The sequence below is a fragment of the Micromys minutus genome (assembly GCF_963924665.1).
Source record: "Micromys minutus genome assembly, chromosome: 28".
NCBI lineage: Eukaryota > Metazoa > Chordata > Mammalia > Rodentia > Muridae > Micromys > Micromys minutus.
The window spans coordinates 39,846,767-40,129,183 of NC_137963.1; the positions used below are offsets into that span (position 1 = coordinate 39,846,767).

The following is a 282,417-nucleotide window of genomic DNA, read 5'->3' on the forward strand; positions in this document are numbered from 1 at the left end:
TTGTGCCAGCTGTCCGGGGTGCTCTAGAACTCCCGGGCTCAAGCTGCGCTTTGGGCTCAGCCTCAAAAGAACCCAGGACGATTTATAATCCCTTTAATCTTACTGGAGCTGGCAGTTAAATCTCCCTTTTATTTCTACACAGTGACTCTTTAAAAAGTATGCCTGTGTGTTGCGTGTTGTGTGCATGTGCAACCTTGTGCCTGAGCTGTATGTGTGGGTATATATGTGTGCCTGTGCACATGCGTGTAGAGGTTGACATCCTGTTTCTTCCTCGACTTTACCCTTTTAAGACAGAATCTTTTTGCTAAGCCTAGATCTTGCTGACGGCTAGTCTAGCCAGGCATCTTGCCCTGGGGGACCCTGTCTCCATGCTCTAAGAGATGGAATTACAGATGGGCCTCCACTCACACAGTGTTTTTGTGGGTTCTGGGGCCCCAAACTCTGGTCCTTATGCTTTTGTGACAACAGCGAATCCCCTGAGCCATCTTCCCAGCCCTTAGTTCAGGAATTTTTGTCTTTTCGCTTTGTATTTTGGTGAGTCTAGCCAAAGGTTTGCCTATTTTGCTCTTTTAAAAATAACTTTGGCTTTTATTGCTTTGGCGAGTTATTTTCTATATTGTATTTCAATGATCATACTCAGGCGTTTTATTGTTACTTGCTTTTTTTTTCCCTTTACTACTTTGCTTGTTTGTGTTTTTCTAATTTCTTAAGTTGGGAAGCTTTCAGTTATTGATTTGGGATCACTCTTTTCTAACATAGGCCATTTTGCCTATATGGAATTTGGGGGAGGCTTTTTAAAATTATTTGGGTGTGTTTACTTAGGATATTTATTTTTTATTTTATGTGTATGAGTGTTTTGCATATATATATATATATATATATATATATAATTACAAATGGCTGTAAATTGCCTTGTGGATGCTGGGAACTGAACTCTGGTCCTTTGCAAGAGCAGCAGATCCTCTTAAATGCGGAGACATCTTTCCAGCCCCTGTGTATTTATTCTCTCTCTCTCTCTCTCTCTCTCTCCCTCTCTCTCTCTCTCTCTCTCTCTCTCTCTCTCTCTCTCTCTCTGTGTGTGTGTGTGTGTGCGTGTGTGTGTGAGCATGCACACAGAATGGCCTAAGGAGGTCAGAGGACAACGTTCTCTCCCTACACCATGGATTCCTGAGATCAAACCCAGCCCACCAAACTTGAGCAGCAAGTGTTTCTGCTACTGAGTCATTTTGCCAGCTTGTTTTTCTAAAGCAAGACATTACCATGTAGCTTAGAATGGCTTTGAGCTTGCTCATTTTCTAGTTAATGAAATTTAGCTATATTCCAGAATATGCTGTTGTCCTTTAATATATTAAGAGGCAAGGAAAAGATATTAAGAAGGCAGTTTTCTCTGAGTCTGTTCTCTACATTTGTCTGGAATCCTTTCTGTGACAAGCATGTGACTTGTTAATGGGACTGGTTTAAGTTCAGAGACTCACCGCTGGAGAGGTGAAGGAAAGATCATAAACAGGTGAGACACATGTGCTCATGGGAGAGGGAGACCTTCCCAGTCTCTTTGAGAAGTAGACCGCACATTACCCTTCTTTGAAGTCTCACAACACTTCCCTCATGATAGACACACATCAAGGGTGCAGACATCTCTTTTTATCCTGCAGTGATTTTGATCCTTTGATTTTGGACAGCTTAGGGAATACTTAGATGAATATAATATGTACTTCCAGAGAATACAGACAAAATGATCTTAGACTAAGAAAACTACAGATTTAGTTAGAATGAGAGGCTTATGTAGACTTACGGAGAAAGCCGGAGAGAATTTTTATAACTCCAGATTCTATGTAGGCCTTTCGTACATCCAACAGTCCAAATTATACTTAGCTTTGCTCTTCTTTGGTGAGGAGAGAACACTCTAGTACATGTTGTTAATCAGCTTTGATGGGTTCTGTGTCTTACGGGAATACACTGAGAACAAAGCATCCTGGAAGCTGCTACAGTGGTTTTCTAAAGATTTTTATTTTAGATCGATAGATAGGTAGATAGATCGATAGATCGATCCAAGGATAGATAACACATCTGCAGAGGCAGGAAGAGGGTTTGGATCTCCTGGAGCTGGAGTTGTAGGTAGCTGTGAGCCACTTGATGTGGTTGCTGGGAATTAAACTCCGGCCCTCTGCGAGAGCAGCCAGTGCTGTTAGCTGCCAAGTCATTTTGCCAGCCCCAGATTCTAACTTCTAATAAAAGCTGTTAGAATTAGGAGGAAGTGTTAGGGTGAGTGATCCTCTAGGTCACAAGCAAGCTGTAGGGCATTGTTACCCCAGAAAACAAACTCGGGTGAACTCCTGGGCAACATTCTGGTCCTGTAGTGTCTTTGTGGTCAAGTACAAACAGAGGTCACAGACCTGGAAAGATGGACCCTGATTTTCCATGGGGTCAGCTTAAGTGGGAGTTCATACTTTAGGAAGAGCTAGGGAACCAAGTGACTTACCAAGAAGAGACCTGAACAGGCTCTTTCCAAGGCCCTGAGACAGGTGTAGAAGTATTTCAATAGTTTTCCTCAAAGAAGCCCCGGTCTCACGTGCAAGACCAAACTGCACGGACTTCAGTGTTCGTTAAGCCTAGATCAACGTGATTAACGATCACAAGTGACGATTACACGGTGTTGTGGTAAATGCCATGAAGGGATTCCTGCCGTTCTATGAAAGCAAAGGGTGGCCCGTGAGAATAAACACATCATTCAGGCAGGGGGCTGCTCCTTCATTCATCATCTGTACCCTATGCCTGCCGGCTCAGGGGCTCCCCAGCACACAGCAAGTCGCCGTTAGACATTCTGTTGAACAAATCATGTTGCATGACTTGCCGGAGACACTAGTGGGTGGTGTGGCTGGAGAGGAGACAGGGAAGAACCTCAGACCCCATGTGTGCTCAGGATTCCAACTGCTTGCAGCTCTAACTACTCCACTGAAATCCTTCAGTCAGGACATTGTAACACCATTGGCTTTAGAAAGAGCATCCTAGGAACCGAATGACATTTGAGTTAGGGAAATGCCTGGGAGTTATTTGGAGCAGAGCAGATACAGCAGACATGCTGGCCTCTGGGAGGCAGACATGGCTGCCGCTGAGCCCAGCCAGAGACTTGGAAATTCACTTGTTCATTTCTTGAGTACCTGTTAACTTTGTGTTAGCTACTAAGGTTTGGCCAATAAGAGCACCTACTGCTCTGGCAGAGGAACTAGGCTCAGTTCTCAGCACCATACATATGAGGCAGCTCACAACTGCCTATAACTATAGCTCCAGGGAATCTGATGCCTTCTGGCTTCCATAGGTACCTTGTATAGGTTACACACATACACACAAGTAAACATAATAGATATTAAAATCAATAAATATGGCCCCTGCTTGGAGCCCATCAAAAGTATAGACAAGTAAGCTGATAAGGGTAACCTTGCCGTGAGCACCAGGAGAGAGCACCAGGAGGTTTGTAGGGATGCATGGGAGAGGATGTGTGAAGCTGAAGAGAGAAGAATAGGACTTAGACAAATGAGGTTCTGCTGTAGCAGGAGAGGGGCTGGAAGAGTTCTGGCTGTCCAAGGCCAAGGACTGTAGACCGTGGACGTCACAGTCATCGCTGGAGTCACAGCCTGGGAGCGCATCCAGGAACTCTGAGAAGCCAACTGGACTTCACAAGAGACGCCAGGATTCAAAGTTGGAAGCATCAGTGTAGTTCTTGAGGCTGTGGCTATACTGGTGATCACTCGGTGTGGGTAGAAAGAGACACAGGAAGAGATCAAGGACACTTTCTTCCAAGAAGCTAGGGGAAGCTGCAAAGTCTTGGCAAGAGACGCAGGAGTAACCGCACAGGAAGAGGGAAGGTCGTTGTATGAAGCCAGAAAACAACCAGAAGCAGGTAGCAGGAAGCAGGAGACAGAGGGAGGCAGAAACAGCAAGGGGCAGCCAAGCTGAACCCTTGTTGACTCTCAGCAACAAAGTTTTTTGGGGAGTGCATCAGTAGGGGGTGGGTAGGAGACAGAAGCCAGAGCCTTATGCATACTAAACAAGGGCTCTACCACTGCACTTCACAGTGAGCCACACCTACCCCACCCCCTTCTGTGGTTTTCTGAGACAATCTTGTTAAGTAGCCTAGGCTGACTTCTGCCTGCTGTGGTTACAGACATATGTTGTTAGGATCAGTCAATTGAAAAAGCTTTATTGACAGATTTTAATGGTGTATATTAAACATACTCATGCATTAGACAATGTGGGTGTTGTTGGGCTGTATCACCATCACACTTAACCAAGGTTTCACAAACCTAATGGACTTTTTGTGAGGGAAATGTCTCTCACTTAGATCTAAATGACAGTGAGGACTTATACCAAGTGTGTTAGACAGAGGAAGGAAAATGTTGTGTTCTGTGTACTGAGTGTTTGTTCTATCATGTCCCCGGGTTCTCCTTTTATATCCTGAACTAAAGTAAACTGAACTTTCCAGGCCTCTGTGTGAGGAGTTAAAACGGGACAATCAGTCCCTCTGACCCCTCTACAAGCTCTGCTGTCTTTATCACAGCAGTATGCCAGCCTCTCTAAAGCAGCCAGTATTAAGGTTAAGAAGGAGTTAAAGGTCCCTGTTGGAGTTTTCAAAGGCACAGATTGAAACCAGCATTTATTATCTGAAAACCAAATACTTGCTCAGTAGTTTTTAAGAACTCCAGAGAGCAGAGGAAATTATGAATGATGAGGAGGTGATTTCCACAGAGTTTGAAAGCATCTTTAGCTTCACATAATAGATACAAATTGACCCCAAGAGAGGCTGCGCAGAACGAAGGTGAAGAGCCTGGGTTCCCGAGTGAGGCCTGTACTCAGGTTGCAAAGCTGCACTTAGTGGATCTGTGTCTTTGGGGACAGAGTCCTTGATAGTCCTCACGCTGCCTCCTTAAGTGGGAAACGGTTAAAGTAACGCATATGAAGTTCTCTGCATCACGAGAGGCATAAAGTATGTGCTATAGATGTCAGTTATTATATTGTACAAGATGACAAAGCTGTTCATTGCTGGGATCCAAACTTACAAAGAGCCCCACGTCCGGCTCAGAATCTCTGTGACACAGGACAGCAACAGGATATCCCAAAGGAACACCAGTGAGCATCCAGTGCCGATGGTGTAGCAGAAGCCAGAGGCCTCGAACCAGACCAGTGACTCATTGCAATGAACATTTGCAAGTGAGATGTTTTGACAAAAGAGTGCACTGTGTGACACACTGCAGCTTTGACGACGGTGAGATATTCAGTTATTTATTTTTGTTTTCCTTTCACTGGGAGGTTGCAAGTTGCAAGGATGAAAGGAAGACACGGAAGGACAGGGGCATGAATGGGATTGGGGGCATGATGTGAAGTCCACAGAGTCAGTTAAAGAGTAAAAATAAAAGGTCACCTGTTGGTTTGTAAACGTATGCTTCTTTGTCCTGTTGGTGACTCCTTTTAATGCTGCCATTAACTTCATCTTTACCTGTCAAATCAGTTCCCTCTTGAAGTGGCCGAGCTTCACTTCCAACTCAAGCAAATCTGAGTGAAGAAAAATATGCTGGAGAGATTTGTGTAATCGGAATCTCACAGGGTGAGAGAGTGCTGCTCCTGCAGAGGCCCTAAGTTCAGTCCTCAGCACCTAAGCTGGGTGGCCCACAACTGCTCACTTCTGGATTCCAGGGAAATCCAGTGCCTTTGGCCTCTATGAGTGCATACGTGCACATACCATAACTAAAATCATGTTTTTAAAGGTGGAGTTGAGTGCTGATTCTCAAAAAATATCACCTCTTTGGACTGTTTTGTTTTTCTTTAAATGTATTTTAATTTTTTTTTTTTTTTTAAATAACAAGGTTTCTCTGTGTTGCCTGGCTGGCCTGGAACTCACAGATTTACCTGCCTCTGCTACCCGATATTTTAATTCTTAAATAATATTATCTGTGTGGGTCTTTGCTGTTAGTAGGAAACCAAACCCAAACCAGACACAACCCCTGGCTTTCTGTGGTCTTGGTTGACCCATTTTTTTCCACATGAGAGAGGTTTATTGTGGAGGAAGGGGGCAAAAGGGATAGCAGAGATGAAGAAAAAAGAGAGAAAAGAAGGCCCCCACGTTCTCTATACACTCTGGGTCACTGCAGTGACACTAAGGCCACATTCTCTATGGCCCATTCTCAGCAAGAGCTGGATTCCAGAGGGGATGCTTGGGCAGGAATATTCCATAGCTGTGTGTTTGACAGCCATGTTGGTTTCAGAATTTCTCGTGGCCTTTTTGGAATTTTCTAAGAACTACATGCAGTTTAATATTTATCCTTTCTTTCTTCATGTCTCTCTGTCTCTGTCTCTGTCTCTGTCTCTGTCTCTCTCTCTCTCTCTCTCTCTCTGAGGTCAAGCAATACCTCCCTTAGCTTCTCTAATTCTTTCCCCTCTTTCCCACAGGAAATTCTTTCTGGTTCCTTCACATGCTCTGCATATTCTATTTCATTTTGATATCTTCTTGGTCCACATGGCCCAAGAAATATATTCTAGGAAAAAATTCTAGGTACGATTCACCTGTTGCCTGATGAGCAAACACGATCCCTCTAAGACGGCTAGTCCTCAGCAATGGGGGCGGTGCCCTCTTGGATGGTTAGTCCCTGGTACAGTGGTGGTGCTGCTTCTGAAGGTAACCAGGGAGAACTTCAGGTTAAAGGATCACCTTTGCTGGTGCAGCGATTCACTGTGTCAAACATGGTGTGGAGGGCCAGTGCACACCAAGGCCTGTAGTCACTGATAACTGACTGAGGCTGAGATTCAGAGGCCACTAGCAAAGAGCTAGAACCCAAGCAGGAGAACCCTTTTATGCCGCAGTTAAACAAGGACACAGGATGCAGCCCCAGATGATCAATCTGGGAATTAGAGTGGCAGAGACCTAAATAATCAGTCAAAACAAATCTGTCACACTGAGTCCAGGGTCCTGTTTGGAGAAACCCTGGACCCTGACATATGGGAAGGGACATCTGATGAATGCTCTTGGGGACACTGGCTCTGAAGCCCTCCTGAGTGCCAAGACTTTGCAGGAGCAGCCTGCTTCTCTCTAGTAAGCCCCAGTTTCAGATTCAGCCTTGGTCTCCATGGGGCAGTAGGTGTTCCCCTCAGGACCCCTGCCTCCCCTCCTGCTTGGCCAATAATGCAGAGCTAAACATCAGCACAACCTAGAAGGAGAGGCCAATACCTGGTAAGAGGAAAGATATGGTGTATAATTGGATCTAAAAACCATAACTGTCACATTTTGATAGAAGCAGGGTGGTGTAGCCAAGATTTTGAGGATGCTTTCTTTTTAGGTAGGCTTTATTTTATTTTATGTATATGAGTGTGTTTGCGAGAGCGAGTCTGCAAAAGTCAGAATAAGGCATCAGATTCCCTGAGGCTGGTGTTACAGAAGGTTGTGAGTTGCCGTGTGGGTGCTAGAAACTGAACCTGGGTTCTCCAAAAGAGCAACCAAATACTTTTAACCACTGAGCCATTCCTCTAGCTGCTAAGGGTGCTTTCAAAAGGAATTCACTGACTTGTGGGTAGTTTGTGTATGTGTGAGTGTGTGTGTGTGTGTGTGTGTGTGTGTGTGTGTGTATGTGCGTGTGTGCATGCATGTGAATGTGTATGTCCACATAGTATTCAAATTCCTACTAAGAACCTAAGTGGATGGAATGCTTCTTAGAGGTTTAACAAGTATGGCCGGTGTTGAGGGCAAGAGAAGTGCTGGAGCTCTCCATGAAGGCAGTGGAAAGAGTAAAGAAAGCGAGGAAATGGGCAAGCAGAATAGCACATTTGTGAAACTGTAATATCATGTGTGTAATATTGGAGCCCAGAGACACACCATCCACCAGACCATTGCAGAAACACTGGTGACAGGGATGCTGGCATCCAAGTGATGGCTCTCCTTTCCAGTCCAGGCTGACAGTAGGGAAGGTCACAGATCTGGGCTCTTTAGTACCACGTGGGGATGAGGGGCTCCAATGTAAGAATCCACATCGCGATGGCAGATACATACTGTGATGATTGCTCAGGGTTTTCTCCAAGGGCATCTGTGAAGGCAAACGCACTATGATAGTTATAATACATTAGGGACTTGTGAGGGCTGGGTCATACGTCCTGGCCTTCACCCGATCAAAGGCGGCCTGCTGGGTTTGTAGATGTTCCTGTGGTCAGCTCCTCTGTTCCTGATTGCACTGATGTACGTAAATGTTAGCAAAACTCTCACGCTGGGCTCTTGGCCACCGGCATAAAAGATATCATAATACAGAATGCCAAGTAGAAAGCTTTCAAACAGACCTTCCCTCCTGTCCCAATCTGGACAGTTAACAGGAGAATGTCTGAAGGCTACCTCACAGTGTTGGGACTGTTAAGGATGGAAAGACACAGTGTGGAGTTTATCTTCTGCTCCAGGGTGGGAATCAGAGTGAGGCCCCCCGAAGCCCTGTCCACTGCAGCCTGTGAATAAATAACCACACTTGCTCCCAAGGTCTGCTTCCAGCTGCTGAGGGAACATGGCCGTTCTTCCACATACCAGAAATAGAAACCAGCGTTGAGCCTTTAATATGGTGTCACTTCTGCCTTAGTTGTTCTGGTCTGCATTTCTCTTTTTGAGTGTGTGCTTGTGTGTTTGACATGAGAGCTGGGAATGACTTACCTCTCACAGCCTCGTCCCTGTCCTTTGCCGGTGCAGCTCAGAAGACACCCGTGTCATAGCTCAATCTCTTCCTTGTCCTCATGCATCTTTAGTTTCATTATTACTATCTCTACTGGGTCATTTTCATGTTATCAGCACAAAGGATGTCATGACACACCGCCGTACCAGAAAAGCCTACATAAACAAATTACTTCCTTCTGTTACAATCCTCTCTGAGCTAGGCTCTCTGCTCCCTGCTTAGCAGCTTCCTTCTTGGAGGGTCCTTGCCAGCCAGCCTTCAGGTTCTGAGCACAGAATTTGTTTCTCTATGCACAATTTCCTTGCTAATCGTTATTATTGTGGTTTGATCTCTTTCTCTCATCCTGACAGGAATGCAGATATTCTAAAGAGACACTCAGATGCGTTTTTCTGTAGCTGTCAGACTATTGAAATAATAGACCCCAAGAAACTAGAATTTCTCATGAAATATTCAGCTGATGACTCGGGGAAAGTGATGTCACAGTTTTGGTGATGTCACAGTTTTGGTGATGTCACAGTTTTGGTGATGTCACAGTTTTGGTGATGTCACAGTTTCGGTGATGTCACAGTTTCGGTGATGTCACAGTTTCGGTGATGTCACAGTTTTGCTCATTTGTCAGCCATTGCAGGAAAGATTGGAGGCAAGGTGCTGAGACTGGGCGGGGCTTGACCAGGACTGCTGACATACTGTTGCATACCTCTCATCTTTTTTAAAAAAACTAAACCCTATGTCAGAGCCCCAAAGATGGATTTGGGGTTGTCACTGGACCATTTTGTTCCCTTTCCCAGTGGGACCACATTGAAGAAATCCCCCCTTTCTGTTTTCCATGATCACCTGTCTGTTTAATTGTTCAATCGAGGGATGGTGGCTGAGCCTTCATTGAGATCTTCCAGGGCCCATGCTCTGACACTGACACCTCTGATAACACTGTCACCTTAAAAACAACAACAACATCAACAAACCCTTCACTGGCTTTCGGGATAGGATTCTCCAGATTTTCTGCCTGTATTAGTCCCAATAATCCCTTAAATATAGTATGTCTCCAGTGACAATCCCACAAATCTCCAGCTCTGAAATGTTTAACCACTGTCCTGTAGTGCCATAGACCAAAACCCAAGCCATTGATATGTGTACCTTTGGTGGATATTCAACATCCAAACTGTAAGCCAGGGATGGTGGCACATGCCTTTAACACCAGCCCTTGGAAGGCAGAAACAGATCTCTGTGTGTTCAAGGCCAGCCTGGTTTATGTTGTGAACTCCAGGGACAGCCAGGGCTCTGACCATAAAAAAAAAAAAAAAAATTCAAACTATAGTTTTCATTGAGTATGATTGGATCTTGGAAGGGGAAATTTTCCTTTCCTGCATTGGAGGGGGCAATGGGTGGACGTTTGGAAGGTCTGAATGCTTCTCCAGACTCTGCCCCAGTTCTGTTTGAAAGTGATGGGTTTGAAGAGCTCGATGCTCAGGCAGACCCACCACATTAATACTGGTATTTAGCCTTTGCTGACCACGTGGGAGGAGGCTGGCCAGTGGGGGGTAAAGAGAACCAAGGACAGCTTGACAGTCAGGCCTGGAAGAGAGGGAGGTGACTTTATTGATCTGGATGATTAAACTCTCCAAGTGGGTTTGAGAGGCAGCTGCACACAGAGCAGAGGCAGTAATTAGTACTAATTACTGTTGTTGTAGATGTTTTGCATTTCTATGGTGCCCTGTATTTACAAAGAATTTTGTAATCACTTATTAATGCTCCCTCTCCATAACCTCGTGACATGACTACATGTTTGTGTCTGTCATCGGAGAGAATCGAGCTGCCGCACTGCACACCACGACCGAGGCATCCAGAACTTTCTAGCAATCTGTCCACTCACTGTGTGTTTGAGAATCCAGATAACAAAAACTCCAGTGTTTTCTTTCGTGACTTAGAACACAACAGCCCATGAAGTTGACTCAGGCTTTCTTAAGCTGAAAAAGAAATCATATATATCTAGCTAACGTCAGTGCTGACCTCGCTGGGCTCCTGTTTTAGAAGCATAGCCAGTCTATTATGAAGTTTCATAACTCAAGTGCTTCATATAAAGCCTAACACAGCTATTAATGAGTGTTTGTCATGATAAATTCTGCCAGAGGACTGGAGAGATGGATAATAAAGTCAAGGGCACTGGCTGATCTTCCATAGGACCCCAGTTCAATTCCCAGTACCTGCTAGTAGTTTGCAATCACTCATAAGAGTGTTGAGTCCCAGGGGATTCATGTAGTATACAGGCGTTAATGAAGTATACAGACGTGTGTGAAGACAGACACCCATACACACAAAATAAACAAACACATTTTAAAGAGTTCCTTGAGAAAATAGGTGTAATAAGTTTGTGACGTTAGCTCTAGGGCTTCAACATGGTCTCTGTGGGTACTGGTATGCACATACACATAGACTCACACACATAATTAAAAATACTGAAAAAGAGCTATACAGATTTTCATTCATTTATTCTGCAATACTTACTGAATGACTTGCATCTACCAAACACTGTTCTTGGAGCTGGGATACAGTAATGAAGGTGACAAGAACCCATGCTCTCATGGTGCTTGTCTTTGGGGTGGGAGTAGGGGCTCATGTTACCATAGTAGTGGAGAACCTCAGAGTTTAGAGGGAGCTAGCTTGGGACAGAGAACAGGGAAGCAGTGATAAGTCCGTACTAGAAAATATGCAGATAAAAATTTCATTTTGTTACAGAGATAGTCTAGTGTCGACAAGCTGTTATACTTAAAATAAACATTTTTGTCCATATTTACATATTTTACTTTAAAATGTTGTGATGGTTTGAATTATAACGGCCCCTATGCATAGAATTATATATTTGCATACTTGGCTTCCAGTTGCTGGAACTTTTTGGGAAGGATTAGGAGGTGTGGCCTTGTTGGAGGAGCTATGCCAGTGGAGGAGGACCTTGAGGTTTCAAAAATACATGCCATTTCCAGGTAACTCTCTCTGCCTCCTACTTGCAAGGAAGGATGTGAGCGCTCAGCTACTGCTCCAGCGTCATGCCTGTCTACCTGTCTCCATGTTCTCCACCATGATGCTCACAGACTCTAGCCCTCTTCAAACATGAGCCCCAAATTAAATGGGTCATGATGTCCTGTCACAGCAATAGAAATTTAATTAAGACAAATGTATTTGTAAATTATAATACGTTTGAAGGAAATAATTTATTATTATAAAAGCATTATTGCTACTTCTCCACTGATGCTTAGATCTGGAATTTCCCTAAAGGCCCCAGGAACTCTTGATCTCATCTGGGCACATTGGGAGGTTTTCAATCCTTTATAGGGATTGTAGGACCCTGATTCCTTTTGCTTCCTAGTGAGGAGATGCATGTTTTTATTCTGCCTCTCAGAGCTCCCCAACCATGATGTGCTGCTGCCTTGACAAAGACCCAAAAGCAACGTAGACAATTGAGCACAGACTGTATCCTGTGCTACAACAAAACAAACCTTCTCCTCTATCAGTTGATAATTTCAGGTGTCAATTACAGTAACAGAAAACGGACCAGTGCAACTGTTTGTAAGCCGAGAAAAACACCCACAATTTCACCACTAGCACTATTCTTTTAAATTGTTTGTATAGTTCATTTGACATTTATTAAGCAGTGTGTGTGTGTGTGTGTGTGTGTGTGTGTGTACAACTCTACTCTTGTCTTTGTGAAATCAAGAATCAAGCCCAGGTTAAGTTAGGATACAGAACAAATGGGTACAATTAACTTAAAGAAAATTATTTTTCTGGTTTCTCAGGAAACTACAGCTACTGGAAGGCTGCTCATCTGCTCTCTACAGATCCTCAGGGTTGGAAGCCCGACCCTTTCTCCATGATTGAACTTCTAGCATTTATGAGGCTCTTGCTGTTTTAGTGCGGGGGAAATTTGAGTTCATTTCCCAACTGGGAATGGCTTGGATGGCAGAGAGCTTGGGGGAGGGAAACAACAGGAGTCAGCATCACATAAACATCATCACATAAACATCCCTGAGCCTTCTCAGGCCAGGGCTCTGTTTGATGGCTTGAGACAGATGGGGTGGGAGATCAGAGAGAAGGTTCCAGAGGTAGAGGACTGGAGGGCTCCACTGCTGCCTTTTCCTCTCAGGCACGTTCTAGAGACACGGCTGCCTATATCTGACAATATAAAAGTTTATTTTTTTTGTTCTTTGGATATTAGCTTATGGGATGAACTTTGACCTAAAAACAAGTCAGCCTTAAGTCCTATAGGCTGATGCTTTCTGTCTTCTTGTTTCCTCCAGCTTCTGTCAACCCGTCCCAGGCTGGGTTCTCACTGAGACATGTTTCCAGTTGGAATATGTGTAGTCTCTCAATTTACTCTTCACTCTTGACACTGAAGTATATTTGGAGCCGTCTTTTAGTATTAGCATAGAAAAAAATCAATATATCAAAAAGGTCTTTTATATCAGTTCCCCAGGTCTTTTCCTTGCTTCAAAACATCTTTAGTTTTTCTGTATAGCTTTAATGATCAGTTTCCTGGTGGTCAGATGTGTAAAGTGACATAATTGCTCTGAGTCCTCATAAATACCAGGAGAAAAGTGTCCCTGATTTTCATGGCACTGCATCTTGACTCTTTTGCCTCTTCTTAAGCCCTTTTCTGACTTATGTCTTGATTTGCTCCAGGAGTGAGCACTAATCACAAAACTCCTGCAGTCTTTATTTTGGTCACTAGGCTTGTGGGATTCTGGGTATTATTTTTAGTAAAGAAAATCCGGTACCTGCCCCTCTGAACAAGAGCTGTTAAACATTTTGAGTGACAACTCCAAAGATGTCAGGTTCCTTCTATTCTAGCAGGGGACAAATTGGCTGAATCAATCTCTGAGAAGAAATCTGGAGGTACATGCCCACGAGAAACCCATGAAACAGGTGAGCGCTTCCCGACACAGGAGGCCTAAACTCCCGACCTGGCTAAGCCTCAGAGATTTTAGGGAGAAGATTAACATTTTTCTCTTCCTCATTTTACATGTAAATGGTAATTTCACATCTGGAAGTGAAGTTCAGGGTTAGCACTCTTCATTATTACGAATACTGGATTTGTAACGTTACAGACGTGCTCTGCGGGGGATACAGTTATTCAGACCAGAGCGGAGCATCTCAGAGTTGCATGATGCTAGGTTGTTGGATTGACTAAAGGGCTCCAGTTCCAGAGGGGACAAATGGTGTGGCTAGAGGGGAGGGAGGGAGAGGCAGGCTGGCTGGCTTAGGCTGGTGATGTCTGCTCAGCTTTTCTCGGGAGGCCATTTTATGGACTTGAATATTTACAGTAGTGACTTCTCCCACGTGACATGCAGCTGAGACGAAGTTGAATAGCTCGTGTGTGGAGATTATACACTCGATGATTACAATAGCTTGAAGGCACCTGCAAACCCCACCATTTTAAGCCTTTGCTAAAGTCCCAGTGCCAGGAAAATAAACAGTATTCCCTGCCGTTCGGTTTCTCTCCCACCTCCTCAGTATCTATAGGCATGCTTGCTGGTTACCGGCCTCATGCTACCTATAGGAGATACAGCAGCAAAGACCAGGCCGAGGAGTCTCACCCACCCAAGACTTGTATGTTGTGGTGGAGGTAACAATAAACAAGGGCTGAATGGAATGACATGTGCACAGTAAACAACGTGGATGTCTGATGGTACCCTAATACAAGTCATACGTAGACACTTATGTCCCACCTACAACACCTCCACAAACACAGTCCCCGATTCAAATAGGGCTGCAAGGTGCACATGGTACAAATGTGAAGAACAAGGTACAGAGCCAAAGGTAGAAATCAGAAGCTATCACCCCAGGGGTGGGAACAGACTTTACTGCGTGGAAAAGACTGTGTTGAATGAAAGGCCTTGTGATTTCCTGCTAATGAAGAGCAGTGATTGTCTGTGCCCTGGTGGGACTTAGGGTCTTAGTCAAATTTTAATCGTATTCATTTACTTCTTATCCTTCCCCCCATTGACACACACACACACACACACAGACCAGACACACACACAGAGACACACGCACACATGCACACATAGACACAGACACACACACAAAGGCACACAGACACACACACACAGAGACATAGACAGACACACACAGACACACACAGAGACATACACAGAGACACACACAGACACACAGAGACATAGACACACAGAGACACACAGACATGCATGCAGATACAAACAGACACACAAACATATTGACACACACACAGATACACACACACAAACACAGACACATACACACACAGACACAGACATACAGACACAGACACACACAGATACACCAGATACACACAGACACACACACATAGACACACACACAGACAGACACAAACATACACACACAGACACACAAACATATTGACACACACACAGATACACACACAAACACAGACATACAGACACAGACACACACAGACACACAGATACACACAGATACACACACACACACATAGACACACATGCAGACAGACACACACACAGACACACAGATACACACAGATACACACACACAGACACACACATAGACACACATGCAGACAAACACACACACATACAGACACATACACGGGGAGGGAGGTGCTAATAGGAATGAACTCATAGTCTAAAGAAAGTAAAGGAGGAAAATGGAGCAGAGGGAGGGCGAGTAGGGTGACAGCTGGTATACTTTCAAACACTGGAGCTGAAAACCAGATGACTGATGGTGAGTGGGGTACAAGAAAAAGACAAATTCTGGAAGAGCCCAGGATTCGTGCAGCCGTCTCAGAAAGTGGGATGTAGGATGAAGACAGACCCCCAAATCCCTCTTTCACACCTCGCACACTTGTAGTACTCCCTCTTCCAAAGATGGCAGTGTGTAAAGGTTAGCTCCAGTCAAACCCCGGCGCAGGCCAGGGAGAGCACCGGGAGTTCTCGGACAGCTCCTTACTCCCTTGCCCGCACTGCCTTCTGGGAAAGAGACCAGAGGAGGGTTTCCTAGCATAGGATTTGCAAAGCCTTAATAATTTACCGTCTGGCCCTTTCCTAGCGCACTATCTACAGAGCCTACATTATTCATTATCTTGTTCTTCACAGAAAAACTCGCTGACCACTGCATTAGGCTGTAAAAATCCAAGCGTTTCTGAGGTCTAAAGTACGCTAAGTTTAATTTTAAGATTCTGTTAATATCCCTAACGTCTCCCGGATAAGGAAGATAATAGAATCATGGGGAGAAATAATTTTATGGAAATCTTTTTTTAGAATGTTTGTTTTATGTACATGGGTGTTTTGCTTGCTTGTCTGTCTGTGTACCACGTGCATGCCCCGTTCCTAAAGAGGCCATTGATCCCCTTGAACTGTGATTATAGATGGTCCTGAGCTGCTATGTGGGTGCTGGGAACCAAACCAGGGTCCTCAGGAAGACCAGCCATGGCTCTGGTCCCTTCACGGTATTCTTATTTTATTTTAGTTTAACTTTCTATTGGTTCTTTGAGAATTTCCCATCATGCACCCCAACCCCACTCATCTTCTCCTCCACCCTTGCAACCTCCCCCCAACAGAGAAAAAACATCTCATTGTGGAGGCTGTACTGTGTCACAGTGTGTCCCACGATGCACCCTTCTGTCCAAACTTCTTTGCTTGCAAATGTTCATTGTAATGGCTTTTAGTTTGGTCAGAGGCCTCTGACTTCTGCTACTCACCAACACTGCCACCTCACTGGGACTCCTCTCAGATGTCCTGGTGTTGCCTTGTGTCATGGAGACCCTGTAGTTTTGCATCTGTAGGACTGGCTGCTTCATACATTCTGGCAGCTCACTAGAAGGGTAGATTTTGGGGTGGACTAATTCAAAGCCCTGGATCTGGGCCAGAGAGGTATCGGAGCTGGTGAGACTACCTGCATTCCTACTCTCTCACCTAGGGCTGGTTTATGAGGGACCCCCCCAGCCCATCCACAGCCCAGCACTCCCCCCCAGCCCATCCACAGCCCAGCAACCTCCCCCAGCCCATCCACAGCCCAGAAACCTCCCCAACCCACCCACAGCCCAGCAACCTCCCCAACCCACCCACAGCCCAGAAACCTCCCCCAGCCCATCCACAGCCCAGCAACCTCCCCCCCAGCCCAGCACTCCCCCCCAGCCCATCCACAGCCCAGAAACCTCCCCCAGCCCACCTACAGCCCAGCAACCTCTCCAATCCATCCACAGCCCAGCAACCTTCCCCCCAGCCCAGCACTCCCCCCCAGCCCATCCACAGCCCAGAAACCTCCCCAGCCCATCCACAGCCCAGAAACCTCCCCCAGCCCATCCACAGCCCATCCACAGCCCAGCATTCCCCCCCAGCCCATCCACAGCCCAGAAACCTCCCCCAGCCCACCCACAGCCCAGGCTAGCTCTATGCTTCTGCCTAGGTCATGTGCTAGGCCTGCTCTCCTGTGCTGCCAGTGGAGGACATGGCCAGCTCTCCCATCTGCCATAGGTGTGGGGCACTAGAGAACAAAGGGAAGGAGAGCTGGAGCCATCCCACAGCAGACAAGAGGCAAGGCTGGCTGTCATGTACTCCTGGGTCCTCTGGGTCAGGTGACCTGGACTGCACCCCCTCACACATGTGACAGATATACTAGGCTGCCAGGCGAGGTGCAGGGTCTGCTTTCCCTCTACATGGTTTTACTTTTATATTTCTTTATGATTACATCTCATATAGTCAATCAATTATATTATTATCTTAATTAAAATAAGCAACTTTTCTTTTTTCTAGAGAGGGAAAAGAGAAACCAGAAGACAGAAGAACCACAAGCTAATTAGCCAGTCCATTTCATAAGTGTGCATTACAAACTATATTAACAGATTTTTAGATAGCAGATAATCCTCTAATACATTCGCACAGGTATTGCTCTTTTAAGTAAAAATGTATAAAATCAAAATTACATTTAGTGAGCCATGTTTTGTGTGTTTCTTGGGAGACTCCATGCATCCAAATCTTATCTATAATTTACTTCAACTCTTACAGTTAGTTAAGGGTCTGAAAATGACAGTAATGATTTAGTTTAGTTTTCTTGTACTGCTGTGAAACAAACCTGTCTTGTACATGCAGGCTGTCTGCCAGTAAGTTATGACCCAGTATGAAAGTCACAATTGCTATAATATACATGCTTATGATTTCCAGAATTACAACAATTTCATAGATTACCCTCCTTCAGAAAGATACTCATGACTGTCACTGCACTTAGATCAATACATAAATTGGGATTTTTTTTAAGCTTAGAAGGTGCCATGGATGAAGGGATAATTTACTTAACTCAGAAAATTAAGTTAGAAAAATTAGAAACTTTGGGTTGTGGAAATTATTCATTTGAAAAGCCCAAAATCTTGTGTGTCATTATTTTTGTAAGGTAAGGTAAATTTTTGGAGACTAGGTATCACACTTCTTACTTTGGCTTTGAGCTAAACCTGTTTCTCCTTAGCACGACTGTAGACTAGAGACCCCTGTGCCCCTGTGTGCTCGCGTTCACACAAAAAGAAACATGAGGACCTGGTAACTCTTTTTCTCCTTCAGACTCCAAACATGTTTACTTATTTGGATTGACAATGTGAACATGTTTTAAAAGAAGTAAGAGCTGAAGACTAGCCAATGAAAGCTACTTATGTATTTATTTGGTGAGAACACTGTGGGGACACATGAATGTTTGTTTATGTGTGTGATGCTCAGAGGACAAACTTGGGTTTCTCAGGGGTTTGCCACTGGTTTTAGATTTTGATATCTTTTACCTGAAACAGGGTTTCTCACTGGCCAAGAATTTGCCACCTTGGTTAGGCAGGCTGGCTTTCCAGAGAGTCCCAGGAATCTACCAATCAGAAAGGGCTTTAGGCACATGCCACCATGGTAAACTCAGTTATTGGGTATATAAAGTGTAATGTGTGGGGGCTCCACAGGCTTCTGAGCAGGAGCTGCCCTCAGCAAACTCTCAGTTCCTTTCTTCCTTCGTCCCTCAAGCCCCTTTCTCTTTTCTCATCATCCTCTTAGGACTGCATGTGCACACACCCACAAAGACCAGAAATTCTGTGGAGAAATGCACCCACACAGATGTCTATACCTAGAAACACATATGGCCAGGTTCAGAGGACCTAGATCCATAGATCCTGTCCATGTGATGCAGAAAAATATACTCACAGGGAGACATGCACAACCTCATTTTCTACACAAAGGCAAAGTGAAATTCCAAATTCACTGAATTCAGATTAGCTGTGTACAAAATAAAACATACTCAAAGCTCTGGAATCCCCCTGTTATCCCCACATAGCCCTGAAGAGATTTTAGCAGGTCACACACACCCACTCATTCAGATCACTCAGAAAAAACAAGCAAGCAAACAAAAAACAAACAAACAAGCAACACACTCTCTCTCAACTACTACCTTAAATACCCTTATCTGGGAGGCTTTCCCAGACTGCCTCAGCCCAAACAATCTCTCTATTTTTATAGGAGATCTACCTAGCAACTCATCTACCAGGCACACATCACATACTTGGACTACTACTGTATGGATGGATGCCTGGTAATTCCCACTATTCAAAACCACGGGACTCACTTTGTGTGTAGGTACAGGTATGTCTGTGCTATGGAGGTTAGAGGACCACCTGAGATATCGTTCCTAATGTACTATTCATTAAAAACACTCTCCGGTCTGGAAATTGCCAAGTGGGCTGAGCTGGTTGGACAGTGAGTGACAAGGGTCCTCCTGTCTCCATTTTCCTAGCATTAGCACGTTGGGAGCATATCACCACACCTGAGATATATATATATATATATTTCTGAAGACTGAGTTATCTCCCCAACTTCAAAATATGTGACTTTTGACTCATCTATTAACTTATTTGTTCTCGACAAGGGCTACTGTCTAGCTTTGGTTGGTCTGGAGCTTGCTTCTTGACCAGGCTGACCTTGAAAGTCCAAATGCTGGGATTAAAGGTGTGTGCTACCTCCGCCCACCCGGAGGTTTTCAGTTAGCCAGACAGATTTGGTGTGTATCCTCCAGAATACTTTAAGCCAGAAAGCTTTGGTGGGTAATTCTTTCATCTCAGAGGGAGAAAACTAAGAAGAGACCAGTTTAGAGGTGAAATGGCGGCCCTCACCCTCTTCTGTTAGAAAGGTGGAGTTTGTCATCACAGAAGCCTGATGCTCAGAATTGTCCCCCTGCCTCTGTATCTGGCCAGCAGGGTGAGAACTGGGAGGGACAGTTAGTGGGGAGAAGCAGGAGTCAGCATGCCTTTGCTTTGTAGCCTGGAGGCTCTGGTTTTGTTGAGCCAAGTGGTTTTTTGGGGGGAGGGGAGATGGAGCCATTGAAATTCAGTTGAAATAAGATGGAAGAATGCACCAGATATGCTAATGTCCAAGTTTACAGTGGGAACCGTGTTCCAAATCCAGCGACCTGTCAGCCCCCCTGGTAGTCAGGGTGCTGCTCTCTTCTTGTATATCCATTTAAAGAAAGGATAAACTTGACAAACTTGCAGTCAAGTCAGAAGCATGAATGTGCCTCTCAGGGGCTACTAGCATTGGGTGGGCGGCACAGGCATCTCTGTTAGCACCGGAAATACAGACTTGGTCAGAAGAACCAGGTGTGCCTCTGTAGGAGATGGCAGGCCTTTGGGTCCAGGTTTTTCCTTTGGTTCTCTATTTTCAGACTCTATTAAGATGCCCTCCTCCTTTCTCTCAAAATCTAACATCCCAAGGGTGCAGTAGTGGTGTGAATATCTTGGCAGCAACCAGCAGCTCTTTAGTTGGACTTAAGACTTGCTCTAGTCAGATTTACATCCATCTCAACAAGAGGAAAATCATGTGTCATACATGAAACCTACCTGGGGCTAATGAAGTCTTTGAGAAGAACCGGCAACCATCTCTACAGAGAAGCAAAGTGATGGCTAAAACCGTCCACGTTATGCTAGACATCTGTCTGTTTGTCTCTGACTCCAGTCATGGAAGATACATTTCCAGCAACCCTGCCCCAGTGCCTTCCTCCCTGCAACCAGAAATGTACAGCCATGACCGTCTAACAAAGGCGTCTTGTTACAACAAACTGCCTTTAGGCCTCTGTGACCTGCTTGTGCAGACATTCAGGTCAACTTGACTGCCTAACCTTGGTAAAGCAAACCAGCACATAGCTTGCTTGCACACACACTCAAGGTTTTTTTTTGGTGGATTTTCCCTTTAAAAGTCCTTTCCTTGCTGGGTGTGGTGGCGCAGAGCTTTAGTTCCAGCATTTGAAAAGTAGAGACAGGAGAATCTCTGAGCTTGAGGCCAGCCTGGTCTATAGAGTGAGTTCCAGGACAATAAGGGTTGCACAGAGAAACCCTGTCTTAAAAAAAAAAAAAAAAAAAAAAAACCAAACCAAACTCCAAAACCAACAAAATAACCCTTCCCTCACCCCTCTTTTTACAATCTCAGTTTGCTCAGAGATTTATACTGCTAGCAATAATCGATAAATCATTTCATTATAATTGGATTGAATCTATGATCTTTTTCTAGGGATCAGAACATAATACCAGTATAATTTTAACTTACCTCATAAATACTTATATTTACAGATATATATGTCTCATCCCTAATTAAAGAATGTCTTCTTGCAGTAGACAGAGACCATTACCGAGAACCACAGTAATCAAAAGGGAGAAAACAAGGAGCACGTGCTGCCCAGTTTGAGCTACTCCACCTCCAGCACAGCACAGCTCCTGCATCCCAGTCCCAACTGGCCCAGCACAGCACAGCACAGCACAGCTCCTGCATCCCAGTCCCAACTGGTCCAGCACAGCACAGCACAGCTCCTGCATCCCAGTCCCAACTGGCCCAGCACAGCACAGCACAGCACAGCACAGCTCCTGCATCCCAGTCCCAACTGGTCCAGCACAGCACAGCACAGCTCCTGCATCCCAGTCCCAACTGGTCCAGCACAGCACAGCACAGCTCCTGCATCCCAGTCCCAACTGGCCCAGCACAGCACAGCACAGCACAGCACAGCACAGCACAGCTCCTGCATTCCAGTCCCAACTGGTCCAGCACAGCACAGCACAGCTCCTGCATCCCAGTCCCAACTGGTCCAGCACAGCACAGCACAGCTCCTGCATCCCAGTCCCAACTGGCCCAGCACAGCTCCTGCATCCCAGTCCCAACTGGCCCAGCACAGCACAGCACAGCTCCTGCATCCCAGTCCCAACTGGCCCAGCACAGCACAGCACAGCTCCTGCATCCCAGTCCCAACTGGCCCAGCACAGCACAGCACAGCTCCTGCATCCCAGTCCCAACTGGCCCAGCACAGCACAGCACAGCTCCTGCATCCCAGTCCCAACTGGCCCAGCACAGCACAGCACAGCTCCTGCATCCCAGTCCCAACTGGCCCAGCACAGCACAGCACAGCACAGCACAGCACAGCTCCTGCATCCCAGTCCCAACTGGCCCAGCACAGCTCCTGCATCCCAGTCCCAACTGGCCCAGCACAGCTCCTGCATCTAAGGCTCAGAGGCAGTAGAAGAGGGAGCAGAAAGATTATAAGAGACAGAGGAACAGGAAGTTTGATATGAGTGTACCTCCTAGAAGTGTCAGAGAAGCCACACCACGGAGACTGCCTGAACAGGACCTGAATGAGGCTGACGTAAATAGATATGCTAAAGTGGAAGGGGGGGATTTCATGGAGCCTCAGCTATAGACAAAGAACCACAGGCAACTAAAGAATGCTGAGAAGGGGAGAAATGGTCTTCTCCAGGGAAGTGCACCGAGTTAGTTATCTAATACCAAGGGATCAGCCCTGAAATCTTGTACTATGAGTAGTATTATAGAGACTGAGCAGGTTGTATTTGTATATTTAGGTACATGAACACACACACACAGGTACACACAAGCACACACAGGCATAAAGTCATGCATGCTACCCCACAACCACCACCACCACCATCAACAACAACAATTAAAGAAATAGAGACCACGAATTTGAGAGAGAGCAAGGTAAGGGGTACATACAGAAGGCTGGAGGAATGAAAGGCAGGGGAAATGGTGTAATATTTTATTTTCATATATACATATCTAGAAATATATTTAATAATTTAAACTTTGGAATATTAAAAATAACATTATATTATTTTCTATAATAAAATATTATTTTTGGTCATGGTATTTCCTCATAGCAATAGCAACCCTAAGACACTCAGAAATCATATGTATGGAACACACCCGACCAGATTTTAGTGTTGATGAAACAAAACTTATCAAGTTGTTATTCTATGAATCACACCCTTGCTATAAAAATTTGACAAGTTTTGGCAAAATCCAAGTTTGAGAAGAATTTTTGCAGAAAGTTTTTATTTTAGATTATATATTCAGTTTTTTTAACTCTTAAAAAGTCTGTACATCTATTAGGATCACTGCACCCAATAAACCCCTTACACCGAGGAATGCTGATTTATTTCTGATCTATTAGTAATACAAAATCTTGATATAAAGATACAAGTCATTGACTGAATACTTCCACAAAAGATTAAACCACATGCTTCACTCTTCAGTGACTTTTGTAAAGACTTCTCCATTTAGATATTTAATTTTAGTCTTTAACTTTAAAGGAGGTGTCTATGGACAATCTATGTAGACACAAAAAATAACCAGAACATTTGTGGATGAACTGTAAGTACTTTTTTCCTACAATATTATACAGTAACCACAAAACAGCCACAGATATGTTCGTCCTAGTTCAAACACATACCGTTCTTTCTTACGACAATATAGGTACTGTATAAAATTCACTACTTTGTGATTTTAACTGAGCACACCAATGGCAGTAAGTACATCTGCATTCCTGGTTCACTTTACACTCATTTTTTTTGGTGTAGCACAAGGAATCAAAGGAAACAAATTGCTGTTACACACTGATGCCAACCCTTCCCCAAGCTGCTTATTGAAAGGACGCTCCTTTTGCTGCTGAGTGGCTTTGGCCCTGCCATTGATCACTTGTCCATCATGTGCCGACACCGACGGATTCATTGTTTTGTGCTGGCCAAGGTCCCTTTGCTTTACTCAGATAAAAATCCTAAGGATACAAGGACTAGCTCTCCCAGCGTTGTCTGGCTTAGGCCCTTGACAGCCAAAGGATTCTGGGCTGGGCTGGCTCATCTGGACTTATTCTATCTTTAAAATAAAAAAAAAATTAGTTAATTGATTTACATTAAATCCTGACCCTCCTCCAGGTCCCCCCTTTACAGTGACCTCCCCTATCCCCCATCCCCTTCTACTCTGAGAGGGGGAAGCCCCCCGTATCCTCCCACCCTGGGGCATCATGTCTCTGCCAGATAGGTGCATCCTCTCCCACTGAGGCCAGACAAGGCTACAGCTTTAGGGAGAGCCTCCGCACATGGAGACTGCTCCACACGTGCTGGGGGCCCCGTGCGTGCTCTTTGGTAGGTGACTCAGTCTCTGAGAGCTCCCAGAGGTCCAGGTTAGTTAACTCGATTGGTCCGCCTGTGGGGTTCACATCGACTTCAGGGCCTTCAATCCTTCCCAACTATTCTGTAAGGGTACCCGACCTCTGTCCAATGTTTGGCTGTGGGTATCTGCATCCGTCTCAGTCAGCTGCAGGGTAGAGCCTCTCAGAGGACAGCCGTGGCTCCTGTCTGAAAGCATCACAGAGTATCATTGATAATGTTGGGGATTGGTGTTTCCCCATTAGATTGGCTGGTTATTGGTCTCTGGTCCTTCAGTCTCTGCTCCATCTTTGTTCCTGCATTTTTTTTTTTTTTTAAGACTGGACAGATTTTGGGTCAAAAGTTTTGTGGGTGGGTTGGTGTTCTTATTCCTCCACTGGCAGGTCCTGCCTGACTACAGGAGGTGGCCTCCTCAGGTTCTATGTCCCCACTGTCAGGTATCTTGGATAAGGTTATAAGCATTGACTCCTGGGAACCTCCTCAATCTCAGGTCTCTCCGATTTCCTAAAGAACCCCCTCCCCCTATTGGCAACTGCAGATTTCCATTCATTCCCCTCGCCCTCTGGACTTCTCTCCTGTCTCTCTGCACACCTGATCCTGACCCTCCCCTCTCCCACCCAGTTTCCCCCTTTCATCTGCCTCCTATGACTAAGTGAGATTCAAGCATCCTCACTTGGGTCTTCCTTCCCGTTTAACTTCTTTGGGTCTGTGGGTTGTATCATGAGTGTTCTGAACTATGGTTAATACACACTTATCAGTGAGTACATACCGTGCATGTCCTTTTGGGTCTGGGTCACTTCACTTAAGTCACTATATAAACAAACTGAAAGAAAAAAAAATCACACGATCATCTCACTAGATGCTGAAAAAGCCTTTGACAAAAAAAACTGAGACTTCCAATATCAATCCCTGAAATCTAGGGGATTACAGATGCAGGCTCTAGAGGCCAAAGACTTACAGATATAGGTGCTCTGACCTATCTGTGGGCTTTTGATTGTCCATGGCTTGGCACTTGGCATACTTAATCCTCTTAGCTCAGACAGAAGTCACAGCAGCCAGTACTGCTGTGGTTCTCAGCTACAGTTAGCATCAGAGGTCTCGAGTCTTAGCACTCAGAATGGCTGGTGCTGTACTTAGAACTCAGGTGTCTAGACCTTTGACCCTGGAGCTCGTCCATTGACAGACCCTTTTTGATTCATGGCTTTCTCTAGTACTCTCACCATTATTCATGATCCGTGTCCCACGTCAACTCTCTGGAACGCCACAGGCACCTCCTGCCGCTGCTGTTGCAGGCTTGAATTTGAGACTGCTCACGGATCCTTGTGTCCTAGGGCACATGGTTTGAAATAGAAACAGAGGCAGTTGATTAACAAAGGGGAAGAACACGCGAGAACAGGAGTCGTCTAGTAAGCCGAGGGATAAGATGCTTTCCAAGAGTGCTGGGCTATGATTGGCTGACTCTTTATGGGCCACACACGACCTGTCTCTCCCACAGCTGTATTGCAAGCACTTCTTGAGGATGCTCAGGTGTTGTGTGAAAGCCACCTGGGAGGAGCTTCTGGCCTTAGTCTGGCTTCGTACACATGTTAATCTCAATATCGATTCTTTTTTTCAGTCTCTACACTCCTAGCACACTGTAACTGCTGTCTTCATCTCCATGTGACCAACTCGGCCAGCTCTACCCATGATGACGATGAAAACAGGCAAGAAAGACTGTGTGAAGAATCCTTTGTCGGGACCTAATGTTGAGATACCCCGGGCAGCACAAGTTAGTGTCTACAAGCTGAGTGAACGAGTGAGCACACCCGAGCAAGGGTGTGACCCGTAAACAAAGAATTGTATTTGCACTAATCACAGCTGATTACAGTTCTACCAGAAGCCCTGTGTAGGCACAACACAGGCCCTGAATGTATCTGACCCCATCCCCAGGTATAGCTGTGGCCATTTTGCTCCATGCCTGCCAGCGATTTCATATTGTTGCTGTAACACGCGTGCCAGTCACCGACAAAGAGAAAAATGACTTGGCTCAGAGCAGGGTCATGCTTATCACATACCGTGTTATGTATGTCCTGAGTGTGCCAATCTTTTTTTTAAAGATTCATTATTTTAAAAATGTGAATACATTGTTAGTGTCTTGAGACACACCAGAAGAGGGCATCAGATCTCATTACCGATGGCTGTGAGCCACCATGTGGTTGCTGGGAATTGAACTCAGGACCTCTGGAAGAGCAGCCAGTGATCTTAACTGCTGAACCATCTCTCCAGCCCCTGAGGTAGATTAAAGAATTCTACAAAGCTTTAAGTAGGATCCATCAGCTTAAAGGTCAATATGAGCTGTTATGTTTAAAATGGCTAGAGTCAGAGCCGACCACTGGGCAGCCCTTCCGGTACCTGTGTATGAGCTCACTGTTGGTTTTATGTGTCTTTTCCTTTAGAAGCTGACTGGAAAAGATGTTTGTTACCAGGACCCAGTCCCAAATTCTGAGCTACAGTCCTCATCAATCTGTATCAGGGTGTGCATTCAATAAACCATCCCTGTCTGACTGAGATTGGTATTTGTGTGGTTTGTGGAGTGATTCTCAGACCTCAACACTGCATAGGAATCAATTATAAGACCTCCATCACACTGTGTGACAGGCTTTTCTGGAAAGATGACACACACACACACACACACACACACACACACACACACACACACACCCCACCACCACCACCACCACCACCACCACCAACAACAACAACAACAAAACATGTACTCCTATATATCCCAGACAGGGAGCCTATGACAAACAAAAGTAAGGACACCAAAGTCCAACTTGGGAAAGCAGTGAGTTTTATTGGGGTCACTTTCAGGAATATAGGTAAGAGTTTACCTCTAGGAGTATAAATGACTCACAGCTGCATCACCGAAGCCCACTCCAGCATGGATGGCAGCTCACAAAGGCACACTGCAGGCTTCAGGCACCTCGGCAGGCCGGAGGATGTGCTTTCCAGGAATCTCACTCAGCCTGAGCATCTTCCAGGCAGCTCAGCTCTGCTTCTCTTGGAAGTTGGGCTTGTCTAAGAGTGAGCATCCGCGGTCTTAACTGCTTATCCACCCTTGGAGAGGACTGTCCTAGTGAGTCTGGTCAGTTTCACGAACTCCCTAAAACCGCTTCGAGTTGCTCATTTTTCATCTTAGGAAGCTTTCCTGCAGAATTTCACCTCCCCTTAGAAATTTTGTTATTCCACTTCCTGTGAACATTGTCTTCCTTAAGAGGCTGTAATCTCAAAGGAAACTGCTACACAATACAGACTCATCACTGGCTTCTTGTTGAGTTACCGAGGAAGTCCCTTTTCTCGAGTTTTGAGGGCCTAGCTGCTGAGGTATCAGAGATTCATCAAGTCTTGTCCTGATCAAGGCCCAGCTCAAGTACATTACAACCGTGTGACCAAAGCAGGGCCTTCTTATCAGAACTCGCAGCTTCTTTGCAGCTGATAAAAGCCGGCGGCCATCTGGATGCTCCCCTGAGAATGGTTGCTTATTGATGGGTTCCTACTCCGGGCTGCCAGGCAAGAGGGACGTACTATCTGCTGTCATTTCAACACCAGAATGGCTCTCTCTCAGCAGCTTCACTGACTCAGAAAAATGTTATAGGGTGCTTAGAATGCCTATGAAATCTCTATATAAAACGGGCAATCACAATAGCGCTTAGCAATACTTCACGGCATCTAGCGATGCGTAACCTGCCTGCGATCTAGGGAGAGCTGGGCCATTCGGTCTCACAGGGACCTGTGGCCAGTCTTTCTGCCAGTGCCACCGAGTTCTGATCTGCACTTTAGTTTTGAAAACAGCCTCAAGCTTCACTCTTTCAAAAGTAGATTTTAGTGTTCTAGGGTCTTGGCACTACCCTGAACTTTAGAGTCAGATGATCAGTCACGCAAAAGGGCCTGCTGGGACTTTCTTGTGCATGTCCCCGCATCTCTAAGTAATTTTGAGGAACAATGTTAGGTTTCATGACCTCTGAACGATGTGTGCTTATTCTTGAACCTCTCCCAGCAGTATTTGGTAGCTTCCAGTGTGAAAATCTTTTACAGTTTTTTGTTAGGTTTAATTCTATCTTAATTTTGGACAAATGTAAGTGTCATTTACATTTTTTTTCCTCCAATTTCTGCCACATGCTTTTAATCCCAGCACTCAGGAAACAAAGGGATGTGAATCTCTGTGAGTTTGAGGTTGGCCAGACTGGTCTGTAGAGAGAGTTCCAAGACAGCCAGGGCTACATGGAACAACCATCTAAAAACCAGTTTCTGGTTATCTCAAGCACATGAATATCCCGTTGATTTTTGAACAGTGATCTTGTGCCCTTCAGCTTTCTTAAGCTCTTAATCTATTTGTTCTGGTAACTTCAAACAAACAAACAAAAGAAAACAGCCTCTGCATTGTGTGCACACACTATTTGGCAAACAGAGCAGTCTTGATCCTCCTTTTAGCCGCTTTCCTTCTGTTTCTTTTCTGTCTGGTTGAGCTGGTCAGAATCTCTGGGGCAACACTGAGAAACATTGTTGAAAATCTAATATTAGGTCCACCACACGATCCTGTTATTCCACCCCAGGGGTGTACTCAAAGGACCCTAAGACCTATGGCAGAGATGTTTCCTTAGCCATAGCTGAAGATGGAACTAATTTAGATGTCCATCAACAGATAAATGGCTAAAGAAAATATGTTACATTTTTACCCATAAATAAAATAAAATTCTAATGAAATGGAAGTAGGAATCATGTTGAAAGAAATAAGCCATACTCAGAAAGATAAATGCTGTGTTTTTCTCATATATGGAATCTAGGTTTAGACTGTATGCATGTCTTTGAAAGAATTTGTGTTTTATTTCTGATATTATTTCTTCCTTAAATATTTTATAGGATCCAACAGTGAGCAAATGTGCCTGAAATTTTCTTTGCAGCAGCAAATCTTTTGCAGTAAGATTTTAGGTAAACATTTTAAAAAGTGATTTCTTTAGAAAGATAGAAAGTTATGGAGGTTATCTGTTTCTGCTAAGGCTGGAAATGTATTTTCTCAGCTGTAAGCTGGGAGGCCCAAGCTTGAAAGCACAAAACTCTAGTGAGAACCTCCAAGCCACATCTTCGCACTGTGGCCATCAGGAGGGCCGCGGCAGCAGATGCCGTGTTCTCAGCGCAAAGCGAGGAGGAGCTCCCATTGTTTTGAGAGCAGCATATCTTCCTAATACTGTTCCCTTGCCAATTAGCTTTCTGATACTCAAAATCTGAGGAATCTTATCGAAGCCGTAAGATTCCGTTTCATCTAAACTGTCAACTTACTGGCACTAAATGTTCATGTTACAGATGTATTACCCCTTTAGTATCTTTGGAATTTGAGGTTAGTGACTAATCTCACCTCTTCCATTTTTCGTATTGATAGGTTGTGCCCTTTCCCTTCTCCTCCCGTTTTCCTATAACTTCTTCAACCATGAGGGGTTCTGACCTGAGTGAGGGTCCCATGTCCTAGTTGTGATCTTTGGTCCGGTGTGAGTCATATTGAAGTTTCTTAACCAAGTTTTTTGGTTTTTTGAGGATGTCCACAAACAAGTCCATGCCCCAACAGTACATCACAGATTGAGCGTGAAGATAAGGCCGAAACAGGAGTGGTGGTACGCACCTCTAACCTTGCACCAGGGAGATGGAAGCAGGCAGAGCTCTATGAGTTTGAGGCCAGGTTGGTCTGCATTGTGAGCTCCAGGAAAAAAAAAAAAAAAAACATAAGATTTTAATTTTAATATTTACTTAAATGATAAGTTGCTGGACCCTGCCTCTAGAGATTCTGATTTATTAAGTCTGGTCTAAGGCCTGAATAAAATCATTTTTACAGCCTTCTTGAGATTTGACATGAGGATTGGGAGCCATTGGAGTGAATGACCTTGTAAAGGTTCTTCAGTGCGGCTGCTGTCCAGGACTGTGGATATTACTTGGGCTTTTGCTGCCCTCTAGAGTCCAGTGGTGGTTCTTTCATTTTTAAGGAGCCTAATGATTTCAGTGCATTATCCAGAATGCTCCTGTGGTCGTGTGTCTCTGTCCCCAGAACCTTAGAACATCTCAAGGGTCACTAGTGTCCTATGAGTGTGAGATGTAGCAAAGCCCTTCCAAAGGCTTCTGTGGAGAGACAATACTGCAGCCATGTTCCTGTCCAGATTTTTCTATACAAGGCGATGTGACCCCCCAGCACCTCTGATGTGATAGCCGTGAGCAGTTTTGTGGAGACAGTAACTGGCACCGGGGCATGACCACGGAAGCAGGGTCTGCCTCAAGCATGTTCCCTAGAAACAGATGAAAAAGGGCCTTACCATGTCACGTTCCCCCAAAGCCCACAGAGACCTGTTAACGGCGTCATCTCCCCTGTTTTCTGTTCAGACACGAGGCAGAAGGACAGTTGTGATGATCCACACACACGTGACTAAAGTAACCTCGCTGTGTCCACTGTATGAAGGGCACCTTTGCTCGGGAACCCCGAGCAAAGGTGCCCTCCACGCAGGCACCTTCCTCACAGTGCCAAACCAGCAAATGAACATACGGGGTATAGTCTGCAAACATTTCACTCTAGCACACGGGGACAACTCCACAGCCCCAAGACAGAGGAGCAGCTCCCGAGAAGCCAGTGTAGAGGAGTGTGTGGCAGAGGGTCCTCGTGGTGTGGTGAGGTTACAGCGCTGTGGGTCCCTGTGTAGTAAATGGTGCGTCCACAGGAGCAAGAATTTCTCAAGGAAATTGTTGGAGACATACTGTCCTGTTACCGGGGCCAAGAAATTGACATTAATGTGTGAATCAGGGTAGGTATTGGGGTTAAATGGAGGAAATCTTTCTATGCCTAAGGGCATTCAGATGTTTGTAAAACACATTTTCAGTCAAATATTGCAATCCTGGTAGTTCCAAGCAAAGACTCACAGGTTTGTAGCTCTTGATCAAAAGTCTTGTCAATAGCCTGTCTGAAGGCAATAAGCCAGGTGCTCCAAGATCTGCAGAGACAATTGTAAAACACAGAGACAGAGCCTTGGATGGGGCTTTCAAGTTAGTCTCATTTGTGCGCTTCTGTGGAAGATGCTGTTTATAATATCTTCCCACCCACCTCAAGATAGACTACACAGCCTAGGATAAGTCCTGGAGCTCTCGGAAATATTTAAAAGGACAATAGCTGAGTAGTGGCTCATGCCTTTGATCCCAGCACTCAGAAAGCAGAAGCAGGCAGATCCATGAGTTCAAGGCCAGCCTGGTCTACAGAGTGAGTTCCAGAACAGCCAAGACTACATGGAAAAACCCTGTCTCAAAATAAATAAAAAGGGATGGAGAGACAGCTCAGTGGTTAAGAGCACTGACTGCTCTTCCAGAGGTCCTGAGTTCAATCCCAGCAATCACATGGTGGCTCACAACCATCTGTAATGAGATCTGATGCCCTCTTCTGGTGTGTCTGAAGAGGTTGACAGTATACTCATTCATATATATATATATATATATATATATATATATATATATATATATTAAATGAATCTAGAAAAGAGTCTAGTTTATAAACAAATAAAAAAATAAAACCCGTCTCAAAAATTCATTAATTAATTAAATTGAAAAATAAACAAATAAAGAGCCAAAAAATTTTTTTCCTATAACCTATTTTAGCCAACCTCCATCCTCAACCTTTCAATACTGGCTGTCAGTCATTGTCAGACACATTACAATTATGCTTTTAAGAATTAACAATGTAATGCTTGCCCAACTCTGTTCCATGAGTTTTAGTTCACTCCCCAGTACAGGAAATTTAGTTTATGGTATTCCTTTTGGCCTCCATCTTGTTTAAAGAGGATGGAATGTGCACAAAGATTCAGCTGTCTAGAGACAGTTGCCAGACTGTGGGATTAACAGAGAGCAGAGCTACTGTAGGAAGTTCTATGGACAGGGAAGTAGGAAGGCATGAAGGGCCATGCCATCTGTGACCACGGCAGCTTTTCATCACAGGCTCTGAGACAACCAGACACTCTCATCTAAACACTGAATCACCACACGAGTTTATCCAAGACAGGGAAAGGTTTGTAATTCTACACCTGCTTTGTGGAACAAGAGCTCTTTGTGATGTAGTTTGGTGGCCTGGGTGTATCTTCTGTGAGGCAGACAGCCAAACTCTAGAATTCAGAGGCACGGCATTCTAACACCCTGGAAGCCTAGGAGAGGAATGACTAGGGAAGTTGAATGATGTTGATCCCTTCTTATATCCTGTGGGATGTGGGATGCTCGGCGTACACGTATGGATCTATCTTCATTATTGCACTGGTTGTTTGGCATATGAAAAGGATCCACCAAGGCTTAAAGTTGGGACCTAACAAGAGGTGTGCCAAGGTAGGAAAATACTATGACCAGGCCTGAACACGCCGTTTAAGGAAGTGTATCCCCTCCACGTCTCTTGGTTTTTCTTTTTTTTTTTTTGGAAGTCCTCAAGTAGTTTATTGTCTTCAAGACTACAGTGTGGATTCCTCTCCAAGAGAAGGGTCTTTCAAAGGCAGGGGACTGTCATCTAGGTGCAGGCTGCTCACTTGTCATTTTCGTACATGGCAGGATTCTTCCTTTTGGACTGCTCATACACCTGGGTGCCCCATGTATATATCAGATAGACCGCTACAAAGGGCGGTGCCACGCGCAGGATGCGCTCACGAGTGCGGCGCAGCACGTTGGGGATGCCTTTGCTGAAAAAGTTCGGGAAGGCGCGCTGCTCAAAGGGCGACAAGCTGTAGGAGATCACGTGCCGTATCCGCGTCAGGTTCCCAAACTCGCGACCCATGGTGGCGGCGGCCCTCCACAACGCGAAGCCCGGCTTTCGCACGTCACTTCCGTGAATCGGTTTTTCTTTTTTAATAAGCATGTCTTCAGTGGACCCCAGACCAGCTCTTTATCTTGGTTGTTGGACATTTATATCCTTCGATAACTGAAGTCCTTTGATTACTAATATTACTCATTGATTAATTTGATTCACCTTTCTTTCTGTTCCCTGAGTCCATCACAGAATTTGTCCAGAAAACGGGGTAGAGGGTATAGAGTATGGAAGAGCCTCAAAGGGAGTCACAAATAAGAAGCTGAGGTGATGATAATGTGATGGGGAGATGCAGGGATTATAGAGCTGGACCATGACTGGGGGACACTTCAGAAGTTTGTATCACTTTAGATGTGAAGAAAATTTGATGACTCTACTTCACATTGTAATGCTTTTTGTCTTTCAAGTGTTTCCGAAGAATCAAACAAAGGCCTAGTAACAAAATGATAAGAGGTAAATCCCCATTCCTCTGGCTCCCTACCCCTGTGGGCGAGGGTTCCACACATGTTCACACTCCAGAAGCCCGGCGTGTCCAGGCCTTGAAGACTGTAAAATAGACAGAACGAATGTAGACTTATATGGGTGGGAAGAGACTGGGACTATTCCATCTTCTATCTGACCTCATATCACCTCCATCTCCTCTACAAAATGGGTAGCGGCAGGGAGTTGAAGATCACGCGGAACTAGAAACAGGACAGCAAGCAATTAGTTAGGTTGTACTCAGAGCGTGTGCGCTCTTGGGGTTGCCAAGTCACCTGTCCTTCAAGAGCCTTCAGCCTCTTCTAGGTTGTCCCCCCAACCGTCCCCTCAGCCTAACACTGTGTTCTTCTTTAGCTAAGAGAACATCCAAGGAGGAAGCGGAGACGCTGCAGAAGCTGCTCTCTATCATGAAAAGGTGACGTCTCGCTCTCTGTAGTCTCCAGGCTCCGTGCTTGGATTTGATGGTTGTTTAGCCTGACCTGGGCAAGGGGTGAGGGTGGGCATGCTAACCAGATGCACCATGGAGTATGTCAGTCTGAGCTGAGAAGCTTGTCAGAGCAGAGGGGACTCATGTTTCAGCAGGGAAGGGCCACCCGCTTTACTCTGGGTCCTCGTAGGTCTGCAATTCAGGGTGAATCGGTGTTGGCATTGCTTGTGTCGAGGAAGGTGGGTCAGGCAAGAGAATAGGTTTGGCATAAAGAAGCCATTACTATCTATCTCTTTCCTGCTTCTTCCTTTCAAGGGTAGAACTCTGGGTCTGGCTGAAATCAACTGCTTAATCTCCTTAAGTCTCTCTTCCATAGGCCGGTGCTCAGGATCCTCTCAGTCAGCCATCTTACATTTCTTTTCTCCTTAGGATTTTTATAGAGTAAAATTATTCATGAGAGATGTTGGGGACAACAGCAGGGACACCCACAGTTCTTAGAATGAGGACCTCCAGGCACCGGATTTCTTAGCCCCCAAACCAAACTGACTCAGACCTTCTGTGGTGGTGTCCTTGGTGCTCCCCCATCAGCTAATCGCCTGATGCCTCTCTGCCTGCTTCTTCTCTTCTGATTCAGCTTCTCAATAAGGTCGGCAGAAAACCGACCAAAGTTCCCAGTTCTCTCCGATAGCTTGTCTGAGACCTCTCCCCAGACTCCCAGTCCAACCCACTCCATCCACTCAACTCAAGAAAAGCAGAGTAGCAGACTTCAGAAGGTATAGGCCCAGGACTTGTAGGGTGAGGGAAGAAAAGCAGTCCTCCTGTCATTAACGGTTGCCATTTCCCTTCCTAGCCAGGGCTGGCTCCCTCAAGAAGGACGTGTGCGGCGGCTCCTGTGCCCAGATCCCTCTTGCCCAATCTGCAATGCCATGACTCTGGAAATCCAGCAGTTGTTGGGGGTTGAGAAAAAAAAGACCCCCTCCAGTTCACTGAGGTCTTCATGTAGCTTTTCTTGCCTGGAGGCATTGTCTCCATCAAAAGCGTTGGTTGACCAGAGTTCAGAGTTCAGTTCCCAACACTCCAGAGACATTTCATTGCCATCCAGGTTTACCCGGTCACAATCAACAAATCAGAAATCTACTCAGTCAGCTACTCCATCCACTGGTGACGCTGTCCTCCAGTGTTACCATTCTGTTCCTCAGCAACAGCAGGGACCTCAAGGGTCAAATGTGCCCCAGGATGCAAGTGATCTGTCATCTTCAAGTATGGACGAGCCTGGGGTTCCTGCAAACCAACAAAAGAAGAGGAAGAAAACCAAGAAGCTTGTCTTGAAGAACCAAGGTCAGCAGCCCTTGAGCACTAGACTCTGTCCTATTTCCAGCATCCATAGCTTCCTGAACCTAAATCAATACCCTATGCCCTCATATTCTCAGGTCTCTATGTCCAAAGGTCACAAGGTGTCCCCGAGTATAGGAGGCTATAAAAGTATGTGTGCTCACATTGAACGTTCCCTTGATCTCTGGAGGAGTAGCTCCTGGGGCATCTTGTAGCGCAGCATTTCACCAGTTACATTATCTTCAAAGCCCAGAAACTCACCAACCAACAACCACTGAAAGGATGGGCTAAGGATGGGCTGTCATCCCCATGACTCCAGCATTCACAGAAGGCGCTTCAGAGTGGACCACAGACCCAGCCCATGGCTTAGGTTCTGCCCTCTCTGACTTTTAGCTTTCATTTTAGTGGCCTTTATATAATTAATGCCTTAAAGGTGTGTGTGTGTGTGTGTGTGTGTGTGAGAGAGAGAGAGAGAGAGAGAGAGAGAGAGAGAGAGAGAGAGAGAGAGAGAGAGAGAGAGACTGAAACACCAAGGAACCATTGACAGTTCTCTTTCTGTAGTTGATCTTCTGCACAGTGGATTTTGAATCTGCCTTTAGAGATTTTTCCACAAGGGGGCAGGGGAGAGTATGGAATTTTCTTAGTCAATTACTTCTTTATCTCTGCATTGCCTAGAATTTTCTACACTCCACTTAGTCCTAGCTTTTTTCCTATATTCTTTAACTTGGGCCTTCCTATGGACAAACCCAGATTAATGTCCCAATCAAGGTCGAGTGTGAGGTCTTGGTGCCTGTGAATATAGTTAAGGTAGTTTCAGTGGGGTTTGTCACTCATCTCGAGAGCTCTTATATAATGCACAATATAACGTTGAGATGTGTTCCAGCCTGCCTCAGGGATTCAGGGATTTTCCCGATTAGATGCTATTTCAGTCCTCACGAGGGCAGCAGCTTTGCTCTGCGGTGTGCTGGGTTCTACCTCCAAAAGCAGTTGAAATGGCAGGGTTGGTTTAGTATGGCTGGAACTGGTCCCTGAAGATCCAGCTGCTTCTGTCCCCTGATGAGCAGAGGCTCCCTGTCCTAAAGCAGTACAACCTCGATCTTTGATGAGTTTTTCTCAGCCTGAGCTCCGGCAGCCTTTGGAAGGATGATGACCTATACTGATCTATTGTGGCAAGTCCACAGTTGATTGATTAGACCAAAACATTGAGAGGCTGACAGATTACATGTAGGAGATCCATCCCTGCCTCCGTCTGTGATTTCAGACACAGAAAATCAGTCTATGGTGTTCAAGGTACTCTTGACAGCAACTTGGTTCGGGTCTTCCCTGGAACACAAGTCTGAGACACATAGATAGTAATCAGCCTCCCGCTTAGATCAGACTTGTTGGATGCTGACAGGTAACAGAGTTGTCAGCTGTTGGGAGCAATGACCCTAAGCTGCTTAAGCTTTGTCTCAGGGAGGCACTGAGAAACTGGACACAAGACTGCTTTCCTACCATGGCTGCCTGCTATTTTTGTGGATCGCTCTGGCTTATTACAAGGGCAATCCTAGCCAATACACAACACAGAGATGGGGCCTGAGTCCATTGGAGTCTCTGACTCAGTCTTAACAGTGGCATATTAAGGCCTGGCCATGTGTTTCAAGTTCTAGTACACCTTATGCGGGGACGGTACTGCAGGCTGAAGTACCTCTGATGATGTGTTCCTGACATTCCACAAACACTCAAAGCACTTATCTTTCCCAAACTAAATTTCAACCTGAAAAATATATTTCTAGAAAAAAAAATCTCATTCATATAGGGAAAACTATTGGTCAAAGATTATCTCTATGCAGCAGATGTTTGGGAATCTAAACGAGCAAAGAAAAGCACTGGCCCAGGACTCTTATCCCACTAGGACCCCCATGTCACTTAGAGTGATCTCGAAAGAGGAGTTTTTGGCTGAACTAAAGACAGTAGAGTAGAGTCTGTAGACTGAGCAGTGTCCTAAGGCTCTCCCATGGAGCTTCTGACATCTCCCCGTCCAGTCCAGACACAATAGAGAGGCCCAGGTTTTTTGTGTATATCTGGGGATCAAAGTGAATAATCCAACCCTAGAACCCCTGGACCTCTTAGACCAGGGTGAAGCCCAGTTCTTACCTAAGCAGGGAAGACAGAGGACCTGGTGGAATTCAAACCAGCCAAGAGCACAGATGCGCACTCTGCTGGGGTTCATGTGCCAGCAGAAGAGTTCTAAGCAGAACCCCAGGCCGCTTGCCCCTCCTATCTGCTCTTTAGGCTCTTTCTCGGGTAGAATGTTATTTCATACAGATGAGTTGCCTTCGGGGAGTAGGGACAGTGAGACCTCACTCAGTAGAGCCACCATGTCTATCCTACCATGTGGCCTTCACTCACAAGTCTCTTCACTGGTTCCCAGAGCATCCTTCAGAATTCCTTAGGGCCAAATAACCAAATAAAAGTATTTGCACAACCATTAGATTAAACCAAATAATCGAACTCAAAAGTTCCTGAGAATGCCCAGTCCTTACAAGGCCAGCCCTTACAATGCCAACTTATTAGGCTGGGCCACTATTCAAAGGGGCTTCATGAAAAATTTCAAGGTGGAATTCTTCCAGGCCATGCTGTAGAGGGTGAAATGTGATAGGCTGAGAGTCTAAGGGTCTGATGGGGAGACTATATACTCACCTGAGTTCCACCTTTCCTGCAGCGCCCTCAAAAGCTGAAATGGAAAACAAGATGACATTTTTTTCTCACTGGATTAACCCTGAAGTGAAATGTGACAGGCAGGAGGAACCCACTGTCGTCTCTAAGTCTGAGACAGGGGCCAAACCCAAGACTGGGGAGCACAGGGAGAGCCACAGTTCTGCCAAAAACCAGGCCAAGGGAGCCAACACGGAGAAGCCTGCAAAGGATCTAAAAGCCAAGCCACTCCAGGCTAAGAGGAACATTTGACTTCCCTGGACTCCTACAGGGCCTGCACGGCTTCAGCAACACCCCTTCCACTCCGCCAACACTGGGACCCATGGCTACTCCCCAAACTGCTTCAAAACTGTCTCCAATTAATTTGTGTCAACCAGCTAGGAACTCAATGTCAGATCTCCTCTTGGAAGGTTCTGGTTTACACAAAGAGGATAAGCGTTTCAAGCATAAAAAGAGTTCATAGGCTCCCAAAACTCTGCATCCTCCACAACAAAGGCTGTAAACCATCATTTCTACTCCCAAGCAAGTACGCCATGATATTCTCCAAATATACTTTATACCTATCAGGCAAAGAGCCACCTGTGTTTTCTTTTTAGTTTCATTGCTGTATGTGATAAAGTAGGAAGAGTTCTCTGTGTGGAATGGGTACTTAAATCTGCCTTTCATTTTGATGGGTTAGCATACATACCATGTATACATATTCTATGGGTCAAATGACTTTTGCAGAGAAGGAAGGCCCCTTGTTTAAGTACACTGAAGATATAGATCAAGCTTGACTTCCCATGAAGAAATGAGATACCTACTTTTTCCTTTAAAAATGCTCACCCTGCCTCTGTGCTATTTCTCCCTTTCACAATTTACATTGTTGCACATAAGTTGCAGGGAACCCACAGTCTGCTGAGGAGCCAATACTGATGCAAACACACAAGGGTCTTTATTAAGAGTTCGTGAGCAAAGACTCTCACTGTCACAGTGGGTCAGAAGTGAGAGCCTCGAGTCTAGGCGTGTGGAGTATTTTACTGTGCTTACAACAAGCTCAGGGGGGATTTCCATACAGATTCCCAAGTTAATATTTTTAAAACTGCATTTCTGGTGTAATCTGCAGGAACTAAACACAGGGGCTAAAGCATGTGACAAATAGAATGGCTAGGTTATCTATTTTCTGCAGGATGTCTTTGGTTATCTATATAACCCTTGACCCTGCTGTTGTAGCCTGATTGGTTGTTGCTAAGGTTGCTATAAGATGTTTGCTCAAGGGGACTTTTTGGTCCCTGGTCAAGCCTCACACCGAATGAAGCTTCTCAGAAATAGAATTGGTTGGGCTTTACAACATATTCTGCTGACTCCACCCAAATTAACACCTCATGTTCACTGGAAACTCAAAAATAACAGATTTTGGGAGTTAGAAGGGAAGAGAAAAAGGAAGGGATGGAGGGAAGAAAAGACAAAAATCCTGAAGAATCCAGTGAGCACAGAGCACTAGGAAGCATTGGCCAGTGTGGTGGATGGAAGGCAGGAGAGTAGCACCCGGAAGGCTGGGGAGGAAAACAGGTCAAATAGAAAAATTATCAACCGATTGAAGAGCAGCTAATCTGTCAGGTGAGATGACGTGGTGCTGTCCATCAGACTGAGCATTAGAGAGAGCCCTCGTGATTTTGAGAAGAATAGCCGCAGAACAGGTAAGGCTTGCAAAGCTAGGTGTTGGTGGCACACGCCTCTAATCACCACCATCGGGAGGCAGAGCAGGTAGATCTCTGAGTTCAAGGCCAACCTGGTCTACTGAGCGAGTTCCAGGACAGATAGGGTGACACAGAGAAACTGTGTCTTGAAAAACAAATATAACTGACCTCTTTGTTGATAACTTTTGTTTCATAAAAGTGCAGTTAGGCCTTTTGTTTTGTTTGAAGGAAGTAGTTGATTGGGTACAGTGTAAGGGGCAGTGAGGTGAGGGTTAACTGCCCTCCGAGGGTGGTGTGTGTCTGTTGGTTGGTTTCAAAGACAGAAAACAGTTCACTGGCAGCTGACGGCAACAATAGTCAAGAAGGAGAAAGCGATGGTTTGAGAAGCGAGAACGCCTAGGAAAAAAGCAGCTGAAACTGCATTTGGTTGGAGGTGGGGGGGGGGTCAGGAAAGGAAAGCTTTCTTCACACAAGTGGGTATGGGCAAAGATCAAGAGGAGGGAGAGAGTGAGCAGGAAAGAGCTTTGGCTTTAAGAGGAAAAGGGTTGGAGAATGGAAGCTCAAGCATCAGATGTGATCATTTCTGGAGGTTACCATGGCAAGTTTCTATCTTTAGGGAGCTGGAGGTAATGAGGCCCTGGACGGGTAGAAAGGATAGAGGATGCAACTGTGGATTACAGGTGGGACACAGGCACTCTTAAACTGGGAGTAGCAAGAGAGATCTCAGGGGTACCTCTGAATCCTCTGGAGGAAGATCTGGGACTGGAGATAGAAACAGGGCATTGTCCACTAAGCAGTGGATTGGTGAGGATGTGGAAGTGAACTGGGGTTTGAAAATTGGGAAGGAGGAAGGAAAAGGGTCACTCTTGGTCACATGGTATGGATTCCTGCTGGACACTCAGGATTTCCCAGAAGCAAGCATGTCTGCTGTGTCTTGCTAACCTACCTCGGAAGAACGCTGAAGCAAGGGCAGGAAGCACTGGGTTTCCTTGTGGTGCAGTATGAGACAGGGATGTGGGGAAGGAGCGGTTGGTGTGTGTGTGTAGGATACTTCTGGTTCATTAGGAATCCCTGGACCTGTACCGTCCCATCAAGTCAAGAGGAAGTGGTAATGGGAGTTGCTTCCTCTCATAAAACCCTGCTGTTTAGCACAATGTGTTCGCTGCTAGCAGGATATAGAAACCCTAGGTGGGAGAAAGTAGGTGTGTGTGTCATCCCTTCCCTCTAGGGTAATTCTGTGCCTAAAGGAAGGAAGACCAGCCCTTAGCTGATCCTCAAAACAGAGAAACACAAGGCCCAGGCTCACTGAACTAGCATTCTCCCAGGTGTTTTCCTTTGAAGATTCCCAAAGATCAAGGAGGTCTTCTGACAGGCATCCTCTCTGCCTCATAGGAGCTGGGCAGAGAGCCACAGAGCTAGAAGATCCCAGGGAGAGCTGAATGGGGGAGCTGATGGGAGGAAACCAAGCTCATGTGCACACTTCCTGGGTTAAGACGGAGTGGGCTCTTCCCATGCTCACCCCAGGCTGTTATCCAGCTTCTAGTTCATGGCAAAACAGGGTGCTTGATCCTCGTGAGTTCTAGTTTATTTTATATTTTTTTCATAAAATACATTTTGGTCATTCTTTCCCCTCCCCCAACTTCTTCCAGATCCTGTCTGCCCACATGCTGTTACCCGTAAATTTATGGTACTTCTCAGCCCTCATCAGAGAAGGTTCTTGCAGTAGATGGTAATTTACAAGGAGTTCACAGCTGGACAATGTGGAGAGAGAGACTTTGGAGCACTCAGCCTTGAGTGGGATGTCTATTAAAAACCCTTCTGCCAAGGCTCAGAGATCTGTGTGGAAGGTGAAGCAGAAAAGACTGTAAGAGCCGGAGGTGGTGGATAACCTTAAGGAAACAGTGTCTTCCCACAAATGCTTGTTTTCTTTAAACATTTTTTTTCTTTTTTAATTTATAAGTGCAATGCCACTGTCCTCAGACACACCAGAAGAGGGCATCAGATCTCATTACAGATGGTTGTGAGCCGCCATGTGGTTGCTGGGAGTTGAAATTCCCCAATCCTATTCAAAGATTGCAGTTAATAGGAAATCCCTGGCTCTAGGGCCCTATTCCACTCACCCTCTCAAATTCCTTGTGCTTTGTGTAAAACAGCTGGCTGCTAAATTCTCATAGCCTCAGGATCTTACCTATGAAAGACCTCACCCTTTATCATACCATTGCCATCTGTTTTAGTTAGGGTTTTACTGCTGTGAGCAGACACCATGAAGGCAACTCTTAAATGAACAACATTTAATTGGGGCTGGCTTTCAAGTTCAGAGGTTCAGTCCGTTATCATCAAGGTGGGAGCATGGCAGAGCCCAGGTAGGCATGGTGCAGGGGGAGCTGAGAGTTCTACCTTTTCATCTGAAGGCTGCTAGGAGACTGGCTTCCAGGCAGCTAGAATGAGGGTCTTAAAGCCCACGGTATCACACCTACTCCCACAAGGCCATTCCCTAGGTCAAGCATGTTCAAACCACCACACCATCTTACCTTGTCTTTGCCTGGACACGCTGAGTCCCTGGAAAGATATTAATGGATGATTATAGTTTGTTAAAAAAAAAAAACATTTGTATTATGTTTTAAGTTTTCAAGATTTTCAGAAAAAGTGATTGGAAAATATGAAGTTCCCATAATCCTTCACACCCCTGGCAGGTTTTCTTATTATTATATTTCGTGTCATACTTTTCTTTCTTCTAACTGAGGGACCAATAGTGACCAATCCCTAAAGTCCACTGTACATTGCACTTCATTTTTTGTCAAGGTCACTTACTATCGATTTAAGCATTTTACAAGGACAGTGATTGTCTTTTTTAGTGAAATGGGGAGTAAACACACGACGTACGGCAAAGGCGAAGGGGATGGGGGAAGGGAGAAATCTGGCGATGGTCATATTGCACTGGCAGAAGGAAGGGAGGGAACTGCTTCCGAGAGGGAGAATTTCCGAGGGGCTGAAATGGTGAAGGGAGACTTCTAGAAGACCTTGGAGAAGCTGGCGAGGGGGCCACCAGCAAGGTTTTCCTTTGCAAAGGACGGGGAGAAGGCCTGCTTCGCTGAGCCTCTTAGAGGATCACTGCTGAATGCTGGGGACAGAGGGACCCCCAGCTCCCAGTATAAGGCATCATACAGCAATGTCTTCACACACACACTTCTCTGGAGAAGTCTTCATGTGTTTGTAGCAGCAGGCCAAGGACCACCCAGGACTTTCTGAGGTGCCTTTCATCTAGCCTTTGCCTGGGACTCCACCAAGATGGCATGCAGGCCAAGCCATGGAGTCTTGGTGTCACTTGCTGTCATCCTGATTGGGCTGAGTGGCAGCTGCGGCTCCCGTATTATTAATACCATCTACCTTGGGCCACTCCCACCAGTCAGACATGCCTGCTTGTGTTCTACACCCTATGGTTTTCTTTTTTTTTTAACCACTAAGTTTTTTGGTATAGTTTTTCTTCATTCTTGAGAATTTCACACATGAAATATGACAATATTCACCCTCTAACTTCTCCTTTATCCCCCTGGTATGTCCCCCTTAAGTTCATGTCATCCCCCCCCCACTAAGTCCGGCGAGTGCTACCCACATGTGCATGGGTGTGGGACATCCAGTAGAGCACAGGAAACCTAACAGTGACCACAGCCCCAAGAAGTAAAGACCTTCCCTTCCCCAACAGCTATTCCGGCCATTAGCTGCTCAGTGAGGGGTGGGGACGGAAGGTCATCTACCCATCTATGCCAGGCTGGCTTGCTCTTGTGCAGGCAACCACAGCTGCTGTGAGTTCATGACTGTGAGCCATGCCTCCAGGAAGGCTCTACCTCCTCAAGGTTCCACAGTGTTCTCAAGCAGCCCACCAGTTGGGGAGCAATAGACGTGAGTCTGCTGGGGGGCATTTCAAGCTGCAGTACAGCTGTTTTGTAAAATCACAATAGGTCCCACCCCAGTGCCTAAGGCTTCTTTCCAGCTGATTTTTTTTTTTTTAATTTTGAAACTTCCTTTATTTTTGTGTGTTTGCGTGTTTGGCTGCATGTGTGTCTGTGCACCATGTATGGGTCTGATACACAGAGGCCAAAAGAGGATGTTGGATCCTCTGAGACTGGAGTTATAGGTAGTTGTGAGCGTCTTCTTTGCTTCTTGAGACAGGATCTCACTACGTAGCTCAGGCTGGCCTTGAATTCAATATTCTTCTGCCTCAGAATCGGGATTTCAGGCATGTGCTACTGTGCCCATCTTATCAGAATCCTTAGGAAAACAGATTTCTTTTTTTTAAAAAAAAGTTATAGCATTTTAAATAATTACTTCTTTAAGAATTTCATGCATTTATACAACTTTAAAAAAAATTCATTCCACAAGGAGGGGCTTTTGTGCCTGATGCTGTAATCCTAGCTCATGTCTATGGGGTCGTAGTCCCTGAGGAGAACCAGCCATTGTTATTTTGCTAAATGTTCATGCTGTCAGTTCTGTCTCCTGGGTATTTATGCTTAAACCTGTAGATAGGGGCCATTCTTAACGTTGGTCAGAGAAGCTTTTTTGGAGTGGAAATAGGTTAAAGCTGAGATGTATAGACTGGGGGCTCAGTGGAACATCATATCAATTCTCCAGCGACCACCACCACCAAGGCGCAGGAGAGGGGAGGGATACAGGATGGGAGGAACGTCATAAACACCGTCTTCTGGGCACAGTGCGCCTGTCTCACTCATGCATTCAAGGCAGCTATGGCTGCCTCCACAAGACCTGCACAAGACCAAGCCAGCCAAAATCCCCACATCTACACCAGGATAAGGCCCCTCCCCTTGTGGGTTGACACTCTCCAGGCCCCTCCCCTTGTGGGTTGACACTCTTCAGGCCCCTCCCTTATGGGTAGACAATCTGCAGGCCCCTCCTCTGTGGGCAGACAATCTCCAGGCCCCTCCCCTTGTGGGTAGACAATCTGCAGGCCCCTCCTCTGTGGGTAGACAATCTGCAGGCCCCTCCCCTTGTAGGTAGACAATCTGCAGGCCCCTCCCCTTGTAGGTAGACAATCTGCAGGCCCCTCCCCTTGTGGGTAGACAATCTGTAGGCCCCTCCCCTTGTGGGTAGACAATCTGCAGGCCCCTCCCCTTGTAGGTAGACAATCTACAGGCCCCTCCCCTTGTAGGTAGACAATCTGCAGGCCCCTCACCTTGTAGGTAGACAATCTCCAGGCCCCTCCCCTTGTGGGTAGACAATCTGCAGGCCCCTCCCCTTGTAGGTAGACAATCTGCAGGCCCCTCCCCTTGTGGGTAGACAATCTGTAGGCCCCTCCCCTTGTGGGTAGACAATCTGCAGGCCCCTCCCCTTGTAGGTAGACAATCTGCAGGCCCCTCCCCTTGTAGGTAGACAATCTGCAGGCCCCTCCTCTGTGGGTAGACATTCTGCAGGCCCCTCACCTTGTGGGTTGACACTCTCCAGGCCCCTCCCCTTGTGGGATGACACACTCCAGACCCCTCCCTTGTGGGTAGACAATCTGCAGGCCCCTCCCCTTGTGGGCAGATAATCTCCAGGACCCTCCCACTGCAGAGGAGCTGTTAGCAGTTGAAAGCTGCTGAGGAGAGAGAGAATCATTCTGAAGATGTGGTTACTGTGTGAACTCCCATGCTCCAATGGTTTGTCTGCACCAGCCCACATACAACCTGCCTGCTGCCCTACCATATGATACTGGTGGACTGAAGACACTCAGAGGCCAGCCCATCACATGAGTGGCCTACCCAGCCACCTGAGGACAATGTCTGGGTCTGTGACCAAGCAGCAGCAGGGACATGTGTCCATGTGTTCATGGCTCATATTACCACCAAAGGCCATGTGGATGTCCCTGGTCTGGGCTACTGCTTGGGACCATGTTGATGTGCAAGGACTGTGTAGAGAGCTATCCCTGTTGGGGGTTGAGGGGACTCAGGTGAGCCCTGTGGCAGGCCATGAGAGCAGAACTGTCCCTGCCCCTTGCCAGCTGTAGTACTCCTGAGACCAGGCTTTGTGTGTCGCCTGGGCAGCACAGTAGAGATGTCCATGGTGTCAGAAGTGTGATGAGTTGGTCTCCCATTCATTTGCTGTGGGCTGGTGTAGGTGAGGGAGAAATGGCCCCAAGCTCATTGTCACTTGTGGCAGGTGGGAGATCTGGCCCTGACCCTTGCTGGCTGCAGCACTGGATGAACTAGTGAGCCACTGTTGGAAAGTTTGTCCTGGTGCTGTGGGTGTGGGAGAACTTGAGGACTAGCCAGTTCAGCTACCACACAGGCCCAGAGCCAGGGCTTTGAGTTGGCTCACCCCAACATCTACTCCATTATGAACTGCTAGAGCATGAAGGGGCCAGTCCTGTAGAACCAAAGTTGCAGAATCTCCATGACACAGGACAACAACAAGATATTGGAGACAAGTCTTGGTGAGGGTCTAGTATTGATCTAGTATTGATCCTCCAGTCTCATCCTCCCTTAGGAGTGTTGGGACTGGGGTTACAGATGCAAACTACTGCATGCAGTGTTTGTGTGTGGCTCTCAAAAGCTCATGGTGAAGTCTTGATCTTCAATGTGCCTATTATCCAAGGTAGGCTTTGGTGAAGAGACTGAATTTTGAGGACTCTCAATAGAATACTCCATTGGTGGGTTCTTAGTTTACTGGGATGTTGAGAGGTAATAGAAACTTAAGAGGTAGAGGTGAGAGGGATCAGTGGATAAAGGTACTTGCCACTAAGCCTGGTGGCCTATCCGATAGCCTATGGTTGCCCTGTGTCATGGAGATCTTGCAGCTTTGGATCTGCAGGACCTGCTCCTGCAGTGCCCCAGCATTTCATAGATGGGTAGATGCTGGGGTGAGCCAACTCAAAGCCCTGATCTGGGCCTGGGTGGTAGCTGAAATGGTTAGCCCCAGATCCTTAACACCCACAGCACCAGGGCAAGCTCTCCAGCACTGACCAGTGCTACAATCGGTAAGGGACAAGGCCAGATCTCCCCATGTTCCATCCCTGAAACCCACATGATGGAAGGAAAGGACCAACTCTTGAAAGTTGTCCCCTGGCCTCCACATGCAGGAATCAAGCGCACCTTCGCGATGGATAAATAAATGTATCAAGATTGTTTAATTTAGAAGGAAGAATCTACTAAGGGGAGTGATTCCTCGGGATGTGTTTGGGAGCTTGTTCTGCTTCCTCATCGTTTTCCTTTCTGGATTTCATCAGAGCAGCTCTATTTGCCGCCAGTTTCCATCCCCAGTATTTTCTGCTTCACTATAGATCCAGAACTATGTGGCCAAATGACCGAGTACTGAAATGCCTGAAACCATGGGTCCTTCGTGCTCATGTATTTTGTCTCACTGATGGGAAGATGCCTAATATTCTACTCAGTGTGGGGATGAGTGTTCATCAGACTCATCAGAGGGAAGTAGGAAACAGAGTCTTCACAGTTTGGTGATACAAAGGTTTTTGTGAGGTCATTCTCACTGGGTAGGATAGTCTAAAGGACTTTCAGAAATCCTGAGTGTCACAGAAATATCAAAGTGTCCAAAGGGATTAAGCAAAGGGATTAATTTGTACAAATGTACAAATCCATGGGAAGAGCACAAGGAATGGTTCTAGAAATGACTTGCAAAACACTTACCCTGTGTCTTAGATGCATATCAATAAAGTGCACATCAAATAGTCACAAGAATATCTAACCACAACTATGGTCAGGCTGGAAGTGGCCAACTAAACCCTCTGCACAGGTATCAGTGCCCTGAGCATGCAAAGCTGCTGAAACAGGTATAAAGAGCTCCACTATAAGCTGAGTTAGCCTCCACGGAGAGCTTACAACCTCTTTCCACTCAGACTGGAAGCTTCTCCTCCGTGTTCTTACTGTGCATTTAAAGACAGTGCTGTCTTCATGGTTGGAACACTGTCTGGACATTTAGTTTAAAAATGCTATTGGCCGAATGTTTTCCTGAGGAAACTTTCCACCGGTCTGATTCTGTAATGAGCGCAGGAACTGATAACTGACCTCTCTGGGGACTCAGTGCTTTCACTCATATGATGATGTGGTGCTGGCTTGGGGTCTGATTCTTGCTCCCTTTCCTCAGTAGGATTAAGAGCTCTAATGTTGAAAGTGTGCACATATTTTGTGTAGAACAAAACCTAGCGAAGAAATGAAAACTGTAAACCGGGTGGTAATAAGGGTGATTAGTCAGGGTGGGATGGGTTTGTGGTGTCATAATATCTTTTGGTTGGCATTGTACTTTAATCAGTTGAAATGAATTTCTGTACCATGAGGCAAGTTTCAATAAAAGCTTGCTTAATTAAAAAAACAAAACTGAAAACCTGCCACCTTTACTTTCCCTTCCACATCAGCCCTCTTTTGCACTTCTGTTATCTGATTACCCCTTTAGTGAATATTAAGGCTTTTCATTTCTGGTCTTTAAATATGTTCTCTCCCTGAACCCCTGTGTGTGTCTCAGATACATTTCCAGGTAAGGAAGGAGAGATGGAAGAAGTTCGTCTGTCCCAGCTACTCTTCCTGACAATGAACCTGGTGTGCCAAAGTATTCAGTTTTCTGAGGATGAGTAACTTATAAGTAGGCAAGTGTAGGGGGTTGATCTGGTACCGCTATGCATTCAAATGCTAAATACTGGCCCCTAAGATCTGGTTCTCCCTACTCCCCCTCCCCAATCTGTGAGGGATGGTTAAGAAACACAAGTTAATAGTCACTAGTATCATGTCATATACTAGTCTAGATTATCACAGAAATATACATCCTAGGTTAAACAGATAATAAATATCTAGAAACAAGCAATGTTTGCTTGTTCAGTTATGCTATGAATAGCTGGATAGTCTTTAAAACCTTTAGAGACTCACAAAATATGGCATTTAAAGTTTTTTAAAAATTTATTTAAGGCCTTTTTGACATTAAGGCATGTCAGCTCCTGGCAGCACCCCATTCTATTTCAAAGAAGATGATGAGCATCAAGAATCTGCATCCTGGTATTTATTGTAGCCACCCTTCTATTGCTATGAAGAGGTACCATGACCAAGACAACTCTTAAAATAAAGAAAGCATTAAATTTAGGGCTTGCTTACAATGTCAGGGGCTTGTCCATTATGGTCATGGTGAGGCACATGGTGTCAGGGAGACAGGCATGGTACTAGAGAAGTAGCTGAGAGCTATATTCTGATCCACAGGCTGAGAGACAATGGGCCTGGCATGGGTTTTTGAAACCTTAAAGCTCATTCCCAGTGACACACCTCCACCAGCAAGGCCTCACCTCCAAATTATTCCTGGACAGTTTACCAACTGAAGACTAAGCGTGCGAATATATGAGCCTAAGGACATCCATCTCATCCAAATCTCCACAGATTGGCTAGTTTTGTCTGTGTGCATGTGTATATAGTAGATTAAAAAAATATGGCTTCCCAGGTGGGACCTGTGAATGTGTATAATCTAAATACCAAAACAGACATTATACATATAATGAAACAGTGGATCTTAGGTAGAAAGATGCTGAATTGTCCAAGTGAACCTAGCCATGTCTCATCAACCTTTGGAAGAAATTGATGTAACAAAGAGACATTTGGGATTGTTAATTTTGAATATGGGGAAATGGGACTGGGAACCCAGGAATTAATAAGATTCTCCAATTGAGCCCCTTGAGGGGCAGGGGGAAGAAATCCAGAGTTTGCCTCAATGTGTCAAGCTGCCACAGGGCAGAGCGTTACCCATACTTCAGCTACAGACAAAATGCTGTTCAGAAAGGATAAATAGACTCAGGGACAGCTGCCAAGCTCTGCCAAGACAGGGTAAGCAAGTACTTCAAAATTTCTGCTTCACAAAAGATCTGTCAGTTATATTGGGCTAGAAGGCTGAAGATGGTTGCTCCAACATTATGCAGACAATCTTGGGGAACTGTTCAGACAGCCATTTTTCTGTCATTAACCTTGGAAACTGCTTGCCTGAACTTCCTATATATTTGAGTAATATTTATCCTTCTCACACATCTGATGGGAATGAACACCAGATAGTTATAGTCTCAAAATTAAATTTAAGTTACAAAGAATCTAAAAAGATACTTTAGGGTATTAAAACATCTAAAGAGATGTTTTAAGGATGGTAAATGCAAGTTATGTAGGTTAGAGGACTTGAAGATTTAAGCTATAAATGAATGTTTTAAGGTTAATAATTGCAAGTAATCAAGATTAGAGGATTTAAGTGCTCTATAGAGGGTAATGAGACAATGATTTAAATGTAGAACTCTAAACTCACCAATATAAGATAGATAATAGAATACTTTCTCCTAAGTTGCCAAATACAAATAGATTGGACATTATGAATATAATTTTTATACTATAGATTTTATAATTTTTTTGCCAAGCTGTGACTGTTTATTAAGTGACCCATTTATAAAAATACCATGAGTGATACCTTAGTTCATCTGTCTAATAAGCCTGTTTATCTGGTCTTCCCTGTTGCCAGCTTCTCCACCTTCTACAAAGTGAATTGTCTTTTTCTTCATTCCACCTCGTGGGGAGGATAATTTGAAGGGTTATTTGCTTCCTGGAAGCGTTTCCCAAATGTATAGATCTCATGAATTAGATCCTCCATGAAGATGATACCAAATTTACCAAGAGATTGATCAGTGAAGGAATTATCTGTCAAGGCAATACGCTCTTTATTAATTTTGCCATAGCCTCATTTGTAGATGAGCTCATTTACTAACTTCAGGTTGGGGTACCCCCACGCAATGTATGGTTCCACAATCCTCAGCATGTTCATTGAAACCTTGTTGAGCGTAACAAAGGTGCCATTGAAGATCTGTCGAAGATGAAAGAACACCTTGCGCACCTTTGGGCTTACTCCATTGATACCTCGGATTCTGATGACAAATGTCAGTTTCAGTTTTGCAGGTACATAGAAGTTCCCAGCCTTCCTTGCCATCCTAACATCCGAATCTCAGTCCGGATTCTGATGTATCTGCCTGTTCTCCTGTGATAGTGCTTTGCCTTCTCATCAATGAGCTTCCTCCTGGCTTTCCGCAGTGTCTTCAGGGCAAACTTCTTCCTCAGGCGCTTCACCTCAACTCTCTGAAATTCCTTCACCTTTTCTTAAGGGTTTCTGGCACAATAGGAACCTTCTTTTTCTTCTCTGGAACAGCCTCCATAGTTCCAGCTGGAAAAGGAGAGTATAATTGTTCTTACTGTATATAGTTTATTATTGTTATAATAAAAATGATCTTTTTATTTAGACTAAAGGGGGAAATGTAAGGGGTTGATCTGGTACTGCTATGCTAAATTCTGGCCCCCAAGATCTGGTTGCCCCTGACTAGGAGACCCTCAGACATGAGGAGATCTTTATACACACAAAATGATGCTATGTAACTTTGCTCCCCAAGTTAATTGGTTAATAAAGAGTTAAAACCTGTGATTGGGCAGTGGATAGAGGTAGGTGGGTTTTCAGTTACCTGGCTTGGGGTCGCAGGAAGGGAGAAAACAAAGAAAGGACACACAAAGAAGAGGAGGCCACCAAGAGAGTAGATGGACTATGAGCACATGTCCAGGAGAAATGGCTAGTAATGAGCCTATGACTGGGATGTAAGTTACAATAGCTCCCAACCTGCCCAATCTAGGCTTACCCCTTTAAATAAAATACAAAGATTGTGTGTCTTTTATATGGGCTAGCTAGAATATGTAATTCATTTTACAGGCAATCATAAGAATTGCTTAGCAACCTAGAACTCCTTTTGGCTTGGGCTATGCACACATACTACTTTCCAAACAATATGCCCACACAACCTGTAAGCAACCTAGGACCCCCATTTGTATTGAGCTGCGCACAAAGCCATCTCTAAAGAACAGAATAAGTTGTTTCACTCTTAGTAACTATTGAATTTGGACAGTTTCTGTTTAAAGATGTTTTAAATACATCTTGTCAGAGCGTAGGAAGATTGATATACCCCAAATTAATTTTGGGCACATGGGAAACAAGATGAAAGTATGTACTCTGAGTGAACTTTGAGGGAGTAAACCCCTATTTGCCATCTTATGCCTGTGATAATTGGGTATGCATATGATCAAAATCAGATGCATTATGGGAAAGAACAAGCATAGTAGGAAAGAGGTCATTATGTTCAGATCCAAGGGTCCCCCAAGACCACTAGGAGCTGAACTCTAGTATACAAAAGCAAAGAGTCTTTATTCAAGCTTGAGCTCGGACCCTCAGGCCCCTCCAACGAGGGAGGATAGCACAGAAGGCCCCAAACACCTAAGTTTCAGCCTTTTTATCGACTTGGCAGTTACATGACTGATTATCAATGATTTCAGTTGGCTTAAGGAATCTATCTATATCTATCTATAACCTCTGGAGCCTTAGGTATTTTCCTGCTGGTGGCCCGTGTGTCTAGGTTGGTTCCTTCCTGGAACAGTTTGTAGTTTTTTCAGTAATTAGGGTTTAACCAGAGGACAGAGCCTAGTGTATAAAATGGAGGCCTGATTACAAGATGGAGTCTGTCTTGTTAACTTGGGGCTTTTCAAGGTTACATAACATTCTGTCAGTCAAGATAAAGAATCACCTGTGCAACTGTTAGCAGCCAAACTCTTCCTTCTCTTAAATTTTATAAAATGAAATGCCAGTCCTTGGGGATATTGTACACCTTTACTCAGCAGCCCATGGTCTCTATTTTAACAGCTTCCTTCTTTCTGTTCTATACTATTATTTTGAATACAATTTTGTACTTTGCAAATTTCTATCAGCTCATTTCTGTATTCTGCTGTGAATAAGGTGTAAATCTGTAAGCACCAAGCCCAGACTCTGATTACCAGGAACAACTACACAGTTGTGAAGAAAAAAAAAAAAAAACAAGCCATCAGGCTGGTGGGGGGGTATAGGGAAAATGGGGGGCAGGCCCTGCTTGCGAATGTGGCATTCAGACTGAGAGTTCATGACCTTTAAAGATAGCCATGTATCTGCTTCCTTAGACTGAATTACCACACAAGCTTCTTTTATGGTGTGGAGGTCTTTGTGATGCAGTCTGGTGGCCTGATTCTATCCTCTGTGACATGCACATACCAAGGCTCAGCCCTGGGAGATATTAGGCACTTGGTCTCTGAATGTCCTAAGAGTGGGGATGGCTGGTCTCCTCATGCTAATGAGGTTTGGACCATGTTGAGCTCTATGTGCTTTCTGTGGGATACTGAATGTTCTTCATATGCTTATTTCTACATCTTCATCATTCTCCTAATTGTCTGGCAAGTGCGTCAGAATTACCGAGGACTGAAGTGTGAACATAAAAGAAGCTGCTGCCGGGTAGGGAAACCCTGTGACCACCACTGAGCTAGTGAGAAGCTCTCAAGATCCAGTGTCTGCCTCCTTCCACTTGTGACCTCACCACCTTATCTGACAGCTTTGATAGGATACCTTTGAGTGTTAATATTATTAATTAATACCTTTATATATATAATATAATTAATACCTTTAAGAGTGTTCCTTACCAGGACATTCAAGAGTTGTAAGCCAAAAACGTTTGAACTGCTTGGAATAGAAGATTACTATTCTCTCAGATCTCTCAGTAGAGGAGAGTTACCCATTTTAGTTTGTTATGGCATTTCTATGTGTAAGGCCTTTATGTTAGAACACATCCTATATGTGTTCTAGTCTTTCTACTGCTTTGCCTGCAGACTCTGGTAAAACATCACTCAGTAGCTGGATAGGAAATGGAATTCAGATCAGTTTCAAAGAGGGGAAAGTCAGGGTAAGAAATAGAGCATAGCAGAAGGTGGTGGTGGACTGTACAAAAATTACACATAATGAAAGGAAAAAAATGTATAAGATCTTTGTCACAATATGAACAAGAGAAAGGAAAGTTCCAGCTTCACATTCTAATATTTTTCTCTTTAAGCGTCATCAAAAAGTCAGGCAAAGGGATAGAGATGCAGCGTTAAGAGGTAAAGTCCCAATGTCTCCTGACTCCCCACCCCTGGGAAAGTTTCTCTATGACCCTGCCCAGTGCCAAGTGCTCTAACTTCTAAGGTTCCAAAGCCTCTAACTGGTGACATATACAAAGGACTGCTCTTTTTTAAAAATTAGATACTTTGTTGTTTACATTTGAGATGTAATCCCTCCCCCCTCCACCCCGCTTCCATCCCCCCTTCCCCTCCACTTGCCTTCATGAAGGTACACTCCCTCCTAATCACCCTCTCCACCCCATTGCCTTGGCATTCCCCAACATTGGGAAAGCGTGCCATCCCTGGACCAGAGGCCTCTTCTCACATTGATGCCAGACACTGCTTTCTTCAGCTACATATGCAACTGGATCAATAGGTTTCTCAATGTGTGCTCAGTGGTTGGTGTTTTAGTCCTGGGAGTTTTGGAGGGTTTGTTTGGTTGATAATGTTGTTCTTCCCATGAGGTTGCAACCCCTTTCAGTTCTATGAAGGACTGCTCTTGATGGGAAATCAGAAAGTAAGAATGTAAAGAAATTCTCTTCCTTACTCTCCTGACAGGAAAGAATTGAGAAATTAAGGAATCCTTAACTGTCATTTACTAGGTTTATGACCCTATGGAACTCATTTCACCCGTGGGTTTACCAATAAAATAAGCATAGGATTAATTATCCCTAAAGGGGACAGTACATTGTAAATGGTGGTGCTCCAAACAGACACACCATAGAGCACCGAGTCTACTGCTGAGCTAAGGATTTACTACTCAGACTCCTGTAGGATACCCCTAAGATGCTTGTTTGCCATGTAACACTGTGTCCTGATTCCTCAGCCAGGAGACTTTCTCGAGAAGAAGCTGAGAAGCCATGGGAGCTGCTCTCTATCATGAAAAGGTGACCTCTTGAGCTCTGTGGTCTAAACACTGATGGTTTCTTGACCTGATCTGGGCAGGGGTGAGGAAAGGGATAACTGAGGAAGGAGAAACACTGTGCAGGCAGGTTCACCGGCTGAGAGGGCCACCAGGGCAGACACAGGTCACATCTCAGCAGGGAAGAGCCACCCCACACCCAACCTGTATGTTAGGGTCTCTGCAGTTCTGAATTTCAGGACAGAGTAGCACACGCTCTGTGAAGGACATTGCTGAGGTGGCACCCAGACACCAACCTGTCGAGATTGAATTCAGCATAGAGGTCACCATGCCATTCCTGCTTCCTGCTGCTCCCTTTCAAGGGCAGAGCTCTGGGTCTGGCTGGGCCCTGCTGATATTACCTCCTGTCTGTCCTCAGGGTGGGGAGCTGCTGGGGTGCCATCACCCCACCATCTTACCCTCTACTTAGTTTCTAGAGAGCGTGCCTGATTCCCACAAGTTTCTGGGTTCAGCATGAGGGACATCCTGTGCTTTGAATGAGGACCCCATTTCCTGCAGTGTAGGGTTGGAACTTGTGGGACCAGAGAGAAGGGCCCAGAAATCTCCAAAGAGGCAGATGTGATTCCTTCATTAATGGTTGTCTTTTTTTTTCTTCTAAGCCAAAGCTGGCTCCCCAAGGAGGGAAATGTGCGGCAGCTCCTGTGTGTAGATCCCAAATGCCAAATCTGTGAGGCTGCAACTCTGGAGATTGGGCAGTTGCTGCAGAGTGAGAAAAGCCAGCTCTCGCCTGCTTTGTTGGGACTGACACAGGGCTCTGCTTGCCCGGAAATGACCATATCCAGTGAGTCTTTTGAATGGAATGACGATCTGTATTCCAGGCACTCCCCAAACTTTTCAGTGGCACCTGGAAATGAAACACTTACACACCTAACAGAGCAGTTAACACAGCCAGCCAACGCAGATGGTGTCCAGCTTTGCTGGACCAGTCACCTCCAGGTAGGACAGGAATTTCATCTGGCAGACATGCCCATGGCCTCTGAGACTGTGGCTTCTTCAAGGCTTGAGGAGTCGGTGGTTTTAGTGAATGAGGAAGACACAGTGCCCAACAATTTAAACTACATCCAGCAGCTCCAAGACTACGAGGCACTGAGCTCACAGATCCCCTTTCAGACCCTGAACCCACAAATTACTCACGTCACACATCCTATGACTGTGTCAATTGTCACCGATGTCCCCCAGCCATTCATCAGTCCTGAAGTGTTAAGGCTTTTGGAGCTACATTTAAAAAAATTGATGCATTTCCAAAGGTGGGGGCTCCCCAGACGTGTGGAGGAGTCCCTGAGGCAATTCATGCCAAGCCCACCAGTGCATTTCCATCCAGAACATAACCAAGCGGTTTCATTTATCCTGGATACTAATTCTCAACACTATATTCATAGGTTTGGGGGCATTTCCCCCCAGATTTGGTACTCATACATGGATGGACAACCTATTCAGACCTTTTGGGTTTCTGAGTGGTCTAGTGAAGATCCAGAACAAAGACCACCCTGCAAAACAATCCCCAGTCCTGTGGAAAAGCCCGTATTTACTCCTGACTATGAATTTCTACGTGACCTCTATCTACTGCCTAAGGGACAAGCTGATAACTCCCAGAGCAATCTTCAGAAGTCATTCACTCAGTTATTCTGCGGCCTCCCTTCTATGCACAGTGAGTCCTTAGCGTCTACCTTCTTATGCACTCAAGGTGTCTCCAAGGACACAATCAAACCCTCCTACAAAGATCCTCATTTCTTGAAGGAGTCCCCAGCCTTTCCCTTACCTAAGTCGGCCCCTCCCCTTTCTTTAACTTTTCCAAATGAGTCTTTGTACGGGCACCAAAGAGCTCATATTGGTGTCCCATTTCTGACTCTGTCGGAATGTAAAACCCTGGAATGGCATCTTCTACAAAGACAGCTTCAACTTCAGTGGGGCCTGCCAGCTGTCATCCCTGGATCTCCATATGTGCAGAGCCACATACAGTATAAGCCATGCAATAAAGCCAAGCCATGTGAGAATTTAAAAGCCTCCCGGCCAGGAAAATCCTTCTCCGTCTTCACCAGAGAGCTTTTCTTTATCCCACGGTGTGCACGCAGGCTGCTGGAATTCCACCTCCAGAAGCAGCTGATTCACCTTCGCTGGGGACTGCCCCAGAGGATCCAGCGCTCCATTCAAATGCTTCTCTCCTCTCCTGACCAGCAGTCCCTGTCCTGCAGGGGCAGTAGGCTACCCAGTGAGAGCATCCCACAGCCAGGGAAGCCAGAGGATGATGGGTCTGGTGACGTGTTTTCATCCACACGGTCAATTCCCATGCCACACTTATTTATTGAGGCAAAGGAAATATTGAAAAGGCATGTTGATTCCAAATGTGAACAGATCTATGAGGGCAAGGTCCCTGCCTGTGTCCGAAACTCCTGGGAATACAGAATTCCTGGGGACTTGGCAGTAGGGACTTTGCTCCCAAACATTTCACAAGGTCAGCCCCTAGAGCTACAGGAAGAAAACAACTCTGACCTACATCAAGAAGCTGTTCCCTGGAAACCAATGGACCTTGACCAGGAGACACAGACCTTTTCAGGTGCTTTCATTGAACACTGTAGGCGACCCCAAGCCCTGCCTGACGAAACCATGAAGAAACTGGAGACAACTTTAAGACATAAGTATTTGGCCTTCCTGTCAGGCCTGCAGACCCTTTACTGTGTTGCTCCGACTAGAGCAACATCCCCAACTGTTGACCAATCTGTAATCACAAGGATGCCCAGACCTATCAAAAGCCCACAGAGACCCCTACCTCAGAAGTCCCCACTTGAAGATCCATGTTTGAGTGGGCTTGAGCCCTGTACTCAAGATGACAAGGAGACCTCTTCAGACATTGCAGAAGAGTTCCAGTGTGGAGTATGGGTGGATGGAAGGATAGAGAAAGCGCATCCAGAGACACAGCCTCTCCTAAATAGACCCTACTTGTTAAACACAGAGATCATGGAGAGACTAAATTTTCACCTGAAGAGGAAGTTCCTAGAGATAAAGTTGGGAATTCCTATGAAAGCAAGTGCATTACAAGAGCTAACTGCAGCAGACACAGACAGTGAATCCATACAGGAGCCTCTCGGGAGTCCGCAAATCTCAGAAAGCACACTGCTACAAGAACAGCCCACCTCACGTGACTCTCTTCTAGCCCCAAATCTCAATGAGGCCCACCTTAAACAGCCAGCTACTGCAGTACAGGCTGCGTTTCAGGAGCAAAGACAATGGAGTTCCAGAGCAGTGCCTTGTAGTTCTGCCCAGCAGGGCTCCAAGGCTTCACAATTTCACAGGAATATGATTGAGGCCCTTGTGCACTATGTTCAGATGGAGACTGGTAGGGAAGTGCCCAATCTAGGGGAACCCTTTAGCACTGAGCCCCAAAGTTCAGGCGAGAATAAGCCCTCAGGCCATGTCCCCACAATGACAGGCAAGAGCAAAAACTCAGGGAAGCCCAAGGCAGTGGGAGACCTTGGAGAGGGGGATGCAGGTCTTGTGCTTTCCCTGGTCAGTCAACAAACACACCAGGATGGAGAGCAGCATCCAGAGATGAAGCCCCTGCACAGAACACCCCAGGGATCCTCACAACAGGGCCATAACTTCCATCTTGAGGCTGCCTGTCCACACAGCCCCAAGGAGACCCCTGAGCTTGAGGGCCCAGATCCACCTCCAGAAGTCTTTATGAGGACAGATTCTGAGCAGGACGAGAAAGACAGTCAAAGGAAGGAATGCACTGTCCCGGAACCTGCAAGCATCGCTGAAGTCCCCCAGCCTGTGGTCTGCCAGGCTCCCCAGGGCCGGCCTTTCCCAGGCTCACCAATTCAGAAAAAGACTTTTCAGGGCCAAACTTGTCCACGTTACTTTTCACCAGGGCAGATGGTGCCAGCCTCTCCTTACACTAGGCTCAGCCATCTTCCAGAGGCTGGCTTCAAAAATAAGATGAAATTCTTTCTTCACTCTTTTAACCCCAAGATAAAGAGCAAAACACACACGGAACCATCCATGGTCTCTACACCTGGAAAGGTGGCCAAAACCAGTAAAGAAAATGTTGAAAGGGGTCTGCCTCAAACCAAGAGCCCAGCAAAGAAAACTAAGTCAGAGGACTCCAGAGGGTCCAAGGCCCAGTCTTCGTCCTCTGAGAAGTCAGTGATCGCTTCCTGTCTAACTCCTTACCATATTCTAGGCAGTAAGTTCTGGCCCCGCTCTCGGCAGGTTGGCTCTGTCTCAGTACTAGGCCACCCCCACCATTGCCCTCGGCACCGTCCTACGTTGTCTTATGCTGCTCAACAGAGAAACCCACCCTAGGTCCCAGGCTTCACCTCAGAAATGTTGTTCTGCTAATGAAGACCACTCCGGGTGATGGCAGCCTCTAGGCTCCCCTCATCTGTATTCTTTAAAGAGAACGATTATTGTTATTTTCTCTAATGAACAGGTGGATTAAAGAGCCGCCCATAATATATTCTGTAAATGAAGAGTTATTTGTCTTTTTTTGTTTATTTCTGCTATACATTATTAAGGGAAAGGATGGAGGAACCAGTGAAATCCACCTCCATCCTGGAGAGGAAAACTTTAGCCCCAAATTCTCACGGCTCTTTTTAGAGAGGTACCATTAGTACACCTTTTCCAAGGCATACTTTTTGAGTTTATATATTTGAGGCAGGAAGTGGAAGGCAGACAGAGGGATGCTGGGAGAACAGAGAGTAGAAGATCAAAGTAGCAAAAGGAAAATGCACATCGTGTATACGACAAACATCACAACTGAGTTGTGGAATCTCCGTGCTCCCCCCAGTGGTGTTGGCAATATCCTTCGGAGAACACATTCAGAAGCCTGTTACAGCCCCTGTGCCTGTCTCTCAACGCTTCACTTGTGTGGTATCCATAGATGCCTTCTTGGAAGGAAGATCCAAGAGGGTGGGGAACATAGAGAGGGAGCTCTTGTACTTGGGACAAAGCTGCTGTGTTTCTGATCTTCATGCAAGGAAAATAAGGTCAGTTTTGTTAGCACTAAAACCTATGCAAGAGGCTAGCCCAAGGCCCAGCTGTGTGGGGATGGGAGTGTAAGGCCACTGTAAGTTGTTTGCACGATCAAGGAGTGAATTGAACATTAATGATTCTTGGCTACGATCTATAGCACCAGAAATTATGTAAACCTGTTAAGGCCAATAGCTTGTACCTAGCTCTACTACCATGCCCTGTCTCACACACACACACACACACACACACACACACACACACACACACACCACCTTTGTCTTTTAACCCACCTTCTCTTCTACCACTCTTACTCTCCCAATATGTTTTCATTTTAATTTAATTTTTTAAAAAATGTATCTATTTATGTATATGCCTGTTCTGTCTGCATGCACATCTACACACCAGAAGAGGGCATCATGGGAATACAGTTATAGACAGTTGTGAACTGACATGTAGGTACTGGAAATTAAACTCAGGACCTCTGGAAGAGCAGCTGGTGTTCCTAATGGTTGGGCCATCTCTCCAGCCCTTAATGCATGTGGATGCTTTTCTTGCATATATGTCTGTTAGGGCACATTGTGTGTATTCAATCGATAATTCTGTACCAGCAGAGAGCTAAATACTGGCAGGATCTTGGTACTGTATTTCTATGGCCCATCTCCAGCCTCGTATTTTGTGAATATTTGTTCTTACTCACCTGCCTAAAGCAATCTATGATTGTATCTGATTCACTGCAATAAAGATCTGAGGGCCAATAGCTGGTCAGGAAGTAAAAAGCAAACAGAGAAATATGCTGGGAAAATAATTAAGACATGGGAGGCAGAGCAGTAGAGCCAAGTGGTAGAGCTGGCCCTGTGGCAGGGCAGAATGCCAGGATTAGCACAGTTAGAGTAGTTGGGAGATTGCCCAAGCTGAAAGGTCTAAGCTTTACAATATTAGGTCTCTGTCATTATGTCACTGGTGGGTCCGAGATGGTCCCACTATGAATGTTTGAACTCTACATGTGTTCATGGGCCCACAAAGACCAGAAAGGGCATTGGATCCTGTAGAGGACACAGCTGGTAGGCTGTGAGGTGGTCAGCAACTAGGATGTCTACATGAGATTTGCCTTTCAACTGCGCTCAGTGTGTCCACGCAAACATTCCTTACAATACCATGTTAATATAAAGACTAAACAGACACCTCACCAAGTGGGGACAGCTGGGCAGATATCCTGCTGCATGTTTCTAATGGGGACGCTGCTCCAGGTAGGTGCTTTGGGAGCTTGGTGACTCAACCAGTGTGCCATGAAGTCCTTAAGCTGTGACAGGCCAGGAGGTTGGCACTTGTGGAGGTTCCAGAAGGTCCTTGAGAGCTTTCAGCCAGATGCTAGTGCTCATAGGCAGATAGGCATGTGCTCAGCAGTGGTGCTGGAAAGTCATCAAAGCAAGGGTCACACACAGAGGCAGCCTCAAAGTTGCTTTGCTGATGGTCTTAAGGTGCTGTCTTTTTGTATCATTTCATTGGGCCTTAGCTTTTCCCTGTCTGGGACTCACAGCTTAGTCTGGGTTACTGACACAGCAATTCCACTTTGGGGCTAGTTTGTTAGAACGGATCAAATTCTGTCTTGGGCTCAGCTCCTGTTTGAGCTTGCTTATGGCGGACTCCTAGCTTGCAGGCAGATTATTCTAAGTCACATAGACTGGTTTTCAAGTTATACAAAATGGCTTCACTTATGTTCCTAACAGATCCTCTGGAGCTGGAATTATAAGAAGTTGGGAGCAGGTTTGTGCATTGCTGGAAATCAAACCTTAGAAGAGCAGCTTGTGCTCTTAACCACAGAGCCATCTCTCCACACAATATAGTTTCATAGCAGATAATGGTCCAGATCTCAGTCAGCTAAGCCTTTTCCCATGATGTGCATGGTAATTGCCCATCAGAGGACGACCCCTGCACGTTCTCCCACCAAGGACAGTTCTAGAAGCCTGATAGCACAAGCCCTATGTTAGGTTAGTCTTCTTTTTCTTCACCCATCCGGCTTAAGGTTCTCAACGTTGTGATGAAACCATGACCAAAATCATGTTAGAGAGGAAAGTATTTATTTAGCTTATACTTCCACACCATAGTCCATCACCAAAGGAAGCCAGGACAGGAACTCAAAGAGGGCAAGAGACTGGAGGCAGGAGCTGGTGCAAAGGCCATGGAGGGGTGCTGCTTACTGGCTTGCTCCCCATGGCTTGCTCAGCCTGCCTGCCTTATAGGACTGAGGACTACCAACCCAGGAATGACAGCACTCACAATGAACTGGGCCCTCTCCATCAACTACTAATTTAAAAATACCCAAGAGGTTTGCCTACAGCCCCACCCTTTGGAAACATTTTCTTTGTGGAAGATCCCTTCTCTCAGATGACATTAGCTTGTGACAAGTTGACATAACTATTTAGCATACCATCTATTCATTCTGCTCCACTGCATTTTAGAAGGCATCAAAACTCTCCATCTACATTTCAGAAGAAGACTTTAGGGTCTTTTGAAAGGGTCTTATTGACTCAATAGCCACAAAATGTGACCAAAATCCTGTAGTTTAATAACATATATGTCGACAACCATATGGTAAGGTCCAAAGGAAACACCATTTCCCAAATTCTGAGGGTTGGACAAAAGCCAGCTTTCCTTGGGAACTTGTAAAGTCAGTTCTCTTCAACCAGAACGAGCCATTTCTTTCTCATGGCAGAAGAGACAGATGGGTGTCTGTGGTGCCTGTTGGCACCAAAGTCATGCTGGCCTCCAGTCTCCCTCAGTATCACGAGGGCCTGTTGCACACTTCAGAGTCCTTGGTGGCACCCAGCTCTTCTCAGCTCCTCCCCTGCCATAAACTTCCCCAGCTCGCAGGCTTTCCTCCTTTAGCTCCTCATTCTTACATCTCTTCTATTTCATCTATGTTCTTCTCTCTCTCTCTCTCTCTCTCTCTCTCTCTCTCTCTCTCTCTCTCTCTCTCTCCCTCCCTCCCTCCATCCCTCCCTTCTCCTCCCTATCTATCTATCTATCTATCTATCTATCTATCTATCTATCTATCTATCTATCTATCTCTCCTCCTACCTCCCCGCATGTTCTTTGTCTTCCTCCTCTTTTTGTCTCTCTGCTCTGCTCCTGCTTCTCCTGTGGCAGGTCCAGTCTGCTGGCCATGTTCAGTCTAATTCTTTCTCTCTCTGCTCTAGACTTTCCAGATGCCTCTGGCTGCTCTATCTCATCTACAATAAAACTTTCCTTCACCACACCATGGAGTGGTCATATCATCAGTTTAGATCAAACATCTGTCCTTTTAGCTTTTTTTTTTTTTTTTTTTTTTTTTCTTGCTGGCAATGCCCCTTAGCTATTTTGGGGACATTGGGGACATCTGATTATTACTAATGAAAATGTTTTGTTTGGTTTTCTGAAGTTCTTGTGAGGAAATGAAGAAAAGGAACAGGCTGAAAGGTAAGCTGAGGGAGACTGTGAGTGGAATCTAAGATCCAAACTGTGCCTTGTCTACATGGGTTTAAGTCAATAGAAAGTCTTTATTAGCTGGTCAACAACTACGCTGGGTATTCAGGATCCCAGTGTAGCTGGAGCCTTTCTCTGGTGAGCTTTTAAGCACAAAAACTGCATTCTGGATTGACATACTTCAGTCAACAAGAACACTAACCCACAAGCAGAACTACAGAAGCCAAAAGACAAGGTTCGTACATTTAGAGACTTTTCCTGAACGATGGATTTTGATGGATTAGGTCTTTGTTGCAAGTTTGGCAGGTGATGCTGTCTACATGCTGAATAACTAGTCCTGAATGGTATTTCTGTTATGGAGTCAGTTGTGCTAAAGCCAGTTACAATCCCATTCCTATCCAGTGGGTGATTTACCACCAAAGGCAGCTTTGGTGGCCCTGGACACAAAGACCTCCACATTTTCCTCAATTCCCCTTGAACCTATGCGGACAGAAGACTGACTTTCCTCTGCTAATTACTCAGGATGGGACAAGCCATTCTTCCTGTCTCTGAGGAGAAGACTGGAAACTTAAACTTCTTAGGAAAGCCTTCGCACAGCAATGGGACTTGAGGCTATGCTCGCAAGATAAAACCAAAGATCTGAGTTGGGAAGAAACTGTAATGGAAGTGGCAGGAGAATGACTTTAACAAAGATGACACACACGAATAAGTATGTGTGTGTGTGTGTGTGTGTGTGTACAACATTTCAATAGTCTGAGTATTTTGTCATTTATTTTTAACAGTTTTTAGGTTCAAATGTCTGACCCCTTGGGGGAAAGATACACATTAAGGTCAAAGTCACAAGGATGGAATGTGGAAAACAACCCTCAGCTCTGGCATGTCAACATTTCTAAGCCCCAGTTTCTTTTGGGGTAGTTGTCTTAGTTAGGTATTATTGCTATGAAGACACCACGAAAGTCTTATAAAGAAAAACATTTAATCGGGGCTGCTTACAGTTTCAGAGGTTCAGTCTGTTATCGTGGTGGGAAGCATGGTAGGCAGCTGTGGTGCTGGACTCTTAGCCAAAAGTTCTGCATCTTGATGCACAGGTAGCAAGGAGAAATGGCCACACTGAGTGTAACTTGAGCAGAGGAGAGCTCAAAGACCATCCTAACAGAGACACACCTCCTTCAACAAGGCCACACCTCCTATTAGTACCACTCCCTAAGGGCCAAGCATTCAAATCCACGAGTCTATGAGGGGGACATGCGTATTCAAAACACCACAGTGGGGGAGGGCAATTCTACATGCATATCCCAAACCTTAGTTGTTAATACAATTAATTTAAAATATTAATAAAGATGATTCTCAAATCCACTTCTCTGGCCTAGTATTTGTTACAAGCTCTAAATCATACAGATAGATTTTAAAACAAAATGAAACCAGAACAAATGCAAAAGAGCCATCACATTATATTCCTCCAGAGACAACGCATATTGATTAAAGTTTTCCAGACAACTTCTTCCTCATTAAGCAGCACCAGGGAATGGTTTCACTACTCCATTTGTTTGCTCGATTCGTTTATCAAGATGGGCACTGGGGTCCAATCTTGATAATTCTTAGCTACTTCCTCTCTAATCTGCTGACTGTCCTTGGAATCCAGTTTCTCTCCTTTACTTGCCTTAGTAACTAAATTAGTGTTTTGAGTACTTTGGTGGTGTGAATGCTTGTCCCTAGAAAATAGAATTACTGGGAGGTGTGGCCTTGTTGGAGGAAGTGTGTCACTATGTAGGTGGGACTTAGAGGTCTCCTATGCTCAGCCTCTACCCAAAGCAGACGACAGTCTCCTTCTGGCTCCTTCTCCTGCACCATGTCTGCCTGCACACTGCCGTGCTTCCCACCATGAAGAGAGTGGACTAAACCTCTGAAACTGTAAGCCAGCCCCAATGAGATGCTTTTCTTTATAAGAGTTGGTCATGACATCTTCACACAATGAAACCCTAAGACAGAAAGAGAGGGAAGAGCTGCCCGATCGAAATGCCACTTTGGAGAGGAAGAGTGACATCAGTGTCACTGTGGTTTGGGTCTGAACTGCACTAGAAAGGACCATATGCTGCAAGCACGGTCACCAGCCTGAAGTGCTGTGTTGAGTGAGCGTGACTGTCACTTTGAGGGCACTTAGAATTGCTATGAAGACAAATCTCTCTGGGCTCTTCTGTGAAGAGTTACTCAGATTTGCTTAGCTGAGGTGTTAAGAGCCACCCTAAATTCGGGAGGTGCCATTTCACAGCCCGTGATCTCAGACTTCAGCCACCATGACTTCTCTATTAGGATGGGTTATTCTTTTGAACGATGAGCTGACATAAACCCTTTCTTTTTTAGCTGTTTTCATCAGGTCTCTTGACACACTAAAGAGACAAGTAACTAGTGTCCCTGGTGGGGAGATGCAGCTGGGGAGGGACTAGCAGAAGGTGAGGTAGATGTGTGTGTGCGTGTAACGGGGGTACAGGACACCTGCTCCCTTTCTTTCCTGCCATTCTGAGATGAGCAGGTTTTCCTGACCATATGCGGACAATGATAAGCCGCCTCACCACTGGACACAGCAGAGCTCAATGATTCTGATCTAAAGTCTCTGAAACCAGGGCTGGGGAGGTGGCTCGGCAGTTAAGAGCACTGAGGGCCTTTCCCAAAGGACCCTGGTTCAATTCCCGTGCATCCACATAGCAGCTCCCAGCTCTGTGTAGCTCAAGTTCCAGTGAATCTGATACCCTCACAGAGACATGTGCAGGCAAAACACCAACGCACATGAAGTAGGTAAATAAAATGTCTGAAACCCTGAGTCAAAAGGAAGCCTTCTTCCTTTATAATCACAGTGGGTATTTTCTTTTTCACATTAACACAAAACTAGTAGCAATGGTGTGTCCAGCTCATTGCTGGTCCGGACTAAAAGCACAGACATAGTGCCAGTGGTAGAGAAATGGTAACATTAAAGGTAAGATGTTTCTCTCACAAATAAGTGGGTACCAAACAAAAATACAAACAGGATGATAGTGGGGAAGGAAACCATGAAGTTGGAAAACTGGAGGTACATAGAAATTCTGGAATGAGCACGCACGTACACACAATCAGCTTTGTTCTTCTAGAGAACACAAAGGCAGCAGGAGGACTTACGAAGTTATTAGCAGTGGTACAGAGCACAGGTGACACAGGACACGGTGGGGGTCACTGGTCATGCAGGTGAGGCAGGTGCTCTTAGGACACAGGGAAGCTTTGATGGTGTGGAGCCTACTCCACAGTATGAGTGTTAACCTAACATTCAGAAAGGGATGGGGATAGAAGGGGATGTCTTAGGGCTTGAATCAGGGTGTCCCATACAGGCTCCTGTCCCACTGGCCAATCCTCAGTTTCTGGAACTGTTCTGAAGACTCTAGGACAGTGGTTCTCAACCTCCCTAGTGCTGAAACACTTTAATACAACCATAAAATTATTTTTGCTGCTCCTTCATAGCTGTAATTCTGCTACTGCTATGAATCAGAATGCAAATATCTGTGTTTTTCTTTTTCTTTTTAAAAAGAGTTATTTATTTATTTTATGTATATGAATATACCATTGTTCTCTTCAGGCACACCAGAAGAAGGCATCGGATCTCATTACAGATGTGGTTGCTGGAAATCGAACTCAGGACCTCTGGAAGAACAGTCAGAGTTCTTAACCGCTGAGCCATCTCTCCAGCTCCCATATCTGTGTTTTTCAATGGTCTTAAGAAACCTCTGTAAAGGGTCTTTCCACACCCGCAAAGGGGTCATGACCCACAGGTTGGGAACTGCTTCCTTAAGAGGTGAGGCTGTGGAAGAAGCAGATCACCACAAGCAGAATTCGGAAGGTCATAATCACGTCTGGTTATGGACCCAGCTCCTTGCTTCCAAGTGTGGACTGATCCCCACAAACTCCTTTCACCATGCCTTCCCTGCTGACCTGAAACTCCCTGAAACCATAAGCCAAAACAAATCCTCCCTTCAGCTGTTCCTCTGAGGTAATTTGTCACATCGATGAGGCAAACAACCAATACAGAGTAGATGAGACTTAATCCTGGGAATGAGGAAGATGGGGGATGTTGAGCAGGCATCATGGACCTCTCACTGGGTATCTTACATCTCTCAGATATGTCCTTCTTCCAGTCTGTCACAGTGTAGCAAGAGCTGAAGTAAGAGTCCTTGAAATTCTTTACTATGTGGAACGAGAAACATGGATATTCAGAAGGTCTAAGATGAATCTAACCAATGGGGCCAAACCAAGAAGCTGTAATAAAGGACTTGCTCATATGACAGGACTCCACAGCGAACAGCAGCGTGTGCCGACTTCTAGCAGAGAATTCAAGAAATATGGCTGTTTCTCTTCTCTGAATGGGAATGCGCCTGAAGATTAGAAACCCAGCCCATAGTTGGTCCTAGAGACACAGGCCCTGGTTCCAGGCATTTTCCTGAGGTGTCCCAAAAATAAAAGGAGGTCTTGTGACAGGCACATCCTCTCTGCCTGGTGGGAGCTGGGCAGAGAGCCACAGATCAAGGAGACTGGGGACAGGGGGCAAAAAAGGGAATTGACTCAAATGTCATGGTGGCCCAAGGTAGGAAGGTGGGTTACTGTGCACACATCCTGGTTTAGGGTGGAGCAGGTCCTCCTGATGGCTCCCCACAGGCTCCTGCCCGTCATAATCCACCGTGGGCTCATGCTGCTGACCAACCTCCCACAGCAAAGGGCTGGAGAGATGAGTTGCAATAGAGACTTTCAGAGAAGTGGGCTAGAAGACAGAGGCAGAGCCTGTGGTTCAGCAGGATGCTGATGGAGGACGGAGCCTCCCCATCCTTTCCCACATTCCTAGCACAGCCCCATCCATTTCCTTTCCTTAGACTTAAGGGAGGGAAACTGAAGAAGCAAAAGCCTCACACAGACACAGATTTAAGACTTTACTATTGGGTAGATGGCTCATCCACCAAAGGACTTGATACACAAGGAAGAGGGCTTGAGTTTGAATCCCCAAAACCTACATGAAGCTAGGTAAAGTAGCACACACCGCAATCCCAGCACTCCTGCAGCACAATTGGAGGCAGAGACAAGAGATTGTGTGGAAGCCTTGGGTCATCGAGCTTAGCATGTGCTGTGGAGAACAAAAAAAAGTACCTCAAACTACATGCAAGGTGAAGCCCTAAGCCTCAGGTGGTGCGCCAACCTCCACAGCTACACAGGGCCTCATACTCACACATGAAGGTGCCCAAGCAACAAGGACACACACACATGCACACACACAGATTTCAAAGAGTAATTTACTAACTTACTATTCTACATCAACGTTTGGTTAGAAATCTATGGTTCATTCCTAGCGTGACTGCTGCTGTAAACAGCCCAGACCTTTCAGAAGCTCTTCCTTGGGGGTCTCTAAAAGAGTACTTCAAAACTGTGTGGAAGAAATTTCTGGCAACTGATCATAGGTAGGAGGACAGTGGGCTCTTTATGTCCTGCCTGTTAAGTGCTGCCTCACTTTGAGTGCGGTGGGGAGGGCAGAAGTCTCGGGATGTGCACAGGCCTAAGTCACGTGGGAGCACACTGCACCGTGGAGCCGTGATTGAGCCTTTGATGTTTTCCCGGCCTACAGAGGCCTAACGCTCTGACTGGAATCACCTATAACACTCTGACAGGTCATAGGCCAGGAATGTCATAGGATGGTTTCTGTGTCCACTGCAGAGAGAGGAAGAAAGTGTGTGGTGGGTGTGGTGGTATATATCTGTGATCCCAGCGTTCATGAGGCTGAGGAAGGAAACTGAGCTGAAGGCCAGCCTCAGACCTGGGAAGAAAGAACCTTTGCTGAGAAACTGTTTCCATTAGACAGGCCTGTGGGCACATTGGTGGGCATGTCCTTGATTTGCTGATTAGTGTACGAGGGCCTAGCCCACTGTGGGTGGTGCCATCCCTAGGCAGGTGGGCCTGTGTTGTATGAGAAAGGTAGCTCAGCTAGCCAGAAGAGCACACCTGTGTTCTTTCATTAGTTTCTGCTTCAAGGACTTGTCCTGAGCTCTGCCTTGGTTTTCCTCAGCGAAGGACTTTGCACTTTAAGCTAAAATAAGCCCCTTCTTCCCCAAGTTGCTTTTTGTCTTGTTCATGGTCTGTTGCTTTTATTCATAGCAACAGAAATCAAACTAGAAGAAGGAGAAATAAGAGTTGGAGGAGGAGGAGGAAAAAAAGGAAAAGGAGGAGGGGGTGGAAAGCTTTGCGGGAAAATGAGGACAGATGGAAAGCAGTGGGTACACAGTACTGGGATGATGTAGGCACAGCCTACCAGATCCACCACGGGTCTGGCTAGATTCAGAAAGCTGCTTGTTCCCATGTTCAGAGATAACAAGAATGGAATTCTCACCACATGTTGGGAAGAGAACATGGGGCAAGGAAGAGGACCTGGGAAGGAGTCGGGAGAGGTCTTGTTTTGAAAGGGCTGGATGCTGTGGTTTCTGCTTTCCCACTCTGCATACTTTGTGTCAGTCCTCAGAAGAACCAAGCTGGGGATTTCCAGAGTGTAGACTTCCAAGGTCAGGCCTGCCTCCGAGGCTACTGGGCCAGGGGCCTGGGCAGGCAGCCCGACTCATGGGAATCCAGACAGCGGGAAGGGAAGCCATAATTTTCGGTAAATAGTGCTAGCAGCTGGGGTGTGTCAGGTGGAAACAGGGAGGGCAAAAGGAGGAGCCGAAGCCAACTCACAGCAAAACAGACACCCAGTCGCACAAGTATGCCAAAGGTAACCAGGCCGGTCAGAAACAAATTCAGGGAACACAAAATCATGTGTTGAAAACATACCTGTACAGACCCGGGAGTACCCCACGTGGGCATGTAGGAGCAGACACGGGCAGACAAGGCATTTATGCAGACACAAAGAGTCATTTGTACACAGAGTGCCACAGCCCATGCATGGACCCACAGACACAAGTGTGCTCCAAACCCCTCTCCTCCACTAAGCCCCTCAACCTCTTCTGACCTGGCCCTTCCCCCACCCCCCTGCTAAGCCTGGTTTGTAATTTTTTAACCCATTTCGTCCTTTATCAGGATAATCTCAGATTCACATGCGTGGCCTGGTCTCAGCAATGTGGCGGTAGCTTGTTCTTGTGACTCTCCAGTCAGACAGCAACAACGCTACCCTCTCATCCTGGCGATGCATCTGGAGAGCCCCAGGGTACTTTGTGCGGGTGTCAACCAAATCTGTTCACCTCGCCAGATCAGTTTGACTGATAACTGTGATGTGCTTTCTTGGCAGCTGAATGACTATCTGTGCCATTGATGACTTAAAACCATCGAGGGAGAGGCCCCAGAAAACAGCCAAGAGTTCCTGCCTAAACCAGAAGAACAAAACAAAAACCAACAAAACAACAACCTGAACAAAACACACAAACCTAAACCTGTCTCGGCTCAAATTCTCACCGTGTCCCTCCTGGCTCTTGTCTGCCAGACTATCTTTGAAGGTAAAAGGGGCCCAGAGAAATGGCTTGGCAATTTAAGAGCCCTGGCTGCTCTTCCAGAGGACCCGAGTTTGACTCCCAGCCCATATATCAGGAAGCTCACAACTATCTGAAGCTCTAACCCCAGGGAACCTAATACTCTCTTCTGGCTTCCAAGGGCACCCACACAGACGGTACACACTTTACATGCACACACATATACATGCATAAATGAAAAAAACAAAAATAAATACTAAAAGAATTTCAATCCAAATGCTAAATATAAGCAGTCCTCTATTCCATTTCTAATAAGATCTTAATATAAAATACAGGTCTTTACATTTTTTTATTGCATTTAAATTTTTTTTATTTCATTATCTTGTGCTGTGTGTGTGTGTGTGTATGTGTGTGTGTGTGTGTGTGTGCTTGTGCATAGTACTCCTTCCACAGTGTGGGTGTGGAAGTTGGGGAACAGCTTTTTGGAGTGAGTTCTTGTCTTTAGCACACAGGACCCAGACATCACTTAGACTATGAGACTTAGTGGCAAGTACTACCCGATAAGTCATGTCATACTTAGATCTTCTCACAAGGATCACACATTCAATTCCAAACCCCACTTTGCCATCAACAGGATCACTATGACCTTTGAACCGCCTGACTCTGGTCTGTGACTACATCAATGCTGTTCTAAGCTTCAAGGGCCCACAGAGGCAACAGCGTGGATAACACAATCCTCTACACTGGGCACAGGAATTTCACATGCACATGAAGGGCTGTATCATTTACACCTACAAGGGAAGACAGACTTCTTCGGGACCAGCTGCACCGTCCTTGGGACAATCTGTTTTTGGAGGGCTCAACAATCTGCTGAGAAGCTAAGGGGATCAAAATGCCTCTGACCCTTGTTGGATACAGGCCAGGGCAGTTGACCCATCCCAAAGCCTCTTCTGGAACCAGACCAGCCCCTGAGCTCACATTCCCGCTCTAGACTTTTAGGCCATCTAATTTCTGCCAAACAGGGGAACATATTTTGCCCTGGAACCCACAGCTGAAGTAGGTGTGGCTAGGGTTGAACAGGAATGTGGGAACATGCCTTTCTAGGACATAGGGGCAGTAGTTAACTATGGCTGTAGCTTAGATCTAGAATGTTCCCCTATAAGACCTATGGGCTAAAGGCTTGGTCTCTAATGAGGAGTGTATTAAAATATAATAAATGCATTAAGAAGTGGGGTTCCACAGTCACAGAAAACCACACATGGTATGTACTCACCAATAAGTGGATATTAGCTCCAAACCTCAGAATACCCAAGATACAATTCACAGACCACATGAAGCTCAAGAAGAAGAAAAACCAAAGTGTGGATGCTTCAGTCCTTCTTAGAAGGAGGCACAAAATACTCACAGGAGGAAATATGGAGACAAAGTGTGGAGCAGAGACTGAAGGAAAGGCCACCCAGAGACTGCCCCACCTGGGAATCCATCCCATATACAGACAACAAACCCAGACACTATTGCAAATGCCAAGAAGTGCATGCTGACTGGAGCCTGGTATAGCTGCCTCCTAAGAGGCTCTGCCAGATCATGACAAATACAGAGGCAGATGCTCATAGCCAACCATTGGCCTGAGAACAGGGTCTCCAGTGGAGGAGTTAGAGAAAGAATTGAAGGAGCTGAAGGGGTTTGCAACTCCAAAAGAATAACAATATCAACCAACCAGAACCCCCAGAGTTCCCAAGAACTAAACCACCATCCAAAGAGTACACATGGATGGGCCATGGCTCCAGCTGCACATGTAGCCCTGTCTGGCATCAATGGGAGGAGAAGCCCTTGGTCCTGTAATGGCTTGATGCTCCAGTGTAGGAGACTGTCATGGCAGGAAGGTTGGAGGGGGTGGGTGGGTGAGGGAGCACCCTCATAGAAGCAGGTGGATGGGGGATGGGATACAGGGTTTCTGGAGGGGAAACAGAAAAAGGGGGTAACATTTGAAATGTAAATAAAATATATCCAGGAGGCTTTGGCAATGCAGAAGATTGGAGTGAGGGCCTTGCACCTGACAAGCAAGGGTCTAACTCTGAATTACAACAGTCTTGGGGGAAACTTTATTCTGTTGGATCCTGCTGCTTTAGAACATAATTGAACCCTACCCACATCTCTCTTTTGCTTCTTGGCTATCATGAGATGATTAATGAGTTCGGTCTAGCTTCCCCTCCCAGCTCTGTTCAGCTTTGCCACAAACAGGGACCAAAACAAGAAGTCAAGCAAAACATAAAATCCCTGACAATCACTCCACACAACAAACTTTCCCTCTTTTGCATTGTTTTTTATTTTATGTGCAGGGATGCTTAGTCTGCATGTATGCCTGTGTAACACTCGTGTGCCTGAGTTCTGAGGAAGCCCAAAGGAAACTGGGTTTAGAGACAGTTGTGAGGCATCATGTGGGTGTTTAAAATTGAACTCAAGTCCTCTGCAAGAGCAGTAAGCGATCTTACCTGCTGAGCCACCTCTTGGGGGGAAAGCACACTTTTCCTCTTTTTACATTAATTGTGTGAGGTGTCTTGTTACAGTAACAGAAATCTGAGGGACAGAAATGCCATTACGTACAGGGCTTTGGTCCAAAAAAAAAAATCCTTTAAATGATTTTTATTTTTTTATATCCTCTTAGCCTGTGATAAGTCCTGTCTAACCAATTCTTGAGATGTACACAAAACATTTTTCTGATATACCAAAGTAGTTTATTTTTTTAATCTTTTTTCCTCTTTCTTTTTTTATTGGATTTTTAAAATTTACATTTCAAATGTTATCCCCATCCCACTTTCCCCTGCATACCCCTTTTCCCATCTCCCCTCCCCCTGCTTCTAAAAGGGTGTTTACCCACCCACTCCTTCCCACCTCTTCACCCTAACATTCCCCTACACTGGGATACTGAGCCTTGGCAGGACCAAGGGCTTCTCCTCCCATTGATGCCAGACAAGGTCATCTTTTGTTACATGTGCAGCTGGAGCCATGGGTCCCTCCATGTGTGCTCTTTGGTTGGTGTTTAGTCCCTGGGAGCTCTGGTTGGTTGGTACTGTTATTCTTATGGGGTCACAAACCCCTTCAGCTCCTTCAATCCTTTCTGTAACTCCTCCATTGGGGATCCCGTTCTCAGTTCAATTGTTGGCTGTGAGCATTCACCTCTGTATTTGTCATGCTCTGGGAGAGCCTCTCAGAAGACAGCTATATCAGGCACCTGTCAGCATGCACTTCTTAGCATTCACAATATCATCTGGGTTTGGTGTCTGTATATGGGATGGATCCCCAGGTGGCAGTCTCTGGATGGCCTTTCCTTCAGTCTCTGCTCCAAATTTTGTCTCCATATTTCCTCCTGTGGATATTTTTGTTCCCCCTTCTAGGAAGGACTGAAGCATCCACACTTTGGTCTTCCTTCTTCTTGAGCTTCATGTGGTCTGTGAATTGTATTTTGGGTATTCTGAGGTTTTGGGCTAATATCCACTTATCAGTGAGTGCATACCATGCGTGTTCTTTTGTGATTGGGTTACCTCACTCAGTATGATATTTTTTAATTCCATCCATTTGCCTAAGAATTTCATAAAGTCACTGTTTTTCATGACTGAGTAGTCCTCCATTGTGTAAGTGTGCCACATTTTCTGTATCCATTCCTCTGCTGACAAACATAGTTTATTTTTTTAAATGACACTAATATTTTTATAATCAGATTCTTCTTGTCCAAAACTTTAAAAACAGTTCTAATTTCTGTCCAAATTACATATTTTTCAAAACTTTCCATTTGTTCCAAATTCTCACTGTAAACCTGTCTAAAAGCCTTCTGCATTAACTGTACAACAGGCCAAAGGCTACTGTGCTGTTTTAAGATGTCCTCCAAGTTAACTAGTTTAACCTTTAAATTCAGTCTTACACTAAGTCTTGGGGCACAAATAAAATGCAGGTGTTTTTTTTCTCCATTATATACATAAGCAGCCATGGTCGAATTTCCAAGGCTGTCTCCTCCCAGCTGAGATCTCTCAAGCCCTGTGGCCTTCACTTACCACATTCTTGTTGCTGCTCTGATCTGTGTACTTACTGTATAGACTGACTGGACCATGGAACAGTTAATTCTTCATTGATGAGAGAGAGAGAGAGAGAGAGAGAGAGAGAGACAGAGACAGAGACAGAGACAGAGACAGAGAGACAGAGAGCAGTCAGAGACATCTGAAAGTCTAGAGCACAGAGAACGTAGGAGACTGAACATGGACAGAAGGCAGCCCTGGCCCTAAGAGAAGCAGGAGCAGAGCAGAGAAAGGGTCGGTATGAGAAAGAAGACAAAGGAAGGACCAAGGGAGGACAAGGAAAGAAATCATGAGAGAGCATGTAGCCCAAACACCAGGGTTATATAAAGGAGTGTGAGTAGCCTCATGGGAGTGAAGGTGGAAAGGGTGTGTGTGTGTGTGTGTGTGTGTGTGTGTGTGTGTGTGTGTGTGTGTGTGTAGAACCTGGGGGCCAGCATTGGCTTTAAAGTGTGGAACAGGTACTTGTAGTGCAGAGGGAGCCTAGAGGCCAGCATGTACTGTGGTGGCAATAGGCACTGTAGACAGCCATTTCTCCCTTCTGTCAGCGATAAGAGAAATGGCTCAGTAGAGGGGACCTGGCATCACGAGTTCCTGAGGAATGCTAGCTTTTGTTTGACAGCCAGAATTTGGGAGGACGGGGTTTTGCAGTAAATATTAAAAAATAAAAAGGTCTCACTCCTCAGGCCCGATTTTAGTTTGGAGCTGCGCGCACCTCTGGCGTCCGGTCTGAGCCGCCCTCACGGCCCAATCCTGTCCGAGCAACTCCCATCCCTGGCGGTCTTCTACCGCCTGTTCTCTGCCTCTGTCCCGGGTGTTTCTGTACCCCAAAATCAAGCACAAACACAACTCTACAGCCCGATAGCTTTTCACACCCGTTTATATATTCAACTATCAATCCACAAACCCTCTACACAACAAGATTGCATCAAATAGACAAAGATACAAACTGCCCTTCTATATGAGATATTAGACCTGTAAAATCCTTAATGTTCATAGCTTTTTAACACCAATCAATCCCATCTGGGTCCAGCTGGTCCTTGGGAACCTCCATTTTGCCACGACCTCTCCTCATCCTCTCTGACCTCCTCAGACCTCTCCACCCTCTCCTCCTCCCTCGCCCCGCCCAGTCACTGGCTTTCCTTTATTTTACTAATTAAAATGAGAAAGTTCAGTTGGAGTAATATGACTAGGCAGCCCTTCTTGGGGAAGTGGAATTAACATTAAAATACAAACAGCTTCAGGACAATCTATAAGGGGGGGGTTAGCTTTCCATTCCTGATGTCCACCACATCACCCATTAAGCCTTGCCTAATACATTCCAGGGCTTCTCTAGTCTGGTTTTCCTAGTTCCTGCCGTAAGCCTCTGGACCTGCCAAAAGGCTTCTGAACCACATGGCCAGGTTTAGCTGTGGCAAGGATTCCACATAATCTGCTCTTGATTTTCTGCCTTAGCTGCTTTTCTACTTGCTGTTATGAAAACCCGACAGAAACCATCTAAGAGAATAAACCTTTATTTGGGTTTAAGGTTGCAGAGACGTCAGTGTGTAGTCCTTTGCTGTCCTGGCTCTGGGTCTGTAGTGATGAACACCATGATGGTGAGATAAGAGAGTGAAGAAGACTGGACACCAGGTACAGCCTTCAAGTGAGCTACTTCCTTCAACCACGCAAGTATTTAACACATACGTGAATTTTTAAATTGCTATTTGAGATGCTTGCTTGAGGGTTTTTGTTTTATTTTGTTTTTGTTTGTTTGTTTTTTATTTATCTATTTATTTACTTTTGTTTTTGTTTTTGTTTTGTTATTGGATATTCTCAGCATTTACATTTCAGATGCTATCCCTTTCCCACAATCTCATCCCCCCACCCACTGTGTCCATGAAAGTGCTCCCTCTCCCAACCACCCTCTCCTACCTCAGCACCTTGGCATTCCCTACACTGGGAAAATAAGCCTTCACTGGACCAAAGGCCTCTTCTTCCATTGATGCCAGACAATGCTGTCTTCTGCTACATCTGCACCTGGAGCCATGGGTCTCTCCATGTGTACATGTAATTGGTTGGTATTTTAGTCCCTGGGAGCTCTGGAGGGTTTGGTTGGTTGATAATGTATTTCCCATGGGGTTGTGGGCCCTTTCAGCTCCTTTAGTCCTTTCTCTAGCTCCTTCATTGAGATACCCGTGTTCAGTACAATGGTTAGCCGCAAGCATCCTCAACTGTATCAGTATGACTCCGGCAGAGCCTCTGAGGAGGCATCCATATCAGGCTCCTGTCAGCAAGCACTTCTTGGCATCAGCAATAGTGACTGGGTTTGGAGTCTGCATATGGGGTGGATCACCATGTGAGACAGTCTCTGAATGATCTTTTCTTCAACCCCTGATCCTCTATTTGTCCCTGTATTTCCTCCTGTGAGTATTTTGTTCTTCCTTCTAAGAAGAACTGAGGCATCCATATTCTGGCATTTCCCTGGTGACTAGGGATGTTGAACAAAAAATAATTTCAGAATGATAATGGGCTCAATTCATCAAAAGGACATAAAATCTTACACCATCTAATTATCTAATCTTAAGTCATTTAATCATCTAGTAACATAGCTCCAAAGTATACAAACCCACTATCTGGTAAGATAAATATATTTATGATTAAAACATATTAAAAGAAAAAAACCCCAAATGATTAAGAGAAAAATATTCTGGAGATAAGGGGACTGTAGATTTGCCCACAGGGGCCAAGCATTTGACATAATTGCTGTTGATAGATGACTTTCCAATAACATTGAGATCTACATGGTTTCCATAGGTATTCCAAACATTTAGCATGGTAGGTCACATGCTGACCCACGAAACAACTCAGGAAAGTTTAGGAATCAGACAGAGCTCGGCATAACAGAACCATTAGAATGTTCCAGTAGACTACATCTGCCTAGTACTCAAATACACAGGAAGCAGATGTGAGAGCTGCAGGTCCTGAGCTATGAAAGCCATAGGAAAACAGTGACGTTTGGCCTTCTCAAAAGTAAGAATTTCTGCTCTTTAAAAGATTTTTTTGAGAGAATAAAACAACTAAATACCAGGAAAATATTTGCACACCGTGTATCAAATAAGTGACTTAAATCCATACCATATAAAGACCTATGGACTAGGATGGTGCCCCCATGGACAAGAGCATTTGCTGTGAATGCAAGAGGCGACTTCAAGTCCTCAGCTGATAAAAAGCTGGGCCTTACCACACTGCCTGCCATCCCAGCACTGGAGATCAGAGACAGGTGGGTCCTAGGAGCTGGATGGCCAGCCTGACTATCCAAAGCAGTGACCTCCAGGGTCATTGAGAGACCTTGTCTCAGGGAAGTAAGGTGCTGAGGCAGAAAGATGGCACAGCTGGTAAAGGCACTTGTCACCAGGTCTGACAACCTGATTTCGATCTCCCAGAGCCCAAATGGTAGGAGAGAAATGACTCTTGCCGGTTGACCTCTGACCTCCTCCACATGTATGCACGCATACACTCATATACATGCACACACACATACACACACAGAGATAAATAAATAGGTGGATAGATAAGTAGATAAATAAACAACTGTAAAGTAAGCAAAGACCTTAACATTATTAGTCATTGAGGAATTACAGTTAAAATCACAAGGAGGTATCACTCAGGGGTTAGGAGCACATGCTGCTCTTCCAAAGGATCCAGGCTCAATTTCCAGCACCACAAGGAGGCTCACAGCACTCATAACTTACATTTCTGAGGATCCAGTGCTTTATTCTAGTTCCTATAGGTGCCAGGCACACACATGGGACACCGGCGTCCATGCAGGCAAAACACTCCTACACAGAAAATAAAATAATAATATAAAGGGTTTTAGAGAAAGAAGAGAAAGAAAAGAAAAGAAAGGAAGGAGGGAAGGAAGAAAGGAAGGAAAGAATGAAGGAAGGAAAATGGATAATGTCAACTTCTAGGGAGAACAGAGCTGCTGAAATTCTTGGACTTCTACTGAGGATTTAAAATGGAAAACAGTCTTGACATTTATGGCAAAATTAATAAAACATTTATTATATGCCCCATCAAACCCAATTTACTTAAGAGAAATGGATACACAGTTTGTGTAAACATTTTATGTGAGTTCTTATAAAAGGCTTAAACCCCTGAGGCATTTTAAATACCCCTGTAAATGTTTGAGTGGCACAGCCCCAAACAAACATAATTCAGAAAAACTAAAACAAAAATCAGAACTAGTTTTTAAGAGGGAAAGAAAATGGGCAGGCAGCCTAGAGACTCCTTCAAGCTTCATCTGTAAGAATGTTACCCAAACATGTGTGCAGTTTTGTTGCTCTGGATCCCAGGTCAACAGTTGATGCCAACCTAGTCTACATGGTGAGTTTCAGGACAGCTAACTATGTAGAGAGATGCTGCCCCAACAAAACAAAAAACAAAAACTAACAAAACAAGCAAATGAGAAATGGTTCATCTTTAAGGGCCTGGAGTGACATGTGAAGTATCAACTATGCTGTTGACTGCAGTGGTCCAAGAACAGATTATTGATGTTTTCCTAAGAGTCTTTGCAGATGGAAGGTCAAACAGAGACGGACAAATGCTAGCATGCCTGGCTGAAGAAAGTTCTGTGCAAAAACCTTAAGTGGTGCTTTGGCTGCACCAGGCTCCAGTTTCAGTTCAAAGCTAAAGAAGGAAGAGGAAGAAGAGAAAGAGGAGGAGGGAAAGCTATTGTAAGTTCCTGTATTCCAAAATTCCTGTTGAAAATTCAGTGTGATGGATTAACAGGTAGAATTTATATAGATTCTGAGACAGAATAGAAAAACAGGGAAAGATTAAGGTCATCTGAAAAAGGAAAGAAAGAAAGATAGAGAGAGGGAGAAAGAAGGAGAGAAGGAAGAGGGGCAAAAGGGGGAGAGGGAGAAGAAGACAGACACAGAGACAGACAGAGAGACAACCATACCCTCTGGACTGGTTTATGCCACTTGCTGACAGAGTCAAGAATTTTGACACAGTTGAGTAGTGTTGGCCTGTGTTAAAAAAAAGAAAAAAGAAAAAAAAAAAAAAACCAAAAAACTATACTGCAGGTCTTTTCTAAAAATATCACAAATGTGACCCTTAGAACAGCTAGTGGCTAATACCTGCAATCAAAACAAAAAACCCCTCCAAAGGGCCACAACCATATTTTTCCCTCAGGTAAATTTGCCTCTCATTGTGTCCCCTCTTTTCTACCTCCTGTCCCTTTAAGCTGCCCCAGAGTCCTAACAGTTTCTGTCAGAAATTGAGTATGCAAACACTTTCTAAAGTCTCAGTTGTAGACTGCCTCCTTTAACTGCTGTAGCCTCAAAAGTACCAAATTCACCTCACTGCTACTAACATGCCTGCTTCAGTAAAGAAATGTATGTACCTTTCCATTCCGTCTTTGTTACAGATTGCTGCTCTCAAATGCTACTTCAAGAGCACCAAAACCAAAACCGTAGCTGAATCGCTAACATGTTTTCTTCTAAAACGATTACCCGCCTCTCCTTCAGTGTACCTTGCCCTTTTGATTAATCATGACTTATCGAACTAATTTTCTTTAATTCAAGTCAATATCCCGGGTGCTTGTAAGCGAGGTCCCTGAGAGTCTCCTCAACAGCATAAGATGACAATTTCTTCCTCAAGGGTAGGATTAGTGCCCGTATACACAAGGCTTAGGAGCAGTATGGATGTCCTTTCGTGATGTGAGAATAAGACAGGAAGTCACTGTCTATAAATAAGCAAACACACCTCACTGGAAACAAAAAGTATTGTCTTCTAATCTTTCTCTCTTTTAAAAACTTTTTACTGATTCTTTGTGAGTTTTGCATCATGAATCTGAATCCCATTTGTCTCACCAAAGGGCAGACAGACCCTTGCAACCTCCTCCCCAAATAAAATAATAAAAATAAATAAATAAAACTAACAACAAAACATCCCACCCTCTGCCTTTGCAACTCCCTCCACAAGGACAAAAACAAAAACCAGAACACAAAAAGTATCTCACCACAGAAGTGACCCCTCCCTCACAGGCTCCAGCAGACCATAGACGAAGTAGATGTTCTGTTGGGCCAACTCAAGTTTCTGGATCTGGGCCTAGGTAGTGGCTGAGTTGGTCAGCTAGACAGATGTTTTACATTCATGCCTCCAGGGCCAGCTTTCCAGTACTGACCCAGCTAGCTCACTCATGCACCATAGCTAGCAAGGGTCAGGGCCAGCTATACTGTGCTGCCCCAGCAAGGGGCAGGGCTAGCTCAGCAGTGCTTGGACATCAACATGGGCTTAGGTGGCAGCTCAGACCAGAGATACCTGCATGGTCCTTAGCTGTAACACAGTCTCAGATATTAATACAGACCCTGGGTGCAATCGAATCATGGACCCAAACATGGCGGCTAAGATGGTGTTGAATTTGCTTTATGTAGTATGTTCTATGGGGAAGGAGATAGTTTAAGAAACATTTGATTTACAACCTGATGTATATGATTGCTAAAGTTGTGTTTTAAGCTTAACTTACTGTGTTTATGAGAGATCTATAAGGCAGAAGTGTCTCTAGCCTGTAAGCCCCATTTGCCCAAGGACATAACTTCCTGGAATGCTAGGGGCTATTTATTGTAGGATTTTTTTTTTTTTAAATCACACTGCAAACCCTGAGATTGTGTGGTTTACTGAAAAGACCTATTTCTAGTTGGGCAACACATCTTTAATCCCTCTGGCTGGAATAAAGACACTTTTCATTCCAAACAATGAAGGTAAAGTTAATTTGTAGAAGGAAGCACCATGTTTGAAAGTGATTAAGTCTAACTGAGGGGCAGACAAAGTGATGAATCAGAGAAAGATCTGACAGAAGAGACAGCTCTCACAGGGAAAGGAAAGAGACGTAACATAAAAAGGAGCAGCACAGAGGGAGAGAAGGGGGAGTTTTACAGAGTCAGGTTGCAGAGAGAGGACAAGCTAGATACAGGTGAAGATAGAACAAGCCCAAGAGTGAGAAGGAACTAGAAGATTAGAGTCAACAGCCAGAGTCAGTATGAGGCCAAGCAGAGCAATTTAGGAGAGGCTGAGAGAGAGAAGGAAGATTGAATCAATCAGCTTGAAGAGGAGTTTGAGCCAGAAAATCTGAATTGAACCAGTCAGCCAGGACTTAGAAGTAGAAAGGGTGAACTTTCAGCAGCAAGTCTCAGAGGCTGAAAACTGTCTAAGCCTAGATTAGATTGTACATGACCTCAAAGTTCACGCAGCAGAAAAAAACGACAATTTTTTAAAGTTTTAAAATTCATTTATTTGTATTTAAAAGAAACTGTTGACAATGATTCACTAAAAGTGGGAAAATACAGCCAACACTGCTGAAACATGTTTATTCCACTGAGAAAGCCTCTTAGATGCTGATACTGAAATGAAACTGAGAGCGTCAGACTGTTCTAAATTAACAACATCAATCACACCTTTCTCTCCTGAATATATAAACATTAAAATACCAATTAAAAAACTAATATAGCTTCCCTTTAAATCCTTCTTACAGATACAAGCTCAGTATTATTATTTAACAGTGGTAATTTAAGAGATTTGTTTTTCTCACAAGGTAAGTGATAATCTACCAGAGGGGATAGGCTGACTATAGGCTCATAGTGGAAATCAAAAGTTCAGGGACACAGCAACTGACATTTCTAAAAATAAAAGCCATAAAAATTCATAGAGGTTCCATGCAGAAAGCTTTACTAAGCAGATAACGCAGGACTAGAACACCTCTTAACATCAGCCTCAGCAGACTCTTCGTGTTTGCAGATTCAGCTTGCACTAGTCTTAGGCTTTGTATTTGGCTTTTCCAGTTTCCCTAAGGACAACAACACGATTCAAGTCCCCTAAGTACTTACTCATCATAGTCAAGGGCATATCCATCAGCAAAGTTGTCTGGAATTTCAAATCCAACAAAGTCTGGCCTGTATCCAACACTCAGAGATGTTCTTTTCACTAGCAAGCTTGCAACCTTAACCATTTCGGGGCTGTACTACTTGACCAGGGAAAGCTAAGTCTGCAGTTTTACCAGTGTTGGTTATGTCTTAAAAATCAAGACGCTCTTTCTAGTTAAAGTTGAGAGATCATCCCCACCACAACTTTTATGTCCCCTGTTGACTGATCATTACAGTAGCTCTTCAGTCTGATAAATTCTACAGTCATGGGAATAGGCCTATCACTATTTCTATTCAGTGCTTTAATGTAATCCAGCAGGTGAGCAAAGAACTTACAGCCCCCCTTGAGCACACAGAGGGTCACAATGTGACAGCCTCCATTTCCTTCATGACATCTCGAGCAAATCTTTCAGTCCTGTCCAGAATCAGTCCATGAGGAATAAACTCCTCCTACAAATCCTCGGCATAATGATTAGGTGTACAAAATAAATCTGGTTCTTCATCACTAATCACGATGACTGAGGGTCGCCATGACGGAACCAGTCGGCTCTCGGGAAAAGTGGTCTGAGGAGGAAGCTGGTGGAGTAGGTGCTACCGCTCAGGCAACAACAACAACAACAAAATTTTGGTTAAACTGTTTCAAAGTCAAAAACTTTTGAGCATCAAAGGTCACCACTGGGCTAGCTGTAACTTTAATACTTTTCAAACCTTATTTTTAATGCTGGTTCATAAACACTTTAACCTCCCTTTTAGCCCAACACCCATCAAAGATAGTGCAAAAGAAAGGTTATGGGGGAAATGGACATGTTTAGAAAGGTTCTTTGGAGCAACTCCCATCTGTGTTGTCAGGAAATCAGCAGTTCAGGTCACAGGTTAACAGGCAGCGGCAGCTCGGTCCACTCGCAAACACTTCATAGATACAATAGCTGTCCAGTTCGGCAGAGTCAGGTTAGCAACAGTGGTGACACAACCTAGCAGAGACAGACAGCCAGGCCTCAGCCTTGCCTCGGATCAGGAGGGACCAGCAGGGACACCAGGAGAAGTTCTCAGCTGCGCCTCTCTCAGGGAAGATCAGTGAAGACTGGAGACCCACAAGCATTGTACAGCGAGCTGCACCAGCCAGCCGAGCTCCCCACCCTCCCCCACCACTCTGAGGAGTCCTATTTATACCCTTCAAACATCACATGTCCTCCACAGGCATCCAATTAGCCCGAGTCCGAGGAGTCCCAACAAGATGGCACTCCTGGTGGCATGAGTTAAGCCCACAGAGTAGATGGAGAGAACTGAGCCTTCAGGTCTTTGTACACACAATCACAAAGTCTAGGTAAATATAATTTTGAAAGTCCATGTCACCACCAAGATCGTAAAATGGCAAACCAGAGAATGGATGAAGTAGTTGTCAGCTATGTATCTGACAAAAGACTTTAGAACATATGTAGAGTATACATACATATATATGAAGAATTACAAGAACAACAAAAGACAAAGACAAAATCTAAAACGGGCAAAGGATTCAAACAAACATTCCCCCAAAGCAAGGGCCTGCTGTTTGCTGAAGGGAAATGGAGGAGTAGATCTGGTGGAGAGGGGAGGTTCTGGGGAGTGGGAGTAATGGAGGGAAACTGTGGTCAGGATGTAACATGTTAGAAGAGAATAAAAAAGTAAAAGATAGATGAATAGGTAGATATCCACAGTGTTCTTAACAAAATTGGTCATCAGAGATTGCAAATCGAAGTCACACTAGGTATGGCTAAAATAAAAACGTTTGGTACCAAGAGTTGCGAGTCTCTGTAGAAACGGAGCCCAACACTGCTGGGGAGATACACATGCATGTAGCTTCTTGGAAAGCAACCCGACTGTTCCTCAAAAGGCTAAGGATAGAACTGCCTGCCACATGGACAGCAATTCTACTTTTAGGTAACTCCCAAGAGAAGTGAAAACATACATCCTCCCAGAATTTTAGGGCACATGACTGCTTATGGTACCACTGTTCATAGTTACCACAGGGAAAAACAACGTGAATAAGCAACATGTGATATAGCCACATAGTAGGCTGTTATTTATTATTCCATTATCAATTATTAATGTAGTGGAGTATTTTTGGTCAGCCAAAATAATATACTGCTACTTGCTACAATGAGCCTTGGAAACATAATGTTAAACGACAAAAATGGCTTATTCACTGTGTGGTTTAACTTAGACAAAATTCCAAGCTGGGCATGGTGGTCCATGCCTGTAGTCTTAGCATTCTAAAAGTAGAGGTAGAGGCAGGAGAATTTCAGGGCCAAGGGCCACCTAAGCTACATAGTGAATTCACGGCCAGTTTAGATGACACAGCAAGATACTGTCTCAAAGCACAAGAACAATGAAAATGCAGAAGAAACAGGCAGAGGGAAGGAGGGAGTGGGGAGAGAGGAGGGCTGGCAGGCAGGCAGACCAGCTGGCTCACAAAAGTGAGCTCAATAGAGACAGAATATGGATTACTGATTGCCTACACACCAGGGTTTGGGTGAGAGATGATGACGATGAGAGTATATTCATCCTAATGTGTCCTCCAAGAAGTTGCATGTTAGAAACCAAAAACTCCAGATTCATACATTAATAGTGAGAACTCTGAAGTGAGAACACAAGAAGATAATTAATTAATATTCAATGATATCTTATAGGTAAGGACCTACATGAAATATGTGTGTTAATTTTTAAAAAAAGAAGAGGAGAAGAGAAAGAGGAGGAGGATGAGGAGGAGGAAGAGGAGGAGGATGAGGAGGAAGAAGAGGAGGAGGAAGAGGAGGAGGAAGAGGAGGAGGAAGAGGAAGAGAAAGAGGAAGAAGAGGAAGAGAAAGAGGAGGAGGAAGAGGAGGAGGAAGAGGAGGAGGAAGAGAAAGAAGAGGAAGAGAAAGAGGAGGAGGAAGAGGAAGAGAAAGAGGAGGAAGAAGAGGAGGAGGAAATACCCAAACAGAGATTCTTGTTCTTTCTGGCCATGTAATGATGTCATAATGCAGCCATCAATAGAAGGAAAGCAGAGGCTGACCTTTTGGGCTCCTAGTCTCTCGTGAACCAAATACATTTCTATTCTGTATAAATAACGCATTCTCAGTCTGTTTTGTTACAGTCACAAAAGAAACATTAGGATGACAACAGCTAAATGATATATGGTTCTCTTTTAAGGTGATGAAAATGTTCTAAAGTCATGGTGATGTTTTGTTATCTCAGGATGTACCAAATCCACTGAACAGAGAGCCATCAGAGTGAATAAATTGATCCATTTGCTATATATTACAATAACACTGTCTTATGTTTGTTTGTTTGTTTAAGACAGGGTTTCTCTGTGTAGCTCTGGATGTCCTAGAACTCTCTGTGTAAAGCAGGTTGTCCTGGAACTCAGAGATCCCCTTGTCTCTGCCTCCTGAGTGCTGGGATTAGAGGCATATGCCATCATGTGGGGTGGGTAGGCAGTGGAGAGAACCCTGGTTCTCAGTCGAGATAAGTGAAGCCCTGGGAACAATGACTGAGAAGATAGGAAGCTTCCTAGTCTCCTGAGAATCAGGAATTTTCACCACGCCACCATAAGCACTGCACTGCCCCTTAGGGCATCAGCCAAGCCCCAAGTTCCTCCTCCACAGGTCACTTAAGCTCCAGGCAGAAGCAGGACCACCACAAATATGTAGACAAGGTCTTCCCAAGCCCTCAGGCCAAGCCAATAGGAAGCACCAATGGTCAGACTCTGAACCGTTTATATATATATATATATATATATATATATATATATATATATAGGGGTTTGCTCAAGAGGAAAGGTGTGCAAGAACCATTCCACCATCAGAGAGCATTTGTTTTAAAAGCTGTTAACACCACTGTTTGGGAAGAGATTTCCTCCTCTGAAGCTTCTTGTACCTCTTGCTGGAGCCTCTCAAAAAATTTTGAGGCAAAGTCTCACTATGCAGCATTATCTATCCCAGAACTCACAAAGTAGACCGGACTAGCCTCAAACTCAGAGATCCACTTGCCTCTGCTAGGGTTAAAGGTGTGTGCCAACACACCCAGCTAAATCCAGTTCTTTACAGGGATTTTCTATTTTCCTTTTGTTTCATTTATTCTTTCTATTAGAATCTTCAGTATTTGGCTAACTTGGCATTGTTATTTATATTTTTCTATCAGAGATCTTTCTGGTTTTTCATATGCTGAATAAGTGCCTTGATCTTAGACATCTTTAATGTTATTTTCTGGGCCTTCCAGTCTTACTCAGATCCTACTGATGATGTTGGTGTTTTAGCTTTAGCAGACAATAGATCCAGCTGGATTCAGACTCTGAGTTCTACATGTCCTGTGAGCTAAGCTCCAACGTCAGCTCAGTTTTCAAAGCCTTGTCATGCTACTTAACTCTGTCCCAAGTATTCGCTGCCAAGTGTTCATACCTTTGAACACTGCTACATCCACAGAAGGGCTCTCAGAGACTGCACACTGTTGAGGGTTGGTGCAATGCTCTGCATTCTTGAGGTGGAGCCGCTATGTAAACCTTCTCAAGCTGCTAGCCTCCCAGTATTTACCTTTGGGACTCTTATCTGCAGTAAGAGAAAGCCAGTGTTTGGTTTATCCAGGTCTACCCCTTCCATCAAACAGCAGGGGGCACCATAACAGAAACTTCTCTACGATTGCCACTGGCAAGGTGATGGAACAATTTGAACCAGAATTATTACAGGACTTCTACTGAAGGCTCTCTGCCCATGCTAGTGTGTAGGTTGAGGTTTCAGACTGAATTAAATTTTAGTTAGAGAAAAAATTTATAAAGCCAACACGGGTGCTGTAGTTCTGTGAGTTCCGGTCTTTCCCTTGAATCCAGCTGGGTTATCTGCGATTTCCAGCTTCCGTGAGCAGAGGAGGTTCGCTGGGATGGGCTTAATGAATTTTACTCAGAAGTAAGAGCCCCTTTGGTAATTTCTGCCCTGCAAAGGCACAGATAGTTTCTGTGTCTGTAGAATCTGAGTTCCAAAGGTCGACAGTGGCTCCTGATGTGAGGGAGTCCCCAAAGCTAGAAGGACCCCAGTGGACAAGCTTCTCTTCCTGTGTAGAGTTAGAGCTTGACTTTTCTGAGTTTTGTTTTACAAAAGAAACATTGTGTTAGTGCTCATCTGGTCTTACTACAACTTTAATAAAATATTGAATGATTTTAGAGCCACAGATTTTACAGTTTTAAAATTACAACAAAGGATATGATTTGCAAGGACATTATGCTCACCTTAATTAAATAAAATACAAACTTTTAAAAATAAACACTAGAGCCAGGTGCTTTTCAAAGCACATGCTTTTAAAACAAGAACTCAGAAGGCAGATTTTTGTGAGTTTTAGGGCAGCTTCATCTACATATTAAGTTCCAGGATAGCCAAGACTTTGCAGAGAGACACTGCCTAAAAAAAAAAAAAAAAGGAAAACCAAAAAGAGAGAGAGAGAAGAGACGAGAAGGAAGGAAGAAAAGAAGGAAGAGAGGAAGGAGGGAAGGAAGGAAGAGAGGAAGGAGGAAAGGAAGGACAACAAACAAAGGCTGCCTAGATTTTGTGTCTGGTTACTATTTTTATGCAGACCACAGCCTCTGTCCGGGGGCAACAGCTGCTCTTCATCATGTGGTTCTTCCGTGGACCGCAGACCCTTTTTGGACCTCCCTTACACAGCTGACACAACAATAGAATATCTAGATGAGACGCGCTGGATGCTCTTGTAGAGGACCCAGGTTCAGTTCCTGGCATCCACACGGTGGCTCACATACACTCGTAACCCTAGTTCCAGGGAATTTGCTGCCTCTGACATCTGTGGGTACCAGGCGTGCATGTGGTGCACATACATGCACAGAGGCAAAACACTCATACACATAGAATAAAAATACATTAAAAATAACAAATGTGAAATAAAAACAGAAAGTGACAGTCCTTCTGGGACTGGAGGTCTCAGGTGGTATCCAAGAGGGGCTTCCCCTTGTCTGAGGAGAAGGGGAGGGCTAACTGGGAGGGGATTTTTAAGTGTGGGGCTGGGAGGAGAGGAGGGAGGGGACTGCAACTGTAAAGTGAATAAATTGATGGGTGAAAACACTTGCCCTATAAGTCAGAGGCCGTATTTAAGGTTGGGCAGAAGCTTTTTCGGCTTGGGGAATCCTTGTGCTCGTCTTCCTAATCTGTTGGCTTCCGTAGGTGGAGCCATCGGAACACAACCGTAGGGTTTGAATGAGAACGTTTGTCTGAAGTTCACGTATTTGAACACTTCATTCCAAGATGGTGGTGCTTTGGGGTGAAGTTATGGAGCCTTTCCAAGGTTTGTAGCTGGAGGAAGTATCTCACTGAGCGCCAGCTTTGAGCCCAGCTCCACTTCTGCCTGCCCCCCTCTTTCTCTCTCCTCCCTTCCCCTACATGTGGATGAAGATGTGGTGAGCCAGCTTCCTGCTTCTGTTGCCATGGTTTCCCTACGGTTGCTTTACCGTCCTCACTAGGATGAAGTCTATCCTCTAGAACCATAGGGTGAAAACTCTCTTCCTCAAGTTCCTTGTTTGTTTCTTTCTTTGTTGGATTTTTGAGACAAAGTTTCTCCATGTCGTCCTGGCTTTCCTAGAACTTACTCTATAGACCAGGCTGCCCTCAAACACAGAGATCCACCTGCCTCTGCCTCCTGAGTGCTGAGATTATTGGCGTATGCCACCACCACCCAGCTCCCCAAGTTCCTTTTTGTCAGGATATTTTATCTCAGCAACAGAATAGTAACTAACACAGAAGTAATTGCACAAAGTAAGACCATATAATTTCTGGAGTCTGTAAGGTTTCTGTGTTGAAGACTGATGTGTCTGTCCTAGGCGCACAACACAGAATTACTTCTTGCTCAGATGCTATCCCTGGCCAATAGCAACCAGCCTTCAACAATGAGTCAGTATCGTTATTTAACTGGAACTGTTCTTCATTATCCTGATTATGTGTGAATCATTCATGTCCTTCCTAAGCACTTAATCCGGCTATTCAACCCCTTAACAAAAGGTGTCTACATTGAACCCACAAAGGCTTCATGAAAGAGGGGCAGGATTATGTGTGATAGGGAAAATTTGAGGACAGGACAGTGCCCAGGAGGGCACAGTGCCCACTCTGGGTCTGTTGGACCACAAGCAAGAAGCAATACCCGAGGGGTAATGATAGCAAAGCTCAGATTTTAATATGAGATTGTCAAATAGTCTCGTGTCGTTTTGGCTTGTCAATTGTTCCTAATTACTCCTCCCTTCCACCTGCTTCCCTTCACAATTAAACTGAGACATTGCAGAAGCTTTCCTTTATGATTCATAAACAACTTTACCACCAGCGATGCCAAGTCAGGAGGATCTCTGTGAGTTGAAGGCCAGTCTGATCTACACAAGTTCCAGGACAGGTAGGACATACGTATGAATAAAATACTTGGTTATCAACAAAGTATGAGTAACCATGGTCAGAGAACACAGATGCAAAGTATGCTGGGCGGTGTGTTCCACCGTGGAAGAAGTTACACAATTTTATTTTTTTGAAACAAGATCTCATTGTGTGTAGGTAGTGGTTCTGATGCTTTGATCCGAAATCTGCATGAGAAGGCTGAAGGTCTTGCTCCCCCAATTGATTCTTGATCAATCAATAAAGATAGCAGTGGCCAATGGCTGGTGGGGGAAGAGGCAGAACTTCCAGATTCCTACAGGCAGGCTTGGAGACGCAGGAGAAAAAAGAGAATTCACCACGCTTCAGAGGGAGAGAGAGCCACCAGCCATGTGATATTTTGGGTGAAGTGGCCATTGGCTGCTTCCCCGGTTGAGCCTGGGGTAGCAGGTGGAAGATTAGAAACATAACTAAGCCGAGGGCAGATTTAGAGTATTGAGCAAGGAGTAAAATAAGCCATGGGAGGCGTCAAAGAGCACAGCCACTGAGCTGTCGGGTAGGTTAAAAGTGAGCAAATGCGTATCCTTCATCTGCAGATCCAAGGGAACAGGGTGGTGGCTGGTAGCATGGTCCACCCAGAGCTCAGAACAGGGGAGTAGAAACTTCATGCTACAACCTAGCAACCCTAGCTCATCTGGAAATTGCTACAAAGACCATGATGACCTTGAACTCACAAAGATCCACCTGCCTTCCCTGCCCAAAGGCTAGGATTAGAGGTGGTGCCACCACACCCACAACAGGAACTTTTATAGTAACAGAACAAAGAAACCTCACAGGTGGGGCCTTCAGATGGCAGTGATAACTTCTGCGGGAAGTAGATTCTTTTATTAATTTTTCATCTTTTCAGTGTTTTCCCTGCATGCAGGTCTAAGCACTTGCCACACTTGTGCCTGGAGCTCATGGAAGCCAGAAATGGGTATCAGATTCCCTAGAATCAGATTTACAGACAGCAGTGATGGGTTCTGGGAACTGAACCTTGTTCTTCTGGAAGAACAGAAAGTGCCCGTTACTGCTGAACCATCTCTCCAGTCCCAGAATATTATCATATTCTTGTGTTACCAGTGATCTGTGTCTTGACCAGGTGTTTCTGGATTCTTGGCATCATATTCTAGGGATTGAAATAAGCACAAACAAACTGCAAAGTAGCCAGGAAACTTCAAAATCGAGATGCTAGGATAGACAGGAAGTCTGCTAATAAAAGTGGCAGCAGGCCATATGAATGAGAGAACACTTAAGGGTCCCATGTTCACACCTGGAGGATTTTTTACTGGGTCTAAAGAGCAAAGGAGCTGTTTACTACTAGGCACAATTGGATAGTTCTCTTGCTGATTGACAGATTTGACTTATACAACCTTATCTTCAACTGTGCACAAATCTTCCCACAATGAATCTGATTTTTTAATCATATGCATACCCAAACATGCACAGGCATAAGATGGTAAATAGGAGCTTCTCCCTCAGAGGACACAGCCTGCCCTGTTGTATGTACATGTATCTAAACTAGTTCAGACTTCATCTGAAGGAAAAGAAATCAGTCCATTGTTTGGAGAGAAGTTTGTGCAGGCAAATTGATGTAGGTGGGGAGGGTCTCAGTTGCTAACGTGTTGCTAGGTGCTCAGGTGTGTGCACTGTATGTGCAGGTGTGGATCCTAGGCTGCTGAGCATGTTATTAGGTCTGTGTGTTGCCCAAACCAAGTGGAGTCTCTGCTTTCTAAATTGATTCCTGTGCTTCCCTATGTCATCTCTCTCTCTGTGTGTGTATGTGTGTGTGTGTGTGTGTGTCCCTCTGTAGGCCCATGTGTCCCTCTGTAGGCCCATGTGTTCCCCTGTAGGCCTGTGTGTCCCTCTGTAGGCCCGTGTGTCCCTCTGTAGTCCCGTGTGTGCCTCTGTAGGCCCATGTGTCCCTCTGTAGGCCTGTGTGTCCCTCTGTAGACCCGTGTGTCCCTCTGTAGGCCCATGTGTCCCTCTGTAGGCCCGTGTGTCCCTCAGTAGGCCTGTGTGTCCCTCTGTAGGCCTGTGTGTCCCTCAGTAGGCCTGTGTGTCCCTCAGTAGGCCTGTGTATCTCTCTGTAGGCCTGTGTGTTCCTCTGTAGGCCTGTGTTTCTACCTCCATGTACCTTTGTTGTGGTCTACATGTGCCTTTGCCTTCCTGTGTGCAGCAAATGTGTACCAGAATGTGCCTAGTGGCCTGTGAGAGCCATCACCTGAGTAAATAAAGAATTTCATACCTGTCTACAGCTCCTTGCAGCTTCTTTAACCTTCTGACCTTCCTTGACTCACATCCTTTCCTAGGTTTGGAATGTGAACCTCACACAGAGCTTAACAGTTATTAAAGCTACAGAAAACTATAATTAAGAAGAGAGCAGATATGGTGGTTCTATTGCCTTTGATTTCAACACTCAGGAGACAGAGGCAGGTGGATCTTCATGAGTTTAAGGACAGCTTAATTAATATCAGGCTAAGCAGGTATACATAGTAAGGTATTAAGAGTAGTAAAAGAAGGAGGAGGAAGAGGAAGAAGAAGAGGAGGAGATTGGACAAACAAAAGTAGGAATGAGAGGAAAACTGTAAGATGAGGACAAGAGAGAGAACACAAGAAAGAAACAAGTGCAAAGGAAGAGACCAACCATAATGAAACCAGCACCAAAACAAACACAACTGAGAATTAAAAAGAGCTGCCGTTAACCCCACGACATGAACACCTATGTTTTCCTGCCATTTAGGATTTAGCCTGTGCTCTGAGAGCAAAGCCACAGTCCCTTCAGACAACCTTGAAACACTGACTTGGGATTATTCGAACAGAGAACACAGCTTCTTTCCCAGCCACAGGCAATGTCATCCTTGGCTGGGTTCTTGCCTAGATATATGAGTTAGGGTGCGTTTTCCCAATTTCTCTCTTACTCTTCAGACCTTGACACAAGCTTGTGAGTCTTTTTTTAAAGGCTACCATTGGAGCTATAAAATTGAGGAAACTGTTGACAAGGTCCCTTGGACTAGTTCTCCCTGTCCTTGACCCTGTCTGAGAGGTGTTCATTAGTTCTTGTCTTGCTTACAGATTCAGATTCCTGGTGGTTAGGAGTTCATATCATAGTCATATGGTTACTAGAAATCTTCATTCATGATGACAGGAAGTGACCCTGGTCTTTAGAGAAATCTGCTGTTGGGCTGTGTTGCTTCCTGATGCCTCTTTCTGCACATAACCGTTCTGCTCCATAGGGGGCACTAGCTACAAAGCCTTTCTTTCTCTCTCCCCATTTCCCTCCCCTCCCCCTTCTCTCTGTCCCTCTCCTGAGCTCTCTTTAGTCTATATCTTAGGCCTGCAGGGCTTTACACACAATCTTTAGCTTTCCTCTGTCAGGAATCTTGTAAGAGTAGTTAGGAATAATATATGATAAACATTTCAGAGGACAGCTGTGAAACTGTGTCTCATCTCAGGTTCCTTCAGTTTTAGTGAAAGAAAAGTCAACCAGGGGAGCACAGGGGTCATGAGGACAGGTGGGAACCCACACAGGACATGGCTCCTTCCAGACACTTAAGCCTCAGCCTTGTAGCAAGCCCCCAAACCATTTAAGGAGATGACCAGCAATTTCTCTCCTCTGTTTATATGTGGAAACACTCGTTTGACTTGCAAAAAAGAAGACAAAAATGTCATTTTATGATTATGATGTTATAACAGAAATGTAGGAGTGTGAAATTTATAATGTTATGGACAAATTTAGTATAAAATGCAAATATCACAGTAGAGCAGGTTGGGTGTCTCAATCTCGGCCTAAGCTGGGACAGGGTCCCCGCCTAACTAGTTCAGCTCCATAAAGAGGCCAGTGTTCAGGAAGAAAGTGGTAAGTGGGTGGTAATTCTAGGGGACCTGGGGTAATTTTCACCTCATAAATTTTTCTTGACTCCTCTCAGGAGCTAATATTTACAGTAGTGACTTGTCCCTGTGCTATGTCATTTGGTAGTTAGTTAACAGTTACTACTTGGGATAATACCAACTGCTACCTATAGTGACTGAGGCAGCCTAAAAAGACATGATAACCTCCATTCCTGGTCCTTCAAAGGATTCCAGCACCACATGCTGCTTGTCTCATTTTCCACTGGTTTTCCACAATTACTGGATAGTAGGTCCTGTGCTAGATGTTGGTGACCAACGGGTAGCAGATGAAGAGACTTCAGAATTCTTAGTGCCCATATCTTGTGGTAGAGACAGAAATTAAGTTAATAATTTAAATATGTCTGTGTGTATGTGTGTTTCATTATTTAAGACAGGGTTTCTCAGCTCAGGTTCATCTAAAACTTCTAGGTAATAGTTCCTTTCACCTAGGGAAGCCAGAGCAGGGGTTCAAGGCAGGAACTTGGAAGCAGGAACTGAAGCAGAGACCACGGAGAAACACTACTTCTTGGCTCACTCTGTGACTTGAGCCTCAGCCACAGATTATATATATATATATATATATATATATATATATGGAATACCTTCCCAGGGGATGCTGGGCCATTCCACATCAATTCTTAATCAAGAAATGCACTAGAGACAAGAGTATAGACTGATCTGATGAAAGGCTCCCTTTTCCCAAGTGACTCGAGTTTGTGCCAAGTTGACAAAAGCCAGCACACCTACAAAGCACTGTACAGGCACACACAACCACAAAGGGCTTCCTTTATTTTCAGGGGATGCGCTGGGACGCAAACTCAGGTCCTTGGCTTGCCCAGTAAGCATATTACCCACTGAATCATCACCCAGCCCTTCATTTTAAAGATTTGTTTATTTTATGTGTCTGGTGATTTGCCTGTATGTGTATGTACCATGTGCATGCCTGGAGCCCTTGGAAGTCAGAAGGGATATCAGGTCCCCTGAAATTGGAGTCACAGACCATTGTGAGCTGTGGAACTGGGAATCAAACCTGAGTTCTCTGTAAGAGCTCTTAACCACTGAGACAGCTCTCCAGCCCCGGGCCCTCCCTTTTGATCTGATTAACCATCTGCCCCATATTCTTCCAATGCTGTTTTTACAGCTAAACATTGGTTTCACCATTTGATTTTTCTCATTGTCCCTCTTTAATGCCCTGTTTTGCATTTAGTGAATAATCCTGGTAGGGTTTTAACTTTTCATGCTTTCTTATTTACAATATTTTCTTAATGGTAGCTCACGGCTCTGATCGGATGTATTCTAACTTAATTCTGGTAAAATATATGAAAACGACTCCTATATATGTGTATTTCTTCCCCTTTTTGATGTGCCTCTTTCCCCTTCTTTCACTTCCTCCCCTTGCCCTCTCCCCTCTCCCCTGCTTCTCCTCCTCCTTTTCCCTTCCACCTTGGAACTGAACCCAAGGCCTTGTGCATGTTAAGCAGGTGTTCTGCTAGTGAAAAACACCCCATCTATCCCTGAACCATAGCGCACAGTCTCAGCAGGCCTCAGATTTAAACTATCTAACAAGGCTACATGAGCTCCCCAGGGGGCCAATCAGCTTTCCAGCTGCCCGTTTGAAACGTTGCATTTTCATTTTCTCCTGGTTCCTGCAAATAATACAGACAACCCTGTTCTTATTAAGCTGTTGGTATTTCTGATGAAAAACCAAGCTTGAGATCCACTGGAGAAAACTGACCCAAAGATTCCAGCCAATGCAGAGATGGCGCAGCCCAGGGGGCCTCCGTATAGGATGTGCCGGTGCCGCCCTCTAGTGCTTCCTGCCTTATGTCTTGCAATCGCCCTGCACCAGAATTAATTGGCCTGAAGCTCAGGAAGTATCCCTGTCTGACACTATGCCAAGTTTTCCTGTCGAACTTACAGAAATTTCGGGCTTTGGTCATTAACAAGGATGCTCATGTCTATACAAACAAAAAACCACAAAAGATCCCTGTTCTCAGACCTTTACTGCAATTCTAGGTGTTTATTAGTATTTTATGAGCAAAAGATGCAGGAAAGGCTCCTATAAATGCTTGGCAGGAGCTGCTATGTGTGCCTCACTTTCTTTACAAGGCTTGTGACCCCCAGCTGCCTCATGGAAGCAGGGTCCACCTTAAGTTTGTTTCCTAGAAACAAATGAGTAAGGGTCCCTTACTGTCCCCTCCCCCAGAGCTCACAGGAGTGGGTGACAGGGCTCCATTGCCCCTGTTTCCTGTCAGATGAATACACACACTACTAAAATGGTCTCGCTGTGCCCGCTGTATGAACAGCACCTTTGTTCAGGATCTCTGGGCCCACTGTGCTCGCCACACAAGCATCTTCTGCTCACAAGTGCCAAATCAGCAAATAAACTACAGGGTAGTCTGCAAACATGCATCTTGCCCTAGCACACAGTTTCAGCTCCTCAGCTCTGAGAAGAGCAGCGCCAGGGAAGCTTTGAAGATGCCCTACTGTCTCCTCCCTAGCAGTCAGTCACATGTCTCTTCTGGAGGCCTGTACAGTGACTTCACGTGGCCTCGGCTATTAGGATTTGTGATTTCTTATGGGTTTTTAAACCTTTTAATTGGTTTAGAAGCTCTCCTGGTGTGAACAAAAGCAAATTAGGGAGGAAAAGACTTATTTGGCTTCCACATCATAGTTCATCATTGAAGGAATTCAGAAGAGGAACAAACCTATTCACACAGGTCAGAAACCTAGAGGCAGGGGCTGGCACAGAAGCCATGGAGGAATACTCAGCCTGCTTTCTTTCTTCCTTTCTTTTTCTTTCTTTCTTTCTTTCTTTCTTTCTTTCTTTCTTTCTTTCTTTCTTCCTTTCTTTTTCTTCCTTCCTTTCTTTCTTTCTTTTTTTGTAGTTCCTCATAGTTTAATTTTTTTTATTAATTAACTCATTCACTCTACATCTCAATATCAGCTTCCCTGCTTCCTTCCTAGTTATCCCTCTCACAGATCCTTCCCCAACTCCCTCTTCCCCTTCCACTCTGAGGGGAGTCCCTCCCCAGGTATCATCACACACACCCCAACACACACACACACACACACACACACACACACCACACACATCACTAAAGGACTAGGTAAATCCTCTCCCACTGAGGTCAGACAAGGCAGTCTAGTTAGGGGGAACAGAGTCAATAGTCCCCACTCCAGTTGTTGGGGGACCTACATGAAGACCAAGCTGTACATCTGCCACACTTGTGTGGGGCTTAGATCCAGCCCGAGCTGGCTCTTTGGCTGGTGGCTTAGACTCTGGGGGCCTCAAACTTAGTTAACTCTGTTGATCTTCCTGTGGAGTCCCTGTTCTCAAGCCTTCCTCAATCCTGTTTTCTTGTAGATATGAGAGGCTGCAGTGGGCTGGGCCTTTCCCCCATCAATCACTAATTAAGAAAATGCCTCACAGGCTTGCCTACAGACTGATTTTATGGAAGCATGTTCTCAATTGAGGTTCCCTCCTCTCTGATGACTCTAGCTTGTGTCAAATTAACATAAAACTAGCCAGGACAGAGGCCTATTTCCAAGAAATGCTTGCTGGGGTTCTTTGCCCACTAGTCTGTTTTGTTTCCAGAGTGCTGAATAGTCTTATGTCAGCTTGGCACAGAGTCAATGGAGAAAGGCAGCCTCCTGGCTTGACCCCTCCCTGCACAAGAGCATCTCACTAACCCTACCTTGCTCAAGTGCTTCAGGGTGAACTTGGAAGCTGCTCCAGTGATTTCACAAAACCAATGGCTGAGACTAGACCCTGAGATGTCTTGAGTACAAAGTAAATAAGGATCAGAAAGCAAGCAGCACACTGGGGTCAGCCTAAGCCTGAGATTGACACTGGTCCCAGATTTGGCAGGGGTTGAAAATAACCTCTGCCCTGGCTAATTCCAGAGGTGTGGGAGATTTAAAGGAGTTCCTGTCTTAAAAAGAGGCCTCATCAAGGATGTCTAGCCAGAGAGACTGGCAAGAGTTGAAATGATAGCTTAGTCCACAAAGTGGTGGCCTTGCCTCATAAAGTATAAGGACCTGAGTTTGAGCCCCAGAGCCCACATTTTAAAAAGCAGGACATAGTGGCCAATACTTGTAGTCTCAGCACTAGAGAGGCAAAGGTAGGCAGACATCTGGGCTCACTAGCCAGCCAGCCTAGTTAGTGAGTTCAAGACCATCGAGAGAAACTGTGATTAAAAAGCAAGGTGGGTAGCATCTGTAGATTGATAGTCAAAGTTGTCCTCTAGTACACACACACACACACACACACACACACACACACACACACACACACACACTTCAGAGAGGTCCTGAAAGACTTCAAAGAGACATCTGTCAGAGATTTAAAGTTTGAGAGGTTATAAACATTTCCATCCTATAATATATCTGCAAGATATGTCAGAGTATGGTTCCCTGGGTGCATCATACCAGAACAATGGTGTACAGGAGGGAAAGGACTCAATTAAACTTGGAGAAAACTCACCAGCATAGGCTGGTGACATGAATAAATATGGCCCCCATAGGCCCATTGAGGAGGGCACTATTAGGAGGTATGGCCTTGTTGGAGGAGGTGTGGCTTTGTTAAAGGAAGTGCTTTGAAGGGATGGGCTTTAAAGTCTCAGAAGCTCAAACTACTTCTCTTCCTGATGCCTGTGGATCAAAATGTGAAGCTTTCATCCACCTCTCCAGCACCATGTCTGCTTGCATGCCACCATGATGACAAGGGACTGAACCTCTGGACAACCCCAATGAAATGTTTTCCTTTATTAGAGTTGTGGTAGTCATGATGTCTTTTCACAGCAATAGAAACCCTAAATCACCTGTCTAGAAGCACTCCTGTCAGCCATCCCTAGGACCCCAGTGGGCCACACCCCCAAAATGGTCATATCTAGCCTTTTAACCTCTTAAACTTGTGGTCCAGAACCTTGAGCTAAGCATGACTCAAACCTGTCATGGTCCTTCTTTCTTGAGCTGTCCTGATTGGGTTTGGGTTTGGTTTTATCAACTTGATACGAGCTAAAGTCATCTGAGAAGAGAAAATTGCAACTAAGAAAATGACTCCATAAGTTGGTCTCTGGGCAATCTTGTGTGGCATTTTCTTAATTAGTTATTGATGTGGGAGGGCCCAGCCCATTGTAGATGGTGCCACTCCTGGGCAGGTGGTCCTGGATACTACAGAAAGCAAGCTCGGCAAGCCATGGAGAGCAAGCCAGTTATCAGCACCCCTTTGTGGCCTCTGCATCAGCTCCTGCTGTGTCCGGGTTCCTGCCCTTGAGTTCTTGGTTTGACTTCCCTCAGTGATGGACTATTGCCTGGAAGTATAAGCTGAATAAAGCCCTTTCCTCCCCAAGTTGCTTTGGTCAGGTCTTTATCACAGCAGTAGAAACCTTAACAAAGACAGTGACCTTACACTGTAACTGGCCAGGAACATGTTCCTTCACTCCCAATGTGCTTTCTTCTATGACTATGGGTAGCGTTCCCCCCAATAAAATCCTGCTTCCTTTGTTTGTGGAGGTCACTCCTTTGGAAATTATTCTCCCTGATGACTGGGCACCCAAATGTGTGAATCTGTGGGGGTCATTCTTATTCAAGTTAACCACACCACTCTTAAAAAAAAAAAAAAGATGTTTAAAATGCAGTCTAGTGTATTGATCTCACTTTATGATAAGTGCTTTGTAATTCTTAAAGGAATTTTGTTTACCATCAAAAATGTCCTAATAAAAGAGTCGGAGATGCAACTCACTCAGTGGGAGAATGTTTGCCTGCTGTGCTCAATCCCGAGATTAGATCTGCAGCACTACTTTTTCTTAAGCCATAATTAAGACATTCTAATGTTGTATTCTAGAAGCTTTATGATTTCTTGTGATCTTCTTAAAATCATGAAGTAGTTCATTTTCTGTTGCTATAACAATGCCACAGATGACATAATTTATGAAGAAAACTTATAAAGAAATCATCTATTTCCTCAAAGTTCTGGAGCCTGGCAGCAGCATCTGCCTGGCACCTGTGAAGGCCACAGTAACACAGAGCAAGCTAAGCGCAAAGAGCTAGGCTTTATACCAAAGCATTCTAGTCACAACTGATCACTTCACTGACGTATTAATTCGTGAGTAGATGAATAAATTCACCAGGACAGAGCCCTCATAACTCACCTCTTTTTTATTTTATACAGTCTTAAGACTGTAATATAATGTCATATATTTAATATGTAATAACATTTCTCCCTTCCTCGCTCCAAAACCTCCTGTAAACCTTCCTTGTTCTTTTTCAAATTCGTGGCCTCTGTTTTCATTGTTATTGCAGGCATATACATGTATATACATATATATTCCTAAATATAACTTGGTCACCAATGAATATGCCAAAGTAGATACACAAAGTCCACAAGGCATAAACCCAAACAAAGGAATACAGGCAACCAAGCGAAGCTGGAAAAGGTGGTCTTCCCCAGAGAAGTTCATAGCAAATGTTCACTTTAATATCTCATATGCTCCGTTTCATCCTCTCCCCACCCTTCCTTCTTTTCCCTCTTTATTTTGTGGTCTCATTTCTTAATAGGACCCATCTCATGATAGAAACTGTATCTCAACATGCATTTTGCTGGAATTATTTGAGCCACAGGACAGCCCCACTCAAAATGAGTCACAACACACACACAACCGACTCTGCTTCAGTGTGGGGAATTTCTCTTTTCTTTTCTCAAGTTCTAGTTTTTTGCATGGTTAAGCTTGTAGTACTCAATCAGTTTCCCATGTTGCCCCCCCCCCCCATAACCTTACTCTAATTAGCATTTTTCCCTAGCATCTTAGACAGGGGCTCTGTTGCTATGGTTAAAAACAGCACAACCAAGAGAAACTTGAGGAAAGAAAGGGCTTTATTTCATCTTGTAGCTTGTAGCTCGGCATCTGAGGAAGTTGGGGTAAGGGCTCAAAGGACCAGGAAGCAGGAGCTGATGCAGAGGCCATGTAGGAGGGCTGTTTACTAGCTTGGAGGCATTTTCACAATTGAGAGTTCTTCCCAAATGACTCTATCTTATGTTGAGTTGACAGTAAATTAGCCAGGACACTTGGCTACATTTTACTATAAATAGCACTTTCCACAGAGCTAAGGAATTCTTGCTTCTTTCTCCCAAGAGACCTGCTGCTACTTTGTTCTCCCCAGTTACCTACACAGTGAAGGCTACAGAGGAGAGAAAGGCAGAGTCATCCTCTTTGCTGCTCTTAGTGTGGCTAACAGTCTTGGCAAATGAAGCTTTCCAGGCCAAAACCAAAACAAACAACAAAAAAATAAACCAAACAAACAAAAAACAGGTATGGGGGAGCAGGAAGGGAATGCATGAACAGAATCAGTACTTCCCCAGTTCGAGAACCTGATATTCAGCCCACATATAATGGCACCTGGCTGGTCTACCAGATAGCTATTCTCTGCTCTACTCCCTCCTCCATTTCTGTGTGTTCAGTACACCTGATGCTCTATTAGCACCCCCATCAGCAGTCACAGCTGCTTCTGCCCAAGGCTGATGAGTAGGAGGTAACTCTATCTCTTCTCTCTGGTGCTAAGATTTCTTTCAAGTTGTAACTAAGCCCCAGATTCCTGCTGAACACCTGGCTGGCAGAGTAAGTGATTAATGAGTTTGTCATGGATCTGGATAAAAACAAACCTCCCAAAGTCATAACAGATACCCTCCTCCACCTACTGGGAACGTCCTGAGGCCAAAAATTACCTAATCTTGGCAGGATCCGTTCTTTTTCACTTTTAGTGTGTGTGTGTGTGTGTGTGTGTGTGTGTGTGTGTGTGTGTGTGCCAGAGAGGGGGAGATTTCAAAAGTGGATTCTCTTCTTTCTTTCACTACATAGATCCTGACAACCAGGTTTGTTGGTTTGTCAAGCTTGGTGGTAACTGCCTTAGTCTCTAAGCTGTCACACCAGCCCCCAAATAGGATCTCTCTCTTTTTTAACTGTGCATGGGTGTTCTCCCTGCATTCATGTTTCTGCACTGCCTGCTGCCCAGGGAGGCAAAAGGAGGGCCTTGAATAACCAAGAACTAGAGTTATAGATGTTTGTGAGCCACCATGAGGGCACTAGAAATTGAACCTGACCTCCTGCGGAAGAACATCCAGTGTTCTTAACTGCTGGGCCATTCTTCTAGCTTCTCAAAATCTGCTTCACAGGGCAGCAGGTCTCAGCCCCTTTTCTCTTGATTCATCTGACAGTTGTATGGCAGCGCATAATCGCTGTAACTGGAACTCTTTCTCTCCAGCACAGAGAAGCATGTGTGAAGGAAATATCATACTGTAAGCTTAGATCACCTTTCATTTTCACCATGTAAGGAATTTGAAGATTTAGGTTATTAAATAATAATGTTATTTAGTAGTATCACAAAAATAGTGGAGTTTCTTGATTGTTAATTGATTTCTCATTAATTTTGAAAAATTATTGGCTATTCTAATTTTTTTGTTTTTATATGTGTGACTGTTCTCTCTCTCTCTCTCTCTCTCTCTCTGTGTGTGTGTGTGTGTGTGTGTGTGTGTGTGTGTGTATGTGTGTGTCTGTCTGTCTGTCTGTCTATCTGTCTGCCTGTCTGTCTGTTTCTAGGATATCTGTTGCGTTTATAATTGACTTTTGGATACATATCACAACCCTTGGATGCTTGGTTTGGTTTTGTATTGTTTTGTTTTGTTTTCCACTTGTATTTCATTCTGGATAGTGTCTACTGATTGTTTTTTCTCCAGTGTCAAGACTATCTTGGCAAGCAATCTCTGTTAGCATATTTTCTATTTCAGAACATCTACTTGATTCTATCTCTGTGTTGAAATTACCCATTCAATTGGAAAGACTACCACATAATACTTTGTTGAAAGATAGATGGCATTTAAGTTAGAAATGTCGCCCATAGGCACATAAACTTGAAGACTTGGTACCCAACTGATAGTCCTCTCTGTGGGTGGAAAGCAGGAAAACATCATACTCCTCTAAGACACACCAACACAGCACACTGGTAGGACTCTATTCAAGACTTGAGTTTCCATCCATGTGAAAGCCTCCTGCATAGTCAGGGTGGTGAATACTCACAAGAAAGAAATTAGTGGCCATTCTGTTTGTGACTGCCACTGCTTTGATGCTTATGGTTGGATGTATGGCTCTATCACATCAGCCATAACCATCCCTTCTTGTGGTTTTTATCTCTGGTCACCCTTATGTGAAATATCAAAGCTCTCCATTTCCACGCCACACCCATGTTGTGCCCTCTCTTTCCTGTGTTTCTCCAGGTCAGTTGTAGAGTTAGTGTGGGCTACTCCCTCCCAGCCTCATGCTCTCATATAGCCCTGTGTGCCAAAGAACCCAAGATTCTAAAGATAAGTAATCATACAGTTGTGGAAGAGGAAGCTGAATAAAGAGGTTGGGATGGGGTGGGAGACAGCGAGTAAAGTTGGGAGGGGGGAATGTGTGTATGTATAAAAATAAATAGATGATAGATAGTTATTTAATAAATATACTTTTACAGATGACCAGTGAAACACCACTGGAGCAACCTCTGTGGAACAGAGGGCTTTGTGATGCAGTCTGGTGCCCTAATTCCATCCTCTGTGAGGCAGCCATGACAATGTCCAATGCTGGGAGTCATTAGGCACATGGGCCCCTGAAGGACTAATACAGAGATGACTGATCTCCTCATGCTAATGAGGTTGAGGCCATGTTGAGCCCTGCATGTTCTTTCTGGGACATCAGTTATCTTTTATGTACCTACACCTCCATCTTCATCATTTTCCTAATTGCCTGGCAGATAAGACGGAGTTACCGGGGATTGAGTTTGGAACCTAAAACGAGCTGCTACCGGGTAGGAGAACACTGACTATAACTGAACTACTTTAAGCCTAGATAAGTAACTTTTAAATTCTAAATGCTTCTCCAGATTGCCCCCATTTTGTGCCAAAGGATTTTGAAAAGAAAGTGGTTACAAAGGACCTATAAATAATTCCTTACCACCACCATCTCAGTGCTGCCCGCAATGTACTCCAATAGAAAAGCTAACAGTCTCCCTGTTTGTCTTGAGTTGAGAAATAGATACAAGAAAAACTACTGTCCTGGATCTCAGAAGACCTCCCAACTTCCGGGGAGGGGGGCTCACCCTGGGTCTCAGAAGACCTCTCAACTTCCGGGGGAGGGGGCTTGTCCTGGATCCCAGAAGACCTCCCAACTTCCGGGGAGGGGTCTCGTCCTGGGTCTCAGAAGATCTCCCAACTTCCGGGGGAGGGGCTCCACTTGGAAGATATGGTGAGCAGTATGTCTCTGAGTCTGCTCGGCCTTTCTCCCTGTGCCGTCCTTCCCACAGAAGTTCTTATGAGAGTAGAGGCATGAAGGACAGCGGAGAGTCTCAAGTGAGTCAGAGATAGGCAGAGAGGGAAAATGCTCAGGTGGGAAGAAAGAGATATAAGCGAGCTTAGGAAATACAGGGAAATGTACATGATCTGCCCCTCATTTTGGACATGAAGGAAAAAATAGAGTCCTGGCTTTACACTATAATATTTTTCTCTTTAAGCATCACCGAAAAGTCAGGCAAAGGGCTGGAGATGAAGCGTCAAGAGGTAAAGTCCCAACGTCTCCTGACTCCCCCACCCCAGAGAGAGCTCCCTCCTCTGCCCCTCAGAGCCCCTGCTGCCAGGCGTTCTAACTAGTGAGGGTCTGAGTTCTACAGCCTGTGACTGACCCAGAAGGTTGCGGTGGGTGGGAATTGGGAGTGTTCCAAAATGTTGTACCTAATTTCCTTGTCACTCAGCAGTTAATGTGAGGGATGACCGTGCAGCACCTGGCACCTCACTACTTCCCCTACCCACACTGGGATGGTGTGCCTGGCAAAGCAAAGGAAGGAAGGTTACTTCTGGCCACAGCTTTAGAGTTTATCCATCCAACACAGCAGGAAAGGCATAGCGGCTGAGTGGCTTGTCTCCTAGCAGCAAGCGCGTGCAGCATGGCTTGTTCACATCAGGGCACATCTGGAATCGGAGTTGCAGGCAGAACAGGAAGTGGGCTGTAATCCTGAAAGGCCCTGCACTTGCATTGCTCTGGGCTCTCTACTGTGCTCAATACAGACAGCACTCCTTGTCCAACATTCTGTATCTCTGGTGTCCGTGCCTACATCGTAGGACCTCCACTGTAACGTGAGCCTATCACAGTTTCATGCACAGATATCCAGGCACCATGCCTCTCACGCTACAGTGGATGGAACTGTGTGCCAAAACGAATTTCTTCTCCCTTAACTTACTTGCCAAAACGCTAGGCATTTTGTCATAGGAAAGAGGAAGGCAAGTTAAGAACTAGTTTTATGGGGTGAGGGTTGTGGAGGGTGGTCATACCCAGAAAGGGGACTCCGTCTTCTCAAAAAAGAAGGGGAAGATGGAATGGGGGGGGCTGGTGTGAGGGGTACTGGGAGGAAGGACTGATAACAGGTTGTAAAGTGAATAAAAATAATAATAAAGAACTAGTTTTATAACTCTGTAAATTTTAACTTCCTCAGTCATCCACAAAATAGGCATAACACTGGCAATCCTCACATGCCTGTGAAACCCAGATGAAATTGGGCAAGGACAGCAAACTGAAAATGGTGGTGCTCCACACAGACACACCATAGAGCCCGAGTCTACTGCTGAGCTAAGGATTTACTACTCAGACTCCTGTAGGATACCCCTAAGATGCTTGTTTGCCATGTAACACTGTGTCCTGATTCCTCAGCCAGGAGACTTTCTCGAGAAGAAGCTGAGAAGCCATGGGAGCTGCTCTCTATCATGAAAAGGTGACCTCTTGAGCTCTGTGGTCTAAACACTGATGGTTTCTTGACCTGATCTGGGCAGGGGTGAGGAAAGGGATAACTGAGGAAGGAGAAACACTGTGCAGGCAGGTTCACCAGCTGAGAGGGCCACCAGGGCAGACACAGGTCACATCTCAGCAGGGAAGAGCCGCCCCACACCCAGCCTGTATGTTAGGGTCTCTGCAGTTCTGAATTTCAGGACAGAGTAGCACACGCTCTGTGAAGGACATTGCTGAGGTGGCACCCAGACACCAACCTGTCGAGACTGAATTCAGCATAGAGGTCACCATGCCATTCCTGCTTCCTGCTGCTCCCTTTCAAGGGCAGAGCTCTGGGTCTGGCTGGGCCCTGCTGATATTACCTCCTGTCTGTCCTCAGGGTGGGGAGCTGCTGGGGTGCCATCACCCCACCATCTTACCCTCTACTTAGTTTCTAGAGAGCGTGCCTGATTCCCACAGGTTTCTGGGTTCAGCATCAGGGACGTCCTGTGCTTTGAATGAGGACCCCATTTCCTGCAGTGTAGGGTTGGAACTTGTGGGCCCGGAGAGAAGGGCCCAGAAATCTTCAAAGACGCAGATGTGATTCCTTCATTAATGGTTGTCTTTTTTTCTTCCAAGCCAAAGCTGGCTCCCCAAGGAGGGAAATGTGCGGCATCTCCTGTGTGTAGATCCCAAATGCCAAATCTGTGAGGCTGCAACTCTGGAGATTGGGCAGTTGCTGCAGAGTGAGAAAAGCCAGCTCTCGCCTGCTTTGTTGGGACTGCCACAGGGCTCCGCTTGCCCGGAAATGTTGCCTATGACTTTTGAACAGAATATGGAGTTTTGTTCAAGGCACCCCAGACATCTTCCACTGGTGTCTGGAAACCAAACACTAACACAGTTAACAGAACACTTTACACAGCTGAGCAACACAGTCGGTGTCCGAGAGTCCTGGACTGATCACCTCCAGCTAGATCAGAAATTTCATCTGGCCGACATGCCCGTGGTCTCAGAGACCATGGCTTCTTCAAGGCTCAGGGAGCCTATGGTCTTAATGATTAAGGAAAAAATAATGCAAAGCGAAGCAAAGCTTGACCAGGAAAAGCAAGACCTTCATCACGTGAAGTCCTCTGTGTCCTTACTATCCCTGGATCCAAAGATCACTAACTTGACACATACTGTGTCCTTACATACGGACTCAATGCTCTCTCCCCACCTGCCATTGCTTAGTCCTAAAGTTCGTGGGCTTCTTGAACTACATGTAAAAAAATGGATACATTTCCAGAAGTGGGGTCTTCCCAGACGTGTGGAGGAGTCCCTGAGGCAGCTCATGCCAAACCTAACATTTTGTCAATCTAGAGAAAGCTCACCTTCTTGCATTCTGAGCAGTAGTTCTGAGGTCACTAAGGACAACATTGGGATCATTTCCCACAGGACCAACAGCTTATGTTCAGCAGGTCAGCCCATCCAGACCTTCTGGGTTTCTGAATGGTCTGTTATAAACCTGAAACAAGGAAGGCCCTGGCACCAAGTCCACACTGGCTTGCCCTCTCATGAAGCTAAACACTTAAGACATTTCTATCCATTCCCCAAGGCAGAAGCTAATGACTCAGGGGACAATCTTCAGAGTGAATATTACAGCCAGTTATTCTGTGGCCTTCCATCTCTTCACAGTGAGTCCTTGGATGTTACTTCCTCGAGCTCTCCAAGTATCTGCAAGAAGAAGAACATGTCCAAGCCCTTCACGGATGCTCAGCCCTCAAGGGTACTCTCAGGCCTTTTCTTACCCCAAACACCATGTAAGTCAGCCTTGCCCTCTTCCCCTCCTTCTCCAAATGGCAGGACTCCCTGTGAGCGCAAAGGGACGAATATTACCATCCCGTTCCTGACTCTGGCTGAGTGTGAAGCATTGGAGCGCCACCTCCTAGAGAAGCAACTCAAGCTTCAGTGGGGCCTGCCTGCTCTCTTCCTTCAAAACTGCTACACCCGGAGCCGGATGCCAGGGGAAGCACTCAGTAAAGCTAAGACAGTAAAAACGTTCTGGGCAAGGAAGCCTTTCTCATATTCTACCAGGGACATCTTCCCAGAGCATGCACGCAGGCTGCTGGAATTCCACCTCCAGAAGCAGCTGATTCACCTTCGCTGGGGGCTGCCCCAGAGGATCCAGCGCTCCATTCAAATGCTTCTCTCCTCTCCTGACCAGCAGTCCCTGTCCTGCAGGGGCAGTAGGCTACCCAGTGAGAGCATTCCACAGCCAGGGAAGCCAGAGGATGATGGGTCTGGTGACGTGTTTTCATCCACAGCGGGCAAAGGGTCAGTGCTAATACCACACTTGTTTACCGAGGCAAGAGCAAATTTGAAAAGGCATGTTGATTCCAAATGTGAACAGATTCATGAGGGCAAGGTCCCAGCCCAAGTCTGGAGCTCTTGGGAACAAAAAATTCCTGGAAGCTTGGCTACAATGACTCCCTTCCCTTCGATTCCACAAGGCCAGTGCAGAAAGTTACAGGCAGAAAGTAAAAGTAACCCTGACCTACATCACAAAGTTGTTCCTTGGAAACCAAAGGTCCTCAGCAAGGAGACACAGGACTCATCTGGTACTATCTTTGAACACTGTAGGCGGCCCCAAGCCCTGTCTGAGGAAACCATTAAAAAACTGGAGACAACTTTACATCATAAGTATCTGGCCTTCCTGTCAGGCCTGCCTGCCCTTTACTGTGTGGCTCTCTCCAGGCCTGTATCCCCAGCTGTCACTGGCCAACCTAGACCCAGAGAGAAGATGCCCAGACCTGTCCAAAGCCCAAAAGCTCTGACTCAGTTTACCCCACGTGAGTCCTGCGCTCAGGATGGCGGTAGGGTGTCTGAAAACATTGCAGACGAGTTCCAGCCTGGAGTACAGGCAGATGGAAGGACAGAAAAGGTGCCTCCAGAAAGCCAGCCTCTCCCAGACAGACCCTACTCACTAAACACAAATATCTTGGCTAAACTGAATTTCCACATGAAAAGAAAGGTCCTGGCGATGCAGTTTGGGCTTTCTGAAAAGGGTAGGGAAGAATACAAAGAGCTAGCTACAGCAGGCCTGGAGAGTGAGTCCATCCGGGAATTTCTCAGGAGTCTACACATCCCAGACAGCACAGTGCTACAGGAACAGCCCATCACATGCCCATCTCCTCCAGCCCCAAACGCAAAAACGGCTCACCTTAAAAAACAGTCGGCTCCTGCAGTACGGGCTGTGTGCCAGGAGCAAAAGCAACCTACTTCCAGAGCAGTGCCCCACAGTTCTGTGCAGCAGGGCTCCAAGGCCTCACACTTCCGAAGGGATGTGACGAAGACCCAAGTCTGCGTTGACATGGAAGCTGGAAGAACAAAGCCCAACTCAGGGAAGCCCAAGGCAGTGGGAGACCTTGGAGAGGGGGATGCAGGTCTTGTGCTTTCCCTGGTCAGTCAACAAACACACCAGGATGGAGAGCAGCATCCAGAGATGAAGCCCCTGCACAGAACACCCCAGGGATCCTCACAACAGGGCCATAACTTCCATCTTGAGGCTGCCTGTCCACACAGCCCCAAGGAGACCCCTGAGCTTGAGGGCCCAGATCCACCTCCAGAAGTCTTTATGAGGACAGATTCTGAGCAGGACGAGAAAGACAGTCGAAGGAAGGAATGCACTGTCCCGGAACCTGCAAGCATCGCTGAAGTCCCCCAGCCTGTGGTCTGCCAGGCTCCCCAGGGCCGGCCTTTCCCAGGCTCACCAATTCAGAAAAAGACTTTTCAGGGCCAAACTTGTCCACGTTACTTTTCACCAGGGCAGATGGTGCCAGCCTCTCCTTACACTAGGCCCAGCCATCTTCCAGAGGCTGGCTTCAAAAATAAGATGAAATTCTTTCTTCACTCTTTTAACCCCAAGATAAAGAGCAAAACACACACGGAACCATCCATGGTCTCTACACCTGGAAAGGTGGCCAAAACCAGTAAAGAAAATGTTGAAAGGGGTCTGCCTCAAACCAAGAGCCCAACAAAGAAAACTAAGTCAGAGGACTCCAGAGGGCCCAAGGCCCAGTCTTCGTCCTCTGAGAAGTCAGTGATCGCCTCCTTGTTAACTGCTCCCCATATTCTAGACAGTAAGCTCCGGCCCCGCTCTCGGCAGGTTGGCTCTCCCAAGCAGCCAGGCAACTCCCACCATTGCCCTCGGCACCGTCCTACGTTGTCTAATGCTGCTCAACAGAGAAACCCACCCTAGCTCAGGGCTTACTTCAGAAATGTTCTTCTGGTATCGGAGAACGCCCTATGTGATGACAGTTTCTAAGCTCCCCAACCTCTGTATCCCTTTAAGAGCGCACCATTGTGGGGACTGCTCTCACCCAAAATGTATTTTCTATCTCCGAATGAGTTGTCTGTCTTCTTTGTCTCTTCTGTACATTATTAAGCGAAGGTATGAAGGAAATGCAAATGCCCTCATCTCAGAAAGGAGATTTAAACTTACTTTAGACAAGTCAGTTTCCCTTTCCCCAACTAGAATGTGAATTAAAATGCTTGACCAGAAAGGAAGTCTCTTGTGTAATATACATTAAAGATAAAGCAGGCTTCGATTCCTTCACCAAACTCTTTGCCTGTCTCATATTTTGGGGCCAAAAGTAAAGTGATAAGGTAAAAATTGTGATGTTCTCAATTTAATTCTGAAAGTCAAAGGCTGGAATGAAAAAGAAATGAGAGAAATTAATTCTGCAGAGAACCGTCAGAAAAGACTCTTCATGCTCTGGGACCTTAGGGTTACCGAGCCCTGTTTATGCTTGAGCATTTCGGATGGTTAGCACCGATCAACGTAAAAGAAACTAGTTGTCCAGTATAGTGGTGTGCGCATCTCATTCTAGTCCTTGGTATGCAGACACAGGATGATCTCAGTGAGGTCGAGGCCCACCTGGCCTACCTAGTGAGTTCAAGGACAGCCAGGACGACACAGTGAGGTCCTGTCTCACCAACAAAAGGTTCACAGCAACTATCATCTTCCTCCTTTCCCAAAAACATCTCTGCCCACGGTCCTGACCTTGTCTATAGCCCTCATGAAACACATTTTCCTCAAAGTTTATAAAAATGTACTCGGCTCTGATCGTGGCTGTTTCCCAACTGTCACGTGCATCAGCTAAGGCTGAGAAGTATGAAAACTTGTTCCAGGAATGGACTCTTTCTGGATGGTGTCTCATAGCTTCATGAATCTTTTTTTTTTTTTTAACTTCAGAGATTCCTTTGTTTCTTGTTTGGGTTGACAGCTGCTAGAGCATAATGACGTCACTAGTGACACAGTCTAGCCGTCCTTTGCTTTATGATGTCACTAGTGACACAGTCTAGCCGTCCTTTGCTTTAAGAATCATTGATGGCATAGAGTATGGAGCCCAGACACAGGTCTGATGAGGAGTCAGATGAGGATGAGGTCTCTGGACGTGTGACTTCGAGAAAGACCTTATACTCAACAAACATGTTAGCTATGGGCCAGGTGCTTGTCTCTTACTCGGAGACTAGGCTGAACACAAGACACGGGCTTTGCCACTACAGAGTTTCTGAACTCTGGCTGGCTTGTTCTTATATATTCAGATTGCCTACTCAGTCCCATTATTCAGAAATGAACTCCTGAATCCCCATCCCCATCACTCACCTGGCACAACTGCTCCAGTCAGTGTTTCTTACAGAGTCCGAAGGCCACCATCTCTCCAGTAGTTTGGCCATAGACAATAGTGCTGTCCTGGGTTTTTTTCATCTGAGAGTCCACATCCAGCTCACCAGCCAATCCTGTTATCTCTGCCATCAAAGATGCCTGCAGAGTGGACCTACTGCCCCGCCCTCTGCTGCCCGTTGCTGCAGCAGCACACATGGAAGAGGTCCTGAGCATCAGCCTGAGGAAAGCTATTAATACAACTTTAGTGTAGAGACCACCACCTCAGTATTCCCTAACTTTTTAAGAGGCTTGTGAACATAAATACACTCTACATAAAAAGTCTCCAGTAACCAGAAGTATCGCAGATCCACAGGTCTTATATAAACTTAGTTTTTACCTTTAATGTAAGGCTCAGCAGAACCTTTCGGGATTTTTTTTTCTCTGGTGGGTCTATAGAGATTAGCTTTAAACATGCATTTAGAAAAGAGTGGGAATGGCCATAAGACATCCACTTGATACATAGCTTCATCTCTTACACACTGGCAAAAGTGATAAAGCAAGCAGGTAAAGACAGGGTTCAGGGCTTAGTGGCTGAAAGCACTGGCTGCTCTCTAGAGGCCTTGGGTGCAGTTCCCACCACCTACGTGTTGGCTCACAACCATCTATAACTTCAGTTTCAGAGGATCTGGTGCCCTTTCCTGGCCTCCAGGGACATCAGCGTGCACATGGTACATTAATAATCTCTAAACAATATTTAAAAATCTATCCAAATCCTTTAAAATGAAGGAAAAAACCAAAGATCTGGTTTTAACCTGATTAAAGCAGGATCTTCTAACAAATGTGTTTTGTTTCTGATTGGTACCAAACACTAACAGCAGAAACAATGAGTTTTATCAATGGTTTTGTGTTTAAGCTCTAAATGCCAGACATATTCTACAAAAACAGCACTTAACTGATTCCCTTGAAGAGCCTGATCTTCTATTCAGACTTCTGTATAACATTTAGATGAAGCTCAAATACATAGCATATGAAACCTGTAGATATATATATGCATTTCTAGATACTAGATAGGGAATATAAAATATAGTACAATAACCTAAAATAAGTGTTTATTTAGCCAGAGCTAGAAAATGATTATTTAAAACAAATAAACATGCTTTTGAGACTCAGTAAAGAAAACAAAAATCTTTATTGGATTCGCAATCCATCTTTATTGGATTGAGGTGGAGACATTTTCACTTTCAAGACACTTTTAATTTATATCTTACCAATAAATTTAAATTAACATAATGTCAAAGATTTACCAAAATCATATGAACCAAATGGCACTTAGGGCTGATATTTTTTAAGTTAAAAATGTGTATGTATGCGTGTTTGCCTACATATATGTGCATGTACCATATGAGTATCTGGCTCCCACATTGGGCATCAAAGTCCCTGGAACTGGAGTCAGCTGTAAGCTGCTGTGCGGGAGCTGGGAACTGAACCCAGGTCTTCTAGAACAGCAGCCAGTGCCCTGAATCACTGAGCCATCTCTCCAGGCCTAATTTAGGGCTGATTTAATTGTTTTAACTTGCATGGTCACTCACTGATCTCTAATACAATTAGTACAATGCAAATATAAAGACATAAGGAGATATGTAGGCATATATACACAACATGTGTGTATGCAGCCATTCATAAAACCATTGCTTTCATTATATATAGCATGTTGTATTTTTCATCTCTCTCTGTCTCTTTCTCTCTCTGTCTCTCTCTCTCTGTCTCTCTCTGTCTCTTTCTCTCTCTGTCTCTCTCTCTCTGTCTCTCTCTCTCTGTCTCTCTCTCTGTCTCTCTCTCTCTCTGTCTCTCTCTGTCTCTCTCTCTCTCTCTCTTTCTCTCTCTCTCTGGTTTTATTGACAGCTTTGGCTGTCCTGGAACTCACTGGGTAGAATAGGTTGGCCCCAAACTCACAGTTTCTCCTGGCTCTGCCTCCCCAGTACTAGGGTTAAAATTATCAAACCACCACACTCAGTGGTTAAATCTGCATTTCTAAATGTAATGTGTCTTAGTAGAGATTTACTCAAAGACAAAGAGCTTGTCCTAAACATCATTTAGCAAGTCTTGGATAAAACCCCAGTGGATATTAATAGGTCAGTAACTGGGAGTGTTTTACAGCTTATAAGTGGGTATTGCCCTGACTTGAGAGCTAATAAGCAGGCAATGCCCTTTCAAAGGGAACTACCTTTTGCTGCAAGTTTTAAAAAATATTTTATTTTATATAATGTACATTAGTATGAGTGTGTCAGATCTCCTAGAACTGGAGTTATAGACAGTTGTGAGCTGCCATGATGCTGGGAATTGAACCTGGGACCTCTGGGAGAGCAGCGAGTGCTCTAACCACCGAACCATCTCTCCAGCCACATTGCTGTCAGTTTTTAAATGGCTAATGAAAGCAGCAGGTAGACGTACTTTAGAGACCTGTGTAGGTAGACGTGAACGCTTAGTGTGACTCATTTTCTAGTCAGTCAGCTCTGTCAGGAAGAGGCAGAGTACTTTCCCACCCACCCAGAGGTTCCTGCTGGAGCATTCTGCATCTCTCCTCCCTATTCTACCAGGCCAGAGCCCGAGGGGAAATTGCAGACTTCCCCCAAAAAAACAATTTCTCCAGCCCAATGTCAGCCATGGGCTTGTACCTCTCAGAGGCCCACTAACCAACACTCTGCTGTCTCATTTCTGGGATTGATGAGCCCTAGAATCCAAGATGTGGTCATCCATGGTACAAGAAAGAAAAGAAAAAGACACTTAGATGAAAGAAAACACCAAGGTTAAGACAGGCTGTGTCGATAAACATAACAGGATGAATAGGCTACCAAATCCTGGTTCTTATGCCAGAAAAAATCCAGGAAGGTCCTCATCTGGTGCCAGAAAGATTCCAGAAAGGTACTTGAGGATCACCAGGTCTCCACAAGAAGCCTCAAGTTTACAGTTTAGAAGGGACCATGGCTTCTCAGGAAAGCCAAGCCAAGGAAGGAACGAACACAGAAAGGGGTTCTCTAAGTTAGCGTGGAAGATTCTATTGGGGCAGACATTTGGGGGCAGCATAAGAGCCCAGATAAAAACACACAAGAAGGTATTTGAAGCAGGTAGGTGTTTGTGGACTGTAGGCACTGCTAGAGAGAATCCAGGGAAAGAACTGAGTGCCCAGAGCCAAAGAGCACTGGGGTGCTTAGCAGAGGACCTCCCCGGATTCTCACTCACCCCAAGTCACCAATCACACTCTAGTTAAGGAAGAGACTTTCTGCCTTTGGGTCCACAAAGTATTCTCACTAATGCTTAGTGGCCACCAAAGAACCCTCAGAATATGCTGCTGCCACCGCCGCCGCCGCTGCCACTTCATCCTTCCAACATGACATGGAGAGGACAAGAACTATAATGAAGGCTGGAAATGCTGAGCTTAGTAATGATATGGCGTCAGGGGTAAGGAATGTTCTTGGTCTTAAGAAAACCTATCTTCAGTAGCCAACTTATCAAACCAATAAGAAGCAGACACAAAGCTTACAGAACACAATTATTTGGTATAACATGTCCACAGCAGAAACCCCACATGGCAAAAACATGAACATGTCCCTACTTTGAATGGTACATGATCCTGCACATAAGGAAGGAAGCCCAGGCCCTGGTTGGTCCAGAGGGCAGAGAGCAACACGGCCCAGCCTGCTGAGCCAACATTCTCACAGGTGTTTTCCTGAAGCATCACTCAAATGAAAAGGTCTTGTGACAGGCACATCCTCTCTGCCTTGTGGGAGCTGGGCAGAGAGCCACAGATCAAGGAGACTGGGGACAGGGGGCAAAAAAGGGAATTGACTCAAATGTCATGGTGGCCCAAGGTAGGAAGGTGGGTTACTGTGCACACATCCTGGTTTAGGGTGGAGCAGGTCCTTCTAATGGCTCCCCACAGGCCTGTCATAATCCACCATGGGCTCATGCTGCTGACCAACCTCCCACAGCAAAGGGCTGGAGAGATGAGTTGCAATAGAGACTTTCAGAGAAGTGGGCTAGAAGACAGAGGCAGAGCCTGTGGTTCAGCAGGATGCTGATGGAGGACGGAGCCTCCCCATCCTTTCCCACATTCCTAGCACAGCCCCATCCATTTCCTTTCCTTAGACTTAAGGGAGGGAAACTGAAAAAGCAAAAGCATCACACAGGCACAGATTCAAGAATGTATAGCCTTAGATTAGTGGTAGATGCCAGGAATATACCAGTGCTTGATTAGAAGTGTGAAGGTCATTCTAGCACCTCCTGACACGATAAATGACACCAACCTTCTAGAACATCCCCTTTTGGCTCTCAAGAAGAACATTTCAAAATAGCCTGGATGACCTGAGGCCCCACTCCTGGCTGAAGAGTTACTGACAGCTGATGGCTGCTAAGAAGGACAGAGTAAGTTTTACTTAGGGTATGGCCCTTGGTAAGTCAACTAAATTCCAGCGATGACTCCATGACCCTTAGTTTAATGGCTGCACAAATTGAACCTAATGTGGTTGGCAGGGAGCAGAGATGGGTATAAATCTTGGGTGGGTCTTGGAGGAGTTATGGGAAACAGGGGATGACTACAGTCAAATACACTGCTACCCAGTGGCTGCTGTGCTTGGGTCCCTGCTACTGTGCTGACCCCCTAGGGCCTAATCTCCAACTGGACTCTGGAGCCAGGCCTGACAGATAAGGAACAAAAATGGTTCCTTTGTCCACTGCGAAGGGAGGAAAGAGAGAAGACATCTAACAGCATGCCGATGCCAGGACACAGCAGAACCCCACCTAATAGGACTGGGCTTCGGTCTCAACTAGGTCAGGACCCTGAGCACAAGGCTGGGAAGAAAGCATGGGGTAAGAGGAAGCCTGGGAAAGAATTGGGAAAGATCTTGTTTCCAGGAGGGTGGGCGCTGCCAACTGCTGCCCCTCTTGCTCCTCTCCACACATCTCCTCTCAGTCCCTACCCAGGCAAGGAGCATGGGGGATTTCCAGAGTGTAACACTTCCAAGGTCAGGCCCGATTCAGAGGCCAGAGGGCCAGGGGCCTGGGCAGGCAGCCTGACCCGTGGGAATCCAGACAGCGGGAAGGGAAGCCATTATTTGCGGTAAATAGTGCTGGCAGCTGGGGTGTGTCAGGGGGGTGGGGGTAGGATGTCAAAAGGAGAGGTTGAAGCTGACTCAGGTGGAAACAGAGACCCAACCACACAGGTTCATATGATAAATTCAACCATGCCACTCAAAACTGAATCAGACCGTGAAAGATCTTGTCTAGAAAATGCACCTACATAGACTCCTAGACAAGCTGGAGCAGACACAGGCAAGAAAGTCATGCAGACAGAAAGGCAGGCTTACATATAAAACTATACAGACAGTCACAGAGATCCACGGACACAAATGCTATCCAAACCCAGGCTTCAAACACCTCTCCCAAGTAAGCCCCCAGCTCTCTTCTGACCCCTCCTCCTTCTCTCCTGAGACCAGGTCTCACTTTGTGGTCCTGGCCGACTAGGAACTAACTCTGTAGACCAGGTCAACCTCTAACTCACAGAGATCTACCCGCCTCTACCTCCAGAGAACTAGAATTAAAGGTATAATATACCACACTGACACTTCTGCCTCCTTTAAATATGGCTTGTAACTTCTATCCTACTGTCTGTAATGGGATAGCTTTGGATTCATGTGTATATCCTAGTCTCAACAACTTGATGGTTAGGTCTTAAATATTCACGAAAGGAGGGTCTTGCCCAGTGGCAGAGCACTATGAAGGCATTTGATTCGATCTTGAGTACTACAGGAAAAACTCAGAACAGCAGTGACCCCAATACTTGAGAGTGATAGACAGTTAATGATGTCAAACACAGGTAAACACCAGAAATTGTTCACATGGACAGACCTAACAAAGTCAGGACCTAAGTTCACAACCCTCTTTAGAATCCCATCTGCATCACCATAAAAAGCCTCAGTTTACTCAGGGCTCCATGCTTGCAAATACTGATCCCCCTGAAGTCTAACACAGCAGGTACAATGGAAGAACAAGCCAGGCAGACATGCCTGATCCAGGCCACCCTTAGGGAAACATCAAAATCTCAGGTGCCCAGGCCCCTGACACAGACATGATCCCTTTTATATCTCTATGACAAACTTTAATGTTAGCCGAAATCCTAGCCTTACGGCCCTACTCCTAACCGAACTCCAGCCTCATTCCCAGAAAGAGAAAAGTGGTGTGGTAAATGTCAACAAAATGTTTGGATGACCAAATGAGCCTAACATAAAAGGCTTTGGTGTTTCTTCTTCCTGGGACATGGAGGGCCACCCACCCTACTTGGATAGCTCCAGGGAGAGTTACAGCCTCACACAGAGAGCCCACAAAGAGCCAGCAAACTCCCCACCCCCCATATCAGAGCAGAATTGCACATGGCAGAGAACCATATGTCTCTCCTTGGATTGTCTTAGAAGTTCAGAACCAAACTCCAACATACAACGTAAACTCCTTGGCCAATCTAAACCTCAAACCCAAACTCAGTGTCTGACTCCATTCTGTCTTCAAAAGACCAATCCAAGATATACCAGCTTTTAACGGCAAGAATCACAACCCAGTTCAAAACCCCACATTAACATCAAATGATCTTTCCCTGAGATAGCTATAATCCTAGTCCAATCTGTACCCAGATCAACACCATTCTGGGCATCCATCTAATTCCAACCCTGAACAGTTGCACACTGGACACACAACTTTCACCGCTTCAGGGACCCAACAATTTCTGCTGGCACAGGAGCCATCGTTTTTTTGTCCACAAGGCACCTTATTTCTGGACAGCTCACTCAGTGCTCTGCCGGGAACCCAGGAGCACCAAAGCAGCCAGGCCTTTTGACCCTGGACCCATGGGTCCTGGCCCACCCCAAAACCTCTTCCAGGATTAGCCCAGCCCTTGAGCTGAAATTCCCACCATACCCTCCCCCTGGCTCTTGCTTGCCAAACTTAGAGGGAGCATCTGCTGCCCTGGAGCCCCCAAGTAGACAGGAGCACGCAGGCACAGAGCTGAAGTGAATATGGCTACTCCAATACAGGAACTTCCAGACTCTTGCAACACCTAAGGCGTCTACCCCAGAATGGCCCCAGGTGCCAGTCCCAGACAGTGAAAGAGAGGCCGAGAAAGGCAGCAATGCACACTTCTCCTCTCCCACTCACCAGGGACTCAGTCTGTGTCAGCTATCTTGTCATTACTACCTGTCATCAGCCACGGTGCCTGTCCCACTCCTTACGCCCAGGTACCAGTGTAGGACTCCTTTGCTCCTAGGCCCCATGGGGCTGTCAAACAGTAACCAGGTTACCCGAGGAGTCAAACTTTTACAGTGAGGACTGGAACACTTATTAAGTAGACACTCAAACCTCAGATTGACATCCAGTGGTGTCTGTGACCTTCCTGCACTGTTTACTTGCAGTCTGGCTTAGGGACCCCAAGCGGTTCAAGAATGTGTAAACTCTAGACCTCCATGCCCATGTTAGGGTTCAAGTGGGACTGTGGACTGGAATGAGCCCAGCAAATTAAGGCAGAAGATTGGCTGGACATGGGTCCTTGGAGACCTGAGAAAAGTAACAAAATGTTCCTCATCTAACCTCCCCCATGGCCTTACTCCTTCCCAGACTACCTCAGGCCCCAGGTTTAGTAACAGACCAGGTAGGGCAGGTACCGTTCATCCCCTTTGTGATCAGGACAGATGTTTCCTTTCCTAGCTTATTCTCATCAAGGTTTCCGGCCCCATCAAATCTTCAGTTACCTACAAGGCCCTTCCTTTAGACTCTAAGCCCAGGAATAAGCAGGAAGACCACCCCACCCCATCCCTGCCCCCCAACCCCAGGAGGGAGCATCTCTTTGAGGCTCTGCAGGCTCAGGTTGGGCAGGAGAGGTTCTGGCACCTGAGGGGAACCATGCACCACGAATGAGAGTATAAGTAAAGGCGCAGCAGGGTCTTGGGGGACAGAGAAGGGCCTACATATTTTAGTAGTGAAATCACACAGTCGGCTTTTTACTCTTCATCCCCTCTCCCCACCTTTATTTTCTATGCTAGTCTGGAAAATAACCTTCCTCCAGAGAGGCAATGAAGAAATCATTTTCTCTGGCCACCTTTGTTTCCCACCACAAGCTCTTTGCTCATCTGGAACGTGGGATGGGAGCAGAACCAGCCCAGGTGGCTCTTTCAATAACACCCGTCAAATGCTCGGAATTACCTGGACAACCTGGTAAAAATACAGATTACTTGGCTGTGTTATAAGAGTCTATTTAAGTTGATCTGCTATAATGACAGATTATTTATTTTTACAAGCTTTCCAGGGGATGCTTAGTGCAGCCAGTTTGGGAAAGAAATTCAGGATGACTGCCATCTGCATACCTTGCTCTAGGCCCTGCTATCTTTCTTTTTAGAAAACTCAGAGACAAGTTGTGTGTTGGGGTTCTCTAGAGGAGCCAAACAGGTAGAACAGATACATATCCAAAGGATATTTATTAGACTGGCTTATACAGTATCATCCAGGCTGCTCAACGATAACTGTCTTCAGGCTGGAGACGCTGAGAGCCTGGAAGCTGCTGCCCACAAGGCTGAATACTTAGCATGCCACTGATGGCCTGGAGGAGTCCCTGAGTTGAGGTTGGAAGCCAGAAGAATCGGGGTTCTGATACCAGCAAGGAAATGCAGTGGCAGCAACAGGGTAAATAAACTCACCAGCAAGACTCAAGGCAAGCAGGCAAAATGTGAAACTTTGTTGTCCCTCTGACCTTCTTACAGCTGGACAGTTACTAGAAGGAACAACCCACATTTTTGATGTGTCTACCCACTTAGGGTGGGCAGTGCTGTGTCTATGGTGTGTCTACCCACTGCAGCCAGGAAAATCCCAGGACTGGAAAAATGGTTTAATGAGGAAAAACTTTGGTCTTGAAAGCCTGATGGCCTGAGTTCAATTCCAGAACCCATAAGAAAAGGGCAGGTGCAGGTAGGTGCAGTTGCATGCATAGAACTCCCACCCCAGAGCTGTCCTCTCTCTCTCTCTCTCTCTCTCTCTCTCTCTCTCTCATGCGCGAGCACACACACAATTAGTTAATTAAAAAAGAAATCACAGGTTTGACCAGAGCTTTATCTCTTAATTCCAGATCCAATTAGGTTGACAACTAAAATTAGCCATCAGAGAAGCTAATGAGAGCTCAGCGAGAGTGTTTCTGCTCTCCTGAAGGACCAGAGTTCAGGTTCTGGCCCCTATTGTGGGTGGCTTTCGACCTGTAACTGATTCCAGTTCCAGAGCACCCCTTCTGGCCACCTTAGTACCTACATGCACACATAGATCCGTACTCCTGAGAAGTAAACAGAATTCTAGTGTGTTCTTACACACCTTTAGTGCTAGCACTCAGGGGGCAGAGACAGGGAGATCTCTTGAGATTGAAGCAATTCTGGTCTACATAACGAGTTACAGACCAGGCCAACCTGCATGGTGAGACAGTCTCAAAAAGAAGAGAAAGAAAGGAAGAAGGAGAAAAAGAAGACAGACTGACTGACAGACAACCACAGCTACTCATGCTTCTTTGTCAGCTCTACCAAGGAGACAAATAAATGGAAATTTAAATTTTTTTCTGGTGCCAAAATCTAGGTAAAAGATTTAAGACATTTTCTTTCTTTTGTTTGAGGCAAGGTCTCACGATGTAGCCCTAACCGTCCCAGAATATTTGTAGACCAGTCGGCCTCAAATTCACAGAGATCTGACTGCCTCTGCCACCAAGCGCTGGGATTAAAGGCCACCCTGGCATTCCCCTACACTAGGGCATTGAGTCTTCACAAGATCAAGGTCCTCTCCTCTCACTGATGCCCGACAAGGTCATCCTCTGCTACATATGTGGCTGGAGCCATGGGTCCCCTACTGTTTGGTTAGTGATTTAGTCCCTGAGATCTTGGGGTGGGGCAGGGGTCTGGTTGTTAGATATTGTTGTTAATACTATGAGTTTGTAATACCCTTCAGATCCTTTGGTCCTTCCCCTAACTCCTCCACTGGGGACCTGGTGCTCAGTCTTTGAGCATCAGCATCTGTATTGGTCATGCTCTGGCAGAGCCTCTCAGGAGACAGCTGTATCAGGCTCCTGTCAGCAAGCACTTCTTAGCATCAGCAACAGTGTCTGGGTTTGGTGTCTGCATATGGGATGGATCCTCAGGTGGGACAGTCTCTGGATGGCCTTTTCTTCAGTCTCTGCTCCACTCTTTGTCCCTGTATTTCCTTTAGACAGGAGCAATTCTGGGTTAATATTTTTGAGGTGGGTGGGTGGCCCCATCCCTCAACCAGGGGCCGTGTTTAACCTCTGGATATGGTCTCTACAGGGTCTCTCACCCCTTTGTTGGGTATTTCAGCTAATGCCATCCCTGTTGGGACCTGGGAGCCTCTTGCTTCCCTAGCATCTGGGAGATTCATGACACCTTCTCTCTGACTTTCCCCCAGTCATCTTCCAGGAACGACACCTTCTTGCTAGCAAGGACACTCTCTACCCTATAATGTCCCAGCCCGTTGGAAAACCTCAGGTCCAAGGGCATGGTTATTCTTCCAGCTCTCATAACCAGCCCTTCTTTCCTGTAACCACCCATCAGTGCTGTCTTCAGTGCATCCTGTCCCCCACAAAAGGAAACCTCAAATATTACCCTGTACATAAAAGACAGCACACTGAGCAAAATCACTTTGGAAAAGTCACAAGTAGATGGCACAGTCCTCAACAATGGCCGTCAGCCAGGCATGGTGGCACACTCCTTTAAATTCAGTACTTGGGAGGCAGAGGCAGGTTACATCTAAATTTGAAGCTAATAGTCATTGGCCTCTGAAAAACGTAAGAATTGATGTCCAAAGACCCCACACTATGGTCTGAGTCTCCAATAGTCATCAAAAGGCTACAAATATACAAAATATAGCTCACTCACAGAAAACAAGCCACCAAAACAACAACACAACACACTGAGAAACATCACTGAGAAAACCCAGACATCAGCACATTACCAGTGTTTACATTATTGTTACTTGACTACCTTCGGGTGGCTGAAGGGAACCCTGGGCAAAGAAGTAAAGGAAATCTGGGAACCATCCATCTTTGGGGGTAGTAAGTTGAGAAAGCAATGTATGAAACTGCTGAGGACAGGCAGAAACAGCACTTCCCAACCTTAACGCACCACTTAGGAGGCAGAAGCAGAACAGTCTGAGTTCAAGGCCAGCCTGGATTACAGAAGGAGGCTGGGACCAAGCTCTGCAGGGAGAGGCCAGCTGAAGACAAGTACCTGGGTGTACGAATGGGACTCAGTCATCTGTCTTAGCTGTCAGGACAGACTGCAAGGTTCTTAAGAGAACAAAAGAAGAGGAGCAAACTAAAAAAAAAAAATTAGTACGAAGAAGGAAATGATACAGATGAAATCAGAAATAAATGAAATAAAGAATCAAAAGACAATAAAAATAAAAATAATTAGAAGGCAGAGGTCAGTAGATCTTGTGAATCCAAAGCCAGCCTGGTCCACATATTTGTTCCAGGACAGCCAGGGTCACATCCAGTGACCTTGTGTCAAAAAATATTTTATTTATTTTAATTAACAAATGTCAAGGGCTAGAGAGACAGCTCAGTAGTTAAAAGCACTGGCTGTCCTTCCAGAGGATCCAGCCTCAATAATCAAAACCCACATGGTGGCTCACAACCATCTGTAACTCCAGTTCCCAGGGATCTGACACCCTCCTCTCCCCCACAAGAATACTGCACACATGTATACAGATACAGGTAGGCAAAGACATCCATGTACATGAAATAAAATACTTTTTTAGTTTAAAAGATCAAGTCATTGAAGTCAGAAGTGGAATTAGGGTTATCACTATAAAAAGGATCCAATAAGTTGAGCGAGTTGGTGCTTGCTTTTAATCCTAGCACTCAGGAGGCAGAGGGAGGTGGATTTCTGAGTTCCAGGCCAGCCTGCTCTACAGAGCAAGGACAGTCAGGGCTACACAGAGAAACCCTACTCAAAAGAAAAAACCAAAATAAAAAACAAAACAAAAAGAGAAGGTGCTATGTACAACTCTGTTCCAACCTAGATGAAATGGATAAATTCCGAACCCACAAGAACTAACTAGAGAGGAAATACCCCTTCTGAATGGGTTCACACCAAGTAAGAACATTGAATAAGGAACAACAATTGTAAAACACCAAAAGTAAGAAAATAGCCTGTCCAATGGCTGAAGTGTGACTTCTAGTGAACACAGTGTGACTTCTAGTGAACATTTACAACAGTTTTAGCACCAGTTGTTCTCAAAGTTTCCAAAACTCTGGAGAGCTGGCATTTCCTAACACATTCTCCGGTCAGCGTCACCTGGTCCTAGGGCTGGAAAAGGACGCTACAGGAAAACAACAGACCAGTCCCCATTCCTAATGAGTGAGGACACAAAAGTCCTCCACAAAATATCTAAAAAACAGACTCAGCAGCACAGTAAAGTATTATATACTATGACCAAGTGGGATTTGCTCTCAGGTTACAACAGTGGTTCAAAATCAAAGGTCAGATTAATATGAAGGGGAAACCCATACAATCTTACCACATGATTATAAAGATGAATCCAGTGCCCTTTCAGGAGAAGAAAATAACACTCCATTAACTGAAAATGGAAAGAAACGTCCCCAACATAATAAGGAATTAAGAGACTCCCACAGCGAGTGTCAATAAACAAAGTCTGAACTCTCTTCAGGCCAGGAACACACAAGATGCCCATGCTTACTTCAACCCAACAGTGCAAGTTATAGGAGAGAGAGAGAGAGAGAGAGAGAGAGAGAGAGAGAGAGAGAGAAACTACACACACACACACACATACACACACACACACACACACACACACACACACACACACGTGTTTAATATATGAATTCAGCAAAGCTTGAAGATACAAACCAAACCAAAACTAAATCAGTTGGAAATTTATGCATTAGCAATTAATAATTCCAGCCCACAGAGGCAGAGGCAGAGGCAGGTGGATATCTGAGTTCAAGCCCAGCCCGGTCTACAAAGTGAATCCCAGAATAACCAAGGGTTACAGACAGAGACCATGTCTCAAAAAAGTAACAACATCAAAATTCCAAAAGGAAATCAAGAAAACAAATACATTTATATCAGTATCAAACAGAATACTTACAGGCAAACTTAATCCAGTAGGTATAAGACTTATACTTTGAAAAATACAAAACATTCTAGTTGAAGCAGGCCTGAGTAACTAAAACGCTTTCCTTATTAATGGATTGGTTTTTAATCTTACAGAGAGAGCAGTAACAGCGTAAGTGGGCCTCATATTCAGTACAATATCTATTAGAATCTCTGGGGAGGAATGGGAAGGGGGCAGCTGTGTGATTACATTCTAATCTCAAAAGCTAGAAGAAATAATAATAAAATATAAGGGAGGGGACAGAAAGATGGCTCAGCACTTAAGGCTCTTACAGAGGACCTGAGTTCAGCTCCCTGCACCCTCAGCGACCACCACCCACAGCCACACAGAAATACATGGTTTTGTTGTTGTTTGTTTGTTTTAAAGCAGAGGAGACTTTCGTGGGCTTGGGTCTGTTAGTGATCTTTTAAATATGACGTTGTGGTAATAACATCACAGCTAATACGGATAGAGGGGGAAAGGTGAACTTCACAAAACTTTAAAATTTTGTGCTCGACCATCAGAAAAGCCATAGTAAGAGAGGATGCATTTGCATGTGGTGTGCCTGAATTAAGGTCTATTGTCAGGGAAATATAGAGAACTCCTAATCATTAGCTAGATGAGTAATTGCTGAAAGGAGAGGAGATGTGTGAGGCTGAAGGGCAAGAAGGAAGCAACCATGCTTTGGGGACAGCGACTGGAAGGACCAGGGAGAGATGAGGAGACAAACTGCTATGAGCTGACTGGACGCTAGAGAAGCTTGCAGTGCCATCTGATCCAACTGACAGGAAAAGGAGGGGGGAGTGAGGGAAGCGAAAGTCTCAGATTGCATAAATAGGCAGCAAGCCAGTCGCAGCCCACACACAGACCCCAACTGTCCATCTCACCTACAACTCTGGTCTCATCCTCAACTCAACCACAACCATGGCTCAGATGCTGGCTCTGAGCCTCCTTAGCCTGGTCCTGGCTCTCTGCATCCCCTGGACCCAAGGTACCAAGGAGGGAAAGGCTTTAGCTGGGGAAGGGAGCCAGAGAGACACCTTATAAGCCACCGCTGGGTCTGTGCACCTACCTTGCAGGCAGTGATGGAGGAGGTCAGGACTGCTGCCTTAAGTACAGCCAGAAGAAGATTCCCTACGGTATTGTCCGAGGCTACAGGAAGCAAGAACCAAGTTTAGGCTGCCCCATCCCAGCAATCCTGTGAGTGCGCCGAAGGGGTAGGTACAGGCTGCTGGTTGTGTTGGGGAGGTGTCAAGTGGGCCAGACTAAGAAAGCTCGTTACCCTCCAACCCTCAGGTTCTCACCCCGGAAGAACTCTCAACCTGAGCTATGCGCAAACCCGACGGAAGGCTGGGTGCAGAAGCTGATGCGCCGTCTGGACCAGCCTCCAGTTCCAGGCAAACAAAGCCCAGGCTGCAGGAAGAACCGAGGAACCTCTAAGTCTGGAAAGAAAGGAAAGGGCTCCAAAGGCTGCAAAGGGTGAGGCTGCTGAGGGGATGGGAAGGAGAGCAAAGAGGTACCTCCCTCCACCTGCCTCTCACTCTCCTTTCCTCTCAGGACTGAACAGACTTCAAGAGGGTAGCCCGGTGACCCTCCTGGAGCCCAGGAAATCCTCCATGAACTTTAAGCTGAACGCTTCACGGTCCAACTCACCAGGCAACGAGGAAGCTAGAAAACAGAAAGACTCAGGGGGCCCAGAGCAGCCACCTCACGCTGGCCTTGTCACATCCTTGTCCTACTTCAATCATCACATCTGCATGACCACCCCTTTCTTATATGGCGGAGCTGCCTTCCCTGGGATAGACCTAGAGAGCCAGAAGAAAGAGTGTCTCCCAGGGAATGAGGAAGGAGACAGCAGGACTGTCCCCTCCAGGAGGTCACTCAGGTTCCAAGACCTGAACTTGCTCTCCATGGCCCCTTCTCCTTTCCCTTGCAGCTATGATTTATACCTAACTGAATAAAAAGCTGGTCCAGCCTCATCCCGAATTCCTCAGTTCCTGTGTGGGTGTGTGTGCATGTGTGTGTGCGTGTGTGTGTGCGTGTGTGTGTGTGTGTGTGTGTGTGTGTGCCTGTGTGGGTGTGTGTGCATGTGTGTGTGCCTGTGTGTGGGGGGGTGTGCCTGTGTGTGCCTGTGTGTGTGCCTATGTGTGTGCCTGTGTGTGCCTGTGTGTGTGCCTGTGTGTGTGCACGTCTGTTATATTCACATTTGTGGGGGAACATGACAAGGCCAGAGGAGGACATCAAGTGTTCTCTATAGCTCTCAACTTCACTTTTAAAGACATTTCCTCATTTAAAGTTGGGGTTCACATTTTGATAACCTGGATAGCCGGAAAGCTGCTAAGATCCACCTGTCTAACCCTGTAATCCTAGGGTTACGGGAACATGCAGCCATGTTTGGCTTTTACATGGGTATTTGGGAATTTGAACTCAGGTCCTTTTGATTTCACAGCAAGTGCTCTTATCCCCTGAGTCATTTCTTCAACCCTCTTCTCTAGTCTTTGAAAGCTCAAGATTCAAACACAAATCCATCTTCCCTTCCAGAAGGCTTGAACCAGGCTTCCCTCTTCCTCTTCTTAGGGAAGAGACCCAGCTATTCCCAGGCAGGGCAAAGAAAATCTCTGATGAGCCATGACAATGTGGGGAAACAGGGGACAGATCCTGGAGGATGGATGAGAAAGGCAGAGATCTAGGAGCTAGTGATGGCTGTAGCACAGTCTCCACAGTGCCCAGGCAGACTTCAGTGCTTCCCACTCACACACATCACCCCTGTGGGGCAGGTGAAGACAGGGACCCCACCCACCAGGCTGTGCAGTCTGGCGGTCTTAGCCTACAAACTGTTGTGCACATTGTACTATAAAATGCTATACACGTTAAAGTACATCACAAAGTGTCTCTTTAATTAGTGTGATTCCTACTCCAAGCCCCTATACCAGAATGCTACCAAAACAAAACAAAACAAAATATACCAAACAAACCTTTGACATCGGATTCTCACACATAAGGGAATCCCTCAGTCAAAGGCTGTGTAGAGTTCTTAGAGCACCGAACCCAAGGTGAGATCTCCTGCCTGTACCCATCAACCCCCACAGCCGTGCCGTTTTGGAAACATAGCCAAGGAAAACTCTGACCTTTGTGGTCCTCACAGGTTGTGCCTCTTCAGAGAGATACCTAACTTGAGATGTGGGAGTTCTGACCGTAGTAGAGCCGCTGAACTTTGACCTGAGTACCTCCCCACATCCCCGAAGCCATCTGCCTGTCTGTCACTTCTCTAGCTGCCAGGACTTACAGCCCAGTGTCCACAGCAGCTGGACCTGCAGGACAATACCTTCACAATCTAGAGAGGCTCCTCCTCTCCTAGCCCTCCAGGTTACATCGCCTTCCCCAGGTTTAGAGTCAGACATTTACAAAGGGGCCTTTCATATCTAGAACCCTTGATTCTCAGCCCTGCCCGAGCTCATATCTGCTCTAAAGCAAGAGGAAACCCGACAGCAGCAACACCTAGCCAGACCTGTTGGTGCAGGACTGTAATCCCAGCTACTTGGGAGGCTGAGACAGGAGGATGACACACTAACAGCCTGCCTGACTGTTAGGTAAGTTCAAGGTTAGCCTAGGAACACCACCCAACTCTTTCAAAGAATTCTTGTAAATAAAAACCGTGGCTGCGCATACAGCTGAGTTGTAGAATGTTTGTTTCCAGAGGCCCTGGACCTAACACCCAGTAACAGAGGAGGAGAGGAGAGGAGAGCTCACCCGATGACTGGCAACCCTTTTTCCTTCTTCCTTCAGGGAACGAGGGGCCACTTGTCTGTTTCTTTAATAGTTTTGTCCGATCCTCCCTTATTCTCAAAAGATTTTTTTTTCAATCACACAAACATCATAGCTTTAAATTTTATTTTTTTCTTACAAGAAAGTGCCAGAATCTTGTTCTAAACAGTGTCATTCCCCCCACAACTTTTAACTCCTCAGACATTTCTTCTGGGAGTCTGCTTCATGTGTCCAAGTCCTTGTAACTATTGGTTGATACGTGCTGAGTGTCATCAATAGAGTTCTTGCTATAAAAAGGGAAAATTTAGCTCTCTCACCAGTTTCTGCCACTCAGCCTACTGTGTGCAATGCCCACGGCCCGTGTCACACCATGCTCTGTTTACTTTACTAGGACTGTGCAGATGTCCGTTCACTGAGGAACAGGGAGCGATGTGTTCTTACCCCACCCTTGTCACTCAGCTTTACCCTTTTCTTTATGTCTTTTTAAGCTGTTCTGGGGATTGAACCTCAGACATGCTGGCCTACAAGACATTCGATATTCTTGTAGCCCCACTTCTGGCTCTTTGCTTTACTTTTACTTAAGATTTAAATTTGTGGTGGAGAGATGGCTCAGTGGTTAAGAGCACTGACTGCTCTTCCAGAGGTCCTGAGTTCAAATCCCAGCAACCATATGGTGGCTCACGACCATCTGTAATGAGATCTGCTGCCCTCTTCTGGTGTGTCTTAGGACAGCTACAGTGTATGTACTCATTAAAAAATATCTAAATTTATTTTCAATTTAGTGTGTGTATTTGTGTGCATGCATACAGTACCCAAGGAGGCCAAAAAAGGACATTATATACCCTGAGCTGAAGTTACAGGCAGTTATGAGCTTCTTCTCTTAGCCTCCATGGAGATGGTGGGGGGAGGGGTGCACACAAATGCATACATCAAAAAATAAATCTTCTTTTAAAGGTAAGTGTTATGTGATATTTGGACCTGTTTCTAGTTGTGGTGTGGCTCAGCCCTTAGCACACACCTTTAATGCCAAACAATGAGGGTAAAGTTGGAAGTTACTTTGTAGAAGGGAACACCCATGTTTGAAAGTGACATCTAATTGAGTGGTAGCCAAAGTGATGAATCAGAGGAAGATTTGACAGAATAGGATGTGCCCAACTCTCACCAGAAGAGACAGGAAAGAGAAGCTACTTAGGGAGAGACAGCACAGGACGAGAGTAGAGAAGAAATACAGGAGAGTTCATGGAGAGCCGCACAGAGGGGGAGAAGGAGGTTCACCGGAACACTTGTACAGAGAGAGTGAGCGGGAGAACGGGTGAAGACAAAATGAGAAGGAACCAGAAGTAGAACAGATTGCCAGAGTTAGTTTAAAGCCAAGCAGAGCAGCAATTCAGGAGAGACTGAGAGAGAAGGCAAATTGAATCAGTCAGCTTGGAGAGGAGTTTGGGCCAGAACAGCTCTACTGAACCAGCCAGAGCTCAGAAAGAACTGGGAAAGGGCGAGCTTATTCAGCAGTGAGTCTCAGAGGCTGAACACACTCTAGGCCTAGATTAGATTCCACAGAGGCCAGAAGCTCCCAGGTCTAGGCCTAGGTTCACCAAGGGAGGTAGTAAGCCTCAGGGAGAACAGTTATTACCAGAAAATTAAAACTTACCTTCACTGGTGACACAAACTTCAGCAAAGACCTACTCAGAAGCCATGAAAAGAAAGAAGAATTTCTCATGGCTTCTTTCTGTATACAACAGTATTTACTTCACTGAATACTGTGCCAGTGAGGAACAAAAAACATAAATGGAAAAACAGTCACTAAATTTATTCTAAACTTATAGAATTGTCCTTTAAACATAAGACAATCGTAATCTCTGGGCTCTTGTGCTTTCTTTTAAACTCTGAAGTACAAAAGTACTTTATTTGTTGGTTTATTTATTTAGTGTGTGTGTGAGATCAGAAACGGGATGTTGTTTTTGTTTTTAATCAATCTCCACCTATTTATTTGAGGTAAGGTTTCTCCCTTCTTGGCCAGTCTGGAAGCCACTTCCGACAATTTCCTGTCTCTCTCTTAGAGCTGGTGTCACAAATACACACGAGGTGTCCAGCTTTGTTACATGGATATTAGGAACTAGTGGCGAACTGAAACGCCCCAGAACTCTGCTGATATTGTTCGTTTTTGCTTTAGATACATTGGTTGTGATAAAAGCGTAATAACATAAATCAATTCGATATTAAGAGACTAAGCAGTGGGTAGGGACATGCCACTGGCTCCGCCACCAGGGGGCAGCAGCATCGCCGCGGTCCCAGGTCGGCTAAAGACAAGACAGCCCTGGCTTGCTAGTTTATCTTTGTGGAACTAATTTAATTATTTGACGTGTGTCGTGCTAGAAAAGATATTTATCATTTATCCGTTCCCATTTAGGAATAGAACAAGTTGTTTTTTGTTTTTTGTTCTTTTTCTGCTCGACGAATAATTCATCAGGCACAAAACGGCGTTTAGTCTCTCAGGAAACCTCTGGAGAATAAAGAAACCTTTGCTTAGAGTGGGTTCGGGTGCTAAGTAATTTAGGAACTTACACCGAGAAGGAAAGCGCTGGAGGTGATGTGAACTTCCTTCATCCTTTAAGTCAAACATTAGTTATTTCGTGTCGTCAAAATTTGGCGCCATAATTTGGGTGGGGCCATGGAGGTAAACGCCTTCTATTTATTCACTGCTACCCTCTCGCCCAGTTGAATACGCCTAGACCTCAAAGACCTGGATGGGCGATCTGGCGGACTTTCGGGACAGGAGCCCACGATGGAAAGCAAGTCCCACCCCCTGCCTCACCCTTACCCAATCCCCAGCCTTCAGTGAGCCCTTGGCGAGGAGATGGGAGGCGACACTGGAGATTCGGGGACGCTAACGCCTGCGCAACCTCAGAACTGATCTGCCTAGACCTAGGACTATAAAGCCATCCTTTCCAGGCTCGGCGCGCCCTCTGCAGGTCTGGGCATAGAGACACTGGTCAGCCAACACAACACTTAAACCACACACACACACACACACACACACACACACACACACACACACACGCTGACAGAACACAGTGTCACAACTCCAGTACACCCACTCTTTCGAACATCTAGCATGGATCCTCTCCCGTTCACCCCCTTGCATCCCTGGTTTCACAACAAACTTTACTGAGTTCCCCGACTCAAGTAAGAGTGGAGAGTTCCTTAGCCCAAATGCAAAGGTCCCCTCTTCCAGGTCTCCCTGCTGAGGTACAAGGATTTGGTCAGACTAGATGCATGAAGACGATGCAGGTTCCTTGGTGAGTAGGAAGCCAAGCTGAGCTAAACCCTGCTGAGGTGTCCTATCCCCAGAACTCATCCTAAACCAGGAGCCTCACAAAGGCAACTTGGCTTGGTCAAGGCTGAACTGAGTGAGGTGGTTGTTCACAGGCTCCATGCATATAGTCAGAAACATTTCAGACCTATCTCTGTGATCTGCAGGCCTCCATCCCCCATCCTCACCCCTACTCTAAATGGAATCTAAACCAGTGTCTGGGTGCGGATGACTGAAAGCAGCTACTATATATTGGAAGAGGAATCATTAGATCGGGTTGCATAAGGTCACCTGGGGAGACCAACAATGCCGTCTTCACACTGGAGAGACTGAGAACCAGCCGACTGCTCAGTCCAGTAGACTGGGTGCTTCTGCAGCCTCGGCCTGGCAATGAAGGGCTGGGGGATTCCTAGAGAGCTGCCGTATTGGAGGAAGGTTGAAGAAGCTGAGTTCTCTAGCCACAGGGAAATATGACAACATTGAGGTAGATTAGCTCAGCACCGTGCATATAAAAAAAGCTGTGAGCCAACTAATGAGTGTTGGGAACTGAACCCCAGCCCTCTACAATAGCAGCAAACATTTATAACCACTAAGCTAACGTCTTATTCACTGACTAGGCTAGACTGACTAGCTAGCAAGCTCAAAGGATACGCCTGTCTCTGCCTCCCAATGCTGGGACCACGGCGCTGCACTACCTACTGGCCTGGCTTTTGTGAGGGTGCTATGTCTTCATGCTTGCACAGCAAAGCACTTTCCCCAACTGAATCATCTCACCAGCTTCCCCCACCCCTGGTCTTTTAATGCTGGCAAGCCTCAAGACTTGGAACTTGGGACCTCTCCGACCTACGCTCCCTCTCTGGTGATCTCATCGTCTTCAGGCCTTAAATACCACAGTATGCTTCCAAATTTGTATCTTCAGATAGCATCTTTCTCCTGAACTCCAGACAATGCCAACTATCTATTTACCATGTCCATTTATGTATCCAGTGTGCGGCTTCGATGCAGCCGTCAGAACTGAGCTCCTGGTCCCCCACAAACTCACTTCTTTGCCACCCACATCTTGATAACTGTCCTATCCACTGATTTTTTTTTTTTTTGCCTCTGCTTTCTCTCTCGTCCTCTGCTGAGCTGCAGTTCTACATTCTTCCCAGAGCTGAACACATCTCAACAACGACATCTCCTGCATTATTTCAATAGCCTAAGCCGTGCCTCCCTGTTCCATCCTCACTCTACTTTGTCCACATTTGACAGCTATGCGGAATCTTTTAAACATTAAGTTAGAACATGTCAGAGCTCTGCTCATCCCGCAGAGCCTACTTGGTGAAGAAGGAACCTTCAATCGCCGACAGCCGTGCACCGCCACTCCCTATTGCCTGTCTCCTGCGCTCTGCTCTTTTGGCCTCTAGGCTAGTCCTCATGCTCTTGCTCCATAGCCTTTGAATCTCTTGTTTTCTCTACCAAAAACATTTCTCCCATATCTCTGTGTAGCTCGCTCTTCCTTCCTTCCTCCCTCCCTCCCTCCCTCCCTCCCTCCCTTCCTCTTTTTCTTTCTTCATACCAGCTCTCTGTTTTTATATCATTAAAGACTCCCCTGACTGCCTGATTTAAATAACACACACTCTGCATTCCCCACCACTTTTGCCTTTGAGGGGATGGTGGGTGGGATGTCACCTTGTAGCCCTGGCTGCCCTGGAACTAGTTACCCCTGGCTCTTCTTACTGGAATTAAAGTCCTGGAATTAAAGGCATGTGCCACCACACCTACTCTCTTGCCTTCTTTTTAAAATAAATGTCATTTTTACTCAAATGTCTACATATGTGTATGTGTATGCGCATGCATGTTAAGTTACTTAGGGAAGCCAGAAGAGGGGGTCAGATCCCCTAGACAGACTAAAGGGTAAGCCACCTTCTGTGCTTTCCCTCTTGTTATCTGAAATATCTAAGATCTGTTCTCTTACATGTGCATTTTCTGTACACATCCAGCTAGAGGTGGTGCTGCAGTGTAGACAACACCCTTAGGTCACATTGTCACTGGGGAGCTACAGTCCGAGTTTCCTACCAGGGCCCTGGGGCAAAGAGCTATTTGATTTGACTTGATTTGTGTGTGTGTGTGTGTGTGTGTGTGTGTGTGTGTGTGTGTGTGTGTGTGTGTGTGCAGGTGCTTCAGAGGCCAAAAGAGGGCATCAGCTCCCTGGAGCTTAGTTTATGAGTGGTTGTGAGCCCTCCTAGGTCCTCTGCAACAGCAGCAGGCACTCTTGACCAGGAAGACATTTCTCCAGCCCCATTCAGGCTGCTCCTCCTTCATAGGCAGAAGTCCACGAAACCAAGGACTTTAAGTGTCAGTGAGAAGAACTAGACAAAGTCTATGTCTGTCCCTTGGAAGAGATGTGACACCCTGAGCTGACTAAAAGACTGTCGGTGGAAAATATACAAAGCAGGCTCTAGAAACCTTAAGTCTTTGAAGAAAGATGGGAAGAGGCTTTCTGGTGAATCAGGTCTTTCAGTCCTGCCTACAACATCGATAGAAGCCATGGTCTCTGCCCACTGTCTGCTCCCCATTGAGCAGAGTCTAGTCTACTTGGCAATAACCTTTGCCTATCTGCTATTCTCTGTCTGTGTCTCCTTCAGAGGGAAAGGACTGGGGAGAAGGGAAGGTTTCAAACAGATCCTAGTGTCAAGTCCTCACTGGTGATGTTCTAAGCGACAGTGACACTTATGTATCCTCCTGATTTCCTGGGTCCTCTCCATACAGAGAGATTATCTATGTACTCACATATACAAGTAACCAGTCTCAGGATTGGGATCCATTCTGGGGATTTACTTTCTACAGTCTCTTCTGGTAAAGTTTACAGTGTCCCTGGAGATTCTGACAAAAAAAATGGATGGCATGCTATAAGGATATAGGAAAGTCAACTGCTTCCCAGTCTCCACTCACTACAGGGCTTGGATGGCCTCTGATTAGCATACATGGAGACTTTTCCCACCCTTGGCTGTTGGTGGCAGTGCTGGGTAAGTCTTGCAGCTGCAAACTGACCAAAGGGTCTTGGGAACCTCTGCATATGTAGACCACTGGTCAGAAGCACAAGCCACAACCCATGCCTGTGATGGGCATCTGCCCCTGGAAGCAATCTTTGAGGACTGAGCTCTGTGGCTGTTGGGACAATGCTGCCTTCAATTGAGAGGCCTCTGGCAGTGATGTCAGGGGCAGCGGGAGGCCACAGCTCAACACAGCCCCTTGTGGCCAGAAGAGTTCCCTTCCCCTTAGGGGCCTCCACTCAGGCAAAACTCATGTTTGAGTGAATTGCAAGGAGTTCCAGGATGGCTGAGCGGTGCAGAATTGAAGTTTACTTAGGCAAAGGACCAAAATGGAAAGGGCAGGGTTCTTTGCATGTGATAAAGGCTTTCTCACCTAGGTTGAGCATAACTCTGGAGACTAGAGTCCCTGGCAATCAATAACCACCAAAGTGTCTAGATCCTTTGTCTTAAGAACTGGAAGAACAGATTTTGTGAGAAACAAACGGTGAGCTTTTAGAAGAGAGTATTGTTATAGAAGAGGGCTTAAGGGGAAGAAAGCAAGTGGTGTTCCCATGCTCAGGAGGCTCCCCACTGAGGGCCTTTGACTAAAGATTAATAAGACTCTAGTAAGTTGAGGCATACACAGGGAGCCGAGTTGGTTGATTCAGCTGGTACCTGGACTCATGGTTGATGACCATACACCTCTGCATCCTCGTGACTGCACTGAAGTTTTGGAGGCAGCTTCAAAGCCAATGAAATCTCTGATCATGAATAGACTCCATGTGACTGCACCCATTAGATTGCTATGTAGAAGGAAAAGAAGGTGACAAGAAACCAGAGAACAAGCCAATGCCTAAACCTTTCTGTCATTTCTGGCCCCTGGCTAAGACAGAACTTCGGACAAAACTAAGGACATTTCTGCCTTCTGGCCAAGACAGAATTAGTTGTGGAGTCATGAAGCAGAAGTTACTCATTTTTCAGGTCTCATGACAAGCTCCTTGTTTCTCTTATCATCAGAGTAATAATAGAAAAGGATAGAACACATCCCACAGGATGTGAGATTTTGAAAGTTACTCCTAGGTGTCTCTCCAATATGTGTGTGCACGAGCATGTGTGTGTGTGTGTGTGTGTGTGTGTGTGTGTTCCTATGTGATCCTGTGGGGTTCTAATCACATTCTTAAAACAGATGTAATTTACAACAATGTTTAAAGATTAAGCAAAGCTTAAAATGTAAGTAAAATAGTATGTGCAGATTCATTTTCTTAAAGAACTTCCTGTGTAAATGCAGATGTCAGTGATTCCGTCAGATGTATGTCTAGATGTTTAGACTTGGGGGTGAGAGAAGAATGCTGATACTGGAACTCAGGGTTATAAACATTCTGACCAAGTTTCTTTATTGCTTTGACCTACTCTCTTGAGCCATCATTAGGGCAACAATATCTCTGCAGGCAATCTTTGCTTTATCCGTTATTCTGAAGTTGCTTCAAGAGCCAGCAGGACCAGCAGGCATGGAAGGAGCTTTCCCAGCCTGCCATCCCCTTCGTTCTCTGTCTTCCCATCCTGCCTCTCATAAGGCTAGATTAACTGCTGGAATAATTCATAAAACTCAGGGAAACATATCTACTGTTCTTAATGAAGAGTATTATAAAGAAGTCTTAGTAATTGTTCTAATGCTGTGAAGGGACACCATGACCAAGGCAGCTCTTATAAAAGAAAGTATTTAATTGGGTGTTTGATTAAAGTTTTAGAGAGTTAATCTATAATCATCAAGGTGGGGAGCATACAGGCAGGCATGCACTGGAACAGTAGTCGAGAACTACATTCTGATCTATAAGCAGAGAGAGACTGTGACATCAGGCCTGGCTAGGGCTTTTGAAACCCCAAAGCCTACTCCCAATGACACACTTCCTCCAACAGGGCCACGCCTCACAATCCTTCTCAAGCAGTGCCACTCCCTGTTGACCAAGCATTCAAATATATGAGACTATGGGGGTCATTCTTATTCAAACACCACAAGGGCTACAGAGAAAGTCTTGAAAGAGACCTTCACCGGTGTGTGAGAAGGAGGACAGGGCCTCTGCTCCCTTTCCAGAAACCCTCACTTCCTCAGCGATTCAGAAACCTAATTTGCTCTGTTTGATGTGGTCATAATTGATGACATTATTGCTATGAAAGGGGCCAGAATTTCCAACCTTTTTATCCCTTCTCAGCAGTATAAAAGACTCTCGTTACTGCAGAGAGTTCAAAACTATTTTGTTATTATGTACTTGTGTGCATGTGTCTTTGGAGGTCAGAGGGGATGAGATCCTCTGGAGCTGGAGTTACAGGTTGTTAGGATGTGGGTGCTAAGAATCAAATTCAGGTCCTCTTCAAGAATAATGCATGCTCTTAACCACAGAGCCATCTCTCCAGTCCCGAGTTTATATTTCAAATGATGGTTCACAAAGCTACATGTGGTTGTGCGCACTGAGTTCAAGGCAGGCCTGGTCTACATAGAGCATTCCAGAATAGTGAGGACCACACAGGAGGACCATGTCTCAAAAATTAAAAGCAACAAAAGGAATTTTAATAAAACATCCATTTGAGAGGTACTGAAATGCTGATTTAAAAGCTTTGGTAGAATAATGTGGCATTACCAGGTCTGATATGGTGAGGTTCATTACTTTCCTGGCCACACAGCAGGTGGGTGGTACATTCCCACCTCTGTCATGTGCTGTGTACTCTATACTGCACACTATGCCCAGTAGATAGCCGTGCTGGGCAGGTAGTGCTAGCTGTGCGATTGTGCTCTCTGAGCCTCGTTCTCTGTACGTGTAAAACAAGGATACAATACAGCAAACACGTGTCATAGAATGCCTGGGAATGTTGGGCAAGGTATGGCTGGCAGAGGCACTGATCCAGAGCACAGAAGACGGTCAGAATGCTGTTGTTCTTCTTATAAATGTGAGAACCGTAAGGCTGGCTTAGCGGGTAAAGGCTTTCACTGTCAAGCCTGGGGTCTTAGTTAGGATTTTACTGTTGTGAGCAGAAACCATGACCAAGGCAACTCTTAAAAAGACGACATTTACAGGGTCAGAAGTTAGGCCCACTATCATCAAGGCATGGCAGCGTCCAGACAGACAAGGGCCTGGAGCAGCTGAGAGTTCCATGTCTTGTTCTGAAGGCTGCTAAGATGAGGGTATTAAAGCCCACGCCCACAATGACACACCCACTCTAACGAGGCCACGCCTCCTAAAGTGCCACTCCCTGGGCCATATTCAAACCATCACACCTGGTGACTTGAGTTTGATTCTTGGGATCTCCACAGTGGCAGGAAAGAAACAATGCCTTCAGAGTTAACCTTTGACCTCTACTCCTATGCTGTGACATGTGCTCACCTTCTCCCAAGCGTGCGAGTGCGCGCGCACGCGCGCGCGCACACACACACACACACACACACACACAAAATAAGTGTGATTTTAAGCTATTTAAAGTCAGGAATGAAAGAACACATGTGCCTTCCCTGTTGAGAAGGAGGAATCGATAGCTTGAGAGATGGCTCTGGAAGTGAAAGGCCCAGTATAGAGCATCAGGGCTGAATCTGGATCATGGTGGCACATACCTGTAATCTTTGTGCGTGGGGAAGCAGGACAAAGGGGAGCTGAAGCCCACAGCTGGTCACAGCTGATGTTGACAAGTGAGTTAGCTCCAGGTTCAGTGAGAGACCCTGTGTCCAAAACTGAGTGTAGAGTCATGGAAGAGACACCTGACATCAACACGTGGCCTCTGCATGGTATGCCCACAAACATGGATGTTTCCATCCAATATGCATATATGGTGGACCCGAGTGTGGGTTCAGAGAGCTGGGTGGGTACCCCATATATTAGCTGTTCTGGGGTTTTCTCTTCTGGTCTTTCTCACGAGGATGGGAAATCACTTATTCCTCCCCCATCTGTCAATTCCTTAAAATTTAGGGATTTGTCTCAGAAGGAGCTGGCCAGCCCCTCTCCTTAGAAATCCCCTCTGGGTTCCCAAGACTGAGAAGGAAAAGATGGAGGGGGTTGCTCCAGCCCGTGCTCCCTCCAGCTGTTCCTCTGACCTAGGCATTGGATTTGAGAAAATGAACAATGCCTGCAGATCCAGGTGGCTGATTCACAGGGACCTGAGTTATGGGCTAGGGTCCTGGACCTTCTCCTTAAGAACCTTCCCTTCCAGTTCTGCCTGTTCCAAGAGAGGGACTGGTCCCCAGATGTTATGTTGGAAGATACTGTGACAATGAGGAGAGGCCATCCAGGCTCTCACACTTGCTCTGAAGGTACCACGGAGCTGACTTCAAAACTGGCCTTGTCAGAAAGCAGAAAGTAGCGAGGATGTAGAGAAGACCCCTTGGCTCCAACTCTATCCCAGCTAATGCCACTGTCCAGAGGACAATGCAAGCTCTTCCTGGAGCTGACAGAACATGGAGTTTTTTCTAGACTGTTGCAGTTCTCAGAGCTAAAGCCAAAGAAAGCAGAGGGTGAACACTCTGAGTCGGGGAAAGAAGGAAGCCAAGGTCATGTTTTGCCAGAAAAAAAGGGGGGCAGGGGAGGGGCAAAGGGGAAGACCCAGAATGGGACATTGATGGGGAATTTTTGGGCAGAAAGTGAAAGCTCAGGCATAAATTGGAGCTGGTGGCAGCCTCGCACAGGCTCACACGGGTTCCTGAACCCCTCACCCCACACTAGGACGCCTGAGTGCCTCCCATCTCTTGCCTGTGAACCCGTCTTGGAGCCTTAGCCTCTCGATTCTTGCATACATAGTCTCTCAGCTTCATTCACTCTCTGTGACCTGACTCAGATCACCTGTCATGGCACCCCGTGTGGCCCCACTACTGGCCTTTAGCCTGCTGGTTCTCTGGACCTTCCCAGGTAAGGCTTGGGAGATAACTAAGGGGGGGCCACAGCGACCTGTGGACAATGTCTAGAGCTTAGACTGTTACGATGGTCATGAAAGACCCTGCAAGTTCCCTGGATTCCAATGCGGCTCAGCTCTGGAATATCCTGGGGCTTCTGTTCCCCTCTCTGTGGGTTCCATGACCTGATACCTCAGCTTCCAGGCAGCAGAAGGAAGGAGCAGTGTATCTGCCTTGAGGGGCCTAAGGCTATTAAGTGGGTGAAGTGTTTGCCTCGCATGTGTAAAACTATGGTTTCAATCCCACCACTGGGGTTGGGGGAGGGGTGGTAAGCACTTTGCTGTGTATTTGCTTCAGTCTGAACAAGAGAGACACTGAAATCATGGTTAGTAACTTGTTCCTCTTTTGGGTGTTGCTTTTTAGGGGCCTTGTTGGGTTGGTTTAGTTCGGTTTTTAAGCAAGGGTCTGTCCATGTTGCGCAGGCTAGCCCCAATCTCCCGGGCTCAGCTGCCTTCCTGGTAGCTGGGACTCAGGTACAGCCAGCTATCTGCTATCTATGTAGTAGTTTGTAAGCCTGAAGGAGTCTCAGCCAAGGCAAGCCTCCCCTGTCCCGGCACCCTAACTACCATTAACTTTCAATTTGCTAAAACGCTATAAGAACCGAGAAACCCTGGGGAAGGGTGTGTGAGGAAATGGTTATTTACTAAACGGCTTAGAAGAGCACAGTATGCTCAGCAGAAGAGTCACGGTGCCACACAAGACTGATCATCAGGTCTAGCAATCACGACAGATGCTGTTAAAACCACTTAGGGCTGTGGCCTCCCTTCCTCATGGTCTGTGCGTTTTCTCTCCTTCTTTCTCCTATCTCAGCCCCAGCTCTGGGGGGTACTAATGATGCAGAAGATTGCTGCCTGTCTGTGACCCAGCGCCCCATCCCTGGGAACATCGTAAAAGCCTTCCGCTACCTTCTTATCCAAGATGGCTGCAGGGTGCCTGCTGTTGTGTGAGTTGCTTGTGGGAAGAATGTCTGGCCCCATGAGCTCTTGCTAATACCACCACGGCTTTATCCCTGGATAATGGCCAAGCCCACTTTTCATGGAAGCCCCTGAAACAGGTCCCTACACACAGTCTCCAAAGCCTCCGTTCCTTATTCTAGAGCCTTCTAGAAAACTCCGTTCCAGGGCTCTTTTCTCTCTGACCTCTGGCTACAGGTTCACCACACTAAGGGACTACCAGCTCTGTGCACCCCCAGACCAGCCCTGGGTGGAACGCATCATCCGAAGACTGAAGAAGTCTGCCAAGGCAAGCCTGACCCTCCTCAGCCCTGCCTCCACCCTCCAAACCCCTGAGACCCCAGCTCATGACCCTGCCTCTCCTCCCTCTCCTTAGAGCAAAGGCAACGGTACCAGAAGGATCCCTCTGTCTTGAGTAAAGAGATGTGAATCACTTTGGCCCAGGAAACCAGGGACCCCGAGAGAGGACCAGGCCTCCTGATGATGCTCTGCCCCAGACCTAACCCAGTCAAGTCTGTCCCTAGAGAGTCGATTGAATGTGAGTGTGAACAAGAACGTTTGTGTGGCTAGAACACCGCCTCTCCATGGCTAGACTGCAGTGCTTCCAATAAAGCTTGGTACCGTGGATCTGTCTGTCGGCCGTCTGTTCTCTCTCGCCCCAGGAGGACAGGAATAGGAAAGGAGGAGGTGGAATGGCAGGCTATATTTCCACCCTGAGTTCTGAGCAATCTGTTCCCCAGCCTCCACCTAACACCCTGATGCTCCCAGAACCAGCCTCACAATTAAGGACCTAGTCCAGGCCTCCCCATGTTCCTCATGCTCTATTCAGCCACACAAAGTTCACAAGAAACCTCAGACCTCTGTCTGTGCCTAGTCAGGCGTTTAGGCATCCAGGTGTCTTGGGGACAAGAAGTAGGAGAGCTCGAGTGAGGATAAGAGGGTGGGCAAAAGGCATGGCTCCATCTCTAGGAGAGGTTCTCAGTCCCTCCACACACCCCCACTCCACCCTGCCCCCACGCCCAAGTTGCTCCCTCTAACACTCTTCTCTGTCCTCTGACCTACTGGCTTCCTTTCCGGGTCTGGATGTTTCCTCCTCCAGGAAGTCATCCCTGACTCATACTGGGTTAGGTAGCTTTGCTTCCTCCCAGACTCCCATGGCTCTGCACCTTTTTCTCTCCTACACACCACCCACCTACAGCACACACACACACACACACACACACACACACACACACACACACACACACACACGCACGTCATTCATTACAGTAACCTGTGTTTAGTAGTTTGTCCTCCCCCCGGACAAGGGTCAGATCTGTGTTGGTTTCCAGCCGATCACCTGGCACAAGTTAGGAAATCAATAATAAATATTTGTGTAGAGGATGAGCAAATACGTGAGAAGGGGAGCAGCAGCCATGGGGACAACCCCATCTTCTGTCCTGTCTATTGTAAATCCATCTCAGACGGTCTGAGCAGGGTTCAGCCTCATCAGAGCAATCGTAGCTAACAGCAGACCTACTGACTGGGAACCAGGGATCAGGGAAGGAAGACAGGCCCACGGGGTGGAAGAAGCAACAGCCAGGGAGGTTTGCACAATTCATCGTGGAAATGACTTCAGTACACACCGGCTCTGGGACTACAGGCCACACTGAGTCTTAGGGGATGAGTCTCCTGGGTCTGGAGAACAAAGCCCTGTGGCTCTTGGAACAGCCCACAGCAACGCGCTGTGCTTGGGAACCTTCCTGGGTGTGACCTCCAAGGGCCTGTCCGGTGGGAGTAACAAGTCTGAGTTGCTAAGGTCAGAGCGAAGGCCAGACTCTCTTTCCCTTGTCTGGGAAGAGAAGCCATCATCATATCTGATGCACATCAGCCAGTAGCCAAGTCAGGCCTGTCAGGACAAGCCTTTAAAAGGAAGTCGTAGGGGACTGTGCTCCCCCCACCCCCCGTCCCTCTTCAGGCCTCAGGCTTCCCTGTCTTCGCTGTCCCAGACAGGTGTTCAAACATCCAGGTGTCTGAGAGCTCTAGTGTCAGTGGAGATGTGGCAGGAGGGAGTTAAAATGGGGTGAAGAAGAGGAGCAGAGAGCCTATTGCTACGGGAAGTGTGGCAGCCTCTTCCTCTTCTCCCACACACAGGTGTTCAAAGCCTCAAGTATCTCAAGTCTCAGAGTTACAAAGGGTGGGATGGATGGGGACAGTTTCCCAGAACAGTTGCCATGGCTAGAAAATTGTTTCCAGCACTTGTGGGAAATTACCCACCCATTCATGCATTCACGCATGCACTTACCCGGCTGACCTCCATCCATCCACCACCCCCATACCCGCTTCCCCGTACCAGTCCATTGATCACTCAGTCATGGACAACTCTGCCTCCCACAGACAAAAGATAAAGACATATGGGGTGAGAGATGTTGCCTCAGATCTTGCTCAGGACCCAGGGGAACCAAGAAGAAATCAGTTTGCTTTTGAAGGGACATAAACCCTTCCTCTGGTGCCTCCAGCCTCAGAGAAATACAAAAAATAGAAGAAGCAAGAATGGGATCCCTGCCAAGGTGCTACCAGGACAGAGGCTTTGAGACATTATTATCCCCGTGGCAAGTCTCGGTACCAGTGTCCGGACCTGCATCACAGCCCAGTCTCCACCCCATCACTAAGTGACTCTGGGCAAGTTCCTTCAACGTTCTGCAGCCAGGATTTCTGTGCCATGTCTGATGGCAGGAAAGGGCAGACTTCTGAGTCCTTCCAAAGACTTAACTCCTGGATCTTCAGATCTCAGAGTAAGCCTTGTAGAGGCTCCCCCAACATCCAGCATATCCAGAAATGCTCCCACTTCTTAGCTCCCTAGGGGCTGTCCTCTGGAAACAAAGGAGAGGCTGATGCTAAGGAAGAAAGAAGATCTAGGAGCCAATGGCATGGCTGGTATCATGCAGTCTCCTGCTTGACTAGGAAATTAGAAATGTAGGGAGTGAACATTAGAAACAGGTAAATAACAGCTCTCCCCACTCATTTGGCCATTAGCTTCCATCTTAGCTTCTGATTCCTACACCCAAACTGCAATGACCTCCCTGCTTAGCACTATGTCACTCTCTTATCTCTCTAGCAACAGGGGTCTATCCTCCTCCTGCTCAAATACTCTCAACACAGTGGGTCCATCTGTCTCCAGTCTTTCTAGAACTCACTGGCAAAGATTACATCTCCATTTATCCTGAGTTCTGCTTGCCTGTCTCTGACAATGGCAAAGATGCTAGTTCTCTGACAGGTAGCATAGACTCCTAGCTTCCCAAACAGGATAGGAGGCTTGTTGTACACCTCTACATGGTCCCTTCCTCCCTGGGCACACACACACCTATTACAGGTTCAAGGAATAACATGGGTTGATATCTACTGCCCTAAAGACTCATAGTCCCTGAAGGCCCATAGTCCCCGAAGCTAATATCTCCCTACTATCCCTGCTCAGGGAGCTCCAACCTTTTTGGACAAACTGTCTTGCCATTAATGTCTGCTGAGAGTTCCCAGGGGAAGGGATTGGGCCTTATCCGTCTCCACGGTCAGCGTTGCTTTACATGACTGGCACAGAGTAAGCCCCAACATGTAGTTAAGGAAAAACAACAAAAACAACAAACTGAGAATATTCCTTTCCTAACACATGTGTGTGCACACGTAGACACACAGCACACAGAACATAAAGCACACATCCAGTTCTCAAGAGACAGTCGGGGCTGCCTCTGTTGTGGAATTGAGTGTTTGGCGAGAGTCAACTCCATAAGGTTTTGATAATCCAATTTCAACTTCTCAGCAAACTCCCACCCTGTGCCACCTCCCTCTACCCTCCGGGAAATTCAGAATCAGCAGAAAATCTTGGAAATGGTCTCATAAAGGAACAAGATTTTCAACCGGGGAGTTTCCTCCAAAAACAGGCATTTCTCTAGACACCAACCTTCCTAGATGCCCTCTTCCCCAGAATTTGTCTATGTAGATGAACATGGCTCTGTAGTAATAGCTAATCCCCTATGGAAGCTATCTAGGTGCTGGGCACTGCTGTAAACACTATGACCAATCTCATGCTGTAGGTGGGAAAAATGAGGGCAGAGGGAGACAAGCTAGATATCTAGGAAGATGTCAGAGCTAGGGTTCTAGCGGGGCAGTTTGGTTCCAGAATTAGTGCAACATACCAGCCTTTCCAAATTGACCCATCCCTGAGCAAAACCAGAGAACAGAAGGACGGAGCCACATCTGAAGGTATGACCACTACTCTCACATGGTGAGCATGTAGCAGTCTTCAAGTTCAGGCCTTCATCTGAACTACATCATTGCCGTCCTCAAATAACCCATGAGGTAGGTATCATTCCTGCCATCTTGTATATAAGAAAACCATGGGATGGAGAAGGGGTGTGACCTCTCAAATCCACAACAGCAGGAAGCAGCAGGCCAGGACTGAAGCCCATGCAGGCCTGTTCAGTAGTACTTGAACTGGGGTCCAGCGGGGATGGAAAGGCTTGGCTTTGCTAGGAAGACCTGAAGTGGGGAAAACGAGAAAAAGTGAGTCTGGAAGACCCAGGATGTGCTTGAACTCAGAAATAGAAATGTCCCCTGGAGAGCATCCAGCCTCTTAACACTCTCCAGCTGAAGAGCAGTGAGATTCTCCAGAGCTTCAAAGAGGAAATCTGCTCAGGCGTCAGCTTTCCTAAGGTCAGCACAATGGAATGCAGGGCTAGAATGTTTGCCCTCTCCTTATTCCCAAGGCCAAGACCTGATGAGGCCAATGGGAGAGGAAATGGAAGAGCAGGGCCAGGGCTGTAGAGGACTAGGGTTCTGTGTGTGGTTTCTAAAAAGGGGCAGGGCAGCCCACTGATTAGACAGGGGACTGAGTGCCTCTGTGCTAACCTGCCAGGACCTGGTCTGTGCTAACCTGCCAGGACCCGGTCTGAAGGAAAAAGCCTTTGTCCGTGTCAGTGGACTGGTAATGTCTTCTGGATGACATGGTCTACTTCCTGGAGGGCTTCAAGCAGGCAGGCAGAGAGCGAGATGCAGGAATTGCCTCTGAGGACCAGGGAGACCTTACCCTGTTTCTGTGCCTAGGACCTTGGACTCTTTCCATTGGCTCCAGTGGGAAGACATTGTAAGCCATCCTGCCCTCCAACCTGGTAGCAGCGGGAAACCTTTAAGACCAGATGCAATGATGTTAGCGATCTAGGTCAGTTAGATCCCTGCACTTTGGATCTCAGACTTTCCATACCTGGAAGTCTGAGCCTGTTTCCATCAACACCTCATCACTATAATCTCATGCCCATCAGACAATCGTTTCAATCATCCTCCATGAAAGAAAGTTGGCCTCTCTTCTCAGAATCCCAGTGCTGTAAAGATCTCAGCAATATAAGAACACTCACCCTTGACAAGAAGTCCCAGCTCCTACTGAACCCTCATCAGTGACAGCACCACCATTAATGTCAAGTTCTCAGCATTGTCACCAGGCCACTACTTCCCTCAGAAATCCTCTCCGCATCAGAAACACACAAGCCAGACAAGGACAGAAAACTGTTCCCATTCAGGGCCACCACTTTAGAGCCTACAGACATGACACCTCCCACTGTTACAGTGCTGTGGGTCAGAGCATGACTCTCCATGTTAAGTAGGGTCTCCAGGAGTCTCACCAAACCTCTTTCCATCAAAGCCGTGCTTTGCCCCTGGCTGCAGCCCACCATATTTACTCAAGCCAAGCTCTGTTTTGATTACAGACAACCTGATAATACAGTAGGTAGATATGGTCTCAGGTTTCGTGGAGAGCCCTTGCTTTTAGAAGGCAAGTGAATGTATCATTGGGACTCTTACATGCAGGCCACTGATGCTCACTGACAGAAGTGGGGCTGGGAAGATGCAGAAACCAGCAAGATGAGGGAACACAGGGGGACCACTCTTCAGTCATGCAATACAGCTAAGACAAATACAGACAGTTCTCTGGGACAGCATGGCGCCTTGACCCATTTCCAGTCATATTTTTAGACAAAAGGTAGAGTCCCTGGGTGAAGATGGATGCCCACTCACATCCCATTTGTGTTGTTCTTGATCTACACTCAGAGAACTAAAATCCAGTGAATTCTCTACCTGCTGGAAAGAGCTTCCAGGACTATCCAAGTGGGCCTCTTCTTCTGTTCTAGGATGGACCAGGTCACTGATGATATAGTAGGACAAGAGGGTAGCCAAGAGGTAGCTATATGTAAGGAATATGGAGCTTATACTTAAGTATGGGATGGGAATGTTTGCCCTCGGGATTGTGAGACACTTTAACAGAATAAGATAGGAATTTAAGTAGGAAGAGAAAAAGACAAGGCTGGGGTGAAGGGGGTTCCCTTATCCTCTCAATGGCTTGAATATGGTTTCCTGTGAAACTCATGTAGAAATGTAATCCTCGTGGACAGATGAAAAAGCAGAAACAACCAAGCTACAGTGTTAAGAGGTGAAGTCCTTATGAAGTGATTAAGGTTGAGTAAGGCCATCAAGGTTAAGTCTCGTGATTGAATTTTAGTGGCTTTGTAAGAGGTAGAGAGACCAGAGGGTCTGTGACTGTTGTTATGGGATACCTTGCTGTCACCACAGGACTCTTGTAGTAAGAAAGCCATCACAAGATGTGGACCATTAGCCTGGGACAAGAATCATAAGCCACAAAAATCTTCCTTTATTCATAACATAGCCAGTGTGTGACAGTGTGTGCCACGGAGAGTAAACTGACACTTGTTTCATTGTGGAACTTCCAAGATTCAAAGGGTCCAAATTCAAATTTGATCTTCAAGATGTTCTGAAAGCATATTTTTTCCAAGATAGGAAGTCACTCTGTGAGTTTGGTGTGGTGTTTTTAAATAGATGGACCAGGGAAATAGCTCAGAGGTGGTACACATACTTATTTCCAGAGATAGATGACAGATTAGATATATCTATATATATATATAGATAGATATATAGATATATATATATAGATATAGATAGATAGATAGATAGATAGATAGATAGATAGATAGATAGATAGGTGGGTGGGTGGACAGACGGATCCTCCACTCGTACAGATAACCAGCCTACCATCTGTCACCTCTGTAATAACAGTTTTGATTGCCCTATAAGATGGACATTATTTCTGTCACCACTTCTACCAAAATAGACTCTGATAACCCTGTTTCTTTTTACTGGGTCGGGCTTCCTATTTGTGGGCTTTCAAAGGAACTGTTGGTTAACAAAGCTTGTGCTGTGTCTGTCTCCGCTGCAGAAGGTGTGTGTGTGTGTGTGTGTGTGTGTGTGTGTGTGTGTGTGTGTGTGTAAGAAAGAGAGAGAATACTTTCCTATAGTATTAAAGCTCCCATTTTTATGATTTCATTTAACTTTTTTGTCTCACCATTCCTTTTTTCCTTCCTTCCTTCCTTCCTCCTTTCCTTCCTCCCTTCCTCCCTCCCCAAAAGGTGTGGAGTAGTGGTTGTGGTTTTGATTTACATTCCTCAAATGACTAATGGTTTTGAGCTTCTTGTTGGGCCCTCAGGGGAAGAGTTGCCAGTGATACCTGGTTCATCTTCGGGTTTTCTTTCCCTCCTAAATCTCTACCTCATTGTCCTTCAGGAGCCCTCTAGCTCGTTTTTGCTTCCAAACACCTAATGTAGGTCGACATTTTATTTGGATTTCTCTCCCTTTCTCTTTCTCTCTCTCTCACTCTTTCTTTTAGTTCTTCTCATAAGAGCAGTTGATTCACCTGGCCCAACCTTTTTATCAACATTGTTTTCTTGTTTGTTTGGTTTTGGTTTTGGTTTTTTTTGTTTTTTTTTTTTTTGATTTAGCTAAGGTTTTATAAAAGAAAACAGTGTTGATAAAAGGTAATTTTTTAAAAATCCTCTGCACATGTGAGGAACTAGTCATGATGCCATGTGTAAACTGTTATATTCCTGGCAAGTTCAAGACCTGCATGTTCAGGGTCTTCCTGGGGATCAGGCATGTAGGTGTCTAGGCCTACACAGCCGACTGCAGGCCCTGACCTTCCAGACCACTAGATGTTAATTTTTTTTTCTTTTTCACTGAAGCACCGGGGCTTTGTACTTGGTAGACAAGCACCGTACCATTTACATCCTTAGTTGACAGGTGTCCTTTAAAGATCATATCATATCGTTATTGACTTACTGTGCCATTCAAAGATACAACGGCTTAAGAAAAAGTCTGTTTCTAGGAGCCAGCTAAGAATCTATAAGCCAGGGCTGGAGAGATGGCTCAGCGGCTAAGAGCACTGACTGCTCTTCCAGAGGTCCGGAGTTCAATTCCCAGCAACCACATGGTGGCTCACAACCATCTGTAATTAAAAAATAAAAATAAAAAAATTAAAAAAAACAACAAAAGAATCTATAAGCCAAAGGCAAAGTCTTTCCCTCAAAGATTGGTCTTGCCCTTGGATGTCAGTGTGGATGCTCCTGAGGGAAAGAACCTCAGCCCATGGTCCTATTCCTCAGCCAGCGGTGTGAAACAGGATGATAAAGAGTTCTGGTACTCTCCTGAAAATCTACACCACGAGGACCTGGAACAGGAAGGGAGATGGAATTTCCTCAGACCAACTATGGGCGATTCAATGGCAAAAAGTATAATTTCTCCTATGGCTGCCTTTTTCGACATTTGGTGGAGATTCTCTGGTCAAGGTTGATGTGGCAAACAAGACACTAAGGGTTTGGAGAGACGAAGGCTTTTATCCCTTGGAGCCCATTTTTGTCCTGGTGCCAGGAGCCGATGAGGAAGACAGTGTGGTTATACTCTGTGCCTATCTGATGGCACAAACACAAGGAAGGACGAAGATAAGGCTTTGATAAGCACACTCTACAGAAAAGAGAAAATGCCCATCTCTGAGAGATGAAAAGAACTTGAAAGTGTTTGGGAAATGCAACAATCCAAATGGCTGTAGGCACAACTATAAAGTTATGGTGACAGTCATTGGAGAGATTGGTCCTGTTACAGGAATGGCTATGAATTTGACTGACCTCAAAGAATACATGGAGGAGGCCATTACGAAGCCCCTTGATCACAAGTACCTGGATCTGGAGGTGCCATACTTTGTAGGTGTTGTAAGCAGGATAGAAAATGTAGCTGTCTATATCTGGGAAAACCTCCAGAAACTTCTTCCAGTGGGAGCTCCTTATAAAGTAAAAGTGTATGAAACTGACAGGAACACTGTATCCTATAAAGGAGAAGAGATCTTCGTTCACTGTTGTAGAAAAGCTCATTTCTTCCCATACTTGAGAAAGCTCTTTGTCCTTTTACAGTACCTGAGCATTACAGTAATGCGAGGTCTATATTTAAATGTATTAAGAAAAGGAGGACCAGTTTAAACAGGTTTTCAAGGAGCTGAAGTTTCTGGGTTGGTATGCCACAGCAGGGCCACTTGACCCAGACATCCACATCCGTGAGCAGGTCTGCAAGACGGGAGTCCTCTCTTTATGAAGTTGAACCCTGACCAAGCACACACACCTTCCTGTTTCTGTCATCGATATAATCGATAGAGAGACCACAATGCTGTTTGCTGAGCTCACTTATTCCCTGGCCACTGATGAAGCTGAATGTATCGGTGTAGACCATGTGGTCCAGGACAGCAACAGGCAGCGAGGAGAACTCCTCTGTGGCTGAACGCCTGATAGCTCACCATAGCGCTATCAAGACACTGCACGGCTGTGTGACGTTCCTTTTAGAATATGCAAGGCCTCTGAAGCATGAGAGGTTCAGTTCAACAACGCGATTCTGTGGGAGGCCTACACCCTATGCCACAGTCTTCTGGTTCTCAGCACTGGCGAGTTCAAGACAGACTTTTATGATCAATGCAATGACCATGGCCTACCTTGGCACCAACACCAAAACATGCAACGCAACGAACCAGTTTGTGAACAAGTTCAATGTCCTCTACAACTGACAAGGCACCTGCAGGTGAATGCAGGGACTGTTTTCCTGATAAGGGTTCTGGAAGGGATGATGTATGGTGCTCAGACAACTGTACCATGGGACTGAGGACCGTATTCCCGTAGAGAAACTCATAAATAAAAGAACAGCCCCTTTTTAAAAAGGGCAGGGTCTCATTTGCCTAGGATCACCCCAAACTCACTATATACTAAGACTGGCCTTGAATTCCTAATCCTCCTGTCTCCACATCTTGAATGTGAGTGCTTAAAATCCTGTCTTTAGCTATGGATTTTAAAGACAGTGATTTAGATTCAGCATGCGAATAAGACTCCACCATATGAGTTCAGGTAGGCATGATTCGGACTATAATACCCAAGATCTCAAGGTGACATTCTTTCCTCCTCTTACAATTTTTGTGATCTTCTCTTTCTGTTCTGCCTCTGATTGTCAGGGTAGATGGAGTTATGCTGTGCTCACAAGTGACATCAAAATCCAAGCACTTTAACACAACAAAATTCTGCTCCCACACAAACACTGAGCGGCTCTGGGTCCAGGCAAGTGCTTAGCACATTTGTGTTCCATATGGCAGTGCAACATTCCAAGGGGCTTTGATCTCCCAGCACACACAGACACACACCCATCTCAACACACGTCCCCATGACCAGCTGAGGAAGGCAAGGAAGGCAGCAAAGAGAACACTCTCTTAAATGTTGTCGATCGAAAGTGACATGTGCAACTTCTGTTCATGTTTGTTTTAGCGGATGTGGGTCACATGACTTCAAGAGCACAACTCCCAGGAAAAGAACTAAATCGGAATCTTGGTGGGAGGAAGAGCTGCACCATAATAAGCTACAGTCAAGCGTGGAACAAAGGAAGGTGAAGAGAAGGGGAAGCCAGCAAAGCACCGATGGAAGGAAAACGCAGAACACAAAACTACAGTTGGGTGGGGTAAAATGGCACACACCTTTAATCCCAGCACTCATGAGGAAGGGGCAGGCAGATATCTGAGAATTCAGAGACAGACCGATCTACATAGTGTGTTCCAGGTCAGGCAGAATTACAGACTGAAACCCTGTCTCTTTAAAAAGAAAAGCTATCTACAGTCATGAGTTCATAGCTGTCCTTAGGGTTTAGTTTGGTATTTGTTATTCTTTTCCTCCATTAACTTTTTATTTTGTGGCAATTGGCACAGAGCACTTCTGAGTTCAAGGGCCAAGACAGGGGCCCAGTTTCACTATTACTATTAAAATAAAATGCCTTGTGGGACCCCTCTTTGAGGAGACTTTTAGCTAACACCTAAAGGAAAAAACAGACAAGAGAGAAGTGACTGGTGTGGCTGAGGTCTAGGAGACCAGGAGGGAGGGTATAAAATGAGGTGGGCCTAGAACGCCAGAGGCACATGGTTCATGGCTTTACAGGCTACGGGAAGGAGGAGGGATTTGATTTTAAGTACTATGAAAGATTTCAGCCAAGTAGTAACATGATCACATTTAAAGTTTGAAACGATCTCTTGGTGGGCTGAAGAATGGATGATATCGAAACAAGTGGAGAAATCAGAGTCATGGCCTGGAAGGAGCTGATCCTGTCCTAACCTAGGAGGAAGCTGTTGGGAAAGAGAAGGGTTCTAGACGTATGTGAGAAATGGAGCAACAGACTGAGTGGAGGGGTTCTATTTATGAAGCACAAAGGAAAGGGAAAACCCAGATGACAGTAGGCTTCAGGCCGGAGCCACTGCAGGGATGGCGGTGACATTCTCATGGGTGACTGGGGGAGGAGGCAAGCTGGGAGGGAAGTGTTGTGAATCTAGATGTTGATTTTGGAATTAGACTTCTCTTAGAATGCCAAGAAGAAAACCCAAATAAGCAGTTGGCTCCACAACCTGGAAGCCAGAAGTGGATCTCTATTTCCTCCCGGCTCCTCCATCTGTTTCTTCCTCTGCAGTTGGGTGAAGTCATGAGTTTCTTACTCTTGTCTCCGGCGTCTGCGCAGCCTCTCCATCCCCTGTACTGAGCGCATCTCTGCCTCCAGCCCCTACCCCCAGCCCCTCTGCAGGGCAGTTGCTGCACTGGACCCAGCGCTCCTTTAAAAGCCCAGTAGTCCAGACATTTGCCTTTTAGTCTAGCATTCAGGGCTGCACACTGGAGTTGGATCAGCCATCCCCTCGCTTCAGCTTCACCCTCGGGAATGTGACCAGAAATAGCTCCCTCAGCCCCCATCTCCCGCAGCCTCTCCCCCGCCCCCCATACCGCCCCTCCCGCTACTTACCCACGTTGGGATAACTACAATTCCTTTGTGTCTCTGAGTCTTTGCGCTTGTCTTCAACCTCCCTAGACTTTCTTTCCAGGCGCTCCACTCATTCAGAGCTCCCTCCATCATGTGCTCCCCCTGTCTCCCTCTCTCTCCCTCTCTCCCTCTCTCCCTCTCTCTCTCTCTCTCTCTCTCTCTCTCTCTCTCTCTCTCTCTCTCTCTCTCTCTCTCTCTCTCTCTCTCTCTCTCTCTCTCTCGTCTTCCCCATCACCACCTTGCTAGCTGCACAGCTCATTTCTGCTTCGTTCCCAGGGGCCCCAGTTTTCAGAATTTCTCCCAAACAAGCTCAGTCCAAGCCCAAGCACCTCGGGGCTCTGAGTAGCTTAGAACAAATGCTGAAGGAGGAAGAAATTAAGAAACAAACTCTGACCATGACACCATTTCAGGTTCCAGAGAGATGGGGGGAGAGGGACAGGGCGGGTGCTGTGCTATTGCTCAAGACTTCCCACATCTTGGTGTCCCAGCACTCCTGGAACTCTAGCACTCCTCCAGCGGCTCAGGGCCTGCCGGGCCAAGCTCTGCCCTGGGGCTGATCCAAGACCCTCTGGACATGATTAGATTTGGAGAAGCATGGGAAATGAAATGGACCCCTCCTCAGGGTTGGGGACTTTCAGAAGCTGAGTCACTTGCTTTCCAGCTCACTCCAGTCCTTTCTGGAATATTAATTACATCCTCATACGAACAGAGCTCAGTGCTCCGCGGCCAAGGAGCCTCACACCTCGTTTAGCTTATTTACTTGACTCCTCTGCGGGCCTCAAAGTTGCCATCTTAAGCCAGCCCTCTGCTCTCCTTTTCCTAGGTATGGGACGTTCCCCGAAGGTCCTGTAAAGCTGAGTTCCACAAAAGAACACATCGAAAAAGAGCATCCCTGGATTTTCTTCAGGAGACACAAGACAGGCATGGAAAAACAAATACCAGCTTTTCTCACTCAATTATGAAAACTGTAGTCATGGTAAAGTACAGAATAGGCACATGTCTATAATAACAGAACTTAGGAGCTGAGACAGGAGAATTGTAATGTTGAGGCTACCCTGTGCTACACAATAAGTTACAGGCCAGCTGGGCTACAAAGTGAAACAATTATTTAAAAAACAAAAACAAAACAAAAAAATTCTTGGGCTGGAGAGATGGCTCCGAGATTAAGAACACTGACTGCTCTTCCAGAGGTCCTGAGTTCAATTCCCAGCAACCATATGGTGGCTCACAACCATCTGTAATGGGATCTGATGCTCTCTTCTGGCACAGAGGTATACATACAAGCTGTATATCTACTAAATAAATCTTAAAACGAAAACAGAATCCTTTCAGTGATGGTCACTAGGAGTGGGGAAAGGAGCATAGGAGGAGATTAAGAAGGGTACTTAGGGACTGGGGAGGGTGCTAGAAAGAGAGCAGAGAACTGAAAATAACCTCACCAAGGAGTGGGGTGGACATAATCAAGGCACAGCACGTCCACAGGTGTGAAAGATTAATTATAGTGAACTCTATCACATTCATTTGAGTTGAAGTTCACTATAGAAAAGAAAAGCCCAGTGAGGTGGTGCAGATCTGTAATCTCCATGCTTAGGAGAATAGGGCAAAAAGCTTCTAAGTTGGGGGAGTTAGAATAGTTAGAAATTGCTCAGGACTACATTCAGGATAGCAAAACCCTGAGGAAAGGGAAAGGAGTGAGAGGGAAAGAGAAGAAAGGAAGAAAAGCCTCCAGAAAACAAACTTCCACACAAATATACAAGTGTTGACACCTTCAAAGGAACCTACATATATTCTGTATATGTGTAGGTGCACATTTACAATGTGAATATAATACAATCGGTGTATATGTACACACAGATATATTCACTCAAGGGAATGCCAGAGATGTATAAATGTGTAGTCACAATACAGACATACACAGATGTGCACAACAACTGCACACACAATCACACCAGGACAATTCTCTTTTTCTAAGAGGACTATTTGGAGAAATATTTTGAGAATCCACGTGGCAAGCACAGTGATATACTGACTTGATAGAAATGGGAAGTCTAATGGAGCCTGTTGGCTGGAAAGCCCTTTGTTTTGCTCAGTACCAGCTTTTAGGTTTGGACAGTGCAGATGAGAATCGAAATATACCTTTCCATCTTCTGGGGTCTTCTTCAATCCCCTTCTTCAAAGACTTGAAGTTCTTGCCATACGGATCTTTTATTTGCTTAGTTAGGGTCACACCAAGGTATTTCATATTGTTTGTGACTATTGTGAAGGGTCTCATTTCCCTAATTTCTTTCTCACCATGTTTATCCTTTGAGTAGAGGAAGGCTACTAATTTGTTGGAGTTAATTTTATGTCCAGCCACTTTGCTGAAGTTGTTTATCAGCTGTAGGAATTCTCTGGTGTAATTTTTGAGGTCACTTAAGTATACTATCATATCATTTGCAAATAGTGATTTTTTACTTCTTCCTTTCCGATTTGTATCCCTTCGACTTCCTTTTGCTGTCTGATTGCTCTAGTCAGGACTTCCAGTACTATACTGAATAGGTAGGGAGAGAGTGGGCAGCCTTGTCTAGTCCCTGATTTTAGTGGAATTACATCAAGTTTCTCACCATTTAGTTTGATGTTGGCTACCGGTTTGCTTTTACCATTTTTATGTATGGAGCTTGAATTCCTGATTTTTCCAAGACTTTTAACATGAAGGATGTTAAATTTTGTCAAATTCTTTCTCAGCATCTAATGAGATGATCATGTGGTTTTTATCCTTTGAGTTTGTTTATATAGTGGAATACATTGATGGATTTCCATATATTAAATCATCCCTGCATCCCAGAGATGAAGCCTACTTGAATAATTGTTTTGATGTGTTCTTGGATTCGGTTTGCAAGAATTTTATTGAGTATTTTTGCATCAATGTTCATGAGGGAAATTGGTCTGAAGTTCTCTTTCTCTGTAGAGTCTTTGCGTGGTTTAGGTATGAGTGTAATTGTGGCTTTGAAGAATGAGTTGGATAGTGTTCCTTCTGTTCCTATTTTGTGGAATAGTTTAGACAGTATTGGTATTGGGTCTGTTCATAGATTGAAAGGATCAACATAATAAAAATGGCCATCTTGCCAAAAGCAATCTACAGATTCAATGCAATCTCCATCAAAATTCTAACTCAATTCTTTATAGAGTTAGAAAGAGAAATTTGCAAATTTATTTGGAATAACAAAAAACCCAGGATAGTGAAAACTATTCTTAACAATAAAAGAACTTCTGGGAGAATCACCATCCCTAACCTCAAGCTATATTACAGATAAATTGTGATAAGAACCATATGGTATTGGTACAGAGATAGGCAGGTAGATCAATGGAACAGAATTGAAGACCCAGAAATGAACCCACATACCTACGGTCACTTGATCTTTGACAAAGAAGCTAAAATCACTCAATGGAAAAAAGACAGCCTCTTCAACAAATGGTGTTGGTTGAATTGGTAGTCTGCATGCAGAAGAATGAAAATCAATCCATTCTTATCTCCTTGTACAAAGCTCAAGTGCAAGTAGATCAAAGATCTCCACATAAAACCAGGTACACCGAAACTATTAGAAGAGAAAGTAGAGAAGAGCTTAGAACACATAGGCACAGGGGGAATTTTCCTGAACATTGAAAACCAATGGCTTATGCTCTAAGATCAAGAATAAACAAATGAGACCTCTTGAAATTGCAAAGTTTCTGTAAGGCTAAGGACACTGTCAAGAAGACAAAACAGCAGGTAACAAATTGGGAAAGAATATTTACCAATCCTACATCTGATAGAGGACTAATATTCAATATATACAAAGAACTCAAGAAGTTAGACTCCAGAGAATCAAATAATTCTATTTAAAAATGGGGTACAGAGCTAAACAAAGACTTCTCAACTGAGGAATATAAAATGACCAAGAAGCACCTAAAGAAATGATCAATATCCATAGTCATCAGGGAAATGCAAATATTAACAACCCTGAGATTCTACCTCACACCAGTCAGAATGGCTAAGATCAGAAACTCAGGTGACACTCACGGGAGGAAATACAAGGTCAAATAGAGGAGCAGGGATTGAAAAAAGGGAATAACATTTGAAATGTAAATACAGAGAATATCCAATAAAATAATAATTTAAAAAAAACAGTGACATTATGAAATTCTTAGGCAAATGGATAGAACTAGAAAATATCCTGAATGAGGTAACCCAGTCACAAAAAAAAAATACACATGGTATGCACTCACTGATAAGTGAATATTAGCCCAAAAGCCCAGATTAGCCAAGATACAATTCGCATATCATTGCAGCTCAAGAAGAAGGAAGACCAAATGCAGATGCTTCAGTCCTTCACAGATGTGGGAACAAAAATATCCACAGGAGGAAATACAGAGACAAAGGTTGGAGTAGAGGCTGAAGGAAAGGCCATCCAGAGACTGCCCCACCTGGGGATCTAGCCCATATACAACCACCAAACCCAGACAATATTGCTGACGCCAAGAAATACCTGCTGACAGGAGCCTGATATATCTGTCCCTGAGAGGCTTTCCCAGATCATGACAAATACAACGGACCCGGACGCTCACAGCCAACCATTGAACTGAGAACAGGTTCCCAACAGAGGAGATAGAGAAAGGATTGAAGGAGCTGAAGGGTTTTGCAGCCCCATAAGAACAACAATACCAACCAACCAGAGCTCCCAGGAACTAAACCCTTTCCAAAGAATAGAAATGGACGACCCCATAGCCCCAGTGCACATGTAGCAGAGGATGGCCTTGTTGGGCATCAATGGGAGGAGAAGTCCTTGGTGCTGCCAAGGCTCAGTGCCTCAGTGTAGGGGAATGTCAGGGTGGGGAGGCAGGAGGGGGTGGGAGGGCAGGGCACACCCTATAGAAACAGAAGTAGGTGGATGGGATGGGGGTTTATGAAGGGGAAACCAGGAAAGGAGTTAACACGTTAATAGATGGCTCAGAGGTTAAAAGCATTTACTCTTTTTGCAGAGGAGCCTGATTTGTGTCCAGTACCTACACGGTGGCTCACAACCATCTGTAACTCCAGTTCTTGGGGCTCTGATCCCCCTTTTCTGTCCTCCATCGGTACAGCATGTATATGGTTCACATGTATATACATGAAACAAAACACTCATACAAAAAATAAAAATAAATTCTTTCTAAAAAAATTAATTGGGGTAGAGGGTCCCCCCCCCCCAGGTTATTGTTGTTATCTTTATTGTTTGGTGTTTGAGACAGAATCTTACATAGGCCAGACAAACCTGGAACTCACTATTCTTTGAGGATGAAACTGAACTGCTTCTCCACCTCCCAAGCACTGACTATGAGCTACCGTGCCTGATTTGTGTGTTGGTGGGAACCAAAACCAGGACTTCATGCATACCAGGCAAGCACTGGATTAGTAATATTTAAAATGACAGGCATGAGTCAAAGGCCTGCTGATGGACAGTTACAAGCATGCAGGAAGCAGAGACAGGAGGATCAAAGGTTGTCTTCAGACCTGGAGAGCTGGCTCTGTGGTTAAGAGTACGTAATGCTCTTGCACAGGATCTGAGTTCAATTTTAGCATCCCGGCTCAGTGACTCACAACCGCCTGTAAGAACACCTCCCGGGGATCTGATATAGTATCTGGGCCACAAACACACACGCGTGCACACACACACACACACCATTTTTTTAGAAATAAATTCTAGAAAGGAACAAGATGGCCTTGAACCGTGATTGAATCCAGGTGAGCCAGGCAAACATGGGAAATAACTTAGTAAGATGGAACTGGATTTGGATTATTCAGCCCCTTCCCCCTTAGAATAACGTACTTGGCAGCTTAGCTCCTTTACCTGTGTGTACTGTACACGAATCGCCCTCTCTAAACGATGCATTTAGCAACTGCAGAACACCCCCAGAGCCCCACCGGTACACCTCCCTCTCTAAACAACAGATGTCCCAGCTCCTGGTAACAATCAAATTTAAACAGTTCTTATCCATTCAGCTGTATCCCCAATGTATCCAGTTTAATAGACAGAAAGGCTGATCTAGTCTGAATCCATCTGGGGAGTATATAAAATAAATCAAACCTTGTCAAAGTAAACTCTGAGGGAGAATGCTCTATTTACCATCTCCTTACTGTGTACAATGAGATGTGCTCATAAAGTTGGGGCATTATAGAAAGGGTCATGAATATAAGAAAAATGATTATATATCCTAATCTATCAGTAATAACCAAATAACCTAATCTATCAGTAATAACCACCCCACGGCACCACTCATGATCAAACTCCTCCTCTCTAACCCCATAAAAAGAATCCACAAAGAAGAATTGGACCCTTCAATAACAGCAAGCTACTCAATCCTAACAGTCCCTGACTCCTTTGCCTTGTTCTGCCTTAATGAGATGTATGTGCCTGGCCTTCTTGTGGCTTGTTATGTCTTGTTTGGTGGATGTCTCTGGGAGGTCTTCTCTTTTCTGGGGAGAGACAGAGCAGGGTGAATCTTGAGGAAGGGGGGAGAGACTGGATGAAGGGAAGGAGGGGAAACTGTCCAGGATGAAATATAGAAAGTAATGGGGGCTTTGCGGGTCTTCACTCGTGTGGCTGGCTGCCCTCTGACAGTGTATCTGGATCTTCTCGACTGCTTTGTTCTGAATGCTCAATATTGTACAAATCTGGGGGAGTGTGCACTTTCAGCTCTTTGGATAAGGCAGCTGAGGACCTGGAAGGACTTCTGAATCCCTACCACCATGCCTCACTGAATACCTTCTGTGTGTGGGTCTTACTCCTGTTGTACGATGCTCCGGCTGTTTACTCGCCTCCCAGCTGCAGCAAACATGGCCACTAGATACCTGAGGTCTAAGGGTAGTTTTAGATCTATTTTATTATTATTTCTAATTGTGTGTATGTGGGGTTATGGACACACGTGTTCTTTTTATACACGTTTCTCAGTAGACTTGGACACGTTGCACCCTGGACCTACTCCCCAGGCCCCTCATCTTACTTCTCTCATTTCTCTGTGAACTGACCAGCATTTCTCCTTGAAACCCCCCAATCCTCAAGAAAGGGAGGGCACGGTGGAAAGGGATGCTTGGAGATTTTTTCATCTCTTGATATTCCTGGGAGCTAAGAACATAAAACTTGGGTCCAATACAGGAGAAGGGTGGGGGATGAGGTCCAATTAGTTTTTTTTTAATATTTTATTTATTTATTTATTTATTTATTTATTTTTAAAGATTTATTTTACGTATATGAGCACACTGTAGCTGTCTTCAGACACCCAGAAGAGGGCATTAGATCCCATTACAGATGGTTGTGAGCCACCATGTGGTTGCTGGGATTTGAACTCAGGACCTCTAGAAGAGCAGTCAGTGCTTGTAACCACTGAGCCATCTCTCCAGCCCGAGGTCTGATTTTTAAAGACCTTCTCTGACATTGCTAATCCACAGGTAGAGTGGAGCTTAAAGGACTGCAATAAGTCTGGGCAGACCTTGGGGAATCTGAAAAGTGCTTCTTCTAGCCTTGCCCTGCCCCTGTGATTGTGTCCCCAGAGTATGAGGGGCTGTGTCTACCTCCTTCTCCATATTCCCTCCTCCTCCAACCCTCACATATCTCAGAGCCATAGGGAAGAAGCAGAGTGGCTTAGTTTCTTTTCTGTTGCTGTCATAAAATACTCTGACAAAAGTAACTTAGGGTAGAAAGGGTTTATCTTAGCTCGAAGTTCAAGGCACAGACTTCCTGGCATGGCAGGAAGTGAAGGCAACTGGGGGTTACTCCTTACCCTAACTCTCACCCTTGAGAATGACACTTCAAATACCTCTTGAGATCAATATTGCAAACTTTACCTAACGATGACAAGGCAGTGGACACATGCACACAGAGACACACGCATGCACACACACACATGCTTTTTAATTTTTTTAATATTTTATTTTTAATTATGAGGGGGTCCATGCACATGCGGACCCTTGGAGGCCAAAAGCATCAGCTCCTATTGGAGCTCGAGTTACAGGTGGTTGTGAGCCACCCAATGTGGGTGCTGGGAATCCAATTCTGGCCCCTCTACAAGAGGCTAAACCATCTTGCCCACCATACCTCTTAACCAAACTCCTTTCTTCTGTGGTTGTGAGAACAAAAACCAAGCAAGAATTAATGGTGCTACTAAGAAGTTTAAAAGGGACCCTCCCCCTCAAACAGGGAGGCCGTATTCCCCACCTGATAAAAAATATTATCACCAGCTCTAACTTCATTCATTTCCAACAGTTGCACCCCAAAGTTAGCCTCAGGCTTCATAGATTTAAAGGGACAGTCTTCAACAACTGTTCCACTCTAGGTGTCTGTTACAAGAAGAATTCCCAAGCACTAATCAATAAGCTAAAACTCCGATATAAAGAAAGTGGGCACAGCATTTTCCGAGACATTCAATAGTAATCGAGTGTGAAAAAAATATGATTTGGCCAAGGCCACTGAGCTAAGAAATATTCCCATACCTTAGCCTGCTCTCGGCTGTGTTCTTGCTGGTGGCCTATTCCTTCTGGTCTGAGGTCATTCAAGAACTGGGCAAGCAAGAAAAACAATTGACAAGGTAAAAGTCAGGAAAGTTGGGGGCTTAGGGGGGCACTGTGAAGAGAATTCCAAAGCACTTTTTACTGCTGTCTCGAGACAAGGTCACAGTCTACCAACCTGTGTAACTCTAAAATCTGACTCCATCCCAGAAAAGAGGGTCCTGCGTGTCTGACATCTTAATAAACACCGACTACGCCTCTTAAGCAACGAAAATACAGTAACATTTCTTAACGGAACACTTTGATCCCACCTCCTCTGACGAAAACCTGGTTCCTCCCCTTCCGGGCAATACGCAAGCCCCGCCCATAGAGTGCGAAGGTATCCCTGTGATGTAATTGTTAACGGTCCGTTTCCGGGGCGGAGCCAGGGAGGGCGGGGAGTTTAGGCTGTGCCTACCCCTGAGCCCCCCTTCAGGTGACTCCATCCCCTCAAAATCTCCATCCAGGGCCTAAATGTCCCAGCTATACTGCCGCTAGACCTCCCTCCCTGGTGACTCCACGTTCCGGTCCCTAGATAACCGTCCTCCTAACGCTTTAACTTCTAGTGATTTCCATTATCACCCATCCCGTCCTGTCCAAGTGTGACAATTGGCTTCCAGGGGGGGCCACCTGCCTCAGCGTACCCGAGGACTGTTCAGACTCGTCCTGGGAATGATGGAGAAGGGGACTTGCGACTGGGAATAAGTGTTCCTATCATGCTGTTCCCCAGGTACCGTTCGGAGCCCGGGACATGTCGCGATTGAGGAGATACGAGGTGGCGCTGGAAGCGGAGGAGGAGTGAGTGGAGGCTGGAGAAGCGGAGGAGGGATAAGAGGCCAGGGGTGGGGGAAGGTGAAGGTCCCGGGGCGGGCGGAGCGGGCCCTCGAGGGGCGTGGGCTGATGCCGTCCAGCCCTTGGGGGCGGGGCTTCCTTAAGGGCTAGGTTCCAGAGGTGGGGTCTGTGGGTCAGCCCCGCCCCTCCCGGTCCGGCTCTGCCTTGTCTTTGCAGGATCTACTGGGGCTGCTTCTACTTTTTTCCTTGGCTGCGAATGTGGCGCAGGGAGCGGAGGTGAGGGGGCTGCGATCTCGTGGGGGCATGAGCGAGGTTCAGTGTCGGTGGACGGATGTGGGGGAGTCCAGGCGCCCCTGCCCCGCCTCATGTCGTTGTCGGGTCGCCCTACAGCTCGGCGCACCCCAGGGAGCAGAAGCTGGAGCCTCTGCGAGGCCTAATGAGCTGTTTGTCGAGCGGCCTGAGGCCTGCTCCCCAGCGCTCAGGTCGTGGTCTCCTCTGTCGCACCCCCACCGCTGCTGCACAGACAGCCGGTGCATTAAAGATTTAAAGTCACGCCCACTGCCTTCCTGACTTTACCGCCGCAGCCGCCTTTGGTGCTGGGAATCTCACTCCACACCTGCTGTTCCTTAACCCACAGGGTATCCCTCCCTGGTAGGAAGCCCTTGCATGTCTTGACCTCCATTGCTCCTAGAGGTCAGGCTTTCAATTACTATCAGTGACTGGCACACCTTCCCCAAAAGCACCCACACTGAGAGTAGGTCACATCTGTTCCCCCACACACACACTTACCAGTGTCCCCACAACTTCAGCTGTTACAACCTTCCTCTAGCCATAACTTTGTCTGAAGAATCTTTTCCTGGGAGTGGATCTAAAACCTTTTAGCCAAAGTTGTAGGGTCAGCTGTCAGTGAGAGGAAGGACCAGTTCTTAAAGCTGCTTCCAGCAGTATACCCCAGGAAAGTAACAAGCATTGAGCGTCCAAGGTCCTTCCTATAGTTAAAACCCCAAGCTGTCTTCCCCGGTCGGATCCCACATTTTTGTGGTTTTGTATTTAATTTTTTTACTGTGTGTTTGTGTGTGTGTGCCCACTACAATGCTGGAGGTCAAAGGACAGCCTTCGTGAGTCAGTTTTCTACCATCCGGGTTCTCAGGCTTGGCACCATGGCCACCCTGCCAGCCCTGTCAGTTTGCTAATGAGCAGTCTGCTACTCCCGTTTTTTACCTTGTCCACCCAAATCACTCTGGAACCAGTTAACCCTTACAGTGGTTGACAGTCAGACTGTCCTCTGCACGACCACATAGACACTGACTCCCACTCCATAACCCTCCCACCTGAGGGTTACATTATGGAGTCAGCCTGGATCCTGGCTGAGCCCAAAGCTGACTTTTATCCTGTCACTGCCTCTGCCACAGCACACTGTGCTGGGAAAGAAGACTTGGCCTCCATGTCTTTGGAGAAGCCAAAATAAGGAGAGAAGGTTTCTGCCTTCCAAAGACCTCTGGATTGACAGGCTCAGGACAGCTCACAAGTGACAAGCAACCAGCAGAGAGCATGGAGATAGGATGGTGGAACAGGGTGTGCAGGGCGGGTGTGCAGGGAGGGTGAGGTGTGTTTTCTTAGAATTCCTTTTTTGGTGGAACACCCAAGCTCTGAGCCAAAGGTCTAAACCAGGTGCAAGAGAGATGCCCTGAAGCTTCTGGTATCAAACATTCAGGATAAGTGGCCTCTGGCTTGTAGGTTACCTTCAAGTGTGCAAACTTAGCCATCCCCCTCACAATATCTACATCAAAGACCCCTCCAAATGCTTTGACTAGCCCTGGGCCCACATCTTCCCCGACTGTCATAAGACCTCTGAGAAAGTGCCCAGAGGGGTCTATGAGTCTCTTCCTGGTCAGGAGGAAGCAAGGCTTAGGTTCTCAGTATAGCTACAGCCAAAGAAGCTGCCTCTGGGCTATGGAAGTCCTTCCTTCCTATCCCAAGATCACTATTCCACAGAGTGGAATATTTCCTGCTGGCCTCGGAGCAGGAAATTCAACATCCAGATAAGGGATGGATTCCTGATGTTATGACTCAGTTTATATTTTAAATCCAGAGCAGAACTTAAACATTGAAACCCCCAGATTAGGAGTCTAGGCCATTAGCCCAATAAACACATCCCACTCTAGGTGGTTTGTAGCTTTCCAGAAAGTATTGACTCAAGATGAGTCGGAATTTTGCATTCAGATCCAGTTATACCCCAAAGTCACAATGCAACACATTTGGATTTCCACAGTCGTCCCACTGAACCTTATTAGTACATGCATATTTCTGATGGGAGGAAGCATAGGACAGGGTACAGGTGCTTTGAGTCTGGGAAAATGGGTATTTCTGAACCTGGGTTGGGAAGGGTTCTTTCAAGCCCAAAATGGAAAGATGATAGAATTTGAATCAAAAGAGACAACCTAACTTTGTTCTTGAGTCCGATGTCTCCAACAAGCCAGAGACTAAGTCTGGAATCCCCCAGGCTCCCACTGACAAGCTGGCATCCATGGAACAAGACTAAGCAGAAGCAAGAAGGTGAGATTTGGGAGAGGGGCTTTGTCTTCTGGGAGTTTTGTTGATTTGTTTGTTGAGGCAGAATCTCAGGTTGGCCTGGAACTCACTGTGTAGACCAGGCTAATCTCTAACTCACAGAGATTGATTTACCTCTGCCTGCCAAAGTGTTGAGACACGCCACAGCACCCCACCCACTTTCACCTGTTTTGACACCAGCAGTCTGGCACCAAGAAACTCTTCCTCATCTGCCTGTTTCCCTCCTCCATTGTAAATGTCTCCCTATTAGCCAAGAAGAGTCTGTTTTAGGGTCCCAGACCCATCGATTTCCCCTGATTAAAAACTGCAAGCTGGGGCAAGGAGGAGGGAGGAGAAGAAGGCAGGTTAGTGCTGGCCTGCCTTCTGTTCCTACCCACTCACAAACTTCCATCAGAAATATGTATGTACTAATGTGATTCCAAGGAATGATTGTAGAAATGCAAATGTATTGCAGTAGGGCTTTTGGGTATAACTGGATCTGTGTAATTTCTGTCTGTGAGTACACATGGGTGTGACTTTATGAGGTTACATTACATGACTGACGTATGACTGTGAATGTGTGGCTATGGACATGAACGTAAACGACTATTAGGAGATGCCACAGTGGGTCACAGCTATCCTAAGTTTCTGTACATCAGACCCCTACATCATTCGCCAGCTCCCTCCCATCCTCTGTTCAGGTCTTAGGAGCCCATGGGGAAATGGCAGTCCTGGAAGGGGATAGGGTCACAGGACAACAGGCCAAGAGTTAGAGCTCAGCATCACAAGATAAGCAAGCATCACCACCTGTGTCTGACTCACCTGGTGCCTGAGGCAAGCATAGCTAGATAAAAGCTAGGGGAGTGGAGGAGAAAGAAAGGAAGGAACCTCTAGGCTGAGCATCATGGAAGTGCTCTCCGCCACTGGCAGCCTCCTGCTGATATTGTTGCTTCTGAGCCCAGCGCCTGAAGCAGGTAAGTTCTCAGAGGGTATAGAATGCTGAGTGGCCAGAAAGTTGGACCTCTAGCTATGTAATTAGAGCAGTTTATGGGTCTAGACCTTTCTGAAGTGTGGCCCTATTGTTCTCCAGCCTTGCCACTGCCCTCCAGCACTAGCTGCTGTACTCAGCTCTATAGGCAACCACTCCCAAACAGACTGCTGAGGAGGGTCATCCGCGTGGAACTGCAGGAGGCTGATGGAGACTGTCACCTTCAGGCTGTTGTGTGAGCTCTGCCCCCCACCTTGATACCTCTAACTCCACCCTCAGGCCGAACCCGAAGTTAATCCCAACCCTGGCCCGGTTACCTAATACCTACCTAGCTTTTACCCCTAACTCCCGAACCCTACCTAAACTCATCCCCCAAATATGAGCCTAGCTTTGTACTTTTCCCTTCCCAGGCTTCACCTGGCTCGGCGCACTGTTTGTGTTCATCCCCAGAACCGAAGCCTGGCTCGGTGGTTAGAGCGCCACGGGAAAAGGCTCCAGGGGACTGTACCCAGTTTAAATCCAGCACTACAAAAGAAAATGTACTTGAATCCCCAACAGCAAAAGTAATAAAGAAACATTAGATGATAATCTCCAAAACTTCCGTCTCTTTTATTCCACTCTTCACACTCCCCAGAAGGGCCAAGCCCAAGATCGCACACACTCTCCAATCATCTATACACACATACAGAGAACTTAGGCTCCCTGCCACATACACACGGTCACAGGGACACAGACTTCTATACACATTCCTCAGGCAAACTTCCACCTCAAGGACGACATCAGAGGTCCAGAGAGCAAGCAGCCAGCAGCAAGTTTGGAGTATGGGTGTCAAAGAAAAGGGTTCCAGACTTTCAGCTGAAACCTCCATCTGTAGGGATCCACTGTCCTGCCTCTTTCTGCCTGTCCACTTAATCACCCGAGTCTGACAGGGTTACAGATGAAATCAGCTGAAGTTCCCCGGGGTCCTCTGCAGGTTTGGAATTCCTGTAAGAACAGGGAGTATATCAAGACCGGGGGACTGGATCCAGACATCCTGAGAATAAAAGAGGGACATTTCCAAGCCAAACACTATAAGGTGGAACAGAGGAGCCCATTTTTTGAGGAAGCCCTAACTCCCTAAAGATAAGGAAGTAGATATAGCTCTGGGCCAAGGGTAGGGGTGGCAAGATGCTCAGAGCCACATGCCAAGAAGCATGACCTGTGTGCAGTCCCTAGAACCCATGTAAAGGTAGAAAGACTCCAAATGATGCTATGACACATGTGCCTGCACACACATACCATACACACACATAACATCACATACCATACACACACACATAGCATGCAACAGTAATAAGATTTAATTTTTCAAATCAGGGAGAGGAACAAGCATTAATCCAAGACATTTAAGTGGGTGTGGGTGTGGTAATATCAGCTCTGACACCTTGAAAATGAAGGGAGCTACCTGTAATTCCCAATACTCTAAGGGAAGAGACCCATTTCTGAGAATAGGCACTCAGGAATGAAGGTCTACCTGCTCTCCCCCTCACCTAGATTTAAAAAGAAGACCCAACTCCAGTGATTCCCAGGACCTACAAAATTAACAGGGCATCCAGTTCTTAAGTCAGACACTCAAGCCCTTAGATTACCAAGTGCTGCTCACCTGAAAGCTTGTCCACTGGAATCATTGGTGCCAAGAACCCAGGTTTTTGAGGTCCATCCTTCCCACTCCGTCTCAGCCTCAGCCTGAAGCATAAAAGGGCAGCTGTCTTCCTAGTACCTTTTCTCCTCCAAGAGGATTTATTGGCAAAGGATGAGGACAGTCAGGTGGAGAGAAGAGGTTCCGAAATCGGTAGGTTCACCAGGCAATCAGTAGAGGGTGGGGGTGGTCCCTGGGCATCAGAGCAGGGGTTGGGCATTACAGCTAAGGAATCAGTGGTTCTCACTCACCAGAGCCCTAGTGCCAGGGCTCCAACAGCCAGGCCAAGGAAAGAGAAGATTCCCAAAGATGCTAACACAGCCACTTGCTCCAAAGGGTCCCTGTGATCTGAAGGAAAGGGCCACATGTCACTTGGAGAGCAATGTTAGCTGCTATTCTTGGTGCCGCCTTCTGTCTAGGACTTTCATCCTCCACCCGAGTTGTCAATCCATCAAACTTACCAAGTGGCCTAGGGTCTGGCTGCAAGGAAGGTCTTGGGGGAGTGGGGCTATCCTCTTGAGCTATTGCTTCTCGCTGCTGCTCTTGTCCCTGGCTCCCATCAGGTATCTCATTCTGCAGGGGACCTGAAGAAAGATGAGACCCGAGAGGTGCACAGAAGCTTCTGCCTTTCTAAGGCAGAGGCAGGGCTAGAGCCTAAGTCTGAAGTAGGGGCCTAAGGGGCAGTTTCAAAGGGTGTGGCCAGCTTCTGAGGATCTGGCTTGTAGACTGCAGACATGGTGCCTGTATGTGCAGAGGTGGACTAAAGTCAGGGTACGGCTGCAGGCCAGCAAGGCCATTGAACAGGACGGCACAGCAGTGCTGCAGAACCCTAACAAGGGGATGTGTAAAAATGTCTAGTGGACGGTTGCTTGGGGGTGAGGGCTACACCCTCTTTCTTTGTTTTTGTCTCTCACCACTGCTAGGAGTACCCCAGACCTCTGGGCTCCAGGCGCTCCAGGTGCCAGCATCCAGAAAGTCCCTGGCACTGACTCGAACGGCATGGGGCAGCCCAGCCACAGCGTCTGTTATCACCTCCTCCAAGCCAATGGGCTCCACCTGGAGGTAAAGATGGTTCCTTGGGGTGTGGTCCCAGCTGTAAGTAGAGACCCTGCCCACGCCCAGCCAGCAGGAACAACCCTTCCCATAGCTGTCATCCCTATCAACCTGGTAGAGATGGTCTAGGCCCCCGTGCTGGGTGGCTGAGGGGATGAAATCTGTCTGGGATTTGGCAAATGGAAGCGGGTAGAGGTTATTTAGAGGGCCTATGTTGTCAGCCAGTCTGTGTTCAAAACTTTAACTTACTTGCTGTGAGTGGACTGTGGCCCTCATCTATGTAATAGGGGTGACCATGCCTAACAGGTAACAAGCCAAATGTGTATCAAGGTACCCTGAAGGCCGACAGCTCTGAATGCAGATTATGAACTAAAGGGGCAGCTTCCCAGGAGATGCCAACCCATCTTTGACATTTCTGGATGTGGAGATAAACTATTTTCACATAGCCACAGGAATATGTGTATGCATAGAGTCCTCTGGGTAAAAGGTACCCCGTTTCCTAAAAGTTTTTTTTTCTCTCTCTCTCTCCCTCCCTCCCTCCGTGTGTGCATGCTTGTGTGTGTGAGTGTGTGTGAGTGTGTGTGTGTGAGTGTGTGCGCGTGTGTGTGTGAGTGTGTGTGTGTGAGTATGTGTGTGTGAGTGTGTGTGTGTGAGTGTGAGTGTGTGTGTGTGTGAGTGTGAGTGTGTGTGTGAGTGTGTGTGAGTGTGTGTGTGAGTGTGTGTGTGTATGTGTGTGTGAGTGTGTGTGTGTGTGAGTGTGAGTGTGTGTGTGTGTGAGTGTGTGTGTGTGAGTGTGTGTGTGTGAGTGTGTGTGTGAGTGTGTGTGAGTGTGTGTGTGTGAGTGTGTGTGTGTGTGAGTGTGTGTGTGTGTGTGTGTAGTGGGGTATGCCACAGCATACATGTGGTAGTCACAGGAGGAACTCAGGAATACGTCTTTCTTCCTCCTGCATTGTTTGGAACAGATTCTTCGCTGCTCTCAGCTGCATAGCAGCCTGGCTGGCCCATGAACTTCTAGGTAGTCTCCTGTCTCTACCTCTCCTCTTGCTATAGGAGCACTCAAGCTACAAACTGTGCTATCTCACCTGACTTATGTGGGTTCTGAGGATTCAAACTCAGGATCTCATGTGCACATAGCAATTATTTACACTCTGAGCCATTTTCCCAATCCCTAGAAGTGATTTAAAAAAAAAAAAATCTGCCTTCCACAGACAGGCTTACACTACGGTTAGTTAACCCGGGGCAGGAGTCCCACCAGCCACTACTCCAGCACCCAGTTCAACAACACCTTGGGAACACTTATCTAGATGAGGAATCAGGTCAGTGCCCAAAAGCGATGAGGAATATTTGAGCTCTCAAAACCAGAGACAGCACCAGAAGTTCAAGACTGAGGCACATTGCAGACCTCACCGTGGACCAGACTGGATGCTGTGCGGGACGGTATTGCAACCGAAACTTCAGCAGAAAGTGGGGTTGACGACGCCAGGAAGCAGGGTAAGTCCAGCTGGCGTGCAGGCGCCGTGGGTAACCGGGTACTGATTCTACACGCAGTCCTTGGGGTGGATCAGGACGTACTGGGGATAGCCAGACACAAAGCTCTGGGTAAGTGATGGGTATTTATCTCTTCCCACAGTGTGTGTGTGTGTGTGTGTGTGTGTGTGTGTGTGTGTGTGTGTGTGCGTGCGTGTGAAAGGTGATTTAGTCAGATATGGAAGGAGAGAAAATATTGAATTCGATTAGTCACTGAGCCTCAGGACCTGTCTGTCATTATTACAAGATAGGCAGCAATCTGGAAACAGAGTTTTGATAACTGAGTGATAAAAGGATTTTTCTTTCCGTCCACAGAAGATTCACTGGCCCAGATTTCAACCTAAATTTACAGCCTTCTTCCCTCCCACTCTTAGATCACAAAAGAAGAAAAGGCACCAAGCCTTTCCCCTAGGCAGGGAGAGCATGAGTTCGAGCTGCCTTCCCCAGTGGGTCCAGAAGCAGGAGTCAACTAGGCAGCTGGGAAGGACCTTAGGTAATGACTGGGGAGTCTCTAGAGTACACACAAAACCCACGTGTGACTGCTCTGTCTCTGTGAAAAGGAGAGGACAGATGGAAGGAAGTTGGAGCAGGGGATATAAGTCTGGCATGGTCTAGGAGGAGTCTGGGTTACTCACAGATGCTCTGTAATCTCACATCCAGTAGGCACGTGCTGGCACCTAGTGGGTTCACCTCAGTCACATTGATCCGGTACTCACTCCAGAACTCTGCCCCATGGACCACACATCGGGAAGCCTCCAGAGGGTCCTGTGGACATGGCCAAGGCCCGGTGGATGGACTTTCCCTAGAAGGGAGGATGTCATCTTGGGTTTTGGAAATAGATCACAAGTTAGAGTTCCCAGTCTCTCTCCTGTCCTACCTCTGACTCTCAGCTCCCGGCAGGGTCTTCTTCCTGGTTAAAAAAAAAATAAAAGGTTACCATCTGAGGTCAGGAGGAAAGGGGGGCGCCTGTCTTCTCTGAGTATTTGTCAGAACCTCCCTCCCATACCTATATCATGCCAGCAACCCCAAAGCCATAGGCACACATACCAGACACACCCACACATACCTGTAGGAGGTAAGGTAGCGGGTGGGCAAACCGCTGACCTGGCCTGGACTCCACGTACAGGAGAAATTTTCATAGTCTACTGCTTGGCAGGAGACCTCGGGACGAGCTGGGGGAACTGGAGACAGAGGGCACAGCTGGAGACCAAGACATCCCTAGTCCCATCCTGTCCCAGAGGGCTTGCTCATGTCCCAGGTTTCCTTGGGAATCCCATGGCCTCTCATTGCCACCTTCCCTAACTCACAGCCCAGCTTCAGGGTCACCATGCCCCCAAATACACCATCCAGGGTCTGGCAGACGTAAGTGCCCTCGTCACGGCTGTCCGCCTGGGCCAAGACCAGTCTGTGCCCTAGTCCAGAGTCAGTTCCCTGGAGCGGCCTTGAATCCCCATCCCGAAACCAAGACACTGGAGTTCTGGAGGAGAGATGAGGAGATAAGGCGGTTCTCTCAGAGCACCTAAGCACACCTGCAAACAAACCAGGATTCCGTGCCTGGTGTGGTGGTGCATAAGAATCATCTCAGGAGGCCAAAACAGGAGGTTCATGAGTTTGAGGCAGCTGGAGCTACATAGCAAGTCCCAGGCCATTCCCAGGCACTAAAATAAATACATAAATAACAAGAAAGACTAACCCCAAATTCCCTTCACTTTACACAGTCTCTTGTGATCTACTGTTACTTTTCCTTTATCATCTCAATTTCCTTCCCGGAAGGTCACACTCTCATCCTTCTGTTCTGAGGTCATTCCCACCTCAGGAAATCTTCGCAAGCTGCTGCCTCTGTCAGGAGCTTACCTGCTCTAACCTGCGCATTGCTGCTCCTTTTTGCCAGTTTCTTGTGTTTGCTGCTTACCTTCCCCACTACACTGAAAGCTCTTGAAGACACACGTGTGGCTGTATCTCCGAGCCTACAATAGACCCAGCACTTAGCCGGTACATAAATATACTGGCTACTTGACTAACTGATGATTTGGGGTACTAGGTTTCAAACCCAAGGCTTTGTACATGCCTGGCACTAAGCTACATCCACAACATTGGGTGCATTTTCTATTGAATGAGTACATTTGGAGGGTTAGGACGCGAAAGCAAGGATTACAGCCAGAAGAAGCAGGTATAGGAGGGGATGTAAGGTCTGGGCAAGGTCAGGACAGGGATGTGGGCATGAGATTGACAGGTGAACACTTACCCAGCATTCACTCCAGGGCAGCAGAGCACCACGGGCCGGCCAGGCTGCCCATACTGGACCCCTATAAGAGGCAGTTATATTCCTTTTATACCCCTTCCCATTTATGAGAACAACATTATGAGTTTGAGGAGCAGGTTGCCAAGCCCTGGCTGGGGTGAGGCATTTTCTTACCTGGAGGACCCCAAGCTTGGGGGCAGGGGGAGGAGGACGACACCAGGGCTGTAGCCACGGCCACCAGGACCCTGGTCAGCCCTGAGCAGCTGCTGCTCATCTGTGGAGAAAAAGGACGCTTAGGACTTAGCCGTCCATGAGTTAAAGCCCAGCTTATCCTCACCAAAGCTGGGGCTTCCTTAAGGAAAACAGAAGCATCAAGAGAAATGTAGCTATTGGATGTGAGTGAGGAATCTAAACTCCCTTTTCCTACCATATATCCAATGCTATGTTTTTGTCCTTGTATATGTGTGCACACACAAGCACACACCACACACACACACACACACACACACACACACACACACACACACACACTTATCCCTGTCCTGGGCTTAGGGCCCAGAACAAAAGCCAGAGGCAACAGAATGTGCTAGCATTCTCCCATCCCCCAACACAACACACCATCCTTGGCGCCCACCTCTGGCACCAAAGATTGGCACTGACTCAGCCACTCCCATTAACCCATACGATTCAGCTGCTGGGAATTCTGGCATTCACCCCCAACCTGACCAAGGCTTATTATTGCCTCTGGCCCACATATAGCAAAACTCATCACCCTTAGCTAGGAAGCTGGCATGATGGGCCCAAATGCCCACCATAATCCCAACATGAGGCCTAGCCCTGCTCTGGCTGCCAAGCCTATGGCCTAGGCCTGGCTTCATGCTCTAGTACTTGGGCTACTCAGATGGGCCTGGCTTGAAATCTTGTTGGTCTCAAGCCTGTGAGGCTGGATGGAACTAGGGTGAAGGCTGGGGCTGCAGAATTAAGCGGATCCAGATGCCCTGGCTCCTGCCAGAGGCTGGGAGCAGGCAAGGAGCCAGAAGATGGAGATGGAGACAGGGTGGCTGAGAAGGGAGGAGCGCTGGGAGCCTGCAGGAGCAGGCGCCTGATGTGGGGGCCTCAGCACCAAGGGGGGGGGAAGCATTCGGGAGCAAAGGCAATGGAGTTTGGGGGACCAATGTGCAAGAGGTCTGGATTGGTGCAGCAGAGACGAAAAGTTTGAGAAATGTACATATAGGGAGGGGGTGGGGGGCTGGGAGGAAGGACTCTGGGGTGGAGAGGAGCAGCAGCAGATTGCAGGTAATAAGAAAGGGGTAGATGGCAAGCCCTCAGGCAAAGAGCCACAAGACCTCTCCAGAGGACAGAATGAGGTCCTGACTGTCTTACTGCCCCCCACCCCAGCGTCCCAGCCCCATTTACCCTCGTTAGTCCCACCCTACCTTGATAATCACAGTGACTGAGTGCCCATGGCCTCCAAGACTTCCTCCTGCTCTACTGAGTGCTGGGACCCCAGAACCATCCCCTCCTGCCCATGTGGAGCCCCGCCCCTCTGGGCCTTAGAGCTGAGTAGGCCCCCTCCTCCAACCCTTCCTCTTCCCTCTCTCATTCCCTCCCACCCTAGGGCCTGGGAAAGAAAGAGGCCTCCCCCCCTCAGGCTGGAAAGGAAGCCAGAGACACAGCCAGGACCAGCAAGGAGAGAAGGATAGCTTCTGCTTATGTCCCTGTTGCTAGAAGATTTCCTTTGTTTTTACAGCGTCACCAAAGCCTATTTACTCGGGGACTCACTAGGTAGTTAACTAATACAAAGATATCCACTTCAACACATGTGGACATAATAAAAAAATTAGCACACAGACACACTCCTTCCTATTGCCACTCTCCAGCAATGCTTCCTTGGGGCACAGCTGACTGTGTTTCCAGGAGAAAACAGGCTTCACACTGGAGAACATAAAGAAAGGCCAGGCACCAGCCCCCCCTTCCCTGGAAGTTGCAGCCATTTCTATTTTCCCCCTCCACCGGTTGGGCCTCAGCACCAGGAAATGCCTTTGATCCCTTGGTACCTGATATACAAGACATACAGTTACCCTCAGACTCAAGTTCTCGGATACGGTCACACACAGATACACACACTCAAGCACATTTAAACAGCTTAGCCTACTAAAGGTCCCACTGAGTGTGTGTGTGTGTGTGTGTGTGTGTGTGTGTGTGTGGAGGGGGGAATGGGGGAGGTTACCCTATACTCCCTAAAAGCAGCTCCTAACCATGAGGGGCTCACAGGAGCTCTTAGTAAAGGCAGATCAGCGTCATACCAAGGCTGCAAGTTCACGTGTGGCCGGAAACAAAGAGTAAACAGGGAACTAAAACAGAGGGACAGACAGCTTATAGACAGAACTAGGAAAGTAGAAACATGGGCTGGGGAGCTGGCCCAGATCCATGGCTGCTCTTCCAGAGGCCCTGAGTTCAAATCCTAGCAACCACGTGGTGACTCACAACTATCTGTGATGGGGTCTGATGCCCTATTAAAGAAAAGTAGAAACAAGAGACACTGGGGGGGGGGGGGGACGAGGTGGTATTGTGTAGAGACATAAAAAATCTCTCCAGGAAGGGAATCACAGGGGCAGAGGAAGAAACAGAATCCAACAAGAAAACAAGGCTTAGGATACATGTAGTCCTGTCTTAAATAAGAGCTGTGGGCCAGTGATGGAACTTAGTGTCCCAGCCCTGAAGATGGACCGCAGCCCTGGCTCACACCAGGTAAGTGCTCTATCACTGAACATTCTCAGCCCCCATAGGCTATGGAGCAGAGGAAGAAGGAAAGCCTTACGCCTTGGGGAGTGGATCTGTCTATTGCTGCAGGCTGGGTAGAAAAGTCAGTCTCCCTCAACAACTTAAGTAGTTCCCGAATATATATGAACACAGTTTCACTCACACACAGTCTAGGCTAGGACACAGGACACATCACAGTCACAAGTCTCACTCTTGCTCTCTACTGAAGTCACACACTAATACACAAAAACCCAGCCACAAAATCCAGACCCCACAGAAGCTTCCCAAAACACATTCCTGGTGTGGTCACAGCCCTTCTCACAAACAAACACCTAAAAGAAAAACTGCCCACTGACAGACGCACTCCCAGCTGGAATCACACTGTCAAACGCAGTCGAATTAAGCTGACAGACACACCAGATGACACCAGTTTCAGGGCTTCACACACAGACACACAGTTCATCAGTCACTCGCTGCCTTTCAGATCAACACCACTCTGCCCCGCCCCCTCTTGGCAGGACTTGGGAGTCAATACTCGGGTCCCAGCAGGCCTCACCTTCTGCAGCAGCCGCCGCCAGCGCCCTCCGCCCTCACCCTCTGCCCGGCCTCTACTCCAGAGCTGAGCTCTCGCTGTGAGGGCGGCTCCTCCCAGCGCCAATAGAACGAGAGAGGTGAAGCAGGGGGGCTCTCGGCCCATTGGAGCCTCCAACTGCCAATCACTTCCACCTCCTCGGGACACTTCCTGTCCCGTCTGAAACTTACTCCGAGGACAAAACCTGAAACCGCATTCCTCAGACCTCTCCTGAAGGCCGGTCCTCCCACAGACAGCAAGCCTGAAAGTGCCCAGGCCCTTCCTTTCCTGCAGTCCACGCAACCTCAGGTTCCCTACTGAACCAATGGGCTGATTGTATTTGAAAGTACCCGACTCCAGATAAAATGGGGAGCTGGAGGTTGGTCTAATTCTCTTATACCTTTAAAAACAAACAGGCCGAATCCCATTCCACTGAAGTCAGAATCTCTTCTCGTTGCATCTAGATTCCTGTGCTGGTTTTTTTAAATTTCCCAGGTGTCCAAACCTTAGGCAAGGTTAGTGTGTGTGTTTATGTCTGCCCTAAGAAACCAACCTCCTACCCAGCCAGCAAGGGAAGTGCCTACTGATCTTTCCAGCTCCAGGCAACATTCCCAATCCCAGGCACCCATCCCCCTTCCACACCTTCAAGATCTCAAGAATGGCAAGGAGAGGAGAGAAAGTCACTTGTCCAGGCTTAGTGTGACTTCCTTGACCGTAAGACTCAGTTCCCCTGGAGAAGGATGAACGAAAGGCATTCTAGCCATCCCACGTCTGTCGCAGCTCTTACATTTGCTTTAGAATTTGGAGACCACCTCTGTGGTATCTGGTCTCTGACAGCAAAAGCCCTGTAGCTCCTCCCTACCACAAGGAAAAAACAGATCCAGAGAGGGGGTAGACTCGAGATCAAGAGATAGCCTTGAGGCTATCTCCGGCAATCCCTGTAGCATAGGCACTTTACTGAAGGGACATATGCTGTGCACAGAAATGGAGGAAGCCAAGCCACACTCACGCTCCCGCCCCGCCCCTTTAGCCCCTGTGGTCTGGAGCAGCGTCTAACTGTGGCCACTCATAAAACCAGGGTTCTGGCCAGCAGCCCAGTGTCTGGGGTGACCATTGGGACTAGGACTCTGCTCACCCTCTCCCCACTAAACTTTGATGCTCAGGCTTGGTGGGCCTGACAATGGGCTCAGTGATACAAAGGGCTCTGGCCTTCCGGAAGACTCTACCAAGAACACACTATTTTAAAATAGTCTCCTAAATTAGCGTGCTGTTTGTATCACAAGTGAAGAGGATTAGAAACAATACTGAATATTGTTCAGACAGCAGAGGTAGAATTTCTTCTCTATACCTGAATGCAGGGTGGCACGTGTTAAATACTGTATCACTGACCAATTTCTCATGTCCTTTGTACCACTGTCTTACCAAGCTACCCAGGCTAGCCTTGACTTTGCAATCCTCCTGCCTCAGTGTCCTGAGTGGCCATATTACAGACCTGCAACATGAAGTCCAGCTTGGCTTGGGTTTCAGAGACTAGGTCTCCCTAGGTAACCCACACTGGCCTCAAATTCACAATTCTAATCCTAATCCAGTGTCCAATACAGGCATGTATAACCGTGTTTGGCTTGGTGAAGGGGATTCTTGCATTGAATTTTTGAAAATCTGTAGGCAAGAGTGTTTGGAGTCATACTTAAGACTTTACCCAAACTCCAGAATTTAAGAGTCCACATCCCTCTGGTGTTGGAAAACAGGGTTAAAACGTGAAACACAGTTTTATTGGTGTCGCATCTGCCCGAATTCCAGGTCCCAGGTCTGTCAGGTACAAAGATTCAAGGCCCTGCTGTGGTCACAGTCAAGCGATGGCTGCTGTTTCCTTGTCTCTCTGCGCCAGGCTATAGTGTACCTCAGGAAGTGCCCTTAGTCTTTCTGCAGCCTATAAGGGGACAAGAAGCAGCCAGGGAGAGTAAGGGTCACCTAGAATTGTACAGAGAGTTGTGGGCCCAGGAAATACTGAGGAGGGCTTATGGGATGGGAAGATTAGTTCAAGATAGCTGGAGGCACCAGGGGGTAGAGTTGAGCAGTGAATGAGTTCTAGGAATGCGGAGATTTCTATGAGGCTCTTTGGGGTTGTGACAACCCAGGATGTTGTCCTGACCTGTTCGGGAGTGAGGTCGCGCTGGGCCTGGGCAAGCATTTCATAGCCAACCATGAATTTCCGGACAGTAGCGGATCGCAGGAGTGGGGGGTAGTAGTGAGCGTGAAGCTGCCAGTGGTCACAGGTGGCTCCCGTCTTTAATCCTGTGGGAGCCCCTGACAGGAAGAAGATCCGGGAGGCCTTTTGTCAGCCTTCAGTCTAGCCCCTCCCCTAAACTAGGCCAGATACCTGAATATTCCATCTCCCAGTATTTTCCACCAGGGAGCTCTGACATCAGTGAGCAATCACCAAATCTCTCTTCTCAGCACCCCTGCTCTGGACAGTTGTTTTAAGGCCAACAAGTGCTTTGAGGCCTTGTAGGGATTGTGGTTCCCTAAGCCAGAATCTAGGAGCCCAGAAATTCTGTTGAGACTACCCCAATACCAAAAGCCTTACCGTGCCAGCCCATGGAGTAGGGAAAGGATGTCTCAAATAGGTTGTCATACTTGGTCAAGAGCTTCTTCATGACGGAGGCTAGATCTGGAATCAGAGCCTGATTTTCACCAGGAGGAATAGATGCTGGTCCCACCAGGCTATTCTGTCCAACACCCAGTCTCACCATCCTACCGGAGACTCACCATCTCGCTCGGCAGGGGTCAGCTCAGGTAGCCGCCGCACGTGCCGACGGGGCAGCAGTAATGTCTGGAAAGGCCACACTGCCCAGAAGGGGACCAGAGCTATCCAGTACTCACTGGTTAGAACCAGACGTTCCTGGACACACAGAATGGAAATATGCATGTGATGGGGGAAGGGGGCAACCAGCAGGAAGGAAGAAGGATCTGAGTCCCTGGGCTCGAACTGGCAACCCTATGCCACCATCACATCCCTTTAGATGGCTGCTAATGTCCCCTTCCACACACATCTCTCTGGGAGGGTACAAGGGCTAGAGACTCCCTGGGGACACAGGGCCTGACTCCCACCTTCCTGAGGAGCTCTTGGTGGCCATATTCCATTAATAAAGGCTTCCCGTGCTGGCTGTGATAGGTCTGCTGGGATTGCTCTTCACGCTGGGCTATATCTGGCAGGAAACTGCTAGCCCAAACCTGTCGAGGGGCAAGCACAGAGAAGAGCAGGCGAGTCCGTTATCTCTGAGTCTCCGAATTACCTATGTATTTCTTCTGCCTATCCCTTCATCTAGTTCTCCTGTCCACTGTGCCAGTGGACTCAGCCAAGAAAGCCATTACAGCCGGTCACATACTTGCCTGGCAGTGGGGGTGGGGGTTAGAACAGCCCATCATGGTTCCTTTGTTTTCAAAGATCTATTGGGTAAAAGCAGAGAGATCCAGTAGTCACTCAGACATCAAGTCCACCCCTCCTCGCCATACCCTGTGGAAGCAGTAATGCTACCCCCCCAAACCAACGTTACACCTCCCCTCACAGACCTGCACCCAAGGGTACTGGGCACCCAGCTCCTCTGTGACTGAGGCCCAGGCATCGATGACAGCGCGGATCTCCGGGACAGACATGAGTGGCAGCGTCACATCCGACCAGGGGTGGAAGCACATGACCTTACTAGGTGGTGAAGGAAGAATGACAAACGGATAGGGATTGGGTGCTAAGGGCAGCGCCCAAGCCCAGGTCTTCTTCGTCTTCAACCCTGGCTGGAGGTTATAAGGGGGGACACCCATAGTTACCAAACTCCTCTGGCGGCCTCTGCTCGGAAGAGAGGGTGGTCACTGGGTCCTGGAATAAAGGAGTATTACTCTCTGCAGCACAGATTCCCTGGTCAGATCCAGTCTTCCTTCTCCCCAACAGTGGTTAAACTGAGGGTACCTGGATCCGGAGCATCGGGCTGCAGAGCTGGGAAGTCATTGTCAAATAGGAAGGTTCCGTCATAGGGAGGATTCACCTACTGACAAGAATAGGCTAGAAATACAACCACCTGACAGAATTCAAGGGCTACACAAGTTGCAAAGGGGGCGAGGAAGTCCCGTTCTAAGGATCAAAATTGCTTGCCGAGAACTGACTCAAAAGGAGGCGCACTGCTCCCTCTTGTGGGCGAAGGGCAGTAATAAGGAAGAACTATTTCCTCTTATTTCTCTTAGTAGCTGTGTATCGGGCTTACCTCCCCATTGGCTCGAGTGGCCCCGGGACACAGAGGGTTCAGTGGGTCGTGGCGGGGCACCGTCTTCAGAAGCTGGGGCTCCACTTGTCCTTGCCAGGGTCGCTTCATGCGATGGGCTGACACTAACACCCACTCATCCTGGAGCGGGTTGTAGCGAATATGCTGGTGTTCTGGGGACAGTGGGTCATGTGTCAGTCAGCGAAACTCCCTGTCTCCCTCTTCCCTGAATGGCTCTAATGCCCTAGCGGGCCCAAGTTCAGAGACGCTAGGTCTGCGCGGTGTTTCTAGAAGCTAAAGGCTGGCGGGGTCGGGGGAGTGAAAGGGTTAAACGGTTTCAGGGCCACACGGCCTGCAAGCCCTCCCTTCCCTCGCCCGTCACCCAGGCCTCTGGTAGGAGTGCCGACCTTGACGCTGAGACTAGAACTTCCCACGGAAAAGGAAGGCTCCGCACTGCAGCGGGTCCAGGCCGCCCAGCAATTACCGCTCGCCCGGAAGGTCGCTGCCATGGCGTCCGCCTCTGAAGCCTGCTGGCGGTGCTCTGGATCCGCTGCGCGGTGCGACGTGAGGCCACACGAATTAACCTAAAGTTAGCCAAGAAGGTCCACTAGGCGAAAGTCACCGTTCCATTTCCCCCGCCCACCCAGGATGATTGGCTAGCCGCCAACACGTGACGAAGGGGACAGTCTGCCCCTTGAGGGCGGGGCTCGGGACCGTCACACACCTCCCCGGTTGTTCTGATGCTTCTCCACACCGGATTGGAGCCCCTTCTCTAGAGAGCATCTGTGAAAACTGCTTTGCTGAATCCATTCGTCCCGCCATGATTCAGTAAATACATCCTGGAGGGCAAGCGAAATTTTCACGCGCGTACATAATAGCTCCTGGTCATAGTCACCCTCCTTTGTTGCTGTCTCCTTCTCACCCTCTGAAACTTTTCTTCCTAGTGAGTTCCCCTACTTCCATGTTCATTTTTGTCTTTTGTGACCCACTGAGATTAGTTAGGGTTGCATGAGCTTAGGGCTATTTATTGGAGCATGGGCAAAATCCCAGCTTCACCAAGGACACTCCTGCCGGCAACTTTTAGCTGCCATCAGAAAGGGCGTGGCCTCGTGAGTATCCCCCCCCCGCCCCCTCCCCCGCACTTTCCCCATCCGATATGAAACCTTAAGGAGTCCATTCTCATGTTTTGTGCAGGTAACCACAGGTGCAGTGAGTTTTTGTGTGCAGTTGGCCCTATCATGTTCAGAAGACATCGTTTTCTAATGAGCACCTTAAACATGTACCAGGCACCAAGGTTCTGTGTGGAGCATAAGGACGCCCTGTTCAAAGAACAGCAGCAGGATTCTGACGTATAATGACCTGGGTCACCTACGGAGCAGCTGTGGTTAAGATGCAGGAGGGGAGGGGGCGGGGCTTGGTCGTAGTACTGATGAAGCCTGCAGCCAGGCCTTGAGGTATTGCCTGGAGTTGTGAGTACTTCACTGTATCTAGGCCTCTGCCCTCACCAGCAGAGATAAGCTTGGATAAAAAGAGCTGAGTATGGGGTGTAGTGGTATACACCTGCAATCCCAGCACTCTAGAGACAGAGACTGTAAACTTAGAAGTTCAGGTTCAGCCTGCACAGTTCTACATAGCAAGAACCAATCAATAAGTAAACAAAAAGAAATGTGTGTATGTGTGTGTGCGCACACACCAGGCACAGTGGCACGTTTGCCTATAGTCTCAGCTACTCTAGAACTTGAAACGGAAGATCATTTGAACCCACAAGCTCTAGACCATCCTGGTCAATATAATGAAGCCAATCTCAAAAGCAAGCTAAAGGCCATCAGTGTTTGAAAGGCAAAGACAGGTATCTCTGTGAGTAGCCTTGCTGCAGAGAGTCCTAGGCAGTTGAGGTTTGGTCTGTTGCTATATATTGTGATGCTAAATACTGGCTTCCAAGGTCTAGATGCCAACACAGATAAGGAGAGCCTCTTGTACAACAAGTGACACTATGTGACCTTGTCCCACAAGTTATCCCTGGTTGGTTAATAAAGATGCCTACAGCCTATAGTTGGGCAGAAGAGAAGTAGGCAGGGGGTATGTGGCAGACCACCAGGGAGAGAGAGGAAGACACTATGGGGCAAGGGATCATGAGAACTGCCCATAAGGGCAGGCCAGTCAGAGGAAGAGCGGCTCAAATGAAGTATTCCGGAGTTTAGACAACATAGCCATAGAGGGTTGATAACTGACCAGCTCTGGTGCTGTCTCAAGCATATTGCAAATATAAAGGTTTAGTGGTTTTTATTTGTGTAGCAGGAATGGTGGGGCCACCTCTGTGTAAAGGCCAGGACCATGCTGCTGCAAAAGAATCTCAAACAAGAGGACCTAAGTGAGGACTGCCTGAGAGACCAAGGATTGCTAATGCAGACAATGCCAGCCAATCGGGAACTGCGGTTTAGAAGAGATGCTTTCTTAGGACCACCGGGGTGCTGGTGGAGGGTATTAAAGACCTTGCAGCAGTGCACAGAGTTTGCTGCTGTGTTTCTCACCTGTTCCCAGTCTGTGTCCCTAACTTTGCCTCCTTACCTCCAACCCCCTCAAGGGCAGGTAGGGCTGGTCTTTGAACAGTCTAGGGCACAGAAAACATCTGGTGCCTTGTGTGGTTGATGGACAACTTTATTGCCTTCGTTATGTGGCTGCTTGTGAACTTCCTTTTCTTGTTTTTGCCTGTTGCTGCAAGGACTATGTTCATGGTTCAACCTGATCTGTTCTCACGGTGCCGCTGTTGTGCCCCTTCAGTTGCTTCTTCGGTGAGTTGGCCCCTTAGTGTTTTATGTTGTGGGTCCCGTGCACTTGGTCTTCATTTCTGTCTTCTTTGTCTTTTCTGTCTGTCTGTCCCAGTGACCTTGCTTTTGGTCTCAGGTCCAGCATGAGTCTGCAGCAGGCCATCTTCCCTTTTCTTTGTCTTTGGGTGGGAGGGCTGTGGTGAGTGCACACCTTTTTCTCTCTTCGTTTTCTTTGTCTAGGTGAGCATGTGGCAGCCATATTTCCTTTCTTCTTTGTCTTCATCCGCTCATTTTCAGTCTTGGTCTGGATTCATCCTAGTACCTTTCGTAGGGGCTGGTTCTCCAGGTTGTGGCACCAGGGGTCAGCTCTTGAGCGCCTTTCCTTCCGGGTTACACCATCCAGGCCTTTGAGCTACACCCGTGGGCGTCCCTGCTCAGTACAACTTGACTTTCCTCTCCTTTTCTATCATATTTGTCACGTTTGTCATTAGTTTCCTTGGTGCTTGTTGTCATGGGTTCCTCCCCTCTACCATCAAGGAACCCCAATTAGGGTGCTGAAAACTCTTCTGGTTACTCTGGTCTCAAGGTTAAGACTCGAAACAAGGACCAATTTTGGGAGCCTGGATATCCCCCAGATGTGGGACCCTGACCTCTGGGTGCATGTTCTCCTTGCCCACAAGTTCGAGGTGCCATCTGGGATGATCCCTCCCTTGTTCTTTGTTCCCATCTTCCTTGTAGTCAATGCCATTAAGAATTCTTCCCCCAGAGGAAGTGGTGGCTGCCCATAACAAACACTACCATACCAAGCTTAATATTTAGCTTTCCATTACTGAGCCTATCCCACTTTCTCCATGCAAACAGGTTGATTTTTAGGGTGCCTCTGCTCCAGTCCTCTGGCTCTCAAGCTCCAAGCTCTTCTCTAGCACCACAGTCCAAGGTCCCTCACTCACTAGCCCTTCCAGGGGAGGGGCATTGGAAGTACCCCCAGCTTACCCCTAGTGTGATTTAGGGGGAGTTTGTCTTCCAGAAATCACTCCTGGTGTGGTTGCTTCTGTGATGCTCATCCCTTGTACTGAACTGCCTCTTCCCAGGGCCTCATTCTCCTCAGGAATATTGTAAGGCTTTCCCTGCCAATCTTGGCCCTGATGCAGCGACTAAGCCCTAGATTCCCACTCCTCGGGCAGACTTGGCACTAATCAGAAAAGCTGCCAACGATTCTGGCCCAGATTCACTTTATTTTGAACTAGTACTGAAGCAATGGGCCGTGCACCTCCAGACCTATTACGATTGGTATAATCTTAAGGCGGTGCTTGACCCCACTGTTTCTTAATTGGAGGTCTGCATATCATGACTTGGCTGAGAATCAGGCTAGGATTAACCTGGAATATAATCTTAAAGCTACTTTTAACATGCTTACTGGCCACAGGGCGTACATTAACCCTGTCACTCAGGCCACTATTGGACTGCAAAATTACCTTAACCAGGTTGCCCATCTTGCCTTTAAGGCCTGCACCCCCCCCCCCCCCGGACCCTTTTGCTTACTTTCACAATCTTTGTCCAGCAGTCTGGAGAGTCCTTCATGGACTTCCTGTCCCATGTAACTGAGGCAGTGGAAAGGTAGGTCAGTGCTGGCCCAACCAGAGACGCCCACCAAGCAGCTTGCAGGGAGGGGTAAAGCTCCCACTTGCAACGCTGAGGCAGCCACAGCCACAAGGGATGATGATATTCATAAGTGGGTTATTGCCACTCGTGATCTGGACCTTGGAGCGGCTCCATTACAGCCCTCACCACCTCCATTACCACCTTGGTCATGGAGCATGTACAGAGGACAAGCCCTTCCCCTGAAGGCCCCTAATCACACCTGTTGGGGCTGTGGCAACCCTGGTCACTTCAGACAGGACTGCCCCTCAGCTAGGCCCCAAGACCAGATGTCCTTGTTGTAACAAAGTTTTCCACTGGGCTAAGGATTGCTGTTCTCAAAACAAGGAAGACAATCTAAAGACCAAAAGGGGCACCCATCAGCCCTGCCAATAAGTGGGACCCCTGCTCGGCCAGGTGTCTTTTGGATGTTCCCTGTGTTTCCTCACTCCCTGACGATGACTGTACATGTAGATGGTGCACCTGTTAAGGGGGAGACACAGGGGCAGATGTCACTATAATAACAAAAGATGCATCACTGAAGTTCCCCCACTGGAGATTCTGGTATGGTCCCTCCACTATGGGAGTTGAAGGCCACCAAGATGACTACCCAGCCTGTCCATTGGTCTTTTACCCCTGTCGTGTCTGTTGTTCCCCACAACCTTTGGGGAAGAGATATTCTGGAAAACATGGGTGCCTTCCTTACAATGGATGATTGCACCTTTTTTTGGTAATGTTACGCAATATGACCCACTAGACTACATAGGTCACAAAGTTGGGGATCAACCCCAATTCTAATGGCCACTGGTCACCTAGTGCCAATTGACACCAGGGTATCTGACCCTATACCATTGGCCTGGCCATCTGAAGCCAATAGCTGGGTGAACCAGTGGCCCATTTTGAAACCTAAGCTTTCTGCTCTCAAGGAACTAATCTTGGAACAATTAGCTTTGGGTCATTTGAAACTCTCGACCAGCAGACATATTACTCAAATTTTTGACATTAAAAAGAAGACAGGAAAATGTAGGCTTCTACAGGATCTGAGAGCCACTGATGAACACATGGAAAAAAATGGGGACCACTCAAGCAGGACTGTCTCATCCTAGTGTTATCCTGCCAAGTACCACGTGGTGATCCTAGATATTAGGGGTTGCCTTTTCCAGATCCCTCTGGCTCCCAAGGATAGATGCCATTTTTGGCTTCACAGTATGGGAGCCTAATATGAATAAACCAGAGAAAAGATATCAGTGGACAGTCAGCAGTCCAACATTTGTCAGCTACATGTGGCTGGACCCACACAGGGCGTCTAGGGTGTGCTTGTAGTCCAGTACGTGGATGACATGCTTGCACACCCTAGCCTGCATGGCTGACATGCTTGCACACCCTAGCCTGCATGGCTGACATGCTTGCACACCCTAGCCTGCATGGCTGACATGCTTGCACACCCTAGCCTGCATAGCTGTCATGCTTGCACACCCTAGCCTGCATGGCTGACATTATGCTTGCACACCCTAGCCTGCATAGCTGACATGCTTGCACACCCTTGCACACCCTAGCCTGCATGGCTGACATTATGCTTGCACACCCTTGCACACCCTAGCCTGCATGGCTGACATTATGCTTGCACACCCTTGCACACCCTAGCCTGCATGGCTGACATTATGCTTGCACATCTTAGCCTACCTGATCTGGAAAGGGTGTCCTCTCAGTTGTTGCTTAACTTAGAAAAACTCGAAGGTTGCTCCTGAAAAGATTCAGAGTTACCCCATATTCCTTCCTGAGCTTTTCTGACAAGATTAAGCCCCTGGCTTTCTCCATTGTGGCAAAAGATTCCTACTCCCTCATGGAACTACAGTATGTGGAACTATTAACTGGCTCAAACCTGTCCTGCCTATTCCAGACCATGAGACGAGGCACCTCTTTTCTCTCTGGGAGGTGACTAGCAGCTCCTCCACGAGGGTTAAAGTACCATCTGAGGCTAGCAACCGTCTCTAAAAAGTTATGGTGCTCCTTTCTTTATCAGCTCTGGAAAGGCATAATCCAGGGAACCCCTCTTGGCCATAACTCTATGGCACTTGATGAGGTCCTCGTAGTGTTGTGGCAGAATGGGTCCCTCATGTGGTTGCACCAGGCCCACTCTGATTTAAGGTTACCTCAAAGTTTGGCATTGTCTTCTGCCTTGTCCTTAAGGCGAGAGACTTAGCAAGAAGAACTTATAACAAGGAAACAGACAAAGTAATTCTACCATTCTCCTTGCGATATTCTCAATGAATGATTATGGGCAGATTCCATCAAGAAATGGTGGCGGGGTTCACAGGCTCACATAATCACATGCCACCAGACAAGTGTCTTACTGCTTTGTCCCAGCTGCCAATTACACTTAAACCCCACAGCATGCCCAGCCCTTGCCCCATACCCAAGGTAACTATGACCTTTTCTGGTGCCAATAAAGTCCGATATGTGGTTCTTATCCAAAGATGGGGGGAAGGGGAAGGACACAACTCGTAGTCTCCCTAATCCTGGCTCAGTACAACTGGGTGAGTTATTTGGCCTCCTGAAAATTTTTGAGTGTTGCCAACAGGAGCCAGTTAATATTTTCTCAGACAGCCAATATGTAGTACAAGCTGTGTGTACCCTGTCCCTCTCCTACACTAAAGAGCAAAATAGCCCTGTTCATGTCTGCATGCTATCTATCCAGAAGGTTCTCGAGAATAAGGCACATCCCCGGTTCATCTCACACGGTTCAAGATCACATTCTAAACTGCCTGGCATGTTAGCCGAAGGAAACGGAGAACTGATGCCTGGTTGCATCTGTATACACGGAATTGCTAGAGTGAGTCAGAATGTTACACCTTCAACTTCACCTTTCTCCTCAGAATGTACATAAGCTCTTGCATAAATTGCCTGTGTCACAATGTAAGCATCCTGCAAGGTCCTGTGCAACTTGCACCATTGGATCCCCTTGGCAGAGCAGAATTTAACCCTAGAGGTCTACTCTACAGTGCAATCTGGCAAATGAATGTCATCCATTACACAGTCTTTGGTAACCTTAGGTATGTATGTGTTGTGAATACTTGCTTGGCCTTCGTATAAGCGGTGGCCATGACTCGTGAAAAGGCCATGAAATCAGCAATGCTGGTAATGAAAGTGCCTAGAGCACTCAAGACTGACAATGGACCTTGCTTTCTCATTGTGATGGTTTGAATATGCTCAGCTTAGGGAGTGGCACTATTAGGAGGTGTGGCCCTGTGGAGTAGGTATGTCACTGTGGGTGTGGGCTCTAAGTCCCTCATCCTAGCTGCCTGAAAGTATTTTCCTACTAGCATCCAGGTGAAGGTGTAGAGCTCTCAGCTTCTGTACCATGCCTGCCTGGATGCTGCCAAACTCCTGCCTTGATGATAATGGACTGAACCTCTGACCTGTAAGCCAGCCCCAATTCAATGCTGTTCTTTATAAGACTTGCATTGGTCATGGTGTCTGTTCAAATAGTAAAACCCTAACTAATATGCTCATCTTAGCAGTTCAAAGACTTCCTATCCTCATGGAGAAGTCACTCCTTTGGAATACCCTATAATCCTCAAAGTCAAGCAATCATAGGAATGGTCATACTAATAATTATTTTGTGTAAGTGTCTTGCTCAGCATCTCTCCAGTGAGCTTTCCATAAATAAGGCGACCCTCCAAGTGCTGATGGCTCTTAAAAATCCCAGTTCCGGGCCCCAAAGGAAGTGATCAAAGCTTGGATAGCAGAAATCTGTAAGACCATGTGGGCTGTTCTTGTCTCCCCCTTGTGTGACATACCTCTGAAGTGATGTCTCTTTGAGGGCTGGTAGTCAATGTTAGGTAAGATCCTGGAAGACAGGACAACCTAAGACAGGCACAGTCCAGTAAACTGGGAATTCTGAGGTGGAGTCAACAATGTCAAGGCAATGGCATCCCAGCTCCTACTAGGCTATCAAAACCTAAAAACAAAAGGTGAATATGCAGCAGGAACAGCAGGCCACCTCTGTGTAAGTAAGCAATGGGGACCGGGCAGCTGCAGAAGCATTTCCTGCAGGAGGACCTAATTGCAGACTGCCTGAGACCAAGGATTGCTAATGCAGACAATACCAGCTAATCAGGAACTGATGTTTAGAAGAGATGCTTTCTTGGGACCAATGGGGTGTGGGTGGAGGGTATTAAAGGACCTTGCAGCAGTGCACAGAGTTTGCTGCTGTGTTTCTCACCTGCTCCCAGTCTGTGTCCTTGACTTTGCCACCTCACCTCCAATCCCCGAAAACAGGTAGGGTCAAGCAGCAAGTAGTCCAGGGCACAGGCAACATATCTGGGAACTAAATGGTCCAAGGCGGGAAGAAACCCCCAGTTAATAATAAACATTTACCACAACACTAGGCAGCTTAAATTTCTTAGGAGAGACCCTGTCATTAAAAAAGATGATCCCAAGACTGTAAAGTAGTCTTAGCCTCTGTCTGGAAGGCATCATATGTATTTTCTCTTTTTATGATCTATTTATTTTCTTGTGGGGTGTGTGTGTGTGTGTGTGTTTCTAGCATCTATGTCTGTGCATCCTTGAACTGGAGTTACTCATGGTTGTGAGCCAGTGTGTGTATGCTGGGAATAGAACCCAGATCCTCTGCAAGAAAAATAAATGCTTTTAACTACTGAGCCATCTTTCCACAACGCCCAGAGATATTTTCTTAAGGTGTGTGTTTGTGTATGTGTGTGTGGTGTTTTTGTTGTTTTTTTGTTTGTTTGTTTTTGGTATTGTTGTTGTTTCCTTTCTTTTTGAGACAGGATCATATATCTCCCAGACTGGCCTTGACTTTCTATGTAAAAGGACAAGATTAGACCTCTACCCTCCCCCTTCCATCTCCTGACTACTGGTATTACAAGTAGGTATCACCATTCTACTTTTTGCATACTAAACAGAGCTACATACTGGCAGCTGAGCTACAAAAATTGGGTCATTGGTCATTGATCTCTGCCCTAGAATCCTCAGGCTGAAATCTGAAGAGGCCATTAGGTGAGGGCAGAGAGCAGGAACTGAAATATGAGTTTTAGCAATCCAGTGGCTGCTCAAAGTACGGCCGAGAGTGGGGAAAGGAAAGCAGGACAGATATTCCTTTCAGCCATCCTACAGTGACTAGACTGCGGTACTATATTTCTGCAGGAACAACCATGCTTCAATGTCACTCCTAGATCATGCTGATTCCTGATGGCCTTCAGGTGGCCTATCTCTTCTGTCTCTGTGCCTTTCCAGATCTCTGTATGGGGGAAGAGAAGAATGGTCTAGATAGGGTCAATCTGGTGCTCTCCCTCCCAGATCCCAGATACAGGACATCTGCTGTGACATTTGGAGAAGGTGACTGTCATTCTCATCCCCTTGGGAGTGTGTGTGTGTGTGTGTGTGTGTGTGTGTGTGTGTGTGTGTAGGCCTGGAAGTCTCAGAAAATTATATTTGCATGGAATGAGAAGCAGAGCCTGCTGCAGAAAGGCCCTCTGACTCTGAGCTCTGGGTATTGTTTGCAGTGCAGTAGGAGCTGTTACAGTAACTAAGATTACGTACCCTAATTCATATAGATTTCAGCCATAAAAATGTTACTGTTTATTGCACAGCTAGTGCTTGAGGCTGAGAGGGTGGGATTATTTATTTATGAGAAACTTTATTTATGATGGAATATGAAAGGGGAATGAATTAGAGGGGTCTCAGTTGTTGGGATTCTGTAAACCCCACCCCTCAATTACCTGGCACTAGCCAGGTATGCCCTGCCCCAGTGACTGACACTATAAAAGGGGCTGCTTGCCCCCTCCTCTCTCTCTTGCTCTTGCCTCTCTTGGCCTCTTGCAGCCTGCTCTCCCAGCCCTATCCCTTCTCTTCCCTTTCCCTTCCCCCCTCTCCCTCCATGTGCTCATGGCCGACCTCTACTCCTCTATTCTTCTCCTCTATTCTTCTCTCTCTCTCTCTCTCTCTCTCTCTCTCTCTCTCTCTCTCTCTACCTCTACCACCCTCTTAACTCCCCCATGACCTGAATAAACTCTATTCTGTACTATACCGTTGTGTGGCTGGTCCCTCAGGGGGAAGGGATTCCCAACATGGACCCCCCAGAGGCATCTCCCTTGCCCCCAGGCCTCACTGCACCTCCATGGGCCATATGCCCCCCACTCTTTTCATCCTTCCCCTAACATTGGTGCCGAAACCTGGGATGTCATCTTTTCACAACATTGGTGCCCCTTGAGTCTTCCTTTCATTGGTGCCCCATCATCTTTTCCTTTCATCAGTGCTCTTAGAACATTGTCAACTTAGGGATGACAGAGAAGCCAGCAACTGTTTCAAAACATGTCTCCTGAACCTTTCATCCTCCACTAGTTTACTCAAAACAAACAAAGACACAACAGTCCCAGCCTCTGCTCTCTGCTGTACAATGTATTGCAACATTGGCAAATGAAAGGCAACAAAGCAAGTTCTTATTAGAATGGCTTACAGGCTGTGGTCCAGCTAGACCAGCAATGGCTGTCTACCAATGCAAGGCCCAAGAATTCAGTAGTTGTTCAGTCAATGAGGCTGAATATCTCAGCTCATCTTCAAGATATGCTGGAATCCCAAAGAAGTAGGCTCTACTGCCAGTGAAGGAATGAATTTGCCATCGAGAGCAAAGAAAGGTAAGCCAGCAGAGAGAAGGCAAACTTCCTATGCCATGTCCCTTATGTGGGCTGCCAGCAGAAGGTGAAGTCCAAAATAACAATGTTAATTACCTCAAAGATCTGGCTTGGAAGTAGGTTTTCCCACATCAAATGACTTAACAGGAAAAACATAACCCCTCACAGGTGTGCTCAGCCATTTGGGTTTTAGTTACTTTCAGATGTAGTCAAGTTGATGAGCATCACATCCTCCTAAGATCGAAACATCCCATCCTGCAAGAAGCTCCTTGAGCAGGAATTAAACAACTCACACAGCTTCAGGCAGTCCCTGAAACTGACCAAATTTACTGGGTCTCTCCCTGCCATAGTAAGCAATAAATGCTAATAGTCCCTTTCATACAAAGTGAAGCCAAGCTGCAAAAAAGTCTCTTGAGAACAGAGAAATGGAGACTAGCCAAGCTGGTTGGAAGAGGTTTAGACTAGAGTCTCTTGGAAAGGAAACTCTACAACCTATAGAACTGCCTTAAGGCTGTGCAGTGTATTCTAGGTTCCTAGCTTTTGTGAGCAGTCACCCATGCAGGGCTGGGCTTTGGGGGTGCATCTGTCTTTGACTTTGATTTCTGTTCCTGTAAGTAACCCCTTACCCACAGTCCAGCAAGTAACCTCAATAAATAAAACTCGTTCACCAAATTGGATTTTGGTGGTGTCCGTACTTTAGATTGTCATGGTCCCTTCTGATGTGTGTTGTGTGTCTTCTCATGAGACATTTTGTCACACAATAAGTCTTCTGTAATTGGCAAGATGGAAAGAGAGGGGACAGAATTTCTCTTTAAAAAATATGTGTATTAGTGTTTTGCCTTCATGTATGCCAATATACCATGTGTGTACAGTTCCCACAGAGGCACTTCTCCGGCCCATAGAGCTTCAGACACTACACCCAAAAATGTCATACACAACTTCTGTTTCCATTTTGTTGTCCAGAGTAAAATCACCTGGCACATGGTCCTATCTACAGAGGAGATTACAAAATGTACTTTGATTGCTCAAGGCAAAGGGAAATATCTCTGCTGCATAAAAAAAAAAAAAATGCCTACTGAAAAATCTATGGCCACTCCACGTGTTTGGGTGAATTCCTTGTTTACGTGTGACTTACAAATTTCCTTCCATCAGTTCTGTGCATAGGCTCCTTTTTTCTAGTTCCTACGAGTCTGGTTGCTCTTCTAGTTGTTGCTTTAGACAAGGTCTCCCGTGACCTATGCTGCTGTAGCTAAGGTGACCTTGAACCACTGATCCTTGAGCCTTCCCACATTCTAGAATGATATGTGTGTACCACCACTCAATCTTAAGTTTTTTTTTTCTAACATATATAATCCTGACCATGTGCCAGGCACACATTACTTTAAAATATTAATTCACCGCTCCCTTTTCCAGTCGGCGAGGTTCTGAAGCGGAGCGTCTTCCGCAGCCCGGCCTGCACCATGAGCGTCCCGGCCTTCATTGATATCAGCGAGGAAGACTGGGCCACTGAACTTCGAGCTTATCTGAAATCAAAAGGGGCTGAGATCTCAGAAGAGAACTCGGAAGGTGGACTACGCGTAGATTTAGCTCAGATTATTGAAGCCTGTGATGTGTGTCTGAAGGAAGATGATAAAGATGTTGAAAGTGTGACGAACAGTGTGGTGTCCCTCCTGTTAATCCTGGGACCAGACAAGCAAGAAGCATTGATTGATTGAAAGTCTGTGTGAAAAGTTGGTCAAGTTTCGGGAAGGCGAACGCCCATCTCTGAGACTGCAATTGCTCAGCAACCTTTCCACGGGATGGACAAGAACACTCCAGTAAGGTACACAGTGTACTGCAGCCTCATCAAAGTGACGGCATCATGTGGGACCATCCAGTACATCCCAACAGAACTGGATCAGGTGAGAAAGTGGATCTCTGACTGGAAGCTCAACCCTGAAAAGAAACACACCCTCTTAAGACTTCAAGACGCTCGTGGATTAGAAGAAAAGTGATGCTGCGTCAAAGGTCATGGTGGAGTTGCTCGGGAGTTACACAGAAGACTCCAGTTGATGCCCATGGGTGTATCGTGCGGGCACTGAAGGATCCAAATGCCTTTCTTTTTGACCATCTTCTTACTCTAAAGCCAGTCAAGTTTTTAGAAGGCGAGCTTATCCATGATTTATTAACCATTTTTGTGAGTGCTAAATTGGCATCGTATGTCAAGTTCTATCAGAATAACAAAGACTTCATAGATTCACTTGGCTTGTTACATGAGCAAAATATGGTAAAAATGAGACTCCTCACCTTTATGGGAATGGCATTGGAAAACAAAGAGATTTCTTTTGATACCATGCAGCAAGAGCTACAGGTTGGAGCTGATGATGCTGACACATTTGTTATTGATGCTGTAAGAACTAAAATGGTCTACTGCAAAATCGACCAGACCCAAAGGAAAGTAGTTGTCAGTCACAGCACACATCGGACATGTGGAAAAGAGCAGTGGCAACAACGGCACGACACTCTTAATGTCTGGAAACAGAACTTGAACAAAGTGAAAAATAGCCTTTTGAGTCTTTCAGATACCGGAATTTTCATGCAAATAATTTTGTTCTTGAAGGAAAAAAGCTCAAAGTCATAGTAAAACATATCAACTAAAAAATATATATATTAATTCATTTAATGTTAACCATAGTGAAAGTATGAACTATGAATTAGATACTTTTAAACATTTATTCTATGTTACAGATAAAGCTATCGATACATAACTTTTAAATGCTGACACATATGGGCTCTCTTCCTTACATCTTAGTCCAATTTTGCTCCCCTCCTCTGTGTAGCCCAGAACCATTCTGTGGCAAAATAAAATCCCATAGTTCCGCAGTGGATACATCTATTGGTTTTTAAGATCTTTCACATTTTTGTGCTCCAGAACATAGAATTAACCATAGGATCAGAGAAAACTATGCGAAACAACCATGGTAGTGCATGCCTTTGATCCCGGTATTGGGGAGAGGCAGGAGGATCTCGGTGAGTTTGAGGCCACCCTAGTCTATAGGCCAGCTACATAGTGAGACCTTGTCTGAAATATTACATATATATATATATATATATATATATATACACACACACACACACACACACATATATACATATATGCATGTATGCTGTATCATCGCCCTCCGCTCTTTGATACTCGGAAGGACTCCTATCAGCCCTCCTCTCTCTTGGACACCAGATATCACCGCTTCTGAAAGGCCTTCCTTCCCTAAGATTCCCAGTGGCACTATCTTCAAACCGCTTCTGTGCTAGCAATCACGAGACCTAGAAAGCTCTACTTCTGTGGGGTCGCCAGCCAAGGTGGGCCAGTCCATTCTGGGTCTCCCCAGTTGGGGACACCCGGACTGAACACTTCAGGGTAGCTGCCGGGAGGCAAGGCCCCGCCTCTTACCTCTCGTCCGGACCACGCCACCAAACCCTATGCTCTCCCCATCTTGAAAATGGTTCAATCCAGAGGGCGGTGCTAGGTGAGCCGGACGTTCCGATTGGCCCGGACGAGCCGTACCACGGTGGCGGGGGCGACCGTGGGCAGCGGCTTTTGAGTCTGTGAACCCTCTGCCTGTGGCCCTAGTTTGGTCTTAACGTTGGTCGTGCCAGGCTGCCTGCTGGGATGCCGTGGGCAGTGGGCCGGCGGTGGGCATGGATCACCCTGCTTCTGACTATTATCGCGGTGCTGATCCAGGCAATCTGGTTGTGGCTGGGTCCTCAGAGCTTCGTCTTCCAGAGAGAAGAGATAGCGCAACTTGCTCGACAGTACGCGGGTGAGCCGGTGAGGGCGGGGAGCGGGGTGGGGCGACGCAGAGCAGAGCCCACAGGAGCTGCGCTTTCCGAGGGCGCCTTCCACGCCAAGCTCGGACCGCGGGCGGGTCTCACCTACGTCTCTCCTTTTTGCATCAGGGCTGGACCATGAGTTGGCCTTCTCTCGGCTGATCGTGGAGCTGCGGAGGCTGCACCCAGGCCACGTGCTACCGGATGAGGAGCTGCAGTGGGTGTTTGTGAACGCGGGTGGCTGGATGGGCGCCATGTGTGTTCTGCACGCCTCGCTGTCTGAGTACGTGCTGCTCTTCGGCACCGCCCTGGGCTCCCATGGCCATTCGGGTCAGTGTTGGCGGTGGGCCGGATTGGGAGGCTGGGACTGTTCGAGGGCCGGTGCCCTCCATTCCTAGGTTTGGCTGGGCCGTGTGTTAACAAGGATTCCCTGATGGTTCGTGTCTATTTTACTGTCAATCAGGACGATACTGGGCTGAGATTTCTGACACCATCATCTCTGGCACTTTCCACCAGTGGAGAGAGGGCACCACGAAAAGTGAGGTCTTCTACCCAGGTGAGTATGGAAGTTCTGTCTGAGGGGGGCGCCCTCTAGCTAGGGAAGTGCTTAAGACGCGAATGTGGCGCTGTTTAGAAAACCTACCGGCGAATTCCTTCCTTCTCTCCCTGGTGAGCCACAGGTGTTTTGTTAGGGTCGAGCTGAGGAACCCTGACGCTTTCGACTGTTATGGGAAACAGAACATGGCAGTTTCTGGTCATAGAGAGCTGATTTTTATCAGCCTGTTTAACCCAGCCAATATTCTAGCAATTGTCTGGGGACAGTCATAGCTAAAAGTTAAGACAGACATTTGTTTCCCATTGTTTTGCAAACTAGTGAGGCAGTTTGAGGTTTTTGTATTTTTTGTTGTTTTCGAGTTTTTTATTTGTTCACACTAACCACTTAAGTGCCTGTTACCTTAAAGGCCAAAAGAGGGCATCTGATCCCTGACACTGTTGCGAAGCATCATGTGGGTGCTGGGAAATGAACCTGGGTCCTCTGGAGTAGGAGCCAGGGCTCTTAACAACTGAGCCATCTAGCTATGGAGCTCCTGATGTTGAGGCTTCTTATCCTGTCTGTACCCTAGGAGAGACAGTCGTGCACGGACCAGGAGAAGCATCGGCTGTGGAGTGGGGACCAAACACATGGATGGTGGAGTACGGCCGGGGTGTTATTCCGTCTACCCTGGCTTTTGCACTTAGTGACACTATCTTCAGCACCCAGGACTTCCTCACCCTCTTCTATACCTTTCGCGCCTATGCCCGGGGCCTCCGGCTTGAGCTCACCACCTACCTCTTTGGCCAAGACCCCTGACCAGCCAGGCCTGAAGGAAGACCTGCGGACAGACAGGAACGGGCAGAACCACATCCATTTCTCTACTCGCTGGGACTCATGTTCACTGACAGCAGTGTAGACCATGCAGATACTAAGTTGCTGCTGTATGCAGAAGGACATACATACTTATACGTCCAGACAGAGCTCTTGGGGAGCAGATGAGACACAGAGATGCTAAGACTTTATGTACTGTAAGATCATGCACTCACAACCATCCAGAAAGGGTCCCCTACATATACCAGAAGGGGGGCCGGTCATATTTGAACACATAATCACAAGCTTGACTCACCGACTCAGGCTTTTCCAGAGCTTCCTGCTGGCATTCAGGGCTCTGGGATTAGGGATTGAGGTAGATGTTAACTCTGCCTCACTCTGATGCCTCATTCCAGTAGTAATCTCTGGTGAAGGAGAGGAGCTGCCCTTCGGAGGTCCCCTTCACCTGCAGCTGTGATGCCCTTCCCTTCATCCTTTTCCTCACCATATGCCTTATTTCCCTTCCACTCCCCTGCTATGCAAATGCCCCGTGTCTTGTCCTCCATGCTCCCCGGCAACCAGCTGGGAAAGCAGAGGAATTTAGAGGATGCTAAAGGGAAGGAAGGTCCTCCACCACAGAGACCCTTGTTGGGGTTCTAATGGGAAAGCCAGCTTATGCCCAGGGCCAGTTCCCAAGGAGAGGACTTGGAGAAGTAAGCCTGGTCCAAGGAGCCACCCATTCCAAAAGAAGCCTTTAGTGTGTATGTGCACACCCTGTCAGTTTCCAGACCTTTCTGTTGCATTCTCTGTCTTCCTGTCTGTCTCTGTTAATAAAAACGTATTAAACAGTTCCATTTCCTTGTGTGTCAAAACGGCAGGGAAAGTTGCCTCCTGGGGCACCTCAAGGCCTTCTGTACAATCCAGTTTGTAAGACTAGTTTTAGACAGAAGGGAATGTATTTAAGAATTAACTTTGGAGTCAGCCTTTTAGGGGTGGTGGTAGTATAACCCTGCTGGACTCAGATCTGCCTGCCATTGCCTTCTGAGTGTTGGGACTAGAGGTGCATACCACACCCAGATTTTCCCCCCAATATAAGGTTGGGGAAACCTAGAATTTACTATGTGACCCTGATATCCTTGAACTGATCCACTTGCCTCCATTTCCTAGGGCTGAGAATTCAGAACAAAGCTTTGTGCAGTCTGGGCAAATGCTGCACTAAACACAACCTTAGAATGCTCCTGAGTCTCCGGCTGGTTGGACTGCATCTATAGAGATAAATTTTTGAGTATGAGAAATTGAGACCTGGATGTATACTTTGCTAGCTCTGTCCTAGGGGTGGTCCCGAGAATTTAACTGCAAGTGGCCAAAGGGTGGCACTGTGCTCCCATATTTGAGCTGAAACACAGCTAACTTTTCTTTATGGGCTCACAGAGTATGAATAAAATACTACCTGGAGCAAGAGTTCCTCTGCTCTGGTTTTCTTTTGATCCAGCACTTTGGAGAGCTCCTGCCTGGGGCAGGACCAGATACATGAGGCAGACAGAGCCAAAAGTACACTCATTCTTAAGGACCTTCTTCGTAGCTTTTTGTCCACTAGTCACCAAGCAAACACCACCTTCATCCTGGTCTTACTTAGGTTAAATAAGGTCCAGACTACTATTTCCTGGAGTTGTTAAACTAATATTGGAAGAAACAGGGTTATATAGTGAAACATTCTAACGAACACAAATACAAAAAGCTACATAAATAATCTTATTTGGGGATAACATCAAAGGTCTAGCCAGGGGTAGTGGCTCATGCTGATAATCTCAGCATTTGTGAGGCACAGGCAAAGGATCTCTGTAGGCTCCATACCAACCAGGTATACATCGTAAGTATAGATCAGCCTGCACCATAGGATGAGACAGACTGTCTCAAACAACAAAAAACATCAACAGTTTCAAACCTGGGCAAATTGGCCATCTTGACACCTTCCTCAAGTCCTTATTACCACCATGTTTGTGGGCTGTGCCAAGCGCTAGATGAAGCCTCTTGATCTTTATAGGCATCTTCTACCTCTAGTCTAGGAACACATGTATATCAGGGATGCCCAAATGTCCCATCACCCATCTTATAAAGAACTATTTTCTCTGCCCCATCTCTGTTGTTAAAGCCAGTGGTCACAGTCTTTAGCTTTTGTTGTTGGTACTGAGGCTCAAATCTGAAGTTTTGTACACTCTAAGAACGTGTACTACATCTGATCTAGTCCCATGACCCTCAACTTTGTTTTGATACAGATAATATCTCCTAAAACAAATTTGGGCATCAAAAATTATTCCTATTTTCTTCCTTTTACTTATATACGAATACACTGTAGCTGTCTTCAGACACACCAGAAGAGGGCATCAGATCTCATTACACATGGTTGTGAGCCACCATGTTGGGGATTGAACTCAGGACCTCAGGAAGAGCAGTCAGTGCCCTTAACCACTGAGCCATCTCTTCATCCCCCTATTCTTTATTTTTTATTGATACTTTTATTTTCTTATTTGCAGATCCTGATCTCTTTGTTACTTTAAATGCCATCGACTGGGCTGGAGGGATGAGTAAAAGCACGTGCTACAAAACACGAAGCCTGGAATTCAGTCCCAGCACCCACGTAAAAAGCTGGGCATAGCCACCTACGCGCCTATAATCCCAGCGATGTCGACAGGGGCTGCTGGGGTCTACCAGTCCATAGCCTACTTTTGGGTTCATCGAGGCACCCCTTTCCAAGAAAATAAGGCAGAAAATGTTAGAGTAGGACCCCTGTGTCCTCTCCACTGGCTTCAGCATAGATGTGTACAACATTCACTCAAAATAAGTAGTATCTACATATCTTTTCGCTTGTTTTTTGTTGTTGCTTTGTTTGTTTGATGAGACAGGATTTCTCTGTGCAGCCCAGATTGTCCTGGAACTCACTCTGTAGACCAGGCTGGCCTCAAAGTCACAGATCTGACTGCCTCTGCCCCTGAGTGCTGGGATTAAAAGCTTATGCCCCCACTGTCTTGCTACATATCTTTTCCCCCCTTTGTTTGTTTATTCTTCTTTTATACAATACATCCCCACAGCAGTTTTCTTTCTCCATTCCTCCCAGTAGCCCTCCCTCCCTCCCCTCCCCTCTCCCTTCCTTCTCTGTTTCCCTTCAGAAAACAGCAGGCCTCCCAGGAATCACAACCAAACACAACATGACAAGATACAATAAGACCAGACACAGACCCTCATATCAAGTCTGGACAAGGCAACCCAGTAGAAGGAAAAGGGTCCCAAGAACAGGCAAAAGAATCAGAGACAGCCTCCAACTGCCACTGTTAAGAGTTGCACAAAAACATCAAGCTGCAAACCATAATTTATATGCAGAGGACCTAGCACAGACCCGTACAAGGATCTGTGATGGTCACTTCAGGCTCTGTGAGCCCCTATGAACCTGATTTGTTGATTCTGTGGGCCGTGTTCTCTTGGTGTCCTTGACCCTTCTGGTTCCTATATTCCTTCCTCTCCCTCTTCCCAGAGGTTCTCTGAGCTACGTCTACATATCCTGACTCCTATATGTGAGTTAGCCGAAGTCTCTTCCCCAGGATTTTAGCTTTGGATACTGTACTCCTCAATATCTCTGCCTGGTTGTTTAATAGGTGTCTCAAACTTAAAAATGTCCAAAGCAAACTGATTTGTTTCCCAGGCTATGTGACACCACCACCATGCAGTCTTTACCACCTTGGACTACACTTTGAAATTCTTACACACCTAATGGTCTCGCATTCAATTCAAGTCCTCAGTTTTATGGAGAAAATGTATCCAGACTTCACTGGGCATGGGGACATGGGGTGGTCATGCAGAAGCCTGTAATCCCAGCAGAATTGTGGGTCCAGGTCTTGCATGGCTTACACAGTGAATTCTGAGCTGTGGTGGGATGTATAGGAAAAGCTCGTCTTACAACAATAAAACCACCTGGATTCTAAGCATCTCTTGTCTCTGCAATTGTCACCGGTCAAGTTCGGGCACCGTCCCCCATTGTTCATGTTTGCCTCTTTAGTGGAGGTGCCCACAAAACCCAGAAGCAGACATTCATCCTCAAACGTCCTTACCTTCTGCAAATCTACTCCAAGGCCCAAGTGACCCGTGACCAAACATCCAACTGCTCACCCTCAGCTACCCCATGGCCTCTGGTTTTCTTAAACATCACAAGCCCTTCTGCCTCAGGATATCTGCATTGGATTTTCTCAAAGCTCTTATTAGATGGCTGCATAACTTTCCTTCCCTCAATTTCTCCTAGAGAATCTTTCCTTTAAAACATGACAACATGTAATATCCTTCTGGTGGTGGGTTCCAAATACTTAAGCGAATGTGCATGCCTGTATGCCTGTACAGTGCTGAAGGTGGAACTCAAGTATGTGAGGCAAGTTCTGTACCACTGAACTGCATCTCCAGCTCCCTCAGTAGAAGTCTGCATGATGGGTGAGGGTTATAAGTCCATAAGTATGGGTGCAGGTGGTGTGTGTGTGTGTGTGTGTGTGTGTGTGTGTGTGTGTAGGCCAGAGGTCTACTTTGGGTGGCTTTTCAGTCACTCTATTTTTTGAGGCAAGACTCTCACCGAACCTAGGGCTCACCAGTTCAGCCAGACTTACTGCCAGAGGTCCTCTTGTTTGCCTCTCGCCTCCAGACCCTGCCCACCAGGCTTCCCAACACATACAGGTATGTGCCAACACTCCTGTTGTTTTGTTTTTAAATTGGGGTTCTGGGGACTGAACTTCTGGTCCCTCATGCTTCTGCAACAAGCTCTCTTCTAACTCTATCTCCCCAGCTTCTCACCCCCTGAAAATAATTTTGACACTTCTTCCCTCAAGAGCTAAAGCCTAAGGACTAGAGAGCTGGCTTCATGATTAAGAGTGTCTTCTGCTCTTGAAGAGGACATGAGGTGTTCCAGGTAGTTTATTCCAGCTCTAAAGTGATCTCATGCCCTCTTCCAGACTCTGAGGGTACCAGGCATGAATGTAGTACATGCATCTGGGTTTTCTAACAGTGAAAAGAAACCATGACCAAGGCAACTCTTACAAAGAAAACATTTAACGGGGGTTGGCTTACAGTTTCAGAGGTTCAGTTCATTATCACTGTGTAAGATAGTGTCTTTATTCGGGGAGGCAGGTACTAAATAAAACAAAGCCTGTCACTGAGTTCAAGAGGAGGTGCAGTGACTGGATGCACCAAGCCCGGCCATGGAAAACGGAACCGGGACGTGTGGGCCGGGCTTGGTAACAAACCACCAAGGAATTGTGAATGAAAGCAATGTGGTAAGATGCCACGCTGGAAAGGCTCTCGGTCTGCTCCTGTCAGAGAGTGCCCTGGGGGCCAGCATGAGGCCATTGAGATAAATTAGAGCAAGTTCCATATGGCCTTACGGTGTGGGAACTAGCGTGGGAGCAACCACCTGGGTCAGAGAGAGCCAAGGACAGCACGGAGTGGTACGCGCTGGAACCGGTCCCGCCGCTTTTTAAATATTTACCGCGACATCATTATGGCTGTGTTCAGACAGATTTGGTGCTGGAGGAGCCAAGATCTCTGCATCTTGATCTGAAAGCAGCAGAAGGGGACTGTCCTCCACAGGCAGCCTTGAGGAATCTCTGGCTCACACTGGCCAGAGCAGAGCATATCCGAGCATATATACCAGACTTCGAAGCCCCACCTCCACAGTGACACACTTCCTCTAACAAGGCTACACCTCCTCCAATAAGACCTCCTAATAGTGCAACTCCCCTTGGGTCAAACATATTCAAACCACCACATAAACACCCAGACACATAAAGTAAAAATAAATTTAAAATTTGAAAAGAAACAGAAGCAGAGAAGAATGCTTAATCATCTTATTTCTCATTTCTTCATTCAGTCTGGAGCGCTAGGTTACAGAATGGCGTTCACCTTCATGGTTGGTCATGTATGTTCTGATGTTCTGTTAAACCTTTCTGGATGCTCTCATTAGCACACTCAAATGTATGTTACCATGGTGATTCTTAGTTCCTCTAGCTGCTATGGGGGTGCTGGGAATCCAACACAGTTCCTCTGCTCTTAACAGCTGAGCCATCTCTCTGGTCCTCATCTCTGCTTTGTTGCTGAGGATACAGTGTGAGCAACTGCCTCACGCTCCGCCCCTCTAACTTCCCTGCTGTAATAGACTGGACATTTTCAGGGAAAACCAGATAAACCCTTCCCTTAGTAGCTTTTGTCAGGTATTTGTCACAGTAACCAAGAAAATAACTAATACGAACCTCACAAGGCAGCTGGAGCAGAGCGGTGGCTGGAAAGTTAAGAGCCCTGGCTATTCTTCCAGAGAACCCAGGTTCCATTTCCAGCACCCGTAGGGAAGCTCACAACTGTAACTCCAGTTCCAGAGGATCTGATTTCCTCTCTGGCCTCCTGGATATCAGGCATGCACGTGGTACATAGACTGGCATGCAGGCAAAACATCCGTACACATAAAATAAAATAATAAAATAATTCCATAAGCAACAAGTTACAACTCTCTGCTGGCTATTCTTGAATCCCTTGTCCACAAAAAAAAAAAAAAAAAAAAAAAAAAGAGAGAAAATAAGCATTTGTTTCATTTCTAAACTAGTGAGAATGATAATTTCCTACTTGCTCGACTCAACACATAGGTAACACCTTCCCTTCCTCGTCTCCAAATGCAAGCACTACTTTTTTTCCCTCCTGATACTTGGGGTTTAACCTAGTACTTAGCAAAGTATCACGAGCTATACCTCCAGTCTTCTTTTTACCTTTTATCTCGAAACAGATCTTGCCAAGTTGCTCAAAGTGGCCATGAACTCTCTGCTACCCAGATGGGCCTTTAGCTTAGTGGTCCTCCTGCCTCAGCCTCTCAAGTGGCTGGGATTGCATGTGTGCCACCAGGCCCAGCACCAACTACAAATTTTTCCATGACAAATACTTTCATCTGACGGTACATATTTCTAGAATAACAACATGCAACAGTGACACTGCTTTATTTGGGCCTGTGCTTTACAGTGTCTGTCATCATACACTCAATAATGAGCATCGGTTTCTGAAGGTCTAGGTCATTTTGCCTTGAGGTACGGGAAGCCTGGATGTGGAGGGTAAGGGACAGCCTTCCATTAAAACCAGGTTCCAGTCATTCTTAGTCCCTCCTTCACGACTTCCTAGTTGACCCTTTTCTGGCCCAGATTCCAAAGGTGGTCTCCTTGCACCTCTCAGAATTAGAGTTTCCCAAGTCAGTACACCAACTTTCCAGGAGGAATCTTACATCATTCTCTCCAGATACCTCTAAACAGCCAGTGGCAGCTAGGAGAGACAGGAGCAAGCTGGACCCCAGAGTTCTGTACGTACATCTCTACCTGTTATTTTTCAGACATCCACAATATCCCAGGACATGACTGTCTGCCCCGTGCACATTCCACCAACACACCGCTCTATGGTCCTAGCATGGGGAGCTCCGCAGGAAGTGTACATCCTCAGCTACCGTGAGCATGGCGTGAGAGGGTCTCAGTACTGAAGACAAATGGATCCTCACAGATGGAAAGAGTTGGAAGGGGTTGTGACCGGTTATGAGATCTGATATGGAAGAGAAAAGGTTGAGAGTAGATAAAGGAATAAATGTGAGCCCCAGACCAGCCAGGGACAGCCATAGAGAACGGGTAATCAGTCCAGCAACAGCAGGAACTGGACTTCAGAGTAGGATGGAGGGAGAAGGGGATCCCGGGTGGCACCAGAACATTTGGTCTAGGCCAGGGCAAGCTGAGACTAGGAGGAGCTAGTGAACCAGAGGAGAATGGGGAAGGAGACAAAGGTCATGCCCAGATGCCTGCCATGCCCTGCCATTCATGTTTGCCCTGAGGCATAGGTGTCCCACTGGGTGTAAGGGGTTTGGTGTAACCACACACATGTCACCCCCACAGGAACCTGCTGCTCCTCTAGTTTATGGTAGTCCTCATGACTTTGACAAGTAGGTCTCCTTGACCACAAAGAGAGGCTTGGAATGTATGAGGATACCTGAGAGGAATAGGGTCAGGCTGTTCAGAGTAGAAACTATGGCCTGCCAATCAGGACCGCCCCCCCCAACCGGAAACAGCATCAGGGGATTGGTGATGTAGGACAGGCCCAGTTGGCTCAAGGAGTCTGGACATACAGACTTGGATGTCAGGGCTCATGGATGGAGAATCCACGAACAGGGGCAAACTGCTGATCGCTGGGACAGAAGAGATACTGATGCTCCTCACATACTGGGAAATCCTTCAGAGAACAGAGGTCAAATGAAGCTTTTAAAAAGAGAGCTGAGTATGTCTGTATTTCTCATACGGTGCCTAATGCGTGTGCTTGTAGGAGACACAGAGACCTCTGGGTAGGTAAGTGCATAGCCATGGGGCCACTGTCGTGTGCACACCTTTGGCACACATTTGCAGTTGGAGATAGCACGTGGGCAGGGCCTGAAGGCAAAGCTCTGTTCTGGCATTTATCCCAGCATCTTGCAGAGCTCTTCCAGTGTGACCACAGCTTGTTCAGGCTCTTGACCCCTCGAATGACTTTTAAAAGGAATATGTAAGATTGGGCCCTAATTTGTGATAAGGTGTGTTAATATGTGAACGACGGGCTCTGAGTGTGGGTTTGGGGGACACGACTTGGAATGTTGGGCGGGGCCACGAACGGAGTTTACTAGCTGTGGTCTCCCCTTTCTCCCACGAGTGATTTCCCCATAGCTCTCCGGCGTCCCCTCCCTCGAATCTGGCTGAAAGGAAGGTGGGAGACACCTGTTGGGGGTTAAGAGGGGCCGAGCCCACCCCGGCCTCTTCCGCTGCGCCCTCCCGCCCGCGCCCGCCCAGCAGGGCTCCGGTCCCGCCCCCGGGACCGCAGGCAGCCAAGCGACCGCCAGTGAGCGCACCGCGGTCAGAAGAGCGCAGGGCGGCAGGAGCGCACAGCGGGGACCCTGCGCAGGGAACCTAGCTGAGACAGGAGCCGCCCGCGAGGCGGCAGAGCAGAAGGACCGCCGTGGAGAGACCCGGGGCTTCGGGCGGTGCCAGGCAGGTGAGAGCAGATGGAGAGCGCCCAGACCCGGGAATCCGGGCTCAGTGACCCGCCACCTCATGCCCGTCTGGTCCCGTCCCAGACCCAAGACTCCGCTGCCCTCTTCCCCGCACCTTTGGATTCCTGATTCTTGTCTTTTATGTTTGTACCCCGTCTTTACACCAGTGCCCTCTTTACTGTCTCTTTCTAGTGTTTTCTGTCTCCTGCTGCGTCGGTCTTCCCGCGTCTCTCTCAACCCAGCTTGCTGTCTCTTCTCAGGTGTCTGTCTGTCCCTCTCTCTAGGTTCTGTCCTCTCTCTCTCCCCACCCCCTTCTCTCTGTCCCTCTTCATCCTGGTCATCCTCAGTCTCTGTGTCCCCTCCAGTCTCTGTCTTGTCTCCCAGCTGTTGTCTGTGTGAGTACGTGCGTATGTCACATCCCCCTGCACCACTCTTCCTTGGTTTCTGTTACTCTTTCCAATTTGCTTGGCCTCTCCCTATCCTCAGTCCCTGGTCCTTTCTGACTCTTTTCCTCCCTCAGTCCCTATCTACTTGATCTATTAATTCTTCCCTTATAACTCCGTGTATGTCCCTGAATCCATGAGCATCTCCCCTTGTGTTGTAGGGTGTGGGTGCAGCAAGGCCCTGTACCCATGATTCCCTCCCCCACAGACGGCCCTTTTCTCGGGGCCTCGCCTGGTACCGGGAGCCCCCCCAGCAGGGGGACTGCGCCTGGAAGCTGTAATGGAGACCCTGCAGAGGCAGCAGGCAGCACGGCTGGCCCAAGGGGTGGGGCCCTTGGCCCCTCCACGCCTACCGCTTCCACAGCCTCCTCTGCTTGGTGCCCGTACCCTACAGGCTCCTGAGGGGGCATTAGGGGTGGTTGGGGCTGAAGAAGAGGAGGATGCTGAAGAAGATGAGGAGGGAGAGACACCCTTAGCAGAAGAGGAGACAGCTGAGCAGAGCCACCCAGGAGCCCGATGTCCCAATTCACCTTCCAGCCAGTCCCCTGGAATCCAACCACATGAGTGGACCTATGAGGAACAGTTCAAGCAGGTAGGAATCCTCTCCCTGCCACTGCCAGGCTGTTCCTCCTTCCTCCCTCGGGGCGGGGGGGGGGGGAGATGTCTACACATCCCTACCACCCTCTGAAGGATATAAAAACAGAGCCCTAGAGAGAGCTAGGAAGATGGATAGTGATGAGTCAGCAGAGACATCCCGATATATAGAAAGTACACAGGAACTCATTAAGAGGTAACCGAGGTCCTCGAAACATAGGAACTGACCATTGGTCACCATAGGAGGCCATCGGTGAGTTAAAATGGGTGTAAGGGTCTTTGAGAGAAGGGGATCTGGAATCCAAGGAAGTATAGCATATACCCCCCCCCATACCTTCTCACACAGTAAGGGTCTCCGGCTGGAAGGGGAATAGAGGTTGCTGCTGCTTCTGCAGGCAGGCGCCCATCCTCTTCCCGGACACGCCGCTGTACCATCCAGTGCTTTCACTGGGCCTGCATTTCACACGTGTCAGCTCCCAGCTTGTGCCGGCTACTTCAGCTGCGTTGTAACTGAGCCCCCCACCCCACCTCCCCGTGCAGACTGGGTCTTTATGTACATGACCTTAATCCAAACCCTTCCAGACTAGGGACAGTAGTAGTCCAGGCTGTCTCCATGGTGTTACTTGGGGCTATGATTTCCGGCTATGCCGATCTAGTGGTATTACTCATAGGGTGCTGGTTTGGGGTATTTTCTAGAAGTGTTAATATGTAGCTAGTGTTCTGTAGCCTTGATGTAAGGTCACTCGGGGCCTTGTCACTCTGGAGATTCAGCTCTAGCGACTGTTTCTCCAGGGCACTGCTCTGGGTTTATGATTGACAAAGTGTGAGTACCATTGTAGGTGCCCACATGAGACTTAGAAGCCTGGGTCATGTCTGTGTAGCTCCAAAGCTGGGTCTCTGGGGTTTTGATACTCACTGGAGGCCTTACAAGGTTCTTATACGTGTGACTCATAGCATGCTGAGGCTGAGAATCTGTTACTCTGGGCCAATGACTCCATTATTCTGGAACTGTTCATTTTAGACTTGGGAGGCAATGTTGAAGGTGGGGGGGTCACAACAGCGTCCTAGTGTTCTGACGTCTCAGGTCCTGGGTTGGGTGGCCAGTGCTTCTGTGATAGCTTCTATAGACTGCACTGTAGCCACCTCTAGGAGGAAGTTAGGCAAGATGGCTTCCATAAGGAGTTCCCAGCATCCTGCCTGCCTATACTCAGCTCACACCCTGGCCCACAAGGACATGAACTGCATGAAGCCCTTATACAGATTAAAGGGAATGACTAGGTAGGTGCTTATCTGTCTACTCAGAGAAGAGCACAGCCCCAGCCTGCCTTCCCTCCTGTGGCTCTGAATGTCCATCCTCAGGATACTCAAGACTCTGTCCTGAAGAGCAGGCCGAGCCACGGAAGTACCTTCTTGCTTTTTCTTTCCCTATATTTGCCACATGCAAGGTTTAGCTGCCTAGAGGCATCGATAGCTAGGTAGATGAAGTAGATAAAGGCACCTTGCCTGCCCCTTTTACATTCAGACTCCATTCACCCTCTCACCAAATACTCTTACCCAGAGCACCACCCAAATTGGGGCTTCACGGGTAAGGGCGGCAATGGAGCTGCAGAATAACCTTGATCCTTCCCCAGCTGTATGAACTCGATGCGGACCCCAAGAGGAAGGAATTTCTGGATGACCTGTTTAGCTTCATGCAGAAGAGGGGTAAGCAAAGTGATGTGGGGAAATACCTAGGCATTTCTCCTACTGGCTAGGTTTTGAGGAAAGAAGACCTCGGGATGGTCCCCAGGTGAGGTCCTCCCTACAGAGGCCTGAGGTTGGTGGCACCTGTCCTTTGGGCCCTCAATAGCATCTTTAACCTCTGACCCTGCCCCCCTTCTCCACCAGGGATTAATTAGTGGTGGACCCACAGGCAGGTTAATGAGTGTGAGATCAATTAGGAGGGTGGGAGGGAGAACTGGTCAGGACTGGCTTGAGATAGGAGGGTCCCAGGAATGCCTTGGTGGTATACAGTACACCCTTCTTCCAGCAGTGTCTCCCTTCCATTCTCTTTTGCTTTAGCCCGGGGCACTCCTTACCTGTCCTGCAGCAGGAGGGAACAGAGTTAGACTGAAGGAGGGCCGAGGCCATGTGAATTGGGTATCAGAGGAGGGAATTCTCTCCAGAAAAATCTCAGTGTTGAAAGCATACAAAATGGGTCCAGGGGGGACAAGGGTGGGCTGCACTCCATCACTTCCGCTCCTCCCCAGATTCATGGGTCTGAACACTGACTCATTATCTCTCTCTACAAAGCTAATTAACTCACTCAGAGCACAGGCTGATAAGCTGCTAATTAACTGGCTGCACTGCCCCCCTCCCAATACAGCTCCTGGCCCAAGTCTCCCCAGTCCCCAACATAATGCTCAGAATGTTTTCTGGTCCCTTCCTTCCCAAGAGCCTTGGGTGAGGACCCCAGGTTTTCTTGCTCCCCAAGGAGAATCTGACCACAGTAACCCCAGTGATCCTTCTCTGCTCTCTCCTGGAATGGGGTGGCATAGTCTGGTAGCACAGCCCACACCCCGAGCTCTGCCTCCTGCTCAGCTGCAGGGGGAGGTCTCGCGGGGCCGATAATTTCCCCCCATTAATCAGGCCGCAGCTAATTGTTCGGGTCCAAAGGCGCCGGTGGAAGGGGCTGGGATCGGTAAGGAATTAACTGGGGCCCATCGCTCAGCTCCGACAGGCCCCTTTGTCAGGACTGGCTGGCGGGGGTGGCTAGGCTGAGGAGTTGGCTGGCCCAGGCAGGATCTGACTCCTCTGCGCCTGCTGTCCTTAGCTTTCTGCAGCCTTTGGGGGTTGTCACTTTAGGAAGTATAGTTCTTCAGCACACGTGGAAGTCCTTCCTACAGTCAGCCCAGCAAACTAAAGTTTTCAGGCGAATCTGGCTGTCTGGAATGACTTTTCCTTTTTACATATTTGGAAAACAGAATTAAAACAGGCATACCATTTCTAGGCTTCGAGATTCTAATCCCAATGCCTGTGAATAGAGTTTCATTGAAGAATAGCCAGGCACATCCTCTTGGTATCATCTAAGACTGTTCTTGGCTACAGTTGCAGAGCTGGGTGTTTGTAACTGGTACCCTTTGGTCCACAAAGTCTAAGTATTTACCTTCTGGCCCTTTGCAGGAAAACCAAGCTGATTCCTTGCCTTAGTTTCCTGTCCTTCCTGCTATAGGAGGGGAGTTCTCAGCCTGTGATCCTACCCTTCCTCCGCAGTCATTTCATGAGACCTGTCCTTACCTAAGGACATACCTAAGATGTCCTCAGAGGCCTACTCTTACTGTGCTGACTTTCTACCCACTTCACACCAGGAACCCCAGTGAACCGGGTACCCATCATGGCCAAACAGGTGCTGGATCTGTATGCGTTGTTTCGCTTGGTGACAGCCAAGGGAGGCCTGGTGGAAGTCATCAACCGAAAAGTGTGGCGAGAAGTCACCCGCGGCCTCAGTTTGCCCACCACCATCACCTCGGCCGCATTCACGCTACGCACCCAGTGAGGACAACAGAGGTCCAGAGGAGCTGGGTGGGACGCGAGAATGAAGGGAGGGGTGGGGATGGGACGATGCTGGGTCCGGCCTCCCACCGCCCATCCGTCTGCTCCTAGGTACATGAAGTATTTGTACCCATATGAGTGCGAGACGCGGGCACTCAGTTCCCCAGGGGAGCTCCAGGCTGCCATAGACAGCAACCGGCGTGAGGGCCGTCGCCAAGCTTACACCGCGGTCCCGCTCTTCAACTTAGCAGGGCCCACACCTCGGGGCGCTCCTGGCCCCGCCTCGAGTCATGGCCCCGCCCCGACCACGACCCCGAACTGCCCTGGTCCCACCCAGGGTTCTGCTTCTGGCTTACCAGCGCACGCTTGCGCTCAACTGAGCCCGAGCCCAGTAAAGAAAGGTGCGAGGGGATATGGTGGAGTTTGGGGTATGGCGTGTCTAAGATCCGTGCGCAGGGAATATCAAAATGTGGGAGGCATTGTGATATGAAAGCAGTAAGATCTGATGGGGCTTTCGGGTTTTGGAATCCCTAAGTTAGTGATCCTGAGCCTTGAGGTCAAGAAAGTCTGTGGAGTCTCAAGTCCAGAAGACTCTTTATCCACAACAGTTTTATTCCAAAGCTATCCACAGAGGGATCCCATTTGGATGAAGTTTGCAACCCCTATGACTTATTTAATAACAAAGAGCAAAGAAAGCTTGCATATTCCCTGACCTAAACCAGCCCAGACCTATATGCTGCCCTCCCCCCCCCCCCACTCTCCACATCTTCAGTCTCTAGGCCGGAGTCTTTGGATGGGAGGAGAAACTTAACCTCATTTATCAACCTGCACGACCTCTTTTGCTCCCAGGCCTAGGAGAGAATCAAATGCAAGCACAGGTTGATTGGACCAGAGTGGCCTGGTTTGTTTTTGTTTTATGCTTTTTTCCAGAGGAGAGTGGAATCCCACCCCCTCGTCTGGCACTACCTGTGGGCATGGCCTTGGAGGCTGCACGGGAGAAGCTGGCACCAGAAGAACCTCCAGAGAAGAGGGCTGTACTGATGGGCTCCGTGGACCCACCTCGATTGGGGGGACCCCCCAGTTTCCTGCCCCGTGGCAAGGCTCCCCTAAGGGGTGAGAAAGGGCTTGTTAGAGAAGGACTTGGGGCTAGTGTGCCAAGGGAAGGTAGACTCTTCACCTGATGGACGTTGGAGGTGATGTGTAAAGATCCCTTTACAGGCAGCCACGTAATTATGGTATGGGGTTCAAGTACAGGAATAAGGAAGGAGTCTAAGTGTGAAATCTGATTCCCCAAAAATGTGACTTCCTTGCCTTCTTCTGGACAGAAGAACGGTTGGATGGGCCCCTCAATCTGGCAGGAAGTGGCATCAGCAGTATCAACATGGCGCTAGAGATCAATGGGGTGGTCTACACTGGTATGGGAATTATAGGCTGTCTATATTGGCATGAAGTTGGGATTTACAGTGGCATGGGGGTTTTAGATGTTTCTCTATGAGCATGAGGTTCAGGGGCATCTGAATTTGCATGGGGGTCAGAGGATTGTCACACTAAAAGGGGTCAAAGAGAATGTCTCCATGGCATGGGTTCCAGCATGGGCAGTACAGCACGGTTGCCATGGGATGTCTGCTTTGTCATGGACCTGTGAGTGACAGTACTTATTGTTCACCCACTTCAAGCCATCTGCATTGCCATAGGAGCATCTCACTGACCAGAGGGACTTGTCCTTAGTGGTTTGTGGGGGTCCTGCATTCTTCTGTTTAGTTTTGCCTTTCACATCTCTTCAACCCTTTATCAGGTATCCTCTTTGCTCGACGCCAGCCTGTGCCAGCTTCCTTGGGTCCGACCAATCCTCCACCCCCACCCTCTACAGGGCCCCCTTCCAGCACCTTGCCCTGAGAGCAGCTAGCTACTGAGCACTGAGTCCCAATATCATTGCTTAGGGAGAGAAGGCACCCTCCCACCTAGATCCTTTCAGGATGTGATGCCCACTCTGGGATCCAGTCCTGGGAGATGTCAGCATGCTGCCTCCACACCAAAGGGATTTATTATTCCGTTCCATCTACCTCACTGTAAAAGAACACTGCCTCCCTAGCTGATCCAGCAGCATCTACCAAAGAGCTTCCCCCCCAGAACCCCTACCATCCCTTCATGTGACCCCTATGTCATATTTTTGGTACCCCCATCTCTTTGAGTCATTTCTGCTCCTTCTCAGGAAGCAGGTGAAGGACTGGGTTTGGGTTGCACCTGGAAAATAAAGTTGTGCTTCCTCTGTCTCCCATGCCTCCTCTTCTTGCTTGGGTCTGGGAAGTTGGGGATACACAGACTACACTGAACTGTCCGAGTGGAAGGCAGAAGGGCAAAGCTCTGTGACAATAGAGCGCTTTTTTGGAGGGAAGCAACCTTTCTCTATGTTGTTCCCTAGATGGTCTTGAATTCACTGTGTAGGGCAGGCTGGCCTCAAACTGACGGTCATCCTCCTGTCTCTCCTTTCTCTCCTAGTACCATCACACAGAGTAGTCACACATCAGACTGTTTGGGTGTAAGTTCTGATGATTAAGAAGCTTAGATTCAGGGCTGGAGAGATGGCTCGGCGGTTAAGAGCACCGACTGCTCTTCCAGAGGTCCTGAGTTCAATTCTCAGCAGCCACATGGTGGCTCACAACCACCTATAATGGGATCCGATGCCCTCTTCTGGTGTGTCTGAAGAGAGTGACAGTGTACTCACATACATTAAATAGATAGATAGATAGATAGATAGATAGATAGATAGATAACTAGATCTTTAAAAAATAAGCTTAGGTGCAATTCACTTGATCTTTAAAAGATTCCAAAAATTTATGGTATCTCCCTTAGGAAGCGGCCTATTGATCTATGGGTATGAACCTATCTTAGGTTAATAGTTCTATTTATTTATACGCTCACCCTCAGGAATGGGGGGGAGGGGGAAAAAAACTCCTTGTATCCTAGACTTAGAACACTAAAAGTCTTGACAACCAGGTCCTGGAAATCAGGATAGGGCGAGGACCCAGGACGTTACCTAGGTAACCAGATTGTTTTGACATGTTACTTCCGACATCCAAAGACTAAGTCGTGACGTCACTTCCTACAAGGCGCGACGATGCTCTCGGATTGGCCACTCTTCTTATTTGGGCGGATGTCCTACCCTCAAGCGGCTGCGGCCGGGCAGCAGAGAGGATGGCGACTCTGACGGATGTGCAGCGGCTACAGGCCCGTGTGGAGGAGCTGGAGCGCTGGGTGTACGGGCCGGGCGGGACCCGAGGCTCCAGGAAGGTGAGAGGTTCGGTCTATTGATCCGTTTCTGGGGCAGGGCAGGACCGGAGCCGTTCACTGGCCCTACCGTAAGACCTGATGCTACGACCACTTAGGTTCGGTCGTCCTCAGCCCAGCCTTTGAAAATAACAAAGATCTAGAGCCTCCTGGTACGAATCAGACCAGACACATTTAAAAACTGATTAATGGGAGTTTCCGTAAGACCTGAAGCCCGCAGTGGAGTGTCTGGAGCCCTGCAAAATTAATTGTGCGAGCACAGGAGCCCTAGAGGAAGCAGAGCACAGGCGGATTAAAGGCTGAACCAAGGGGCGAACGGTGAGGTTTGAGCAGGCCCAGATAAGGATTAGTAATCTCTTTTTTTCGATGTGGAAACCATTTACTGGAGCGCTTCCGGTAGTGTTAGGGGTGTTCTGGAACTGAGAACATCAAAAGTAATGATAGGTCTGTATACTTTTTGTAAAATTGTCACGTGAACTGCCATAGTTAATTTCAGTTACTCATTTCATGTTTTTGTCTACAGTGTGTAGCTCTGTCCCAGACACACTGAGGACCCAGTTGGTCTTTGTAAACTGGTCTCCTCCACTGGGATATCCCACAGACATCTCAAGCTCAAACCCTTAACTCTTAACTGTATTCTGCCTCTGCCTCTAAACTGATTTTCTTCTGTGTTCTCCACGATGGGGATTGTACTGTCTTTGGGGTCCTAGAGAGTACTCCATCTCCGAGGGAATGGGGCTAGAAGTAGGCCAACCAGTCTGTTCCCCAGCCTTGAGCTGAGAAAGATCTGGGTGAGGATATTTGCATATTTCATGCCCAAATATTGGAGTTAGGAACCAAGAAGTATGTAGTATGTAAGGGTGCCCCCATTAAACCCTAAATCAGTTCATTAGCTCCGCAAGCGTACAGAAGTTCACATCCCCATCCTGCAAAGGAGAACATGATTCATTCATTCTCATATTAAAGGGTACCTAAAGTTGAGACTACCTTTTATAAGAGAAGGGAGACCTTCAAAGGCTTGAAAGTCTAGAGAGAAATTTCCAGGTCTGTCTGTCTGTCTGTCTTTTTTAAAAATATTTTTTAAAGATTTATTAATTATATATAAGTACACTGTAGCTGTTTTCAGACACACCAGAAGGGCATCAGATCTCATTACAGATGGTTGTGAGCCACCATGTGGTTGCTGGGATTTGAACTCAGGACCTCTAGAAGAGCAGTCAGTGCTCTTAACCTCTGAGCCATCTCTCCAGCCCCTGTCTGTCTGTCTGTCTTTCTTTCTTTCACTTTTTTTTTTTGAGACAGTATTTATTAAGTATCCTGGAACTTGTCATGTAAACCAGGCTGGCCTCAGAATCACAGAGAGCGGCCTGCATCTGCCTCTTCAGTGCTGGGATTAAAGGCGTGCACCACCACATATATGGTCTTCTAAGTCTTAAGCCAAGTGGTATACCTCGGAATGAATCTCTGCTTTCTTTCAGGTTGCTGATGGTCTGGTCAAGGTGCAAGTGGCTTTAGGGAACATTGCCAGTAAGAGGGAGAGGGTGAAGATTCTCTACAAAAAGAGTAAGTACTTCTGTTAGGGGTCTGATTGTACTGCCTTTCATGCCTGTACTCTTGAAGCCTGTCCCCGTCCATCAGCTAGTCTGCCTGTAGAATAGCCCTGTGAGGACTGAAGGCATGTTACTGCTGATGTGGTAAATAGGCTGTGCTTCCTTGTAGCTAAATCCCAAGCCCATTGTGCGGAGTTGTGGGCTGAAATTTCTTCAAAGCTTTCCTTGGTGGATAGGGTATCCCCTTGGGGGATAAGAGTATGAATTTCTCTAGGCAAGTTTGGGAAGGAAATTACTCAGAGCCCCAGTGTTAGCCTAGCTAAACATTTTAATTTATCGAAGCTAGTAACTAATTAGAAATTAGACAAAACCTTAGCTTGTCATATGGCGTTGAGTAGAAAGTTACCTTCTATCTTGGTGAGAATAGGTTAGTGGGACTGGGGGTTGGGGCAGGGCAGAGTGGGAGCAGCACTTGGGTTTCAGGCCCCAGAACATGAGGTCAAACAGCTGATGATGATAACTGAATAATCTGAGTCGAGTAGGGACCAGTAGGGATGCTGTGTGGTCAGCTCATAATCCAAGGATCTCTCCAAGGATTAATACTCCACACATGTCATTTAGCAGTTATTTACTTCGTGTGTGTGCATGTATGTGCTTGTGTATGAGTGGTTAGAAGACAGCCTGTGGGACTCAGCTCTCCTTACGTTATGTAGGTCCCAGGGATCAAACTCAGGTCATCCAACTTGTGAGCAATTACCTTTACCTGTTCAGCCATTTTGCCAGCCTCCAAATTCCCTTTATAAAATAAGGTTCCATTTCTATGTCTTTTTTTTTTTTCCTCCCTGCTTCTTTGGTAGTTGAAGACCTGATCAAATACCTGGATCCCGAGTACATTGATCGCATTGCCATACCTGAGGCCTCGAAGTTGCAGTTCATCTTAGCAGGTAATGCTAGACCTAAGTGTGCACAAGCACTAAGGATATCAGGTGTGGAGAGGCAGGCACAGTGACCGCTTTCCTCTCCTATTATGCTATACCTTATCTGGCCTGGGGCAGGACTGAGGCCCGGGGCAGGTTTTGTAATCAGCACCGGGCATAGTATACCTCAGGGCCAGCTGCACACCTTAGGGCCAGGCATATTGACGCTACTTCAATATTCTGTCAAAGGCCCATCCCTGGGATTTTCTTTTAGAATCTTCCTCAGTGCTCACCGGGCAGAGGATCTCCCTGAAGGGAACAGACACAAAGAGTGTTACCACTCAGGAGAAGGGAAAATACTGGAGAGATTCATCCCAGGGAACAGGTGTTAGCCTGTCAGGCCCTCCCCTCACATTCTCACGAAGTGAGCGTCTGCTCACACAGCTGCCTTTCTCTGGCTTCCTTCTTGATCTTTTCCCTTCACTCATTTCAGGAAGCTGTTTCAGCTCTTAGAGTACTTACGGATGGGGTCACACGTTGATTCTCTTGGCGAGAACTTTGTCCTTAACTGTCCACAACAATGCCAGTAGTATGTGGAATGGTACCGTGGCTCTCCCTGTTCTGCCATAACACAGGGTGTTCCTTTTTGAACCGTACCATTCTCCTGATGTCTACAATGTCACCCTTATAGATTCACATATGTGTGGCCAAAGGAAAAACTTGTCAGCAGGATTTTTTGTTTTGCTTTTTAAAGATTCGTTATTGTGTAACCATGTGCACTTGTGTGTGTGTGAGGAAAGGCACATGCCCATAGAAGTCAGAGTCATATCTCCCTGGAGCTGGGGTTACCAGCAGCTGCAAGCCACTCAGCATGGGTGCTGGAAACAGCTGGGGTCTCTAGAAGAACAGGGTGCTCTTTTCTGCTGGCCAAGCCATCTCTCCAGCCCCTCTGCTTGCTTCCTATAGGGAACATATGGCAGATTCCTTTCCTCTTCTCCTGTGTTTGCCATGGTGGCTCTCACTGAAAGCTCGCCTTTCTCTTCTGGGAGAAATCGCCGGGACTTGTGCAGTCTAGGCAGAGATTCTAGTCAGTTCATTCTGCAGGTAGTGTTTTCTGACCTCCTTGGGAGACTGAGAAAGAGGATTACAAGCGCAAGGTTAGCCTGGGTCATCATGACATGATCTTGTCTCAAAAAAGGATAAGAAAAGACAAAAAAAGTAAAGGGAAACAGGAAACAATTATTGATCATATACTGTGAACCAGGCTTTATTCTGGGCACAAGGCATACAGTGGTGAACCAGAAAGTCTTTGTCCTCATGAACACAAGTGTGGGTAGTTATCCCTGCTTTAAGAACCTGAGCCTGAATATTGATGCCAAGAAGTGCTTGCTAACAGGAGCCTGTTATGGCTGTCTCCTGAGAGGTTCTGCCAGAGCCTGACCAATATAGAGGTGCATGCTCGCAGCCAACCATAGAACTGAGAACAGAGTCCTTAATGGAGGAATTAGAGAAAGAATTGAAAGGGTTTGTGATCCCTTAAGAACAACAATACCAACCAACCAGAGCTCCCAGGGATTAAACCAGTATCCAAAGAGCACACATGGATGGACCCATGGCTCCAGCTGCACATGTAGCAGAGGATGGCCTTGTTGGGCATCAATGACAGGATGTCATACCAAGGCTCAATTTCCCAATGTAGGGGAATGTCAGGGTGGGGAAGCGGGAGGGGGTGGGTGGGTGAACGCCCTCATAGAAGCAGGGGGAGGGATAGGAAATATGAAGGGGAATCTGGGAAAGGTGGTAACATTTGAAATGTAAATAAAATATGTCTAATTAGAAAGAATAAGGAACCTGAGCTTGTAGCTTACCTGAGAGAATGAGGACTGTGTGACACTGAGGACTGAAGAGGAGGGACAGCTCTGCTGAGATGGGCTGTCAGAGTTCCATGGCCATAGCTCAGACTGTCCTTCCTTTCTGCATGACACATCTTCATGGGCATTTCCGTCATATCTGAGCCTCCTTAGGAGCCCCAGTGTCTTCTTCCTAACACTCTAGCCTTTCAGTCTCCTGGACCTGCCCTCCCCCCCAAGCTCGGTGGATTCTTTTTGACCGGCAAGTATCTCTTCATTTGTTTGCACAGGACAGCCTTATTCCGAACACCTGCTCTGTGGGTTTTAATACACTGGAAACCCCTGTATATGAAGAACCAGGTCCTGCTGTCTACACTAGCCTCTCCCACCCTGCCTCAGCTCCCCTGTCATTTGTAATTACCTGTGCCTCTGAGAGCCAATGAGCAGTCTGCCACGTGTCTTCTGGGGATTGTTCCTGGGGCCCTTGGCTCAGGGAAGTCCAGTCTGAAGTTCTGTGTCTCCTGTGGACTAGGAACACTTGCTAAGACATTAACATGCGGAAGGGGAGGGTCTGGAGTTCAAACTTGAGGTGCTCCTTAGGCTCGAGATGAGTTAGGCAGGAAAGGAGGGTCCGGGTGGGAGTGGACACCTAGGAAGGGAGCCATCGGGACAGGCCACTGGGCTCTGGGGCCCAGCCTCCTGCCTGCTGGTGCATAGCTCCACACAGGTGTCACAATGCACGTGGTTGCGTCACTGCTGTCCTCTTGTCTTTGTGCTTCAGAGGAGCAGTTCATCCTCTCCCAGGTGGCACTCTTGGAACAAGTGAACGCCTTGGTACCCATGCTGGACAGCGCTCCCATCAAAGGTACCCTGTGGGGTTGCAGTCCGCTCCCATGCTGGGGGAGGTGGCCGGTGGAACCAAGGCTTCCCTGTACTAATGCTTAATCTGCTCCTTACAGCTATACCCTGTGGGAAACACCTGACTAGAGTTACAGTTCCCAAGAGAGAGCCTACGTCCCAACCCCAGATATCCTATGGTGTCCTCCCTGCCCCTTAGCGCTCTCCTTCAGGGTGCTGCAGAGCCCACATTTTATTGTCAGAACTCCTGCCAGGCGTGTGACTCTTTCTTGCTGCACTGCTAAGAGTCCCTGGGCCTGGGCCTTGACAAGCAGGCAGCGAGCGGCTTTAATTGAATCCAGATATCCATCTTGTCTGTCTCTGGAGGTATTTCTCTCAGCTCCCCACTTGAGTATCTGACAGCCTAAAGCTGCAGGCGTAATATGGTGGGCAAGGCTGTCAGTGTGGGAGTCCAAGGGGCCAGTGTAGGGACCTGGTGTTCATTTCCAGCCCACCTAAGCTCCCTATCCATTAGTCTCAGAGTCTATCCCCGCTGAACGGCAGCAAAGGGGCAGGGGAATAAGTAAAGTCTCCTTACTTGGCCCTGCTTATAGCAAGCAGTACTGAGGACTTGAAGGTTCTGTCTCTGGCCCCCACCCCAACCCCCACCACGTGGCTCTTGGAGTAAGGCTGGGGTAGGTAAGAAGCCCCCAGCCCCCAGCTACAGCTGTCGGTCGATGAAGCCTGGCGTTTGTTTAGCTTCTCTACTCAATACTCTAATCCTGTGGAAGACCTAATAGACTATTGAGCAGTCCCGGGGGAGGGCACGAACATCATCAGGCGGTGTGCATTGTTTTACAGCCGTTCCTGAGCATGCTGCCCGCCTGCAGCGCTTGGCGCAGATCCACATCCAACAGCAGGTATGGAAGGGGAGAGAAAGGAAGGGAAGGTAGACATGAGGAGATACTGTGTCAGCTGTGCCCCTCCCTACTGCCTACTGTCACCCCCACTGCCCACTGTCTCTCACACACACACACACACACACACACACACACACACACACACACACACACACACACACACACCCCGCTCATGGTCCGTGGAGGTTTATCCTCTATTTCCAGATGCCTCAGGGAGGGGAAAGGACTTTCCTAGGTCCACATGCAGGTCTCCTGCTTCCTTCTGTATAGAGCTTTGCTGAGACACTAGGTTTTGACTGCAGATGAAAACCCACATGGCCACTACCAGCCAACCTCTGTAACTCCAGTTCCAGAGGATCTGATGCCCTCTTCTGGCATTTTTGGGTACTGCATATACATGTTGCACCCGCATACATCAAATAAAGATAAATACACCCTTCTGGGGGCAGAAGCGGAGGGGGTGGTAATGTGTGGAAGCAGTGCCTCCTGCCAGTCTTCAGCGTCCAGCATAGGATGGAAAGTGTCTGCGGTTTGCTCCTTTTACTCCAGGTTATTCAGGCACCATCTTTTTTAGGTTTGGAGGGAATAGTGAGGCAGGAAGTCGGGTGGGACATGGGCTTTGCTCTCCTCCTGAGCTATTCTTTGTCTGACAGGACCAGTGTGTGGAGATCACTGAGGAGTCCAAGGCTCTCCTGGAGGAGTATAACAAGACTGTATCCTTGTGCGTCCTGCTCCTTAATGGGTCTTCTCTTCCCCATGGCACTCTTAGCCCAGTCCCTTGGGCACATGCAGAGTCTCTGCTTCTTCAGACTCCTGTTGTCACCTTGACTTGTCACCAGACAATGCTTCTCTCCAAGCAGTTTGTGCAGTGGGATGAGTACCTCTGCCAGCTAGAGGCTGCCAAGCAAGCGAAGCCCTCGGAAGAGTGACAGCCGCTCCCCACATCCCATCCCTGTCTCCGTTCAACTGGGGGCCCTGAGGTCAGAGAGTTTACCCTACAGTCATGATTTGTACTCCCTGTCAAATGTATGTATTCCAGTGACAATAAACTGTGGAGACCACTAAAGGAGTACATTGGCTTGCTGATACAGGATGGGCTTGGCTGTGAGGGTCTGGGAGGTAAAGGGGAGAGCTGACAACCCCATGGGGACCAGGAGCCATACTCTTGATCTGGTTTGCTGAGAGAACTCTCTCATCATTTGACTATACAGCGGGGCATTGTATATTTATTTATCCTACATTTGCCAACTACCCTCCAAATATCACATCTATGGTAAGTAAAGTAGGGACGTGTAATCTCCACACAGGGTTTGGGGAAGACCAGGTAGGCCCACATGTCAGTGATGTGCAAAGCCAAGACAGCACAGCCTTGTGTCTTTACAATACCAATAGTCAGAGGAGGAGCGCAAGAGGTAGGAAATTTTAGGATCTTGAGAAGGGAAGAAAATCAGGGTACCTTGATGAGAAAGTAGGGAGAAACAGTTTAAACACCGAGTTCCACCAAGTGTATGCTGCCCTCTTGTGGTCTGAGGGAGTGCCTTAGCTCCTTCAACTTCCTGTACAACACCAAACCTGTAAAGTTGCTGGCATCCAAATTTCAGCTGTCCAAACATATGAAACCAGCAGTCACCCTAGACTCTAATACCCGAATAGTCGCCCGTTCTTCCCCAAAACTTAATACGAGTTTCTATCAAGTTTCTACTACCTCTTCTTAATTCTTGCTGTTTCGGTGGTCAGTACATCATTGGGCAATTATTGGAGGGCCTATTTACGCTGGATTCTGGACTAGACTCTGTGGGCACGCCTCCGTGGCCGAAGCTCTATGATGATGTAGAGTACAGCCCTTTCCCAGGGTCGCAAGTATCTGTTGCCCCCACTACCTGATCTACCAGCTTATACACCAATCCTGTGGCCAATGAGTTGTGCACAAGCTATGGCTTAGACCCTGCAGAAAACCGCCGGGGTAGTCCAGTGTCCTAGGATGAGAATAAAGCTCAGAATTCCGTAACTAAGGGTCTCCTGCTTACACCAGCGGGGCTTCGCCTTCGCTGCTGCGGTGTGTCAACAGGTGACGCATGCCATCCATCTTTTAAGGGCACAAATTTGCATTCTTCAGGTGCGGGACTCCTCCGATAGCTGTTCCTCTCTTGGGTGGTCCCTCTGCAGGTACCGGTGTCCTTGGGGGACCACTGCGCCGACAGCGCGGGGCGGCCAGTTGCCAGCATCCGCTCCACGCGCCGACGGGCACCCAGGTTTCCCCTCAGGCCCCGCCCCCTGCGTGCGCGGCCCCGCAGCTCCGCGCGCTCTCGCTCCGCGCGCCATCTTGGCTGCTCCGTGAGGCTCGAGCGTCTACTGGCGACCGAGGTAAGAGGCAAATCCTACGGGGTGGGGATTCAGAGCTGGGGAAGAGGGGATGCCTGCTGCCTGGGAGACAGCAGCCCACGAAGGGGGAGCCCGCCAACCGCTCTCGAGTGGTCCGGGCAGCTCTCCGGGGCGTCCTCACTCCCGAGTTCCTGGTTCAAGCCAGCCTACTCTGTTACTCTGGTCATGAGGTCTACCCACCCAGCACAGGCGGGATCGATTCTTTCTTTAGGGAGTACTTTGCGAAGGCTCGTGGATGTGCCCCAGGGAGTCTGGGGCCTCAGAATCTCCGGAAGCACTTACCCTAGTCCTTGAAGCTTAGTGAGGAGAGCCCGCCGGATCTTAGCGAGTTGTGGACGAAGGGTCTGGGACCCCTAGCCCCGAGGAGCTTGAGATGATGAAACCCAGTCCTACCCCCAGAGAGCCAGGTTTGGGGGAATTTGGTTTTGTCCGTGTTAGAGACTCGTGGATGTATTTAGAAAGGTGTCTCGGCCCCAGCCTTGAGACGCTGGAGTGAGGGTGTAAAAGCACTTTCCGTGGTGAGGAGCAGGACCACATTTTGGAGGGAGGGATGGAGGATGGACTTGATCATGTTCCTGACACTCATCTCTTTCCCGTAGTGCATATCCAGAGAGACTCACCAAAGCCGCGAGCAGAATGGAACACTACCGGAGGGCTGGCTCTGTAGAGCTCCCAGCCCCATCACCAATGCCCCAGCTACCTCCCGACACCCTGGAAATGCGAGTCCGAGATGGAAGCAAAATCCGAAACCTGCTAGGTCTGGCACTGGGTCGGTTGGAAGGGGGAAACACAAGGCACGTGGTGTTCTCAGGTTCTGGCCGGGCTGCTGGAAAGGCTGTCAGCTGTGCAGAGATTGTCAAACGGCGGATTCCAGGCCTACACCAACTCACCAAGCTTCGATTCCTGCAAACCGAGGACAGCTGGGTCCCAACTTCACCCGACACAGGCCTAGACCCCCTCACAGTCCGACGTCATGTGCCTGCAGTGTGGGTCCTGCTTAGTCGGGAGCCCTTGGACCCTAGTGAATGTGGCTACCAACCCCCAGGTGCACCTCCTGGCCTGGGCTTCATACCTAGTTCCAGCTGTGGTCCCAGACCCCGAAGGAGGGCTCGGGACACACGGTCCTGAAGGTCTTCTGGGCCTGACTGTACTCTAGACCTGAATATCTGTGTCTTCTTCTCTAAGAAGTACTTGTGATTGCTCACCATGCCAGCAAGGCTTAAAATCCACAGAACTTCCCCTCCCCTCTGGAATGTGGGAAGGGACCGTTAAAAGGACTGGTGTGGGTCAATGCTGAGTTAAAGACTGCTTGAGAAGACCTTATTCTGTCTCTACAGTATATCTGACTTGCCTTTTCTGACATTCGTCGAGGGAAGGGAAATAAAGGTTGTGCCCCTTTGTTTGGCCTGTTTTGTGAGTGGGACTGAAGCTGGTATCAATAAAGGTTCCAGCAGTAACCTGGATGGCTTTTTGCCACCTGCTTTAAGCTGGGTTGGGACGCGGCCACCTCTGGCATTTCTCCCATATATTTTGGCATAGTGGGATTGTGAACTCAGGCTTGGTGGGTCAGGGTTTTAATCCTGGTTCTCCTACTCCCAAGTTACTGCTCTGTGGTCTTAGATAAAAGAGTCTTCTCTGGGTCTTAGCACTCTCATCCGAACAGTGGGAATGGGGTGCTTACCCCAGTGAGTTGTAGAGCTTATTAAGGAGATGTACATGTTGACACTCAGCACCCAAGCACCTGGTGCTGTATACTTGTTATAAAGAATTTACAAACGTGCTGCTTTCTTTATGTTTCAATATATAATTTATTTTATGTGAGTACACTGTCACTGTACTTCAGTGACACTTCAGACACACCAGAAGAGGGCATCAGATCCCATTACAGATGATTGTGAGCCACCACGTGGTTGCTGGGAATTGAATTCAAGACCTCTGGAAGAGCTGTCAGTGCTCTTAACCACTGGGCCATGTCTCCATCCTATGTGTTGTTTTCTTAAGAGTAGACCTTAGTCCCACCTGTTTCTTTAGATGGCATTCTTGCCTTTTTTCCCATTGCTGGTTTTTTCTGCTTCACTTTGACCTTTGATTCAGATTTACCACGTGTGTCTAAAGGGAGACAATGATTGTATTGCTAAGCCTGGTGGCTCCATGCGGTAGAGTGGGATTGGAAGCAGCTGGAGTCTCAATTGATCAGTTCCACTTGCTGTGAATCAAGGTTTTCTCCAGTGTGTCTAGTAATCTGATGCCCAGTTATGAGCAAATAAAATTGGGGCTCTTCCGGATTCGGGCTATAGCAGGACCCAGTGAGTTGAAGGTAATGTTTCTCTCAGACCAGGGTGGAGAGATTGGGATAATGGGAGAAAAAACTAGGGAACTTACAGACCTGATAGGGTGTGAATGGAATGTGACCAGAAGGCTGCCAGGCTGTGACCTGAACTTTAAACACTACATCCTTTGCTTTCCAATGTAGGCCATCTCTCAGAGGGAGGAAGAGCTCTGAAGGGACAGGTGATGGAGATTAAGGATATTGGGAGAAGTGGAACAAGCTACTCTAGCAGGCCCTTAAACCACTGTGGTGTCTCACTGCCAACCGCCTGACCTCCACACCGGTGTAGCTAATTGAAGGGTTTAGCTCTTCAGCTTCTACCTGATGCTCTGCGATGGTGTCTCCCTGCTCTTCCCTGAATACCTCGTATATTTTGCCATCAGCAGTTCTCAGTGTCACCAGGTCTTGGGGTGACATTATCTTGTAAATTATCGATATGTTTTGATCTTGCATCCCATCTCCATCACTGCTTTGGCCAGTTTAAAGTGACCCTGTGTAATGAGGGCAGTGACTCTGGGATGTCTTCATGAGCTTCAGAAATCAGGAAGGGATGCCCAGGTGGGTTTCCTAAGTAAAACTTCTTTGAGATTTCCAAAATGATTAGAAAGGGCATGTGAAGGGCACACTCACCTTGAGAGGACAGGTTCTAGGGTACTCTCCCTAACCTGTGGTCCCTAAGGAGTCTGCCTGGTTCTGCCACCTCCCAGAGAAACGCCTGGGAGAGAATGAGAGGTGAAGCCTTGGAGTGAGAACGTCTCGCCAAGGTTAGGAGAGAACCTCAGAGTAGAGAATTTTCAAAAAGTAGGAGCAGCGGGCAGGGGAGTAGACATAGCAGTTAAAAGCACTTGTTCTGGGGCCAGAGAGATGGCTCAGCAGGTGAGAGATCTGGGTGTGGGGGCTGGAGAGATGGCTCAGTGGTTAAGAGTATTGACTGCTTTTGCAGAGGTCCTGAGTTCAGATCCCAGCAACCATATGGCTCACAACCATCTGTAATGGGATCTGATGCCCTCTTCTGGTGTGTCTGAGGACAGACTTAAAATAAATAAACAAATCTTTATTAAAAAAAAAAAAAAAAAAAAAAAAGCTCTGGGTGCTTTTTCTGGGACCCAGGTTCAATTCCCAGCAACTACATTGCAGTTCATAATCATCTTTAACTATAGTCCCATAAGATCTGATGCTCTCTTCTGGTGCCCAGATGCATAAGCAGACAAGACACCCATGTACATAAATAGATAAAAAAGCGCACTTGTTCAATTCCTAGGACCCACATGGCAGCCCACCACTGTAACTTCAGTCCCAGGGCAACCAGTACCCTCTTCTGACCTCAGCAGGCACCAGGCATGCATGTGGTTCACAGACATACATGTAGCAAAACACTAACTTCTTTTTAAGTAGGAGCATGGGTTGGTAAGATGGCTTAGAGGATCAACACTTACCACCAAGTTTGACCTGAGTTCAATCCCAGAACCGACACAGGAAACAAAACAAAAAACCAAAAAACTGACCTCCATTCACACTCACACATAGACAACAACAACACTTTGGTAGGAACAAAGATGACTTCCTGTAACAGGAGGGGAGAGTTGAGGACAGGCAAGGGTGCCGATGGTGTGGAGTGCAGAAAAGTGTGAGAATCCATGAAGCAGGAAGAAGCAGAAGGGGCGGGGTTCGGGATGACGACAGTTGTCTCCGTCCTGAGACAGGGACAGGTGAAGACTGACTAGTGACAGGAGGGTAGAGCTGTAGTGCCCACACTGAGTTAGAAGGGTTCTGTGACCCAGAGTCCTCTTGAGTTGTCTGTCTGGGCCAGGTGATACAGAATGCCACATCGATAGGAAGTTCGAAAGGTGTTTTTCTTCTTTATTGTGTTTATTTACTGAGTGGGCGTGCGGGCATACATGTGCTGCCGCTCACAGTTGGGGGCCAGGGGACAATCTGCAAGAGTCAGTTCTCGCCTCCTATCAAGTGGGACCTAAGGACCAAGGTTGGCAGCAAGTGCCTTGCCATTTGACATGTATTTTCACCCTCTAAATATAATTGGCTATTTAAAAATCTTTTTTTTTTTTTTTGAGTACGCTGTAGGTGTCTCAGACACACCAGAAGAGGCCATCAGATCCCATTACAGATGGTTGTGAGCCACTGGTTGCTGGGATTTGAACTCAGGACCTCTGGAAGAGCAGTCAGTGCTCTAACCACTGAGCCATCTCTCCAGCCCCCTAGTTGGCTTCTTTAAGATAGTATTTTGGAGACCTGGAGAGAAGGCTCCATGAGTAAGAGCACTCAGGGTTGATCCCTAGCAACCATGTAGTGGCTCACAGCCATCTGCTACTCCAGCCCTCTTCTGGCCTCCTCGGTACAGGCGTGCATGTAGCTCGCATATATGCAAGCAAAACACCCATGCACATAAATATAAATGAAATGAAACTTTTATTTATTGTCTCCTGGTGAGAATGTGGGTGCCAAATGAGATGTCTGTTTTCTTCACAGAAGTGACCGGAGAGCCTTGAACATGATTTACACACAGTAGATGTATGATACTTGTTCTGATGACAAGATCAATGTTGAGCCACTGAGTGTATGGACACATTTAATTACCACTCTCATTCCTTGTCCCCTTAGCCCTTCATTCTCAGATTAGAGGAGAAGATTCAGATTTAGTCACAGAATCATCTACAAGGACCCCTTGCTTGCCTGCCCCTAACTCTGTCCATCTTTGACTTGGTTCTCAGACGTTGACTTCTGACCACGCTGATGCCTCACTGCTCCCAAGCATCATTCAATTTTCTTCCTCTAATCTTCGTCCCTTCAAATTCAAGACTATGCAAAAGCAAGACTTCAAAGTTTATATCTATAATCCTAACATTTTAGAAAGCTGAAGCAGGGAGTCAGCATCTAAGGATGTCTTAGCCTACATAATGATTACCAAATCAGAGACGATGTCTCTCTCTCTCTCTCTCTCTCTCACACACACACACACACACACACACACACACACACCTATAAAAGACACTTGTAGGAACCTCAGAGAACTTCTATCTGAAACCACAGGGTGGCAGCATTCACAAAGAGATAGCCCATCTATGCTTTGTAAAATCTACTTTTCGAGAAGCCCCAAGATAGACAGTAAAACAGTCTAGTCTTGACAGTTGGTCCTCAATAGACTGAGTGACATCTCAGCTGTTCAAAAGGCAGTAGAGGCTAATACACAATATCACAAACCTAAGCCCCAAGTCCAGCACTTCGAGACAAGCAAAATCTCAAGGAAAAATGAGCTGGCTGTGTATAGCTTAAAGACTAAGTGGCTGGAAGAGACCTGGAAAGAACACAGATGGAGGGAAACCATGAACGAAGACATAGGGGAACACAAGAAACAAACAGAGTCTGGTGACTGAAGGTTAAGGAAGGGCCTATGAGGAGTGCATCTCAGGAATGGTTTAGGGTCACACTGCATACCTGGCCAGGGAGTTTGGACTTTATCGTGGGAGAGATGAGAGGTTCCAGAAGTCTCTGAGGAGGAGCACAAGGAAAAATGTCAGGCTGTTTAGAGTGAGGACCCCGGGTGCTACAGCTTGCTGAATAGAGGGAGCACACAGGGTTGAAACAACAGGGAGGAAGCCAGGAAGAGATCAGCAGGACAAACTCATGACTAGAGTAGGCCCTGAGGAATCTTTTCCAGCCCATAAGGGCTGAAAGCGTTCCTAGCCCTAGGCTCCCTCTGTCCCACTGTGTGAGCTCTTGTACCCTCTGTTCTTTTGAACCCTACTTAGCTAGAATCAGGGTCTTAGTCAGCATTTATATTGAGAGACCACCACAGCATTCTTACTGCTAGTATATATCTCGGCCGTCGACTCATTCTGCATTACACATTTCTCAGAGACCCTTTCACGTGTCCTCAGTGTGGCTAAGGGGCCTTCAAAAGAGGGAGACAGAGTATTACTTCCACCACCTCCGACCAGACAGAGGACACTGACAGGCCTATGTGTGCATGCATATTGATGTTCAGAGGGCCATCCCACCAGGAAGAGGGTCACGTGCCTAAGAGAAACGCCTGGAAGGGGGAGAATCAAAGGCACAGCTGGGAGTGGGAGGAATGGGAGGAGTGGGAGGAAAAGGAAGCATGTTGTCCGCCATGTCTCAGGTTCCGGCTGGAGCCAGTAGGGGGCACCAGAGTCAGACTTTGAGTAGGAATTGAGGAGTCACCTTCAGTCTCATGAATATGCACAGAACCTGTTGAATTATGCAGATAGAAAGGATGCAACTGTGCATGCAAATTTAGTGCTTCCCTCGACGTTGCTATGGAAACAAGTGAATAGCAAGGAGGGGCACACCCTGGGGAGACCTGAGGGGAGAGACTGAGACCAGGAGACTGGGCTGGGCCACCTGCTCTTCTCTATTTCTTTGCTTCATTCTGTCTTTGTCTCTCTGCCTGGATCTCTGTCCACTTCTGTATCTCTTTGAGTCTCTCTCTCTCTCTGTGCTGTTGTGTCTTTGACGGAAACATCACTTGGCTGGAACTTCCAGCTTGCCCCTTGTCTGCAATCCCATGACTTCCTCTCCTGCATCTCCCTGTCACTCTGTCTCCCATCTCTATCTCTGTTTTTTGTTTCTGTATCTCTGGGATCTTTATTCTCTCATCGGTTGCTCTGTCTGGTGCTGCCTTTCTGAACTTTCTGTCTGACAACTTGCCTGTGATGGGAAAGACAGGAAGCCGCACATTTGTTCTTGCCTGATGGGATGCATCACCCCTGTCCCAGCTGCCCACATGTTCAAGGATTCCTAAGAAGCCCCACCCCCAATAAATCCTGCTTGTGAATCTGGCCCCTATCACAGTATTGACAGAAGATTCCCATGACAGGTCTTGGCTGGCTGCCAGGGTGCCAGGTCTTCTGTCCTAGACCCTGCCTGCCACGTGACTATGCCCAGTATTCCTGCCTCTCTGAGTTTATCTTCCCTGCTCTCCTTGAAGCTGGTGGGCACCTTGAGGCGGTGATGTGTTCAGAATAGGAAAATGAGAGAAGAGCCTTAATTAATTTGCCCATCTGGCCCTCTGCCCAAAAGCTGATGTGAGGGGTCTGGCTTAGGCCCAGGTGTGGGGGTGTTTGGGACCAGTTGAGACCTATCCTGGTCCCCAGTAAAGACTCCTTGCAGAGCCACTTGGTGGTCTACCCATGCGCCCTCCTGCTACAGCCTCAGTCACTCAGTTTCTTATGTGGGGCCTCCGACTACCTCTCTCCTTCAGCTGGGTTCCGTCTGATGACCACCTATTCTTCTACACCATGGCCCCTAATGTAAAGACAGGTCCTCGCATTACACAGAAATGAAACCTGGAAATTTTGTGCTTCAACCCTAAGAAGGAGGTCTTTGGCCAGACAAAAAACCCCTCAAGGTTTCCTCTCTCTGGCAGTTTCGGTTGGGGAATGTAAACTTAATGCAGGTGCAAAAATCATAGCTAGAATGTGAGCAAGATGGGGACAAAAGGGAAGGAGGCTGCCATAGTGTCTGAAACGGGTTGTGGGAGATTGCAGAGCATCTTGAATGGAGGTAAAGCACTCTGTATGAAGGTGGAGGGCTTCCCCCTTTTGGTCTGCGGCTCTGGGCAGGTTGCCTTACCTCCAAGAAGGCACTAGTCGTGGGGGATCTGGCCTGGACCCAGATGTGGGGGCGGCTGAAGCAGTCAGGCAAGTTTCTCTCCTTCAAGAGGTGGTGGGGCCAAAGCCCCCAGCTCTCCTACTCAGCCAGGAAGGACCACAGACTTGTATTCCCACCAGCAGCTATGATTCACCCATGTTCAGGTCCAGGCGTGAACCTGCTTCCAGGAATCCTTTTTGAAGTGTTAAGTCCCCCCCTTGTCCCAGCCCACCCTAGCTGTGCCAGGGGATAAAAAAGAGTCACCTGTGGGTGAGCAGCAGGTCGGGAGAGAGATGGAGAGATGAGATTTAACGTAGACCTCAGAGAACAACCTGACAGAGGAGACCCAGAGATGTGGAAAACACCTACCTGGGAACAGGCTTTAGCACTGGCCCAACCTAGTGCTAAGTGCTGAATTGTCTCATTTAACTTAATCTTCGTAGCAGTCTTAGGAAATAGCTGGGGCTGTTATGATCCCATTTTACTCCGGGGATAATTGAGACTCATTTTGCACAAAGTAATTGAGACATTAACTCACTTGCCTGAGGCCTTGAACCCAGGAAGCTGCGGAGCAGGTATTCAAAAGTCTTCCATTTGACAGAGAGCCAAGGAGAGAGACAGACAGAGCCAGAGGTGGGGACAGATAGATCCCCATACCAACCCTCTTGGGTAATCTGGAAATCTGGGAATCTTCAGGCAACTGTTAGGGGGAGGGCCTTCCCATCAAGCTAACAGAAGAAAAACAACTTCTAGATCCTATTGTCAGCTATGGAGGAAGACTGGAGAGAGCCATCAGAGCTGGGGGTGGAGAGGAAAGGCCCCCACATCACGGAATTCTTTAGCTGATCCTTCTCCCAAGCTGCTTCTGATTAACCAGCCAAAGCCTCCTTGTGAGCAGCCACCACCACCATTACTACCCACCCCCCCCCCTTACCACCATCCCAATTTGAGAATTCTTTCTTCTTTATGTATTTATTGAGCACCTGCTAGTTGCAGGGCACTCCTGCCTCCACCCACCTCTCCTCCCCCTGTACCTTCTTCACTGTGGAAAAACCCCTTATTGTCTCTCTTCAACCTCCTAGTATAACCTTTGCAACTAGCAATTAAGACGAGAATCTGGGATACTTCAAAATAAGGAAGTTAGCCTAGTATACACCAAAGTTCCTGAAGCACAGAGAAGAGACCCCCAAGGTCTGGTTTAGGTGTCTCTGGCTGGAGGTCCCTTCCAGTTAGTTTGGAGAGGAAGGTCAGCAGCCCAGCTGGTGGGGGCCTGAAAGAGCCAGGCTGTCGACAACAGGGGGAATCAGGGTGAGAAGAAAACCAGGAGCTATCCTGGGGGAGTCTGGGAGTTGGCGTTATGGTTTCTAATGTCTTAGCCCTGGTTTCAATTACTCACAAGGTCCCCAGGGTTCTCCCACGACTGCCTGCAGGCTCCTGCGCTTGAAGAAGGTTCAGGAGCCTCTTGGGAAGACCAAGAAACTAGGGGCTCAGGGTTGGAAGGCTACAGCCTGGAGGGAGCCTTGCACACTGTCCCACCCCTGTACATGTCTGTGTGAGCCCCCCCCCACCCCCAGACCACACAGGGATCCCAGAAGTAGTGGGAAGCCCGGGAGGAGCCGTGTAAGCCAGTTCCTTAGCTCCATCTTGGTCCTGCTACCTCCACCCAACTCCTGCCACCGAGAGCCAAGGCTTGGTCTCACTAAACTCTTTTTTAAAGCCACATAACAAATCCTGATCCCAGATTTTTTTTCATGACTCTTTTGTTTATCTGTGAGTCCTGCATCTTCTTCATCTTATTATTATTCTTTTTTGTTTCTTTTTGGTTGTTGTTGTTTAGTTGGTTATTTTGATTTTTAGGCTTTTAGGTAAGATATCACTATGTAGCCCAGGCTGCCCTAAAATTGGCAACAGTCCTCCTGCCTCTACTTCTGGAGCACTGGTGATTATCTACTTTGTTACATTTGGTTTGAGATGAGTCTCATGTGGTCCAGGCTAGCCTTGGGATTCATCCCGTAGCTAAGACTTGATTTGAATTTCTGATACTCCTCCCTTTCAAGTGTTAAGACTTCAGGTGTGTTCCACCACGCCTGCCCAGTGTTTGCACACACACACACACACACACACACACACACACACACACTTGTGCCCACGAGTCTCCATCTCTCTTTATGTCTCTGTCTGTTTCTCCATCATTTACCCAACATCCCCAGTTTCTATCTCAGTCCTTACCTCCTTTCTCTCCTCTCTCACCATATTCCATGCCTGCTCCCTGAGGGCAGCCTTACCATCCCCAGTACTGTGATAATACCCAGGTCAGCCTGGGACTTTGATGAATACCCAAGTCTTCCCATGCGCTGGCACCGAAGGCCCTGGGAACCGTTGAACAGAACTGCGCACCTCCAGCCAGCTTGTCCTCACTCCATTTGAGGACATCTCTCCCTCCCTAGCTTGGTCCCTTCCTACCCGTCATTCCACAGACCCTTCGGCTGAACATGTCAAGGCTTTTGAATGGCACCATCACCTCCCAGTCACCCATGCCAAAAGCCTGGGAGGTGTCTGCGCTTTTGTACACAATGTTCCCTCTGGGCCTGGCACACAGTAGGCGCTAATAAATGTCTGTTGAACTGAATTTAACTCAATTTTCTCTCTGGAATTCCTTTTCTGCCTCTGCCTATTCCCTGGTACTGGGTGTCTCTAGCAGTAAGACTCCAGACTTTTAAATTGTCTTGGTCTTCCTAGTCACCATAGTTGAGTTTGTGGGAGAGTCCGTCCTTCCTTATCCCCCTATTTCTGACCCAAAGTGGTCACAGGCTTGTCAGGAATGAAGCCATGAAAGGTGAAGGGAGAGAAGCAGTATTGGGGACCCTCAGGCCTTCTTGGAAACATCAACTCTATTATCAGCAGCAGGAAATCACCAGAAGGAACAATCCTTTGAGGACAGATGTCTCCACTGTGAAGAACAGGAGGGGGGGTCAGAGCCCGCTGGGGTGGAGAGGCAATTTCTGGGTAGTGAATTAGTTTCATGCGAATTTTTGCAAAATGAAAAATCGCATCTGTGATTTTGCAAGTCTGAGTTGTGTCCCTGTTTTTCTCTTCAAGAAACACAAAGTCCCCTGATCCCAAATGTCCTTGACCTTCTTGGCTCTCTCCATTCTCCTTCCCATCTGGACCCTCTGCTCCCAGCGGCTTCTCTCTCCAAACTTAACAGACCCCAGGGTAACCGTGGGGAAGATTCTTGGGAGAACAGACACAGGATTAGTGTTCAGGGGGCCTGTCCTTTGTGTGTAACTGACATGGGGTCCCCCTGGTGGCGGGGAGAGCAGGTGGAAAGATGAATCCAAGTGGCCTCCTCTACACTGAGGCACTGTCCTTTCTTTCCAGCCCCAGAGTCTTGTCCAAATCAGGACAAAAATCTGACCTCCTATGCAGCAGCTCATGGACAGGATCTGGAGAGAGGGTTCAGAGGTTAGCAGCACTTACTGTTCTTGCAGAGGACCCAGGATTGGTTCTAAGCACCCACATGGTGGCTCACAATCATATAACTCCTGTACGAGGAGATCTGATACCTTTTTCTGACGTCCACAGACTTCTTTCCGCATGTGGTACATGTACATACACTCACACACAAACATACACATGGATACGTTGTTTTTAAAAATGTCTCATTAATAGCCAAATGTTCTGTGCTCTTCCTTACTTTATGACACCTTCCAGACCACCGTGGCCTTAAAACCAAAGGGATTTTAGGATATAGTTTCTCAGCTACTGCTGACTGAACTTGCCTCCTAGGCTTCTGCTTAGTCCTCGCTGAGATCATCAACCTTGTATCTCATCATTAAAGGCTGAAATGCTTTTACCAAGACTTGTTACCCTGTGCCTTGAAGCTTAGATTTACTTCTCACAGATTAGAGTTTGTCTCACTTAGCACACACCAAGTACACATTTGGTCTATTTTAAAGGATCTATATATAAATATTGATAAATCTATTTCAAACTGGGTCTGGTGATGAAAGTTGGTGATTCTGGATACTAAGAAATCAGGGACAGGAAGATCTCAAGTTCAAGGCTTGCCTGGACTAAAGAGTGAGTTCAAAGCCAGCCTGAGCGATTTGGTGAGCTCCTGTCTCAAAAATAGAAAATTAAAAAGAAGCCAGGCAAAGTGCTGCACACTGTTAATTCCAGCTTTCAAGAAGCAGAGGCAATAGAATCTCTCTCTGAGTTAAAGGCTAGCCTCATGTACAGATCAGTTTCCAGGACAACCGGGACTACACAGAGCAATGCCATCTTAGAGAGGGGGGAGTAGGGTATAACTTAGTGGTAGACATCTTCTCCAGCACACACACACTCTCTCTCTCTCTCTCTCTCTCTCTCTCTCTCTCTCTCTCTCTCTTTCAACTATTAGAATCACCTGTTTTATGCCTGACCCAGCAGCTCGTGGTGGAGGCCAGAGGAAAACCCTCACAGAGCTTAGAGGTATCACACAACTACCTAGGCAGTTCAATAGACATCACATGAGCCATTAAATTAGATATCATGCTAACCATATTAGGCAAAGGAATATGGCACCATGAGAGAAAAGAAAGGGGCTTGGTCCAAGTCTCTCTTAGGAAACATTTAGATGTCATTTCTTGGCTGAGGAGATTGGGGAGTCAGATATGGGAATTTTACACGGGCTAACTCTACAATTATCTTCATTTTCTTTTAAAAATATCCGTCTTTCTTGATTAGAATGTGAGCCCCCCGAGGGTGGGAACTTAAAACAAGCTTGAGGCAGACTGTAAACAGTAAAGTGGCCAAAATTTAAGGGCATATAGTCCAAATTACAGATTCAACTTCAGCCTTGCTTGTTCCAAAGTTTCCTAGACATGAAATAAGTTGGTGTATCCTCTGAGCCTTTTCTCCTCCCTCCCTCTCTCCCACCCTCAGCATTCTGTCTGAGGTTTACCCATACTATTGTACCCAGCTGCGGTTGGCTCTTTTACCCCGCTGTGACGATACCACTATTTACCTATCTGGGTTGTTCCCAATTTGGAATATAATTAACAAAGCACTTCTCATCTGTTTTTTGGGGTATAGATCTGAAAGTAGAGTCACCAGGTCCGAGGATCTGCGTCTGTCCATCTTAGTAGAGTTTCAAAGCTGTTGTACTAAGTTACATGCACGAGCCATGTATGAACCATGTATGGAATCTAGCCCTTCCACCTCCTTCAGAAGGAAGTGTCTGCTGGTTTACTTCTTACTTACAGCAATGCCTGGCGCACAGTGGGACACACAGAGACTCTTAAGAACAAGAGGTGCCGTCACCACTCTCTGTGCTGCTCTGGCTGAGGCATCATTTGCTGAGTGGTCCTGGCAGATGTCTGCCTGTCTTCAGGATCGTCCCCTATCGGTGCCATAACAACGGATCCTGAGGGCCTGCTGTCCAGCGCCAGCTAGGTTCTGTGAAAACTAGCCACCTGTTCACTCACTTATCTCACTTGTATTGCTTAAGGATGGCACCTACTAAGTGCCAGCACACAGATGGTGTGATCTGGGACATTCCACTTACAGCCTCTTTCGGGTCAGCCAAGGCCAGGGTCACTGACTATCTTGTCCCCGATTCTCCTGCCTGACCAGCCCTGACCCCAGGCAGGGGGAAGGGGTCTGGACTGAGTCTGTGACTGGAAAATGTGATTAATAATCAAAAAAACATCCAAGAAGAAGAGACCAGGAAAACAACTTCAGGAAGGCTTTTTGCCCAGGGGAGGGGGGCCGTGTCCTGGGCCTCGGGACAGCTCCGGCCACCCTTTCTGGGACATGGCCACAGGACTAGGTAGTTTTAGCCAAAAGTAGAAGGGGGGAGCCATTTTAATTACTTATTTTCAAAGATGCTCCCTTTATTCTGATACCCTCCTACTGGTCCCCCAGCTCAAACATATTTGCTGGGGGAAGACAGAGACTCTAGATTGGGGGTAGAGGAGGAATTTCAACATGAAATGTTTTGTTCATTAGCAGAGAACATAGGGGGAAATCCCCTTTCTTCTTGGGTCTGGGCAGCCCAACTGGACACTCAAAAGCTGTTGTGAAAAATAGGGCCTCAGGCTGCAGGGTAAGGGTTCTAATGAGGAGACGTCTGTGCCCTCCATTTGGATTTCTGACTTCCAAGGGGTTCAGGAACCTTCGTCTTTCCTCCTTCCAGGGATTTGATTCCCATGGCTTCCATCTGTCCTCAGAATTACTTCTTAGCAAAGCAGGAGGAACTGTGATTAGACTAGAGTTAGAACTTCCTGATGAGAGGGAAGGAGGCCTTGGACTACTGAATACCTTGGCATTTTGATAGGGTATGTTAGAATTGGTAATCTGCTAGGTTAAAGAGAAAATATGACATGAGCCTGGGGCGGTAGTGGAAGCCCCTCTATCAATGAGGAATTAAGGGCCCTAGTTAGGTGGTAACCTGGAGGATTTCAGTTTGAATGCTTGGCCTCCCTAGTGAGACTCCACCTCTCCCCCATCCTCCACCTTCCGAGAACGCCTGCCCTTTTCTGGTACTAGGGATTGAAAGGGTCAAGGCACAGAGAGGCAGTGGTCCCCACCATAGAATTCCAGAAAGAGGGGGTTGTTGTGAATGTGCCCCAGGTGCTGTCCCGAGATGTGCTGGTGCTGTTTCAGGATGTGTATATGTGTGTGTGGGGGGGTGAGTCGCCTATGGGGGTGGCTGGGCTGGTCCCTGACTTGGGGGGGGACTCTGGGCCCCCCTCCCTGGCTCGGCCCGGGGCTGTGTCGGGATCGGGTTTCTCGGCGCCTGGAGCCTCTGCGAGGCCGAGCTGTTCCCGGGCCCCGGCCAAGCCGCCCCGGGCGCTGGCACTGTGCGAGGAAGCAGGGGGGGGGGTAAGGGGGAATGAGGGGGGGCTGCGAGGGCGTTTACGTAACTGCCTTCCAGAGCCCGCCCTAACCCGCCAACCCCAGTGTGATTGAGAGTGTGTGTGACTGTGTGTGTGTGTGTGCCTGTGTGACACACGTTGCTCTGAGGCTGTGCCTTGTGTGTGTGCTATAGATGTGCAATTCAGAGACTCAATCCCGGTTTTCCCGGAGCTGGGGCTTCTAAGCAAGGGTCCCATGACTCCTCATGTACCATAGCGGCTGAACATAAGCACTTTATTCAGTGAGGCTGGGTGTGTGACTTTATATGACCCCGTATTTGGTGCTTCTAAGGTAGCCAGTGTGAAAGTGTAACTATTAGCCAGGAGGTTGCCTCGCCCTGGAACCTTCTCCTTAGGAATGGGACATTTCTGGAGGAGCACTTGGAAAGGTGAGACCACATAAGTACCTTTCTTTCCTGGAGACAGAGCAGTATAAATGGGAAAAGAGTCATTGCAGCCTACAGGCAGGAAATGTCACAGTTAACTCTGGGGGTGGGTGAGTGGGGGGTGGGTAAACAGTCGTCCTGCCAGGACAGTGAAGTCCTGGCTATGGTGCCCCCACCCCAGTTAGTGACGTGTCTTTGCTCAGTGGTAGAGCGCTTGCCTGGAGCTTCCTGAGTGGGTTCCATCACAGTAACAAATGGGCAAAGACACCTGAAGTCAAGGAAAACCAGGAAAACCGTCTCCAGTGTCCCAAGACCTCTTAGACTTACTAATTCCAGGATCTCTATTATTGTGGGACTTTCAGTCTGGGGGTACTCTCACAGGCAAGGCAATGGTGAAATGGACTGGTTCGACTGAGGCATAGTTTGAGTGAAGGTGTCCGTGAGTGGGGTCTACCTTACCACAGTAAGAGAAGGGGCTGGCGCAGGTATGGGGGTGTCCTGCTCTCTTACCAGGAGAGCTGGAAAGGGGGTGAGGCCAGAGGTGAAGGCCTGAGTAAGAAGCTTAGCTCTACCCATAGATATTCAGGCTTTAATAAGGCTGAGGAAGCACAGAGACTGAGTGGATAGAGCATCTGAAGCGGCAGGAATGAGCAGCCATCAGTACAGTGTTGGTCCAGCTCAGTGGGAAGAGCCTAGGTCCTGAGAGAGGTGACCACAGGATGGAAAGGGGACAGATCCTTTCTTGTTCCTGTGTCCTCAAGGCCTCGGCGCCGAGCGAGAGTCGCAGCCCAAGAACACACATCCCGCTCTTCCCGCCAGGTGTCGCTGCGGACCCGGGGAAACGAACGCGTTGAGGGTTCCGCTCCTGGAGTTGCCGTCCGACATCCCCCCCCCCCCCCCCATCCGACGAGCGTCCCTCCTCATCTTCCCCCACACTGAGTCGTATTCCTGGACTTGTGACGTCTGGTGTGAACAATGAGCCTGCATCAGGTGGCCACGGCAGTGATGACGGTAGCCTCCCTGTACCCTGGTGTCGTTTGTCGGGTTGTAATTCCTGACTGTCCTCAACCCGCAGAACGAGCATCTGAAAAGTCAAGTCGACCCACTCAGGACTTGCAGATTTCCGTATCCGTTTGCCTGCCCCGTCCCCAGCCCGGTGTGAGCGCATAGTCTCATCAGTATCCCCACGTCCCCAGAACCTGACCTGGTCCGGGCCTACCACCAGCACAGAAAAACAGTTCGTGTGTGTGTGTGTGTGTGTGTGTCCATCACCAACACTTCGTATTTCTTTGCACTTTCTGCAGTCCTTTCCTCAGCCCACTATGTAGGGTCTATATCCTGGGGATCTGAGGGAGGTCCAGAGAAGCCAGTTAGAGAGCATCTACTGTGGGTGGTTATGCTCTGACCTGAGCTGGGCTTAAACCCTGGCCCACCCATTCTGAGTTTCTATCCAGCCTGACTCCAGGCTTGTACGGTGGAGTCATGGAAGTGAAAGCGAAAAGCCCCAGCAGTGGCGGGAAGGTTTTTCCTTTGCAGTAGAGTCTCTGAGGCATTTGTTGGGAAAGGGCCCGGGCGCTGTAGGCAGCCTGCTGTGGAAGCGGTATGAAGAAACAACGAGATATTTCCCTCCCCTAGCCCTCAGCAGTGGAACAGTTCCCTGGAGGGGCAAGGCCCAGGGATTATGGGTCAAAGGCCAGTCGAAAAATCCAAGTGGGTGGACCTCTGGTTCTCAGCCTTTAGCACCCCCTTTTCTAATGCCCTTTCCTGTGGCCTCAGAAGTTGATCAGGTTGTCTAACCTTAATCTCTCATATTGCAAGCAGAACAGGGGCCTAGGTCCAGTGAAGTGAACACCCTGTCCCCCGCCCCCGCGTCCCTAGTCCCCCAAGGCTCAGGCTGCAGGGGTGTGTGGTGTGTGTGTGTGTGTCTGTGTGTGGTGGTGGGCTCGCTAGAGCCAAGTTCACTCAGCTCACAGAGGTTATGCCATGCCCTGGAACCGTCCTACCAAGCAGTTAAGTCCCAGCTTCCCTATCCCCCTACTGAAGGCTGCTTTCCAGGCCCGGTGTCCCGGGGACTGAGGAGAGTTGTAGTAATGACAAGGGCCTGGGTATCCATCCTGGAAGCGTAAAGCCCAGTAACCCGGGACAAGGGACCAGGAGAGGGAGTCGTTGAAGGGGGTGGTAGGGACAGAGGAGGAGTGAGCGGGCTGGTTAAATGGGGAACTGGGGGATATGCCTCGTACTCTTTTAGAGGATGCTAGAAGGACCCCAGAGTTGGTCCCGGGTGTGCCAGAATGTTGGTGCGAGACACTGAGGGGCAGAACGGACGACAGTGTGTGCGTGAGAGACCTGGCCAAAGCAGAGAGTGTGATGAGCGATCAGTCGGGGGTGGGTGCGCGCTCGGCCACCCTAAGAGAGCCGGCGGAGTGGGTGTGGGTGTGCGCGCGCGTTTGTAAGACCCGCGGCCTGAGCGCGCGTGAAGCACGGGGTCCATAGCCATCCAGAGGGCGCGCCGGAGAAAGGGCGAATGCGAGGGGGCCACGCGTGCCAGTGCGGGCGAGCGTGCCAGCGGGGGGTAGGGCGCCTGCCTGCGCGGGGCGAGTGGGAGTGGGGGCTCACAGGCCTGCGCGGGCGAGCGTGCCACTGCGAGCGTGCCGCGCGTGCCAGGCGCGGGAGCGTGCCAAAGCGGAGGCGCGCGGGGGCCGTGGCGGGGAGGGGGGTCGTGGTGCGCCGCAGCGGAGGCGCGGGGGAGACAAGGCGAGAGGGGGAGGGGAGCAAGGGCGCGCGCGGCCGAGCGGGCGCCCGCGGTCACATGGGCGAGGGAAGGAGGGAGGGAGCGCGCGAGAGAGGGAGGAGGATGGGGGGGTTAAAGCCGGGGAGAGCAGAGGAGCCGGTGCAGAGCGGGCGGCGGCGGCGGCAGTGGAGGCGGCGGCTCCAGCCGGCGCGGCGCGGGGTTCGGCAGTGGGATCCGGCCGCAGTGCTCGCTCCGCGCTCCTGCCTCGCTCCCCGCCTGCAGCGACCGAAGGGCGCGGCGCGGAGCCCGGGTGGCCCGAGGGCGCGGTGAGTGTTCCGCGGCGGTCTGCGCGTGGCTTGACCCTCGAACGCTCAGGCGGACAGACCCGCGGCCCCCGTGCGTGCGGGTAAAGTGAGGGGACACGCGTGGACCCCGCGATCGGGGGAGGTAGGAAAGTTCACGAGAAACTTTGCCCGCAAACTCGGGGGCGGGGGCGCACGAGCAGCAGCCCCCTACGTCCGGGCGCGCCAGGGGTTGGGCGTGGTGGTGGTGGTGGTGAAGCTGGGCGATCGCGGCTAGAGGGAGGTGGCCAGGGCGGTTGGTCCTAGTGTCCCTGTTTTTCTCACCATTTGAGCAGCATGCGCGGGGTCTGGGAAAATTCCAGAACTAGGGGGTTCGCAGTGACCCCCACACACCCAAAGCCTGCTTCTTTCTCGAGGGAGAAAAATCTGGACTTGAAAGTGCCCGGGAGTGTAAAGGGATGGCTGCGCTTCTGTCAGTGCCTGGGTGTCCGTGTGAATCCGCGTGTGGGGCGTGTGTGTGTGTGTGTGTGTGTGTGTGTGTGTGTCGGTGTGATCCTGCCTGTGGTTTTCTCATGGGTCCGCCTGAATGTATCTTCACGCAGTGAGTCCCCTTCAGTGTGTCTCTTTGTAAGTCCTCTGGTGAGTGTGATTCCAAGCCTGTGGCATATCCCCAAGTGTCTCTTTTGTGAGTCGGCCTATGTGTGCTTTCTCCGGTGCTTCTGGGTGTCCCCAGGTTGTACAGAGTAGTGCATCTCCCCGTGCGTGGGGGGGCTGGGCCGCGAGGAGGTCACCAGACGGACAGCTCTCTTAGACTCCTCTGCCGAGCTTCTCCAGCGTCTAGCTCGTTGGCTCCCTGGGCCCCCTCCCCCCTCCAGTAGCTTCAGGCGGGCAGGACTATTTCACGCCTTGTTGAAAATTCAGGATTTTCTTTCTTTCCGTCTATGCTCTCTGAGAATTTATCCTCTTCACCCCCGCAATTTGCGTGTGTGTGTGTGTGTGTGTGTGTGTGTGTGTGTGTGTGCACACGCAAGTCTAGCACCTTATCTTGCCAGCAACTCTGGGCGTGTGTCTGTATGCTGTGTGTCTTTAACACAAGTTGTTTTGCCTGTGATGTGTTTGTGTCTGTGTCACAGGATGTCTTTGTGTGCCACATGTCCTGAGGTGGGAAGAGTTGAGAATACAGTGTTTGTGCATTAGTCAACTGTTGTGTGTCTGGGGAATCTGAAACATAGGGTGTATTTTTGTGTGTCTAACCCTGGGGCTTCCCAATTGGCTATTGTAGAAATGCAGGGCTACCTTGGATCTAGGAGGTGAAGGGAATGGCCAGTCTCATATTTTGTCTCTGTCTTCACTTTGACAGCCCACACAAATTCTTTCTGTTGGTTTTCTGAGGCTCTAGGGGGGATTAAGATGGAACTAAAGGTTCAGACTCTGTCAGAACTGATACTCCAACTGGGACTCTGACTCTACCCAAAGACTAAAGAGTTTAAAGTTCACACTCAAGACTTCCTGGGGCTCTGGAATTCACACTCAGATTCACACTGGAACACTCAAACTCATTCCAGAGACTTGGGGGGGGTTACATTCACGGGTTTGCATTCAGAGTCACACGGGGGAGGGGATTCACACGCAGATTTGCACATACCTTCTGGAGGTACTCTCCCTTCAGGACTACTCTCAGTTTGGTCTCACGCTTCCGTGTCTGTGTCCTTTAGCTCATGGATTCAATTGGGACTTGGACTAGCCCTCAGAAGCTCCGCAGGGCTTGTGAAATGGTGCTTTGACTCTCGGTTATAACACGCTTTCACCAGAGTCCCAGCCACACTAAGACTAGAGGCCCACATTCAAACTTAAACTTACAGGAAGAGCACAGGGCTCTCTCGGGACACAGCAGCCCCTGTCAGGATGCCATGCCCTACCCTGCCTCCCATCTCTGCCAATGAGGCTCACACTCAAATTCAACAGTGCTCATGTGGAGTCATGTGATGACCTTTGGTTCACACTTAGATTCACATGGGGAATTGAAGGGTTAGACTCAAGGGGCTAACCTTGGACTCATACCAGGATCTGGGTGACTCACTCGGATCTGAGAGTTCCTACTTAGACTCATCTTAGCACTCTATCGCCCACACCGTGGACTCTCACTTCTTCCTGTAATCAAGTAGATCATGACACTGGGCTTCTGAAACACTTGGGCTTAAGAGGCACCGCGGGCTTGGCATTCACACTTAAAAGGGAGACCTGGACTCACACCCAGAACACCCTGAAGGCCAAGAGCTCACACTGACTAGCAAGGAGTTGTCAGCCCCTGAGCCTACCTTCTGACCACCTTGGACCTGCAGTTTTAGGCACACAACCTCAGGACCTTGGTTTATATGCCCATCTTTCTTGCATCTCCAGCACTGCCAGAGAACCAAACAAACCCACACTTTGACCTTAGAGTTCATACTCAGACTGACATTACACCCTGATGCTCACATGAAACTCATACCCCCATCCTGTGGCTCACAGACCCACTCACTCTAAGACTGTGATGCTCACAATGCCAGGGGAACCCAGACTCTGCCATGGGTTCTTTTGGGTAATCAGGGTGAAGAACATAGATATCTCCAGGGTGAAGCTGAGGCCTCCACATGGTTACATTTACATCTGGTCTTTTGCACAGGCTGTGATCTGGTGGACAGGGTGGTGGGACACACTGAGTGGTCAAGCCTTCCTACCAGCCAACCAGGCTCTTGGCAGAATGTCTGAGTGGTTTGTTGATACAGGGGTCAGTGAACCGTCAGATTCCTCCATGTGCCATGAAATATTCCTTAAATAGTTGTGGGCACCTCTTCTGTGATGGAATCAGGGCAGTGGGGAGATGGAGGTAAGGCTCAGGTCCTAAGACATCTTCCTCCCTTCAACCCACGCATCCTCCAGGCTGGGGCTAGGACTCCAGGAAAGTTCCCAGGTGCATTAGTGATTCTGAGAAAGAAGAGGCTGTATCTAATTGCACCCTCTCTCCTCTGCTCAGGCTGGAGAAGGGTAGGGACCATGTTATGTCTCAGGAATACCATCCTATCCCTCCCTGCTCCCTAAAAGAACACTAGCCCTAGGGAGCATGGGCTGCAGCCAACCCCAGGACTCTACCTGCCTTAGAGAAATGAACGGTTTGGAACTGCACCAGCCCACCATGGAGACTAGTGGGTGGATCACCTGAGGCATACTACCCCCGCTCCAGCCCCATAGAAGCTTACACAGTTGGGACTTGGTTCATGGAAGGGGCACATCAGTCAGAGATGGTCGGCCTTTAACTGCTCCATAGCCTTGGAAGATGTGTCCCTTTGGACACATGCTCTCCAGCCTCCCTATGAGGGTGGGGGGGGCTTGGAGGCAAGGCGTCCTGCTCTCTGCCCCCCCATAGCGAGTTGAAGTGTAAATGAATCAGAAACATATGGAGTGAATTTTCTTTGAAATGCAGATTGGTTGGGGGGAACCATGTGTGCGTAGTTTGGGGAGGGGTCCAGAGAGCAAGAAGGCTGAAGTGGACTGACCCCTCCTACAGAGCCACTGTGGGGTGTGTGTGTGACAGTGGCTCCTGTGGTCTTGGGTGACCACACCCGCATTGGCTCTGGCTTCCTGTGGGGAGGAACTGTGATTGGAGAGCAAGGGGTCATTGTCCCCCTTTACTTTTGCAATAGGCAAAGGGAACCCCTAAAGCCTGTGCTGGGTTGGGGCGCGGGAAGTCACCAGAGTCAGAGGCTCTGGCTGCCCAGGGCTAAGGAGCAGCTGGAGCAGATGGTAGAGCCCATAGCTGTAGGGACCCAGTTCCCAGAAATCAGAAGGGACTACATCAGAAGGGACTGAAATTAGGCTATGATGGTAGCTTGTGGTAAAGCAGCAGGACCTGTCTGTCTTGGGAATGTGCTGGAGAGTCCCTGAACTTGAGGACAGATTTCTGCTGATTCAAGGCAGGGTCCAACCATACTCCTGTGTGTTCTTTCATTGCATAGTACAGAAAGTGGGTAGTGTTGCCTGTGAACTCAGTGGGTTCTGGGTCTGCCTCAGTCACCACTGAGCTCTCCCTGCATGTGACACAAACAGGACATATAGTGTCTTTTCTCTTCCATCAAATAAGCAGCGTCTGGTGGGCAGGACCATGTTCCTGGTGCTTGGCCGGAAGTCAGTTCTCAATGTTGAGGCATGATTGTAGGGAGAGGAGACACTTCGGGGTTTAAGGTTTGAGGCCCAAGAGCTCCTCTTTGCACCCCTCTCTGATTCAAAGGGTCTGTGAGTAATTTGCAAGTTGGAAATAAGAAAAGTTTCTCTTCCCTCAGAGAATGAGGGTAGAAACTAGACATGTCCTTAGAGAGCAGCAGACAGCAACCTGGTCGTGAGGCAGTGATTAGAGGTCTCTGCCCCCCCTCTCATTGGTGATATCTGAAGATGGGACAGTCTCTGTTCTCCTGTGGTGTTGAGTGTGCCCTTAATTCTCTGTGGGTCTGGAGAATGGACCCCATATTCAAGTCACCGAAGCTCAGGCAGGGTGGACTGTCTGTTGGTTATTAATGTTTGTCTGAGAGCACAGCATTCGGGCCCTAAAACATGCTCAACCCTTCCAGATGCTTGGAGTTGCTGATGTTGTTCTGCTCGGCACCTTAGCTGGAGAGAGATAAGGAGACACTCACACACCCACATATGGTGAGCGTCTTTTAGGAGAGGCTAGGAGTGGATGTGAGAGTGGGGAAACTGAGGCAGGCTTGAGTGGAAATGCAGGAGAGACAGGGCCTTGGATCCGTATAGAGCAAAGCTGTATTAATCAGTTGTGTGTGGTTAATTAAGTAACAGCAGTACTTAGGGCTACTGGTGATCCTAAGTGCTACAGGGAGTTCCCTCCTTAGCAGGCTAAGAGCCCCCACCACTAGAACTTTTCAAGTTCCTAGTAAGGGTGTGATAAGTAAACAAGAGTCTTCCTTAGGTACCCTTTGCTGAGCCACTGGCTATCCCTAACCCTCTCTGTGCAGCAGGGACCTAAGTAAGACCCCCTATTGTAGACTTATACCTCACTTCTGACCTCAGGCCTTTGTGTGGGTCCTCTCCTCAGAAGGAGGGACTGTACTTCACAGTGGTCCCAAAAAAGGCAAGAGGAGTCCAGTATCAGAAGATGCCACGTGACCTTGGCCTGTGAGCTGACCTTTCCAAACCCCTCCGTGAAATCGCAGGACTTGGGGGGATGCAGGGGGGCTGGGCCCTGGCCCAGGCCTGGAGAGAAGGCGGTTTTGGCATACATCCAGACTCCTGACGTCAATGTCTCTCCAAATAATGGAATCAATATTGGGGTGGGGGGGCGAGCGTGAACCAGGCCCCAGCGATTAGAAACAGATCAGCGGAGAAGCAACTGATTCTGATAGAGATGCTTTGGAAGTGGGAGGCCTGGAAGGAGGTAGACTTGGGGGCACATGGGGCGAGTCACTGAGGAATGGGGAACCAGAGCCACCCAGTGTCCAAGGATAGAGGGTACCTGAGCGGGAGGACCCTAGGATGTTTAGAGTCAGGAGTGATGGGGTAAAAGTGGGGGAATCCATTGTCCTGGTGCCTTCTGGGTTTCCAAGGGTAAGTGGCTTGTAGGCAGTGACATCTTTGGGCAGGAGAGTGAGGGTAGCCAAGGAGAGCTCATTGTGTGAATCTCTGGCCATATTGGAGTGCTGGTGGCACGCTGGTGGTGGGGAAGGTTTGAAGGAAGAAATGTGAGGACATCTTGCTTGGCACCTGAGGGTTAGAGAGATGGTAGCCCCCTGCAGAGTGGGAATCTGGCCTGTCAGCTCATATTTTCCCTGTCTCCTAGAAAGCTGCAGGTGAGGACAGAGAGGGTCGTGGGATCCATGATGGGGAGGGAGGGGGCTGGCCTGTTGGCAGCTGACAAAAAAAAAAAAAAAAAAAAAAAAAACAGGAAAAAGGGCTGTGGGGGTGCAGCTGTAATTACAGGGCATTTATTATTAATCAGATGAGATTGCTGGAACCAGCTCGTGTAATGTGTGCGTGGAGATACTGCATGCTTCCCCCAACATACATGCCACATACTGCTTCAGCCTGCCTGGCTCTTTTTTTTTTTTTTTTTTTTCTTTTGAAGGTCAGATGGGTCTGTAATTGTCTACGAGTCTTTCCCTCAGTGTGTGTCTGTCTGTGTTTTAATATTAGCCTGTCCCTTCTCTCCTGTTGTTGTCTCTGTGCGAGCTACCTGCCATTCTTTGGCCTGATGTCTGTCTGCCTTCCCTCTATCTTTGGGCCTGTGTCTTGGTGTGTTGGTATCTGTCACCACCAGCCAGCCTGTCTCTCTAACACACTGTTTTAGTTACTGGCCTTCTCTTGTTAGTGATGTTTCTGGTTTCTGGGCAGGATTCCATGACAGAGTCTCTTTCCTTTCTCATGAGCTTGCATTTAGGCCCCTAATCATACCTTTGGCAGATTTATTCTGGGACCTGTTGAGGAAGCAGTCAGACCCTTAATATCTCCCAGGGTCTTGTTGAAGGTGAGGGGTTTATTGAGTGGTTAGATTTTATTGAAGCTTTTCGATAACACTGAATTCCCAGGGCCCTTGCCAATGGCCACTTGTGCCATTTGGGGAGAGAGCTGCTTTTGCTGTCTCAGTGTTCTCACTACTGAATAGAAATAAGGTTCTCTCAGAATGTTGTTTTGATGGCTCAGCACAAAAGTGTAAGTTAAGGGGCTGGAGAGATGACTCAGCGGTTAAGAGCACTAACTGCTCCTGCACAGGACCCAGGTTCAGGTCCCAGCACCCACATGGCTTGTAACTTCAGCTAAAGAGATCTGACACCTCGGACACTTCTGCAGCCTCCTGCACACGTGAGGTGCACACACATACACTTAGGCACATGCACACACGTGACGTACAACGTTGTTTTTAGATATAAATGAAGGAGACATTTCTGTTGCTCTGGCAGAGGACCCAGGTTTAATTCCCCGGACCCCCATGGTGGCTCATGTAATTCGGTTCCAGGGGATCCAACCCCTCCTCTGACCTCCAAGGGCACCACGCACTCACATGTGCACAAGCAAAACACATCCACGCAGACAAAGTACTCGTGCACATAAAGGAAGAATATATGCAAATTAAGCTGGGTATAGCTGGCAAAACACTTTGACTTCTGGCACTTGGGAGGCAGAGGCCGGAAAATCTCTAATCTGCATAGTGAGATCCTGTCTGAGGGGGGAAGTCAGAAGTCAGTTAAGGACTTAATGAAAAGTCTGCTGAACCAAGGACCTGGGCATATGCAAGCTGATGCTGAAGATGAGCCCAACGAGAGAGTGTTCCTCTAGCATGGGTCCAGTCCCCAGCACTACGAAATGCCCTAGGCAGTTCTTACCATGGGGAAAGCGCTGTCTTAGTGGGTGAGAGCTACAGAGGCAAAGTGGTCTGGAGAGGCTGCGGAGGGCCAGGGACTGACTCCGTTCTAGGCTCCCGGGGGTGATCAGACCTACCGTCTTGTGTAAGTTATTTAATATCTTTGAATGCCAGGTCATTTTAGCTGTCGAGTGGCCAGAACGTTAGTGCCTGTCCCATGGAGTGGTCACCAGGAAGAGAGGATGGCACAAGTAAGACTTAAACAGCTCCTGGAACATGATGGCCGCTCAGCAAGTCAGAGTGGGGATGGGGAGGATGTGGGGACGGTGGGCATCATGTGCGCGTGTGTGCTCAAGCATGCGTGTGTGACACGGAGGCTCTTCTGTCCGAGCCCGTGTGGGAATTCGTGGTGTGTATCTGTGCATGGTGTCAGGCCCATCTTGTGCCCCTTGTTTGTCCCTGTGGTTTAGAACCGAAGAGCTGGTAGCAGAACACTGTACTGTTTTTTTTTTTTTTTTTTTTTATCTCTTCCTGTCATATCTCCTGGCAGAGATGTGATAGCAACAGCCAGCCTGGGGTGGGGGTGCTGGGGAACCCACCAGTGACTGCTCAGTGCTGAGTCATGAAGCCCTGTTCCAAGGTAACTGCTTCCATCCCACAGATGAGAGAGAGCACTGAGACTCTGGTCTCCCCTAAGAGTGGGCTTATGAATTGTGACGGACCCTAAGAAGGCCTGTGGCTTTTCTGTGACCTGATGCGTGTCCTTTGACTTTCCAGAGCCCGGTCTCGTCACCTCATTCCCGGAAGACCTTTGGTCTGCAGAGGAGGGTAATATTGATGTGCTTGGAGAACATCTGGTGGTAACGAGGTAGGTGCTGGGGGCCCAGGCAGAGCAGGTTGCTCTTGGGAGAGACCGTGGGCCTGAGGAGGAAAGCGACTCATCCACTGTCACACAGGAAAGGGCAACAGCAGGTCAGGATACCCTTCCGCAGGAGGATGCTGAATGCTACACGTAGGAACGGTGCTGCCTGTGTCTTCCACTTCCTTCCCTCCCTGCCCCTAAGACATCTCTCTGGCTCCATTAGGAGAGTAGCTGAGCTTGAAGGAGTAGCTGAGGGTGATCGAGATGGAATGGCAAGCCCAAAACTCTTGTGGGGCCAGCAGCAGGGCTGAGTCTCACCCTCCTTGCCTCTCATTGGCAGCCCCGGGGTGGGGGCATCTGAGGGATTGAAGCATTGGAGCGGAACGGAAGGGCCTATTGTCCAAAACCCGCCAAAGGCCCACAAAGGCCAGAGGCCCACAAAGGCCCGACTAGGCTTTTCATCTCCGCTCCCAAACAGACTGGCCATTTTCCCGGCTTGGGGCAGCAGGGCGGGAAGGGGGGGAGAGCACCAACCCTTCAAAACCAGGAGCGCATGTTGTTAAGGATAGAGTAGGGTAGTCCAGGCTGGCTCATAGCCTTCCAGAAAGCTTAGATGGTTCAGGGGTCCAGAAGAGGAAGGAACGGATGCTGTAGTGTATATAAATTTGGCTTTCCACCCTACTCCTCCCAGAGGGCCTAAGACATGGGGTTAGAGGTGTGTTCAGTCTGGAAGGGGCTATGAAATGGATTTACAAAGTAATAGATGGCATTTATTCATGTATGCCTGGGAATCCGATGTCCTACCAGGAAAAACAGGCTACTGGGTCATAAGCACCCCAAAATTGGGAGCACTGTAAGGAGCAAGAAGAGAGGCTTGCTAACGGGTGGTGCTCAGGAGGGAAAAAAAAAAAAAAAAAAAAAAAAAAAGAACTCCCTGCAGCAAGAGAGATTGAGGCCAGACAGCAGGAAGGACTTCCTGCCAGTGAACAGTAGCTCAGATGCCCTGACCCTGTCCCTGGGGATCTCAGAGGATTGCAGAGAGCAGGGGAGATGGAGATACCCCAGGGGCTCAGACTGAAGCTGCTTCTGTGGGGCTGAGGAGGGAGGGCTTAGCGGTTCTGTCCACCCTCCCCCAGCAACACCTCCAGCAGCACTTTAAAAACAGCTTTTTAATTTAACAAAGTGGATGAAAAACTGTTTTTGGAAATAAAAGATATCTGCTGTCTCCCAAGCTTGCACTCAGCCCTTGCAGAGAGCCTCTCTGGGTCTCCGCTGGCTGCTGCTGCCTGCTTTCCTCTGTCTTCTGTTTGTTTCTGCTCTGCAGCCCCCACCTTTGCTCTGGCCTCCCATCACCTCCCTCCATCTCAGCCTCCACGGGAGTCTTACCCTCAGCTTCTCCTTTCAGCCCTCTGCATCTGCACATCTCTCTCTCTCTCTCTCTCTCTCTCTCTCTCTCTCTCTCTCTCTCTCTCTCTCTCTCTCTCTCTCTCTCTCTCTCTCTCTCTCTCTCTTCCGGGCGTCTCTCTTCCTATTTGTCTCTGTCTCCCTGCCCGTCTCAATCTCTGTCTCCCTCCACCTCCCCCTTCTTCTCCCCCAACCCGAGCTCTAAATGGGTCTATTTAAAACGCGCGACGCTGCCAAGTCAGAAAAACGTCTCCTGATAAAGCGCATTAGGCGGAGGGAGGGAGGAGGAGGGAAGGAGGGAGCGGCAGGCGGACAGATTGATCCAAGCCCGTAACCCCATTAATCAGGCAGCGTGGATCCCCCTCCCTCCCCCGACTTCAGCCCCTTCTGAGCTAAAAGCCCCTTAAATATTTATCACCCCTCCCCCACGGGGGCCAGGGGAGGGGCGTGTGACCCCTCGATGAGAGCATCCCTAGCTGCCTGGTCCATCCTTGCGCCCGTGTGTGCAGATGTGTGCATGTGCTTCTGTGTACAAGCATGAGAGTGGGAGCCTGAGGAGCCCAAGGCCTAGTGGCTGACCTGCCCCACTACTGTCTAAGCAGCTGAGTCCTTTGGGTAGCCTCCTGGTACTTCTGAAGACTGGCCCTGCTTGGCCCTCCTGAAAGAGGCTTGGGCAAGTAGAGCAAGAATGGGGGGACATTTATTTGAGTGGGGGACCCATGGCCTGGCACTGTCCTTCCCAGGGAGCAAGGCAGTGAATAGGGCTCAATTTCTACACCACCAGATTCCCAGTGCAGGTAGTTAACTTGGGAGAAGAGTCCCAGGCCCATTTTTCTGAAGTGCACAGAGACAATGTGGAAGGCAGGCGAAGGCTGAAGTACACACTTCTTCCTTGAGGGCAGAGTTATGACGGGGGGGGGGGGTTGTCTGCTATTCCCTAAAAAATGTGGAAAGATGACCCGGGCTTCGGCAGGTTCCCATCACTCCCAAGAGAATAGGAAGGTGGCCCAGAGCTGGGACCGAGGCGCGCGTCTCCCGGCTGGCTGGCTGGTACCCGGGCAGCTGAGGTCAGCTCCGAGCCCCGCATCCACACCGCGGGTTTGGGGGAGCGGAGCCCGCCACCCCCGGCCGTGCCGAGGGTCCCCTCCCCGCCCCTCCCCCAGCATCAAGTGCCACATCTTCTCCTGACTCAGACAATTAGATTCAAAGGATGACCTCACTGCGTGCCGTCCCTCACTCGCTGCCTCGGCTCGCTCGCTCGGCTCCCGGCGCGCTGCCTCCCCCTCCTCCCGGCACGCTCGTCGCCCCGCTCGCCCTCTCGCCCTCTCGCTCGCCCACTGGCTCCGGCGCGGCCGTGGCGCTCCGGCCCGGCCCCTCGGGGGTGGGGAAGCCCCGGGGACCGATGCCCGCAGGCTGCCGGGCGGACCCACGGAGCGCCCAGCACCGGCCGGGCGCCTGCGCGGGGACCCAGGTCAGTGCGCGCGGCCGCGGGGCCGAGAACTTGTCACCCCGCCGCCCCGCCGCGGCGGAGACCCCCACCCCCGCCCGCGCCAGCCAGCCAGCCCGCCGCGGCGCTTCCCGCTCCTTCCTCGGCCCCCGCCCCCCGCGGCTGCTCGGCGCTCCCCCTGCCAAGCAGTCTCTCTTCTCTGCGCTTTCTCCCCAGCCCCCCTGCCTCAGCAGCCGGTGGGAGGGACTGGGACTTCCTGAGGTCTCAGGGATGGGGCCGGGGCCCATTGGCTGCAGGCGGACCAGGCCTATGAGAGGGGAGGGGGCTCTGGCTGTGTCCATCAGCCTGGGGGAGGGGGCTACCGAAAGGGGGGCGCCCCTAGGGTGTGGGGGTGACATCTAGACAGGGGGATGAGTTCCTGATATCTCTCTTCTCTCACATCCTGTGGGCCTCTTGCCTGGTTTCATTTGATCCCCGAAGCCTGGTTTCATTCGTGCACACCTCCCAGATCTCCGTGGTTCCCAGCGCCTGGCTTCATTTGGCTCCAGTGCCTACCTTCTTTGGGGTACTGTCATCTGGGTTCCTTATCTACCCCCCCCCCCGCCACGCCTCACAGTCTGATTTCTTCTGCTTTTCTTGATTCCTGATCACCTGGCTTTTATAGGATTGGCCCTGCCTGGCTTAGGTGTTGTGCCTGTGTTTGCTATCATGTCTGGACCAGAGAACACAACAGGCTCTTCATGGGATGCAGGCATCAGGGCCACTGCTACAACCGGAGTGGAAGTACTGAGAATGTCATCCCTGTTGCCAGTTGTTCAAGGCTTGGGGACTGGCCAGCTTAGCCTGGATTCCTTTCTGCCCGGACAGCGCCTTAGGACCTAGTGTCAGGCCCCCCACCCTGTGATAGGAGTTAAGTCGGAAGAACACTTTAGGACTCTCGTCCTTAGTAGTCAGTTAGGCGAGGGCCTACTTTGTTCCAGCTCTGCCTCTGTCTCCACCTCTCTTTGGGCCTGACAGTGATGATGGGGCTTGGGTGTGATTGTTCAGGTAAAGGTTATTCATCTCCTTCTTCCCTCCCTGCCCCCCATCTCCTGTGAGGAGGCCTGATATCTGGATGTATTAGAGACAGGTAGGGAGCACAGAGCATAGAGGGCCAGGGTGGGGGGGGGGAGACAGGATGAAAGCTGTTGCTTCTTAGCCTGGAGAATTCAGGGAGGCAGTAAGGCCTAGAGTACAGGCATCTTTAGGGCTTTTCTCTTACCAGTACCATTGTCTCTCATCCCAGGGCTTCCTCATCCCTGCAGCCTTCCTGGATCTCCCTCCATCCCATAATGCTGTTGAAAGCAGGGTTGGAGGAAGGAGCTGACTGGGAAATCATTGTCATTCATCGACTTTTAAAGAAGCAAAGAAGGGGATACTCCTTCCTGTTCTGGTCCCCACTTCAGCCACTTTACTTATCTCCCATCCTCAGGCACATCCAGGTTCCAGCACAGTGTGACTGTCACAAGTGTCTGTGTATTTCCCGTTGAGAGCCACTGGGGAGCTCTGGGTTTTTGGAGGTGTATGGTGGCTTCTGTGTGGAGGGGACAGCTTTGAGTGATAGTATCCATATGGGAAATGGTGATCGTGCTGTGTGAGGAAGTCTCTGTGTGCAACTGTGACTTTACCGTATGAGAATGTGCGTGCGTGCATGCACATTCGTGTGTACATATGTGTGTGCTCACACAACGTATGAGGCTTTGTCAGTGCACGTCTGTAGCTTGTGACTGGATGCCAGTAGGTTTGTGAGGCTGCCGGTATGTCTGCCGAGCACTGTCTGTGTGGATGTGAAGAGCTCTCTAACATGTTCTTCATCCCAGCGTGAGGTGAACACTGGGTCCTGTGTCAGAATTGCTGGTGTGTGTAACAATGTGAGTATGTGTACTCACGCCTGTGTTTACTCTGTTTACCGTCAGGAACAGATTGTGGAGAGCAGGGAGGGGGAGTGAGGATGGCTTGCTCTTACCCAGCAGAGCAGAAGGTCCCTCAGAAGTAGCACGCATGGTACACGTGCATGCTAAGGGGGCAGAGAAAACAGAACATTGTTCCATAAGGAACAAGAAATTTCTCCCCCTAACTAACTCTGGCTCTGCCAAAAAGACCATCTTCAGTTCTTCCTGTTACAAACTCATGCTTTATGTGCCCTGCTGGGGTGTGTGTGTGTGTGTGTGTGTGTGTGTGTGTGTGTGTGTGTATGTGTGTGTGTGTGTGTGTGTGTGTGTGTGTGTGTGTGTGTATACATTCTCTTTTGATAGTCTCTAGACTGGCTGTCCTGGAACTCACTCTGTAGACCAGGGCTGGCCTTGAACTCATGGAGATCTGCCTGCCCTCTGCCTTCCTGGTGCTAGGATTAAAGGTGTGTGCCACCATGCCTAGCCAATGTCTATTTTCAAGGGTGTGTTGCACTATAGCAGTAATCTGACAGGGGTGGTGGTAGAGATGCTGAGGCAAACAAGCCTCTGAACTCGGCTCCCAGTCTGAGAAGCCATTTTGTCTGTCCTGTCTCCACAGAGGGCACTGCACTGCTGTAGACCCTTCCCTACCCCTACCCTAGTGATAGAGAGTTTTTTTCAGCCATACTGTCTTGCCTATCCCTAGGGATCATGGCATTCTGGCTCTCTAACCTTCCCATGAGACTAGTGCCCCGCCTGGTCCTTCGCCCAACTGGCATGTTGACCTTCTCTGGGTAGAGGGGGCCCTCCTGGTTTTTCTGTAAACTACAGACTTTGGGCTGAGCTTAGCGAGTAGGACGTTTGTCACCTGTGCCTCTGATTCTGTGAAGTTGTCCAGAGCACGTGCCAAAAGGAAAGACATGAATTCCTCTGCTCTTCCTGCTCCCCATGAAGAGGCAGGGGCTGGAGTAAGTGCCTTCTGAAGAAAAAGCCCAGACCTCTGGCATCTAGAGGGCTTCTCCCAGTACAGCTCCCAGGGCTCTGAGTGGATTTCTCTCTACATGCGGGCACAGGCTGGTGGGATGGACGTGTCCCCAGCTGCTCAGTCAGACCCATCATAGGAGGGCCCCAGGCTCCTCCAACACGCCTGTACACACGTGCAGCATGCAGGGCACGCACATGCTGAACTCAGGGTCCCCACGGTACAAGAGGCTGGGGGTGGGGGTCTGAGCACTTAGAGTCCAGACTGCTGCCAAAATCCATCAGAATCTGTATATCCCTCCCCCACAGGCCCCCATCTCCGGCTCTGGAGGTCACAACAGCAGGTGCGGATACCCACCCCCCCCAACTCACTCGAATCGGGCGGCCTCCTTTTCCACAATCTCAGCCAGAGGCTGGAGCTGGGAGATTGCTGTTGCTGCCTCCTTCTTGCACCCCCCCCCCACTGGTGATCAGCTTCTCCTACCCCTTCTAAGCAGGAGGAGGGGGCACAAGGGCTGGTGTGGGGTCCTTTTCCCTGAGCACTGAGGCTTGCCTCCAAGTGGGAGGGGCTGTGGCCGCCGTGGCAGCCCAGGAGGAGAACAAGGCTTGAATCCCAACATCGGTCACAACGTCTGGGTCCTGTCTCTTGGTAGCACCAAGAGATGAGGGGAAGAGGAGGGCTATATTCAAAGGAGGGAAAGGGATAGAACTAGAGATAAAAGTCAGAAAGATGGGGGAGGCATACCTCTGTTGAGTGGGAACCTATACCCAGGAGTTGGTGCTGACCTGTGCCCTCCTCCCCTCCTCTCCCCTCCCCCCTTCTCCCCGGGTGAGGAGACCTGCTGGCCAACTGCCAGGAGCCAGGCCTCCCTCCTTGGCCTGATCCTCCCCTAATCCAGCCTGTGAACCATTCAGGCCTCTGCACCAGCCCCCACCGCCCACACTGTCCAGGCTGTCTAGGTCTGGTGGGATCTGGGGGCCTCCAGTCTAGACTCCTCCTTCCCCTCCTGGAGCTTCCTGCCCTGTCTCCCAAACTCCCCCTTGTCCAGGCCAGGGCTAATTTCCCCTGCTCACCCTATCCTTGTCCCCATGTCTTTTCTTTCTTGCTTCATCCTAATTTCTCCACAGGCTTGCAGACATCCCAGACCTTTAAATCAGTGTCCCCTTTGCCTGCCTCATGCCCATACATAGGACTTTTAGGGTTGCTATAAGGAACTGGGAAGGAAATGAGGACCCAGGGCGGAGTTGTAAAAGGGACTGGAAGCTGTGACAGGGTCACTTCAGCCCTGCACCGGGCACTGTAAGGAGTCCTGGCCAGTGACCACTGGATCTCAGCTACCCAACTTGGAGATGGCTTGGAAACCTGTTTGTGAGGCGGCCTTTCCTCACTTCCCAGGGCAGAATGGGCATTCCCAACACTCACATCCGCCTCCATCACTCCTGCAGATCACTCACACACAGCTGGGGCTGAGACCCAGGCAGCAGTCCTCCGAACCCACAGCCCAACCTGTTTTTGAAAGGGATTCCCCAAACTTCTGACTGTGGCTCTGCGGACATGAGGAGGGAGTTTCCAAACAGTTGCCTTTAGCTAGGCAACAAGTAAGGTGGGGACATAGGGCAACTGAGACATTGCTGGGGCTGGTAAGAGTGGTCTTGGGGTCCAGAATCCTAAACTCCAATACTGGGTAGCTTGTCACTGTCTGGCAGTGTTACTAATGGTGACTGTCAGCCTCCATGGGTGATAGCATTTCTGTGAACTGGTATCATTCTGCATGCCATTGAGTGTGACTGTATCCATGTCAGCATCTCTGCTACTCTGTGTGACTGTATCCATCTCAACAGGTGTCAGTGCATTGTTGGCGGCCTTGGAATTGACACTTACTGCAACATTGTTACTGTGATGACTATCGGTGCTTGTGTGTCACTGGGAACGGTGCAACTGTATCATTTCCTCTGACTTATTAACACTGTGTCTTTGCATCACAGTGGGACAGTGGCACTCAGTGGGAGCCCTAGGATTTGTCTTATATGTTAGTTGTATGTGTAGATGCAGATGACATGGGTTCCAGGGGGAACTGGGAGCTTGTGTTGCAGGGCACAGGGCTGCTTTCATGATGTTTGGGCACTCTGTTTCATCTTTATTCTGGGGCTAACCTCTTTGAGTGGTCCATAAAGGAGCCTAGGCTGGGAGCACAACCTTCTCTGGAGTTGTATGACATCATCTGGATCTATCCTGGAGTCGTAGAGTATGGACTTGGGAAAGGAGCTCTTTGGCCTGAAATGGGAGTTGATGGTGATTGAGGACAGAGAGGTGGTGGTGGTTTTTGTTTGTTTTGTTTTGTGTGTGTTTTTTGTTTCTTTTGTTTGTGTGAGTTTTGTTTTTGATTTTTTTTGGGGGGGAGAGTTTTTTTGTATGTGTGTGTGTGCGCACTCATGCTTTGGTATCAGCAGAAGTAGAGGGGTGGGACTTTATTTCGATCCTGTTTCCTAGAGACTGGGTTTTTAGATCCCCAGTGAGAATCCTCCTAACTGCAGGAAGAACCTACCCTTGCACCTTAGACTGCATTGACTGCCTGCCGTCTCCAGCCAGAGGAGTCACTCGGCTCCTTGAGATGGTCTAGGGTGGGTATAGTGAGCCTTGTGTCTGTGTTCTCATTTGGAATAGCTGCAGTTCCCAGCGTGCTCCGTCTTCCTCCTTTTGTCTCTCGTCTTCAACTTCTGTCTCTGGTCCTTGTCCCTGTAAGTACCCACGTGGCACTCTGCCTCACCATGCCTGTTTCTCTTACCCAAGGCTCTCCCATTTCTGTGTGCCCAGACCCTGCAGTGTCTGTCTTGGGACCCCACCCCCACTCTCTGCAGCACTAGCTAGCTCACTAGCTCTCAGCAGCACCCGTCTCCTGTGGCTGCAGCCCCGTTGGCCCAGGGCCCGGCCCTTACAGTAACTCATCGGGCTGATGGAGGCGACTTTGATGAAGAAGGCTCCCCTCCCCCGTAGGGGCCTGACTCTGTGTGTGTGTGTGTGTGTGTGTGTGTGTGTGTGCTCTAGGGAGGATGCATGTGTGCCTGTCTTGGACATCTTTTCTCCAGAGTGTGACTACGACCAAGAAGGAGCAGAGAGCAGAGGCTTTGCTCTCTTGCTCTGACATTTCCTCTGGATATGCTTGCTTGCCTACCTACCTGACTGCCCATGTGCTGGTTCTTGTTCTCAGGTGGTCAGTGGACTGGCACTGAGGCAGAGGATCTAGGAGAAGAGCATGGACAGATGGCATGGGGGGGTGTCTAAAGGCTACCTTCCAAGGCTGGGGGTTGGGAGAGCCAGGTAGGATTCCTGCCTGTCTCTTTTTCTCCACAACCAGCTCAGCCTTCTGGCTGACTTGGAATCATTTTGTAATTGGCTAGTTGTGTGTGTTTGGTCTTGACCTCCAGCTGGAGACTGAGGGTCATAAGGAACCTGCACAAAGGTAACCAAGGCGCTAGGAGTTGCTGGTGTAGAAAGGGGTCAAGACCACACCAGCAGAAGACCTGTGGCTATAGCCACAGGGACAGGCAGGCTCAGAGGAGGTAAAAGCAAGGTGGGTGGAAAATAGCAGAGAGACAAGTGGAAGCTGGTTCCCATGAAGGAGCTCCCAGGAAGGCAGGCTCACTTTCACCACAGCTAATGCCCGCTTTCCTCTACACGTTCCCTGGGTGTAGCTGGCAGTGTGTCGGCTCCTCTGGCTGTGTGTCTGGCTGACTCTGGCAGTGTTTCTGATGCTATCTCTGGCTGTGTCCCTGACAGTGTCTTTGGCAATGCTTTCAGTGATGCAGATACTTCCTGACTGAGCATCCGGCTGCAGCTCTGATTCTTTCTCTCGCTTCTTGTCTGAGTGTATGCCTGTTTGCGTCTAGCAATTTCTCTGCTTGTGTGTCAGAGTTTCCCTGGCTATGTTTCTGATGGTGTCTGGCTGCTGGTTTCTTTGCCTGAGCTCTTGCTCTTCCTCAGCTGGGGTCTGGTGGAGCAGCTTGTTGTGTTTTTGGCTGTTGCTTTGGTTTGCTGGCTATACTCTGGTCCCTGCTTATCTGGCTCTATCCATCTTTGTCTGATGGGCTCTCTGACAGTTCTAGTGTGGAGCTGATTGTTTGGGGGCTGTATCTGGTTGTTTGGGCAGTGTTTCTGGCCAAGGTCTACTATGAGGCTGGCTGAACCTGACAGCAACCATGGCTAAATCTCACAGTAGCCCCTGGTGTTTATCTCTGGATCTCTGCTTCTGCATGGTTGACAGTCCCTCGATTTCCATCCTCAGACTGGAAAACAGAGAGCCTATCCCACAGAAAATCTTTCCCTGCCTCAGGCCTGAGCTGGTGCTGAGGTCGGGGAACTTGACTGATTCTGGGAGGAAGGACTGGATTTTTCCTGGCTTCTGGGGACATACCCTGGACTGTACTTTGTGTACCTGCATGAGCACATGTAGACATGAGGGTCCCAGGCTATTGAGATCATGTGTCTGAAGTAAAGGGTGTTCTAGGATCTTTAATGAGCACATTATAAACAGAATTCATTTTCTTTGGATCACTGATACACAATAAAGTCAAAGCAACCTCTGACTTGGCTTGCATCCATGCCACTGTGTTGGTGCCCTGAGTTTCCCAGGAGTCTGTGGAGGCCAGTGATAGCTCAAGGAGCTCTTGAACACCCCAGTTTCAGGCTTTCTCCCCAGGAGTTGAGCCTCATGCTCAAGGCAGTTTGGAGACACGTAGACCCTCAATTAAGTTAAAACATCACCCTTTCCTTTTGTGGTCTGTATACCTAATTAGCTAAATTCACTGGTGGAGATATGTTTTTTAATTTTGAAAAATGGCCCTGGTATTACTGATGTTCTATAACTCATCCACGGTTGACTGCCTTCTGTAGTCAGCAGTCTTTACTGAATGACAAACCACTGTAGTCTTCTAGCATCTTGGCAAACCTTTCCTACAGGAGCCAATATATTGTTTTCCATCGCTCCACAGGGGACCCCCAAACACCACTAAGAAGGGTGTTTGGGGTCAAGGTGCCCTGGCCCCGGGACCTTCCTGGAGGGCAGCAACACCTGCCTGGCTGATGCTGCCCGTCCCCAACCTGTTTCTCCCAACAGATGGCTGCTTCTGTCCCATGGGCCTGCTGTGCTGTGCTTGCTGCTGCGGCTGCTGCTGTCTACACCCAGAAACACAGTCCACAGGGTGAGTGCTTGGGAGAGCTGGTTGTCCGTTCCTTCCCAGAACTATTCATGAGTCCCCATTGGCACACCTACACACAGATGCTCCCCCCACCCCCAAGAGTCACACTATGGTGCTGGCCCACATACATTCATCCAAAGGGCACGTGGTCATGTGACAGGGATAGTAAGCAGGGTGACCCACTGATTCTCGCAGGCACTGCCCTCACCTGGATGGTCACATGCTGATTGTGTCTCTGGCCTGAAATAATTTGTCCTGTAGGGAAGGTAGAGGATACAGTCAGGAGGAGGTAGACAGGTAGGATAAGGGTTGGGAGTGGAGGCGGGCGAGGACAGGGCCCTTGTAAAGTATTTGGATAAGATGTGTAGGGGTGTAGGAACATTCAAGAGACTGGGCAAAACTTACAGGTTACTCTCTGATGTTAGCTTTATCCTTGAAGGAGAATAGTGACAAAGAAGGCAGACAGACATCAGTTGGGAGGGAGCAGGTGACTAAGGTAGGCCGGTATTTGGAGCAGCTGGAGGAGGGAGACATTGCTTGGGGGCTGGGGGATGGGTAGAGAAGCTACCCATCCCCCACCTGTTTGTCTATCGAGGTCTGAGTTCCCATAGCTTATAGGACACAGAGCTGCATCCCTGCTGGGGAAGCACATACCCTTTTAACTTGACTGCCAGCCCTTTAACTTCATTAAAGCCTGAACTTGCAAGTTGCCTCCAACAAGGTTTCTTCATTGGTATCCAGTCCTGCCTCTACCTTGGCTGGGGGAGGAGAACAGGGCATGAGAGGGAGTAACTTTAGGACCTAGGCATTTAACAGACCTTAATAGCTGACCACCACCCTCCTCAAGACTGTGCTGGTTGAAAGGGTTGAAAGGGTGGTGTCAAGGCATCAGTGGCCTCTTCCTTGAGAGTGGTAATTAAGGCCTAGAGAGAGCCTGGTCAGCCTCCGAGCTCCTGGCTGGATCAGCACAGACCCTACCAGGTGCCTCTACCATTGTGTACAAAGGTCTCCATGTACATTACAGACAGAGCCCTGGCGTAAGGTCGCAGTTCAGAGTGTGTGAGATTTTCTTTTCTAGTTAGGTGAGAGTTTGGCTCTGTTTGGGTGTCTGTGTGCCTGTATCTTTAGGCTCTGTGTTACTGGAGTGAATGCCTGTGTAGGGGCTGTTATCATTGTATTTGAGACACTATGTTTTCCTTCTTGTTAAAACTCACCCAGTCCATGAGACCCTGTCCCCATGAATTTTTTTTTTTTTTGTACATGCCCTGTGGTGTTGAACCTAGTGTAACCATCCCTGAAAGGGCATAGCGTCCTTCGTGATAGGACCCATGTGTGACTGTCACCTGGTGATGAGCGGCTGGTGTGGGCTGCTGCTTTGTGGGCGACCATCCTCATCCTGCATGTGTGTTGATATGAAGTTGCTTTGGACACCCCGGGGGGACCATTTCCGGCATGTAGTCCCTATGTGAGTCTGTGAGTGCAGGTGTGAGGGAGCCATCAGCTCTGTCCCTCTGTGTTCTCCACACACATGACCTCATCCTGTCTCTGTCTCTCATCCTGGCTTCTAACAACCTTTTCACAGCTGATCCCGTTGGAGCATTTGTCACCATGTCAGGGCCAAGAACCCCAGCCTCCCCCTGCTGCTTGATTTAATTTCTGAAATGGACAGCACATCAGGAGGGGCACTTACGGGGCTGTCCAGGGACAGAGGCTCAAGCCCGTGCCACTCCTGAAGATGTTGCATGTCCACGTGTGCTGCAGTTGTACTGTTGTAACAGTTGTGACGCTGTGGTTGTCGGTTGTCATGCCGAGTTGCCCCTGTGTGCATTCTGGCCTGCAGCTATTGCATGTGTCTTTTCTCTTCTTTTGTCGTTGCTATCCGATTGTGTCTCCATGGTTTTTTTTTCCTCACAAGGCAGACAGTGTGTGATGGGGAAGTATTTAGTCCACTGCTATTGTACTGTTATTAGGAGAGGAGGTATCTCCTCATCTGTGCCTGTGCCACCCCCTGACCCAGTACTGAAGGGCCATACTGAGACCAGGTGTGTTCTGAGTGGCTTTTGGTCAGTGTTGATATGTTGCCGCTGGGACCCTAATGGCCACACCCCCTCCCCAACGGTCAGTTTTCAGCCTCCTCCTCAGGCAGCTGGATGCAGTCTCTGTTGGGGGGGGAGATGCGGAGAGAGGGGCTTGGCATGTTTCCTGGAAGCTCCAGGTTTTTGGAAGGGAGGTTGGAAGGGGGCTCAGTGGCCGGAGCTATTTGATTGAGCGGGGGCTCAATGGCCTGAGTCTTGGACACTGGGCCTCTGGTCAGGGGGAGGCCCCTATTCAGTCTCTGGTCCAGCTTCACAGCTGTGGCCTCCAAGGCCCCCAGCCACCGCCCTTCCGCCTGTTCATCCTCTGTTCGTCTGGTCCCAAGCCCCACAGACAAGTGGTCAGGGCTGGCTCTGATTCCTGCTTCCCCCTCCTCCGGACAGGGACAGAGAGGCTCAAAGAGGGGCAAGGCAGAGACAGGCAGCATGAGGGGACAGACACACAGACCCTGGCCAGGGAGGCGATAGAGACAGCAAAGTTGGACAGATGTTGCAGCCCAGAGACAAGCAGTCCTGAGGAAGGGGCTACATTGAGGGGGGTGACTGAGGGACCCTTGGGGGATCTTTCCCCCTCCCCCCGCAGTCCTGGTGGTGTTAACAAGTCTAATTAAGAGGCCACTGGCCCAACTTAATTGGCTCGTTAACAGGAATTGCCTCTGAAAATCCCCCAACTCAGCGGGGTGGCTCTCTGGAGGGGAGATGTGAGGGAGTGTTAACGAGGGATCCCGCAGCCCCCTCTTCCCCCTCCCTTTTCCCTCCCACCCTCACTCCACAGATCTGGTTGGGATGAGGGAAGCATCTGCCCTTCCAGGCTCAGGGGGCAGGGGGCGGGGGTGTCTGGAGATTCTGATTCTGCACGCTTGCCTCTCTGCTGCCTCCTGTGGACCCTGTGACTGCCCGGCTGGCTGCCTCTTCCACCTGATGCTCCCTCTGCACAGATGCTCCCTTCTACCTTCTATCTTCAGTCTCCTGGGCTCTGTTCATCACGCATGGGTTGGCCTGGGCTGCCAGGGCCAGAGCCAGGGCAGGGGTTTGGTTCTGGTTCTGACAGGGCCTCTCCTGGGGGAAAGTGAGGAATGGGCAGATCACTCCCTCAGTCCCAGCCCCCACCTACCCCACGAAGTCTCTGCTTCACAAACTTGACAGTTATCAGGAGTTCCCCAGGGCTTACTTCCTCAAGGCCTGCCTGCTTTCCCTTCTGCAGTTGCCTACAGCCTGGATGGTTAAGGTGGGAGTGAAGAGCTTGTGTGGAGTGGGCAGTGTGTGTGTGTGTGTGTGTGTGTGTGTGTGTGTGTGTGTGGTGGGGGAGATAAAGGAGAGAAACAGGACACAAAGAGAGGAGTGAGGGAGAGAAAAAGAGTCCCGGAAGGGCATCCCTCTGCACCATCTTGCCTCTGTAATGTCAGCGATGGAGAGATACCTAGAGACACAGACCATGGCACAGGGAGGGTGACAGATGACAAGCAAGACAGATATCCCAGCATGGAGCTTGTGGATGGTAAGAAGTTAGGGTCATAGAAGTCAGGAAGCTTAGTGAAAGGTTCAGAGACACAAAGTGACCTGAATTTTCACTTAGAGTAGATTCTTCCAAATGCTACACGATCTCTCCCCACATCCCCTCTTTCTCTCCCTCTTTCCTCCCCTCCCCTCACCTGTACATGCATGCATGCCAAAACAAAGACACACACTTGCACAACCATAGAGAAGTTCTGCACCGACCCTGTCCATGTGTCTCTGTCTTTCCCACAAGTGCTCACCTGAGTGGCTAGGCAGGACTGTGACCTGTGAATTCTGTCTTGTGCCCTCCCTACCCCCACAGAGGCACCCCATGTGCAGTATGAGCGTCTGGGCACAGATGTGACGCTGCCATGTGGGACAGCAAGCTGGGATGCAGCTGTGACATGGAGGGTCAATGGGACAGATCTGGCCCCTGACCTGCTCAATGGCTCTCAGCTGATACTACGAAGCTTAGAGCTGGGCCACAGTGGCCTGTATGCCTGTTTCCACCGGGACTCCTGGCATCTGCACCACCAAGTCCTTCTACACGTGGGTTGTAAGTATTACCGTGAACTCTGACCTCCTGTCTGATGCCTTAATTTCCTTGAGAACCAAGCCACATCCCCTTCCCACTGGGAGGAAAGGAAAGGGGAGGCTTCTGCCTGATCTTTGCCTTCTGATCTTACCCTAACCTGTTTCTCTGACCTCTTGAGTCTCATCTTGCTCAACGAGTCTAAACCCCTGGTCACTTTGCCTGTCTCTCCTACCTATGTGGAGGTCTTTAAATCCTGAAGTCTTTTTTGTTCCCCGTGGTATAATGGGCAAAGAAGGGCAAGCAAGTCTTGGTGGGTAGAAAGGGATCTTAGGATCACAACTATGAGCTGGAGTTGTCTCAGTGTGTCTGCTCCCACAGGAGATAGCCAAAGTGCCTGAGGAAGGAAACTAGGGCATAAGGCTATTCCACGCAGGAGCAGTCTGGGAGGAAGAAGGCTTCCTACAGTTGAAGATACATAGAGATCTGGATTTAGAAGATACATGGAAAAAGAATTTCTATTTTTTTCTATTTGCATTTTGTTGTTTATTTTACTTTTGAAACAAGGTCTCCCCATATCACCCTGGCTAGTCTGGAATTAACAAAGTAGAGAACAGACTGGCCTTAAGCTCACCTCCTGAGTGCTATTGGCTCCTGACTCTTGAGTGCTGAGGTTAAAGGTGTGCATGACCTGGCTGGAAACACTTCTGACGGAGTTGACTAAGCCACAGAGCCACTTGGGTCAGTGACAGTGGGGACAGGGAAGTGATATGGTCCGAATCAGGTTCAGACAGTGAAGAGAAGAAACAGTAGAGGGATCGAGTCATGGGTCAGGAGACGTGCTGAGGAGCTGTGGCCAGAGAATGGAGTTGAAGATGTTGAGCATTCAGAGACTGGTGATGGGTTGGGGGTGGGAAAGGGGGAGAGCAGAGGACTGGCAGGAAGGTGGGGAGGGCTGGAGGCATGGTCACTGTGACCGGAAGAAGCAGGAGGGAACATGTGCTCTATTTGGACAGTGGCTGGGCTTTAGTCTCCCTAGATTCAGACCCAAGATGCAAATCTAAAGACAAGCTGTTTAATTTGCAACGGATGGAAACCTCATAAAGTGGTAAAGAGACACAAAGGAGAGAAAAGTTGTTAATCAAATAAAAAGTGACTAGTTATCAGGAAGAGAAAATGGTTCAGCGGGTAGACCCTGTCTCACGGCAGAGGAAGAGCCAGCTCCTGCAAGTTGTCTTCTGATCTTCACACGTGCACAGCACATGCCAAATATGATGATGATGATGATGAAAAGGCGTCATTAGTGGGCATGGTGCACATGGGATAATCTCAATACTCAGGAGACAGAAGCAGGAAAATTCCAAGTTTGAGGCTGACCTGAACTATCCTGTGACATCTGTCTCAAAAAAAGAAGTTCATTATCAGGTGTTTATTGACTCTTGGTAATAAGAGCCACCAGTGAGGGAACTCTGGTACCCTCAGAGTTGTCCTCCTGGGAGGTAAGGGAATTAGAATGTTTAACACTCTCCTGTCATTAGTGATGGAGGATTCTCCTGGGTTGTGGGGCATGTTTGGGTGCTTTAATTACCTCACACTTTTGATGCAGTGCTTTGGTGGCCAGAGAGGTCTGTCCAGAAAGTAATTGCAGAAGTTAGCAGTGGAGTAGATGAGATCTGTTGACATCTGCTGTAGATGTTCTGAGAAGGTCCTTGGGAGGGGAACTTGGCATTGGTCCAGAGTGAAGGCCAGGGGCTCAAGGATTCAAGGGGTTTAACGCCAGGAAGCTGCTGGAGATGGAAATTTAGGGCTTATCATTACTACAGCTGACAGCGATGAGATGGGCAAAGGAGAGATTGTAGAAGACAGACGTGAACCCTGAAGACCATCAGTATGTAAGGTATTGATGGAGAGGAGGAGCCACCAGGAAGGTGAACAGTATGACTGGGCAAAGGAGTTGAGGTCATCAGCTGGGGGGTAGGCATACAGGTGCTCAGAGTGATGAGGTCATCAGCTGGGGGGCAAGTGGGCAGGTGCCCAGCATGGTGAGGTCATCACCTGGAGGGCAGGTGCTCAGAGTGATGAGGTCATCAGCTGGGCAACAGGTGGGCAGGTGCCCAGCATGGTGAGGTCATCACCTGGAGGGCAGGTGCTCAGAGTGATGAGGTCATCAGCTGGGCGACAGGTGGGCAGGTGCCTTAGTTCTTGGCCAACAGAGCAATTGCTTAGAAAATCTTCCATCTTTTCTCTTGAGCCAAAGATGCAAGCTTCTTTGGCCTCATTACACTTGGATTTAAATTACTTGACAGCCAGAAGATAGTTGTTTTTACTCCCTGGAAACCACCTGGGAGCAGGCCCTTGCTCATCATTGTTCAGAGACCAGGGTGGACATCCATGTGAAATGTTAGGCTGAAAAGTTGCTCAGGACCTTCCACTAAAATACCCACCATTGGGGCTGAATGAGATACGAAAATACATTAGTATATATGTGTCTTTTCCTATGAAAAAGATTTTTATCTTTTCTTTTTTGGAAGACAGGAGTTTTCTGTGTAGTCCCGGCTGTCCTTGAACTCAAAAACTCTTCTGCCTCCTGAGTGCTGGGATTTAAGGGTGTGCAGCATTCTGCCCACCTGGAAAAGCGTTTCAAACTGTGTTTAAACTGAAGTGATGGCATTTACACCAACTGTCTCAAATGTGAGCCAAGGATGGAGTGACCCCTGTTGTTGTTTATGGAGAAATGCAGGACCAGTTTAGTCAAATCCTCCTTCATTTAGCACCATGTAACAATGGAAACAATTCAAGGTTAGCTCCCGGTCCTTATGTGGGAAAGCATCTGCCGTCTGAGTGCTTGGAAGGATCAGACCATCGAACCACAGTTACCCCCACACTCCTGACTTCTCAGCCAGGCTCCCCCAATGACGAATAAGGCTGGTGGTAATGGCCAGTATCTGGTAACCCTCAACGCGGTTGCTGGTGCTGTGATCTTTAAAGAGGAATTGAATTTTGAAATAATGTCTGTAGTCCTTACTAACAAGATACGGCCACATCATCTCTATTGTGACCAGAGTCCAGACCGCTTGAATGCAGCTCACTACCCTCCCCCGACCTTGCCCCTCGGGAGGACTGGCTGTAGCATCTGGGACAGGTTCTTCCTTACCTTCCACTGCTTTCTTTCTGCCTAAGGATCTGGTTAGAGGTTATTAATTACGGTCCTCCTGGTCACTTTATGTTAATAACAAGAGGCTGGGTTTGACAACACTCAGTTTCAAAATATTATTCTTGCCAGCTTCCCAGGAGCACAGTGATGTCACCTGTGGTTTGTGGGTTCTTTAGACCAATAATTATTATTTAATATTCATTCTCAACGTGTACAGTTTTTATTTCCAAGTTTCCAGGGGAAACTTGGCCATACTGATATTCTGGTAGAAGACTCCTTAACCAGGCAGCTCCCTTACTGCATTTTCCTGACCCATCTTCTTGCCCTCAGGTGAATCCCCAGCAGCAAGGCGGCTCCTACTGACATCTTGGGAAACGGGATCACAATGTTCCTTTTAGTAGCATTTTTTTTTTTTTTGTTTGTTTACTGGACAGTGCCTATCATTCCGATCTTAAGCTAAAACAAACCAGAGATTAAAATAATTTTAAAATGGACAGTTTCTTGTCCAGCCCCTCCCGCTGAGAGTCATCAAGATAGAGGTTCCAGGTTCACCACTGCTGCCCCCAGCTCTGTTTGTCTGGGAGGGAAAGACTAGCTTACCGGATTGTGGTTAAACATGTCGAGAAGTGAGTGGGAGGCAGAAGAGGGTATTTGGGAGTCCAGAACTTGGGGTACCTCAAGGAATCTCACAAGCAAAGGTCATGAGCCGTGAATGCCAGGCAGGAGGAGTGTGGGTGTGGCGGCAGGGCTGCAGCCAAAGGGTCAGCACGCCCCACCCTGGCCTGATCTGGCCTGGCCCAGGGTGTGGGCAGCCTGCCTCTTCTCTCTAGGCCAGTGGTCAGGCCTCATTCGCGCTGGGGGCTCCAGCCCAAGCGGGCTGGCTAGATGAGAGGAAAGACATGCGGTTTGGTGGGCTGGACATGGAAAAACAAGCCAATTAGGAGGAAAACAAACAAACCTCGGGCCAGCAGAGGCACACGCACACACGCACACAGCCCTGAATGGGATTCAGACACTGTCCCCAGCTGACACAGGTCACTTATGCATCTCAGGAAGCCCATAGCAGGAGGTCAGAGTGCTTGGGCATCTAAGAGTATGCTGAGTCCCATATGACACTGTCATATGTATGTGTAGGAATTTGCTCAAATACCCCGATACCCTCTGACACCAGCTTCAGCCTATTTGTGGACATGCTGGGAACTCAGGGCAAAGCCAGGTGTGATGGCTCATGCTTTTAGTCCTAGCACTTGGAAAGCAGAGGCCCTTGGGTCTTTATAAATTTGAGGCTAGCCTGGGCTACATACTGAGTTCTAGGCCAGTCAGGGCTACATGAGACCCTGTCTCAAGAAAGAAGAAAAAAAAAGTACACTCAGCCTCGAACGCCATCACATATCCAGTGTCATGTTGGAGGAAATAAAAACACAGCCTTGCTCTCATATGAAGACAACCTCTAACTAAGCAGTGTCACTGAAGTCACAGTCATGCGGTGTGTCCCACACAGCCTCTGCGCTACAGGAGTCTCGCACATGAAGCCACTGTTGCAGTCACAGTGACTTAAAACCAGCTTTCTGGAGCTCACAGCCACTCACAACAGGGCCTCCCAGTCCCACAGTGTCCCACAGCCTCATCCATGGTCTCACACAGCACCCCCATCTCCGCCCGCCCGGCCCCTCAGCTGGGCTCCAGCTGTGGCAAGTCAGTCCTTTTCTTCCTTTTCTTTGTTTTTCTTTCCTTCTTTTCCCTCGGAGAGACCTGGTCCCTGTCAGGAAACCCAAACCGTTCTCTGCTCAGGGCCCTGGGCCAGGCAGGAGTAGCCAGATGACAGACCAACCCCCTGCCTGGCCCCTACCCCCCCCTGTGACCTGCCCATTCAGAGAGGGGAACTGGATCGCGGCTGGGGGGGAGGAGGACAGAAGGAAAGGGGTGGAGATATGTGAGCCTGTCCAGGGGAGGGGGCTGTGAGTCTAATGCCATGGCCTGCTCTGCCCTCCACAGTCTGGGCAGGCAACAGAAAGCTGACTCTGCAGCTTCCCCCCCCCCCCCCCCCCCCGCCTGCACTCCTCTCCTTTGAAGCTGGGGGTAAAGGGGGGGCAGCAGCAGGAGCGGGGAGTGGAGGTTTCTCGGCGACCTCGGAATGTCCTTTCCTCCTAGAGCCGATGCCAACTCTGGCCTGGCCCACAGGCCCCCAGAAGGCACTTCCTGTGTCCTTGGCTACCCCTACTCCACCTCCATGCAGTGCTCTACACCAGTGGGCAGATAGGACAGGCACTCTGGGTGACAGGCGTCCAATGCCCCTGTGTACCCTGCGAGCTGGGGAGGGGCTGGCCTGCCTGGTGTTGCCCCACCTGCTTCAGGGAAGCCCTAGTAGTGCCTTCCTGGCCTCATCGCCTGCTGCACAGCGAGGCTTGTGCTCTGACGTCCCAGGCTCGTCCCCATCTTCACACAAACCGTACATACTAGGTGTGAGCATAAAGTCACCCCAAACCATGCTATGGATGGAACCTCAGTCCCCTGAGCGTCACCACAGCCCCTCTATGAGCCTACAAGCTTAGACATGGACTCCTCCTTCACTGTCCCTGGCTTTTGGAGCTACCCCCTCCCATTTCCTGTCCACCTGTCAGGCAGGGGGCGGGGAGAAGTACTGAAGGGAGGTGTCAGTGTCTCCCAGAGCCACAGACATTCTTTGCCTGGGTCAGATCACAGAAGCTGCTCCTTCCAGGAACTTGAGCCGCCTGTCCTTATGCCTTGCCCGATGCCTGAAGGTGGGACAGCTGGCCTAAATGCTCACAGCATTAAAAACCACAGTTAGACCACAGAAAGGACTTCCCAAATGTAATCATGTAATACCTTTCTGAGATTAGTCCCAGTGCTGTTGTTATGTGACCTCAAGCAAAATAGTATCCCATCTTTGTACCTCTTTATTCCCAACTGGAGGCAGCCATGAACGTGGCACGCCTTTCCTAACGTGGTGGTAGTTTTGGCAGTCGGAGCCAGGAGCCAATAGGGAACACACCAAGGGAACGGCCGCTTTCTCCCAATAGACACCTTGTACATATGGTGTATGGATGACATGACTGAGAACTTTATGTCACCAATCACTCCATCATGTCAAAGACATGCATGTTGCGTACACTAATGCCTGCAGATTTATACACACATGGCCATGCTCATGACTGACCATCTTGTGCTTCTGTGTGGCTACCAGGCCTGTTGGACTATCAGTCAACAGATGGGAAGCCTGGGGTGAGGCAGGAACCACCCGAGCAGGTAGAGGGACACTTCAGTCTCTGCGACACCCCTTTGGAAGCAAACACAGTGTGTTGAGAGACAAGGACAGAGCTGATTTCCTGAGACGTCACGTCCATGGTGTGATCGATGAGCTGAGGCCCACAGGCCCCACCCCCCTGCTCCCCACAGTCCCTGCCTTCATTGAGCAGGTGTGGGGGGGGAAATCCTCCACACAGCCTTGTTTTTCTTTAATTAAACATCTGGCTCTCTGTGGCCTGGGAAGCCTCAGACCCTCGCTGACAGCCTTCCCCCCATCTTTGGCATCGATGATAGGCTGAGAGGGGGAATGCTGGGGCTCTGGGGCCCACCTGTCCCCAGATTAGTACAGGGGACCTGAGGCTTCGAGAGGACCCTGACCTCCCTGTCCTGTCCTCGCCCCCAGTGCCGCCACGGGAACCTGCGCTCAGCTGCCGCTCCAACACTTACCCCAAGGGTTTCTACTGCAGCTGGCACCTGCCCACCCCCACCTACATCCCCAATACCTTCAATGTGACTGTGCTGTGAGTAACTGCGCTCTTGACCCTGTCCCAGCCCTGACCTTTGACCTCCCCCTCTCCTCATTATGTCCTCAGTCCAAGACCCCAGCCCAGCCTTGGGCTTGACCTTCCCCTAGCCTGTCCCAGCCTTCCCCTTGATGTTGGTAACAGTACCTGGGCCTCATTCCTTTCCAGGCATGGCTCCAAAATTATGGTCTGTGAGAAGGACCCAGCCCTCAAGAACCGCTGCCACATTCGGTACATGCACCTGTTCTCAACCATCAAGTACAAAGTCTCCATAAGTGTCAGCAATGCCTTGGGTCACAACACCACGGCTATCACCTTCGACGAATTCACCATTGGTGCGTGTGGCAGTGATGTGGTGTGGGGGGGTTCTACACGTTCTGAGAGTGAGCATGTCAGAGGCGTGCATGAGTCCTGGTGGGGATGCCCACACGTGTGCACAATGCCTTCATGTAGACCGTGACCGATCAAGCGGCTGTGCTTTACCTGCAGGCAAAGACTCCTCCAGCAGCTCTTTTCATTGTCTCTTTGGCTCAGAGAGTGCGCAGCAGGCGGAAAAGGGATTGAGCTGGGCCAGACTCCTGCGCAGCTGCAGGCTCCCCCCACCCCGTGCTAATGGCTTCCTTACGGCCTGTGATGAATGAGGTGTCAGAACAGGAGACAGGAGAAGGACAGACACTACCCTCTCCCCACCTCTTATCCCATCCAGACCCTCTGCCTGCTCATACCCCACACCAGAGGAAACCTTTATTGGTCTTGGAGACTCTTGCTCTAGAGCTGAGCCCTCAGATGTCGCCATCATTAGATTCCCCAGCTTACCACTAACCAACAGAGCTTCCTCAAATCCAGACTCCTCTCAGGAGCCCAGTCTCAGCTGAGAAACCGGAAAAAGAAAAAAACAAAAACCCAGAGTGGAAGCTGGCAGGGGCCCTGTGTGCTGTGGTGTGAGAGGGTGATCTGGGTGGCAATAGAAGTGACAGTGACTGCGGCGCGGGTACCACAGGCTTTGTCTTTGGGATGCTGGGCACTGTGAGAATGGAGTTGTGACAGAGGCTGGCTGATGGTTGGGATGTTGTTACCAAGAGCTAGTGATTGTGACTAGTGACAGCCAGGGGTGACGACGGGGATGCTGCAGAGGTAGTAATCGAATGGTTCTTCACTGTAGTTGCCAGAGCTGACAACAGAGAGAAGGGGGTGGTGACTGTCAGTTGCTGGCAACAGAGGTGGCTTATCAGGGGCTGGAGTTGACCAGTACAGTTTCTGGAGGTGGGCACACTAATGAAGCCGTGTCTCCTTTATAGTGAAGCCCGATCCTCCAGAAAATGTGGTGGCCCGGCCAGTGCCCAGCAACCCCCGTCGACTGGAGGTGACATGGCAGACGCCCTCAACTTGGCCTGATCCTGAGTCCTTTCCTCTCAAGTTCTTTCTGCGCTATCGGCCTCTCATCCTGGACCAGTGGCAGCATGTGAGCTGCCTGCCTTGCCCATATCCCAGATGCCTGAGCACAGTGAGAGGAAACTGTGCCCCCGTGGTAGTGGCAGTCTGAGAGGCTTGCCAAGGGCAGAAAGGGACCCAGTGGGCTGGGGAAAATGGATAGAGCCAAGGGAGGCTTCCTCATCAGAACATGTCTTTGAGGACACTCTAGGTAGTGGAGAGAAGTTCTGGGGGGAGCTATGGAGCAATGTTTGCCACTCAGTATCCTCCGCCACTGCCAGCCTTGTCCAGGCATGGCGCTCCAAAGAACAGAGTGGTCCTGCTCCTCAAAGATTTACAGATGGCCAAGGGCTTAGAACCAGACACCGGATTGTGTTTGGATCGTGAGGATTATTCAGGCTCCAATCAATCAATTAGGCCTAGTTTAAAGGTCAGTTTGAGGTTATAGGTCAGTGGTGGGCTGGGCTGGGAATCAAACAATAGACAAGGGGCAGTAAGGGGAGAGGCTATGGTCTGGATATTGATCAAGTTATGATGGAGATCTCTAGGAGATGGCCAGGAATATGAATACTGGTGGGTTTTCTCATATCAAGAGCCCCCGGGCCTGTAAGCTATGGGCACTCTGGGTGGCCCTTGAGCCCTGGGCTAAGACTGCAGTTGGAAGTGTTCCATGAGTCAAGCTAGTCTGTCTCTTGGGGGTCAGTTAGAACCACCACCAGGCTCCAGTGCCATCTCCTTATGCCCTTCTTCTGTCTGGCTTTAAAGTCTGTAATCTGATTCCTAGGTGCCTGTCCTGGTTGTAGGCCTGGCCCCCACAAAGGCTACTCACACTCTCACGTGTTCCCTGACAGAGTCCGGAGTCCCTCCAGCCTGGCCAGATGCCCGAGCCTAATGCATTGCTAATAACCAGGGTCTGGTTTCACAAGCCCCCTCCCCCGCTAACGAGCTACAGGCAGCAGCTCTGCGCGTCGCAGCGCACACGCCTTACAGTTGAGCTGGCACACTGCCCACCACACATGGGAATACACACACACACACACACACACACACACACACACACACACACACACGGCTCCCATCAGGAACCAGGCTGCATTCATGCTTGGGGCCAACATGCCAAGGACCATACTGTGGGCAGAATTCACTTCTACTCTGAGAACATACACGTTCTGTGGCACATCGCAGCCTTCTTCAAGGTCTCGCAGGCATCAGAAAGGGCTAGACTTGTGTAGACTGCATTCCCTGTCCTTGATCTTGAAGAGTAACAGGTATGTGACAGGGACAAAGTGATATGTCAGAGACTGTCTCAGCATGGACAAGAGTAAAGCAAGAACTAGCGTCCACTGTGGGAACCCTTTGTCACCTGCTCTGGTCCTTAACTCAGCCAGGAGTGTTGAGGGCAGTGACATTTGTGGCTGACTGAGGCGTCAGGCCAGTGGGCAGCAGCATCTCCTTTTAATTGAAGGGTCCTTCTCCTAAGTATCAGTGACAACATAGCAAGGAAGGGCCAGGCCTAAGATTGTCACTGTCCAGAGATCACTGGCAAGAAGTGTAATTCCTTGAGTCCATTAGTGAGGCGGCAACTTGGTCTATGCCCCTTGGCTCTCCTCTTTGTCTTTGGGGAAAGACATGTGGAAATTGTAGGCCTGGAAGGAAGGAGAGGGGAGCTGGTCAGCCAGAGGGAATCTTTATAGACAGAGGAAACCGGGGTACAGATTGGGACTGTACCCCACCATGAGAGGAGGGCTTTTGGTGGCCACTCATCTTCCAGGGCTGAGAGTAGGATTGACTCAGGCAGGGTCTGGGCTCAGGGGTATTTCATCATGACCCCGACCTTTACCAGGGCCTTCAGCATCAGAACCACAGACGGAGCAGGAATTAGAAGAGCTTCCTGTACACGCGTGGAAGTCCACACAGGCACATGCATGCGCACACACAAGCACACAAGCACGTTCCTAACACACGAGCAGGTCAGGTGGCCTAGACCTTATATTTCTGGGGAGAAGATTGGAACAGGAACCAAAAGGGCCCTAAAGCCAGACATGGTCCAGAGCAGCCCCCTCCTTCGCCCCCACCGGCTGCCCCTGTTTACGAGGAGGCTTAACGAGGCAGCGGGTGCTGCTGAGATGAACCAGAGCCCAGCCTGGGAGGGGCGCCGGACAGGCAGGCCGCCCTGGAGAGAGGGGAGGGTGAAGACCAGCAGGATGAGGCCAGCAAGCGGGGGTGGGGTAGTGATGCCAGGCCTCAGGGAGAAAGGGAGTATCAATGTTGTCACCCTAGGAGCTGTCCCCACTCTTTTAAGTCTTCCTGGGAGAGGCCCTGCTGGGGCTAGGTGGGTACACTGGCTCTGGGCTGAAACCCACAGTGACAGTGTTGGCTGAAGTCTAGTTGGTCTCATCCTCATGGCTTAGTCCTCATTTTAATCCTAGGGCAGGTATTACCATTAACACTCATTTATAGAGAGGGACTCCAGGCTGTGGAGGCCATGTGGCTTGGCCTCTGAGTTAGCAAGAGGTGGAGCCAAGCTTTTATTTTAGGCATCTTCTCTCCGACCTTTATTCTCCATGGCTCACTGAGAGGAGGTAGCTCACCACCACGCTGCTCCCCATAACCTCTCCTTCACGCCCGAGGCCCATCCCCTGGGTCTCAGTCCTGAGGTCTTTACTCCCCACAGAGGTGAAGGTCATTCGCCGGGGACCTCTCCCTCCAGGGATATATTTGTGTCCCTCTCCTCAGATGTATCTTGGTTTCCCTTGTGGGCTTGGGGGCTCACTCGGACTCCAACGCTGTCACTTCTTACCCCGTCCCATGCCTGGGCCTGCAGGTGGAGCTCTCCGATGGTACAGCACACACCATCACAGATGCCTATGCTGGGAAGGAATACATCATCCAGGTGGCAGCCAAAGACAACGAGATTGGGACATGGAGTGACTGGAGTGTGGCTGCTCATGCCACACCCTGGACAGAGGAACCGAGGCACCTGACCACCGAAGCCCAGGCCCCCGGTGAGCCTGCCTGTCCCCATCTCACTGCCCTGTCCTGCCCTGCCTTGCCCTGTGCTGATGCTCTCCAGCTCCTAGGAGCAGAGCCTCTGCCACACACCCTCTCTAGCTGTGACAAGCCTATCCGTCTGCCCAACACCTGTGTTCCTAGTTCCTGTTGTCTAGATGTCCTTGGTATGGATTTCTGGGTGCAGTAGTCACCTATGAGCCTCAGGGGTCACCTATGAGCAGGATGGGAGAGGCAACACTAACCTCATCAGGAAGTAGCAACGTGTAACCTCAGGAAACCCCAGATCTGGGTGGGACCCAGCCCTGGCCCTGCCCTGAGTTTCCCCCATGCTCCCCAGAGACCACGACCAGCACCACCAGCTCATTGGCACCCCCACCCACCACGAAGATCTGTGATCCTGGGGAGCTTGGCAGCGGCGGAGGACCCTCCATACCCTTCTTGACCAGTGTCCCTGTCACTCTGGTCCTGGCTGCCGCTGCTGCCACAGCCAACAATCTCCTGATCTGGTAGGATGAATGAAACTATGGGGAAGCAATGGGGAAGGAGGGCCTTAGGGATTTTCACCTGAGCCCTCACAGTCCCCTGCTTGTCTTCCCAGAGCCCTGCATCCCACGAGGACATGCCAGAGGAGCAGGAGGCTGGAGCTGAGCCTGCAGACCCCGGTTTCTATTTTGCACACGGGCAGGAGGACCTTTTGCATTCTCTTCAGACACAATTTGTAGAGACCCCGGCAGGCCCGGGCCTGCCGTCCGCCCCCCTAGCCTCGTCACACCAAGCCGGCCCTCCTTTCCATCCAGAGAGGAGGACCATGCAGCTAACCCACCCACCAAAGACCCCTCTCATCCTTCCCCCCTCGGGCTGGACCCTCCAACGCCAGCGACTCCCAGGAGCCCTTGGGGGAACCTGAGGGGAGCCCCCACCTCATATTCACAGTTTTCTCCTCCTGCCCCAGCCTCCTGTCTGTTCCAGGGTCTCTGTTGCCACCATCAGATTATAAGCTCCTGACACTGGGGGAGGGGCCCAGCCACCCCCTCCCCTCCCCCGGTGACCACACTTTTCAGTCCCTCCACCTCTGTTCCTGTTTTGTACGATCCTCCATTGGCCCTTTCCTGCCCCCAGTATTTAATGTCCTGTCAGTCCCTTCTAGTCTGACTCAATGGTAACTTGCTGTATTTGAATTTTTTATAGATGTATATACATGGGAGGGAGGGGTAGGGAGTTCTCATTAAACGTCACCATTTCATGAGACCTTGGAGCAGAACCACTTTGGGAGGGGAACCACTCTTCCGAGGACCCCTGTCCTGAAGGCATGGAAGGAGAGAGAAACCAGGTTGGGGAGCATGGGAAGAGGTTCAGGTTCCAGGCCATAATCATTAGGGGTAATCGGCTTGATTCCTTAAGGCTTTGGGCTTCTCTGGTTTGTGCAGCCAAGGGCAGGGTGGACCCACATGGGGTATCTGAACATTTGTAGAGGTTGTCCTTGCAGGCTCTGGCTGGAGTGGAGGCTGCTTCTGAGTCATACTCAGAGCTGCCTTCTCGGGGTGCCCCGGCAGAAGGCACAGTCCTAAGGGGTTAGCAGGGCAGGACTAGTACTCAGCCAAGCCACAGAGGTTCAAAGCACAGTGTGACATCCTGCAGGCAGAGGCTCCTTAGAACATGGATAGGGATTGAACTTGGGCTTCAGAACTGGTTTATACAAGGTTAAGCCTCAAATTTTGATTATATACATAGTGCTCGAGGTAAAGGTCCGGGCTTTGGTCTAGGCCCATACTCTTCCAGTCCTAAACTGGGGTCTAAGCTCTGACCTCTCCTGCCTGCCCCACACCTGCTCAAGATCCAGCCATAGCCAGATGGAGTTGCGCAGTCATTAACCCCAGCACCCGGATGCAGAGGCAGGAGGATCAGTGTGAGACTGGGATTACCCTGGCCTCGTAGTGAGTTCCAGCACAGCTGGAAATGTGTAGAGAGACCCAATTTTAAGGTCCGATTTCTCTCACAGAACTTACTTTACTAAATAAAGCTCCTTTGCGGAAATTGTCCAGAGTGAGTCAGGTCGACAGACTTCTCATGTAGAACGGGAAGAGGCCAGAGTCCTAGCCTGGGAGGGAGGCTTGGCCTTCCTCTGCATGCTTAAAGGGAGGTGTAGTCAGAGCCACATACACCGGTGTCTACTCCAGTCCACGCTCCCTGTAGCAGGTGCTGGATGCCACCAAGAATCCCCCTGATGTCACCACAGTACTACCCTTCTCAGACCAGTCCCTTTTCAGCAGCCTTGGCAGCCCACATGGGACCAGGCCCCAGGAGGGAGATCACAGCACCTGAAGCACCGGTGCATCTGTTAGACATGGCACAGACTGAGTCCTAGGCAAGGGCCTGAGGACTGAGGGGCAAGTGCCTGTCCCCTGGGCTGGAGGAGAGAGTGTTCAAGGTAGAGACTTTGGGACAGAAAAGGCCTGACACAGAGCAACCTGTGGCCTTTCTGTTTGTTTGCTTGTTTTCAAGATAGAGCGACACTAGGCAGCTCTGGCTACCCTGGAACTCAATGTGTAGATCAGGCTCACAGAGATCCACCTGCCTCTGTCTGGAGTGCCAGGATTAAAGGCATGGACCACTATGTTTGCCTAGCCTGTGGCTTTTCAAACTATGGGAACCTTTTGCTCCTGGAGCACAGAGACCCCTGGAGTGGGCATCCCAAGAGATAGCTGTGGACCTGCACCTGCACCCTGAACGTCCCCTACCCCCACAATCTGCCTGTTGCTTTAGGCCCTGTGAGGCGTGGATCAGCCTCGGTCCAGCAAGGTTATAGAGAGATCAAGGGTTACCAGCTCTCTTGCCAAGAATATCATATCCCTGCAGAGTGTCAGAACCTTGCCCTTGTCTATCTTTAAGGTGGGTGGGCTGAAGTTAGAGGGTGTCTATCCTGTGTTGCTTTTCTGACTTGAGAGCCTTGGTCAGCCCTGACCCACCCACCGCCCACCCAAGGCTTGGGCACCAGCAATCTGGCCTCCATTAGCAACATGGGAAAGCAATTATGTTGGGCCTGGGAAGGAGGGGGGCAGAACAAGAAAAGGGGGCCTGCTTGAGCCTTGGAGGCTGATGGAGGGAAGAACTGGGGTATCTCCCTACCCCCAACTTCAAGGGCTCAACCTTGTTCTAAGCCCTTCTGGTCAGTGTCATCAAGAGCATGGTTGTCTCTCCTCATTCACTTTTGAGGGTCTTGGCTACCACTGCCTCAGGGAGTCGTCCCGTCTCCCCACCACCCTTTTCTGGGGAGCCTGGGATGAGTATAAACATAGGTTCTTGGAGCTAAAACAGAACTCAGAATTGGAACATTTCTGAGGGGCTGAATCCTCAGCTTGTGAAGCAGCAGCCCAGTGGACCAGCCTTTCAGCTATTAGTGTTGTTTGCTCCCTAAGGTGCCTGGGAATGGGATCCTCTGTGTCTTGATCTATCTATACTTGGCTACAGGATCTCTCCTCCCATGGTGGCTCTGTGGTATGCTTAGAACTCTAAACCCCTCCGCCCCACTCCTCTCTGACCTGATTCCTACCTCTATATTTGTCTCTGCCTATTCCTGCCTCCAAATATAATTACACACACACACACACACACACACACACACACACACACACACACACACGGAAGACTGAACCCCTGGAACTGGAGCTACAGGTCATCGTAAGCTGCCTGGTATGGAGGCTGGGAAATCAGGTCCCCTGAAAGCAGCACACACTCTTAGCCACTGAGCCATCTCTCCAGCCTCTGGTCCCAATCTTGGTATTTCTATCTCTGTATATCTGTCTCATCTCTATCTCTCTCCTCTGTCTTTTGTCCCTTCTTGGTGTTCTTTTCCCTCTTTTTCTATTTCTCCTGCCCCACATCCAGACCTAGTCTGTGGCCTTTGCTCCTCTCTGGCTCAAGCCAGGGTCTGTTCTAGATTCTGCTGCCCCCTCTTGGCCATGTGCCTGCCCTTCATTCCTGTTCTGAGGCTAACGGCTATCAACGTAAGAATCCTGTCCTTATCCCAGCAGCTGGGCAGGGCAGAGGTAACTCAGGCAACTCCTCCTGGGCAGCCCTGAGAGCTCCCAACAGTAGGGCACTTCCTGCCTGTATAGGATGAGATTCAGGATTCGTTTGGAGAGAACAGAGGGCTTGGCTCTGAGTCGTGGTGCTGTCCTACACCCCTGTATATTGTATCCTTAGGCCTGCATGCCCACTGTATCCACAACAAGAGTGCCTAATCTTTACAAGGTTCCACCTCTCTGACACGTAAGGGCTAGAGCCCTGTAGGAAGGGAGGATTGGGGTATAACTCTCTCCACTTTCACCTCTCCTGAGAGGTGAAGAAAGAGGCCTAAGCAGAGCAGCAGGGGAGGCCTTATCCGGGAATGACACCCTAAGGGGAGGGTTAACTGCTGATGGACACTGTGAGGACTGAGTAACAGGTTCTGTCTGAAGGGAGGCTAGTATGGCGCATGTGTTCTAGAAAAAGGTGGGATGGGTCCTGGTTGAATATAGTAATTGGAAGATGTCTTGTGTCCAAGGAATGAGATATCCAACTGGTCCTAGTTTGCCTGGGACTTTCCCTGGTTTAGTGCTGAAACCTTGGAAAACCCATCCCAGGCAAAGTGGAACAATCAGCCACTCTATCTGCAACAGCTTTGCGGCTCATAACAGTCTTAGTGGATGGAATGGTCTGGAGGCTATCTTAAGGGTCCTAACCTGACAAGTTCATTTGCAAGAGAGGCTGATCTAGGCCAGAGTCCTCTTTGACTAGATAACAGCCAAGGAGGCAGACATAATACTTCCAGAACAGTGGCTTGGGAAGTGGCCACCAGGGGGCAGAGCAGGTTCTCAGGAGACTCAGGCAATGGCCCCAGAGAAAAGCTGGGCTGTTTGGGGACTAGCAGCCACACAGTGTTAGGTGTTAGGTGACTGGGTATGCAGGGTACATGTGTGTGGTGTGTTTGTAGCTTATCTGATGGGGCCATAGATGAGGCTTTTTCTGTAGCCGTAGAAAGACACAGGAACACTAAAGGAATTTAGAGGAACCCCTTAAAAAAATGAGAACCCCCCTACCAAAAGTAACACAAGATTTCAGTGACAGTGATTTGCCTCGGTCCCTTCCACAAAAGCAGCACTCAGAAAAGATGGCCTGACAAACAAGAGTCCATGCTAGTGGTGGTCTTGCTGGCACAGGGAGGGCCAGTGCATGGCAGTGAGGGGACTTTTCGGAAGCCCCGTGTCCCTCTGTGACACCTTAACAGAGGCAAGAAGAACGTGGTATATCTCCCATGGTGTGGACTGCTGTTCCAGGAGCTTAAACTACAGCCATATGACTGCAGTGTGCTCCCCCTTCCGTTGGAGCAGACGTCTGATAGGATCCTAGGAGGACCAACACCCAAGCATTATTAGCCAGGTTGACAGGAAGCCCTACCCCCAGGCCACCTTGAGGTGGTAGGGCAGACCAAGAGTACCAGCTGTCTTCCAGGACAAGAAATTGGCTGGGATGAGAGGAGAAAGACCAAGCACAATGGAAGGGTCTGTTGAGCATGAGCCATGGTAGGTAGCAGTTAAGAGAAAAAGAAACATAGGGACTTTGGCTGGAAGGGAAGAGAGAGCCAGAAGCCTGAGGAAGGAGGGGAGGAAGGGAACCTGGAACAGAACATGCACATATTCACACCAACCTAGGAGAAAATATAACCACAGGAAGGAAAACACGTTCCCACGAGTTCTTCCTGTTGAAGGTCTTCTTATTAGTGTAAATCAGTAGAACGAAGAACAAGGACCCAAGGCCAAGATGAAAAAAGAGAATGAGGGGAACAGGGAGAGAGAGAACAAAGAGAAACCATACAGGACCCAAATAATAACGCTGCAGATGTAGCAGATAAGCCAGAAGCAGTGTGTACCAATGACGTGACACAGAGTGATGTGGAGGAAAGCCTGGGTGTGGGAGTCAGCTGGAGGGAAGAGGCGAGACGGGAACCCTTACAAAGGTAAGCGGTGTCTTCTTCAGGGCCCTCAGGTTGATCACAACCACAAATGGATGGTTCTTTAATAATCTGGCAGGTGAGGACCCCTGAGCCTTTCTAGAAAAACAAAACCCCGAAACCTCAGGGCTAGGGATGTGGCTCCGCTGGTGAAGAGTTTGCCTAGTGCGGTGAAGCCCTAGGGCCAGTCCCCAGCAACTCGTAGCCAAGCCTGCAGTCCCAGCCCTCAGGAGGTAGGGAAGTCACACAGTGAGTTCAAGGCCAGCCTGTCCTACAGGAAACCGTGTGGGTTTTGTTTTTAGCTGTTGTTTCTGTTTGTTTGTTTGTTTTAAATCCAGTCAAACAAGAAATTAATCAGAACCACAACTGAAGGCAGGAAGAGCTGTAGAGAAGGGCTGGCAGTGACATTAATTCTATTTAGGTTAAGATTAAACTGTGGGAATTATAGTTGCCGAGCAAACTGTAAATATTATAAATCTTGATAAAATAAAAACAACATTGGCAACATAATCTGGGGAGGAGAAGAGGGTGCAGGGACGATGGCACTAATCACATTTTCCCTCACCGGGCAGAGTCAATTAATAGTGCATAAAACTGAAACATGACAGTAAAATCCCTACTCTTAATTGAAAGCATTTTTCTAAATTCAAGAGAGGTCTTTTAAGAATAACTGCTTGGAGGTGAAGAAATAATTCAACCTAAGTTCATTTATTATGGGTTTTACTTATTTCTTTTCCTGGTTAAGTTCATGTAAAAGTACATTTTCTACTTTTGGTTTAAAAAAACAAAAGTCTGATACAGCATGTGCAACAACTACATGGAACAGCAACAGCAGCTGTATTCCCTCCATCTCTCAGTGCTCCCTATGTGTGTGCTAGCCCTCAGTGCTCCCTGTGTGTGCTAGCCCTCAGTGCTCCCTATGTGTGTGCTAGCCCTCAGTGCTCCCTATGTGTGTGCTAGCCCTCAGTGCTCCCTGTGTGTGCTAGCCCTCAGTGCTCTCTATGTGTGCCTGCTAGCCAAAGGTAATACCAACCATTTCTAAGGGGTGACACTGACTTGCAATTTTGAAAAATCACCTACAACTTTAATAATAATGTTTTTAGTTGTATTTTAAAGAGTCTACCTAATCTCAGACATGGTGGTATCTGCCTCTGTTTATTTATTTATTTATTATGTATACAGTGTTTGGCCTGTATGTATGCCTGCAAGGGGAGAAGAGGGGACTGGAGCACATTATACTCATACTCTCTCTCTCTCTCTCTCTCTCTCTCTCTCTCTCTCTCTCTCTCTCTCTCTCACACACACACACACACACACACACACACACACACACACGCACGCACATGGAAAATGACAACTTCAGAGCCCCAGGCTTAAATTTCAGACTAGCTAAGTGCTCATTAGAGGGCATTTTGAAGACTGAGAAGGTGTGCCGCCCTGCTGTTGTAGGGTTGAATATATACCCTATGTGTCCAGTCTGAAGTCTCAGAACCTGAAATGCCATCTAATGTGAGAAAAGAACTTTGAAGGCTGGTTAAGATAAAGACCTTGAGGTTGGAAGACCTTTCTGAATGTCCAGGTGGGCCTGAGAATCCCAAGGGTTCGGAATGAAAATAGGGAGGAGCAGGGGCTTGGAGAAGGTGCTGGAATTGTTGCAGTAGCACGCTCTGCACTCGGGCCGTCAGGTCTGGCGGTAAGTGCCTTTACCCCTGACCCAGCTCAGCAGCCTTATGTACTGTTTTATAAAGCAGAGAAACTTGATTTTGTACACTGGAGCACACACAACATTAGGCTCAGTGTTCGTAGAAAAACACCAGTGGGGAAACATCGAGACTATCATGAGGCAGAAAGCATCCCCTGCCTTCGAAGGGTACAACGTGAGGACAGATAGGACAGTCCTCTGTGCTGTATCTGGGCTGGGTGGGAACTGGGGTGGCAGAAGAAGAGGTGAGCCCCATGCCTTAAGTTTTAAGAGTCAAGCTGTGAGTCTGAAGCTTTTGCTGACAGTTTCAGGGGCTCGGGGCTGGTTAGCTTCATACTCACTGAGCCCAGGAACACGGGGAAGGAGGAGGTGGTCACCGTGGCAGCTGAGAGGGATGGGAAATCCTGGGGGAAGCTTTGATTGGATGTCGTGTAAAGTCAAGTGCGGCTTTGGACTGGGGACGCAGCTCTGCTGGTGGAGCCCAGAGCCCTGCGTGGTGCCGTGTGTGTGTGTGTGTGTGTGTGTGTGTGTGTGTGTGTGTGTGTGTGTGTCTGCAATCCCAGGATTTGGGAAGTGCGGTATGACGATCAGAAGTTCAAGGACAGCCTCAGCTACTTAGTGCATTTGAGGCCAGACTGGACTTCAAGATAACCTATAAGCTCTCACTGTGCTGTTGTGAAGACCAGGGTTCAAATCAGTAGAACCTACATAAAAACCCGACACCGTGTAATCCCAGAACTTCTACAGGAAGATGGAATCTGAGATAGATGCCCCCCAGAAGTTTGTGCGCCAGCTAGCTTGGCAAGTT

At 47.9% G+C, this 282,417-nt stretch overlaps 15 protein-coding genes and 3 pseudogenes across 26 annotated transcripts; 13 read left to right on the top strand and 5 right to left on the bottom strand.

Annotated features, from left to right (window-relative positions):
• Positions 1–32,619: 32,619 nt before the first annotated feature.
• Positions 32,620–33,008, bottom strand: LOC308438737 (cytochrome b-c1 complex subunit 8). The gene has a single exon (XM_080940197.1). The coding sequence runs from the start codon at positions 32,966–32,968 to the stop codon at positions 32,720–32,722; it is 249 nt and encodes an 82-aa protein (XP_080796323.1). The 5' UTR covers positions 32,969–33,008; the 3' UTR covers positions 32,620–32,719.
• Positions 33,009–33,840: 832 nt separating this feature from the next.
• SPATA31F3 (SPATA31 subfamily F member 3) lies at positions 33,841–38,186 on the top strand (the record flags this gene model as incomplete). Its single annotated transcript, XM_080940198.1, has 3 exons — positions 33,841–33,893; positions 34,756–35,243; positions 37,942–38,186. The coding sequence occupies exons 1-3, from the start codon at positions 33,886–33,888 to the stop codon at positions 38,184–38,186; spliced, it is 741 nt and encodes a 246-aa protein (XP_080796324.1). The 5' UTR covers positions 33,841–33,885.
• An 11,853-nt stretch (positions 38,187–50,039) lies between these two features.
• Positions 50,040–161,213, bottom strand: LOC308438736 (large ribosomal subunit protein uL30-like; annotated as a pseudogene). The gene is made up of 4 exons: positions 161,103–161,213; positions 160,910–160,975; positions 78,164–78,250; positions 50,040–50,782 (listed from the first exon to the last, which is right to left on the bottom strand). The product of its transcript is annotated as a large ribosomal subunit protein uL30-like (transcript).
• LOC308438734 (spermatogenesis-associated protein 31F1B-like) lies at positions 52,772–58,777 on the top strand (the record flags this gene model as incomplete). Its single annotated transcript, XM_080940189.1, has 4 exons — positions 52,772–52,915; positions 53,508–53,553; positions 54,380–54,440; positions 55,075–58,777. 4 exons carry the CDS (start codon positions 52,772–52,774, stop codon positions 58,775–58,777), a joined length of 3,954 nt encoding a protein of 1,317 aa, XP_080796315.1.
• On the bottom strand, positions 82,233–85,406 carry LOC308438844 (hypoxanthine-guanine phosphoribosyltransferase-like; annotated as a pseudogene). Its single transcript has 2 exons — positions 85,371–85,406; positions 82,233–82,903 (listed from the first exon to the last, which is right to left on the bottom strand). The product of its transcript is annotated as a hypoxanthine-guanine phosphoribosyltransferase-like (transcript).
• Positions 103,994–109,659, top strand: LOC308438845 (spermatogenesis-associated protein 31F1B-like; the record flags this gene model as incomplete). The annotated part of the gene is made up of 4 exons (XM_080940354.1): positions 103,994–104,017; positions 104,179–104,224; positions 105,369–105,429; positions 106,062–109,659. The coding sequence occupies 4 exons, from the start codon at positions 103,994–103,996 to the stop codon at positions 109,657–109,659; spliced, it is 3,729 nt and encodes a 1,242-aa protein (XP_080796480.1).
• CCL21 (C-C motif chemokine ligand 21) lies at positions 125,142–126,245 on the top strand. Its single transcript, XM_080940388.1, has 4 exons — positions 125,142–125,257; positions 125,346–125,466; positions 125,563–125,745; positions 125,824–126,245. Exons 1-4 carry the CDS (start codon positions 125,191–125,193, stop codon positions 125,846–125,848), a joined length of 396 nt encoding a protein of 131 aa, XP_080796514.1. The 5' UTR covers positions 125,142–125,190; the 3' UTR covers positions 125,849–126,245.
• CCL19 (C-C motif chemokine ligand 19) lies at positions 139,108–140,656 on the top strand (the record flags this gene model as incomplete). Its single annotated transcript, XM_080940355.1, has 4 exons — positions 139,108–139,244; positions 140,099–140,231; positions 140,440–140,530; positions 140,618–140,656. Exons 1-4 carry the CDS (start codon positions 139,184–139,186, stop codon positions 140,654–140,656), a joined length of 324 nt encoding a protein of 107 aa, XP_080796481.1. The 5' UTR covers positions 139,108–139,183.
• A 128-nt stretch (positions 161,214–161,341) lies between the features above and the next one.
• Positions 161,342–162,522, top strand: LOC308438576 (uncharacterized protein). Its single transcript, XM_080940033.1, has 4 exons — positions 161,342–161,399; positions 161,694–161,761; positions 161,972–162,031; positions 162,146–162,522. Exons 2-4 carry the CDS (start codon positions 161,715–161,717, stop codon positions 162,300–162,302), a joined length of 264 nt encoding a protein of 87 aa, XP_080796159.1. The 5' UTR covers positions 161,342–161,399; positions 161,694–161,714; the 3' UTR covers positions 162,303–162,522.
• A 2,687-nt stretch (positions 162,523–165,209) lies between these two features.
• Positions 165,210–165,860, top strand: CCL27 (C-C motif chemokine ligand 27; the record flags this gene model as incomplete). Its single annotated transcript, XM_080940356.1, has 3 exons — positions 165,210–165,279; positions 165,396–165,528; positions 165,704–165,860. The coding sequence occupies 3 exons, from the start codon at positions 165,210–165,212 to the stop codon at positions 165,858–165,860; spliced, it is 360 nt and encodes a 119-aa protein (XP_080796482.1).
• Positions 165,861–165,878: 18 nt separating this feature from the next.
• On the bottom strand, positions 165,879–175,193 carry IL11RA (interleukin 11 receptor subunit alpha). Of its 2 annotated transcripts, none has more exons than XM_080939951.1 (13): positions 175,113–175,193; positions 171,968–172,067; positions 171,797–171,857; positions 170,859–171,028; positions 170,618–170,732; positions 170,429–170,461; positions 170,187–170,353; positions 169,432–169,595; positions 167,886–168,027; positions 167,433–167,555; positions 167,223–167,319; positions 166,936–167,018; positions 165,879–166,277 (listed from the first exon to the last, which is right to left on the bottom strand). In XM_080939951.1, exons 2-13 carry the CDS (start codon positions 172,065–172,067, stop codon positions 166,237–166,239), a joined length of 1,296 nt encoding a protein of 431 aa, XP_080796077.1. In that variant the 5' UTR covers positions 175,113–175,193; the 3' UTR covers positions 165,879–166,236. The 2 variants fall into 2 exon arrangements, with proteins under 2 accessions (XP_080796077.1, XP_080796078.1); XM_080939952.1 differs by lacking the exon at positions 175,113–175,193 and adding an exon at positions 173,230–173,276.
• A 1,696-nt stretch (positions 175,194–176,889) lies between these two features.
• GALT (galactose-1-phosphate uridylyltransferase) lies at positions 176,890–180,002 on the bottom strand. Of its 5 annotated transcripts, none has more exons than XM_080939994.1 (11): positions 179,865–180,002; positions 179,384–179,553; positions 179,092–179,167; positions 178,953–179,001; positions 178,701–178,830; positions 178,521–178,577; positions 178,239–178,361; positions 177,897–178,029; positions 177,715–177,798; positions 177,280–177,434; positions 176,890–177,057 (listed from the first exon to the last, which is right to left on the bottom strand). In XM_080939994.1, the coding sequence occupies exons 1-11, from the start codon at positions 179,887–179,889 to the stop codon at positions 176,977–176,979; spliced, it is 1,083 nt and encodes a 360-aa protein (XP_080796120.1). In that variant the 5' UTR covers positions 179,890–180,002; the 3' UTR covers positions 176,890–176,976. The 5 variants fall into 5 exon arrangements, with proteins under 5 accessions (XP_080796120.1, XP_080796124.1, XP_080796121.1 ...); XM_080939998.1 differs by having other exon boundaries at positions 179,835–180,002; XM_080939995.1 differs by having other exon boundaries at positions 179,788–179,906.
• An 11,780-nt stretch (positions 180,003–191,782) lies between these two features.
• LOC308438848 (eukaryotic translation initiation factor 3 subunit M-like) lies at positions 191,783–193,062 on the top strand (annotated as a pseudogene). The gene has a single exon. The product of its transcript is annotated as a eukaryotic translation initiation factor 3 subunit M-like (transcript).
• Positions 193,063–194,035: 973 nt separating this feature from the next.
• On the top strand, positions 194,036–196,435 carry SIGMAR1 (sigma non-opioid intracellular receptor 1). Of its 2 annotated transcripts, none has more exons than XR_013975598.1 (4): positions 194,036–194,242; positions 194,379–194,532; positions 194,713–194,805; positions 195,374–195,511. XR_013975598.1 is itself a non-coding variant. In XM_080940065.1 (4 exons), the coding sequence occupies exons 1-4, from the start codon at positions 194,092–194,094 to the stop codon at positions 195,598–195,600; spliced, it is 672 nt and encodes a 223-aa protein (XP_080796191.1). In that variant the 5' UTR covers positions 194,036–194,091; the 3' UTR covers positions 195,601–196,435. The 2 variants fall into 2 exon arrangements, 1 of the variants encoding a protein (XP_080796191.1); XM_080940065.1 differs by having other exon boundaries at positions 194,379–194,579; positions 195,374–196,435.
• Positions 196,436–205,315: 8,880 nt separating this feature from the next.
• On the top strand, positions 205,316–211,119 carry ARID3C (AT-rich interaction domain 3C; the record flags this gene model as incomplete). 3 transcript variants are annotated; one of them, XM_080940144.1, is made up of 7 exons in its annotated part: positions 205,316–205,690; positions 207,324–207,396; positions 209,040–209,223; positions 209,335–209,624; positions 210,154–210,336; positions 210,549–210,638; positions 211,019–211,119. In XM_080940144.1, 7 exons carry the CDS (start codon positions 205,379–205,381, stop codon positions 211,117–211,119), a joined length of 1,233 nt encoding a protein of 410 aa, XP_080796270.1. The 3 variants fall into 3 exon arrangements, with proteins under 3 accessions (XP_080796270.1, XP_080796268.1, XP_080796269.1); XM_080940142.1 differs by lacking the exon at positions 210,549–210,638 and having other exon boundaries at positions 205,379–205,690; XM_080940143.1 differs by lacking the exon at positions 210,154–210,336 and having other exon boundaries at positions 205,379–205,690.
• A 1,259-nt stretch (positions 211,120–212,378) lies between these two features.
• On the top strand, positions 212,379–219,654 carry DCTN3 (dynactin subunit 3). Its single transcript, XM_080940264.1, has 7 exons — positions 212,379–212,514; positions 213,990–214,074; positions 214,919–215,005; positions 217,610–217,693; positions 218,527–218,585; positions 219,239–219,298; positions 219,425–219,654. The coding sequence occupies exons 1-7, from the start codon at positions 212,419–212,421 to the stop codon at positions 219,512–219,514; spliced, it is 561 nt and encodes a 186-aa protein (XP_080796390.1). The 5' UTR covers positions 212,379–212,418; the 3' UTR covers positions 219,515–219,654.
• A 1,235-nt stretch (positions 219,655–220,889) lies between these two features.
• On the top strand, positions 220,890–222,368 carry RPP25L (ribonuclease P/MRP subunit p25 like). Its single transcript, XM_080940270.1, has 2 exons — positions 220,890–220,949; positions 221,567–222,368. Exon 2 carries the CDS (start codon positions 221,604–221,606, stop codon positions 222,093–222,095), a length of 492 nt encoding a protein of 163 aa, XP_080796396.1. The 5' UTR covers positions 220,890–220,949; positions 221,567–221,603; the 3' UTR covers positions 222,096–222,368.
• Positions 222,369–239,095: 16,727 nt separating this feature from the next.
• CNTFR (ciliary neurotrophic factor receptor) lies at positions 239,096–275,166 on the top strand. Its single transcript, XM_080940332.1, has 10 exons — positions 239,096–239,266; positions 247,365–247,455; positions 258,327–258,411; positions 262,321–262,554; positions 269,355–269,472; positions 269,644–269,810; positions 270,774–270,937; positions 273,731–273,911; positions 274,256–274,424; positions 274,517–275,166. Coding segments are annotated over exons 3-10 (1,119 nt in total). The 5' UTR covers positions 239,096–239,266; positions 247,365–247,455; the 3' UTR covers positions 274,518–275,166.
• Positions 275,167–282,417: the final 7,251 nt, after the last annotated feature.

Bases quoted from the DNA above. Each gene is read 5' to 3' on its own strand.
- GALT (XM_080939998.1), bottom strand. From the start codon at position 179,889: ATGGCAGCGACCTTCCGGGCGAGCGGTAATTGCTGGGCGGCCTGGACC. The intron at 178,030-178,238 runs GTGGGAGTCAGG...CTGTGTGTCCAG, and splicing joins ACCAAGAGCTCCTCAGGAAG to GAACGTCTGGTTCTAACCAG. The intron at 177,058-177,279 runs GTCAGGACAACA...GTCCCCTTATAG, and splicing joins GCGACCTCACTCCCGAACAG to GCTGCAGAAAGACTAAGGGC.
- CNTFR (XM_080940332.1), top strand. From the start codon at position 258,327: ATGGCTGCTTCTGTCCCATGGGCCTGCTGTGCTGTGCTTGCTGCTGCG. The intron at 258,412-262,320 runs GTGAGTGCTTGG...CTACCCCCACAG, and splicing joins CCAGAAACACAGTCCACAGG to AGGCACCCCATGTGCAGTAT. The intron at 269,811-270,773 runs GTGCGTGTGGCA...TCTCCTTTATAG, and splicing joins CTTCGACGAATTCACCATTG to TGAAGCCCGATCCTCCAGAA.
- LOC308438737 (XM_080940197.1), bottom strand. From the start codon at position 32,968: ATGGGTCGCGAGTTTGGGAACCTGACGCGGATACGGCACGTGATCTCC.
- LOC308438576 (XM_080940033.1), top strand. From the start codon at position 161,715: ATGTCGCGATTGAGGAGATACGAGGTGGCGCTGGAAGCGGAGGAGGA. The intron at 161,762-161,971 runs GTGAGTGGAGGC...TTGTCTTTGCAG, and splicing joins GCGCTGGAAGCGGAGGAGGA to GATCTACTGGGGCTGCTTCT. The intron at 162,032-162,145 runs GTGAGGGGGCTG...GTCGCCCTACAG, and splicing joins ATGTGGCGCAGGGAGCGGAG to CTCGGCGCACCCCAGGGAGC.
- IL11RA (XM_080939951.1), bottom strand. From the start codon at position 172,067: ATGAGCAGCAGCTGCTCAGGGCTGACCAGGGTCCTGGTGGCCGTGGCT. The intron at 171,858-171,967 runs GTAAGAAAATGC...TGCCTCTTATAG, and splicing joins CCAAGCTTGGGGTCCTCCAG to GGGTCCAGTATGGGCAGCCT. The intron at 167,320-167,432 runs GTAAGTTTGATG...CCTTTCCTTCAG, and splicing joins GCCAGACCCTAGGCCACTTG to ATCACAGGGACCCTTTGGAG.
- DCTN3 (XM_080940264.1), top strand. From the start codon at position 212,419: ATGGCGACTCTGACGGATGTGCAGCGGCTACAGGCCCGTGTGGAGGAG. The intron at 214,075-214,918 runs GTAAGTACTTCT...CTTCTTTGGTAG, and splicing joins GAAGATTCTCTACAAAAAGA to TTGAAGACCTGATCAAATAC. The intron at 219,299-219,424 runs GTATCCTTGTGC...ACTTGTCACCAG, and splicing joins TGGAGGAGTATAACAAGACT to ACAATGCTTCTCTCCAAGCA.
- SIGMAR1 (XM_080940065.1), top strand. From the start codon at position 194,092: ATGCCGTGGGCAGTGGGCCGGCGGTGGGCATGGATCACCCTGCTTCTG. The intron at 194,243-194,378 runs GTGAGCCGGTGA...TTTTTGCATCAG, and splicing joins ACTTGCTCGACAGTACGCGG to GGCTGGACCATGAGTTGGCC. The intron at 194,580-194,712 runs GTCAGTGTTGGC...ACTGTCAATCAG, and splicing joins GGGCTCCCATGGCCATTCGG to GACGATACTGGGCTGAGATT.
- RPP25L (XM_080940270.1), top strand. From the start codon at position 221,604: ATGGAACACTACCGGAGGGCTGGCTCTGTAGAGCTCCCAGCCCCATCA.
- CCL21 (XM_080940388.1), top strand. From the start codon at position 125,191: ATGGCTCAGATGCTGGCTCTGAGCCTCCTTAGCCTGGTCCTGGCTCTC. The intron at 125,258-125,345 runs GTACCAAGGAGG...CCTACCTTGCAG, and splicing joins CTGCATCCCCTGGACCCAAG to GCAGTGATGGAGGAGGTCAG. The intron at 125,467-125,562 runs GTGAGTGCGCCG...TCCAACCCTCAG, and splicing joins TGCCCCATCCCAGCAATCCT to GTTCTCACCCCGGAAGAACT.